General features: G+C 37.9%; 39 protein-coding genes across 67 annotated transcripts; 22 read left to right on the top strand and 17 right to left on the bottom strand.

Annotated features, from left to right (window-relative positions):
* Positions 1 to 365: 365 nt before the first annotated feature.
* LOC115483359 (RNA polymerase II-associated protein 3) lies at positions 366 to 2,345 on the bottom strand. Its single transcript, XM_030225043.1, has 6 exons — positions 2,163 to 2,345; positions 1,818 to 2,110; positions 1,555 to 1,763; positions 913 to 1,499; positions 569 to 851; positions 366 to 503 (listed from the first exon to the last, which is right to left on the bottom strand). The coding sequence occupies exons 1-6, from the start codon at positions 2,319 to 2,321 to the stop codon at positions 412 to 414; spliced, it is 1,623 nt and encodes a 540-aa protein (XP_030080903.1). The 5' UTR covers positions 2,322 to 2,345; the 3' UTR covers positions 366 to 411.
* Positions 2,346 to 2,573: 228 nt separating this feature from the next.
* On the top strand, positions 2,574 to 3,555 carry LOC115483360 (dnaJ-like protein 60). Its single transcript, XM_030225044.1, has 4 exons — positions 2,574 to 2,649; positions 2,725 to 2,845; positions 2,903 to 3,207; positions 3,263 to 3,555. Exons 1-4 carry the CDS (start codon positions 2,597 to 2,599, stop codon positions 3,429 to 3,431), a joined length of 648 nt encoding a protein of 215 aa, XP_030080904.1. The 5' UTR covers positions 2,574 to 2,596; the 3' UTR covers positions 3,432 to 3,555.
* Positions 3,556 to 4,080: 525 nt separating this feature from the next.
* LOC111600616 (dopamine N-acetyltransferase) lies at positions 4,081 to 26,268 on the bottom strand. 3 transcript variants are annotated; one of them, XM_023316816.2, is made up of 4 exons: positions 13,175 to 13,232; positions 6,661 to 6,825; positions 4,739 to 4,891; positions 4,081 to 4,658 (listed from the first exon to the last, which is right to left on the bottom strand). In XM_023316816.2, the coding sequence occupies exons 1-4, from the start codon at positions 13,214 to 13,216 to the stop codon at positions 4,233 to 4,235; spliced, it is 786 nt and encodes a 261-aa protein (XP_023172584.2). In that variant the 5' UTR covers positions 13,217 to 13,232; the 3' UTR covers positions 4,081 to 4,232. The 3 variants fall into 3 exon arrangements, with proteins under 3 accessions (XP_023172584.2, XP_023172585.2, XP_023172586.2); XM_023316817.2 differs by lacking the exon at positions 13,175 to 13,232 and adding an exon at positions 8,340 to 8,462 and having other exon boundaries at positions 4,082 to 4,658; XM_023316818.2 differs by lacking the exon at positions 13,175 to 13,232 and adding an exon at positions 25,926 to 26,268 and having other exon boundaries at positions 4,084 to 4,658.
* Positions 26,269 to 27,053: 785 nt separating this feature from the next.
* On the top strand, positions 27,054 to 30,104 carry LOC111600783 (N-alpha-acetyltransferase 35, NatC auxiliary subunit homolog). 2 transcript variants are annotated; one of them, XM_023317071.2, is made up of 6 exons: positions 27,054 to 27,277; positions 27,411 to 27,892; positions 27,949 to 28,525; positions 28,589 to 28,770; positions 28,832 to 29,878; positions 29,949 to 30,104. In XM_023317071.2, exons 2-6 carry the CDS (start codon positions 27,431 to 27,433, stop codon positions 30,087 to 30,089), a joined length of 2,409 nt encoding a protein of 802 aa, XP_023172839.1. In that variant the 5' UTR covers positions 27,054 to 27,277; positions 27,411 to 27,430; the 3' UTR covers positions 30,090 to 30,104. The 2 variants fall into 2 exon arrangements, with proteins under 2 accessions (XP_023172839.1, XP_023172838.1); XM_023317070.2 differs by having other exon boundaries at positions 27,054 to 27,892.
* Positions 30,105 to 30,200: 96 nt separating this feature from the next.
* Positions 30,201 to 31,411, bottom strand: LOC111600784 (programmed cell death protein 2). The gene is made up of 3 exons (XM_023317073.2): positions 31,121 to 31,411; positions 30,975 to 31,059; positions 30,201 to 30,914 (listed from the first exon to the last, which is right to left on the bottom strand). Exons 1-3 carry the CDS (start codon positions 31,387 to 31,389, stop codon positions 30,216 to 30,218), a joined length of 1,053 nt encoding a protein of 350 aa, XP_023172841.1. The 5' UTR covers positions 31,390 to 31,411; the 3' UTR covers positions 30,201 to 30,215.
* Positions 31,412 to 31,516: 105 nt separating this feature from the next.
* On the top strand, positions 31,517 to 38,378 carry LOC111600782 (protein tamozhennic). 2 transcript variants are annotated; one of them, XM_023317068.2, is made up of 5 exons: positions 31,517 to 31,981; positions 35,090 to 35,260; positions 35,385 to 35,584; positions 35,645 to 37,000; positions 37,086 to 38,378. In XM_023317068.2, the coding sequence occupies exons 2-5, from the start codon at positions 35,131 to 35,133 to the stop codon at positions 37,866 to 37,868; spliced, it is 2,469 nt and encodes an 822-aa protein (XP_023172836.2). In that variant the 5' UTR covers positions 31,517 to 31,981; positions 35,090 to 35,130; the 3' UTR covers positions 37,869 to 38,378. The 2 variants fall into 2 exon arrangements, with proteins under 2 accessions (XP_023172836.2, XP_023172837.2); XM_023317069.2 differs by lacking the exon at positions 31,517 to 31,981 and adding an exon at positions 34,929 to 35,002.
* A 1,299-nt stretch (positions 38,379 to 39,677) lies between these two features.
* On the top strand, positions 39,678 to 41,260 carry LOC111600768 (venom allergen 5-like). Its single transcript, XM_023317047.2, has 6 exons — positions 39,678 to 39,706; positions 39,988 to 40,113; positions 40,172 to 40,584; positions 40,643 to 40,750; positions 40,813 to 40,972; positions 41,048 to 41,260. Exons 2-6 carry the CDS (start codon positions 40,069 to 40,071, stop codon positions 41,090 to 41,092), a joined length of 771 nt encoding a protein of 256 aa, XP_023172815.2. The 5' UTR covers positions 39,678 to 39,706; positions 39,988 to 40,068; the 3' UTR covers positions 41,093 to 41,260.
* Positions 41,261 to 42,163: 903 nt separating this feature from the next.
* Positions 42,164 to 49,510, top strand: LOC111600749 (venom allergen 3-like). 4 transcript variants are annotated; one of them, XM_023317028.2, is made up of 7 exons: positions 42,165 to 42,380; positions 42,439 to 42,848; positions 43,268 to 43,366; positions 43,427 to 43,586; positions 43,644 to 43,705; positions 43,783 to 43,856; positions 48,326 to 48,391. In XM_023317028.2, exons 1-5 carry the CDS (start codon positions 42,237 to 42,239, stop codon positions 43,662 to 43,664), a joined length of 834 nt encoding a protein of 277 aa, XP_023172796.2. In that variant the 5' UTR covers positions 42,165 to 42,236; the 3' UTR covers positions 43,665 to 43,705; positions 43,783 to 43,856; positions 48,326 to 48,391. The 4 variants fall into 4 exon arrangements, with proteins under 4 accessions (XP_030080993.1, XP_030080994.1, XP_023172796.2 ...); XM_030225135.1 differs by having other exon boundaries at positions 42,370 to 42,384; XM_030225133.1 differs by lacking the exons at positions 43,268 to 43,366; positions 43,427 to 43,586; positions 43,644 to 43,705; positions 43,783 to 43,856 and adding exons at positions 49,310 to 49,375; positions 49,452 to 49,510 and having other exon boundaries at positions 42,164 to 42,380.
* Positions 45,006 to 51,603, bottom strand: LOC111600767 (putative mediator of RNA polymerase II transcription subunit 29). 2 transcript variants are annotated; one of them, XM_030225132.1, is made up of 8 exons: positions 51,593 to 51,603; positions 51,389 to 51,464; positions 48,334 to 48,371; positions 47,607 to 48,040; positions 46,676 to 46,785; positions 45,933 to 46,611; positions 45,568 to 45,875; positions 45,006 to 45,431 (listed from the first exon to the last, which is right to left on the bottom strand). In XM_030225132.1, the coding sequence occupies exons 4-8, from the start codon at positions 47,908 to 47,910 to the stop codon at positions 45,339 to 45,341; spliced, it is 1,494 nt and encodes a 497-aa protein (XP_030080992.1). In that variant the 5' UTR covers positions 47,911 to 48,040; positions 48,334 to 48,371; positions 51,389 to 51,464; positions 51,593 to 51,603; the 3' UTR covers positions 45,006 to 45,338. The 2 variants fall into 2 exon arrangements, with proteins under 2 accessions (XP_030080992.1, XP_030080991.1); XM_030225131.1 differs by having other exon boundaries at positions 51,389 to 51,596.
* A 327-nt stretch (positions 51,604 to 51,930) lies between these two features.
* Positions 51,931 to 52,514, bottom strand: LOC111600747. Its single transcript, XM_023317026.2, has 3 exons — positions 52,434 to 52,514; positions 52,154 to 52,376; positions 51,931 to 52,097 (listed from the first exon to the last, which is right to left on the bottom strand). The coding sequence occupies exons 1-3, from the start codon at positions 52,503 to 52,505 to the stop codon at positions 52,009 to 52,011; spliced, it is 384 nt and encodes a 127-aa protein (XP_023172794.1). The 5' UTR covers positions 52,506 to 52,514; the 3' UTR covers positions 51,931 to 52,008.
* A 316-nt stretch (positions 52,515 to 52,830) lies between these two features.
* LOC111600645 lies at positions 52,831 to 54,599 on the top strand. Its single transcript, XM_023316862.1, has 9 exons — positions 52,831 to 52,937; positions 53,007 to 53,099; positions 53,161 to 53,270; positions 53,331 to 53,425; positions 53,484 to 53,612; positions 53,676 to 53,830; positions 53,890 to 54,034; positions 54,105 to 54,355; positions 54,413 to 54,599. Exons 1-9 carry the CDS (start codon positions 52,896 to 52,898, stop codon positions 54,527 to 54,529), a joined length of 1,137 nt encoding a protein of 378 aa, XP_023172630.1. The 5' UTR covers positions 52,831 to 52,895; the 3' UTR covers positions 54,530 to 54,599.
* LOC111600646 (copper chaperone for superoxide dismutase) lies at positions 54,556 to 55,614 on the bottom strand. Its single transcript, XM_023316863.2, has 3 exons — positions 55,515 to 55,614; positions 54,820 to 55,460; positions 54,556 to 54,765 (listed from the first exon to the last, which is right to left on the bottom strand). The coding sequence occupies exons 1-3, from the start codon at positions 55,527 to 55,529 to the stop codon at positions 54,630 to 54,632; spliced, it is 792 nt and encodes a 263-aa protein (XP_023172631.1). The 5' UTR covers positions 55,530 to 55,614; the 3' UTR covers positions 54,556 to 54,629.
* Positions 55,615 to 56,108: 494 nt separating this feature from the next.
* Positions 56,109 to 65,543, bottom strand: LOC111600719. Of its 12 annotated transcripts, none has more exons than XM_023316979.2 (3): positions 63,922 to 64,052; positions 63,734 to 63,842; positions 56,109 to 56,617 (listed from the first exon to the last, which is right to left on the bottom strand). In XM_023316979.2, exons 1-3 carry the CDS (start codon positions 63,982 to 63,984, stop codon positions 56,244 to 56,246), a joined length of 546 nt encoding a protein of 181 aa, XP_023172747.1. In that variant the 5' UTR covers positions 63,985 to 64,052; the 3' UTR covers positions 56,109 to 56,243. The 12 variants fall into 12 exon arrangements, with proteins under 12 accessions (XP_023172747.1, XP_023172750.1, XP_023172744.1 ...); XM_023316982.2 differs by lacking the exons at positions 63,734 to 63,842; positions 63,922 to 64,052 and adding exons at positions 63,413 to 63,503; positions 63,561 to 63,638; XM_023316976.2 differs by lacking the exons at positions 63,734 to 63,842; positions 63,922 to 64,052 and adding exons at positions 61,009 to 61,138; positions 61,199 to 61,282.
* A 7,884-nt stretch (positions 65,544 to 73,427) lies between these two features.
* On the top strand, positions 73,428 to 79,776 carry LOC111600738 (putative mediator of RNA polymerase II transcription subunit 26). Of its 2 annotated transcripts, none has more exons than XM_023317017.2 (3): positions 73,428 to 73,470; positions 78,432 to 78,863; positions 78,920 to 79,776. In XM_023317017.2, exons 1-3 carry the CDS (start codon positions 73,466 to 73,468, stop codon positions 79,737 to 79,739), a joined length of 1,257 nt encoding a protein of 418 aa, XP_023172785.1. In that variant the 5' UTR covers positions 73,428 to 73,465; the 3' UTR covers positions 79,740 to 79,776. The 2 variants fall into 2 exon arrangements, with proteins under 2 accessions (XP_023172785.1, XP_023172784.2); XM_023317016.2 differs by lacking the exon at positions 73,428 to 73,470 and adding an exon at positions 78,199 to 78,269.
* A 134-nt stretch (positions 79,777 to 79,910) lies between these two features.
* Positions 79,911 to 81,682, bottom strand: LOC111600740 (translation initiation factor eIF-2B subunit gamma). The gene is made up of 5 exons (XM_023317018.2): positions 81,465 to 81,682; positions 81,250 to 81,397; positions 80,827 to 81,187; positions 80,625 to 80,765; positions 79,911 to 80,566 (listed from the first exon to the last, which is right to left on the bottom strand). Exons 1-5 carry the CDS (start codon positions 81,619 to 81,621, stop codon positions 80,000 to 80,002), a joined length of 1,374 nt encoding a protein of 457 aa, XP_023172786.1. The 5' UTR covers positions 81,622 to 81,682; the 3' UTR covers positions 79,911 to 79,999.
* Positions 81,683 to 81,954: 272 nt separating this feature from the next.
* Positions 81,955 to 82,950, bottom strand: LOC111600628 (V-type proton ATPase subunit D 1). The gene has a single exon (XM_023316831.2). It carries the CDS (start codon positions 82,858 to 82,860, stop codon positions 82,120 to 82,122), a length of 741 nt encoding a protein of 246 aa, XP_023172599.1. The 5' UTR covers positions 82,861 to 82,950; the 3' UTR covers positions 81,955 to 82,119.
* Positions 82,951 to 83,028: 78 nt separating this feature from the next.
* On the top strand, positions 83,029 to 84,521 carry LOC111600627 (protein FAM185A). Its single transcript, XM_023316830.2, has 3 exons — positions 83,029 to 83,858; positions 83,913 to 84,096; positions 84,155 to 84,521. The coding sequence occupies exons 1-3, from the start codon at positions 83,286 to 83,288 to the stop codon at positions 84,505 to 84,507; spliced, it is 1,110 nt and encodes a 369-aa protein (XP_023172598.2). The 5' UTR covers positions 83,029 to 83,285; the 3' UTR covers positions 84,508 to 84,521.
* On the bottom strand, positions 84,520 to 86,398 carry LOC111600674. Its single transcript, XM_023316924.2, has 2 exons — positions 85,087 to 86,398; positions 84,520 to 85,022 (listed from the first exon to the last, which is right to left on the bottom strand). Exons 1-2 carry the CDS (start codon positions 86,326 to 86,328, stop codon positions 84,666 to 84,668), a joined length of 1,599 nt encoding a protein of 532 aa, XP_023172692.1. The 5' UTR covers positions 86,329 to 86,398; the 3' UTR covers positions 84,520 to 84,665.
* A 245-nt stretch (positions 86,399 to 86,643) lies between these two features.
* On the bottom strand, positions 86,644 to 88,261 carry LOC111600686 (cyclin-dependent kinase 10). The gene is made up of 6 exons (XM_023316940.2): positions 88,032 to 88,261; positions 87,894 to 87,966; positions 87,652 to 87,826; positions 87,389 to 87,591; positions 86,885 to 87,331; positions 86,644 to 86,823 (listed from the first exon to the last, which is right to left on the bottom strand). Exons 1-6 carry the CDS (start codon positions 88,164 to 88,166, stop codon positions 86,690 to 86,692), a joined length of 1,167 nt encoding a protein of 388 aa, XP_023172708.1. The 5' UTR covers positions 88,167 to 88,261; the 3' UTR covers positions 86,644 to 86,689.
* Positions 88,262 to 88,471: 210 nt separating this feature from the next.
* On the top strand, positions 88,472 to 90,548 carry LOC111600731. Its single transcript, XM_023317003.2, has 4 exons — positions 88,472 to 89,017; positions 89,465 to 89,612; positions 89,671 to 90,057; positions 90,122 to 90,548. The coding sequence occupies exons 1-4, from the start codon at positions 88,816 to 88,818 to the stop codon at positions 90,543 to 90,545; spliced, it is 1,161 nt and encodes a 386-aa protein (XP_023172771.2). The 5' UTR covers positions 88,472 to 88,815; the 3' UTR covers positions 90,546 to 90,548.
* A 122-nt stretch (positions 90,549 to 90,670) lies between these two features.
* On the bottom strand, positions 90,671 to 94,787 carry LOC111600711 (nodal modulator 3). The gene is made up of 6 exons (XM_023316968.2): positions 94,595 to 94,787; positions 93,981 to 94,527; positions 93,026 to 93,908; positions 92,790 to 92,968; positions 91,766 to 92,730; positions 90,671 to 91,707 (listed from the first exon to the last, which is right to left on the bottom strand). Exons 1-6 carry the CDS (start codon positions 94,741 to 94,743, stop codon positions 90,828 to 90,830), a joined length of 3,603 nt encoding a protein of 1,200 aa, XP_023172736.2. The 5' UTR covers positions 94,744 to 94,787; the 3' UTR covers positions 90,671 to 90,827.
* Positions 94,788 to 96,897: 2,110 nt separating this feature from the next.
* LOC111600640 (protein eiger) lies at positions 96,898 to 106,009 on the top strand. 2 transcript variants are annotated; one of them, XM_023316847.2, is made up of 7 exons: positions 96,898 to 97,580; positions 102,588 to 102,713; positions 103,601 to 103,965; positions 104,034 to 104,135; positions 105,162 to 105,253; positions 105,352 to 105,465; positions 105,533 to 106,009. In XM_023316847.2, the coding sequence occupies exons 1-7, from the start codon at positions 97,413 to 97,415 to the stop codon at positions 105,898 to 105,900; spliced, it is 1,335 nt and encodes a 444-aa protein (XP_023172615.2). In that variant the 5' UTR covers positions 96,898 to 97,412; the 3' UTR covers positions 105,901 to 106,009. The 2 variants fall into 2 exon arrangements, with proteins under 2 accessions (XP_023172615.2, XP_023172617.2); XM_023316849.2 differs by having other exon boundaries at positions 105,370 to 105,465.
* Positions 106,010 to 107,489: 1,480 nt separating this feature from the next.
* On the top strand, positions 107,490 to 119,079 carry LOC111600680 (trichohyalin). 3 transcript variants are annotated; one of them, XM_023316931.2, is made up of 7 exons: positions 107,490 to 107,591; positions 113,663 to 113,880; positions 115,779 to 116,045; positions 116,564 to 117,563; positions 117,627 to 118,058; positions 118,118 to 118,385; positions 118,445 to 119,079. In XM_023316931.2, exons 2-7 carry the CDS (start codon positions 113,694 to 113,696, stop codon positions 118,637 to 118,639), a joined length of 2,349 nt encoding a protein of 782 aa, XP_023172699.2. In that variant the 5' UTR covers positions 107,490 to 107,591; positions 113,663 to 113,693; the 3' UTR covers positions 118,640 to 119,079. The 3 variants fall into 3 exon arrangements, with proteins under 3 accessions (XP_023172699.2, XP_023172698.2, XP_023172702.2); XM_023316930.2 differs by lacking the exon at positions 107,490 to 107,591 and adding an exon at positions 109,146 to 109,500; XM_023316934.2 differs by lacking the exons at positions 107,490 to 107,591; positions 115,779 to 116,045 and adding an exon at positions 109,146 to 109,500.
* Positions 119,080 to 121,139: 2,060 nt separating this feature from the next.
* LOC111600631 (prenylated Rab acceptor protein 1) lies at positions 121,140 to 122,471 on the top strand. Its single transcript, XM_023316834.2, has 3 exons — positions 121,140 to 121,608; positions 121,671 to 121,877; positions 121,950 to 122,471. The coding sequence occupies exons 1-3, from the start codon at positions 121,517 to 121,519 to the stop codon at positions 122,233 to 122,235; spliced, it is 585 nt and encodes a 194-aa protein (XP_023172602.2). The 5' UTR covers positions 121,140 to 121,516; the 3' UTR covers positions 122,236 to 122,471.
* LOC111600629 (peptidyl-alpha-hydroxyglycine alpha-amidating lyase 1) lies at positions 122,234 to 125,442 on the bottom strand. The gene is made up of 6 exons (XM_023316832.2): positions 125,171 to 125,442; positions 124,806 to 124,968; positions 124,512 to 124,752; positions 123,941 to 124,440; positions 123,430 to 123,882; positions 122,234 to 122,928 (listed from the first exon to the last, which is right to left on the bottom strand). Exons 1-6 carry the CDS (start codon positions 125,291 to 125,293, stop codon positions 122,765 to 122,767), a joined length of 1,644 nt encoding a protein of 547 aa, XP_023172600.2. The 5' UTR covers positions 125,294 to 125,442; the 3' UTR covers positions 122,234 to 122,764.
* A 113-nt stretch (positions 125,443 to 125,555) lies between these two features.
* Positions 125,556 to 127,237, top strand: LOC111600630 (venom serine carboxypeptidase-like). The gene has a single exon (XM_023316833.2). It carries the CDS (start codon positions 125,708 to 125,710, stop codon positions 127,106 to 127,108), a length of 1,401 nt encoding a protein of 466 aa, XP_023172601.2. The 5' UTR covers positions 125,556 to 125,707; the 3' UTR covers positions 127,109 to 127,237.
* Positions 127,238 to 131,627: 4,390 nt separating this feature from the next.
* Positions 131,628 to 134,868, top strand: LOC111600713 (maternal effect protein staufen; the record flags this gene model as incomplete). The annotated part of the gene is made up of 5 exons (XM_023316970.2): positions 131,628 to 132,380; positions 132,447 to 133,812; positions 133,877 to 134,080; positions 134,144 to 134,520; positions 134,594 to 134,868. Coding segments are annotated over 5 exons (2,883 nt in total), but the record flags the coding sequence as incomplete, so codon positions are not given.
* A 7,533-nt stretch (positions 134,869 to 142,401) lies between these two features.
* LOC111600766 lies at positions 142,402 to 142,655 on the bottom strand. The gene has a single exon (XM_023317045.2). The coding sequence runs from the start codon at positions 142,653 to 142,655 to the stop codon at positions 142,425 to 142,427; it is 231 nt and encodes a 76-aa protein (XP_023172813.2). The 3' UTR covers positions 142,402 to 142,424.
* Positions 142,656 to 149,181: 6,526 nt separating this feature from the next.
* LOC111600765 (polycomb protein Asx) lies at positions 149,182 to 153,551 on the top strand. The gene is made up of 5 exons (XM_023317044.2): positions 149,182 to 149,416; positions 149,480 to 150,420; positions 150,690 to 152,268; positions 152,329 to 152,806; positions 153,035 to 153,551. The coding sequence occupies exons 1-5, from the start codon at positions 149,182 to 149,184 to the stop codon at positions 153,549 to 153,551; spliced, it is 3,750 nt and encodes a 1,249-aa protein (XP_023172812.2).
* A 943-nt stretch (positions 153,552 to 154,494) lies between these two features.
* Positions 154,495 to 160,489, bottom strand: LOC111600641 (uncharacterized protein CG5098). Of its 6 annotated transcripts, XM_030225048.1 has the most exons (7): positions 160,207 to 160,483; positions 159,375 to 160,142; positions 159,128 to 159,304; positions 158,663 to 158,916; positions 158,162 to 158,583; positions 155,436 to 158,104; positions 154,495 to 155,374 (listed from the first exon to the last, which is right to left on the bottom strand). In XM_030225048.1, the coding sequence occupies exons 2-7, from the start codon at positions 159,444 to 159,446 to the stop codon at positions 154,838 to 154,840; spliced, it is 4,131 nt and encodes a 1,376-aa protein (XP_030080908.1). In that variant the 5' UTR covers positions 159,447 to 160,142; positions 160,207 to 160,483; the 3' UTR covers positions 154,495 to 154,837. The 6 variants fall into 6 exon arrangements, with proteins under 6 accessions (XP_030080908.1, XP_023172618.2, XP_023172619.2 ...); XM_023316850.2 differs by having other exon boundaries at positions 159,375 to 160,489; XM_023316851.2 differs by having other exon boundaries at positions 159,128 to 159,283; positions 159,375 to 160,483.
* Positions 160,490 to 160,799: 310 nt separating this feature from the next.
* LOC111600642 (thymidylate kinase) lies at positions 160,800 to 162,560 on the top strand. Its single transcript, XM_023316856.2, has 3 exons — positions 160,800 to 160,969; positions 161,809 to 162,175; positions 162,247 to 162,560. Exons 1-3 carry the CDS (start codon positions 160,888 to 160,890, stop codon positions 162,431 to 162,433), a joined length of 636 nt encoding a protein of 211 aa, XP_023172624.2. The 5' UTR covers positions 160,800 to 160,887; the 3' UTR covers positions 162,434 to 162,560.
* Positions 162,561 to 162,757: 197 nt separating this feature from the next.
* LOC111600764 (signal transducer and activator of transcription B) lies at positions 162,758 to 170,164 on the bottom strand. The gene is made up of 5 exons (XM_030225083.1): positions 170,004 to 170,164; positions 166,030 to 166,539; positions 163,674 to 163,932; positions 163,372 to 163,584; positions 162,758 to 163,274 (listed from the first exon to the last, which is right to left on the bottom strand). The coding sequence occupies exons 1-5, from the start codon at positions 170,162 to 170,164 to the stop codon at positions 162,909 to 162,911; spliced, it is 1,509 nt and encodes a 502-aa protein (XP_030080943.1). The 3' UTR covers positions 162,758 to 162,908.
* Positions 170,165 to 215,620: 45,456 nt separating this feature from the next.
* On the top strand, positions 215,621 to 217,371 carry LOC111600654 (cell wall integrity and stress response component 3). Its single transcript, XM_023316876.2, has 3 exons — positions 215,621 to 216,056; positions 216,127 to 216,484; positions 216,570 to 217,371. Exons 1-3 carry the CDS (start codon positions 215,691 to 215,693, stop codon positions 216,596 to 216,598), a joined length of 753 nt encoding a protein of 250 aa, XP_023172644.2. The 5' UTR covers positions 215,621 to 215,690; the 3' UTR covers positions 216,599 to 217,371.
* Positions 217,372 to 220,770: 3,399 nt separating this feature from the next.
* Positions 220,771 to 221,896, top strand: LOC111600672 (protein TsetseEP). The gene is made up of 2 exons (XM_023316922.2): positions 220,771 to 221,242; positions 221,311 to 221,896. The coding sequence occupies exons 1-2, from the start codon at positions 220,874 to 220,876 to the stop codon at positions 221,857 to 221,859; spliced, it is 918 nt and encodes a 305-aa protein (XP_023172690.1). The 5' UTR covers positions 220,771 to 220,873; the 3' UTR covers positions 221,860 to 221,896.
* Positions 221,897 to 222,820: 924 nt separating this feature from the next.
* On the top strand, positions 222,821 to 224,093 carry LOC111600763. Its single transcript, XM_023317041.2, has 2 exons — positions 222,821 to 223,210; positions 223,290 to 224,093. The coding sequence occupies exons 1-2, from the start codon at positions 222,821 to 222,823 to the stop codon at positions 224,091 to 224,093; spliced, it is 1,194 nt and encodes a 397-aa protein (XP_023172809.2).
* A 547-nt stretch (positions 224,094 to 224,640) lies between these two features.
* On the top strand, positions 224,641 to 226,257 carry LOC111600658. The gene is made up of 2 exons (XM_023316884.2): positions 224,641 to 225,131; positions 225,961 to 226,257. The coding sequence occupies exons 1-2, from the start codon at positions 224,709 to 224,711 to the stop codon at positions 226,165 to 226,167; spliced, it is 630 nt and encodes a 209-aa protein (XP_023172652.2). The 5' UTR covers positions 224,641 to 224,708; the 3' UTR covers positions 226,168 to 226,257.
* LOC111600659 lies at positions 226,166 to 227,328 on the bottom strand. The gene is made up of 3 exons (XM_023316885.2): positions 226,919 to 227,328; positions 226,520 to 226,837; positions 226,166 to 226,458 (listed from the first exon to the last, which is right to left on the bottom strand). Exons 1-3 carry the CDS (start codon positions 226,958 to 226,960, stop codon positions 226,258 to 226,260), a joined length of 561 nt encoding a protein of 186 aa, XP_023172653.2. The 5' UTR covers positions 226,961 to 227,328; the 3' UTR covers positions 226,166 to 226,257.
* Positions 227,329 to 228,590: 1,262 nt separating this feature from the next.
* Positions 228,591 to 229,399, top strand: LOC111600762. Its single transcript, XM_023317040.1, has 3 exons — positions 228,591 to 228,644; positions 228,713 to 229,045; positions 229,106 to 229,399. Exons 1-3 carry the CDS (start codon positions 228,591 to 228,593, stop codon positions 229,397 to 229,399), a joined length of 681 nt encoding a protein of 226 aa, XP_023172808.1.
* Positions 229,400 to 230,437: 1,038 nt separating this feature from the next.
* On the top strand, positions 230,438 to 231,031 carry LOC111600737. The gene is made up of 2 exons (XM_023317015.2): positions 230,438 to 230,621; positions 230,691 to 231,031. The coding sequence occupies exons 1-2, from the start codon at positions 230,556 to 230,558 to the stop codon at positions 230,982 to 230,984; spliced, it is 360 nt and encodes a 119-aa protein (XP_023172783.2). The 5' UTR covers positions 230,438 to 230,555; the 3' UTR covers positions 230,985 to 231,031.
* Positions 231,032 to 249,469: the final 18,438 nt, after the last annotated feature.

The raw sequence follows: 249,469 nt of genomic DNA on the forward strand, positions 1-249,469 counted from the left end.
ATTTTGGGTAGCAGCTTTCTCTGATTGAATTAATACGTTGATTTATGTAAATTACACTAATTCATATTACTCAATTTGCTATTTAATATTCATTGCTCGACCGCGCGACGTTCGTGTTCTCGTTCTTCTTTCATGTGAATAGTTTTTATTTACTTTCAGAAAGGAACAAAGCGAAGGTAATTTATGTTGAATTAAATAGAAGAGCATTAAAATGATCTAGCAGTTCGAATTCAATTAATTTGAGTGTTGCGCAATCCGCAAGTATTTCAAAACATTTGAGATCTTCATTGTTTAGTAAACCTAACGAGAGACATAATCGAATATTACAGTATAAATTGCATATATGATTATATTCGTTTTTGAGCTAACAATTTGAAGCAAATCAAGTACGTTTATTGTTTATAACAATTTTTAGGCTACATTGTAAAGCTTGCCCAGTTTTTGCAATAGGCCTGGATTATTTTTGGGAAACTTTGAAATAGCATCCATGATACAAGCAGCCACTGGAAGAAATGGAATTAAATTTAATGCTTATTTCTGATGAATATGCTAGCATAAGGGTACTCACTATTTTTGTCTTCTGGCGACATAAATATCACCAAAATGCTGAATTCATCATTTTTGCTTATCTCCAGCAAAACTGCCGCTGTCGTTGGCTCCTTGTTGGGCACATAGAAATCCTGCAATGTGCGCAACAAATCCGTAAATGTATCAGAGTCAAAGCCAGCGCCAAGTATTTTACATAAATTGGGTATTTCAATAGATTTCAAGTATTGATATTTCTGATTTGGTGACAATTCTTTCCAAGTCATGTAGAACTGGGCAGTGCCGGAGGGAGCAGGTGGTATGCGCTGTTAGGAAGCCGAAGTTATTATTAGTATTTCAATAATTAAGTTATGCTTTTACGCTTACCTCCATTGTTTTAACTTTTTTGTCCTCTTGTTCGATCTTAGTTTTATTGCTTAAGGTGCTTGGTTTTTCAGTTTTAGTTGGTTGTGGCACGTTTGTGATACTACTCTCTTTTACTATTGGCTGTGATTGAGTTTTGACAGACTTTTCTACAATTGGGTTAGTCTGGTTCGATTCTGCTGCTGGTTTTATGGTTTGAGGAATAATAGTTTCAATAAGCTTTGTCGACGATTGTATACTTTCTTCCTTGACTGTTGATTGATGCTGAGCTGGTTGCTTAGTTTCCTGAATTTTAACATTTAAGTTATCATTGGCTTCCAAAGTATTTGGCTGTGCTACCTTCGTCTGTAGCTTAACTTTTTTCTTCACTTCTTCAAAGGGTCCGCAATTGCTATTGAATATTTTATCAATTTCCTCATCCGAGATGCGCAATTGTTTCTGATCATCCTGACCTGGACGAGGTGTAACAATATCTACAACACTGATGCGGCGCATGGGCTGTTTCGAACGCCTGGAAGCCGCCTTATCAAATGGTAAGATATCCACAAAATCTTCGCGATCAGCACTGAAGTTGGGACCATTTTTAGTAGCTAGGAAATATACATAATTAGCTATCAATATTATTATATTTTTATCGTAAAATACCAATTTTTCGTAAGCGTTCATTGATGCGTTCCAAACTACGTTTGGCTTCGTAGTTTTTCGGATCGATGGCCAGTACAGTGGTGCAATCCTTCAAGGCTTCCATATTGTTGCCCAGCGATTCGTTTGCTTGCATGCGTCTATAGTAGGCCTTAACGCACAACTTGTCCAGCCCAATGGCTGCATCGCAGTCCTCAATGCAGTTATCATGGCTACAAGAAACAGATTAGATTTGTATATCGATGAGATATATGCTTTTTCATTACCTTTCCTGCTTTAAAAAACATAAAGCCCGATTGATATAGTATATGGGATCTAGTGAATAGACTTCGATAGCTTCGGTATACGCCTCAATAGCTTTCTCATATTCGCTCAATTTCACATAGCTATTGCCGCGATCCTTTATATCATTTGCCTTCTTATGCAGCTGGGCAAGTGTATCTGTAGGCAAATCCTGCTTCTCAGTTGGGGTGATCGCTGGGCTACTAGTGCCACTGTTTGTTGCTGGTTTCTTAAGTGTCTCATCCGTTTTCTTGACATGGCTGCGTACGGGTGTATTCTAAAACGTTTTCTTGTTATTTTTATATATAACCATAATTTTTACTACTCACGTTTGTCTGAATTTTTGGAGCGGGCGCATTTAGCATTGCCAGTTCCTTGCTCTTAATTTCCTTTTCCCATGAGTACAGATCCTTGACCGAGCTCTGATACTCACGTGCGTTTTGGCGCACCTGGAATTGTAATTCCATTGCCTTTTTTTCGCTGCTCATTTTATTATTTAATAATTATTGTTATTTCTGAAGAGCGCTATTTTTTTGGTTGTCATGACAGCGATTTCTGACGACAATATCGATTGCAGCAGCATGCTATCGATAGGCGTGCGATACTATTGCAAACAGTCTTATCGATAGCCACAGTCCGATAGAACGCTTTTCAACACTTACAATTTTATTTATGTTTTTTAGAACATACTAATTTGAGCAAAATTACTTAGTTATTTACATAAACAGATGTACGCAAATACGGACAAGGGGGACCAGTAATTATGCTTCGTCTACCAAGCTTAAAAGTGTTCACAGAGACGGCAGCTAGACATAAGTACTTAACACTTGCCTCTTTCTGCTATTTGTTGTTGTTATATAAAATAACGTTTAAATTTTTTTTAATATGTAGATTCAACAACAGTTCAAGATATCAGTCGAAAAAACCGGAGACCTACTACGATGTGCTAAATGTTCACCACGATTGCAACAAGCGAGACATACGTAATGCCTATCTCAAACTATCTAAACAGGTGCAACAAGTATTTCATTTGTTAATTTGTATTAATAAATTATATACGTATTTATAGTTTCATCCCGACGTTAAGAGTAACGCGGCAAGTGTGGAGAAGACAGCACGTTTTGTGAAAATCACAGAGGCTTATCAAACATTGGTGAAGGCCTCATCTCGAAAAGATTATGACGAAAGTTTAATTTGGAATTCAGGCGCAATGCGTGAAACAATTCAGCCCTGGGATGTTAAGCCCAATTATAGCGCAAATCCTGGTCCATATTACGGTATCAAGGGCTTAGAACGTGTCTCCAATTGGCAGGTAGCCTTATTTCTTATCTCTCTTGGCGTAATAGGTGCAATCTTTGGCTTCAGCTCAGTGCGGTGAGTACGCTATAGTCGATGTATCTTGATAGATATTCTAAATGGATCGTTGCAGACATTCATTCGAGCTGAACCGTCAATTCCAGGACGAAGTCTCAGCTGAGGCCAATTCTCATCATGCCGCCGTAGTTGCCGATGCACAAAAGTACGGCAATGAGGAGCAAATGCGACGTATGATCGAGCGTCTGGCCAGAGATCCGATTGCCGCAGCTGCAGCCAAATAAAATCATTTTTAACATATGTAAATAGACTAAATTTGTTGTAAATAGATTAGCAAACAGCATGTGATAATACCGGTCTAAACACGTTTTTGTTGTGAAATTAAGGAAGCGGCGGAAGAAGGATTACTCGACGATAATTCTATATTTTTATATTATTTATTAATTGGTAATAAATATCTGTGAGAAGATATATATATATATATATATATATATATATTTAATTTAACACACAAAGCTAGTTTTAATTATCAATAGTTTTCTTTGTAAATAATTTAATTTAACTACTGCAAAAAGTGAACGAAATCCTTATGGTAAAAAGCAAAGCGAGTGGATCAAGACACACTATCAAATATTTATTTTATTTTCATCTATAAATATTTTTATATTTTTTATATAATTTTTTGGCAAAAGTTTTACTTTTATTAAATTGACTGAAATTAAGTCAATTAGTGCTCCTAGTTACTTTTTCTTTATTTAATTTATTTATAATTTTTTCGCTACATATATAAAACAAGTTGCTTTTAAAAATGATTTATTTTTCATTTAGCAATGTTTGAGCAAAAAATAACGGAACACTTAAAAATTAACATCGCGAACGGGCGAATTTCAATTACATTTAAGTTTATATAATTATTTATTTAATAATTTATTTAACTTGTACTCAGTTAATTTCTCTACTGGTTTTAACAGAAAATAGAATGAAATGAATTTACGATTCTTGATAGCCCGCCACCGAACTATAAACTAAAAATCACATATTTCCTATTAAAAATGCAAAATTGCTCTCGCAACTAGTTGAAGCAATTACAACGTCGACTTGGACTTGGCTTTGTCCACATCTTTGACCAGTATGCGTGCTGCCACATGTGGCAGGGCAGGCTTAAACATTGACCCATCCTTGTAGTCAGCATAATTCAATTTGTAGACCTCATGGAAGCCCAACTTCTCCATAACACGAGCCGAAAAGTGACTGGAGCACAGAACATGGTAAACGGATATATTATTGAGGCGCATATACTCATAGCCACGTTCCGTTAGTTTGCCGGCAATGCCCAAGCCACGGTAATTGCTATCCACGGAGAGTATCTTGCCATCCAGAATGACGTTCTCCTCCGGATACAAGTCAAAGATGTTAAACTGATCCTCTATGTGATCCATTAGGCTGAGTATCTTTTTGAACTTTGGATGTGAGCAGCTATCGGCTGCCTTTTCAACGGGATCTGATGGGTCCTGGATAAGAGTGAAGGAAAATATATTATTATTAAATATCGATATATATATACATATATATATATATAATGAAAACATACAGCTTTTTTCATTAGACCATTGATGAAGACTCCGATAATTTCGCCTTTGTTGTTGACTGCCTTGTATGAGCAATTGTCCTTGAGCGGTTTCACTGAGTACTCTTCCAGCTCTTTGCACTCGCCGAGATCTAGATATGTATTGAGTGGCTCGTCCTGAAAATGCATATATAAGTTTAATATTTCATATAAAATTCCACAAAATCTCAAGTTCAGCAAAGAAAGCACATTCAATTAATATCAGTTTCCTATCAGTACTCATAGCATATCATATCACATCATATCATATCAAGATCTATTAATAATTGTATGCGAAAATGCTAAATTGAACAATCTGTACAAATTATTCAAGCAATTACGTGACATCAGAAACATTAGAATTATACGAAAATGATTTATGTGCACGCATTTGTAATCTATTATCTACATTTTTTAATATACCCTGTAAATAGTTGAGAGGGGTATGGTGTCTTTTAAGCAAATGTATGTAACTCACGGTATTTGATGAGGGCAATAATAAAAAACGAAAAACTTTTGACCAAGATGAATTGCAGAGACAATCTACAATTGTTTAAATAAAGATATCCCGAATACTTCAAAAACTAAACACTTGAAGTTTAAAATATATATTCTTGTATACGTTTCGTAACATGTATTTATTTTTTTTTTAATATCTAGTTGTCCAGTCTAGTTATTAGAGTATATATACATATATTTAACGAATGTTTCATAATCCTCATAAAGGAGGAAGCATAAGTAATAATATAATTACATAAATGTTTGCATAGAAAAGTGCTAGAATATCTTAAGTAACCTCAGTTTCAGGGTATTTCTTAGTCGAGCAATCCTATCTAAGGCAGTTTTACACGTTTTAATCAAAGATTGTGCATAATTTATGGCAAATGCTAAACGGAACCGGAGCTACAGTTAGTCATTCAGTCAGTCAGTCAGTCAATCAGGTTTGCATACATACATACATATACATATATGTATATGTATATATATAATATATTTTTATATATATATATATAATATCAAGCTTTTTAATTAAATGCAATTCAATACGGATTTTTGGCCCGACTAACTGGAGTGGAAGTTTGTCACTCGACAAGATCGCTACAGATTGTATTAAATATGTATATAAATATATATACATATATAATATAATGCTGCGACTATATCATTATAAATATATAAAATATGATAGCTATGCAGTGAAGCGTTAACTGGGTAACCAGTTAATGATCTACAAAGTCAAATGACGTTCTCTCCAACTGGTTTTTGGCAGAACTGTGAGATGTAGTCTCGAGCTAAGGCTGGACGAGGGTTTTTTCTTCTTTCATTAGTCATCGCAAGGATAAATAGTTCACGCACTCATTTAAGTGAGACATCGAACGAGAAAAAACCCCCGCTAAGGGCACATAAAAATGTTGAGTTTAGCTGCAATTAATGAAGCAAATCTTTTTAACTAAAGCTCATTAATAATTCCTATGCTTTATTTATGCGATTTCTGCTTTGTTTTGACTCTCGTTTCGAGCTGACAGATGCAAATTAAATAAAGAAATAATTTATCAAGCTAAGAGTCATTAGAAGAGTAACAATTTGCATCTTTAATTAATTAAATTAAGAAATGAATGCAATTAAAGTGAATAAACAAATAAAAATGTTTCTTTGAACGAGAAAGTATTTACCAAAGTTCGTATTTAAAAAACAAATATATATATATAAATATATTTTATTGCATGTTGTTGACGAGTCTAACTAAATACAGTTTAAGCTGATCTATTTTTTTTTATTTTATGTATATTTTTTAACAAAATAGGTTAAAATTGTCAAACTAAAAAAATTCTTAAAACACAAATACTTCAAGTTTGAGTGCTACTAAAAATATATGAAAAATTTAAAATTATATTAAAAAATATTACCTTAAAGAAGAAAGTCTTTAGCATGGTTAGAACTGCAGCCGTATCTTCTGGCTGCACAACCTCTATGGTATAGGGGCATTCCTTATCCAATTTCGACGACGACGACGACATATTAAGCACGTCCGATTTCTGTGTCAAGCGGGCGATCGGATATAAATCGTTCAGCTGTGAAATAGACGAAACAAGTTGTTAAAAAATATATATAAACAAATATATATATATGCATATGTATATATTTGTTTGGATTTATTATGGTTATTTATTGCTCTTAGATGAAAGCCAGACATTTTAATTTGAAGCACATGTGCGCCCGCCGACAACAACTATGCGCTGACGGTGACGACGACAACAATTTTCACTTGCATTTCCAATTTTCCATTTTCCCCAACCATGGCCCAGCTGTATTTTAATTTGTTTTTCATGTACACTTTTGACAACTCGCATAAATTATGGTTTAATAATTAATTCTTCTACTTGAAGGAAACGGCTGAACAAATATTTTCTTTTATTTCTTCTCAAATATAATAGAAATTTCTAAATTGTTCTATATTTGTGAATAGTTTTGAACAAATAACAAAATGATGAGTTATAGATGTTGTCAGTATTGGGGAATCTTAGTCTAAGTCTATATAAAACTCTAAAACAAATTTAGTTTAGTTTCTTTAATATAAGATTTGAAATATTTAAATACTTTCTCATATCATATATGATATATCATTTCATCAAAATCATGAAAGCTATCTGTAGCACATAAAGCCGCCTAAAGCTAACATTTTTCAATGCTTTCATATAAAGTAACAATTTTATTATTAAAATTAATTATAGATTTCCTATAGAGACATTTAAACATATTCAATCAATTTGAATTATACTTTGTTTATTAAATAGTTTTAAGAACTGCATTCAGTTATTTACTAGATTAAAATTTCTACAATCTATTCAAAAGTCTTTAGAATTAATTTGAATTGATTTTGCATTGAAATTCTAATTAATTCACATTTAGTTTATTTTTGTTTATGTAAGAGAATTTTCTTGTTTTTTATTATTATTTTTTATAATGTAGTCAAAAGTTGTGCGAATGTTTTTGAATAGTATTGAAATTCTATCGAATTTTTTAGCACGTTAATTTTGCTTATCTAAGCATTTAATAGAGTATTAAAATATTCTAAAGAATTTTTTATTAGATTAAGATAAAAAAGATTTTAAAATTTAACATGTGAATTCTTAAAATCTATTCAACTATTTAATAATAAGACTAAATCAGTAATTCTAGCTATTTAGTCTAGAGTCTTCACATTCCAAAATCCTTATTTATTTAAAATATTTGTTTCCTACATATTTTGCATTAAATTTAATTTAATTGCACTTTGAGTGCCCATTTGAAGCGCTATCCAAGCACAAGCCCCCTTAATAATTGATGTAGCTGGACATATATTTTGGCAAATGTTTACATTGCAGCTACTTAATCTATATCTTGGCTCGATCTATTCGATCTATTAATGGCACACAGTCTCTTCCTCTCGCACTCTTGATATTTGTAGTGCCACTCAATTCTACGTTTCAGAGGTAGAAGCCCACGCAAATGGCAAATGTTTACGAATGTGTTTATAGAACGGTTGATCAACCAGCTACTAGACTATATAGATACTACATAGACATGTGTAGCTAAATACACTTACCGCACATCTGGAGTCAAGGATGCAGCATTTGCTTTGCAGCAGCGGCTGCTCGCGCATTTTTTCCACCTCCATTTCTTTATTATTTTTTTATTAACTTTTGTGTGAGGCGTGAGAAAATGTTATTAAACAACGTATAGGAAAAGCCCTATTATATATGTGTATTTTATATATATAATATATATTTTTTTAACAATATTGTTTTTGCTTTTTGGCGCGCGCGCTTTTTAGTTATTTCGCTGCTGCTGTTGTTGTTGTTGTAGTTATTGTTGTTGCGGTATTTGTTTATTTGCCAGCGTATTTATATTTATTATTGCTGCTATTGTTTTTCATTTATTTATTTATTTATTTTTTGATTTTGCGCACAAACACTTTTGCACCTTTTGACAGTTGCAAATAATGGTCATTTATTATACAGTCACACACACATAGTTGTAAAGGGCAAAAGCACGACAATGTGATTTGATGTGCAGAAAAACATTTGTAAAGATCCTTGCGGTGGATTTTTTGATTGAGTTGCTCAAGTTGCTTAAGTTGCCGTTTTAGCTGCGAGCTTTAGCTCTTCCCTTGCGCAAACAATGAATGCTTAACATCGCAGCTGTTTGCACTTTATATACATATGGGTTGGGTTAACGTATACGCCGTGTGTGCTGAACCTGAACCCGAACCGAACAAGGCAGTCAGAACGAGAGCGCGCGTTCGTATGAGAGAGAAAAAGAGAGACTGAAGGCGGCGTAGGACAGCGAAATTTCAATCTCTTTCTGGCAGGCGCTGGCGTTGACGACTGAATTCAGTTCCGTTGTTTGCCTGCTGCCGATCGCAACTGTGCACGAATCACGAACAAAACGAACAGCTAACGTCGCAGCAGCAACATGATGCGATGCTAGCAGCGACGCCGGCGCTGCTTTTAAATGTGTGTGCAGATGATGATGGTAGGCAGAGGCAACATTTGCACTTGCTGTGACTCCACACGAGCGGACTAGACAAACAATAGTTGCATATGTGTGCAAGTGTGCGTGTGATTGAAGGAAAAGTCGCTCTCCCTCTCTCTATCTCTCTCAGCAGCTCTCCCAGCAGCTGAAAACAGAGAAGGGAATTGCGCTTTGGCATCGTGACAAGTTTGTTGTCGGTCACTCACAGCTGCTGCCGCTGCTAGTGGCTGCTGTTTAGCGACTGTTTTGCCTGTTTTGGAGTTGGGCTGAATGGGAGAGGTCAAATTAGAGCACTGTGTTTCCGGTGTGTGAAAGCGTTTTTCGCAAATTAGTCGATTGAAGTTTTGACGATATACTTAACTAATTAAAATGTGTCATATAAATTAATTAACTTCAGTTATTAACCAGGCAAGTGCTTTTTTTATTTATAATTAGGCAGCTTTTTATTTGTGGTATATTAGATTATTCATTGCAAACAGATGTTCAGCAATTAAATTTAAAGTGCTGGCTAATAAACGTGTCTTTGGATACTGTTATGTAGCTTAATGCATATATTCAGAAAGTCCCCCTCCTTCCTTCGCTCACAAGCTCTCTCTCTTTCTCTCTTTTTACTTTAAAATGAATCGTTATGCCAAGCAATTGTCTTCTGCTAACAGTTTAACAGTTACTTGCAGAGCTACAGTAGTGGCTAATAAAAGTGTCCATGAATGCACATGCCGCTTCTCCTTTATGCTCTCTTGAAATTGTCAAATTGTCAAATTGTCTTGATATATCAGGCAAATACTGATTTCTAACAGTTAAATGCAGAGTAACCCTGATAGTATATCGTAGCAATTTAAGCTCAATGCACTCATGTAAAGAGTATTATTATTCCCCTGTGCTCTCTTTAACTTTAACAAGCCAACTAAGCAAAGCAGCTCTTCACTTGGAAATACCGCAAATATTTGCCGCCTGTCAATGAGTGAAGAGTTATCTAGATCGACTGTTAAGCAAATACTCTAGCATGCATACACGCACACACACAGAGTGTGAGGCTTCTCAATGCGACACACACACAATGCTCGAACTATGAAGGTGGAGGCGGAGGTCGCGTTGGGTGTGTTTGCATTGACGACGCCGGCAAAAAAAAACTGAAAAAAACTGCGAGTTGTTTTTTTCTGCTGTTCTGTTTTTGTTTCTCTTTTTTACTTTTGATTATTTTGTTTACCTTTTTGTTGTTTTTGCTAGCTTTGTTTGCATTCTCGAATTTTGTTTACATTGGCGGGCGTGCGCTCTCGCATCATCAATAGATTTCTCAAAATATTTATGAATTTCGCGTATTAACTTATTTTACTTGAACTTTTTTTTGGCTTTTATATTTTTGACTGGTTTATTGACTCGCAAAGATTTTTCACAAATTAAGTTGTTTATTATGGAAAATTGTCGCTGATGAGCTAGTGGGGTTTTTTTTACATATTTTTTATTTAATGGCTCTTATATTTTATGTTTTTTTTTTTATATTTTGTTGTTTAAATATTGTTTGCCGTTGTGCTTATACTTAAAAACTATAGGCTGTTAATGCTTAGTCACATCGGAAAATAACAGTTGGCTAATTTGCGGTTAACTGTGAACCTGTTTTTGATATATAGCTGTATATATTTCTATATATGTATATAGATATATATGTATACACATAGCTGTATACCCTTGATAGCTTGTTGTGAACTTTTTTGAAGTTCTTAGCTGAAATTCTTAAGGAGCTTAATAGTGCTCTATGAGCCAAGCCTTCGTTTTTGCTGCACAATTTTTTTTGTGCTTGTCTTTTTTTGATCATTGTCTTTTTTATTGGTTCTTTTGCGTTGTTGTGGTCAATTGCAGGTGTTAAATGCGTATTTATATATTCATCACATGTCTTTATTAATTAAGGCAATGTGATTGCAGCACCTTTTTGGTTTTGGCTCGTCATGCCTTGGACACATTATTCATATTTGTTGTCACATTTTAAATATATTTTTTTGCTTGGCTAACAGTGCGTATGCGTATTATTTATGCGTAAAATACATAATTTGAGGCTGTGTAATACCTGTAACTGACTAATAGTGGTTCGCATCTAATGTGGCTCAAGTTCAACTTATTTAAATTTAGTTTTCAATTGGAAATTCCCAGAATATTTAATCTAGTTTAAAGTGTAGATCCCCAAAAATATAATATAATGTAATACATATATATATCTAAATAGAAGTTAGTACAATTTTTGATAAAGGCACTGATAAAGAGAGTTAATAGAATGGTAGTTAGACAAAGGCAAGAAGAAATGAGGAGCGAAAGCTTAAAGAAAAGAAAGACAAACAGCTAATATGAGAGATGAGAGTTGAAAGCGTTTCAAATAAAAGGCCTCTCAAATACGAGGGTTGTTTGAAAAGTTGGCGACAATACAAATTTAAATACATATTTTTTTAATTAATTCTTATTTAACTTTCTAATACCAACTTCTAAGAGCAATCAATTATATAGAGTATATCATATCTATATATATAGATATATGTGCACATTTGTATATCTTGTGCTAATTAAGTAAGAAAGAAAATAATGCAAATAGAGGAGCAAGTCCAGACTTGTTTTAGCAAAACAAGTTGAGCATGTCGAAGCTTATCATAAATTTGGCTTTGTTTCGGTTCGTTAATCGCGACATTTAGATAAGCAGCTAGCGAGTCGAGAATTTCAGAAGTAGCTGGCTTTTTGCTTGTACCTGTTTAGCCCACTGTTTGCGCACCTGATTTCAGCGTTATCCACAAACTTATTTAGATATGATAAGCAAATTAGGTAGTTTGTTAATTTCGCCTTTATTTCAATTGTAAAATTCTAATGAGCGTGGAACAAAGAATTGAAGTTGACTCGAAATTACGCTAATTGGCACAAGTTCAGCTAATTTCATTCTAATTACGCAATCAAACTCGCATCGTGGAGATATAAGCTCAATTTTTTTTTGTTTTTTTTTGAGCACCTTGTGAATTGCAATTTGAATTGGGCTTTCTAACGTTTCGATTGTTGCATTGTTTCAAGCAAATTGCATGCAAATTTATTTTGTTTGTTTTGTTTTTTCTATTTTCCATATTTCATTTTCATTTCAAATTTCCGCTTGATTTGCTCTGTCTGTGTCTCTGTCTGTCTGTCTGTTTGCTTTAATTTCTGTCATGTCATCTGCCTAACGAGCTGTAACTCCTCCAAAACTTCAACGTGCCGGCAATAAAATAGATTGACGATGAGGGTGTCGCGATGAATCATGCAAATATTCAACTCATAGATGTTAACGTAAATTGCATATAGCCAGTAACATCGCTCTAGTCAAGTCGGCTGCTCTAGAGGATACCTGGAACCTGAAAATCGAGTATTTGCCAAGCTTTTTCAACATATTTCACACATCATTTTAAGCTCATGCATATGCTTGATAAGCAAAGATTATTGCATTCATAAAACTATCAGTTCATCGGCTATCCTTCCACTTCCACTCTATGCAACTATCCTAAGCTGTTGTAGACAACTATCTATAATATAAGCATTCGAATAACGCATATATCTTATCGCCTTCGTTTTTGTTATCTGCGCAATCTTAGAACTAGAAAAATTTGCTGGAAATTGGTTACTTCTAGTAATATTTTGGTACTATTTTAAGATAGCTGAAGAAACCGGCGTGATTATGAAAAAACTCTACATAATATAATAACCACATACTAGCTAAATATGAAATGAAAATAGTTAGCTTTACTATTATTATATTACATTATATTTAATTGACCAACAAATTCAAAATAAATTGTATATATATTGGGGTTTTTTAGAGTTACGTTAGTTGAAATCATAATAAATTAAATAAATAAATTTTTAGTATCAATGAAGTGGATTTTATAAAATAGTAAATAAGCTTACATAAATGTTTAAATATAATTTTGGCCATGTGATAGCTGCCATTGCATATTCAAAATATTTAAAAGAAACAAGAAATTTTCGTGAGATTCCCATTTTTTACAAACTTTGTTTTTTTTTTAATTTTATTTTTTTTTTAATTTTATTTTTTTTTTAATTTTATTTTTTTTTTTAATTTTATTTTTTTTTTAATTTTATTTTTTTTTTAATTTTTTAATTTTATTTGTGAAGCAGAATACAATAGAGAAAATAATTGTACAACTTTAGTTTAACTCAAATTTATTTCCTATAAAAGTCAGCGAGTTGGCTTGACATCTTCTATAATAACCAACGCCTACCACGTGCCGATTCCCAGAACCTCAGCACGACAACAACAATCACATTTATTAGTGCTACTTGCAGCACAATATATACCACTGCAACTGCTGTAAGCTGCAGCGCGATCCCTAGCAGAAGCATAGTTAGTCATGCAACCCGCATCCCAATAACAACCTTTAGACCTTTTAGAACTTGCTAAATGCGAATTGGAACAGGCTAACGCATTAGTATACCAACTAGAGGATCGTTTTACGATGGAGCAGACCATGGAGACACATCTCAATTTGCAGACCACATTGCAGATGTTCCTGCCTATTCAGCCTATAAGGATCGAAAAAATAACTGAAGCAATACAACTATTGACGAAAAATAAAGCTCCTGGAATAGACAAGATTTGCAATGCTACGCTGAAGACTTTGCCTACTAAAGCGCTGCATAACATTGAACTCATTTGAAATGCCATCATCAGGCTGCAAGTGTTCCCAAGGCAATGAATTTCCATTCCATTCCAGCTGCGAACTTGATGATTCATAAGCCGGGCAAACCGGAAGAGGATCCAGAGTCATATCGACAACTGAGGGAGCGGACCATTGCCAATCGCATTAATGCCATAATAAGACAATCTAATATCTTACCGGATCACCAATTTGGATTTCTCAGATATACCTGTATACCTCAGATATACCTAGCCCGTCCTTTCAATATATGGATGCACCCTCGCAGGCTCTCATTGCCACTTATGCTGATGATGTTGCAATCATCTATAACTTTAAAAGTCTTATTGACGCAAGTATTGGACTACAGAGATAGCTTGATACTCTCGTTGATTGGTGCAATCTAAAAGTCAACCCGCTAATAACATTAAGCCCTTGCTTCATCCTAAACAGGCTGACAATGCATACCCCGTAAATCCATCTGGCGGGAGTAACACTACAGCAACCAGCACAGGCGAAACATCTTGGAATCGCACTGGACAGGTGTCTCACCTTTGGGCCGCACCTCAAAGCTGCGGTGAAAAAATGTCGTCACAGACTGCAACAACTGCGATGACTCAACAATAAAAAGAGCACCTTGCCGCTGAGATGCAAGAGAGCTGTCTACGTGCAGTGTATCCTACCGATACGGCTCTATGGAGTGCAAATCTGGGGAATTGCTGCCACATCCAATTACAAGCGGATTCAGGTATTGAAGTGCCGAATACTACGACAGATAACCAACTCTCTCGGCTCAACACTCCATAGACACCTCAAGCTGTTTACTGTCGAAGAGCAGATTGAAAGACGAAGCCTAGGTCTAATCCCTGCCAGACCTCTAAAACGATGGGACTGCAGTAAACTATCGACTTTTAATTCCTCATAATGTGACTGAGGTTTGGCTCTAATTCCATATATATGCATGTGTTGTTAAGGTACTACATTTGATTGTACAGGTTCTACACTTAATTATAAAATACAAAAAAAAATCTCAAATTTATATATTAATATCGTATATATATCAGTGTATTTTATCTTCGATTTGCTCGACTGTAGCCGTTTTGCTAGTCATATTTATTAGCCCGAAATATTTGGTGCCACGTGTTGAAAGATCGTTCAACGCGCTCTGTCATTATGAACAGACTAATTGACAATTTACATATGTTTTCAGTTCTCTTGTCGGTGTTCGCTGTTCTGTATTCAGCCATGTCTTGCGACTCGCAATTCATAATGTTTTGTGAATTTCAATTAATTATAAGGCACACAGCTAGAAACACGTCTCTATTATAATTTATTTTCTGCTTTTTTACCTGCATGAGTGAGTTTTTAGTGCACGTTTAATGACTCTTAATGATCGTGTCGCGCTCGCTTATTTGTTTGCATATCGATAATTATAAAGACATTAACATTTGCTGGGCTTTATTTTTACATCTGAATTGCAAGCTAAATATAAATGGTATGGATATTTTCCGATTATATATATGTGTTAGATAAATAATATCTATCAGTATTGATAGTTGCAGTTTCTAATTGTTAGACTTAATTGTAATTTACTTATTTGCTCTTTTCTAAACTTATACTGTTTTGCCTTCATCTTTTTTTTTAATTTTCTTTTTTTTCATTTCTCCTTAGTTTCTTTTCTCACAATTTCTTATCATCTATTTTCTTTTCTCAACCTTCACTGTTTTGCTTTCCTTCAGTTCTTAACTTTTTGCCTCTGTACTTAATTTTTCCTCTCTTATCTTATTGATTCTCTGGCTTGTTTTTCTTTGCTTTGTTTTCGTCATTTCTTCATTAATGTCCTGTTTCCTCTTTCTCTTCTAATTTCCTTCCTATCTCTTCCATCTTTTCTGTGTTTTCTGATTTGTGTCTCTTCTCTTATTTATCTTCTTTTCTTATGTCTCTTCTTCTCCTTTTTACTCCTTTCTTTTTCTTTTTTCGTAGCTTAGCTTTTCTTCCCTGTTCACATTATATAATTTTCTCTTCACTTTACTTCTCTTTTCTTCTCTAGTTCTATTCTTATTTTCTCTATTTTCTCTTTGGTTTTAACCCATTTTCTTCTCCCGCTTTCCCTTGTTTATATTTTTCTGTGTTTTCCCTTCTCCTTACATTGCTTTCTTCTTTGTTCTCTGCTCATCACCTCTTTTACATATTCTCTTCTTACTTATTTTCTCTTCCGTTGTGCTTTCATTCTCTCTTCCTTCATTGTCATCTCTTCTTTTCTTATCTACATCTTTGGTTTTCTATTCATATTTTCAGCTATTAAAAGTATTTAGAATATAAAATGAAATCTGTGTAGCCTCGAGTACAATAGTTCGAATCCCACTTGCTGAATATGATTATAGCCGTGTCTTAGCCAAAGTCTGAGGTATTAAACCTGCTTTGCATTTTAAAAAAGACTTTTTTTTCGTTTAGAAACTCTGATTAATTCTAGGCGCACCTGGCCTACACACCTATCTGGCTTTTGTTTAATAAAAATGCTTAAACGATTCAAGGTCAAGTTTAGTATGAAATTAATCTTAATTTAATGCCGGCCAGGTTAAACTGCAATTAAATTGTGTTGAGTTTCTAACAATGTGTAATTAATATAAATATAAGCCCAGTGCAATGAACATATTTCATATGCAAATCTTAACTAGAAGAACAAGCAAATTATGACACGAACTAAGACTATGTCATATATTATATATATATATATCACATATATATACATAAGATTTATGACTTATTCAGCTTATACCATATCATTAATATTACAAAGGAAAATGTTTGGCTTAAATGGAACGACATAAAAATACGCTAACAGAAATATATATATATTTTACTTTTTTTTTATATATATTTTTCTCCTTATAGATATTTATATTATAGTTTTTCAATCTTCCATAAGCTCTAATATATACGTAAATAGTGGGAGAGTTAACAAAATTTGGAACTGTTACAACAGTTAACAGTACACGTCAGTAGGCTTGTAAAACTATTCCAATTAACAGATGTTAAATATGAAAGTGTTATATAATATACAAATATAACAGGCATATGTTAATAATATAACAACTACATGGTAAACAGCTGTTAAAAATACCCCATCAAATCAAATTAGAAAACTGTTATAATTAACATTTTATAAACAATTATTACAGAGTGTAGTAGTAGTAATTAACACTAATGCTATATATATTTATATATATATTTCTATATTTAATGAACTGTTATATAATAATAATCATAGCTATATATATACAAAGTAATAAATAACGTAAGACTTACAATTAAAATATTATATATTAACAAATAAGTTGAATGAACTTTTATTAAAAATTAAAGATTATTCAAAATGTTTTACAACACAAACTGATATATTTCATGCGCTTTTATATTGCATTAAATGTTTTATAATAATGAAATAATCTATAATAATAATAAAATAATAAACGAATCTACTATTTTAAACAAACTGTCATACTATATGAAGAGTTCCAGTATATGAACTGTTCTATTTTATAAACTTTTATATAAACTGTTATATAAATAGTTATATTAAATTACTTAATTATATTTTGTAGACTGTTATGCTATATAAATGTAGCTAATATTACGTTAACATTGTGTTAACATAACACATCACTGTTATACTTAACATATTTGCGATTGCCGTTAATTGCCCTTTCACTTGAGTTGAAATATAGAGTCTGTTAAAGTCTCGATTACTTTGAGTTAGGGGAATAGACTACTTCCATATAGCGCTAGTGCAACTGAATCCCAATTAGTTTTAGTTGTCATAAATTAAATATTTCCAATGTAAATGTGTAATAAATCAATTTCTGACAAGTTAAGGGGCATAAGGTGAGCGTATTACCTGGGGAAATACCCATTAAAACGGGGCTTTCAGTTTGATGTGATTGAGAAAAAGCTGATAGAGTTGCAAATAGATTCGCTCTGAAAGGGTTTTTGTCTATTGAAACCCATTTGCGTTTAGGTAAAGGTACAGGGTATTTAACAACCCACGCGCTACTTTGGTCGTGTAATTAATAAAATGTGTTATGCGAGAGTAAATTGAAAAATTTGCTGATGCTAAAAGAGAGAAAAGTCAACTTATATAACTTTTTATTTCAGGAATTTTTTGTACTACCCTCGCACTTGGCAATAAATAGAATGAATGTGTTATATAGCAAATATTCAGTATACATTAAAATTTATAACAAAAGCTTTAAATGTATATTGCAAATAAGTTCGGTAACAAATTGTGTTGGCTTTTCCGACAGGTGTGTAACTGTATGTGTGTGTGACTCCCTCTCCTTCCCTCTCTCTCTCTCTCTATGTGTGTGTGTCCGTGTTTGCTTGTGCTTGACAAAGCGGAATTGATTTGACCCCACAAACGAACGACGACGACGAAGGCGACGGGCGGCAACGGCTGGCAACTGGACAAATGGCCCACGGTCGGTTGGAGCTGAGCTGAAGTCCGACTCTGACTCGATGGCAGAGTTGGTCGTGTGGCTGGCTTTAAGTCAACATTTAATGCTTAAACGTGACTTGAAATTGAAAGCCAATGTCGCCGACGTCGCGTTGTCGCATGCCACACGTCACCGCCGTCGCCTCGTTGCAGCTTGCCAGCTTTTCCAGTTACCAGTGGCCAGGTTTTTTTTTCTTCTTTTTGTTTCGTTTTTATTCAATAACTTCAAATCGCGCCTTATCAGCGCCGCCCACCCGGTTGTGGGTGTTTTCTTATGCTCGCTCATTCAGCGCAGGCAGTTCATTGGTTTTTCTACTAGCAGTCTGTCCACTTGGCTTTCCAGTCGTCTGCCTCTCGATTCATCTATTCGTCTGTCCATCCTTCTATCCTTCCCACCATCGGTGCGTCTGTTTGCCCGATCCTCATTGTCCTTCTATCCGTCTATCTGTCCGAGCTTTCATCCTTTTGTCTGTCAGTTCGCCTGTCGGTCCGATCGTGTGTTCGTCCTTCCATCTGTTCCTCTGCATATCTATCTGTCAGTCCATCTGTCTCTCGGCTCGCCTGCTCCTCTGTCTGTTGCCTGTCCGTCCCTCGGCTCGGTCGTCTGTCTGCTTGCTTGTCCTTTCATCCAGCTTTCCACTCTGTCGTCCACGTCCTTCTTTCTTCAGTTGGTCTGTTCGTCTGTCTGCTCCTCAATCTATCGTTTGAATTCTATCCGTCTTTCTATTCGGCCGTCGGCCCGATCATCTGTCCGTCCTTCCATACCTCTGTACGTTCATCTGTTTGTCCTTACATCGATAAGCTTTTTGGTCTGCTCGCCTAGCTCTCTGCCCGTCTTTTCATCTCTGCTCATCCGTCTGTTTATATCTATATATTTCTTTCCGTCTGGTTATTTATCCATCCGTCCTTCTGCAACGCGGCTCCTTTGTCCATCCGTCCGTTCATATGCTCAACTGTACCATAGTCCGTTCGTCCTGCCTGTCTCTGTGTATGTTCGAAAGTGACCTACTCAATAGACAAACCCATCGAAGACCAATAGATTTTGCAATGAACGAGTATTACGCAGTCGGTCATCACTTGCTTTTCAGTCTAGGCTACAATTAAAGCGAAACTCGGTTGGCAACCGTAGCGAAGCCAAAGCTTTGTTTGATTTAAATATATTCTACGTTTCTCTATTTCGTATTATTTTATTTTATTTTATTTATTTGATTTGCGCTTTTGCTAAATTAATGTTACATTCTAAAGACATTAAGGCGCTTTTATCTCGCATCAATGCCATAAAGCAGCACGTTTTGAACAGCAACCATAAACACTGGGGCTATATAAACTATATAGCATTATCATGATCTATGGACTACTTAAGATTCTTTAGAGAGGAGGCTGCCCCCAGCCGAAATCCGAGTCAAATTTGCCTACGCTACAATTTGCTGGGCTCATGGATGGCAATGAAAATTCATTAGCTCTGCTTGTTTATTAAATTGCACCCATAATATCAGTCGGATGATAGTATATGTATATATATATGTATATGTCTAGGTCTGTGTGCATTACATGCCTGTGTTTTCATAAACAAAACAATTTGGCTGGGGTGTTTGGAAAGTGTGTCATCTCACAACAAAAAGCTGTGGGATAACCTTACACTAGGCATCTAGTATAGACGATATCTGGGGTATAGGTTTACACAGTTATTATCTGGGGTATATACAGTATATATCTATTTATCTCTCTATGGTGTGCTATTTAAAATATGTTAACCAGAATCGTTTCGAGTCAAAACTCTTCAGTTTTTCAAGCAAAATAATGTGTAGTATATTCCAAAATTTATTCTTTGCTTTCTTTCTTTCCTTTTACTTCCCTTCTTAAATATTTACTGCAAAAAACTTTTTCCATTTTTTTTCGGTTTGCAAATTCTTTTCAGTGGTTAACCAAATTCTGATTTGTTATTTCAGTATTTCATATATTTTATTTCGCTATAATTAATCAAAGAAATATTTCACACTTAATTTGAGTTCTTATTTTTAATATATTTTCTGAGAGGCTTTAGCAGTGCGAAAGCTAATCTATTTATGATTTTTCCTTTAGTATTTTAAGTGTTAAATTGTTTGTTTTTTTTTTTACATTTTTATAAATATTTTTTAAGTATTTTACAACACTATAGTCTAGTGCAGAAACTTGTTTTTCAGTTTAAGCTGTTCTGATACTGATTTCAAAATTTTTTTTTTTAATTTTTAATTTTTTATAATTGTTTGCAAAAATATTATAGCAGCTTAAAATGGAATTTCTTCACTGTAGATACCAAAGACTTTCTTCGAGCATTTTAAAGGAAAGCTGAATGATAAACAATCTATTCTATATTAAAGTAATACAACGCTTAAAATGTCTATAAAAATATTGCCAAGTCTTTAAATATTTCTAAATTGATTTCAACTCTTAGCTGACTTCAACTAACTACACTCTTAGCTTAGTCTAACAAAGAGAGATTCATACTTTTACAATATGCAGCTGTATTTCATATAGAAACAGCATACCCCACGCATACCCTCGATTTTAACGGGGATTTTAAATTTTGTGCATTTACAGCTTTAGCTATGGATCATTCCAATTTAATACGGCAGACAGAGAGGGAGTGACAGCTACAGAGACAGCTAGAGGTAGACAGCTATATAACTCTATAAATATCGTTTAACAGACGTTGCATAAATTGCGAACATTTTGTGCGAAATCTGCATGACATATTCATTGTCGCATTTGCATTTAGTGGGGCTAAAAGGGAAAAAGGCTTAAAATGCAAATGGAAATGATACAAAACAAAAAAAAAAAAAAGATGAAGAAGAAACTAGTGCGAAGTGGTGAATGGAAGTGGAAGAGCTTAAAGCTCAATTAAAATGAAATGCTGCAAAATGCAAGATAATTCCCTACATATGCCACACTGCAGCAGCGCTGAAATCTGTTGCTGTTGGTGTTGCTGTTGTTGTAGCACACACAGCTAATCTGGCAGCCCCTGTGGCATGCCCAGCACGGAACAATACGCATACGCCGCATGGCTCCGCGCCGCGCCTTGCCTGGCGCTGTTGAATGAAAAGCAAACAGACAGCAAACTAAATTGTTGGCAGGAAGCCAGCCAGGCAGCTGCCGCACATCATCATCATCATCATCGTCATCATTGTCATCATCATTATTATGAATATTGTGTTTGCCGCTTCGCTGGAGTGCAGTAGCAACAAGCTGCCTTGGGGCTCGGCCACCCTCTGACAGTCTCCCTCTCTCTCTGTCTCTCCCTCTCCCTTCCACTGAAAGCCTGACACAATGTTGGCGCCATTTTGCTGTTTGCCTTTCCTCTTGTAATAAAATGAGATCCGGCATGCTGTTTCCTTTGACGCAGCTGGTGCTGATGCTGATGATGTTGCCACTGTTGCTGTTGTTTATTTTGTTTTGTTGCCGACGGTGTGCTAATGATAATGGCATCTATATAGACTCAAGTCAAGTCAAGTTCACGACTTGCAAAGTACATTTTGCATTTAAATACTTGAAAAATTCAATGACTCAAGCGTCGACTTCAGTTGCCGTTCGCAAAAGGGAGCCACGTAAAGTCACGTCCCTTGAGGCTGTTAAAAGTCCTTCTGCTGACAGCACTTGACAAAGACAGCGAGACAGCGAGGGCGAGACAGTGCGAGAGGGAAACAACTTTGTTGACAGATTGATTTTGATGTGTTTTTATTGTCATTGTTATGTTTCTATCTATATCAAATGAGTGGCATGGCGTGTGGCCAGGTCCTGCTTGGCTGGTTCTCTGCCTTTGTTTATTTAAGCATCATCGAGGCAAACATTTCAACTTAATTGGTTTGTGCGCAAAAGGCGCTTAGCATTTGGATTAAACAGCTTTTACTTGTGCCATCGAGACTCATTAAGCTAGCGAAAAGTGAACACTTCCCCACTGGCCCCACACAAGCCCCTACCCAAAAACACAATCCAATATACATGTGCGCACTCATTTATTTAATTGCATGAAAAATGGTTTTTCCATTCAGCTGCCTTTTGGTCGACTGCGCGCATATTTTATCCAGCAAAAAGCATTACTCAAATGGCAGTTCTGCGTTCTGTTCTCTATTCAACAACTTTTAGCTGGCATGTAGCTTTAACTAAATGTTGATTTAATTCTTGCTCTCCTCAGATTTAGTTCTTTACAATTTGGACAAAGTTGTTGCCTGCGTCTCTGCTATTTTTTGGTTCTTATGTATTTGATTTTAATTTATTGTTCATGATAAATGTGATTTTTTTTATAATTTCTTCTCTTTTTCTCTTCTCTTCTCTTTTCTTTAGTTTACCTCTTCTCTTCTCTTTCCTTCTCTTTTGCTTAGTTTCTTCTTCTTTTTCGTCCTCTTTCTTGTGAGGCGTTCTCCCTTTCCCGTTCTCTGTCTCTCTCTTTCTCGCGCTCTCTCACTCTCTCATTCTCTCTCTCTCTCTCCCTCTCTCTCTATCTCTTTCTCTCGCACTCGCTCTTTCTCTCTCCTTTTCTCTCTCTCTCAGTCTATCTCTATGTCTCGCACTCTCTCTTCCCCTTTATCGCTCTCTCTCTCTCTCTCTGTCTCTCTCTCTCTCTTTCTCTGTCTCCTCCTATTTATCTTTTTCTCTCGATTTATTATTCTTGGTCTCTCTTTCTCGGTCTTCTATATCTCTCGCGTGCTCACTCTTTCTATCTCTTTCTCATTCCCTTTCTATATCTTTCTCTCTCTTCTCTTTCTTTGTCTCTCACTTATTAATAGATTGATTCTACTAATTGATGTAAATTTAATTTATCAATGAGAATCGCATACAAAGGTGCTTCTGATACATAATATACAATTATAATGACAATGGCTAGTGACCTACTCTCTTGACAATAGCATTATATCTTTATATCTTTATATCTTTATATCTTTATATCTTTATATTTTTATCTTTATATCTTTATTTCTTTATATCTTTATATCTTTATATCTTTATATCATTATATCTTCTCTAATTAACATGGTTCCATGCACATAAAATACTCCAGTCTAAATATTCGCCTCGTATAAACCTTCAAATTCGCTAAATTAGTTATATTTTCTTCAAGTTCTCTATCTTCTAGACAAGTTCAGCTAATCATGTCTGAATCCTTCGACCCGAACTAATACTATTTACCAATTGTCCAGGTCTGCATTTTATTTGATACCCACAAACACACACACTCGCACACACACACAACCCTTACACACATGACCTTCTCATCTATCATCCATTTGAATTCAATTAAGTAGACCAAGCCACAGAGCCAAGAAGGAAGGAAGCAGCTGAAAGGGGCTGCGTATTGGGGCACAGGCATTCAACTAACTTTTTTTCTCTCCCTCGAGCTGAACTTTATTGAAGCGTGTTAAACACAACAAACTCGTAACATGAAATCCAATCAAATCGATACAAAAAAAGAGGGAGGAAAGGAAGAAGGCTAGGCAAGGCTAAAAAGGGGGCAAAGAAAAATCGGTTGGGCTTTGGGGGCGTATACGCAACTTTAATACAAAATTCCAAATCAACGTCTGCAGTTGGAATCTTGCCTGAGCAACTGGAATTTATTCTTTATCAGAGTTAAGACCTCCCCGCTTTGTGTTTGTTTTCAATTGATATAAATGCCATGTGTAAGTTGTTGCTCTTCCTTCAGCTGGGCTGTGGGGTCGTATACGCAACATTAGTGCAGCACCATGCAGTGGCAATGGGCAAGAGGGAGTTGGACTTGGGCTTGGTCTTGGTCTTGGTCTTCTCGGAATTCGTTCTTTGTCAGCGTTGGGGGCTTTCGCTTCAATCAATTGAAATGAATTCCATGTGTAAGTTTTTTGCTCTGATTTTCCTTTGCCCTTTTCTCATCTCTTTTCGCTTCGTGTGTCGTCTACACGACTTTGATTTTCATTGCTTTTATCGCGTACGTGCGGATTTTTGCTTACATTGTGTGGTCGAGGAGACATTTTATGTCCTATGTGTGTTATCCTGTGTACCTACAAAACGTCTGGCTGCGTGCCACACATCTATAATTTGGTCAATTGTCACGACTTGCCGCACGCTCAGCCATTCAGATCGAAAATTGAAATCTGAAATTTAACATTTCAATGGCTTGTTGTGCTGTCAAAGTTAGCCTCTGCTAATACTTCAAATCTAAGAGAGACGAATAGTAATTTCTTATCAATTTTTATAGCTATAGATAGCATAGAATAATTGTCACACGTTGTTTGCCTGGTATAGAGTAGTTTAGATAAGGTATGGGCTGGTTCGATTAGAATTATATTTATATAAGTACATTAATTATTAACCGAATAATACTTTTCATAAGAAAACGCCATCTTTCTAACTTTCTTTATCATTTTTTATAATCTTTTTAATTTTATTTTGATAGTTGATAATCTCAAACTCTGCAAATTGCCCGTTGTTTTCTTTTTTTGTAATTCATAAAAATAATTTAAATTCCGAGTGCTTGCACAGTTTTTAGGTCAAACACTTTAGAATGTTTCACTAAATTTATATATATATATATTTTTTTTTTCGGAATTTAAAAATATAACTTTACATAAATGTAAAAAATGTATATATAAATATATATTTATATATATTTTTTTAATAGTATAAAATCAATTTGACAACTGCTTCAAATTTTTTTCTTTCTGGCGAACGCTTAAGAATGTCACAGGAATCTTTGCTATGTTGGCCTATCATTTACACAGCCAACTTGTTTTTCTTGTATATTAAAGAAAATTAACTCAAGCTTTAATATACAAATATTAACAGATTTATTTTTTAATAAATCCATGTTTTCTTCAAATCAGGCGATTCAAATGTATTATAATTTGAATATAAATTTCTCGAACTTAAGTCTACAAAAATATTTCTACTTATTTTTTAATGTAAACTCAATATATTATATATCCTTCTGCTGTGTTGATTCCTTAGCTCAAAAACTTAAAATATCTAAAAAATGTTCGCACAATAAATATTAATTTTCGACATATTTTCGAAATAAGCTTGGGTCTAGTCAGGCAAGCTATTAAACTATAAAAATTTATTTATTATAAATATTTAATATTTGGCATATTCTTAAGTGAAAATATATATAGTATTTTGTTCTGGTTCAGTCGTGGTCGTGTATATATATATAGTATTTATAGGGTCAGACAATTTTTTTATAATTTGATTTGGTCGCTTGCCAAAAAGTCTCGTAATTTTTGTTTCGTGTTTGTTCTTGCCGTATTTAATCAAGTTCTGCTACAGATATTTTTATTTTCTTTTTTCTTTAAATACGTATATTTGATTTTGTGTTTTTTTTTTGTTTTGGTTTTTTGTTTTGTTTTAGAACTTGTCAAAGCGACACAGACAGCAAAACATATGGTAATAAATTGTAAAACACAAACTACAGTTAAGAAAAACAAAAACAAAACATTTTCCCTATGAGCCATATACATAAATTAAAAAAGAAAACACATATTATCGGAGGAGGGTTAGAAAAACTTACGCGTTGGCCAATAAATGGGTCGGCTGCTTCCTTGAAGAAAGTCGAGCAGTTATTGCAGAACTTGGCACTTCGTATTTGATTTGTGTTTTTTTTTTTTATTTTTTTTTCTTTTTGTTTTTGTCGAGTTTTTTTAAATCTGTGCGCCCTGTGCGATATAAAGTGTATTTTTTTATTATTTTGTTTTTATTTTTTTAGCGGTTGACCGTTAGCGCGTTTTAACCACGAGGGCAACGCATTTGATACTGAAACCGAATTGTTGTAAACAAACTAATACAACCCCTCGCATTGGTGAAATGCTTTTGCGCCACTCAATTCTGCCGTTATTTGGGCATTCGAAGCACTCAAACACGGACAACCCCCAAATTGTGGAGACAAACTAAAGCGTGCTGTGGGCTCAGAACGAACGCGGAGAGAGCGACAGAGCGACAGAAAGAGAGAGAGAGAGGGAGAGAAAGGGAGAGAGAGACAGAGCTCTGAGCGAGCTTTTCCACTTTCCACTCAAATTGGAGCGCGACCGATAACAGTTGCTGGCATTTGATAAGGCAGCACTAGTCATTGTTCTTATAGGGCATATGAGTAAATACAAATTAAAAGCGATAACAATTGTTGAGCAAACATTCATAAGTAAACTGGAGGCAGTTTTTATTTCTTATCAACCGAAAAGAATACGGAGCAATATTGTTAACTTCGAATTGTCAGCCATATGATTCATATACATATAGAAATATACATTTTTGTATAATCAGCATTAATATTTAAAATTAAGCGTGTTATAAAAAGTGCTGCATTTACAATTCATTCATATAGATTACTTAATGACTGCATGACGAAAAAGTCAAATGTTGTCTTTATGATACTCCAAATTTTACAATAAGCCTATAATGAATACTAAGAAAGATTATGCAATACTATTTATGCCCCTTGTAGCAAAATACATAATATAGTATGAGAAATATTTATGTAGCATGCTTTTAGACAGTTTTCAACAGTTTGGGTTTAGTTTACATGTGCTTTGAATTTAAACCGTGTTTGGCGCCAAATTAGTGCTGTCAAATACGCTTGTAAGTACTGTGATCTTCAAATACTCTTCATCAACACTGCCATCAATACTGAACGAAATCTTAAAGACAAGGCAAGGCAAGAATGTGAAGAAATCACACTACAAATTCTACAAGAGTGTTTACCTAATATACATAGATAGATATTGTAATAAGCACAACAATTTAGTTATAAGCATATTTTTGTAGAATGCTTTTAGACTGCTTTCAACAGTTTAATTTTTTTTTAACAAATTGTTTGAATTTATAACGCGCTTGGCGCCATTCAAACACAGTGCTGTCAAATACTCTTTGGTGAGTGCTGTGCGCTATGCATTAAATTTATCAACACTGCTGAAAATCTCTGATGCACGGCAAGAAAAAAGCAAAAGACTCAATTTATAACACAAAAAGTAATAGCAATTGACAAAATCAACTATTTTCCAAGCGTCTGGGCGATAAAGGATAATGCACGGAACCTACGCCAGCGAGCAGCCAACAGATTTTCAGGCAGCCACCGCCGCAGCAGCAGCAGCGGCGGCAGCTGCTGCAGCCGCTGCCTCTGCTTCCGTCTCTGCAATGCGAACAACAGCTGAGCAAAGGGACTTAGAACGGGAGCAGAGTAGCAATGAGCCTGATGAGTGGAGCATGAGTGAATGTGGGTTTGCGGACAGCGAAGTACAACGTGCAATACGCGGTGGCAGCGCCGCCGAAGACATTACACAATATCCCATACATGGTTGGGTGGATGTGACGGAGGAGTTCCACGATGCATGCTCTGAGCTGTTGCCCGGCGAGCTGGCCCAAGATATGCTGTTCGGGTTATTTGAGGCTATGTCTGCGATAGAGATAATGGATCCCAAAATGGATGTGGGCATGGGCTTTGACAAATTCGATTTGCCACCGCCCTCCTTTGAAGCAGCCGTAGCGGTGAGTAGGAAATGTCTTTGGAGGAGTCCATAACATCGTCGTTGCCTACATTTCAGATGGGTGCAATTAAGCTGGATGGCTTAGAGCCCGCTGAGCTGATTGGCATTTTTGATGCACTGTTTGCCTGTTTGGTCTCCTGGCTGGAAGGCAATTCAATGGATCAGGTGCTCTTCACCTGCCTCTATCTGCATGCCCCATCACAGATTCAGGATAAGGCGCTGCGCGTCTTTTGCACCGCTGTGCGCAATCTCATTGTGGTAATTAAAAACATCATCATATTGGCTGCAGTAAACGAGGAAGAGGACTTTCAATTGTATGGCAATTCGGCGCTGCTGGCAGCGGAAAAGGCACAACCCTCAACAATTGCGGGTCTATTGAAGGAAGTGGAGGATGAGCTGGTGCGCAAGTGCAAGCAACTAACGACCATTGAGAATCAAAGTTTGATGGCTGTGGTGCATCGATTGCGCTTTATGCGCCATTTGTTTCAAGCCATCTACCAAGTGGAGCTGATGGTGGGCGCTGAGAGTGCCGAGGAGGCAGTGAATGAGATTTATAAGAATCTGAACGTGGCTTCCGAGCTGCTACCGCTTATCAAACGCACCATCGAACGTGGCACACAGCCCGTGGAGGGTTGTAAGTATGCGGGCTTCTATAGAAGTGTATAGTGAGTCAGGAAATCTTTTGTTAACTTTACAGCTGAGGCACCTAATCCCATGGGCTTCTCGCCGCGCATACATGACAGAAGCCAACCGCCTACGTTTCCACGCAGCATCAAAATACGCGAACGCCCCGCCAGCTACCAATTTCTGGAGGAAATGGTGGCACGCTTTAAGTATGCCTGCAAGGTGATCAGATACAAGGACTACTACTCGGCGCTGGTAACAACAATCAAGAGAAACTTCATCGTTATGTATTAATAGTTAATTTATTTGTTTATAGAACTTCTTCATTGAGTACAGCCGTAAGTCGGGGCACTGTATTCTCTCACGCAGCGTGCTTCAGAGCCTCTTCAGCTCGAGCATACGCTTGGCTCACGGCAAACAGTCGATGAAGCAATTCCTAAGACATTCGGTGCAGGCTTTTAATTCACCTCCAGTACTGAACGCCAAGCATCCGGTGGCCAACGATCCCAAGGTGCAACAGCACTTGGAAACCTTCTTTCGCTATTGCATCAATATGAACACCTTCAATCAGTTTATACGACTGTGCGGCTTTAATCGTGCTAGACAGCGCGATAAGCTGGCGCATCTAATTGAGAACTTTGATCCGCTACAGGTGGATGCGGCTCGGTTGGATTCACTGATGAACCAGCTGGCCAATGATCGTGCCATGGAGGGCAACGAGTCGCATGCAACGGCGCTAAAGCACAGCACACACTTCTCCACCTGGGTGCTCTACAATTGTTTTCGTGCAATGCTTATATATTTGATGTCTGGCTTTGAGCTGGAACTGTATGCTGTGCATGAGTTTCTATATATCTATTGGTATCCGTACGAGTTTCTAGTCGGATTTTTGGTTTCTGCCTTAACGCGCACCGAGAATATATTGCTGGCACAGGAGGAATATGCCGAGCATCAAAGCAGAATTCAATTAAATGGCGGTGGCAGCGGATCTGGTAGCAAGAATCGCAAAGCGGCTAAGCCCAAAAAGAATAAGAAACAACAGCGTCCCTATCGCCAGGAGATTGTTTACTATCATGCGCTGCTCAGCTTGTGCGGCGGCATGTACAAAGCAATGGGTGCACTAACCAAAGACGGACGTGTGCGTCTGCCCATGTCGAAATTCGATAATGAGGAAATACGCTATAATCGACGCTTCGCGCCGTTTGTGCCGTTGACTAGCCCGCCGCCTGTTTCCTATGCTGAATTTAAGAGTATACGCGATCACATGATGCTCAATAGTGTCGAGGAGCTCTACAGCTTAGCAGCCAAACACTTCGATCAGGCCCGTAATGTGCTAGAGAGCATACAGAATCCAGAGCAGGAAGTAAGTGATCGGCAAGATTTTATCTACTTATCCCTTTCAAATAATTTGAATTAATTGTCTATCTTTGTAGATATTGGATCTGCTTCAAATAGCGCGCACAAACTTTGTGGTTATGAATGTGCTAGCTCGTGGTCATCAGAAGGACCTCAAGCGTCAACCAGAGTTCGATTTCAGCAAGCATAGCTATTTTCCAATTATCAAACTAAAGTAGTCAACATCGATTTGTAATCATATTGTCTTAGATCGTCACTGTATTTTTCATTCTTAAATTTTGTTTCGTCCTTTAACAAATAAAATTGGTTTGTATACATGAGGGAGAGACTGTAACCCAAACAACTTAAGCCACATCTTCTGCTGGTGCGTCTACTATATCCTGTTTAATCAGATGCTCTTCCACATAGCCGCTAATGGGGCAGCTGCTCGCACAAGTGTATATGGCCAATACACCCCAGTCTAGATGCTCGTCTTTGAGCAGCGTTAACATTTGCGGCATTATCTGGAATTCAAATTGTCGTGGACCGCCACATTGGGCACAGTTCGGCAACTCCCGCAGCTGACTTTCAATCGTGTCCTTCACATTGGCTATCCACAGCGGTTCGCCTTGACGTTTGTAGCGCACAATCTGCTCGGGTTCAGCTGCAATTCGTTTCTTAAAGCTTTGAAAAGCCTTGTCATCCGCTGCAGCTGCACTGCCAAAGTATTTATCCAGCTCCTTTTCGGATACGTCATGTAGTTCACCCGTTTGGCCACTAGCAGAGAGCTCCTCAAACTCGGCCAAGCAGACTTGCTCATCCTTCTCAGTTGCTTCACTTGTTGATTCACGCTCCATGACTATTTCGTATAGAGGAAATTCAATCTCTGGAAGCGGTGTAAAGGCAGCGGCTGGCTTTCCAGTGCCACAGCTCGGCTTGTGTTGCTTCCAGTGTGCGCGCTGATGAGAGCTAGAACAGTAATTGATGTTCTTGCAACGGCTGCATGCAAGCGGAGCCAAGCAACCACATGCGGCGCAAAGTTTCCTCGAAGTGGCTATGGCGGACTGCAAGTATATGGAGCATATATAACAGTTGGCTAACAAAGTGATGTGTTTTCCTTTTACCAAAGGCTCACCATCCTCTGAGGGCTCCTGCTCTGAGTAGAATTTATTCTTCAGCGGCAGCTGTGAGCGTAGCACAGTGAAATTTCTGGGTAAGCATAATAGTAAAACTTTAATCTGTATATATTTTAGTACTTGTCTATATATACCCAGCCTTGTTATTCTGCTGGCATTCTGCGTTCCTGCACAGAAAAACGTATATGCTGCGATGGAAATTGAACTCCTCTTCGAAAGCAGCGTAAAGCTGACAGAGAAATGCTTTTTGTGAGTGACACTCTTTGCACTTCAGCTGTGCTGCGCTTGGCAGCGTTTCCAATTCGAGCCATGCCGGCTGGCCGCCTAATTTGCTGGGGAAGTAGCGATTACTTAGCCAAGCTGGGTTATTTGGCTCTTCGGCAAATCCCAAATCAAAATCCATCTCGTGTTTACCTTTTTAGCAGAGCGCGTGCATTTACTGCAGCCCTGGCCCATTATACATCGATAACTTAAACTAATATCAATCGATAGTGGCAGTGTTGTAAGCTCGCATGAAATCAGTGCTGTTAAGCAATCAAGTTTAGTTTGCTGTGAAAATGACACGAACACAACGCAGCGCATAATAATAATAATAATACAAAATATATATCTGTTACTAAGTGCAAACCAAAACTAATGGAAAACGCGACAATTCATATTTGCACGCATTAATTGCTGAAGTGAATAAGCGAGTAATGGTCATTACTAGTCAAACGCTATCGATAAGTGGGCAGCTGGTGTTAAAACAATAACAACAAGCGGAAGCATTCCTCCGCTCATTCGCTGTTCGCGTTTTGCACGTCGTTTTGCTTTGCTTTGCTTTGCTACTCTCGTGTGCTAAAAATAGACGTTTAACCACCCACACCAAAAAACACACTTAATTCGGCAACCTTAGTGGATATTGTGAGTTTAACTTTAACAGCGAAGCAGATGATGCCCAAAATTATTAAAAAAGGCAACAAAAATTGCAATAACAACAGTGATGAGGAATTTCTGTAAGTTTATTTCCGGTTTTTTCTTCTTCTGGTGTAAACTTTTCTGTGATGCTGTGAATGTGTGCGTGTGAGCGTAAGTGTGAGGGTATGAGTGTTTTGCTAAATTTAGTGTTGCAAGTGTTGGGCTGAAAATAAGAATTGGAGCACCCTGCCGTAGACTTTGCCGGCTACGAACTAACGGGTCACACACGCACATACACATTTACTCATACACATACATCCTCACGCAATTTTTGTCACCTTGCCAAGAAGAGTGCTTTAAACTGTTGCGCCAAATGCTCGCAACAGCAAGATTGAAAAAAAAATACTTTAAAATATATATATAAATGCTGAGAGTAAAGGGGACAGTACAAACATGTACACACAAGCGCTTAGGTCAAATCGTCAAAATCAATAAATGGCCAATAATCGGAGTGCTCTGTAGTGATTTGTAATTTCAATATGAATATTTTAAAATTTTACACACATGATGCCTACAATGTTCACCCTGAACGCTGTCAATGTCAATGTGGGTTGTTAATTAATGTTCATTTGCACTAGCATTCGAAATGCTGAAAAACAACAAGAAAAACAACATAGTTGCGTTGTTTACAGTTAACGGCGCAGTTAAAGCTTCAGCTAGTTGCTTGTTTCCCACTCCCACATATGCGGCGCGTAGTTTCTTTATTTACGCACGGGTATAAAAGCTCAGGTTGAGCTTCAGTGTAAGAGAGAGGAATTTACAGTTCGTGACTTTCACGTTTGCTAGCTGATCAGACCGTTGGCTGCGAGAGTGTGTATAAATGTATGTGCTTGCATTTGTTTTTTCTGTTATTGTGCTCGTTTTGCACTTCATTTAGTTTTTATTGATTTTTTGCAGCGTTGTTCAGCACTGCTGCAGACTTTGGGCTCTTTCTTATTGTCGTTGGTGTTGTTCTGTGCAGCATTCACTTGGCTTTACAGTGTTACTTCAAAGGCTTTTGTTACCATCTCTTCTGCTGTTGCTGCGTGTTTTTCCACCTTTCTTTGACGATTGTTTGCGCTCACTCTATACCTCTCTCGCTCGATCTTATACGCTTGAATTTTATACCGTTCACTTTCTATAGTTTTTCTGTTTTGTTGCTGTTTGCTCTTTACCCATCTCACGTTTCAAGTTGCAACCATTGCCCTTTCGCTGTCTCTTTCGCTCTGCGGCAGCACTTTGCTTGGCCTCATAAAATATACAAATTAAAAGTTGCATTGTTTTCTTTTTGTCTCAACGACTTATTAAATGTGCAGCCAACTTTGACAGGCATTTTAGCTGCCAATCAACTTTGTGGCTTCATTTAATTAAAAATGCGTTAGGTACTGTAGAAGTCATTCAAAAACCCCTTTTTAATAAGATTTCTTTCAGCAGGGTTTATAAGCTCCAAAGCACTTTGCAACTCTGTGTTTAACCTTCACTCTTCATCTTCATCCGATGCGCTCTATTCCGTTCGCTTTAAATTGAATTTGTCACCATGAAACTGCAGCGCCAACTTTTATGGTTCCTCTGCCTCCCCCTTTCAGCCCAGCCCTGTTTCAGTCAAGATGCCAGTCGCTGATTTGCAAATAAAATATGTAGATTGTTGTTGCTACCGGGTGACTAATAAACTTTTAAAACAGTTATCAGCTATTCAAGCAGCTGTGCAAAGCTCAACGGCTTTGTCTACTGCAACGAGTTAAGTTACAACACACCTGCAAATACCCCTGGAAATTGAAAATTGTTGAGGTATCTGACTATATGTATGGTACATGACTAATTAATGAGAAATTTCCTACTTCCTAAAGATCTTTCAAAATTGGAATAATTCTATTATTATTATTATATTGCAATCATTTATTATTGCTCAGTAACACAATAAATCAGTATTCAGGTTTTTCAACTGTCAATTATATAGAATTCCCCTCACGTGCCGCCTCCCTAATTTGTTGAGTGTGAATTATAGTAGTTGCTAAGCTGTTTTGCTTGTATCTGAATCGACATATAATTATTTATTCATTGATTTACTCACCTAACCCAATTGACAATTGCAGCTTCATAGCTATATATATATGTACATATACATATATATAGACAATTAAGCAAACGCTTTATTGATTTACCAAGCTGTTGTTGTTGATATTGGGCTTAGTAAGCGAATCTAATCGTAGATTGCACATGCCGGTCCTCAGCTGTTTTCCCTCTGCTCGGTTTGCGGTGAGTAGTTGGGTGGTTGGGGTTGCGGCTCTAGTAAAGTCTCTTGATAAGTATCAACTAACAGTCATTATCGATATGGCTGCCATAGCCAAAGGCGGGCCACAGCTAGCAAACATGTTGCCATTGTTTACTCTTATCAGCGTATGTTGATATTGTTTTTGTTGTTGTCAAATAAATATAGTTATATACATACATATCTGTATATATACTTATATGTATATGTTGTATATTGTTCTGATAGCTCGAACGTGCGTCATGCCGGATGGCATTTTTTGTTCTCCGTCCATGCGTTTGCTTGTGATTCATATGCCAGCCATTTGGGCAGATTCTGCATTACGACTGGGCCAATTGAAGTGGGGTCTCGGAATTGGGCTTTAGTCCAACAAACATATATGTATATATATAGATGTATACATATATAATGTGCAGTTGCTCGTAATTGTTAGCTGTTAAGAGCATTTGCTTTTAAAATCAATAAAAGTCTTGCTTTGAAGATGCAGCCTTGAATTCGTTTTTGTAAACTGACAGGCATAGAGGAGGGGGCTATAATAGTTACGTCATGTCACGTGTAGTACATAGACGTTTTTCCAGATATCCTAAAATTAAATATATATAAAATTTCAGTATTAACAAATCTCTGCATGTTGGTCTGTCGGTCGATCCGCCTGCTTGTTTGTTTTATTTTCTCAGTCTTTAAAGTCCATTTGATAAGAGAAATCTCGTTTTTCTATGAGGAATATATATATTAGATTAGATTTATACATTTTTATTATTATAAAGTAAATTAAATATTAATGTTTATAGGTTCCTTTAAAGATAGTTAAGTATGTATATATAACTAAATATATTTTTTTCTCTTGCACTCTTCATTGTTTTTCCTTGGGTTTTCTCACTTTTTGGCTTGCTTGCAGGAGCATCCGTTGCATTGAATGAGTGTCCTTGGCGTTGCTGCATGTCACGCCACGCCACAATGTCAGATTTTGTACCCTGCGATTTATGGGACGAGATACTGACACGCCACTGGACGTTTCTTGAAACCGAGGAAAGCCCACAGAAATTGGAGGAGCGAAAAAAGGTTGAGGGTGAGTAAATAATTCAAATATACAGAGAATTCGCCCAATCTGATATGCTGTCTCTTAACTATAAAGAACCGTTGCTAGTTCGATTTGCAGTATAATATTAATTTGCTTATCCTTACTTTGATAGCTTGCCTAAAGGAGTTTCTTTGCGTGGTGCCGCATGATCGCAAATTCTTTTTGCCGGAAACGGGGCATGTGCTGCGTAGAACTGTTTGTGAGCTAAATGAATTCACGGCACAGAAGGCGATTGTTGGCTTCGAGGCCATCAGTCAATATGCAAACAATTTGTTCACCAAGCGCTGGCGCAAGGAATTTCGCACGCTCAAAGTAAGCTGGTGCAGCATATTTCAATAGCTCTCAGAGCTAATCGGGGTTTTTTATTTACAGACCTACTCCGGTTCGTATCAGCATGAAGTGGACTCGAATTTGATCGATGCTGAACGGTTGTTTCTGGCCATGGGTTATCGTCGTATTGCCGAGGACACATTTGTGCTGGAGGGACCCATTTGTCCCGATCAGGTGACAAATGTCAGTCGCGATGCAATGGCCGCCTATGTGGAGTGCCAAATAATGAAACACATTTATGCGGGATTGAGTGCCGAGGGTTTCAGCTGCACCTGGCAGGATATATTCCACTACCGGGAACGACACGTGGGCGGCGCATCACAAACCATTAAGGAAATGGCTTATAGACTGCTTGAGAAGCGGCTGCGCAAAGAGCAGCAACAGCATCAGCAATTGCAGCTCCAGCAACAGCAGCAACAACTTAACACGGAGAATACCTACAGCAATATAGCACCTACACGCTGCGACAGTTGCTCAGTGGAAAAGCTGACTGCACCGCCCGCTTCCTGTGCGTTGCATGGACCTAGCAATAGCAATCCGAATAGCTGTGCGTTGCATGCGCCCATCCATCAATCAATCCCGCCCACGAATCTCAATTATATGTATCAGCAGCCGCAGGGCGCATTGATGACGCATTCGCGCAGTTTGGAACATTATCAGGAGCCACATGCTACGTTACCGCATCGCCACTCATTTGATCAGCATCCCAAAGACTGCGCTGCATTGCATCCACAACACGGACATTTGTATGAGACGCCATACGACTGTTTGGATGGGCTTAGTTTGGGTAGCAGCGCTTCATATGCAGCTGTCGCTGGCGCTTATAATGCGCCAGGCAATCGCTATCCGCTGCCCTACAACATCTCCAGTCAGTTAAATTCACCCTATGCAGCGCCCCTAGATAGCTATGTCAATGCGGAGCCGAGCAATGTGAATATGTATGCCAGCATAGCCAGCAAGCCAATGGCAACGGTGCCCCATACCTGTGGCTACCATGTTGCACCGCCAAGACATCAGCCAAACACTGCTGCTACTTTAGCGGCCATGCAGCATAGACAGAGCACATATCCGCAGGATCATCTAATTGACTTTGATGAACGGGCGCAGCTGATGCAGCATGACTTTAATGATCCGCGGCTCTACGAACGAAGAGGGCAGCGTGCACAGACGGCCAAGCATGGCATAATGAGTAGCACTATGTATGCCCAGCCGCGGGATGCTATGACTATGGGATATGCTGGTGGCTATGAGGTACCTCCTATGCTGCCAACCACGTTGCCCCAGCCAACGCCGCAAGACATGTATGTGTATGCACAGCCCGTGCCCAAGAGTAGTCGGATGCGCAATCAGGTGGAGTCGGTCGACAAACCTACGGACAGACATCGGGAGCCAATGATGGTAAATGAGAGTAGCAATCAATATAAGCAACTTATTGGCCGGAAAGCCATTTTCTTTTGCGTTTCTAACTTATTTTCCATTTTAGAATTCACTGGACAATAATCGCAAAACGATGCACAAGGAATTGAGGGATCGCATGAGTCTGACCGCCGGCGCAGCAGATGGACGGCAGCATATGCGGGAGCGTGATCTGCAAATCTCCGATGGCACCACTAGTTACGAATCGCCCAGCATGGATGACTTTACGGTTCTCAGCACCGCATCATCGCCGCCGTTGATGCCTAAAGTGCAAGAGGGCGTTGGCAGTTTCGAGTCATGGAATTATGTGTTCAAGAACCTTGAACGCTCTGGCTACTCCAAAGATTTAGGTGATCGTGAGGATTTGCTTGTGCAGAGCTTGGATTTGGATTCGCTCACCTTGGCCAATGGTGGTGCAGGTGGATCTGCCGATAAGCGGCGCAGCACTGAGACTCACACTCAGGCCCCTGCCGGGGCTGTGGAGAAATCACGCACGCTGGAAAAGAAGCGTGAGCCTCGTGCCGTCCAAGCGGCAGCACCTACGCCCGCGCTGAACAGCAGCACCCCAGGGGTAAAGAAAATAAAATCTGCTTTAAAGACAGCCACCATAGACAGCCGGCCAGGTGGAGGCACGCGGAGTGGAAGGAACAGTGCAACAGGCGCTGTGGCCAAGCATCCGCCGCCTGTATCCACTCAGGTGATTGTGACTAGTCCCAATGAATGGAGCTGTCGCGTATGCACGTTCCTGAATCCTGATACCAAACGCATCTGCGAGATGTGCTGTCACAGCAAGGATTTCAATCTGGAAGCGGCTGCAAACGTGTCTCATGCATCCTCGACCTGTGTCTAAGTTATGCAACAATATGAATATGTTTATATATATATGTATTTCCGATATATACATATGTATGAAAGCTGTACACCACGCAAGTGATATATGGAAAGAGTTTTGGATATATACAACTACATACAGAACTTATATATTTTTTATACGAAATTCATTGCAAAACTGCGTGCATGTTTATAGGAAGTTCTCTAGTCTTATAGCAACTACGTTTTCAATCACAATCCCTAGCATTTTGTATATATACATGCATACGAACTAAATACATTACACATATGTTATCTATAAATAAGTAATATTATGAATATTATTATTATCGATTACAATTTTAAGTTCTCGATTAGACTTGTGTACACATGCTTTAATTAGATTGTAGATTTGTTTCCATTTGTTGTGGGCGTCGCGGTTTTTGTTGCAAATGATGTGCCTACACCTGGTATAAGACGTATGTATGTGTGTGAGAGAGTGTATTTAACGCTAAGTATAAGTAGTTACTGTATTGTATAGGTGTGAATGAATGAACCTTAGAAAAAACTTTGTAAATTTTGTGGTTTATGCCAAATTACATTTAATATATACAACAAATATAAATATATATATATATTTATATATATATATATATATATATATATATATATATATATATATATATATATTTCTTGTATACTAGACTAACTTTTAATAAATACCTTTACTAATTATACAATATAATCAATTCAACTTTGAACGAGCTAAACCAATATGGAAAAACCCGCAAAACAGAAATTAAAGTAGTACTGAAAACGTTTTAAACTTCTATTTTATTAGCAGCTCCTTGAAAAAAAAAAAACAAATATTATATGCAATAAGAGTGAGAGACAGCAACTATGCATGAGTATATATATATAATGTGTGTATATACCTACACTATATATATGTAAAGTACCACAAAATCTTTGGTTTTTGCCCACCCAACGCCCAACGCAATACGAGTAAAAGAAAAACTTAATTTGTTTGTTAATTGTTGCTAAGAAAAAGAATGAAAATGTTAAATAAAACCCTAAGCAAAACAAGATAAATATCATATTTTTTTATAAAAACAAAAGAACGAAAACAAAGTACCTTTTGTTTAGACGTTGTACTAAGTAGCAAAAGTCAGTGATTTATTTTGATGCGTTGTTTATTTATTGCGCCCTGGCATATAGACGATATGTAGTTCAAATGATATCAGTTGATATTACCAGAAAAGAAATATTTAAGAAGAAAGGCAAAAGCCGAATACAATCAACAGTTAAAAAATTCGATTTTCAACTTTGCTAAAATACTAACTAAATAATAAAAAGAAAAACAAAGAAAAATGTTAAACAAACTACATACAAAATATATTGAACACTAAAACAAAACCAAAATGAATTTATAGGCAAAAAATCTTCCTACAAAACCCAATAATAAATACTAAAAAAACTTTTCCAAAAATAAAATTGAGAAAAAAATATTTAACAAACATGAGATTCTTGCATTATTTTTCTATACTTTTTCATACTATGTATATTCGATTATATTTTAATAATTTTAATAAGTATGGCATTGAGAATGCCTCAGGCTTTATGCATGTTTAAGACGTGTCTAACTGAATGCGAAGCAGATACTAATAAATAAATAAAATTGAAAAAATGATGGAAAATCAAGCACGAAAGAAGCTCCAGTCAAGGATGCCCGACTAGGACATACCCATACCAAGTTCAGATCGGTCGATGGACTATTTAATCTACTGAGTCGATAAGCCGCTTGAAATTTGACGAATATATAACTTTTGAGTTGCCCCAAGTCGTGGATATATAAGGGAGGTCACTAAGGCAGCAAGAGTAAGCCGGTTATCGTAAAGCTGAAAGCAGTTACGCTCGTCGTCCTGCTCCGGCACGCCTCCTTCTGTATTTTCACAAAGTCAGGGTATAATGAACACCCATTTTCAGTGGGTCCAGGGTATAAAAACTTGACATCTTTGCATTGTCTTTCAATATTTTTTTTTATTCTTCACATATTAATATAAATTGACAAAGTACCAAATATTTCTTTTGATTTCGGCTAATCTTATATTAAGACAATTATTTTATAAATTGAATTGAATATGTTTGCTTTGTTGCAGCTGCTGCTGCCGCTGCTTCTGCTGCGGCTACAGCAAGCCTTCGCCTACAACTACTGCCAGAATGCGACCAGCTATTGCGAAATGGCCAATACGGTGCACTTCATGTGTCGTTTGGAAACCGAGCTGGTAAGTGAGAGTCTATATTGCTGAGGACTGAATGGCTTTTCCATTCGGCTCTTTGTAGCGTCCATTGAATAGTTTCATCAAGCTGGTGGCCATCATACCAGACACTTATGTATTCCGTGACATGATACTGGAGTATCATAACAGCTTTCGCGATGCTGTGGCCAGCGGCCTATTGGTCAATAAGAACGGTATCGTTTTTCCGTCTGCCAGGCGCATGCGCGAGCTCGTCTGGGATTCGGAGCTGGCGTATTTGTCGCGTATGCATGTCAAGAGCTTATCCTTCAAGCATACGGTCTGCCGTTCGGTGAAGCGCTTTCCACTAGTCGGCGAGAATTTGAGTTTGATTTTTACAAACAAAACGAAACACCAAAAAGTACGCGATGTGCTGAACCTAACACTAAAGAATATGTTCCTTGAGTATAAGGATATTGCGGATCCCGAAAAATCTGTTGACTACTTCGATATTATGCAGTAAGTGCGATGCAGATACTAACTGATAAATCGAATTGATACTCTACGTTTCCTGCAGGCATCCTGAGAGCTTAGGCCACTTTACGATTATGGTGAATGATCGCGTCTCAAGAGTGGGCTGCTCCCTATCCATAGCCACACATTGTGTCACTACAAAGGCAGCGGGGTGAACATGACATTCCATTGAATTGCCCAACTTATTTTTAGTCTATTCAACTCTTTTTTTAGCCATTGCTACTTTCTGTGTTGTCACTACGATTTTAACAATGTTGCCGGCGAGTACATATATAAGCGTGGCCGACCGTGCTCAGGTTGCAACGCTTTTGATACTACTCCCAGCAGGAATTATCTTAATCTATGTACCAATAACGGACAAATATTTGCCAAAGTAAGCCTTCGACCACCATAACCATCACAGCACCTGGTTCAAAATTCTGATTCTGTTTTTGTTTTTGATTTTCAGGATGATTCCAAAGTCGTTACGCGCTCAGATGACGATGATGAGTAGTATATGCAAAATATATAAAAACAGTTATTTATTTTTTGCTTAGCATCCAATTCACATACGTTTCTTATAACCTATGACATCGGTTTTAAAAACTCAAATTTTCCAGTGTATATATATATGTTTTTCTACTCTTTTGTATCATTTTTATAAAATCCGACTTTTTACTAAATACTTTGGCAAATTTTGTAAAGTTGGGAAAACATATAAATAAAATGTTAACAACAAATAACTTGCAAGATATGTTGCCTAGAAGAACAAAAAGTTTAGCTCCCAAGCTAAAATTAAAAAGAAATAATAATTAAGAAAACTCTGGTCGGGGATGCCCGACGTGGAAATACCCCGAATCCCGATCATTCATAGCTTGTATCTTGAATGAACTTATAATAATTCTTTATTTGTCCAAAAAAGAATGACAAAAAAAACGGAATTGCACCTCAAACTCGAATCACCTCGGCAGCACGTGCTACTTAACGGATTTCATTGAAATGTTCAGCATTTGATCTACTTATTCTATAGGAATATTTTTAAATTTAGTAGAACTGCAAACTCCTTGATATGTTGGCCAACTGAACTTAACAGAATTAGGGGAAATTTGTAGTTGATAACATTTGTAACAAAACTAGTTACATATAACTAAATACAAAATTTGGAGACTCTAGCTCTTAAGCTGTACGAGAATAGTTTAAAAGCTGAATTTCGATAACATTGTGTATCGATAAAAAAGTCTATCTAAAAAAGTCTATCTCTTATAGACCCTGAGCTGGACACGCTAATTCGACTCAACTCCTTGTCCTGATCAAGAATATATATGCTTTATGGGGTTAGCCACGCCTTCTTCTGTCTGGTACATTATTTTAATAAAATTATACTTAAATTTTCAATAAGCTCTGGCTGTACAAATTATAAGGAAATTAGATTTGAAAGCTTTGCATAATGTTTCACTAGAATTTCATTGCATAAATATACACATATACATATACATATTCACATAAATGTATATATATATTTATATATTTATATACATAAATATTAATATCTATAGTTATAGTTATATTTATATATATGTTTAAACAATTTAAAAATTTGATTATTGATGGAATCCTAACGTCTTTAACGCTTAACTATATCCAAATTCTTAGTCATAATGAAACTATTTTTCCTGGTGGTGCTGCTACTGCAGCTGCAAAACTGGCCGCTTGCCAACGCCTACAATTACTGTGACCATAATGAAAATATATGTGCACCATTGATCCGTAAGCATTTCATTTGCAGCTTGGAGGCAGAGCTGGTAAGTGTGAAAGAGACTCCAAGGGCCATAGTTGATTATCGTCGTCTTATGAGTGTAGCCACCATTGTTTAATCGTACCACACTGCTGCTCTCCATGCCGGATACGTACGCTTTGCGTGATCTGATACTGGAGTACCATAATAAGTTTCGCAATAGAGTGGCCAGCGGCCTCTTGATTGCTGCTAATAACCAAACCTTTCCGCCGGCAAGCCGCATGCGTGAACTCATCTGGGATATGGAACTGGCGTATACGGCCCGCATACATGCCAAGACGGTGTCTTTTAAGCACTCACTATGCCGTTCCGTACAGCGGTTTCGGAATGTCGGTGAAAACTTAAGCATGACCTTCAGCACGGGTAAACTCAGTACAATTGCTGACCTGTTGGATGCTACCTTATTGGGCATGTTTAACGAATATCTATTGATTGATGATCCTGCTAGCGTTCCCAATGACCTGGACTTTATCACGTAAGCTCCAAGTATTTCTAACTCTCAATATTTGCCATTTCTATGCTCGTTCACGAACTGTTGAAAAAGTATATTGGCAGACCCCATAAACTATATATATTGTTGATCAGGACGACGAGTTGAGTCCTCTTACGACGATCTTAGAACCTATAAGAGCAATCGATTTGAAATTGACTCTTTTGGTAGGTCCGTCTGTAGCACGCGCAAGTAATCGATAACAGTTCCCGTTTTATTGCTATCGATTTAGAACGTGATCGAAATGCAGTTTTTAAATTATTTCTCGCACATCTTTAAAGATAAAGTCTATAAATTTTGCAAGGAGTGTCAAGTATATTTTATACAGTTTTGAATTATATTATCTTTTGTATATCAATATTCGAAGAGTCCGAATTGTGATTGAAATGTGTGATCTCTTGCAGTTTTACGACCGTTGGGCACTTTTTGCTGATAGCGAATGAAAGAGTTTCCAGAGTGGGTTGCTCCATCGCAATAGGAACAAAGTGTATGAAGATAGCAAGGTATGCTATATAGATATAATCTAATATAATGGGCTGCATAATCCATCATGTCTTGAGCAGTTATTGCTACTTTTTGACCTGCCATTACGACTTCAACAATAGGCTCGATTCTTATATATATAAGAACGGGGAGCCAGTCAGCGAGTGTGAATTATATGATGCCTCCGCCAGTTCCAGCTATCGGTATCTATGCAGTAATACCGGACGTATCTTTCCCAGCGTAAGCACTATCAATAATACTGGTAGTTGGATTTGATATATATATTTGCTTTTCCAGAATCATGGCGATGATAGTTGAAGCCAAATGGAGTTTTAGCACTTCATATTGGATGCGTGTATGTATGTATATTTGTATTTATTTATTTTGTTGTTGCCTATTTCCGTTTCTCATAACGTTTTACATACCCAATTTTTAGTTTGTCTGTCATCTATCCAAATCAGAGTATTACAATCTCAATTGCTCAAGCGGGTGGAATTCCTCGAAATTTGTGTATGTATATAATTTGTTTAATTTTTACTCTTTAAATCTTTAATTTCGTCTAGTTCGATTGATACATAAGCAAAGTATTAACTAATTAATATCAACTAACGGCTAACAGACTTAGTCGGGGTTTTCTGATTTTTTTTTTACATTTACGAGTTATAAACAAATAGTTTTCGATTTATCCTTTCGATTTTCATATTTATATATAGTAATATATATATATATATATTTATTTATGTTCGATCTCTGCGCGAGTAATGCAAGTAAAATTGGCTTTTGTGGTTTTTAGATTTGGATTTTAATCGAATGAAACCCGCTTGCTTAGTTAGTATGGAACATAGTTAAGGTTCTGTAATCTGTGTGCCTAGGTTGGGGGGCTCTAAATGCTTCTCGCTGCATCAGCAAAATTAAATATATATATATATTATATTTGTATATAGGGAAATATAATGAAAGATAACGAGACCATACAAAATATCAGACTAAACATTTGCGTTTCGTTTGAAAAATATCAGCATATTCGTAATAAAAGTTAACTTTGTTTCGCCTTGATAAGGCAGAATTCTAGTTCGGTTTTTCTTTTCTTGTTTTTTTTTTTATATTAATTCGATCCTAACGTACGATCCTTGTTCGCAGCACAAAAGTGCTTATCTATGGTTAAGTTTGGTTTCTTCTTCTTCTTGATAATGATAATCATATTGGGTATATATATATGTGGCTATATATACGTGTTCCTAGGGCACGGGAATGCCTGCTGCAGTTGCCTACTTTTGCATTTCTAATTCGCTTTCGATTTGCCAGCTACACATAATTCTTCATCGCATAGAAAAATACATACAAACTTCTCTTTTTCAATACAATATATATAAAGCCGATTTACTTTATAATTTGACCATTTGTTTTTGAAAATTGAAGCGAAAAACTCTTGACAAGCTCGGATTTCGAAGTTAAAGTTTTTAAGTTCAATTCAAATCAGATATCTATATATATATATATTTATATAATTCTCTTTTAAATGTTGACTCGAAAAATGGAACACATTTAAGGATATTCATAAATGTTGTCTTGCAAGGTGGGTTTTCAAAAGTTTTCTTTTTAGAAAATTAGCATAAAAACAAAATGCATTTAGTTAGAGTTCTCAATATTTCAAACACCAAACAAAAATATATGTGTTTTTCTTTTGAATTTAGATGTCATCGTCTTACGCGTTAGTTTTCTAATTTTTAGAGCCCAACATTTGTGGCTACAAATAATTGTTTAATTGAATATTTCAGCCTAAGCAGTGCAACGTTTTAATCTCCTACTTCGCTTTGTGCAAATTAACATCGAATTGAGTTGGTTTTATGCCAAACATCTCATTGTTGCTGCGCCTACTTTATCTCTCATTTGGCTTCGTCTTGAAAAAACAATTTGCATTTACATTTAACATTTTTGTTTTTGGTTCAGCAATCTTTTCTTACGGCATTAGAAAACAAAAAACTCTCTCCTTTACAATATCTGACAGCCAGATCCATGCATCACCTCGCTAATAAACATGGGCGTGCCAGCGCCCAAGCCTCCATCGGTTTTCTGATGTTCGTTCTGAAATGGAATAGAATCAAATTGGTTAGAAATAGGAAAACAATAATATTAAAAAAGATATAAAATGTTGAAACGGCTTTTAGATTTAACGAAAGTTCGATGTGCTCAACATAAAATTCATTAGCCCCATGCTTACATCATCGTAATCGCAATCGAAATAATGACTTTGACAGTCCATGCAGCGACAGCTCTCAGACATTTTGCATGTGATGCCCCATTGCTTGGCCAGATCCTTGTAGATCTCCTTGGAGGTCTTGTTGCTCATCATCTCCGGCGTTAGCAGACAGTTCTGCTCATGCTGCTGCTGCTGTTGTTGCTGTTGCTGCTGTCGGCGTCCGCGACGACTTCGAGAGGCAACCGAACCGGAGCCCGAGCCCGGTGCACAGCAGGCCTCGTTGCAGGATTGTGTATTGTTGCCCGACACAGCGCCATTTGAGCAACCAGCTGGAATTGTGAAAATTAATTTGAATTCTGTGATAAGACAAAGGGATGGACGCTTACGCTCGTTGCCATAGCGGTTCAGCAGCGGATCATAGAAATTGTGACGTGCCGCATTGCTGGTGCTCGGCTCCTCGCCATCCTCCTCAGATTCTAGGCCGATGTGTCCGCAGGCAGCCGCCTGCTCGCTGCACTCTGTGCAATCGGCATCTGTGCACGACTGCTGCTGCTGCTGTTGTCCATTGCTGACATCGCTGCAGGCGGCATAGAGATTATCCTTGTTGGCGCGCGCCGCTGCCATTTCGGTTTCCAATAGAAACTCGTTGACGCTCAGCGTGCACTCTTCGCTGTTCTCCAGCTCCAGCTCGGTGACGCCCTCAATGATGCGCGGCGAATGGGCCTGCTGTTCCAGTTGATCCAGTTCTTCGCACTCGTTGTTGTTGTTGTTATTGTTGTTATGTTGGTTGCTATTGTTGTTGTTGTTGCGGCTGTTGTTGCCACAATTGCCGCCGTTGTTGTAGTTCTGCTGGCAATCTGGATCGTTGCAAATGTCGTTGCTGTCGCTGTCGCTATTGCAGTTGCTATTGTTGCTGCTGTCATTTAGGGTCAGCTGCTCCAGGGCGGCGCTCAACTGAGCAGCGCTCTGTCTTGAGCTGTTCGCCGAGCTGCGTCGACTGTTTTGATTGGGCGTGGCACTGTTGTCCGACGACAACTGCCGCTGGTGCTGCGAGAGCCGTGTGTTCTGCGTTTGTGTGTGTTAAGCCTAATCAGTTTATGTTCTTCTATTTCCTTCAACCTCGACTTACCTCCTCTAGGACATACTCATAAGTGGGCGGCGGGGTGGTAGGCACGTTGTTGCTATCCGCTGCCGTTGCTGTTGCGCTGATGCACGGTGTGCGACTCGGGTTGACATAGCCTGCAAGATAATCGAAATAGGGTTTAGCAAACTTCAACAAACAAATTGCATAAAATTTATTATTGATTTTGCTGCTGTGGTTGGGTGAAGCGGCAGAGGGATGTCATGCAAATTTTCAAGCTCTGCATACACTCAAATTAAATATTCTATGCCTTGAAAGAGGTGAGCGTTATGTCAAGGGCTTTGACTTTAATAAATAATCAGATATGCATGTAGATAATATAAATAAATCATTCAATTACCATTGTATATTTTAAACAAGGCTGCAAGCGGTTCTTAGGACAAACTGGTTCTAAATTTAAATTTCAATTCGTTCCTTTCAATGAACCGAACTCAAATCAAACTGAACTTGGTTAAAAATATTTATTAGTTCAGCCTCAAAGAGCTAGGATCATTAGCTGGAACTGGTTCGAATTGTAAGCTATTTTCATTTTTCTTAATTGCAGCCCTGAGTTTAAGAAGAGCAAATTAAAAAACAAAACGCTGAATCAGAAATAGTCTTCTTTAACAAAAAATTAAAAAATCTTTTCTATGAATAAGCCTTCTAAGAAACGTCAATTACTTTTAGTGTAAGCAGGGCTTATTGTTGTGCTATATTTCAATGAGCCATGCATTGTGCTTTTGCAAACAATAAGAATTTCCAAATTGTTTGGGCTACAATTGCCGCGTAAATAATGAACGCCTCAATGCAATAATGAGCCATAAAAATAGTGCTGGCATGCTTCAAAATCACATTTAAAAGAAATGGCGCTTAATCAGTGTGTGTGAGTGTTTAATGCGATTGTATAAAGATTTCTTGGTATTTTTTAGCCTATTCTTACCCATACGCAAACTGTTGGTATTATTGACAGCTTTATTTGAATTTGAAGGCAACAACAGCTTCCGTTCGCTCATTGAACCAAGGCTGTTGCAATCCACTGAATCAATTGTGGAACTGCTCGCACCAACAGCCTGCTGCTGTTGTTGTTGCTGTTGTTGCTGCTGTTGTTGCTGTTGATGATGTTCCTGTTCCTGCTGCTGTGTGCCTAATAGTGCCTCATTCACCGTCGGATCTGGATCATGCTCCTGCGATGTGCTTGTGCTGCGTGAGCTGCCCATGCGAAACTTGAGCTTAAATGGAGCCATTGCCGACCTTTTTCTTATCAGTTTTCAATACCGAATATTCCAATTAGAATTTTTATGTTGCGTTCTTGCTTTAAATGCACATTGGGCCAGTGGGAATTTTTTTTTAATTTTTATATCAAGTTGAACAATACTGATGCAACGAAAGTGAAGGCACACAAGAAAGAGAAGAGAGAGAGAGAGAGAGACAGAGAGATAGACACAAAGAAATTGTGTGTTTAAAGGGCAATAGTTTACGTTAAGAATTACAATAGTTTTCACATCAATCACAATTTAACACAAAATATCACAGCTTACAGCTAGAATTAGTTGTCAGCTTAATATATTAAGTTTAATGAGTTTTTTTACTTTGATTTGTAGTTTAAAGTTGCATGCAAATTTATACAAACAAATTAAAACATTTGTTTTTTTTTAATAGATTTTTACCTGTAAAGTGCACAGAGCTGAAAGGATCGAATCAAGCGCTGCAAGTAATGAATAGAAGGTAAGTTTATTTATATGTATTCATTAACTAATATATTTAGATTACTTTAATTAATTGTGACCCCAATTAATCAATTAATATTTAGGCGATTTTTTCTTATTTTTTTGCGATATTTAATTCATTTTTTAAGCTGGCTGTCAAAATGATTAATGCGAATCGCTCTGATAGGCAGGCAAACAGGCAGACAAACACCTCACACGCACGCACACAGACTCGTATAAAAATACACATGTGGCACACGTGTCACTGCGCTGCTGCTCATTATATGCGGCACGTGCCACTGCCAATATTGCGTATACGCCCCGTGCAACTAGCACATGTTTTGCCAGTGTTTATTAATTGCCAGCGTTGTGGGCCTTAAAACAGCACAGCCAACATGTCCTTGAGCACCAACTGTTGTATATGTTTATAAATTTTTAGTTTGGCCGACAAGTTGTTGGCCAAAAAGGCGAGAAGCCCAGCACGCGAGACGCGCTCAGCGCTCAGCGCTCGGCATATGCCTTATTGTCATGCAGATTACACAAAAGCCACTTAACGCTTTGAGCGTTCAGCGTGAAGCTGCTGCTGCTGTGGCTCTACGTGCACCTGGTTATTATTATGCTTATTGCCACCCAGTTGAAAAAAGAAACTCATTTCCTTTGCGGTAGTTTGCAAATTGGTCGCTCGCTCGTTTCGCCTCCGGTGCTTGCCACGCAGCGCAGCTTAAGCTTGGCGACAGCTTAAAGGGGTACACAGAATCCAGCGTATATATATATATGTGTGCTCAAGCTGTGCATACAGAAGTCATTTATGTGCTCAAAGCTTATTTGTTCGCGAAAAATTCATGTTTGCTTACAATAAACGAATCTAAATTCTATTGACATAAGCACAAATAGCTGATCAACTAAACATATTTGCTTAACTTTTTCTTGATTACAGCGAAATTATCAAGATGATTGAGAAGTTATGGGCTTATAGGAGAAATGCCGCTGATTAGGATATCAAGTAAGACTCTCATTTCTCGCTCACCTAATAATATTATAAATAATAATTATTATAAATATATTTTCAACTCTTGCAGAGGCAGTGTATTACTGATACCATACATACTATGTATGTATGTATGTATGTATGTTAGCTGTGCAATTCAGATGTAATTATAATTATTATATTATTTTTATGCTGTATACGCAACAATGTACTATTAAGTGTAATAAAATAAAATTAGCTAAATTGTTGACAAAATGTTGTTTTTATTTTTTTATCATTACAGTGTACGAAATATCATTTCGACCTACCTGACTGGCTTAATAGGCAATAGCCTTGTTATGACTGAGCCAAGGATATGCAGCTGTCACTGGGCCAGCTCGCTTCATTGATCATCCTACATCTTTCATTCTTCATTACTTCGATTTCTAAAAGTTCTTGACTAGCCAGAGGTATCAATTAGCGAGTTGCATTAGAACATGGTTCATGGCTTGTTTCTTTGTTGAATAATATATTTTAGCTCTTCACCTGCATTTTCAATGCACATTTGCGAATCACCAAGCAAATGCCCTAAAGGCCTTGAAAGTTGATGTCACTCGAGCCTGAAGCTAATTAATAATTAATTGCTACAGTTCCGAGATCGCATAGCTGAAATCTATCAGCTAACATCTGGCCCTGAGCTTTAAATACTAACTACATTAGTTTTCCATTTAGTCAGTGTGTGTGGGTGTGGGTGTGTGTGTGAGTGGCATGTTGCAACTTGCAACGACTTTTGGCTTTGACTTAACATCGCTCCACATCACTCTAGCTTCGTCTCTTTCTGCCACTCCGCGCGGCTTAATCTATTAATACCTTTTAAACTGGGTCACAGTTTCAATTTTCGTTGCATTTGACAGCCTAATAAAAGATACATGCGCTCATACATGTCAAACTATGCTCCAAATTGAATTCTCAATGAATGTCCATTGAAACAGACGATTTTGCTTTTCAGCTCTGTAGCACACGTCTGCATCTTAAGGCAGACGCTCAATGTCAATGGCAGGCATTGAAGTCTCTAGAAACTTTGAAAACTTTTGCAGCTTGAGTTTCTCAATTTAATGTCTTAAAGAAAATGCTTTAGGTAAATTGCAATATTCATAAATGAGATGAGATGAATCGGAAGATGGCTGTGGCATCCAAGTACAGGCCATAAAATCAAAATGATATTTCCAGCCATAAAAATAAAAGGGGCAAAGACAGCGCAACTGTTGCATGCAATCAAATTGATGGCATATTTTTTATTAAAGAAATTAAATGCGACAACATTGCAGGTGAAAGGCAAAGGCAAATAAAGTACCGACTGGTCAGGATAATTATATGCAAACACGAATTGTCCTTAGACAACAGGCGGCTTCATTAGGCAAACAAGTGTCCTGCGTGGACGGCTGCCGAACGATGATGGAACGTTCCATTTTTTACTTCTTTCTTTTTTTTTTTGGTTGTGGCATGGCGTCATACAGTTGGAGGTCTTGTCGTGGCAGCACACATATTGAAGGCGAAATTAACACCAAGCAAACAAATAGTTTAATGCGTGGGTGGGGCGTGGCGCGCTCGGGGCGGGGCAAGGCGAGCCATGCTCTTGCCTAGAAAACTGATATCTAATTGAGTAAACAGCAAAGTGAATGGCCATGAATTAGCCAGAGGCGACAGTCATGGACGCATTGCCATTAATTTGTTGATATATATATATGCCATACAAATATTCGTATATATATATATATGTATTGATATCATGTCTGCAGCCTTGCATCATTCATATACAATTCATGGCTGTGTTTTGGATCCCGTGGGTTCGTTTCAATTGTCTTGTACTTGGAGAGCGGTCGGAAAAATCGAAAAGCACACACAGCCAGACATACACAAACACACACACATACACACATATACACATATACACATATACACATATACACATATACACATATACTCGCACACACACACATGACACAACCTTGAAGTGAATGCAATTGTTCTGTAAATTGATGTACTTACCCTCGGCTTCTATGTGGGTGTCAAACGGAAACTGCAGTTTGTTTGACAACAGATTAGATATATATGGATCTGTGAACTATTTGATTATTTTTATCGCATGTTTCAAGTTTATAAACAATTTTAATGTTAGTCACAATTAAGTTGTATGCTGCGCAATTTAAAGTGTTTTTTTCATTCTCTTTTTTTGCGAATGCTTCAACTCACTTGAATTCTGGCACAGACTGTGGAAAGTTTTGTACGCCACAAGCTTTTTATTATCCTGGCTCTCGAGCTTTTTTAGACTTTGGGAAAGCACAGCGCATGCGTCCTTGGAGCTTCCGGCATTTGCGGCGCAATGTTTTGCTTCGTTACACGCTTTGCAGCTAGAATCCTTGCGCTCCTTGCTTTGACTCTCTGATTCGCGTGAATGAAATGAACTTAACTACGTATTCGATGCTCAAATTACTGAATATATTTCTCAAATAGATAGATTTTTACACATATCCTGTTTGCTTTAATATAATATCTTGTTTTCTATGTTCAATATTAAGCCTACACCTCCAGCAAATGCTCCATTTTTGATAACGTCAAGCTCCACTTTCAGCATGCCGACTGGTAATGTATTCACCCAATCCTGCGGGTCAAGCAAAATATTTTTGAACCAATGTTTGCCCTTGGGAACCGGGCATAATGTACCATTCAGTAGGTCCAAATCCATGTTTACATTCGTCTGGAATGAACTTTCAATATATGGATCGTAAAATTTCCGTATACCTGTGCAAATACCGGTAGATGGCATATCCCATGGCATCTTCTTGAATTTACCAATGCTGTAGGGATCGGTATAAATACGTATACCTAACATTAAATCGTCCGTTAAGTCTTCGAGCGCAGTTACGGTTCCATTTACGGCATGATTTCGTCCCACCAATGTTAGTTCTGATACTATTATATCTCCAGGAGAATTAATAATATTCAGCTGCGATACGATATACCTTTGCTTCACGTTCTGTAGTATTTTTAATTTTTACTTTTAATACTGTAATTTGATTGGATTGAGACTTACTGATACAAGGTTATCAAACAGGACAAGGTTTATAAAAACAATTATTGATAACTTTGAGCTGCCAGACACCATTATCGAAAATGTCATATGCACTGATGATCCCGATTTAATTTATCTGTTATTTATAGGCAACAAAAAGTAGTGAATTAGTTCATGAATTTTACAATATTATGTTCACCTTGATACTATCAGCAAGCACCGCCCTATTCATGTTTTCCAAAGATAGATTATCTTATATAATCGTTTATAATCTACTATGCATACCATAGCTCTATTTAATGCACACACGCAATTTAAAATATATAAACAAATATACGTTTAATTTTAAAAATAACGCTTCTCTACTTTAACCAGGGCTACTGCAATGCCTTTTTTAGTTTTTCATTTATAACTTTGGTATGTACACACTGTATCTTGAGTTTTCAGTTTTGCGGCAAAAAAATCGTACAAAATACAAATTAAATGAATCTCAATGTTAGCAACAGTTTTGGATATACTTGCCGGGTAAATAAACTCATTACATATATAAATATATTTATATTTTATACTTATATTATTATGTTTTATTCAAAGTTGCTACAAAAACATTGCGACAATGCACAGACAAGCGAGAGAGCCGCCGAGGATCTTGTCGATCTGCTCAAGTGTCTAAACGCAAAGGAGAAGGTGCATTACTTGAAAATATTTTTTATTTATATTTTTTTAAATCAATGATTATCACAAGCAGTTGTTGTTGTCCAAATACTTTTGCCAATTGCCGTTAAGTGTTGGGAGTTTTCGAGTGCTTCGACAGCTGCAAAAACTAAGAATTCTGACAGCCACGGAATATATATGCAGGTAAAAATGTTTTATATATTTATATAAAACTTATCAATGTATATAGATTTTTGTTGACAGCATAGAGAACGATGAGCACCTGCAATTGATATTAATAGAGTTCCTACAGAATGAAAATGAGTTGCTAATAAATCTATTTGTTTCGGCTCATTACGGTAAACAAATAAAATTGAATATAAAGGATATAAACATTTAATATTGTGTTATTTGCAGATTCCATAAATATGCTGAGATTGAATAATATACTCGAAGATGCTTTAAGAAATCTCTTTAGCGCTCTGGCTGTTAATCCTAAGATAAGCAATTTGAACTACGTTGAGCCGCTGTGTAAATCTTTGCCTGGTAGATGATCTTTAAATGAATTAACTTATATCTATAATTAGTATATTTTATCTGCTTTGATAGATGATGTATTGTTAAGTGTATGTATGCAAATGCATTTGAATATTCTGTTGGAATTGCATGTGTCTGCAGATATTAGTCTGGCATTTCAACAATTAAGCACCTGGATTAATGAAGGAGTCGATGAATTGATCTTCATAAAGCGACTGACAGATAAGGTAAATGTGTGAGATAATTATACAAACGTGTCAAAAGTAACTATGAAACTTATCTATAGCTTCTTGCTCGACATCAAGAGCAAGCATTGAGCCATCTCTTTAAAGTATCTACCTCAACCAATTTTAAATATTGGAAATTTTATATAATTTTACTGCAATCTATAGCTGGCGCCGCTAATGCAGTAACTGCTGCATTTATAAAAAGTATAGTATATAATATATATGTAATATAAATTTATAAATTATATTGCTAACAGTTATTATCTGCATTTAGAATACCTCAAGAATCGTCTGCTACATGCAGCTACGCTTGGCTGTCAGCTTTCCTTGTTGCATTTGTTGCTTACGGCACGCGCAGCTGCAGCTAACACAATGAATATACAACAAAATCTGGATAATTATGCGAAGTGGTACAAACAAAATATAGGAGAAATGTCGTATGTGTTAAGCAATGAACAGTTTCAAATGATTTTAAATATGCTAGAAGATTCCTTACATTACGAACAAGAAATTGATTATGTGGAGGTAAGCATTAAGTATTTTTTTATTATATATTTGAATTCTAATAAGCTTTTCTTTCAGATTCATGCAGCGATTGCCATTTCACCTGGTGGCAAACTCGTGCAGTCATATAAAACCAAATGCAAGGCCCATTTGGCCCGCTTAAAATTGGCCCAGAAGCAAAATGATGTTAAATAACTATTCGATATTTTGTAAATGTTTAGTTATTAATATTTATGCGTAGTATTAATATTTATAAATATATATATTTACAATAATCCCATAAAAAGTTTAACGTTTACAGTTTTGTAGCACGCCCCTTGCCTGCCAGCGGCTTGTTACGCTCATCCCAAAGAGTTACTCCATCACAGGCACAAATTCTTTTAAAGTTTTGCAATATGCCAGCCGAGCGTGCAATTATACCACAGGCAATTCTAAATGAACGACACCATTATAAATTATATGGAAAAATATTTTATATAAATTACCTTTCGCCTGAATTGCCATCGATTCGGCTTTGTGGATTGCTGCCGCATCCCAAATCATCGGCATTGGCTGTAATGACAACGGCCCGTCCGATAATATCCCACATATCTAGGGCGGGATCTACAAAACGGAATGTAGCACGGCCTGTTTCATCGGCTCGAATGTTGCCCAAATCGCCAGCATGTCGATTAGTTGCGTCTGCTTGGGGACTGCCATGCGGCGAGTTACGCGGATTATAATGATTACCAACCGATGCACATCCACTCGATACATCGCCACTTTCGTGTATGTGAAAGCCATGTAGTCCTGGCTCTAATCCATCCACTACGCCATCCACAACAACGCCTGCCTGTTTGGCGGTAATCGTGGTGAATCGTACTGCGCCCTGTACAGGTGTGCGGTCCACTACGCAGCCAGTTGTATTGATAAGTGCCACCGCCGATTGACCACCAAAGCCGGAGAGTACAGCTCGTCGTCCGGTACTTTCGATTTTATCCTGTACTTCGGACCATGGAGCTGTGGTCTGAACGATCACGCGTCCATCGGTCGCATCAATGTCAATATGACCTATGCCCTGTAAAGCATGCCGCAACTTATCCACGCACGACTTAACATCTTTATCCATTTGCACTGCAAACTCAATCTATATATTATAGTTAGTATGTATTTAAAAACAATTATTTTACGATTTTCTTACCTTAGTTGAGTCCATTGCGTTGTTTATAAGCAGTAAACCAAAAAGAAAAAACAAATAATGGTTGATAAGCTATCGATAGCTTTAATCGATATTTCCAATTGTCGGTTCGTGTATGAGCGATGTATCATTTATATCGATATTTAAATTAATTAGTGAGTGTGGCACTTTTTTAAAAAAGTAACTATCTTAAGGAAATAAATATTTAACAGCAATTGAGAATGATATATATATATATATATATATATACATATATATATATATATATATATATATATATATATATATATATATATATATATAAAATCATCCAGAGATTATTTTTTTAAAGAAACTATAATAGCAATTTCATTAATACCTTTGCAAGATAACAATCCGAATTTTTTATTAATATAAATATAAAAAATGTTGAGTACATTTTATTTAAACACTTGCATTAATTCTCTTAATTAATTTATTGCACCTTAAATTTATAAATATTTACAATTATCGAAGATCTACTCTCTAATACCTAGGTATATATACATATATATATATATATACATATATATATATATACTATATAAAATCACACTTTTATTTCTCAATAGGAAAGCGTACACAAATTTAGATATTTGTGAGGCTCAGAGTGGCACTGGAATGCTGCAGCGACAGGTTCACACTATTTGTCCTGTCTGTTTGTGTGTCTGTGTATGAGTGTGGTGTGTATGCTTTGGATAACTGGAGCTATTGCTACGTTGGAATCTGGGCAGCACGCGAAGTAGACGGTGAGGGCTCTGACGTGTTGGCTGCTGTAACAGTGGCAGTTGTGGGAGATGCCGGCACAACATTTTGATGCGGATCAATCTCTGAATATGGTGGAGCGGGCAGCGCAGCAATGCCGATGACACTCGTTTCCATTATTGACGATTGCGTTGGGGCTGCTGCAGCTGCCGTGGGGCTCGTTAGGTTGCACATACGCATCACTTCATCATAGCTGGGCAAGTCCTTCTCATCCTTTTCCAGCTGCTCCCGTATGCGAGCGGCCTCCTGACTATTTGGCTCAATGTAGAAAATATCACCGTAGCGACTATGCTGACGTCCAAGTTCCACATTGTTCTGGCGATCTGCAAGATAACCATGATTAAAAGACATATGTTAGTCCAATCTAAAATCAAATCTTGATAAATTAAACCGACGCGTATACCAAGCCTTTCACGTTGACGTTGTCGTTGGCGATTCAACAAGTCGGATTGATGCATGCGCATAGCCAGCTAATGAAATGAGATAAATGATTAAGATAGTGATTTGCCGATCATAGATCTGCAAGATAATTACACAGATGAATTGGCCTATTATGAATATGGCAACCAGGAAACCCAGCGCCAAAGCTAAAGAGCTCGTCAAAGTCATTTTACTTTTCAATTGTTATTGCCAAAAAAAAGTTAATAAAAAGTCGATTGTCTAACAAAACAATAATAATAAGCAGCAAATTCAAATGGTGCTGGGTGCTCAAAAGCCAGCGATTAGATAAAGCCCGCCTTCATATTTGGCACACGTTACCATTGTGATTGCGATTGCGATTGATTTGCCTTTGCTGGCGTTGGCAGCGCGGCGGGCAAATCTTGGCCAGAGTTCGGTTCTCGATGCGCACATAGAAGCAAACGACGGGCAATACGCCGAAGAACAGAAAAACCAAGCCCAAGTAAATGGCCACATGCAGGCCCAGATTAGTGCCAAAATCCAAGAGCGAGCCGGACATGGATGTGGATTAGAATTGAAGCCAGGTGTCGACAAAACAGGTGCATAATTTTTTGCACGCCCGCCACAGGCAACGATACGTTCGAAACTAATCATAGTGCCTATGTACACGACTAGTAAGCTATGTATTATATTATGTACGTGCTAACATATGTGCATATATATATATATAAATATATATATATTTATATATATTTTTTTTATATATATAGGTATTTATGTATGTACATGCGTTGGTACTTGTTTCGTTTTTAGTGATAAGATTATGTGTATACAGCCGCACGCAATATGATAAACGAAGTTGCTAAACGACGTACATACGCACACATACACACACACATATATATATATATACATGTATATATATACTATATGTTTTGGCGGTCACATGTAAGCAATGCTATAAAAGCTTAAGGCACAACATAACGGGCGCTTACTTATACTCTTTCACACACACACACATACTCACACACACACACTTACTTTGACTTCTGTTGCCATTTTGATTCGACGCAGGACAACAACATCTGATAATCCAGATAATCGCACACTAACAGAAAGACAAACGAAGCTAGTTGAAAGTTTTTCGGGTTTCTGCGAATTTTTACCTGCAGCAGCGCATAAGATAGAAAGCCAATTAGCAAAAGTATTATAAAATAAAAAACTGGACCCACTTCCATATTGCAGCAAGTTCAGAAGTAGACTAAAGTGCTTATCAAATCACAAAAAATAAAGACATAAAGAAATAAGGCAGACTTTTGAAAAGGCTATATGCCGTAAACAGGGCTAACTGAGAGTCTTATCAGATACACTTCAAGCCGCGCATAGTATCTATGCGCACACACACATATATATGTATACATATACATATATCAATACTATATATAATTTCCCAAGCAATTCACGTTGTTGTACATACCAAAGGAACGCAGCTGCATATCCCGATTACTGCGCGGCGATTCGGTTGACGTGCGCCTGCAGCCGAATAACATTTTCCATACCAGAAACTTTAATATGTATTTAAAATACTTTCAAAGACTATTGTAACCGGTTAGCGCATGTGTAACATTTACCTGTATACAGACATAGAGAGTGGGCAGTACCAGAACTATTATGAAGATTGGGAAGAAGTAAAACATAAACATCTTGTCCATGATTCTATTTCGCAATATTCTTATCCGTTGCGTTTGAAAAGTCAGAGAGCACTAAAAGTATCTGCTCCAAATGAGTTATCAGCGAAAACTTAAACTGAGCAATAATATTCACTTAACATTTCGAATCGGGCCAATAGTCATTTAATTGCTTAATGAAAGTTTGTATGTTTTCGTTTATCACAGATGAGATAATAGACGACGATTAGATTAGCTAATACAATGTATATAAAGCAAATTGACAAAATCCTAATTTATATATTTATAATTTATATATTTTAATATACGATCTCCGTTGCACATACCTGCGCGTGGCTGCCACAGTTCGTAGCAGGCCCAAACAGCAAAGCGCAGGCAGCAACAACAAATGGCGCAAGATAGAAACAAGAGAAATACGCCCGAGAAAATGGACAGTATATCCAACATTCTTACATCAAAATCGAAATTCACAATTTCCAAAATACACAAATTTGTGTAGACTCAATCACTTCAGTTCCAGCAGAAGCCGCTGGCAAACTGTTTGGATTTCCATGCTGTGCACCTTATTGGAGCATCTTATCAGTAGAATAGTGCCAGAGAGAGAGAGAGAGAAAGTTAGCGAGAGAGGAAGACTATGCCCAGGCAGGTGGCGAGTGTTTCGCATTTGTCTGATAAGAGACTGGTTCACTCTGATTAGATAAGATTTGCATCATTGCGTGAGAGCTTTATGCATTGCGTTGCAGAGAGCTAAAAGTCTAAGAATACATCTCAAATATAGACGATCATAAATTTGGACACACTTGAAATCCCGCCGACTGCGGAAGTATTCAAACAATTGTAAATAAATTTGTGTGAATTAATGTTGTGTGAGACACAAGCTAATTAATTATTACACAAGCATAAACAAAGCACAACAAAAAACACTGTAATAAATCTATTACGGACAAGCTAGTTAAGTGGACAGCATAAAGCAATTATATTCCATTATTTCACTGAAAACATTTTTCACATGCTCCAAAAAATTTTAATGTCGTGGGGAATTTAAATATTTCAATGTCAAAGGTACGCTGCTGCTGCTGCGGCTTGAGCGCTTCCTTAAGACAATCTTTTAGGCTAAGCTGAATTTATTGATGTCTTACAATTCCAATTGGAACAATGGAACGAACGGAAGCAGATTGAGCGATTATCGATTATCGCTTATCGCAACCGGAAATTGAGTCAAAACTTTAATCTTTTTTTGTTTATAAATTTATAACAGCAAGATATTGCTTACTATAGTCATAGGACACCTGACCGAAAGTTGTGGCACGTGCGGAATTCGAGATAGAGCATACCTAAATATAAATATGCTGACAATGCGGCCACATGGAAAATTCCAATATGAATTCCTTTCAGGGTACATTAGGTCCATTTCGATTTCACCTTTCAGGATACATTTCAGTGTACCTTTCAGGATACATTTCAGTGTACCTTTATGGGTACATTTAAGTATTTTTAAAAGGTACACTAGATTCAAGGGTGTAAGGGTGTACAAGGCTAAGTTTAGGGCTATATTAAAGAGTATCTCAAAGGGTACATTCAAAGGTACCTTCAAGAGTACATTTCTGAATAAGTTTATGAGTATAAATATCGCATTTTGGGAACACTTAATGTGGCCTTAGTACCCTCTAGGGTACCTTGAAAGGTACACCTCAAAAGGTACATTTGAGTGTATCTGTGGAATTTAGATAATAAAATGAGTATATTAAAATGTTTAGTTGTATAAAGTATAAAGAGAGTTAGTAATTTCACGTGCGCAACGATCTTATTGATCCTTCCTACTCTTAGATGAGACAGTCACCTGATAAGGCTATTCTGGTTATGGTTTAGAATTCACCAGGTTAAAACCTTTCGATTACTGAATTTTGCTATGCAGTGTAATTAATACTAATTATATTTAATTACTCCATATTTTCTATATATTCAACATTAGCTAATTTTTGTCGTAATTAGATATAAAATAAAATTTAAGTTTAAGCCAGGTTAGTGTTGTTAGCATTAATTAGAACAGTCCGATAATTTGCTTAGCTAATTCCAATTTAAGTTAATTTGCTAATTGGAATTGTCAATCCAATTAGATGACCAAATCTAGTTCCATGCAGAGCAGTTGCCTTTAAAGAACTATTTTCAGTAGGAAAATTCTTTTCAAATGCTGCTCTAGCCATATCAGTGGCCTTTTTAATTATTATATTAGGCTAACTTCGATAAAGATATATAAAAATGTTTCCATTATTCAATTCATTTGTTTTCACTTTGTCCTATCAACAAAATCAAAGAGATTTAATACTTGGTATTTGACGTCATTTTCTGTTGATAGCCACAAATTGTATCTGGGCTTATCATTGCTTCAACACTGTTATCAAATCTGGGATGAATACCACAATAGGAAACACAAACATAAACAAGTGTCGCGCAGTCGAAAAGCTCCTTCGGAATAACAAACGCAACCGATGCTCGTGAGTGTGGGGGGTAAAAGTACTAATCGCATTGCGATAGTTAGCTAGGATTGTTAGAGATTATGATAGTTCAGAAATAGACGCCTTATCGAAGAGGCTATTTCAGCCCATTGTAAATCTGTCACAGCTCACCTGCGGCTATTTCTGTCGTTGTGCCGGATGGATCAATGCGTATTTGTCTCAGTACACGTGGCGGGCCACGCCTATCCGCGGGCGTTGGCTGCTGGACGACAGGCTTACGCATGGCACACATACAACACAGCTGCAAGAAGCGAAAGGTAAGCACACTGGGCAGGAAAATGATGAAAACGGCGCCACTTACACGTATCAAAATCAGAAAAATAACGAGAAAAATAAAGTAAACTAAATACAGGCCGACATCGACGGCCATGACTAAGAACTAACACTAAATCGACGACGAATTCAGTTCGACACGGCCAAGTAACTATTCTATAATGGTAAAGAGTCTAGACCCAGGCACGATAAATAGAACCTGTCGCTTATCAACATTGCAAATGGTGGTACGTGATTAATTATATGTTATATATAGCCATATAAATACATTTATATATATATATATATATATATATATATATATTAGTGACATATCTGAGCAGCCGCATATTATCAGTTGAAGTGCTCAATGACGATATCGTATGGAATTTAAACCCTTGGGTTAGTACGCACCCGTTAGGCTGGAGGCTCGTCTAGAGCGGTCCAACGTAGTGTCGTCTGTGTCCTCCGAATTGCTATTGGTTCGGCTCTTAAATAACAACTATTTGGCAAAGTAAAACTTGAACAGACTTGAACTTATTGTCGATATAGTTTACACTTACGATAGCCAACAAGAGAAATAGTATTAGGATATAGATAAAATCGTTGGAATTCATGGTCCGTGCCAAACGGTTTGAAGTGCGAACGTTAACAGAATTTAGGAAATTTAGAAATTTACTGAATGGGCTTAGTAGCACTCGAGAAACGTATCGTTTTGTTTTATGGTAAGGATTGTTATCTAATCGCGCCAAGCTTTTTACTGCGTTTCAAGCTCATGCACTCAAGTGGGGGTCCAGAGTGGTTTTAACTATAGTCAAATCTTACCCTCGAGTGCTAGACGCAACATTACTTCACGACGTATCAAGACACGTCTGTTCCATTCCTCCAACTTCAGTCTCACAAATAGATAGCACTCCTTCGGAGAGTTGGTTCAGTTGAGTGAATGGACCGAACGCATTGGCAATTGGCTTACCCGCAAAATTAAGGTGACAGCAATCCCAATAAGAATGCCACAGAACCAAAATTCCGTGTACATTTGTAATGTATCTGTTCGTAATTTTGACAGCTTGAGCTAATCGTAAAGTGTATAAATTCTGCTCTGATATCTAAGCCCTATGCTGCTTAGCAATTTGAAAGGCACTCACCAGGCTCAGTTTGAACTTTACTGCAGGAGCTCCAATGCCGAAATGGGCCCAGATATGTCTAAACAGCAACAGAAGTGATTGACGATATAGGATATATATATATCGTTTGCAATCTACCCAACTCACCCGCAAGAGTATTAGCAATATTAGCAAAAATGATATAGTGTAATACCATTCCATGACATCCATTTGAATGCGAGCGGACTGAGCTGACAACTGAGCGACGAGTGAACGAGGATGAAACTAAATTGTTATCTAGATAGCATCGGGGCATTGATGATAAAACAAAGCCAGATAAGCGATATACTTAGAGCTTTACTGCTTTACTACAGTTTACTTAAGTTTTTTCTATATTTAGCTTATATCTGATGGTGTTTTATCTCCATAGAGCTTAACATTTAAATCTTCCAACTGTCTAATGCGCGTCAGCTGTGGCGCTCTACGATTTGTTTCGCTTTTCGATTCAATGCAGGCTTTAATAAGCAACTGCGAAAAATTAGAACATTCCTTGAATAGTTTTTGGCATTTAAACTAATTCAAAGCTCACCCAAATAATAACAGTGTCTCCAATTAGAATGCAGGACAACAGTTCCCAATTGGAGCGCGTTCGGTAAATATTTCCCATTGGTAGACAACCAACGACTGGCGAGCACAGATTGCATTATATATATCTATATATATGTAGGTATAAATATATATATATTTATGTGACTTAAGCTCATATCAAATATATCACACACACATCAGAGCAAAAGCTTTGTTATCTAATCAAAGCCATGTGCAGTTGCTTGAAGCTCATGATGCGAAATATTTAACAGAGCAAAGCTAAATGATTAAGCGATAAAACTGTAACAGGTCCGTGTAAATAAGAATGACTAAATATTATGCAGCTATCAGCTTTGATGAGCAGCCCTCAGTTCTGCGTACAGCTGTCAATCCAATTATACGGGTATTCCGAGTTCATACGGACGGACAGCTCAGCTTATCGTGTTGATTAAGAAAATATATACTTTATGGCGTCTGTCACGCCTTTCTTTGCCCATTTCTATGGGTTCAAAATATGAGATAAGCAACAAAATTGTTTTTTTTTGTTGCTGTTGTAGATCTTAAAAGCTTACCCAGAGCACTTGCAGCTGGCATTACAGCACTACGTTGCGCCGCAATTCGAATTCTTTCCTCATTGATTTTGTGCAAAATATTATCTACAATCTTTAGAGATTCATTTGAAATATGCATATTGTGTGAAGATTGTGACTAAAAGCTCACCCAGGCCAGGTAGATGACAATAAAGAAGAATGAGATAAGAAATAGGCTCCATAAGATGTCCATGACAAGAAGAAGATATTTGGGGAACGACTAACCGTACGGAAAACTTAACAAAGACTGAAATGATCTCAGCCTCACTTCATATGCGAATCCATTTTATCTGAAAAGCTTACCGTGGCTTCTCGTATCTCTGGCTGCAGTTCTGTTGGGTCTGCGATTGGTTCTTTGCGTAGGCGTCTCTTGAGCTGTGTTCTCATCAGTTTTACAACTTGTGGCCAACACCTTTCGGAAGTGCAAAGATTCTTATCAGCAATGGTTTTCGACTTGATACCTTTCTGTTTTCGACACTCTCTTAGCTCACCCATATGATCAGCACGACTAATATCAAAATGCCGTACGTCAGCTCCCAATATCCCTGCGTCATTTCGTAGGGCAGTTAATAAATGAACAGAAAATCTAACGAAGCGACAAACTTCATTGACAGACGTATGGCAAATGCCGATTCGATGTTCGATCGGTCTCTCTATCGCCTTATATTATTATTATTATTATCATGCTAAATGCTGTCAACGGCACTTTTATATTTATATTCTAAGCTCTTAACTCGAGCACTGGCTTATCTAATCGTGCTTTAGGTGCTACATAAAGGGATCCCCATTTGAAAGTTAATCTATGGCCAAAATGTCAGGTGTGAATGACTTTTCAATGTAGTGAAAGAAAACTGAATAGAAAGTTAGCTTCATTTGTATGTGTAACTATCTTTACCTATGATATGTCATTCTATGTGCTTCTATATAGCACTTTATCAATAAAAATACAGGCAAAACTGTTGGAGCTTAACGCTGCCGACTACGTAATACTCGTTCAGCTTTCAAACTTCAGCCAGATTTCAGATTTGTTGAGGATTAAAGATATATAAGACTATATATAATCATACTCAAATAATTACACTATCTACAAATATCTTTACTCCAGCAAAAATATACTTTTCCAAGTTGCCACGCCCTCTGTGGGTGTATGTCCTAAAGAGTAAGACCTTAGCACACAAGCTTATGCACAACTGGTTTATGTTCATACAGATAGAAACAGAAGAAAACTTATATACTCTATTGACTTTGTGAACGAGCATAATAACTAATTACACAAAAATGTGATCAACTACGTTGTCACATTCGTTAATACAGTCATTCTTTAGCCTTATCACAAATCTTATCGCTGACCGTAATTAAGTTAATTTTGTTGATGCGAAATAAAACGAACTCTTTTATTAAAAAAACATTTAGACAAGTTAAGAAGAGAGAAAGAAGAGAGCGAGAGAGAGAGAGAGATCATCCTTAAAAGCTTAATGAATTTATGAAACTATTAAAAATCAAAAATAAATAAAAATAAAATATTTTTTTATGTATAAAAAACTTCAACTATTTTTATGAAGTAAGCCTCACAATTTACTTTTCACAGATTCTAATTTATAGAAGATAAACATTTACCAGGCCTCCCTGAAATCGGTTTGCGCCTAAACATGAGTACAGCCTTTAAGAATATTATTTAAAATGTTAATAAAGCAGTCAGCAGATACTCTACAAATTCAACTCACACAACAGCAGAAGAGTAAGCTGACTGGGAAAATTCCTATGCCAATCAGCATGGAGCTAATCATTTCTACCTTCGTGTACTGAACTCTGAACGAATATAACTAAATTGCAAACAGCTCAATCAAATGGAAACTTGTTTGTTATATACTCTCACTATCAGTTAAAGAATTTGATAAATATGATGAAATCATTAAAGCTCAGAGCTAGACAGATCCCGACGACATTTTAAATATGTCTGTTCACTTACTCGGTTGTCTAGTACTTCTCATACGCACTAACAAGATTAGGACCTTTAACAAAAATGAAGAATATTTTTATTATTCTGTAAGTGAAGTGAATAGCTTTTCAAACTTACAAAGCAATAGATGAAGCACATGGCTATAAGTAGGAACAACATATTTGCTCAACTTTTTGTTATTTACTCTAGGCAAACACAAAAGTTACTAAAGCCAGAAAATTGTTGATAGGACCAGCTGTATGGGGTCTTATCACAAATGTAATCGAAAAGTAACTGGGCTGTGATGGCAGTCCAATCAAATATTGATTAAATACGCCCACAAATTCGTTTTAGATATTTATATGTGCGAGAGCTTTTAAAAGCGTTGAGCATAGTTCGACTAGATTAAAGTTAAAGTTTTTAACTATTGAGCGGGAAAGTTATAAATCGAAAACAATTATTAGGAATGCAGTTAACTATTTTTGATTTTTTCCTATTTCTCTTCACAAAACTCTAATGATGCTGCAGTCACTGTAGTTTACTGATCTGTTTCCTGTTCTCGAGATTGAAGAAGCCCATGATAGATCGAATTTACGTTGTGATTGTGCAGATAAATGCAGTTGTATGGCTATTGCCAATGGACACAACAGAGTATTCCTATAGACTTCAATTCAATACTAATAATATCATACTAACAATATTATCAAATATTACAAAAATAATAAAATAAAGAAAATTAAATACTAAGCCACGGAAAAAATATTTTTTAAATCTTAATAAAATGCTTAAAAAACATTTTTTTTAAAAAGTAACATTTTTAAGCATATTTAGAATTTTTCAATATTTTTTTTTATATTTTTAATTTTAATTTAATATTTATTTATATATTTATTAATGTCTTTTCTGTGTTTTAAATTTATTTTAATAATTTATATATTTTTTATTTTTTTTCTGCATTCAGAAGTTGTCAAGCTTAAGTCTAACTTGTCAGTTCATTAACAGAATCAATGAGCTCAAATAATTAACTACTTATTTTTAAATTCATTACTAAAAGAACACTCTTTAAAGCTAACAAATCTATTAAAGTATATTTGATCGGCTCACCTGCGACCCGCCGACGATTCACACTTGCAATGGCCATGCAGGCGATCTGTAGAGTGAAATATTGGAATAAATTGGAAAATAATGGAAACCCATTCGCAATGCTCACCTTAACGAATATAAAAAATGCCAGAGTCAGAAAGATAATGCATATGTACAAGCCAATTGCCATTAAATAAAGTAAAAAACTGTTACACTTGAGCTGGACAATCCTTAGCAGAGGCAATTAGGAATCGAACTGAAGAGTGGTTAGCAAAAAAAAAGTCGAGACATACATTGTTTTGGCTCTTGCTTGCTTACACGGAAATAAACAGCAACGCTGCGATAAAGAATAAAACAATCTATTTATATATCATATTAATCATGAACAATTGTGCCTTATCGGTTAAATTACTTATAGCACAATCCACATCTGTGACAGCTCGAGTTTTTTATTTCATTTTAATTAAGGGTAACGCATTGGCTATAATTGAAATGTGCGCTATAAAAGGTCACAGATTTCTAACAAACCAACAAAAAAAAATGTTAAATAAATACTCAAGTCAAGTTCACTGCAAAAACAACAACAATTGACCCATTTAAAGCAAAAGCAATTACAATGTTAATTATGGGGGGTAGCCCGAGACATGCTGAAATGTTAATGCGATGAATAATAAGCCGTTGGGAGAGTCTTTGCAATTAGAGGGCAGCCTCTGCCTCAAACAGACGAAAACAATGGAATTTGTAACAAAATGCGAATTTCTTGCCCCTGTTTACAAATCGTCAATGGATTTATGGCCAGGGCAGAGAGCGCTTGCCTTGAACTGAAATTAATTAGACCGCATAGCACAGCACAGCACAGCACAGCACAGCTCAGCATTTCTTTTGTTGGGCACACCAATTGGCAACGCCTCACAATCTGCCATTAGCCAACGAGCCATCGAGCTATCAAGCCATCGAGCCATGCCCAATTCATTGGAGGTGATACCAAACGCGCTCACAATGAGGCGACAGGGCGCACGCTTCACGGCTCTCAGCCAACAATCCCCAGGCGTTGCAATTGATATTGAATTGTACAATAATATAATGTAATGAACGAATGTCTTATTGATATTGATATGAAAACAATTGCACAATAGTTGATAGACTAAGAGGAATAGATAGAACTGGAGTGAAGTGCTCACTAAATCTTACCTTGCTAACAGATCAGCCAATATGATTCATGCCTATACAAACTGTTGATAATCTATTTCATTGTAGAGCGCGGATCGAAGATCACAAATAAAACAACAGTTACTCATTAGCACTATTAAGTTTTAGCTTAAGTGTCAATTTAAGCTCAATCTGTTAAGTCAAACATTATAAACAAATTAGCTAGATCAGCAAGATATAATTTGATCTGTTAACTTGATAGGCATATGAGACTTTACTAATAGAAAATAAAATATAAATTAAGTTCCAAAATTCCATAGACAGATCAGCGAATCCGATCATGCCTAACTGGATCAGTTAACAAGTTACCTTAAAAACTCAAATATCCATTTCAGATCAGCAAGATCAAAGCAAGATCTCAAAATCAGATCGGTTAATACAGTTAATACAGTATCATAATCAACTAACGAGATCATGTCTAGATTTAAATAATACAATAAATTTTCAATCTCATGGCTTTAACTTCCAACAGTTGGTTTACTTCCTTCCGCTTTAGCTGATAATTATGTGTGAGTTGCTCATGGAAAAACATTTGCATTTCTTTGAAACGCCCACTCTACTTCCCTGTGCCGGCCCTCTCTCCAAGTGCCTGGCGTCTTAGCCAATGTCAAGTTCAGGCCATTTCCGTCAGCTCCAAATATTGCACTTGGCTTTACGTTAACTCTTGATAGCTCTTAGCTGACTGAATGGGTAGATAGATAGAAAAAAATCTTACAAATCATGCGGCTCACGAGTTCCGGCTGCTTGTTGTTGTCTTTTGTGGTCCATTGTTAGACAGTGTGAAATGAAAATTCCCCAAGTGCCAGGCGGGTGTGCTGTCAGCTATGAATCTCTTTAATTATCATAGCACCAAATCGAATGGCAGCACACACCCAGCATAACTAAAACGCCAAACTGCGCACAAATTAGATAAAAATTACTTAATCCAACTGCTAACTGCGTATGAGCATTAAGACTTAATGAGCTGACAGCCAGCGCCCAGAACCTCTCGATCTGAACAAATGTAATTAATTTCAATTCGCCATCCAACGTGCGATGAAGCCTTGAACTTCGCTTCCACCATTTATTAGAACGTTCACAACTGGCGTTACTTTCGCTTTTTGTCCATTTTCGGGTTTAGCAATGCAAAACAAACATAAAAGCGAAACAAGCGCTCAAATCATAATTCGTAATTCTTGTGAAACACTCCATGTATGCATGTTATACATGGGCCCATGGGTATATTGCTGGGCCCATCCGAAAGGAAAGGCAAATGACATAACTGAAGACATTCACGCATTGTCTTCATTATTTCTGGGCTGAATTAACTGGAGCATTGTGGCTAATTAGTTTATGAAAACAAAATATTTCTCCGAGTGTTCGCTCTTAACATTTCGCACTACAGCCTCAGCTAATCAATGTGAACAGATCTCAGTGCTTACCTTATGAAAGCCTAAACATAGCTTAACTAACTTGTTGACTTTTCGTAATTAAAATGTTGTACTCAACTATCAATCTGTCTGTTTGGCATTCAAATTTTGGCTTAAGCTGTTGAGCCCAACATTTAACTGTTAATATTTATATGTTATTAATTACATGTTAGCATTTTTGTGTTAAAATGCATATGTTAACTTTTATATGTTAACAATTTTATCTTATTATTTAAATGCTTTCTTTTATTTGTTGATTTTAAAATTTTAACTTTTATATGTTAACATTTATATATTTTATATTTTATATATATATATATTAATTTATTTATTTTTATGTTATAAGTTATATGTGCACTTTTGGGTAGTAACATTTGTCTGTTTGTATTTAACTGTTAACTTTAACTATTATCTGTTAACACTTAACTGTTAACTTTGCTAGTTTCATTTACAATTCTGGCGCTATGAGTTTTACTACGCAACTAGAGTTGTACTTCATTCCTTCACCATTTCGAGAAAGTTTAGCTTCAAGTCAAATAAAACCTTTTTAATAGCTACTTTTAAAAGCCACTTAAAAAGGAATGGAATGTGTTAGTTATTAAAGCCAGGATCTTAAATTTTCGATATGCATATGTCAAGCAGTATTGAAGTCACAGCTATGATTTGTCGGATGGGTTATTTACAGAAAAATATCTGAACCTAACATACATGCTCAAGCATAAAATCCCATAACATTAAATAAGCCCATAACATAATTTAATTTAACATTACATAAATGACCAAACTTGTTCTATGTAGCTTAACATAACAGTGCGTAATATAACATTGCATGGCGCATAGCAGAACGTAATATTACTTAACATAAAAAGTAGTTTCATAAAACATTTTAACAGAAAACAGTGTTAACATAGTTCTTAATGATCTGAGAGAAGACTCTCTAGAACTTTGCTTATGCACACAGCTAAATAAAAAATTAACATGCTTAAAAACTGAAGACCAACTCTGAAATCTAAAAAAATATAAAATCTGTTAAGTAATTTGCAGCCATTTACACGTTTAGTAAGTGTACAAAACCTTCGACTTTGTTGCACAAAAGTTTTGCTGTGTTTATGCTATTCGTTATTATGACCATAATTTCGAGTTGAACCTGACCGTCTGAGCACCTAAGCAATCGCCATGGCAGTCACAGTAACAGCCACAGTCACAGCCACAGTCCCAGCAGCTGTGCCTGTCCCTGTCCCTGGCGCAGTTGTGTGACAATCAACAACTTCCTCATAAAACAAGCCGCCGCTTGGCAGCTGCCACAATCACAAACTTGGCCACTTGCTGGTGAAATTTTATTTCATTTTTTATGACTGGCTGGAAAAGAAAAAAACAAAAATACAAATGGCATGAACGTAAATGCGAGTAAATTTGTTTTTAAGTTTTTGGCACTCAAATTCAAATTGAAATTGAAATTCAAATAATAATGCTGACTAAGCAGCGTTGGGCAGAGTCAGGTAAACATTTATTAATTATGCATGATAATTGAGGCAAAGGGAAAAAATTACGAACACAACCAGCTGGGAACTACTTTGATTGGCTGCAATTATAATTTGCTGAATCAAGTCATGAATTTCGATGCGGTTGCCGCCCTGCGACTCACTCAATGTGCATGCGGGCTAACAACTTTTATTTTAAGACAAATACATACATATATATAGTGGAAAATGCAACAACAAAAAAAAAAACGAAAAGAAAAAGAAAAGCTAGCGAAATTATGTGAACTTGTTATATCACCTGGCCAGCGAGCAGCAAGCAGGTAACAGTTAAAAGACAAACCAAGCAACAATCAAAGCAAAAGCTGACGGCAAACACTTTTTAAAATTCGCTGCAGCAACAACAACAAATGCACTTTCTTTGCGTTACGCTTCTTTGCATAGCCTCGTGCATTGCCAAATCATTTTAAAACGTATATCTAATAAATAAATCTATATATATTTATATATATATAAATCTTTCTCGGTCTCTCTTTGCTGGCTGCTGCGGTCAGTGTCCATGTCTAGACATTGAACGCAAAGCCAATTGAAATGAAATGCTTGAATGCTGCTGCCCAAGAAAATGCAAGATTTTGAGCTGCAGCTAAATCTTGTGGCAAGTGCAATCGACGACAAAAGTTCAACAGACGAGGCAGCAGCCTCCCGCCACCCACCTGCCCCTGCCTGCCTGCCTGCTTGCCTCTCTTACATTTTTAGGCGTTGCAGCAATTGTAAATTAATTCATATTAGCAAAACAAATGCGAGGCTTCACTGTACAGAGGTGTGTGTGTGTGTGTGTGTAACTACTCTGAGTGTGTTTGTGCTAAGCTTTTAGCATTTCATTGACGATGAGTTGTTGTGCAGGTTTCGCGGTCTGTGGGAGCATCGCTGCAAAAAACCGGCGCAAATTATATTCAAGAAAACAAAATATATATATAAAAAAAAAAACAACAACGGCAGCAGCAGCCATATGTAAATGCAACTGTATAAAAAGTCGCGTCGCGAAGGCTGAGAAAATCAACACGGCACAAATGTTAATTACGAGAATATCTTTTAACTAGCCAAGCAGATTGCACTTAACTTACATAAAATATCTGATGGATGCAAAATGCGAAAAACTTTAAAATTTTGAGCGTGTGTTTGCATGGATAATATTTAACTCAAATTTGATGTTGCACTTGGCTTACATGTTGTATGCGTGATATTCAAGTTGATCAATGTAGAAATTCTAGTTGGATTAGCGCAGACGGCGCCTAACTAAATTCAGTTGGCAGACGAAGGAAATCCAATTGGACATAGCATAAATTCCAATATGAATCATATACGTGCATTCAGCATACAAATACTTAATGGCATTTAATAGATCTGCTCAATGGAGTACAATATAGGAAATAAGCAATAATTAAATGAAATTAGCGCTAATTAATAGCTCATGAACTTTAGATCTAAATAGCAGAATATATTATATTGCTATTGTAGAATAATACATAACATACATGATTTATATCTAAATAGCAGTATATATTATATAGTTATTGTAGAATAATACATAAAATAATAGAAACAAATTGAAAAAAATATATTTAAAAAAATAGTTATGGAAAACAATTTAGAAGATATTTATAGTAAAAAAAAAAGAGAAAAAAATTTTAAAAAAATTAATAATATTTTTTAATGCTATTTTTAGCTTGCATTATATAATATATAATAGAATAATTATTAAATTGACTAAGCCACAAAAGAAAATAAATTAGCTGAGATTATATATAATCACGAACTTAAAGTCCCAATAGCAATAGATATCTCAAGTTAGAAATTATATTTACTTAATCTGAATAAGCTTTGAAATAATAAGTATAAATATGTTAGAAATTATTTTTATAAATAAAAAATAAATTTAAAGAAATTGAAATAGATTTAAAAAATTGCAAAAAATAATAACAAATAATACTTAAACACAATACCAGGTATTCAATTAGATTTTCCCACACTTTAGAGGACTTGAGCAATTAAAAATTATAATATATATTTTCTGAAGTTCAACAATAATATATGACTGGCAGTTAAATAGTGCAGCTGCTAGAAATAAAATTATTTCGGATTACATTTTGGTTGATTACTCTGAAAAATTAATGTTAACGTTTTATCAATTTAATACGCTCAAGAAATCTAGCAATAAAAGAGATTTCGACTCCATTCAAAGTTGAGTTCTTATGGCATTAAAACAATTACTAGCTGAAATTAATTGTGCTACAAATATGATATCATAATGAATGTTTTGAATGTTCTGAGATATCTATCAATTTCATATTCTAGTGAATCACTTAAGATTTTTCATGGCTCACTGTGCTGCATAATAAATGATTGAATATGACAACAACAAACAAAGGCAAAAGACTCAATGGCTGAGCTGAGGCTCGCCAGCACGAAGCAGAGATCAGTTAAGAGCGCGGCTAAGAGAGCCGCTGCGCTGCTTGCCACTTGCCGCTCGACGAGCTCTTTTTGGTATAAAACATAAACAAGCCAAAGAAAGCCATTCATTTTGTTGTTTGAGCTGGCGCGAACCGTTAGTCCCAGCAGTAGAAGCCAAAGTCGAAGCAGCCAGAAGTCAAGCGCTGTGGCATTTAGAGTGCAACATAAAGTGAACACACACAAATACATACGTGTATATATATAGATCTTTATATAAACATAAAGTAAACATTGATTGAAGTCAAGACTTAAAGTGCACTGTGACAAAAGACGACCGAGTTCGCAGCGTGTGCTGCAGTGCCCAAGTGTGCGTGTGTTTGTTTGTGTGTGTGTGTGAGTGCACGAGAATCAATTGCATTTCCCTACATACTTTTTGGATACAACTCGAGGAGCCGCCGCCACAGCAATGCAGTAAGTCAAAGTCGCAGCTATGAATCATGACTCAGAGCCCCCAAAAGAATTTACAATGCAGTCGCTGCTTATAATTAACGGAATGGTGGGGGAGGTTGAAGATTTGTGTCGCTTGGCAACCACAAAAAATATTCTTTTCAAATTATTTCAAAACCTATAGAGCATACGTAACTGTAACTGCGCGTTTGTTGTGAGACCTTTTTCCAGCTATGTGTGTGTGTGTGTGTGTGTGATTGTGTTTGTGCTTGGCGTGGGAGTTTTGCTTTGTTTGTCTTAAGTCTTGTTGCCTGCGGCTCAGACTGAATTTGGTTTGGACAGCCACAAAGGCAGCCGCAGCCGCAGCCGCAGCCGCAGCCATGGCAAGCAGAGCTGGAGCTGGAGCTTAGTTTTTGGACGTCTTTTGAGGCTTTGCCTTGGCTTATTACCTAATCGCATTGTCTGAACGCCTTCTGAGTGCGCAAAAACTAGAAACAAAAAAAAAAAATAAAGCGTTAAGTAAATAAGCTTGGAAAATGCGCTCACAGCTAAACAAAACTGAGCTCTTGCAGCACACTTTGAATTGTTAGCCTTTGTGTCAATCAATACGTTTTAGCGACTGTCCCAGCTGTCCCGCTGACTCATTGCCAGGCCAGGGCCAAGCGCTGCGCTAACTAGTGCATTTCGGCTGGTCAACAAACAAACGGCCAAAGATCACAGATTCGATAGGCAGCAACAGAGGCGGCAGCCATAGCGACAGCGAATTGCACAATTTGTCAGCTTATGACAATCCTTTCTAAAAAGAGGCGTATAAATTACTTGGGCTAACGCGCATTATATAACTGCACCTCAGCTGCGAAATTGTATCGCTTGCACACATGCGGCGTATACGCAATATTTCAAAAGTCGTCGCGTTTGAAATTACAGTTAGAGCGAACGAGCGTACGCACAGCAATGCGCATGCGTGGCCCGTTGGCCCGTTGGCCCGCTGGGCGAGGCCTCGCGCGTCCATTTGCCCGACTACCAAAAGACATGCCAAATTGTAGGCGATTAAATCGGTTTCTTTTTTTTTTACCATTTACCATTTACCACTTGCCATTTGTTGGGTGTGTATTTAATGCAATTAATAAATTTTGCCGCCCCAGCTACAATTTAATGTTTTTGCAGATTCCCACAAATCACGCGCGAAGGTCACTCGCAAACTGTAACAAATTGTTTCTTTCTTGTTGCTGTTGTTTTTTTGCTTAAAACGAAACTGGAAAGAAATTGTTGCACATAAAATTCATTGCCAAACGCAATTATCCTCCACATAATTCACATGCTGAAAAATCAGCGGCTCGTAAAGAGAGGGCCACAGCGATTCACCATTAAAAAAACTGCACGCACATTAAACTTGTTTAATTTGTTGTAATTGTAGCAGTGCAGTGTAATTTATTTTTCTTGATTTTTCTGTGTTTTCCATTTTTCTTACATTTTTTATTTTACTTTTTTTCGGCGCTGCTAACGAGCGTGCGGCATAATTAACCAATAAAATTAAAGTAGATAGCACTCGTGGCTTAAGTGAAAACAAAAGACTTAGGCAACAAACGCAGGTGTTAAATGGCAGCTAATGGCATTGTTGAGCAGACTCCAAGCGAAGAAAAGAAAAGAAAAAAACAATTTGCTTTATTTCAGTTAACCAACTTAAACTAAAATGAAGTTTAATTTGGGAATTGGGCAAAATTGTATTCAAATTGAAAAACTTTTTTGATTCAAGAAAGAAAGACTTAGGCAACAAACTTGGTTGCACAAAATCAGCTGTTGCATATGTTGAGCAGCCTAAGAAAAACCACTTGAACTAAGAAGCAGTTTAAATTGTAGTCAAATTGCATACGTCTTCAACAAATAGAAAGAAATAGGCAACAAACTTGCAGGCAACAGTATATCAAATGAAAAGACTTAGGCAACAAACTGGTATGTAAAATATTTATCTCTAGCAATTTCTCAAGGCAATGGAAATTTTAATTGTTGAGTTTTTCCGTTGAAAGCAGAAAGAAAATAATTTTAAAAAAAAATTAGACTGAAGATTGGAGCTTATATATAAAAATTATTTTATGTTATATATTTATATATAAAAATATTTTGCAAGCTTAATAGCTAAAAAGAATAAATAAAGTTAGTTTTCTGAAAAAAAATAAGCTAAAATTTAAAATATGTCTAAAAATGTAGTAAAAATCTTTAGAAATTCATACTGATCAAAAGACTTAGACAACAAACTTGAAGCCATGGTAGCTAGTGCAAGGAATTATCTTCCAAGGTTCAAATCCCACTCAGTAAATTCATAAAATATATGAAATTTGAAATATTTCACTAAATCAGAAGCTGAGAAAAATTGAAATATTTTTGAAGCAAGTAAAGTAAATAGATTTTATATTGTATTGATATTATATTACATATTATTATTGCGTGGCCAGCGATTTTCTCAAGCCTGAATATGGGTTTAGCTTCTATTTCATAATCTATAAAAACAACATGTCTTATGTCACACACGTTATACGCCCAGCTTTTAAGGAAAGCAAAACGTATTCAGCTTTCGGCCAAAATCAAAAACATTGCTAAAAATTGAATTGGTAGTCAAGAAAAGACACACACACACTGACACACACGTAAACACATAGATTTTCTATATGAATGTGCATAATGAAACCACTTTTGCTGCAATTGCGACTTACGACTGTGGTTAGAGAAGCAGAGACAAGCGATACGAGCGACATAAGAGACAAGAGACAAGGAGACCAGTGAAAAGGCATCCACAGAGACCAGAGACGAGAGACGACGCATCGTTTCTTGGCGTCCATGTGATGTAATGTGGTGCATGTCTGGCATCTGGCTTAGGCATCTGGACTACTAACACCAACAGATAGCGCAGACAGCGCCGACTGGAATGAAGTGGAGTGGAGTGGAGTGTTCCATTTATGGCAGACAGCGCGGCCACTTTGGCTGTGTGGCATGCAACGCATGATTATGTGGAGCACTAGGAAACGTTTTTCTGGCAACCCAATTTAAGTGAATTGATGAATCCAGTTAATGACTTAACCAAGGCGGCGTTTCGTCTCTATCTGTCTCTCTCTCTCTCACTCGCATGCCAATAACTGATGAGCCAGGATTAGCGTAATCAAACAGTAGCTGCCACAGTAGTGACAATGCAACACAGGCACAGCTGCAGCTGCCACAAAGTACTTAACTCACTTTGCAAAAGTTCAAAGGTTGCCAACAACAAATTGGCTAAAGGCCAGACAGACTGCCAGACAGCCAGACAAATTGCCAGCTAGAATTGCTGAAACAAATTGTATGAGCGCTATATAGTATGTGTGTGAGTGCATGCGTGTGTGTGTAGGCAGTGGCCATTACATAAGCTTTCGCATTCGCTTTATTAACATGCCTTAATTAGCGCCGCTTTATAGCCATTAGCATTAACATTAACAGCCACTTGGCCTGACACATTGAAAGTAAAAGTTTGCTTTTTGCCATTGCTCTACTCTCTTACATTTGGCATTATTATCGTTCATAATATTATGCTTAACTGTGTTTGCTTTCGATTGTAAATACCTCAATTCAATTGCATTGGCACGCGGGCACGTAACATTGGCCAAGCCGAAGCCGAGCCAAGCTAAGTCGCGCTGCCGGTCAACTGGCTTTGGTAGTTGCCAGCAATGCGTAGATGCCCCGCCGTTGACATTCAACCAAGTCTTTGGCCAACTCTTTGGCTGCGCATCGTGTGGGTTTTACTAAATGGCGTTCAAATTGAACCCGCGGCTAAAAAAGTGAGCAACTAAAAAGAAACAGCAGCAGCAGCAGCCGCACATCTTCATCTTATACCCTATCCCAAGGGGCGATTGCAAAAAAATAAATAAAAGTTATACGCCTTAAATGGAAAATAGCTGTTTATATGTAGGTTAACAGAAATTGTGCCTTTTACAGACATTTTTTACTTTAAGATATTATTTAATTATACGATTTTTTTCAAGTTTATTATAATTTTAACTCTTTCTGATATAAAAATAGATAGCTGATTCCTTGGCATCTATAAGGTATCTACACATAGTTTTGGATGCTGACTCTGTTATCTCATTAAATGGATATTAAAATAAAGCATTCTTCAGGAACAGTTCTCTAGAAATAAACAAGAAAAACTCAACTGTAAAAGATTAATTATTATTGGCTGAAAAGTGAAATTAAAAAGGCAAAACTAAAATTCAGAATTTTTAGGGAATTTTAAAGAGAAAAATACTCTTAAGTTCTCTAAGAGCTACTCAGCTAAGTTGTTGCGCTAATGATAGTCCATTATATAAAGAAGTTTCCTATAAAACTAAAGTGTTTCATGACTGAAGTCAATTCAAGGTTTTCTATAAATGAAAATTGTTTTCTTCCCTGATTATGGCTTATAGATATATGCTGATAACATATCATGATAATATAACTATTACCACCTGCCAAATATTGAGCTTTCTAAACACCTCACATAGAGCATTTTCCGTAACGACTTTTCGCTATTAACATTTCAACAGCTGCAGTTAGTGAAACTAACTGCACTTCTTAGCTGCAGCTTGACGACTGCCCAGCTTCCAGCTTTCCAGCTTCCCAGCTCCGCGCGCCCTCAACCGCTTGGCGTCTCGCGATTACCTTATAACTAGTTTCTGTGCTGCTGCTGCTAGTGTCTTGGTCTTGCATAACGCGTCGCTGGGCTGCCGCAGTTGTTGCCTTCTTTGGCTGCAATTTGGCGGCATCTTCGCTGCATCTTCTGCTTTTTTTGCTGCGCTTTTGTTGGTGTCTCGCGGCAAAAGGTTCGCGTAAAATCAAATATTTTCCCGCGTTTTGCGCATTGAGGTTGCCACAAAAGTTTCCCATATCATAAAGTCTTACTTATTGATGGCATGACTTGGCTAATCTGATTGCTATTGCCAATTTCTATTTCTTCTTCTTCTCTGTGTGTATGTGTTTTGCAGACGCAATCGATGCCTGACGTTAGTCCTCGTGGCCATGGGGCTGTGTGCCTGTGCGCACGCTGCCGCAACGGGTGCACCTACAGCGACGGCCACCACGGAGAAGCCGAAAGGATTTTCGGCACGTTCCCTGGAGCTCAACTCCAACGGCGATGATGATGATGAATTTGAGACACAGGCACAGACACATTTGGCCTACCGCCAACCGCAGCAGCAGCAGCAGCGACAACTGTACGAGTACAGCGAGGAAGATCAGGAGGAGGCGCCACGTCAGGTGTACGTCAATCGCAACAATGGCAAACAGCAGAGCAACTATCTGAAGAAGCAGCCGCTGAGCGAGGAAAGCGAAGAGGAGGAAGAGGAAGTCGAAGAGCCCGATCGTCTGTCCACGCTGCTCAGCAAATCCTCGTTCAGCTGCACAGATCGTAACTCCGGGTGAGTGCCGGGTAAAGTCTCTCAATTATCAATTTAATTTATTTGGATCTTTGCAGCTACTATGCCGATGAGTCGCTGAACTGTGAGGTCTTCCACTACTGCCAGGAGAGTCAGAAGCATTCGTGGATCTGCCCTGAGGGCTTTACTTTCCATCAAATCCATTTGATTTGCATGCCCCCATCGCACGACAACATCTGCAAGCAGTCCTCTAAGTATCATATTGTCAACGACTATCTCTACAAGCCCATCAATCTGCAGGAGCATCAGAGCAAGCCGAATGTCACGCTGCGCTACTCTGAGCGCTATTTCCCTGAGAACTATTATGAACACGAGCGTTACGACGATGAGGAGGAGGAGCTTCCCGCGCCCCGTCCCCGCATTCAACATCAGCCTCAGCAGCATCGCCAAGCGATTGCCTATCAGCCGCAGCCGCAGCCGCAGCCACAGCATCAGCCTCAACCTCAGCAGCTGCAGCACGCGCCCCAAGTACGCGTCCAATACCAACAGCAGCCTCAGCAACAGCAACAGCAGGTTGTTACACAGATCAGACACCAGCAGCCGCAGCCCACAACTATTGCCTATAGGAAGCCATTGCCCACGACAACCATACAGCCACAGATACAGCCACAGCTGCAATTGCATCAGCTGCAGCATCAGCATCAAAGACCGCAGACGTTGGCGCCCACAGTAACACCGGCGCCGTATCGTTTCTTCACTGCTTCGCCGCTTCAGCATCTGCAACAGCATCAGCAGCAGGTCTATCGTACTCCAGAAGAGATTAACATATCGCTGCAGCAGCGCCGGCCTCAAGTGTTCATTGCCTCAACAACGCCCCGCTATTACGAGGACGAGTACCTGTACGAGCGAAGGAAGTGAACGTGAGAGCAAGAACAGCAGACCAGCTGACTAGCTGAGTAGCTCAATGTAACCAGTCTTGTCGTTCCACGCCTTGTATGAGTTTCCCTTTAGGTTTAAGCTGCGCCCATTTATCTTGTATATGCTGTAACAACTATATAGTCCCAAAATTTAGCGCGAGTTTTATGTACCTTATTTGTAATATTTAATGTCCTGCTAGAAGAATCCGCCTTCTAACTCATTTCGTTAATAAAGTACGCAACGTTTTAAGTTAAGCATCTTCATTGTATATCAATTTCCATGTATTGATCAGCATTGGAAAGCTGCGTCGCCTGGCTCTTGGTGCCCTCCTCCACCACATAGTTGGGCCCAACCAGACAGTTATTTAAAACAGAGCCAGTCTTCACATGCGCCCGATGTCCAATGATGCAGTTATTGATATTGCAGCCCTCTTCCACAATCGCATTGGCCATAATGATCGAATTGGTTACAATATTCTTCGGACTAACAACACAATTGGCACCAAAGACGCTGCAATTGAGCGAAGTCTTCTCCGAGAGCTTGGCATTGTCGGCGACAATGATGTCCTTGGTTTGTGTCGACTTGACCACTGCACCTGGTGCGATCAGAGGATGTGTGTCGCCGCATAGCTCCGTCCAAATGCCCGAGAGTTTGCGATTGATGGCCAGAAAACTGAGCGTGGTATTAACGCGCACTCCAATTGCCTCCTTTGGTGCTTGCACTGCAAAGCACCGCACTACGTCGCCGTGGTAGGGCACATGCGATAGTGATTGATTGAACAGCGAAGTCTGTGTGAGTTTCTGATCCAGCGCCGTGTGCGTTACATACTTTACAAAAATTCAATTTTGATTACGACTCCCAAATAAAGAAAATACTGCAACTTACATGCAAAATATTATCCTCATGCTTGGTGGCAATGCCCAAATCGGAGGTTGTATCCGGCACCGTCTTTGATGACCGCCTCGCATGTTGTTTGCGAATGAGATGTGGCAGAAACTCGCCCTTAAATGTTGAAATTTTCTCTTTCTGCATGAAATGGATTTGTTTATAAATTATTTTATCTTATCATAGTTTGTGCTTGGCATACCCTGTGTAGATAGTTGATCACCCATTTCTTTAGCACATAGATGTGCGCATCCAGCAGGCGTCCGTAGACATCCAGCTGTCCCTTGTTCTTGAGCAGATGACGCTGAATGTTAAGCGTATCCTCACAATCGCTGGCAGCAAAAACAAATGCCAAACGTTGAGTGGCTGGATGAATGCCAATCATATCACGCTCTGGCTTGTGCTTCGTCTTGGGACCGGGCATAATTACATCCGACTCAAAGCCGCTCTTAAAGAGCAACAAAGCCAGTGAAGCATCATCGGCACGAAACTTATTGATCAGCGGATATAAACTGACATTGGTAACAATATCACAACTAACAACCAAGAAATCCGACTTGATTCTGAAGAGAATAACATATATTACATATTATATTTATATTTAGAGCTAAGCGTGACTATTTACTTGTCGTATATATATCGCAGGCTGTCGGCCGTGCCAAAATCACTGTCACTTGGCACTGTCGCATAGTCAATTTTCACTTTAAGCTGCGTGTGCTCTAGTGCCACCTGTATCTCTAGTTTATCCTGCTCCTGCACTACAACGATTACCTCTACAGAAATGTGAAGATAACAGATGAAGTATGCTGAGAGTTATATTTTAATTAGAGTATTAATTACCTGTAAAATTATGCCTGCTTAGCATATTGAGTGGATACCATATCAAGGGATATGGACCCACAGGCAGCAAACATTTGGGCGCATCACCAAGCACTTCGGGCAGACGTGTGCCACGGCCCGCAGCCAAAACTACAGCTTGAAATTCGGAATTTGTCATTTTTTATGCTAGCACGAAATTTACGAGTATTTTAAATTGCCAACACGCTTGGCCGACGACGACACAGCTGTGCGAGTAGCTTTCAGCGTTTATCAACACTGTTGCCCATGGGACATATGTTGCTGTCACATGACTGCACTTGTATTGTTTTTGCAATTGTATAAAACTAGTCAGATGACCCACTTTTTTCATAAAGATTCCCTTAATCTTATGCACTTTTTAGCCAAATTACAATAATTTTAGAACAACAAAAGACTTTAATGTATGATTTGAGCGCTACATAACTACAAAATTGGAATACATACATTTTCTTATTGGAATTAGACTATATACTTTAAGCTTACAAAGTTTGCCAGTAGCTACATTTTACATACAATAAGTTTTTCTTGTGGTTTTTCTTTTGCGGATTAAAAATGGAAACAGAACAAATATTTTTTTGTAGTATAACAATAACATATTGCTGGAATACACACACGTAAACACGCATGGGGTTAATACTTAGAAGAGAACATCATCATCGCCCTCATCGAGTATGTTTGAGTGCTCACGGACATCGATGCCCTGTTGGAGGAGCTCTGCTTTCTTGGCGTCTGCCTTCTGTCGGGCTTCGCGCTTCTTGTCCTGAATCTTTTTCAAACGATAGAACTCCTCACGCTCCAGCTCGTCCAGCTCCGAGATGATGTAGGCCAAAGTACGATCGATGCGAGGTATGATGACATGCTCGATGGCGTTGACACGACGATTCGTGATCTTGATGACCTCGTCGAGGGTGACGAAGGAGGTTTGGAGCGATGCCAGCTCAACGAGTAGCTTTACGGCGCTTTGGTAGTTCTTCTTCAACTTGGCCAGCTGCTGGCCACCACGGGCAAGACCAGCCAGCTCATAAGTATCAGCGCCATCTTGATAGGACTCAAATACGGGCAGCGTTACACCAGCGACGTTGTCCTTCTTGGTGCGTATCTTGATTTGGGCTTTGGTCACGTTTTGCAGCACCACCTGATTGATGTCGCCTGATGTAAACTTGGCTTCGGCCAGCGAGAAGGCGGCCTCTTTCATAACATCACCCATCAGAGTTTTTGTCTCAATGATTTTGCCAAGAATCATGCGAAAGCGCATTTGCAATGCATCAGCTTTTTTCTTCAGCAGGCCATGACCTTTCTGAGCACCCGCAAGACGGGCCTTCATTAACATTTGGGCGCCACGAGACGGGAAAATCGGTAATCTATCTTTGCCAGACATTTTCGTATAATTTTAATCCTTCTACGGGGTTAATTACTCGACTTTTCTTTACTGCGCACCACTACTTTTAACACACCCGTCGAAGAACACTGAAAAACTCCAACTGGACTGGATAAATACAGTGTTGGCTAAGATTCTGCAAATTCAGTGCTGCACAACACATTGAAGAAACAGTAATGCACAACGTTACATATTATTGTTTATAAAGCAATAAATTGTAGCATCAATTTGGATTCATTTGTAAAATTACAATGAAAAACCAGTATTATTTTGATTGTCACACAACGACTGCAACTGCCTTAGTATCCAAAGTGTAGTGCTGTATAAGGAACTTTAGTAATAGTGCTGAGTAGCAAATTAAATAAACAGCTGTTTAGAAAACAGCTGTAAACAAATCAAAGGCGCCAGTGGCATATTTCTAAATAATGCAAATTTTGCAACGTTTATATTGGTTGTCACCAAAAACAATACAAATCTATAGCCGTAACTACGCCAAAAAACCAAAGGTCGCCATGACAAACAGCCGGCGTATGGTGCACAAGGAATTGATGCGTTATGTAAACCCCTATGCATGCATTAATATAAAATCGGATATTGCCGTCCATGTCGAGCCCGCCGACGTCCATGTGTATACCAGTGGGGATGTACTTATAGCCCAGCTAATTGGTGGTCCTGTGTGCAACTCTAATGTCAGCCTGGACCTAGATGTTCATGACGATGATAAGGTTGTCAATGTGTTGGTCAAAAAGTCCACTGAACAGACGTCGTATTTTACATGCCTTCTTAAGATACCTGTGCGTGCCGACGTGAACTTGGAAGCAGAAGAAAAAGTAACAGTACAGGGCATCCAAGGCGGGGTACTTAAGATAAAAGCCGCAGGCGATATATTCACCAATAATGTGCGTGCCACAAATATATCGCTGAGCAGCGAAAATGGCAACATCATCTGTGAAGGCACGCTGCTGGGCAAGTGCACTGAAATCGAAACACAGAACGGAGTAAGTAGCAATGATATGATATGTGCACAATCTTATAGAAATAATGTTCCATAGAACATCAATCTAGACAAGCTGCAGGGCGACAGCTTAAAGTGCTCCACACAGGCGGGTGACATCAATACACACTGCTGCTATGTAGAGAAATCAAAGTTTGAGACGACAACTGGCAGCATGGAGCTTAAGAACGTGCATAAAACTAGCGAAGTATTTGTGCATCAAGCGGGTGACCTGAAGATGAGTGAGTGGCCGTATTTTACTTATCCATTCAATAATTTATATATAATCTAAATGTCTAGCTGGCGTACATGGAAACCTAAATGTGGTTTCTAAAGGCGGCAGCATGAATCTCCAGCTCTCTGAGCTGAGTGGCAAAAGTGAGATTGTGGCACAAAATCTTATTGACGAGGCCATAATCAATATATCAGAGGCTATAGAGAACATTAACATAGAAGTTAAAGCTAGCCAGGTTAACTTAAACAACGAACTAGAGCATGTCTCACATGCGTTAAGTGAAGACAAAAGCAAGTTTCTGCTAAACAATGAAAATGAGCATCAACTAGTCGTAAGCAGCACAGGAGAGAACGGAGTACGTCTTGGCAAGCAATCGTGGACCGATATGCTGCAACAAAAAATGAAATCAAGTGAATAAATTTAAGGTTTTACAAATATTTATAGTATCTTTCATTATGTGTGTACGTATGAATGCTGGTTTGTATGTATATAAGTAATTATAAGTATAAGTAATATGTATTAATATGTATGTATTGTGCATTAGTGCAACAATTTTTCAGTCCTGTTTTATGAGTATTATTTGGCTTTGCCAGCTACTTCGTTTAAAACCGCGCCAAGACGCTGATGTGCCCTCTGAATCAGTACATCTTCCACCTGCTCCGCCTGCAAGGCAGCGCGAAACATATCCACTTTAACAGCATCAATTTCCTGTATATCCCTAACTAGAATTGGAACATCAGTACGGACGAACATGTGCGCCAATAAACGCAGCACTTTAAAAGCGTTTTCCTCGTACTGTGAACGAGGCTCATCCTCGTAAGCATCAAAATCATTTTCATCATATTCGGCATAGTCTTCAATATGCTGACGTAGAATTGTCCAGACGCCCAGTAAATGGGAAAAGGCTGCCTTGTCATAGAAATATTTAAGACACTGTAGTAGAAAATATATGTTAATTCAGCTAACATTTTCATTTTCATTGATTTGCATTGCTTACGCTGCATATGTGTGCCAAGTCTTCCAGATACTCCTCCTGTCGCTCGCCCAGTGGCAGCAGCTGATTGGGTTGCTGCAGGAATAGTAAAATGCGGGTTAAACAAAACATAATGCTGGGTGTATAGACATCCATGGACATCTGCGCCTCCGGCAGCTGCACCAGTATGGTGCATATATTGAGGTAGGTTTGAATTACTTCGATGTCGCAGTTTATTTTTGGTGTGCTTAGCTCATCGCCATCATCATCAACACCATTTGGATCAACGGTGATGGGTGCCTGATCGGCAACGACTCCATCCACTTCATCCGCCTGCTTTGCTAAATCGTCACGCATTAGACGTATAAAAGCATTGTTAACGCCATCGCAAAGCTCCTGCACTAAAAATACCTCCGAGAATGGCTTTAAATTGAGATCCGGCGTCTGGGCATTCTCCTCCTCAACCAATGCACAACTTGCAAGCACAGCATTAATGGCTTTAAGGGCAGCCAAGAGGAGCTCATCGCTCACTGACTGCTGCAGTATAAAACCGAGATTCTTTGCCGAGCCATCGAAGGCGGCGAAACAAATGTACCATTCAATGGCCAGTTGTTCCTTGCCACTGACCACATGTGCCATCACATATTGATAGACGCGCATTAGTTGTAGTAGCATGCTCGTGTCCATGCAGGTGCTTAGCTTGAGCAGCATCTCAACCCAGTCAGCATGTGCGGTCAGCTGCTCCACACACTCCACTTGGGCGCACATGTTCCCAAGTAGCCCTATGAGTATCTCATAAAGACGCACATCCTCGCTGGAGGAGATGGCAAACATAATAAGCTCGATGGCATCATTTTCGAGCAGCAAAGCAACTACTTCCGGGGAGACAGACATATCCCACACCTTGCACAAATCATCCTCCAACTCCAACTCTAATGCGGTCTGTGGTGGCTGCTTGCTGAGTTGCATCAATGTCTGTAATATAAATTTCTTGCTGAACATTGTCTCGCCAACAGCATCACCACGCATGCGCATTAGCAATTCGTTCTCATCAGCATCCGAAGCATCATCCTCATTGTTTTGAATTCCGTGGGGTTGGGGCGAATTTGACTCCGATTTATTTTCACCATTTGCTGTGCCGTTTGTCTCCAATGTGTCAGCATCGTTCGTTTTATTTTCCGTTCGAATTAGACCGTTTGTCTCGCTGTTAACAGCTACTGCACCAATATTATTATCTCTTTCCGCGCTATCCACATCTTTGGTCATCTTGGCTGGTGTCTGGTGTCTGGGTTCCGGAATAAGTTCGATCGAATGGTTCACAAAAGCTGAACTGAAATGAACCAAACTGTTTACCGTTCAACCAATTCGATAAATCTAACATTTTCTGTTAACTTTCAAAAGCTTAAAATGTTTGAAACTGATGTTAACAGTGGGTAATTTGTATTCAGAATTGTTAAAATTCCCACTAATTATTAATTTTGGCTTATTACTAAATTTTTTTCAAACTTAGTTTTTCTTTTTTTTGGGTTTGAGTTCTAATCTAAAAGCTATCAAAGCACTGTAAGGCTGAGGCAGCCAATGTTATCTATATAATTCAATTAGTTTTTAAATTTTTTTAACAAAGTTTTTATTCTAAGCGCTGTCTTTTTATGAACACATCCAGTAAATGAGAAATGGGAATATCTGCAGGAGCTGGCGGTTGTGGCGGCGCAACATTATTGCGGTGTTGAGGAAATGTGGGCATCATGCGTGGATCACAAGCTACCAATAAAAATAGAATTTATCAAAAGGAAGTTATAACATATTAACAGACTTCACTTACGCTGTGGCGGCTCGGTGAAATATTTACTGTTCAAGCACTCCTCGGCTGTGGCTCGGGTGCTGGGATTGTAGATGAATAGAATGTTTAGTAGACTTCTGCCCGCTTGGCCAAGCATTTGGAATTTAGTTTTTAAATTATTGTACGGCTGTTGGCTAAGCGTAAAATTCTGCACAGCAGGCAAATCCTGATAGCCGGGCCAAATCGATTCAGATGGAGCTCCAAGCAGATCGATAATCATGTCCAGCTGTGCAATTTCCGAGCTACCAGGCAGCAGCGGCTTGCCTAGCAACAGCTCGCCCAGGATGCAGCCAAACGCCCACATATCAATCGATGTCGTATGCGTTCTAGCGCCTAGTAAGAGCTCCGGTGCACGATACCAAAGCGTGACCATTTGAGGCGTCATGGGCTTTGGAGGATTGCCATACAAGCGAGCGAGGCCAAAATCAGCTGTGATTGAGATTGCGTTAATTTAAGAAAAGGGTAGAAAGTGCAGCCTATACTTACCCACTTTGATGCAGCCTTTGTCCGTCATTAGCAGGTTGGAGACCTTCAAGTCTCGATGTATGATGTAGCGGTCATGCATATACTTCAAGGCACGCAGCACTTGCAGCGTTATACACTTGACCTCCGATTCGGTAAATGGCTGAGACATATTATCCAGTACTGAGGCGAGATCTTGCTCACAGAAGTCCATTACCAGGAAGATACTAAATGACAACATAATAGATTATAGGGAGCAGTCTCTAATAAGCATCTGTTTCGCTTACCTGTCCAGACTTTTGCCCACCACAACTTCTCGGAGTCGGACAATGTTCTCATGCTGGCAACGCTTTAGTATCATTATTTCACGCAGTCCACTCACAGGCAAGCCATCCTTCTCCTGATCCATGCGCACTCTTTTAAGAGCCACAATTTCCCCGCTGCGTGTGTCTCGCGCTCGATCTAAGCGAAAATAAAGCAATCGGATTCAATAGAGATTCGGATACAGTTCAATTTAATGTGCACTCACAAACAATACCATAGCTGCCCTCACCCACGCGGTTGAGTTTCTCAAATTCAGAAACAGGACGGCAACGCCCATACTGAAAACAATGCAGATAATTTAATAAAAAAGCCGGCACATGACAAATTCCCATTTAATACAGACCACATTTTGTTCCGGTATGGGCATGGGCGTGCCGCTGTTTTTCAGCGATATCAGAAAACCTTTACGGGTTATGGGTGCTTGAGGATCTGGCGCTGGATTTGTATCCAATTCATTTGACTTCTTGTCGCTGGACATGTTTATTTTGTTTTAGAATGGTTGAACGACATGAAAACATAAACAGCTTCGCAGGAATCGATACCTTTTTCAATTAATGCAAGAACTGGGCAGCAAGAACCAGGGCTGCAAACGCAAGAAATGTTATCAAGCTGCGCGGTAAGTGAGAAATTTGAAATCTTATCGGTAGGTTTTAGCCATAATAGAAATAGGAAATATGTTTTTGCACATATTAATTATGAAAAACTAAAACAAAAACTGCGTATGCATTTCATAATATTCACTAATTTATAGGCATGCATATAAACAAAAGTGGCTAGAAATATAGAGCACGATTTATGGAAAGTGAAATTGCGCCAGTTTAAAGAAATTTCGTTAGCATTTCATTTTAAATGCATGCTCTAGAGATTAAGAAAAATAATAAAAAAAACCGTTGCCTGCTTGTCATCTACCATGTCTACGCATGTGTTAAAAGCTGTTGGATAAAGCCACAATGACTCTACTATCAATTATCACCCTGAACTTGGAATAAACAACAACAGTAAAGCGAATAGGCAGAGGTATATAAATGTTGGAACTGGCAAAGAGTGCATCATCAGTTCTGCAGCAACTGTGCAAGTGATATAGTGACTTACCCAAACGCAGGAATATAGACTCAAAATAAAAAAAAATGAATAAAACAACAATTTGGTATGCGGTGGTACTGCTTGTGATCTATTTCACTTTGGTATTCTGCGAGGAAACGCCGGAAAATGCTGAAACTCAAATAATGAATACGAACTCGGAAATGGATATGGAAACATTACTTAACACTGGCCGAGAACTTTTGGAATTCGAAGGACGCACGCGACGTCATCGCCATCGATTCTGGTGTAAGTTTCTACTGATCCACAAACACGATAAATTATTGCTATGTAAAAGCTACCCCTCAGCAGCATCGATTATGTTGTTAGGCATCGATACATTACACTAGTGATTACTATGCAATAGCTGAGCGGTAACAATTAGCACATTTTGAATGTGTTTAATCACATTCTAAGCGATTTTGTTGTCCACCTGCTAATCAGCAACTGAAGACTTTCTTTCGAAAGTTTCCCAGCCCAGCTGGTGGGCTGGTCGTATGTATATCTCTTCCAATTGGAACATCACGATGTGCACTTACCGTTCAATAATAATTAATTAACACTTTTCACTTTCAATCGGCGCCACAATTCAACAATTGTAAATTGTCGTAGATCAGTCTAGCATTGGGTTCTGTTCGTGTTCAGTGAAAGTGTTGTCTTATCGGTTATCTAATCAGACTAAATTTTCATTTATAGATCGTCATCTGTGGCCCTTGGCCATTGCCTATTGGATCAAAGTGAAAGTGGTCATCGTATCTTTCTTTGTGGGTAGCGCCATTTACTTAGGTTTGCGCTACTTCTGGCCACATGCCAGATGCAATCAGGAGGTTATTCTAGATCATCCGTAAGCACTGATTAATTTTATAATCATTTTATCTATACACAATTCTTTTTCCATCCAGTCCCCCATCGTTCACCCACGATCAAATTCCATACTCTCTAGACCATCATCATGATCATGAATATGAGCATTATGAATCGCCTTCCTCGTACGACTCGAGCCCCTCCTTTGATCCCTACTCCGGCTACTCGAGCTACTCGGGCTACTCTTCCAACTCAGATATTGTATCTGACATGCAGAGCGATCCTCCTATGAGCGCCGCAGTACCCACTGGACCAACTGGGCCCACTGGTCCTACTGGTAGTTCTCATACAATTCGACGGGGCAGGCGCAGCGTTGACAGCATCGATATTGAGGACAATGTGGAAGTTGACCAGGAGGAGCATGTAGAGATTATTGATGAAGAGATCTCCGAGAGTGTTGCACGCCAGCAGCCCGCCGAAGAACAGTAAGAATCAGTTTAAGATCATCCTGCCTTAGATAAATATCATTTATATTTATATTATTTATAGAATTGCCGAGTTTATGTTCGCATTCTTGGGCCTGGACTCTAAGGCTTGTCGTCGTCGTTTCGTCTGTGAGATGGAGTTCCGCTCCAAGTTGAATCCACTGACCAGCATGACATTCCGTATTGTTGGCCGTGGCTTCTTCGAGAAGTACACCAACTCACGCAATCCACAGAGCCGAGCTACCAACTTCCTTGAGTGCGCCGCTGTGAATCCTGATTGCGTGTTCGTTGAGAACACAGATCCAGAAATTACGCCAGCTACTGAACAGGATGAATCCACCGAAACTAGCGCATCAACTAATCAGGAAAATACGGCAGAGGCCGAAAATGAAATCAACTTGCAGGCTGAACGTCGTCTGACGCAGCTGAAGAAGCGTCGCGGAGATCGCATGCTCAGCTCCATTGCCGAACACATTTTGACACAGTAGAATGCCAAGCAACATATAATTATTTATTTATTTATTTATTTATTTATTTATTTATTTTATTTAATTATTTATTTTAGCTATAAGAATGATGAACAAAATAAACTTGCCTCAGCTTTTAAACAAAAAACGACTACCATTATTTGTTCCGGAAAATGCAATAAAAAAAATGCTAAGTTTTAACTCAAGTCGGAAAATCTCAAGAGGAAAACAAAATAAAAAATATGAGGGAAAAAATTAAAAGAAAAACCGAATACCGATGGTGACTAAATTGTAAGGGCTAATTTAAGTCTTTTTGACCTTTTTCTTTTTAATTGCATTTATCTGATCGGCCATCTGCTCGATCTCCCGCTGATTGATGGGCTCGTTTTTACGGATGGTCGCCTTGCCCTTCTGCCTTTGGGCCACATCTGTGACGACATCGCTCAGCTTGCTCCACACAAAGCTGAGGAAATTCACGGCCAAGTCCTGTTTGAAGAAGGCAATGGCCACCAGTGCAATGAGCACCAGAGCTGATATGGAATTCTGATTGAGATCCGCTTCAGTTGCACGCACCTCTGCATTGAAGTCCAGCTTCACATAGACAGAACTTTTGTCCGCCACAAAGGTGAAGGAGGGTAGCTTGTAGGAGTACGTTTTCTCCGACAGCGTCGATTGCAGCTCGACTACATAGGTCTTGCCGTCGCGTGGTATGCGCGGGAAATACACCATAATTCCAGGATTGAAGCTTGACTTGGGATTTAGTGGAGACGCCACACGTTGTGAAAACACAGGCGAATCGGAGGCGCCCTGCCTGTACATAACAATGCGCAATGTCTTATAGAAATCATTTTGTGAGGCCATAATTGTGGCAGTAACATCCACAATATTGATGGGATTTACAGCAATCAAATTAATATTTCGCACATCCTCGTTACCAACGGTAACTGTGTGGCTTTCCGGTATGGAACGATAGACTTTGTCATCGTCCGTCAATACGCGAATGGTGTAGGTGCATCCAGGCTGTAGGCCACGAATGCGGTATTGTCCGTTGATTTCACTGCTTGCCTCTTCTTGTTGATGCTGGCAGCTATCCGTAGCGCTGGCCTGAACATTTACCTCCGGGAAGGGATCGCCATTGAGGGATGTAATTGTGCCAAAAATAGAGTAAGCGTACCGCTTTCCACTGCAATAGGTAACATATTAATAAGAGTTATACAACATAAGCTATCAATAGTTCTTACGTTAGAGTAACCTGAACAGTTTCGCCATCCTTGATATCAATCATTTTGGAATTTGGCTCAAATTTGTATTCTTTCATCATAGGCCGCAGGAAGTACTGTGAGGGCGATAGCGAATGGAAATTGATGGCGCCATTGTCTCCAGTGACTAGATTCTTGCGATAGCTTTCACCGCCGCTAAGCGAGAGCAACACTCCGTTCAGTGGTTGTCCTGCATCGTCCAGTACCGTGACTTCAATCTCACACAATTTGTGGGCGCTAAAGGAATTCGACTGGCGATTGTATTCGCTGAATACATAGGATTCTTTTTCAGCAGCCAGCTCGAATTTGAGAGTATCATCGATAGGACCAAATTTGAATTCACCTGTAATCGAGCTGAGCACTTCAATGGATTCAAGTTCTGGATGCTCGGGAAAACTGAGCGTTATCTTGGCATCCTTAATTGCGGGCACAACTTTGCCGCGCAATATGAGACCACGCGTGGCCACAAAATTGAAAGCAATATCAACGCAATCACTGCTGCCCACGATCTGCTGATGCTGAGGCGTAAATAAGAGTATATCACTCAGGGGTTTAATGTTTAGCTTTTCCTCTGGCTTCAGATATGTTTCATAACGGAATGCAAATTTGCCATCCACTTTATGTGCCTCAGCAGTTGGAGTAATAATTTGCTTGCCCAACGATTCCGATTCCACAGCAAGTCTTAGAGAGTCCAGATTGGAATCTGTGGACAGCACACGCACACCCGTCTTGTGGGCAATGGCATTCACAATTAACGTCTGCAGCTGATCAGGTTCTGGGGTGATGAATTTACTGGGCAACGAATCATCGTAAATGTGACAACCTTCCAGCTTAAAGTCATAGCTGCCGTATTTGGATACACAGAAGGTGTTGACGCCTGAAAGAATCTTCAGTGTCTCAACGGGGGCCTTGGGTTCAGAAGGTCCTGTGACATGGATGTAGCGCATCTGCAATCCAAAAATAACTGTTAGATGATAAAAATATATATAGTAAGTATGAAATTTACCAGAGCGCGATGACTAGATATAATGGACACTTCGTAACCCTTGTGTATGAAGGGCGGCGCTGTCTCCGTTGCAGCGGCGACATTTAGGAAGACGCGAGTCGATTCATAGCACAGATTGCCCTGGGGAATTGTTATCTCATAGGGACCAGGCAATACATCCTTAAAAGCATATTTGCCACCTGGAAAAAAAGCATGCTTAAATATATACGAATAGCGTTATTAGATTCTATACGTACGATAAGCCCTAGCCTTCCATTTGTTGTCCGTGGGCTGTCCGGTGGCGTCCAGACCCTGTAGTGTAATCTCTGCGGAGGTGCAGGTGGCCGTGGCATCCGGTAGGCACTGCAGCTCACCACGGATAGTGGCACGCAGCTGCGAGAAGCTAATGCCATTCACTGGGCCATCCCGCACTTCGGCCTGCTGCTGCACAGGGAAGAATTGAACACCACTCGATTTATCTACATCCGTGGTGAGGACCTCAATATTGTATTTGCCAGCGGGCAGATATGCACACCAGACGCCGCTCTCTGCCTTCGTGGCAGTTGTCGTGTGGAAGGTGGAGCCGATTTTCGTGATGCCAACGACATAGGATTTCTGGGAGACGACTTTGCCGCACACTTCGTAAGCAGAAGGCACAATTGTGGGCAGGTTGGGCGTGGCAATCTGCGTCTTCACCTGCACTGGCTCGAATTGCAGTTGTGGATACTCGACTTCAATGTTGTAGCTGCCCGCTTTGATGTTCTCCAGCGTATAGCTGCCCGTGGCATCTGTTTCGGCTACCTTTTCCTTGTTGAGCTTGACAATAGCTGATTTAAGTGGTGCACCGCCAGCGGAGTCCAACACCTGACCGGAGACAGTAAAGCCGCTAATCTTGAATTCTTCTTTAATCTGCAGCGTATCCTTGCCCAACTCCACCTCCAAAAAGCTCGGAGTCAAATGAAGTTTTAAGTTTTGATTCTCGTTAATGGCCTGCAGCAAGTATTTGCCTGTCGGCACATCTTTGAAGCTGTATTCACCTTTATCTACCACCGCATAGCAAGAGGCTGCGCTTTCGTATTCGTTCTTGAGCTTGTTGGCGGGTGCAGTGGGGGAATTTGCACACTTGGTCTGGAGAGTTTGCTATTGGAGTGAAAAGAATGATAATTAACATTATCTAGCAGTAGTAATTGAGCAATAATATATTATACTTACACCCTTTTTCTTATAGAGCACCACAGCAATATTTGACGGCAATTGGGAGCTGGTATCGAAACGTCCATTGATATCAAAGCCAGATACCACCAAAGAATTAGCCGGCAGTTCAGTATTGCCACTGACCACAACTACATTGTGCTCCGCCTTGGCGAAATGCCATCTGGCATGGGTGGCACGCACCACATATTTGCCGGGTATAATCGGTGTAAAGAAGAAGATGCCATTGATGTCGGTTTTTGTGCGACGAATGTCGCCCTGCTCCGATTTCAGTTCTACATCTACGTCCCGTGCACCACTACCTGTAGCTAGAGCCACTTTGCCCGTAATGCCAAAGCCCTTGAATACGAAATTAACATCTTTGCCCTGGCTGCACACGTCATTCTTGCCGTCGAAATTAAGTTCAACGTGTTCGGGCTCAAAGCTCCAACCTGGCGGTGGAGCAATGCTTAGCAAATATTCGCCCTTGTCATAGATGGGCAGGAAGTAGTAGCCATTCGATGGTGAGCAATCGGTCTTATCTTTCAGTGAGCCCTGTTTGGTCAAGCTGAAATCAAATTGGAATAATTTATTATCAATGATTTATGGATTCATTTATGAAAGTCATGACGTACAGTTTTATTTCCACTTTGGAAAAGTCAATATCGGCATGGCTTTTTATAAAACCACCACAGCCGATCACTTCATTGGACTGTGCGTTTATTTGACTAATTAAATTAATTAAAATTAATAATAAGCCGGAAAACTGCCTTCTCGACCTCATTTTTTTCGACTTTGCGCTGCCAGCTGAATAAGTAGAGTTGTCGAGTTCGTTCGCAACACAGACTTGATTAGCCGGCGCATCGATATATTTTAATCACGAACTTCCACAGGTGCTGCGATAGATTGCGAGATAGTGCTGACGATAGTTTGAGCTGATTTGAATTAGATGTGTTGTTTTATATAGGGTATTGTTTGATAATATTCGCATTATTTTAAATTATATTATATTATATTGTATTATTATAATATATTATTGTCCATAAACACTGAAAAGTTAAATTGAAAGTCGCGTCGGTTGACGGTAAATTATTGTCAGTTACGGACTATCGATTGAAAATGAGCCATTAAGAGCTGTGCAGTATCGATGACATTTCATCACAAATATCGACTTGGCGCAATCTGACCTCATATTCAAAAGCTATGGTAATATAAATTGGAATGTGATTGCAATGTATTTTTTGTAATGAAACAATTCCTTTTAGTGGATGAATTCCAAATTCTTAATAAGTTTTGAATGTCTTAAAAATACTATGATTTCCTAAAGCCGAAGAGGCAGAATTGAATATTCAAAAACGGTTTTATCATCTTATTAATTGTCATTAACTGTGTGTATAACACAATTGTATGTACTTACACATCTCTCAAAGATATTGGGACTACATACAATCTATTGACATTGAAATCATTTGATTGTTGCAGAAAATAAGCTTGTCAGATATTAATTATCGCAACGAATTTTAATTACGCTGAACTACGTACGATACAGCCACAAGTGCGCGCCAGTGTGTTGAGAATATGTTTTATATGTTCGTTTGTTCTGCGCAGTTAAACGATCTGCCAGGCAGACAACACTGAGACAGATAATTCGAGACAAGCGCCGAGTCGTTCGTAAGAAATTCATTTCAAGCATCGTTGAGCTGCGGATTGCCCTCAGTGCCTGTAAATTTTGACCGATGCTGGCGCGATAAATACAAAAACAACACAATATTGGAAAAAATAATAAAGCAGAAAAAGAAAATTGAAACACTCATGGCACACAGACAAAGCCGCATAACTGTAAGCTATAAACGAGCAATTGTACATATAAAATGTCTGAAGTATGCAACATCAATTACTGGCATTGACTTTGAATTGCCGAGGCAACGCAATTGCCCATTGCCATATTCTACATATATAGACAGAAATTTGGTTTAAGTGCAGTCTGCACTGACCGGAAGTGAGCGGCAACTGGCAACTGTCAACTGTCAACTGTCACATGCTGGGCGCCATTTTTGCTTGCCTGCCTGACTACCTGTCCCAGCCATCAATTCAAAACTAATTAGTTGGCCACAGACGAGGTAGCAGTTGCATATAATCCACACCAAAATATAGACAGCCAGACAATTTGTCGAGACAGTAGCATAACACATTAATTTTATGGTCGGGTATTGTTCGAATCTAACAAAAAAAAAAGAAAGAAACAAAATCTGTTGGGTTGTCCATTTGGGCAGATAAGCCAGCGTCATGGAGATCCGCATTAACTAAGTAAGAATAAATATCATTTTAATGAAATACCCAAATGCCTTATCGCCGTATGTATGTATATGCACATACATGCACATATATAGCAAATAAATATTTTATAAATTTTCAAATCTTGCAATTCTCGATGTGGCGATTTAACTGTTGTGCTGCATTTATTATAGGGGTCTTTGGATTATCGCTTAAAGTCAAATAACAATCATTTTTCGGGGTGTGTTTGTGTGTGTTTCAAATAACAAACTATGGACTTTGATATCAACCCCCAGCAAGCTAAATACCCATAAAAACCAACAACAAAAAAAAAATCCCCTTACAAAAAAAGGAAACAACGCAAAAGTCAAAACTGAGCATAAATTTGAAATTTGCACACACGCATAGGCAAGCACACAACTGTTCCCAACACAACTGTTCCCAGTGATCGGTGCATATCCAGGCAGCGACATAGGCACCCCATTGCGCTTGCCAAAACAATTGGCCATACGCTTCGTTCTGAGCTCGATTCTGTTCTCGATTTGTGTGCTCATGCGGAGAGCGCGTGGCAAACTCTCACGCGGCTGCGATGCCGCTCAAGGCAGCAACGCAGCCGCCGAGTCAGTAATCAGTTGAACGCGACCCGCAGCCGCTAACAGACGTGTGTAGTGCGCGTGCGTGCCAGCAGTATAAATAATATCTGTCTATAATTTTTTTCGTTGCTTACCTTTGCCGTAGAGAGTGGAACACGTGCAGTGTTCTAGCTAAATATAAAACAAGATATTTTATCGAATTGCTGATAAAACGACGTTGTAAAAACCCAGAATCTCAACCTCACGATCTAGTGCAAAAAAAAACTAGTTACGTTTATTTCGCAAGTGCAAGCCAATTACAAATTTATAAAATTAAAAGCGCAAAAATAAAAGCAAACTGTGCAGCAAAAATCTGCAAGGGCTAAGTCTAAGTGCAAAAGTTGTTATTGTTGTTGATCTTGTTTTGAGCTCTCTGCACACACAAAGACAAAGAGAGAGAGAGAGAGAGCTTTAAGGGCACTTGACAGCTGGTGCTGCAGTTGACAGTAGCTGACAACATTCCATCAAATTTCTAGCTAAAAAGAGTCAAGCTTGCAGCTGACTACACACACAGAGGGAGAGAGAGAGGGAGAGAAAGATATCAATTATGACAGCTGAAACACTTAAACCGTTTATAACACCAACGAGTGCCGTTAATAATTTTCCGGCCAAGCAATCGTCCGTAACGCACTCGACAAGGAAGTCCAGACAGCTTATACCAATTGTCTTGAGCATTGTCGCACTCGTGCTCGTCGCACTCATCTTCAGTTTAACGGTTCGTATTTAAAACATGCCACATAAACTAAATAAACTTAACATGCATTTTTAGCACCTGGCTAAATATATGTATATACCTTAATTGCCAGCCATTATAGCTGCTTATCACGTATTTCGAATCTCATGAATTTAATCAAGCTAACATCGATTGTCATAAAGTTTAGGTTTATGAAATCGCATTTAAAATTATAATTTCACAAAAGAAAAAAAGATCTTCACACAAATTTAAATTGAAATTCCAATTTCAATTCAAATTCAAATGCAAATCTATAAAGCTTGTTTTACGTAGCGTGACCGTCAAGCATTTAATTTGGCACAAGCTATACCTAAACCAAACTCGGAAACAGCCGTGGAGGTAGGTAGCTCGTCTAGCTAGCTAGCCTGTTGACCAATAAAACCCGTCTCGGATCTAAATCGAAGCGTGTCTTTGACCAAATCGTTTCCTAATGATCATCATAAAGCCGAACGTACAAGCTGATCATCATGGCAGAGCCAACCGAAAGAGATATAGGCATTTGTGCAGACAGATCAAAATATATAAATCTTGCTGCCATAAACATGGGAACTAAATGCATAGCGAGGTGCTAAGAGATGAACTGTTTGAAGTTCAAGTGGTAGCATTTGAAACTGTTTATTTAAAAGAAAAAAGAAAAAAAAACAAACTATTGGGAATTACGAAAGTAGCTGGTAAATTAGAGTGGATAAAGAAGGGGAGATATATATAGCAGAAAACTTGATTAACAAAAGCAGCATAGACTAGTAGAAGCAAGAAGCGGGCAAGTTCCATGAGCAGTTTGAAGGGAGACTTTTAGGTATTTGCTCTCAGGCGACACCAAATCAAAGCCAATAAACCTTATCAGTTCTTGGAATAGTACGATTCTGCGTGTTATACAAACTGATGGAATAGTTCACAATTTGTTGACGAATAACAACTAGAATATCATATTGCAACGCGGCTCTACTTGTTTATCAATAGAAAAAGTCCAAGGAAAAGCTCAGAAGATACTCCTAAAGTATTCGCGTCGTATTTTAGGCCTAAGTTGAGCGAGCATTCTAGATCTTGCTGTTTAACTGTGAGTAAGTATGCAGCTCATCTACCCAATGAAACACTCAACTAGGTCTTAAATATGTAGCATATTGAAAGCATTAACTACTCATAGATAGTTATAGCTGCAGTTAAAGGAACTACTCAAGCACTGCTAGAATCAATAACCCAATAGATGCATGTCTTTCAAATATCCTATATATCCCAATAATATATTAAAACCTTTTACAGGGTATCTAGCAAGCTCATGCTCTCAACTAGACCTATGTTTACTCGAGAAGCTCATTCCTCGACAAAGAAGTGTCGATAGAATTTCATGGTTTATCTTGGGATTTTACCATTTTTATTGCATGCTCGATAAATGTCAGACTATATAAATATATTAAAATATATATAGATATGTATACTCATACTATATGTGTATACACATGAATATATGTATACACATACTAAATACTGTATTCCGATAGCCTCGATGCTCTACAATCGCTGAACTTATGCATAAGAGAAGAAGTCTTATGCCACAGATCGACTTTTGCACTGCGCACTTCTTGCGCCATTCACTGAGGGCGCATGCACTTTGGAGTGGATTTCTGAAACGGAAATCGTACAATTGTCAATTGACTTGCAAATGGTTTTTCTTATTTTTCGGACTGCCTTCGCTTTTGAGGGCCACAGCTAAATGGACATGTGTTCAGGAAAGCCACATAAATCTTTGTTAAGATTTTTATATAATTTCCCCGTAGCGTAACAAAAGAGCGATTGGTATCTGACGTATGTTGTACGCCCTGTAACCCTGACCGCAAGGTGGGGTGGGTTGGCCTGGGTTTGGGAGTGACCCTCATCAGAGCTGGTGAAAGTGGAAAACAAAAACTTATTTTGTATGTTGTGTTTCTGCTGGTGTAACGAGATTTCATTGCGTCGGCCACCAGCCAGACAGCCAGATTTATGAAGGCGAAACTCGTTTACATTTTCGGTACTATCCATATGCGACTGTCATAATATCTGGCGACAAAGTGAACTTTAAGTGTTTACAAATCAAGTAGCTGCAGCAGCCGCAGCAGCAGTTCCAATTACAGAAAGTGAGCGGCAAGTGAGATCGAAGACAGAAGAAGTTGGTTATGCACTGGGCGAAATAATGAAAAAAAATGAAGAAGGTTTATGCTCTTAATCAATCTAATCAAAAACTAAGCGGAATTTTGATATGTAGATAGCACTTCCTGGGAAACTCGAAAAATTAAGACCGAAATGCCAACCCGAATTCTAACTGCAAGATAGATGAATGCTAGATGTTGATGCCTGATGCATATTCATATTCATATTCATATTCATATTCATATTCATATTCATATTCATATTCATATTCATATTCATATTCATATTCATATTCATATTCATATTCATATTCATATTCATATTCATATTCATATTCATATTCATATTCATATTCATATTCATATTCATATTCATATTCATATTCATATTCATATTCAATTTCATATTCATTTTTATATTCATATTCATATTCATATTCATATTCATATTCATATTCATATTCATATTCATATTCATATTCATATTCATATTCATATTCATATTCATATTCATATTCATATTCATATTCATATTCATATTCATATTCATATTCATATTCATATTCATATTCATATTCATATTCATATTCATATTCATATTCACATCCATATTCATATTCATATTCATATTCATATTCATATTCATATTCATATATTCACATTCATATTCATATTCATATTCATATTCATATTCATATATTCACATTCATATTCATTCACATTCAGGTTCAACTCCTTTCCCACTTATGTCTGAGTTGCCTCAGTTCTAAATCATCTTTTTCTCACTGTGCAAAACCCATTGTACAATGGGGCTCTGTCACATGTTTTGCTGTCTTTTCACGATCAATGCACAAGCTTAATTCAATAATTTCGTAAACAAGTTTCATAATTTATTCAGAGAAATATCTTAAGAATTCCCGCACACATAACTGCCAAAGTCCCAGCCGGGACTTGTCATAACCAGCGGACATTAGCTTCTTATTTTATTTTATTTAATTTTATTTATTTTAATTTTTTTCTTTTTTTTTTGGGTGCGAACAAGCAATAAAAAGAGAGAGGGAGAGAAACACGATGTATATAGAAAATAATGATAGGAAAAGGCGATGACAGTCTCATATTGAGCAACGCGTCGAAAGTTTGCGGCTGTTCGCACAGAATGTTAATGATCCATTAAAAAGATTATGCGCCTCGCGGGTCGTACACCATATTTTTGACAAATGCCCTAGGCCAATAACAAACGAGGTGGTTAACATTTGCTCCACATTTTGAAAGCGTTTTTATAGAATATATAAACTGAGCAAAGATAACGAAACTAAATAGAATATTAAGATTAAGAAAGCGTGCTTAAGCAAAGCTCATTAAAAGATCTATGCATTTACAAATATACTTTAACTTTAAGCTAAGATCAACTATTAAACGTAGAAAGCTTCAGCCTATGCCTCTATAGATTTCTAACCATATATTTTGTGGATCACTTTTGGACTGAATTCAAATTTAGCGCATTTTGTTTATGAAAATATTTGCATTGCTCAATACTTTCAGTAGAAAGCGCACTTATAATAATATATATTTATGATTATATATGAATAATGACACTTTCGGTTAGTATCATAGCCTGGTATCCTCAGCCGAAGACATTTTTCGACATTCTCATAATGAAACTGATTAAGCTACAAAAGAGACGAGTTCTGTATTTGAACTATAAGCCCAATGTTCTTTGTTTTAAAGGGTATTTAATGTGTTTGATGCTCTTTCAACTAAAACTAAAATGTTTAAAGATAATTACTTTATAGATCAAACGAGCTAATTGACATCAAAAGTTTGCAAACATTCAAAATTTATCCAAATAGAAATATAAATTTCAAAATTATTTTGTAATAAAAATGAAACTCAATTAGCTTAAAGAGCATTTCTAACCAAGTGAATATATAAAAATATTTTTAATAATTATTAAATCAATTAAATTGTAATTACTCTTCAAATGATGTATAGTTTTTAGCAATGGGTATTGAACAGTCGAGCATGAAAAAAATTAAAATTGATTAAATAGAAGATACAACTTAATGAAATTTTAAAGGCTGTTGCTTAGTCGAGCGTATCAAATTGAAAAATTACAGTAATAAACATTATTTTAAAATGAAAATTGATTTATTTTCCTTTAACAGCGTATAGCCTAGTCGAGCATGCCACATATGAAGCTAATTTGAATATATATATTTTGTTTTAAAGATTTTTAAGCTTTGAGTTAGGGTGTTGTCTAGTCGAGCATGTTAACGCCAAGCATAATCTAGCTTTGGGTCTGCTATATACATATATGTATGTATGTATGTATGTATGTATGTATGTATGTATGTATACATATGTTTTTAGGCGCTGGTGTCAAAGTTCGCTGTTTGGGATTTAATGATGTGTGGATTTTAGCGCCGCCTATCGCCATAATTAAAGCTCATTACATTAATTGTATATGAAAACTAAAGATAAGCATAAAGTGAATTTAAAATACGAGCATATAGTCAATCGATATATATATATATATTTATATATATATATATATATATATAAATTCTGTTATGGAAAAGCAATTTCTTTATGCAGAGCCATAAATGATATCTTTTCTTTACTCATTTTGTATTTCATTCATATATACATATATATGTACATCTGTACATACATACATATGTATATATATGTACAGATGTACAGATTTTAATGACTTCCCTTTTGTTTAATTGGGTATAAACACATGATCATGCTGTGTTATAGCCATGGCTATTTCAATAGCTATATTTCTTCTTCTATCAGTGATCTCATACATTACTTATGACGCATAAAGTTGTATATAACTGTATATATATATCTCTTGCAGATCTGGCAAAAAATACGCGTGCGACAGCTGGATAATGATCTGGGCGCTTTGAGGCGCGAAGTGGATAGTTTACGGAAAAGACTGGGCATCAATTATCTGGACGAGTTCGATGAATTCCAAAATGTGGTGAGCTCCAGTCTACGAAAAAATGACACTTTTCTATTCATATTCCAAGCGTTGCGTCACTTTCGAGAGAAAAGCCCAACATATTATATACATATTTATATATATATTTCTTCTATATGGGACACATGTATTTATAGCTGTATTATTTATGAAAAATTTGCTTTTGACAAATGCCTGCGATGTGATAGATGTAGATCTGAATGGGAGCTGCTAGTTCCGCGGGCCATAAAATACTTTGCCATTCATTAATGGGCATTTCTGACAAATCACTGAAGAGCCGAAGCATAAGCCAGAAGCTCTTAAGAGCTAACACTCAATTAATATTTAATAGATTTCGACTATACATTCCTCTGTGCGATAATTTATGACTTTGGCTATTAGATCCATTTCGTGCCGCTCAAGACAATTGCCAAATGGACGTCAGATAGAAATTATTTACTTATTAGAGAAACGAAAAGATATATAATTATGATGCATATATAGGACTATGTGTTGACTGATCTGAACTGATCTGATCTCATCAGTGGCACAGATAGATGGTTTCCAAACTCAAGAGTGCTGTGCATGTGAGGCAATCCACATGAGTATATAAAGATTTTATATATATCTAGCTAATGATGGCGTCTCTTGAGAGTTGGGGGAAGGCGCCAGCAATTAAAGCAAAAGCAAAAAAAAAGATGAAAAAGTATTATTTAAATGAGTGCGCGTATTTATAAATATATGAAACACATACACACACACACGCCCACGCACACGCCCATTTGTGAAATATGCATTAAAATCATAAGTTATGGGGCCAGGTCCCCCAAGCGGAGACGACACAAGTCACGTACTTGTGGCCCAAGTGTTTGACCCACAAATCTTATGGCATCCACTTTATATTATAGTATACGGACATGCTTACCCATGATCCCAGCAAACTGGACGAACTCGAGGGCGATGAAGATGACGAAGACAATGAGGACGAGGATGTTGGGGTGGAGGATGATGAGGATGATGCCGACAGTTGGAACGTCGATGTTGACGGTGATGAAGACGACTTGGGCAATGAGCGTACCGACTACGATGAGTATTTGGATCTGATTAACCAGGAGAAGGGAGTCACACAACCTGTGACACAGGACAACAGCAGCGATAAGTCGGAAACAGCAGCATCCACGTCCACGTCCAGCTCCAGCTCGTCGGGATCTAATGATGATAATGTCTTTGAAGATTTCATTAGCTATAATGATTCCAAAAAGAAACGCGAACGGTAAGTAGTTGATTACCTACTATAAAGCGCATAAACAAGTATAAATATTCAAATTTATTTATAAATAGAAAAACTCGCTCCATTGCTGATTTACGCAATGAGCTGCCGAGCAACGAACTAGATCAGATTGCGAAGAACCAAACCAGAAGTGTTGAACAGACAAAGGAGAGGTAAGTTATAAGATAAAATTGTATATTTTTATATTGAAACAAATTAAAATTGGTCAATTGCTTTGAGTCTGTTCTTAAAAAGGTAATTACGCTCTTCATATAGACAAGAGCATAATTTCTTTAGAAGGTAACAATACTCTTCGTCTTTAACATTTAAATAGCTAAGAGTACAATTACCCTTTAGGTAATAGCTATAATATACTCGCTCTATATATCTGTCTCGCTTTCTCTTTAAATGTGAGTCTATTTCAAAGTAAACGTAGGCGCTGCACTTGAAATAACGCATGAAAGGCTCACTAATAGATGAATCACTGATTAATAACTATATAGTTAACACACATACACACATTACGAGCTAAACGCATTAACTACCATAAAGTTAATTAAAAATATGCGCAAATGATTTTCTGAGCTTGCGCAGAAGACACAACCGATCAGCAGGGCAGACACGCAGAGACTAAAATGTCCCCAAAGATCGAGACCTTACGCTAAGCCGGTGTTGTAATACTTACACTAACACAAAAAAAATCCCAGAGAGAGAGGGCAGTTACTAACATACATACATAACATAGCGCTCCTACGCTAAGTCGGTAGTATACACTTAAAAGCTAATACGAACTCCCGTAAGAGAGCACTTTTACAAGCTATTCAAACTTCTCACGCACACTTTCGAATGACATAGGGATCAAACGAGTTGCAACCAATGACATTAAGACAGTGAATTTTAAAATTCCCTCTTTCTCTCTTTACTCAATTACAATTACTGCGCTCACTAACAGGGGGATTTAATGAGCGCCTGACCAATGGCGTGAGAGTAGTAAATATTTTAATCACTTTGTGCGCTCCTTAGGTTAATGCTTGGAATTAAAATTTCAAAACTTCAATTTTTTATTGAATGGATAGTTGGGAAATTTGGAATATAAATATATTACTACTTTGTAAATTAACAAAAGTCTCTTTAAGTATATTTAGTATCACATCAAAAAGTACCAATTAAAGGAAATTTATTTTTAATTTTTCCTTCAGCACCGTTACTCCCAACAGCAACACTAAGCAGCATTCGCTCAAACAGCGTCCACGCACACGTCAGAGCCGCCAACGACTTTTAGTACGCAAAGGTGAGCATATATATATAGAGTCGCATTTTAATTGGCAATATATCTATAGCAACAAAAAATATTCCTTCACTGTCGTGTGTACATTTGTTAATTCGCAGGCGAATCTCCTGTTTCAGCGAAATTCGCAGATTTCCCTGCAGCAAGCAGAGCAGCTGCACATTTCCATTTGAATCGCAAAGTGCCGCAACACGAGTCGTCCATTCAGCTACAATGTGAGTATCAAATAACTAAATATATTTAAAGATTATAAATGATTTAAATTTCCGTTCACATCTATAGCTTATCAGGGTGATATGTATATGGGGCACGCCACGGCCAGCAGCGACAATCAATGGCAGCAGCACTTCAGTGTTCAGAATGGCATACTGACAGTCCATCAGACGGGCCTCTATTACGTATATGCCCAGATCTGTTATAATAATACGCACGATCAAAATGGTTTCATTATCTTTCATAATAATAACGCATTTCTTCAATGCCTCAACACGGTGCCGACGAATATGCCAAAGGTGCACACCTGCCACACAGGCGGCCTCATTCACTTGCAGCAGCACGAATCAATCCATCTGCGCGACATCCATCGGGATCGCAATGTGATGCTGCGGGATAGCAACAATCGCAGCTTCTTCGGCATCATTAAGCTCTAAGCTAATATTTCCAGCAAAGAATTTAAGCTTTAGTAGTTGCGACTACTCATTTATACGATTATGAATATACAGCAAAGTAGATGACTAGCCTAGACTTAGCTATAGTTACACTATATAGATACATATATATCTCTCTCTCTCTATATATATATATATATATATATATATATATATATATATATAAACTTAAACTTTATAAACTTAACATGCATATAATATCATATTTATTTTGTATATATACATATTTTTAATTCAATTTCTGTATGAATTGCCATAATAAAAAGAATTTAATAAAATTATATTTAATTTGAATTTTTTCATTTTAACAGGAGCTGAAATATTATATATAAAATATTGTTATATATTATAAGAAAATGCAAAGTGGGGCAAATGTCTCATATTTGATATTTGATATACTCAAAATCTACTAAATTGAAATCTCCAGCGTTTGCGTTGCTGAAAAACGAAATAGATTGATCGATTATTATCGATAAATAGAAATTGGATGAGTAATCGAAAACATGATAACATTGTCTCTATGGAGTTATATCACAGCTTTGGCTATACATCACAGCATCAGCTCTGATTTTATAAATTAAATGAATTCATAGTCTGGGTCTGGGTCTGGGTCTAATAAATATTGAGTTGAGCTGACTGACAAGTTTTATTACACGTTATTCAATGTATATATATACCTACTTAACTATATCTTTCAGGCATGCGGATTCCATTTTCTGTCATCTGGCAAAAGAAAGAAGAGGAAAACCTCTTCATTACCAAGAGCCTCTTAATAAAAGGAGCAAATCCTTTGGCTCAAGCAGAGTTTTCTACACAATTTATCTGCTCTAATCTTGTTTTAGTTTTTTTTATCTTATTTGACAAGCACAAAGCGCAAATAATATGGCATACCCTTGCGAATGTGTCCCGGTCGCTGGACGCATTCACAGATGTTCCATTGCTGCTTAACAAAATGTGACGTCAAATGGAAAAACTCAGTTGCAGTCGTACATACACATGTGTCTGGGAATGAGAATGGAATGGAGATGCAGAGCGAAATGGAGCTGGAGATGGAGACTGAGCATGCATAGATTGAGCGGACTTTCCTGATGCATTCCAGGCTCGGTCCAGGCGACTTTCAGCTCCAGCTCAATGCCCAAAAATAGATGCAATTGAAGCTGCAATAGCTTTAAGCTGCAGCTGCACACAGACACACACACGCACGCATACTTATACACATTGATATCCGGGCCTCGGCCAACGGAAGTAATTGCCGAATGAATGCCATTTCGCATGTAACAGGTGGGCGTATTAGGGTGGTCCAGGGTGGTCTTCGGCTGCTGGCTGAAGCAACAGTTCGGCTCTGTGCAGAAATCGGCTTAACATTGCCCCAGGCAATGTTCTGCTGTTTTGCCAAGCCCTCCTACCACCTGCCTGCCTCGTCCGTGTTGTATGTACACACACATCCAAAAAGGCAAAAAGAAGAGGAAGAAGAACACTTCCCCGCTTAGCCCGAAGTCTCGCCCATGCGCACTCAATCAATCCAACTTTCGATTGCATTGAAAGCTTTACATCAGTCGTTCGAAGGCGTCCCTTGCGATTTGGCTGTGGCCCAGGTGCATATTGTCCCAGTGTTAGTGTGCGTTAATATATTCCAGCTAAGTAAATTGCAACTGGCTGCCATTGAGGCTATGGTAAGTTTTATCCTTTTAATATGTATAAAATTTTTTTTCTTAGCCAACAGGTGACAAAGTTGTCTATTAATAATATAATACAATTAACATAATTTTTATGAGAATTTTAAAATTGTTATACTTTTCAAATATTCAATTAATTTTTAAAAATAATGGGGCATCTAAAAATATTAATTTTAATTTATAAATATATCTTTGTTTAAAAAATAATTAGTTATGAAAATTACAGAAAATGAAGTTTTATCTAGGTAAAAAATAATTTATATCATTTAAATATACTTGTTGAAATATATATATTTATATATACGATGACCTGAAAAAACGTTGAAGCTAACAAAAAAAAAAATATATATATATATATATATATTTATTAATTTATATATATTACAATATTAAATATTTTTAATAAATTTAAATGTATATATATATTTTTTTTAATTAACAAACTTATTTACTTGTTCATTATTTTAATAAATTATCTATATTCATTTTATATCTTTTGTATACATTTATATGTTTTGTTATTTAAGTCAAACATATTATTTATTATATTATCAATTTATATATATATATATATTTTTTTTTATTTTTAAATAAATATTTTTATGTGTACAAATATATTTATTTTAATTTTTATACATTATAAATATATTTATACATTAAAATTTTTTAATAATTACATGCATATATGATTATTAAATAATAATATTTTTAAGATATACCTAATTTGTAGTTAATTCAGAAACTTTGAGACCACCCTCGTAGTATGTAAAATATTTATATATATACTAAATTATGCACACACATATATTGTATATATATATATATATTTACATAAATACCCATCCAGTTCCACAACAATCCAACGCTCATTATGCTACAACTCCTTCTTCTACCTTTGCTTATGTATTCAATTGCGCACTTGACTAATTAATTTGTGATTTCAACTGGGATTTCATTACGTCTCAAAGCAATAGACACACACACACGTAGGCACACTTACAAAAGACAACCCACCCATACATTTGTATCAAGCTTAGAGCACTAATGAAGTTTTCATAAGGAAAAGCAAAGCTCGAGCGCGCACAAAGTAAATGGCAAGAGTCATGTGTGTAAGTATGTGTGTTTTTGTGTGTGTATGGATATGAATATTCTACCTGAATAAATCAGTTCAGATGCAATCCCTATGCTGCAATGGCTAAGTTGTGCACGACTTTAACCGAATGAACAACGAGTAGAAAGCAAACAGCAACAACAATAAATCTGCACAAAAAAACACGAATGAGATAACAAAAACTGCAAAGCAATAACAATAGCAAGAGCGAAAAGAGCTTTTTCAAGCAACAGCTTCGCCCACACACACAGAAATGCGCGCGTTCTCTTTGCACTGCGCCCTCTCGCCATCTCGCCATCTCGCTCGCTCGCTCTAGCCAGCACAGTGCGTGTGTGGATTGTGTGTGTGTGGATTCTGTTTAGCGTGTGTATGGTCTTCGTTTCCTTTCGTGTGACAGCCTGAGCCGAAACGTATAAATTGCAGACGCGTTGCGAATTTGATGTCACTCTTGGTTCCGTCTTGGCTGCGGCTGGTGCTCGACTAAATCAAGCGCGAGTCCTTGTAGCAAACAAAAAAAAATAAGCAAGAAGGCGTAGGAGTGACGCCATGTTTTGAAAAGTGTCTACCATTTTATTATTTGCCAACAACAAATATAATACACAAACAAACACACACATACGCACACACACACACACACACACAGAGAGAAGACAAATACAAAGTGCAAGACATTAAATGCATTGAGAAAAGTAAAATTTGAAAGGACATCAAGAGAAAAGTGCAAATTTTTCACATACTCAAACAGCAGAGACGTCCCGAACAAGGAGCCGTGAGCGTCCATTGATTTGTTTGTTGGTAAGCGTGGGCGTGTTGTGTCAATAAGTCAAAAACGAGCCTCAATCTGTCAATATTTTATGATTGGCTTTATTAAAGCGCCGCTTTTGTGCGCTGATAAACTGTTGCGAAGGCTAAATAAATTATGTAGAGAGCTCATATCAAATTTATAGAACCCAAAAAAAGAGTAAAAAAATGAGAAGAGAAGAGAAGAAAAGGAAATGTTTAAGCATATAATGTAAAAGGTCCTTTTTTGCCAGTTGCCTAATTAGACGCAGTTTCTGGTATATAACAGATATATATATTCGTATATTCGACTCAATCTGTTGCGGCAATTGAATTTGACAGCAAATTGAATTGGCAGGCAAACGCTTTTGGGACCTGCTGCCCTTAAATAAATATTCATCATATAAATCAAATTATGTTGCCGCGGCACGAGCCAATTTGCATGTCCTGCCCAGCATCAATGGCGACTATTACATCCTGTATATATATATAATATGTATCACATAACTGAGAGCTAATTGCAGCTGTCTCTCAAAATGGACAGCTGCCACAAACTGATATATACCAAATTTATACGGGACTCTATATATAATATAAATTTCATATCGTTTTTATTGCATTATGTATACGCCTAATGGCACAGGCTCAATTTTCGTTGTTGTGCGCGTCAACCGCAAAATGCGCCGCAAACTTTTTTTGGCATGTTTTTCTTTTATAAAGCACATCAAAAGTTAATCAAAAAAGCAATTATATATATATATATATATATGAGGTCCTGTGCTCGCAAACCAATTGCAACAATGTGAGCAACAAATCCTCCTTTATTTGTTTCGCATTTGCAAACTTTTCAAGTTGACTGTCAAATTAGCATATGAAATAAATAGCTTTAGGAGTTAAGTCACACAAATGTCAAATGTAGGATGTAATATGTCCGCTGTGCATAGCAAATAAATTGTTTCAAGCATAAATCATCTGAAATGTTGCGTGAAATTCTTGGAAATTAAAAGCAAAAATGTAAATCAAAGCAGATATCAATTTTCTTCAAGACAAGCAAAAATAACAAAATGACTCAAATAAAATTTTGTTTTATTTCAAATAAAATTGAGTAGTCACTTACCAACACTGGTCAAGCAGTAAGTTAGATGAAAGCTTTGTAAAATAATTTTTAACATTATAGTACAAGACTTGAGCTTAATGAAGGTAATTTAAGGTAGAAGGTAGGGTTTTAGCTATCTTCAGTTTTTAACCTACTCTGGCTATCTATATATATATATATATATATATCTATATATAAATAGATAAACACTTTGAAGTTGCAGTTTCTTCTTGCTTAAGTCAAACGTCAGCTTAGTTAGTTGTTCAGCAACACAGGCTACGTAGGTAAAAGCTCTAACGATGTCTCTAAATATATTTAATATATAGAAAAGCGCTTTGATGTTTAAATATCTTGTTGCTTAAGTCAAACATCAGCTTCGCTAATAGTTAACCAACACTGGCGCCACACACTAGTTCAGCTCAGTCGATCAATTTCCAGGCAGTCTTCAATAGAAGCACAGAAACACTTTGCTTTCCTTTGACAACTACTTAAATAAAACAGACGCCAGCCCACTCTTCTCTCTTATATAACACTCTGACATGTCCATTAACGAACACTGAGCAAGGAAATGAAAGTTCTGCTGCCAACGTCAGACATACTTTTTAAAATATGTATAAGCAGTTAAAAATAGATAAAAGCATTTCTTAGTTATTAGTAATGACATAGCTACAGTTCTTGCATTTTAGTTTTGTCGAGACATTAACCAACACTGGCCTAACTAAACAAAATAAATGATGCTGTGCTTTAGCAATCACTTAAGACGAATTTTGAGCAGACTTAGCTTTACTACGCTCTATTAAATAGCGCCCCTGCATACTCATTAACCCACACTGGTCAAGCTTATGCAAATCAAATTTGCAAATGCGGTTTCGCTAGCAGATTTATTGTTTTTAACCTTTGTTTAAAGGGATTTACTAAGCTTCCATTATGCAAATGCAAAATGACGAATGGAAAAAGGGAAAAGAAATAACTTAACTCGAAGTAAATTAATTTTATGCTACTGCGAGTCCAGTTAGTCGCGTCTAATCGTGACTAAGACTCAGACCCTAGACTTGAGGCAGCCAAGCAGCAGTAATAATATTACAATAAAGTACAAAAATAACAATAACAAAAGACACTGAAACTAAAAAAGGGAAATATTAACAACAACAGCTGCAGGCCAGACGCTGGCCAAGTAGGGTTGGGGGCGGGACCGCAACGAGTGCCAGCTAAAACGTAGAGCAGCTGCCTTGACATTTAATGGCGCTTAAAGGCAGCCGTCTATCATAAATTCCAACGCAAAATGAATAGCAAATGGAACTAGGAGCGGGTGAAAAGAAGAGTGTCTTTTGCTATATATATATACCATGAACTCAATGTATATGTGTGTGTGTGTGTATGTGTGTATGTGTGTGTGTGTGTGAGTGTGTGTGTGTATGTGTGTGTTCTTTTTACAAAGAGAAACCGCAGCAAAGGCACAAGCAGCGCAAGCAGCACACGCAGCACAGGCGGCAGCAACAGGCAGCTAACGTGGCGTATACTTCATATTACGTATACGTCAAGTGTTCGCTGTGTATGCGCATTCCATTCATTACAGCGACAACTATAGCATACTTCTGTGCGCCACAAATAAAATGCTCACCCGGAAACCGGCTTGTCATCGCCATGAACATAATTGTCCTTTCGGCTATGCTAGCAAAAAGAAGAAGAAAACACAGTTGGAAGAACTTTGGCAGTTGCTTAAAAATGTGCGCACATTGGAATTTTATTGATTTATCTGCTCTGAGCAGAGTGCAGAGTGTGTAGCTGCTCATTAAAAGTCCAGATGAACAAATAATTGAAATGCCAAATGCTACACTTCTCTCCCTCTCTCTACTAATTTGCATAGTTATGCGCGCCAAACACCTTAACAATTCAGATAATTGTGTGGAATATATGTGGAAAATGTTTAATATTGTGAAAGGTCGATAGGCAGGTATTTCATTATATTCATTGCCAAAAATATGTGGAAAATTATGTGGAGTATGCGTGAGATGTGCTAGAAGCCGCACTTAACTGAAGCTGATGGAATAATTCACTTAATCATGTGGAATTTGTGTGGAAAGTGATTGATATAGTGGGAGCTTCATCAATTTAATGGAGAGGTAGAAGGCAAAAGTCACTTAGTTATGTGTAACATGTGTGTAAAGCCTCGCTTTGGTGAAGTAGAAGTCATAATTCATGATGTGGAACATGCGTGAGTTATGCTATAGACAGTAAAGCCTCGCCTAACTGAAGGCAAAATTCATGTGCTTAATATAGTGAAATTCTGGCAAGAGAAAGGAGCAGAGTCAAGCCTCACTGCAAGCTCACTTAATTATGAGGAACATGCGTGAGCGACGCTAGAAGATTAGAGCCTCACTTAAGGGAATTCAATGCATGAAATCTCTGAATTATGTGGAACATGTGTGGAACATATGTGCAGCAATTATTAATATAGTGAGGGCTTGCTAAAGTTAAAGCTACTTTTAGTGGATGCAGAAGGGAAAATTCACTTAATTAAGTCAAATATGAAAGCTCGCTTAAGTTAAGATAGGATATTCATCAAATAATATGGAATATGCATGAAATGTGCTTTGAACAGTAAAAAACTCACTTAAGTAAACACTAGAAAGAAGCATATTTAATTAAAAATTATATTATAATTATAATTTATTATAGAAATACAGTTAAAAGTCTAGAAAAAACCTTTTATCAAATCAGCTTCTCTCAGATCAGCTGTGTACTTAGTGAGCTTTCACTGTAGCTAAGCCGTTTGGCATTTTATATGCAATTAGCAGAGCATAATGAATTGCCAGCTGACAATGAACCTTCACGTCTTAACTGCTAACTGCTAACTGCTGCCAGCTCACTTGATATTCGATATCTAATGCCACGCACACGCAGACACGGAGAGCAACCCTCTCTGCACCTGCCTTTGCTTTAAAGTGCAAATGTAATTAAAAGTTTATTTTTTATTCTTTATATTTGTGCGCCGTGGGGCGGCGGCTTGTACACCGATGCGAACCTGAAACGTGCCGGGCATAAAATAATATTAATGCGTTGATCCTTTCACTGCTTCAGCGACAGAGGCAGTTCTAAGGCAGCTGTTGCCATGGCCGGTCAATTTGTCGACGCTGGTGCCATCCTGGGGCTGCTGCTGCTTGGCATTGTCCTGGCCACGCCCCAACGCACCGCCTATTCACTGCAGGCGGCCGTCGATGAGCTGCATCGCCGCGAGGCTGCCAAGTTTCCACTGAACGCTCCGCCCCCATCTGGACAACTGGACGACTGGGATGAAGGTGAGTGTTTTATGTTTTATGTTCCATAAAGTGAAACTGGGCAGCAGGGCAATCACAGCAGCCACTGCACGGACCACTTCAATCAAAAACAGCTAAACAGTTGAGTGGGTAAAAGACCTACGAGAGATAAGTCGTAGAACGAATATTCGATTTTCATAGCCCAACTCAAATCGTCCTTGAACTGACCTGCACTCGATAGCACTCTGTTAATTATTGTCTCCCTTCCATGAAATTTAGATCAGCTTAAAGCACTTACCAATTTATATGATACGAAATTCACAGTATTTAAAACTTATTTATTAGATATTGCAAATATTTCTAGATATTTCTTTAAAGTAACGAAGTTGAGAGATGGCGAATGGAGTTCAGAAAAATATTTTACTTGAGCTTAAAAATATTACTTGAATTTAACTTTGAAAATAAGACATTAAAATGGCAATTGCCAGTTTTTGGTGAGACCTTTCTATGTGATTCTCATGGTTGTAAGATGGAACGGAAATATGTGGGAGAGAAAAAGCGAGATAAAGGAAATGTATAGGGACAAGCAGATAAAGAAAGAAAGAAAGGAAAAAATAAACATGGAGAGAGGAGAAAATAAAAAGAATGAGAAAGAGGGCGAGAGCGAGAGATAGAAGAATAAGAAGACAGAAAACAAGTGAAAGAGGGGCAAAGATAAGGAGAGAGACACATCCAAAGAGAGAGACACATCCAAAGAGAGAGAGAGAGAGAGAGAGAGAGAGAGAGAGAGAGAGAGAGAGAGAGAGAGAGAGAGAGAGAGAGATAGATAGAGAGAGAGAGAGAGAGAGAGAGAGAGAGAGAGAGAGAGAGAGAGAGAGAGAGGGAGAGAGAGGAAGAGATAGAGAGGGAGAGGGATAAAGAAAGGGAAAGAGCCAATGAGAGAGAGAGATAAGGATAGACACAGTCAGAGAGAAAGAGATAGAGATACATAGTGAAAAGAAAAAAATAGAGAGCATAAAAGCAAAAGCGAAAGAGAATGAGAAAGATATAAATAGAGAAAGATAGAAGAAACGATAGAATTAGATAAAGGCAGAGCGAGCGACAGAGACTGAGCGATACAAAGAGAAAGCTAAAAGAAAGAGAGGAAAGAGTGCGCGAGACACTGCAAGATAGAGAGAAATAGAGAGACAGAAAGTCACAGAGAGGAGAGAGAGAGAGAGTAGCTGATAGGAAGATAGATAGATAGAAGAGAAAAAGCAAGCAAAAGTACATGATAAAAAGAAACAAAAATTAAATAAAAAAAATTAAGAAAACTTAAGAAAAAGAAAGAAAATCAAATAATTAATTAGACAAAGCTACAGGGGAAAATAAATCTATGATAATAGTAATTTAAATATGTTATATCTATGCTTAAACATACCGCAGTTGGTAGGGCTTAATAGGGCCATGCTATAATCGTATTTTGTAATGAAAAATCCCAATGCAGAACCACGTGGAACTTGTGTGTGTTACTTAACGTGGGTTAAATCGCATAAGCTCAAGTTAAGCCGGAATGGCAAGTCAGGAAAGGACAACGCGAAGCAGGAAAGGGCAGGGCAGGGCAGCACACGACGGGACAGCTGTCAGCTGCAGGGCAAGCGAGAAGCCAATTCGTAACTGATAGCACAAGCTAAAGGAGAAAGACAGGGGCAGAGGGAGGAGAAAGGGAACTAGAGGGGATTGTGGATAAAGTAGCAGCATCAGCTGTAACCCGCATGTATCAGAGCACGTGACCCATGGCATGTCTCCTGCACACACACATACACACATATACATATACACACACACACACACACACACGCCCGCTCGTATTTGATTTTCACGTTTCCTTTGATTCTCCTTTTTAATTTGGTTTTATTTTATTCCTGCTTTTTCCCTTTTGGTATTATCTCCATGCACAGTTGCAGATAGCGATTTATTTGGCACCGGCACCAGCAACAAGTTTAAGAATCGGAATCGCCATAGAATAAACAAAGCACTTGCCAAGTATTTAGAGCGCGAGAATGAGCGAGAGAACTACGAGCTGGGCGCCCTAGGCGGCCCACCATTCGATGGCTATGAGTTCGATGATGAGCGCGAGCAGCAAGCGAATCCCAGCAATCTGTTTGTGGATGAGAAGCGCAAGCGTTCATCCTCCAACTTTAGGGAGCGTGATGAGCAGCAGTACGGTAAGTAGATATCATATCTAGGGGGCCATTTTGAGTTGAGTTACGTTGAGTTGAGTTGAGTTGAGTTGAGTTTTATGCTATATGCGTGTCCACTTGAGTGCCACAAATGGATTGGGATAACAATGCTTTTGCAGCTAAAACCACTTAGCTCAGATTAACTTGTGTGTAAGTGTGTGTGTGTGTGTGTGTTTACGTGTGCGTGTGTGCTTAGGCTCAACTCTTACTTGAATGATAAATGCAATGAGCTGGAAGCGAGCACAAGCATCCTGTCAGGCTTCCTGTCACTTGATTTAATGGCCTGAAAGGTCGCCTCGCCAACAACTTGATGCGTGCCCATAAGTCGCACACCCCAGCGCGCCCACACACACGAATTAATTATACAAGCTGAATTTATGGCCAAGGCACGAGGGCCGACTGGCTGTCTATCAATGCAGCCTGTCGGCTAGCCATGTGCCTTAACGAAAGGGTCAAAGTCTTGACACGCGCTTTTCCTTCTCCACACACACATCTATAAATAGAGTCTGCTCCATCTGTCTTCCGTGAACGTGAAAACCTGGGCGCAGATCCCACGCACAGTGAGCTAACTGAACAGTTTCTGAGAGAGATCGAGGAGGCCAGCGAGCATGAGCGTCAGGAGCGTTACAAGTTGGCACTGCGTCAGCTCTGGGAGAAGTATCAGCAACAGGAGAACGAGATACACAGCAACAACAACAACAACAATGGTGTGCCCGGTGAGCCCGATGAGCTGGAGGAGCAGCAACAGCAGCAGCAGCTGTTTGAGCAAAAGAAACGCATGCGCATGCCGCCCTACTATCTGCTCATGCAAAAGAAACGCTCGTATCCGGTGCTGCCCTGGCTGCCCTACAATGCCGACAAGAAGAAGCGCTTCCCGGTGGCCAAGCGTGCAGCTGGTGAGTCACCGCTAGCCAAAACGGACGAGCGTGTGGCCCAGGAGCTGAGCGAGCTGTTCGGCAAGCCGCTGAACGAACAGCAGCCGGAGGAGAAGAAGAAACGTTCCACGGAGGAGCAGCTGAAGGCAGCGTCGACCACACACCAGCCGGAGACAGCGGCAGCCACGGCAACCGCTTTGGGTGACATGCGCTTGGAGATCAATTTCCAGCGCGTGAATGTGAGCAGCGCAGCGCCAAAGGAGACGCCGACCCAAACACCACCAAAACCCGCCGGCACCGGCGAGTCGATCTCGCACGGACATGCGGGCTATCATCACAAGCGCAGCGAACATCACTCGGATGAGGAGTATGGCGAGCATGAGGGCGAGGGCGAGGGCGAGGAGAGCTCCGATGAGGATGATCACGATGAGTTCGACGAGGATGAGGATGCCGAAGCTGACGGCGACGGCGAAGGCGATGCCGGCGAGCGACGACGCAAGAAGAAGCGAGCTGCGAATCATGTGCATGGACCAAGCGTGGGACATTTGATGCTGCGTGCCAAGAAGTCCATCGATTGGTCGCAATACTTTGGCCTCGATCGCAAGAAGAAATCCGAGCAGTTGGCAGAGTAAGTGAGAGCGGAGCCCAAAGCCCAAAGTTGCATTAACTCGGATTTCATCTTTTCGTTTAGTGTCGAGTCCAAGAAACGCAGCGATGAGAGCAACAACAGCAGCGGCAACAATGATGAGCTGGACGATCAGGAGCAAAAGAAGAAGAAGCGCGACATTGATCCCGAGAAGCTGGAGAGCATGGACAAGAAACTGCAATCGATTGAGGATTTCATTATCGATGAGACCATCAAGTATACGGGCGCACACGAGGGCATCAAGAATCAGGACGAGATTAGGAAGTTGAAGGAGCACGTCCTCTCACGCCTGGCCACCGCCTACAGCCTGGAGAAGATGCGTCGTGCGTTGGACAAGTTGCGTCAATCTGTGGATGCTGAAAACCATCTACTACGCAACGTCATCGAACCGGAGTCCGACGAGAATTCACTGGACAGCCAGTGGCCAAATAAGAAGCGTTTCAGCGTGAAGAAGCAGCAGGCCGAACAGCAGGCGGAGTAAGTGCAGCCGGCCAGAGGGCGGGCATGAAACACTCACTAATCAAATGAACTCTTAGAGATGCGCAGCAGAAGAAGAAGCGCAGCGGTTACATGCGCTATCCGGAGCAGCCAAACACCATGGATGAGACTTTGGGCCTGCAGAACGCTGGCTACGAGACGCTGAATGATGCCTACTTGGGAAACAAGAACTACATCATTGGCTCCAATCAGTGCCCCATCATTGAGTCCATGGCAGAGCGTTGTCGCAGCGTTGATCTCATCTCGGGCGACTTGAATCAGGAGTTGATGCCGCTCTGTGGCGTGCATCAGATTTGTTATCTTTGTGTAAGTTGCGAGAGAGGGCGAGGGGAGAAGGATATATAAACTTTCATTAATTTCCACAGGGCGCCTCTCAGGTAGCTTGCGATTACCAATACCTGGCCGAGGCGGATACCATTTGTGGCAGCAGCAACGAGTGCCAGGCCTCAGCTCGCTCCGTCTTGATGATACTGCGCGGCACGCCCGGACGTCAGCTGGGACCACGCGAGTGCTTGAAGAATCCTTGTCTGTACCGGGCAATGCGTGAAATTGGGCTCTAAGCGAGCTACAACAAACGAAGCCAAGCACACAATATATTTAAAACAAACAAACAAACAACATACACACATTTCTTAACGTCCTTTTGTGCGTTTCAAAAAAATACAACAGAAATACTAAAAAAAAAAACAAAGAAGTTAAAACCACAAAGAAACTTTGCTGAACTAGCAAATCAAAAGTTATTTGATTCGAAAAAGAAACAAAAAAAAAAAACAAAAAAAAATAAACAAAGAAAAAACCAAAAAGAATATTCTATATAAATGTATTAAATAGGTGGCTAAAAATATTTGGATACATTTTGCTGTTGTCTTCTAATATGGCAGCAGCTCAACTAGAGTTTACCAGAGACCTAAAAGAAAAACAAAAATAAACTGAAATACTAAAGGCAAAAACCAAGCGAATTTCCAAGCTACAGATAAAACATACACCATAACCCATACAGCAAGAATATAAATATAAATATAAATTTAAATATATATATATATATATATATATAAATATATATATATATATATATATATATATATTATATGTGAATGTTGATTCGAGATATTTCGCCAAGCAGTAGGCATCAGATTTGTAGTCATTTCAAATACAACAACTAATTGTTCATTTTGTTTTGAATGTCAACAGCAGAGTCTTTTTGAAAGCACATTTAAAACTATATAGTGCATATATTTGTATACAGTATATATATCAAAAATATTCATACATAAATGTATTAAAAGTTATTATTATGTGTACAAGTTCACTCCATCGAGAAACAGAAAAAAAATGAATGAATAAAACTCAAGCATCACAGAAAGGCAGCTACTTAGCAGATATATAGATGTATATCTATATCGTTTAGATACCGCCCATCAAATGCTTACGAGACTTAGACAATTGCAAATATGATATAAAATGAAAGCTATATACTAATATAGTCCAACCATATGTAGAGACAAATTTGACGCGCAAACAATGACACAAATAAATAATATTTAATAACAAAATATATCAAAGAAATATATATTAATTATATATACATATATATAACATATATCTACATATATGAAATATAAATTTTGAGCACATTTAGTGTATATGAATGGTAACTTGATAAATCTTTTTTGAAATGTATTTTCAAATTTTTTCATAGAGCCCAATTAACACACACACAAAAGAAACTAAAGCAAAAACATTTGCCAAAACGAGCTAAATGCACAATCTTTATCTCAATTTTATCTTTATCTAACTCACACTTGAACAATTTACTGTACACATTTGCAGCTTCGTTTTGTTGTTGTTGTTATCATAGTTTAATTTCTATACACAGAGACAAAGTTGAAAAAGAAAGCAAAAAAGAAAAAGATTTCCAAAGTTACTAATTGAATGTCAGCAAAAAATATTCATGATATTTATTATTGTGCATGAGCATGTCTACGAATAAAGCATATACTTAAATGTGTTTCAGTGTAAAAACAATAAATGAAAATAACTAAGACAAATATTCTTTAAAAAATCTATAGATGTGATTATATAATATATATATGTAAGGCAAATACAAAATACAGTAAAAAAGAAACAAAAAACGAAACGAAACAGAAAAAAACGCGAAAGAAAAAAAAAACGTAAATGAAATTTGCATTGTATTGAATCAAAATATTATTATAAATGTATTTACCTAAATATATAAACATATATATATTGGTGTACGTACAAACTGCAGTTTGACAAAGAATTTAATGAAAACTCTTATATGAACAAAATAAATATATATATATATATTGCTATACAGTTATTAATGTAAAAATATATAATCGAGGTCTCGCACAATGCGTTTTCAAATTGTCACAAATATGTAACGGTATTTAAAATCAAATGATGTCGCATGAGGCCTCGAAAAAAAAACATTTATTGGTTTTATTTCCTTGTCTGTTGGGGTTTTTCAAATTTTAATATATCGATTATTAGTTCACTTTAAGAACAAATAGCTCGCATAACGAACTACTTTTGTAAGTCTCGAGCTGCATTTTGATTAGTCGCATACTTAGTCGACTCTATCCCTGTCAACACATTTTTTTCGAAATGTTACATAACGATACTTTGTTAAATCAGCTATTCTGAGTCTTCAAATTTATCCAACAATTTTATATCATTTTCGCGAGTTTGCGCTATTGTGATATTGCTCTTCGTGATTTACATTTAGATACTTTTCTAAGCTTAAGAATTACCCATTATATATTGCTAAACATAATATTAGTATTGTACAATGTTTTTTCCAGCTTGCTTTAGTGCTCAGTCAACTGTGTTTTTTTTTGATGTCTTATACATCGATATTTTTTATTTTAAAAACGAATAGTTCTCGCATTTAAGCTACTTTTCGAAGAGTATCAAGATACATTTCGATAGCTCGCTCCGGGATTGCTTATTTGAATATCGATAATAGTCGCGCCACTTTCAAACAGTGTTGTAAAAGTAAAACAGCTGTTTGTAACAAAGTTTGCATTGCTTACGCTGTATGATTTAGAGTTGACAGGCTGTATGTGCTTGCCACATCAGAGCAAGTTGTTGCTTTTTGTTGTGTGTTTAAAAACAATAACACCCAATCAAAGCTTAAAAATTTTGTTACTATAAATTAATAGTATGTTTTAGGCAGTAATAGCACAGTTGTGTGGTGCTCGGTTGTTTAGAAATGTGTAAATAACTTGCCAATTGTCACAGCATTGAACACGTCAGATCTTTCAGCGCAGCATCCGTTACCGATAAAAAGCCCAAAGAATCAAAAGAGTTCTTTATCAATCGGAACCGGAGGACTACAGCTGAGTAAGGCTAAGCAAATCAGTAAAAAAAATTTATTTTGACGAAACAGAGAGAGCGCTGTAAAAGGACCAAACATGGCTGAAACTAATATTGATGTCAGCGGCGAAATGGAAGTGCCATCGCGTCCAGCCGCTGGACAAAATAAGTTCAATATTGATCTGGAAAAGTAAGTAGAAGAGCCCAACTAAACTAAACTTAAGATACACATACATAATTGGCTATCCTTAGCTTATCCGTATTGCAGAATTTACCCTCGCCATTGGAGCTGGTGCACTCGGTGCGACGATCGCTGCGTCCATGGACGGTGTTCTTTAACTTGAACAATTTCAAGAGTGCTGTCAGCATGCAACGCATGAAAAATCGTGTTTCGCGTAATATAACATATTTCCAAAGCAACTATATATTCATATTTTTTGTACTGATGATATACTGTCTGTAAGTATGATTATTTACATCTTCAATAACAGCTGTTTAAATAATGCTCCATTTTTTTTGTTGCTGCTGCAGAATTACATCGCCACTGACTCTGTTGGTCGTAGCCGCAGTTGCCTTTGGCTGTCATAAGATACAATCGGTGAATAAGGAAGTCAGTATTGCGGGCTGTCAGGTAACACCACAGCAGCAGGTACTGGCTCTCAACGTGGGTGCGGCACCTTTGCTGTTATTAGCTGGCGCTGGAGCCGTTCTATTTTGGACACTGGGCGCCTCCTGCTTTGTCATCTTCATGCATGCGATATTCTACAATATTGATGCGATTGTGACCGAGGAAAATGAAGGCTTTTTGGATGTCTAATCGACGAACGACAACGAATTAACTATAATCTTAAATTCGTATAGCAAATTAGTTTTGCCACACAGGGGCCTTATTAGACAATAAGTTGGAATTTCTAACATATATATATATTTCCATATATATATATATTTTTTTAGTATATAATCTTAACCATATCCGATATGTAATTAAGTTTTATCAGCAGCGCAAAAAAAATCTGCATTCAACGTATTGACAAAATACACAGCAAGAAACGACTTAATTTGTTTATATATATATTGTTGTATATATATTTTTTTTAATAATTGCACATAAATAATGTATATATGTATAATGTGTACTTAAAACAATTTTGGCAAGAGTAGAAAATGCGGAATGGTTGAAAACAGTATGCACATAGCTAAATTAAATAAATAATATTTATATAAAATAAATTCACTGAGGTATTTAGAACTAGAACTACATGAATGGCGCATAGTTAGCTTTACAAAATAGATAAGTCTCTTGGTCCAGGTGTGTGTGTGAATTTATGTTTGTGTATGTGTGGAAACTAGGCGTAATGCGAGAGTGATGTCGTCTCCTGCTCCTGCTCCTCATCACTAGCATTCTGATCGAGCTTCTCAAAACCATTCCGATCAATCAGGCCGCCTAGCTTGAAGCCCTCGGTCTTCTCCCAGGCATGCCGGCGACTGTGTGTGCCAAAGGGAAGGCAACCTGTTAAATCACAAAATTGAACAGGTAAAATCGAGTAATAAAAAAGACACCACACAGAAACACTGATATATAAATATATGTATGTACAGGCCATGCAGTTCACATTCTGTCATGCAGCAGCATTTGACTTAACATCAATTTCACAGGCTGCAATTTGAATTGAATAATAAAAAAAAGTAAACAAAAGACACTTAAGAATATAGATTATTTCTTACATAGTTATAAAATTTATGTGTATATGTATTTTGTATACAAAAATATATGTTTGTTTATAGCGCTGCACACAAGTAAAGGAGATTACAAAATGAGATTCGTTTAGAAAAAATTCTAACTGAAGGAAGGAAAAGTAAAGATCACAAGTCAACTTATAATAAACAATTGCACACAACTAGTAAATGGAACTGGAATATTATGATATTGGTTAGCACAGACTTTGATTGGATGCTGCCAGCTGGCGATAGACCAAATCACTAGGCGGCATTGCGGTGATCGCTTGATTACCTCGTTTGCGACGGCGCGCCATAATCAGCGCCAAAACAAATGTGGAGCCAGCAAATAGCAACATCATCGATGCAACCATTATCGCTTTGCCACTGGGATGGTGCGTTGTTTGCTTTTTATCAGAGTTGTTTATTATTTCTGAAATAACTGAGGTTTCCGATGCATTTTTTACGCTGCTACTGATCTTTGAAGCAGACAAAGACATCGGCTTCGCAATGGACTTATGCACAAATTTGTGTATACGCATGGGATTCAGTTCAGCCACATAGATTGAATTGCCGTCATCGGTGACGGCCACATCGTGAGGATTCTGGAACTCAAAATTGTTCGGACCGAACTTGGAGACCAATTGCTTGGTGCGCATGCTCATCACAAAGCCGTGCACTTCGTTGTAATCATTTGGACCTATACCAAGCTCGGCGGTAGGTCCATTAACAATCACCAGCTCACCACCTAGCAAACAAATTTACATTAATATAATGGCAATTGTGTTAACCAAGTCAAGTCTCACCTGCTGCAGGTGTATAGGCCATGCTAAACAGACGATCGCCAATGACTGGATTATGGTATTGCGAATGGAAACTGCCATTGTTCGAGTAAAAGCATTGTACGCGGCCATTTTCACGATCAGCGGCACACAGCAGCTCTAGTTCGGGCACCAGTGTCAATGCGTGCGGTATGGCAAAGAAATTGGCTGGCGCTACATCGTAAGACATTCCAACAAAGGAACTTTGTCCCCAAACTAGTATCTGTTCGCCCTCCTTGGAATATTTGATAATGCGCGCATTGCAATAGCCATCCGCAACGAAGAAGTCTCCATTATTTAACACAGCCACTGCGGTGGGTTTACAAAATTTCTTGCCAACGCCAGGATGGAAGGCAGTGCCGAGGGTAAGAAGTGCTTTGCCTCCTTTGCCTCGGGGTGGGAACTTAAAGACCTGATGCATAGCCACATCGGTTACCCAGACATTATCCTCGGGGTCAATGCTTAAGCCGTGCGGCATGTAAAAGCTGCAATGTAACATGCACTTAATATACAGCAGGAAATCTGATACATACACATGTAATTCTAGGCAACTTACAAATTTTTACCCCACGAATAAAGCACTTTGCCCGAGTCGGACTCTAGTCCCAGCACAGTGTTCTCCTTAATGGGTCCCCTGTTGCGTTCTTGATATACGTTTGAATTGTTGAACGTTATCTGGCTCCAAATCCGATCGACTCTATGAAATATAACCACATTGCCGGCTTTATCGAAGCTAACTGCAGTGACGGCGCCCAGTTTCACGTTATTCGCTGGCCAGGCATTCTGGTATACATAAGCTGAAAATTGAGAAGTTAAGTATGGCTTAGCTGTAAATAAATAGTTTACTCACTAGTGTTCAGTTTGGCCAGCTCTGTTTTCACATCAGTAACTTCCTGCTTGGCACGTTGTAACCAATTCGGTGCAGCAGCACCGACGCCTTTCAGCAATGGGTGCAAAGGGGACTCGCGGTTGCTCCCAATGCCAATATCATACTTTTGTAGATTAGTTATATGCTGTGAAAAGATTAGCGTGTATAATTAGTTCAATGTCTACGATTTTTTGCCACGGTAGCACAAATTATTCTAAGCAGTCTTTCACACACACATATGCTAACATGTGTGCTTGCGTCTGACGTCACAAAACAAAATCAAAACATATGTTATTTTATTTATCATGCAGCTAATGAACTATTAAAGCAATTATCATAGAATTTACCTCGGTTACAGCCAATGGACAAATGCTGCTCAAAAGGACGCCAATTAAGACCAGGTAAATGAAACTGATACGCATACAGTTATTATAATTGATAACGTTGATTTTGTTGTTGAATAGCGTCATTGTTTGCGCATGAACTGGAATGTTGGTTGTTGTTGGCGAACTACTTAGGTAGAGCTTCAATTCCTATGCAATATACGGACTTTACTTCTACATACGCTTTGCAAATAAATGACTTATGTGGTTGCAGCAGCCATTTTAACTGGTTGATTGTTCGAACAGCTGTTAAGAGTGACCAGCTGAAATTGGACAAATAAATGGTCAACCTAACGATAAGTTTCGAAAATGTATCGTTTTTAAGTGTGTATAAAAACGGTTCAAGACTTATTTTTTATTTAGTCTGTATATTTGTTAGAAACAAGTCGCATTTGTATTATAAAAACTAATTGAAGCAGCCGTGATTAAGATTATAAACAATACACAACAGAACTGTTGTAAACCACAGTTGCTTCGTACACTAAAATAACAACGTTTACCATGAATATTGTAAATCATTGCCTATTTTTAATAATAGCAGCTGTTGCGTATGACAGCGGATTTAACTTTAGTGGAATATTTCCAAAAGTCAATAGTTACAAGCATGGCACTGATCCCGGCGATCCATTGTTTGTGACGCCTCTCCTGAATAATCAATCCATATCCAGACAACAGGTGAGGGCTATGGCGCGTGTTGTAGGAAAACAATTTCTAAAAGTCGAAAGTTATGCGGGTTACTTGACCGTGAACGAGACTTACAATTCCTGCTTATTTTTTTGGTATTTTCCTGCCGAGCGTAATGCGAGAATTGCGCCTGTTCTGCTCTGGCTTCAAGGAGGTCCCGGTGCATCCTCGTTAATTGGACTCTTTATTGAGAATGGCCCATTTAAGGTGATCAGTCCAATGAAGCTGCAGAAACGAAAATTTAGTTGGACGAGCACACAGAATGTGATCTTCATAGATAATCCTGTGGGCGCTGGCTTTAGCTTTGCAGATGATGATCAAGGATATGCGCGCAACGAACGCGATGTGGCCGAAAATCTTTATAAGGCAATGGTTCAACTATACAAATTATTCGACTGGAGCAGTTCGTCGGGATTCTGGATCACTGGCGAATCCTATGCAGGCAAATACATACCTGCGTTAGCCTTTTATCTACATCAGGTTCAAGCTGACCAGAATCCCATGTACAATATACCGTTGAAAGGTCTAATCATCGGCAATGGTCTCTCAGATCCTGTGCATCAGCTCAAATATGGCGATTATCTTTATCAACTGGGACTCATCGATGATAATGGCTTGGAGAAGTTTCATGTTGCCGAAGCAGCTGCAGTTGATTGTATTCAAAGAAGGGACATGGAATGTGCTGCTGATATATTCTACTCTCTAATCCTGGGTTCTGCGTCAACGCCTTCGCTGTTTACGAACTTGACGGGCTTCAGTTGGTATTACAATTATATGCAAAGTCAGGACGTGGATTTTATTGCGAATCTCGCCAGCTTTGTGCAGACAAATGTCAATCGTCGCGCCCTTCATGTGGGCAAAAAGTCCTTTAATGATATACATAAGGTGAAGAAACTTTTGAAGAATGATATGATGGATAGTGTGGCACCCTTGATAGAAGAGCTGTTGAAGCATTATATTGTGTGCATATATGCTGGGCAACTGGACATTATTGTTCCCTATCCATTGATAAGAAATTTTTTGAAACATTTGCAATTCCCGGGCTCGGAGGATTACAAGAAGGCAGCTCGTCGAATTTGGAAGGTTGATGGAGAAATAGCTGGTTATGTGAAGCAAGCTGGAAATTTAATCGAAATACTAATTCGGAATGCTGGACATATGACGCCGTTGGATCAGCCCAAGTGGATGTATGAGATGATTACACTCTTGACTCACTAGCCATTAACTGAACTATTTACACCTGGTAAATGCCATTTACTTGAATCACATTCGGAATTACTACTTAAATAACAATAGATAAGCTTTGTGTAACTCCAAATATTATATCTAATAAAAGTCAGGAATATTACGGAATTGTTAGCCTATTTATTTTCTTAATCTAAAAGTTACACTTACGTTTGAATTCCAACGTTAATAACTTTTTGTGATTACTTTTAATTTATCATTGAGCTCTTTACTCAAATTGGCACTGTTAATTAACATGCGCTATGCAACACTGGATTTCGTCGTTTTCAAGCACTGAAATGCGCAACACACACATACCCCGCTTCCCGCTTTGCCTAAATGCCATTATTATTTTTCGAGTTTCATCCACAGCCACAGTGCAAATTACTGCCGCACGTTAATAAATTAAAATATTTAACAATAATAATGCAAAACTAAAGCTTAAACATAGCTTTAAACGTTCATCAACTTAATTTAAGTGTTAAAATAGTTATAGTGTCGATAAATCGCCAAAAAAGAAAATACAAATACAAAACAAAATAGTCTTAAATAAATATAAAAAAGAACGTCTCAAGGCACGCAGCTAAAAAGAGGTCGTCGTCGTTGTAATCGTTCTATTTGTTGTTATTTGTCAGCGTCACATGCGCTTCTGCTGTCGCTGTTAAATAAGTTTCACATGTACAGCGAATGTGCATACCCTATAACTGCAACTGGCCCACTGCATGCAAACTAAAGTACAAAAATACATTGCGAAGACTTTAAAGGTGAGTGCACGGCTTCAATACAAAATGTACAACAAAAAAATTGAAACTGTTATGCCATATGCGACAGTGGCGTAGTCGAACGGGGGGCAATGGACGCGTGAACGGGCGAGCGAGTGAGCGAGAACCTGATTTGATCAAATTGCAGCTGCATTTTATCGAATTTCAACAGTAAAAACAACCACAATATAAGAAACTAGAAAAGTGCAACAAGACATTTAGATATATGGTATATGGGCAATTGGTAGGGTGCATGCAACCGAATGCCTTACTCCGTTTTTGGTGGTTGCAATGCGCCCCTTCTGCCTTCTGCCTGTCACAATTTGATTTAGGCACGTCTCCTTGTCTCGCTCTCGTCTCCTTCTACTTCTACTTCTTCGACTTCTTGTGCTGCATTGCATTTTAAATTGCAGTTTACATGTTGCTAAAAACTCCACGCACAATTGCAAGACAAAGAGACACCATTTGTTTGCATTGTGTTGCCAATAAAAATATTTGCATTGTTAACGCGCTCTTTACCATACATTGCAGCTGTACAGCAACAGCAACAGCAGAAGCAATCACAACAACAACAACTACAACTACAACTAAAGGAGGATCAAGAAGGATCATGCAGCATCATGTGCATGCACCCAGAGCAGCTCCACATTTGCGGCATCAGAGTCATTTGGCATTGCCATTTCCCGGCATGGAGCAACATTTGAGCGCATTAACAGCAACTGCACCACAACAACAACAGCAGCAGCAACAACAGCAACAGCCGCCACCGCAACGGGAACATGGACGGTAAGCAATGCTATGTAGATGGAGGCAACGCTCTTAGCTTATTTGGGTAAAGACGCCGTCTTGTCTAGGCTCTTGGTCTTCTTTCTTCATACGTTGCGGCAATTATGTTAATTCCTGTCACTGACAATCGCCTGTGAGACTCATCATTCCATTTTCTCAACTCATAAATTATAATTTCAGTGGCTCTTTGTTCTTTAGCGCTCAGCATGACTTCCGCTCGATAACGGGTTTCTAGCGACAACAGCAACAACAACAACATCAGCAGGCTACAATTATCCTTGACGTTCGTTAGGATTCGCCAGTTTCTCTTATTTTATATATTTTTTGCTCTGTTTGTCGCCTTTTGTACGATCAGATGTTTCGCTCAGAGTTCAACCTAACCGACCCGCCAGTTGCTCTGCAGTCGCTGTTCGTCTCGCATCCGTTGCGAACGTTTCGAAGTTAACGTTTTGTTTTATGCTGAAGCATGTAAAAGACTTGTGTCAGGTGATGATGCGAGCATTTCTAATAACTAAATGCTTGATAACTGCATTACAAAGTGAGCTATTAGCGCAAATCTATATATATATATATAAAGAGAGAGAGAGAGAGAGAGAAAGGATGCATTGTGCAAACAGTTGTGAAAGTTTATAGTGAATATAGTGAATTAAAATAACAAAATGAATAACAAGTTTCCATATTTTAAAATTTCTCTAATCATTCTTTTATAATAGGAATGGCAGAGATCTAATATAGATCTCAAAGACCTGAAAAGCTGCCCAATTTGTTTTCTTTCAAATCTTATTGCATTTCATAATACTCATAAATGTTGAAAGCAAATTCTTTAAAAAACTTCAAGAAATGATCTCGCGAAAAGTGTTGAAATCTGTCTTGATATTGTATATGAAGCATTAAGACATAAATTTGTGCAGTGCTTAAAATTTTACTTTTGTTAGAGAATCTAAATTCCATTAAAAATAAACTGTTTTACAAAAGTTTAAACTATTTCTGAAAGAAAGTAAAATTGTAAACAAGTGAGATACTTGAACTGATTATAATATGAAATGTTTAATAATATAAAAAAGTCAGCTAAGACGTACTTATTCCCTGCATAGGAAAGGACTTGTCTAAATACCTAGATTGTTATAGCATTTATTTCAAACAAATTGTTAGCAGAAAGAAGAAATCTTTTAAACTTGTTCAATATATATATACTTATTATGTAACTATATATAAAATAAGATATATCAAAACCTATACAGTGTCTTGTCATCTTGCTCAATAAGGAAGTTTCTGAACAAGTGCCGAAAAAATTTTTAAAAAAATTTTACATATATTTATACAAAATAGGAATTTTTGAGCTGCTTCTAAACTCTGCCTAATTTCGCAATATTTTTAAATAATCCAATTAAACAATGCATTCAGTTCCGTTTCCTGTTTGCCATTTCGTAGACTTATGCAAATTGCAGCTACTTGAGCACTGCACTTCACTTAAGCAGCTTTGTTTAATCTCAGCTCGCTGGGATAATTGTTTAATAGATTTGAAAATTAACTCGACGAGTGCCTAATACATAGAGGCTTATTGGCCACGAAGTGGGCATCCACAGATGTGCAGGATTTCCATGTGTAAGCCCATTCTCTGTTTCTCTCTCTCGCTCTCTCACTTTAACTCTATCTAGCTTTTGGGTAGGTGCGTCTCAATTGAAGCTGACAGTTGGCGAAAAATGACACGATGCGTAAAAGAATGCGGCTTTTGTGCTTTGTTAGGGATTTCTGCTATTGTTAAGGCCTTACCGCTGTTGTCTGTAGCTGCTGCAGCAACAACAACAACAACAGCAACAAGGGCCATGGCGCAAAGGGTGAACCGCTGTGTTGCCTTTGACCGTGTGTTTTCTTTTTGTTTTGTTATTTTTGTTTTCGATGGCCACTCAATATGGCTTTTTATGTACTTAGCCCCAGCACTTTGTGTGCGCTCGAGCAGTTCAGTTTAGAATAGTTGGAGAGACGTAAAAGTTCTAGAAAGCGTTTCAGAATGTATTAGAATTTTGAATACATTTATCATTCATTATAAATTTATAATGCATTAAAGAACGAGATATATATTTATTATAATTATTTTCTATTGTATTTTGTTTATTGTCTCTTTCAATTGAAAATATTTAAATATTTTGTAGTCTTTTCTTTTTACTTTTATTATATATTTTTAAATTTTTACTTTTATTCATTATTAAATTTTCTCCACTTTTTTTCTTCACTTTTTTCATAATATATATTTATATTTTTATTTTAATTTAATTTAGTTATTTTTATTTATTTTTTTATAAATGTTTATTTATTATTTTAACATATATTTTTATTCCATATTTCATTTATATTAATATTTTTCTTTATATTTTGTTAATTTATATCTGACTTAGAAATTTTAACTTACTTAACTATTTGTATTTAAATTGTTTGTTTTATATAAAACTCTTTTTATTATTGAATTATTATTATTCTTATCCTTTACCTGGCTGTATAAGTTAGCTCTGCTTAAAATTCATCAGACTGGCTTTTCATTATTTCAATATTTATTTTTCAAATTTAAGGTTCAACTTTGTTTCAAGAAAACTAAAAAAAAAGATTTTAGCGTAGTTGCAGTTGGTGCTAAATTTAGATAAAGCTGTCTTCAGAAAACAAATAATTGTTGGATTGTAGAGAGAATTGTTTCGTTACATGGTATACATAAATGTAAATATGGTACATATGTTAATATAGCAGCCTTAGCACGTTGTTATAACTAAATTTTCAATATCAAAATTATGGTAAACAATTGATGCGAATTGTTAAGACTATTAAACAAATGCTGTTGTTTCTTTTATCAAAGTCCGTTATATTTTATACACACTTGCAGCCTGAATCATCATCATCATCAGCCACAGCAGCAGCAGCATCATCACGCCCTTCCTCAGCAGCAGCAGCAGCAGCAGCCACAACTGAATGCCGCATATCACAACAATAACAATATTAATAGCAACAGTAATAAGAATACCAACAACAATAGCAATCAAATGCAAAAGATACGACAGCAACATCAACATCTCAGCAATGGCCATTTAGCAAAATGCAATCAAGCACCGCAGCCAGCAACTCCACAGGGATTCAATCATCCGACGGCGCTTGGTTATGGCCAGTTGCCACATCACATGACACATTTGGGCAGCTATGCGCCGCAGCCGGCGCCAGCAATGCAGAGCGGCAAACAGCCGCATTTCTACGTGAGCAGTGCCAAGCCCTCCAAGTACAATAATAGTGCTAACCCTAATAGCAATAGCGGGAGTGGCAACGGTAGTAGCTATGTGCATTCATCGAAAACCATTCTGCAGAATACCTATCGCACTGCCAAGACCAATGGCCAGGCGCCCGTTTCAGCCACAGAACCAGTAGCGACAGTGCCAGCGGCAACAACAGCAGCAGCAGCTGCTACAACGGCTGAACTATCGCTGCGCATTGTGGACAGAAGCAGCAATGGCGATAATCTTGTCTTAGGCAATGAGGAGATCTGTGAACTAGTGCCTGAGCAGGCGCCCGATTGCTGTGCGCCTTCGCCGACATCCGCAACGCAGGCAGACGATTGCAGTAGCAGCGCAGAACATCTGGATGCTGCTGGCGCGCTGTCCAATGAAGATGGCAGTACGGGACGCAGTGGCAAGGACAAGACGCCCATGTGTCTGGTCAACGAGCTGGCCAGGTACAACAAGGTAAGCAGTTAAGACCAAATATATCTATATATATATTTATTGATATCTTCTTTATGTGCCTCACAGATCACACATCAATATCGGTTGACGGGCGAACGCGGTCCAGCCCATTGCAAAACTTTTACGGTCACCTTAAAGCTGGGCGAGGAGGAGTACTCTGCAGATGGTTTCAAAATCAAGAAAGCTCAACATTTGGCCGCCTCGAAGGCCATCGAAGAGACCAAATATAAGCATCCGCCGCCAAAGATACGTCGCAACGATGAGACCAGCTCGACCCGCACACACATCACGCCTACCGTTGAGCTGAATGCGCTGGCCATGAAGCTCGGTCAGCGCACTTATTATTTGCTGGATCCCACTCAAATGCCGCCTGCAGAACAAATGCTGCCACCAGAATATGCCACACCGTTGTTGCCAACACCAGCGCCTGGTTTGCCCCCACCACCACCGCCGCCATTTGCATTACGCCGCAATGCCAATGGTAGCTATGTATTGCCTGCACCGCCCATGCATCCGCATCATGTGGCGATGCAAACGCAACGCGCCATCTACGGTCAACGTCCGTATGCGCCCAAATATCAATCACGCTTTACTTTAGCTCCAACACTGGGACCGCACATGTTGGCCGGGCCCCACGGACCGTATGCGCCCGCCCTTCCTGTGACGCCTAGCAAGATCACCCTCTTCGTGGGCAAGCAAAAGTTCGTGGGTGTTGGTCGCACACTGCAGCAGGCCAAGCACGATGCAGCGGCGAGAGCGCTGCAAGTGCTTAAGACTCAGGCGAATAGCGCAACAGATGAAGCGCTGGATGATTCCATGGATGAGGGTGACAAGAAGTCGCCCATATCGCAGGTGCATGAAATTGGCATCAGACGGAACATGACGGTGCATTTCAAGGTGCTGCGGGAAGAGGGCCCGGCGCACATGAAAAACTTCATTACAGCTTGCATTGTGGGATCTATTGTGAGTGAGGGCGAGGGCAATGGCAAAAAGATATCGAAGAAACGTGCAGCGGAAAAGATGCTGGCCGAATTGCAGAAATTGCCACCACTCACGCCCACCAAACAGACGCCCATGAAGCGCATCAAAGTGAAGACGCCCGGTAAAGGTGGTGCAGCAGCGTCGGCAGCTGCCGCGGGCATGTCAGCTGTCGCCATCACACCGCTTGCCAAGCCGGAGCGACGCAAGCGTTTGAGTGGGCATCAAAAGGATAAGTCTACGGTGGACCTAGATGATGCCGAAAATCCAATTACAAAGCTCATACAACTGCAGCAGATGCGCAAGGAAAAGGAACCCATCTTTGAGCTTATTGCTAAGAATGGCAACGAGTCGTGCAGGCGACGCGAATTCGTCATGGAGGTCTCGGCCAGCGGACGCACAGCTCGCGGCACAGGCAACAGCAAAAAGCAGGCCAAACGAAGTTCAGCCCAGGGTGAGTTAAAATTTATGATAAATGCATTTATCTCTGACAAATGCTAATTCTGCTTCGCTAATAGCGCTTCTGGAGTTACTGGAAAATCCAGAGCATAGCGTTGGAGAAATAGAGCATGCCATGGAACATAATGTGGCGACAGTTGCAACGGCAGCTGTGCCGACAGCTGCGCTGACTGTAGAACCAACTATAGGGTTGGATGTGCCCATGGTATCAACGCCTGTGGGTCCTGTGCCAGGTATTCTTATACTACGTCAGAACAAAAAACGTAAGTGCATATTTAAGGGGAAAGCGTTTTATCTTTTTACTTAATTCGAGTTTCGCACAGCAGCGAAAAAGAAAGATGCTGTGGTTGTGGTCAAAGCCAATATGGAGGCAAGTAAGGACAAGGAAGTCAAAACAGAAGCAGCAACAGCAGCAGGGGACAAGACTTCTCACAACAGCAACAGCCATGCAAACAACAACAGCAGCAGCAGCAATGAGTCCCATGCCCATGAAGCAGCAAATGAGAGCAGCCTGAACACCTCCACCGGCAGCAATACCAGCGGCGTCAGCAGCAACAGCAGTAATGCGCCGGGAGCCAGCGGCGGTGGTGGCGACAACAACAACAACAATGGTGCCGGTGGTGGTGGCGGCGGTAATGGAAGCGGCGGTGGTGTGCATATGAAAGAGCAGCTCATATATTTAAGTAAACTATTGGATTTCGAGGTGAGTAGCGGCTGTAGAAGGCGGTAGACTAAAACTAATTGCTTTCATTATTTCTCTATCTCTTTTTGTATAGGTCAACTTTTCGGACTATCCCAAGGGCAATCATAATGAGTTTTTGACAATAGTCACGCTCTCGACAACGCCGCCACAGATCTGCCATGGCGTGGGTACAAGCTGTGAGGAGTCTCAGAATGCAGCCGCACGCAATGCACTCAAAATATTAAGTGAACTTGGCCTGAATAATGCCAAGAAATAAGCCAAACTAATTAACTGCAATTTATGTATTCTTTTTATTATTTATATTGATAATGCGCGCAAGTGTATCAAAAGCAAAGAGAAAAATGCAAACAAAAAACACCCGTCCACAAATCAAACCTAAAAAAAGTAAAAACAAAGTAAAAAGTGAGAAAATGGAGAAGTGAGAAATAGAAGAAAAAACAAAAGCTGTGTGCAAGAAAAAATACGAAAGATTTAAGTATACAAAAAGAAAAGGAAGAAGAGGAAATAAAAGCAAGCAACAGTAATTTTTGAAATAGCAAATTATTAGTTAATACCTATTTATTTATTTATGTGCAAGTGTGCGCGCGATGTGCATTGTTAACTTGAATATTTGTTTTATAAAAATACAATGCTCAGACTGCGTTAATTGCTGTTATTATATTTAATTTATTTGTTGCTTAAAAATGCATAGTCACGCAACGTATTGAACAGAAAGCGAAACCAAGAACAGAATTAGAGCCACAGCTCAACTGCGAAACTAAATAAATTATCAATCAAAATGTATAATATTGCAGCACACACCCACACACACACACACACATTTACACCCACAAACTATATATTAAATATATATATATTTAAGGCACTTGAATTGAATTGATGAACAAATTATATTAAAAGAAAATATTTATTAACTGCATGCGGCTGTTGAGAGGCTTATGCAATGCTTTCAAAAAATAAATACAAAAATTTGTTTGCCACATATTTGAAAGACACTAAAAAACAAAAACAAAACAAAAAATTTGTAAACTGCACACGCTTGTGAAAATTTTTAATTTATTTTTTCAAAGCCAGTAAACGGAGCATAAGAACTGCTGCTGCTTGTGGTAAAATGTATGATGGAACTCGTCGAATAATGAATCTATATAATACTATTATTAATAATATATATATATATATGAAAAGGAAACAAAATATATATTTGTAAGCCTTAACAATTACAACAATCAAGCAACTAATTGTGCAGCTAAACAAATTTCACGCTAACATTTCAATACACAAATTTTCGATTTTCGTCAGCGTTTTGTAAATTGCGAATTGAGAGCTTGAAATTTGTTGCAGCCCAACTGTGCCACAATTTGTGGCAACAATCTGCTTTTGCTGCGAATTGTGGCCAATTGTTGTGACAATTGTTGGCTTGTAGTTGCTAATGAAGAAAATACAATTTACATAATCGTTAATTATTATAATTAAATGTTTAAAAACCATTTTGTAAATGCTCAGTTTTTATTCGTTTTGGCATTTGGCTTAAAAAAACTGAGCATCTTTATGAATAGCGTGTTGTTTAAATGTTCACCCAGTTTGGTTATTATTTAACTTATGTTTTATTACACAACGATTCTATACTTTATCATCACACACACACAGTTTATATATTTGCATGTTATGAAATGAAAATTGTACAATAGTTTTTAATGAAATAATTAATTTGCCCAGTAAACAGCACAGATTAAGCGTTAAGTTGCATTATGTCAAATTGTATTTTGTGAATAACAATTCTCGTCGCAACAATGTGCATGTTTTAACTAAACACAAAATGAAATAACAAACATAAAAGGAACTAAAACTAATAATGGCAAATAATAAATAAAGTCAAGAGTCTTATATCTAAGCGATTTATATAAACACTTTTAATAACACACCCAGTATTAAAACATAAACATAAAAACGAAAAGAAACAGACACATAAATCAATAATAATTAAATATATAATAAAAATCAAATATAAATAATAATAAAAGCTTAAATCGTGCACATTGTTTGCATGCGTCGTGCCCCTCTCTTCCTCAACTGCCCTCACATTTTGTTAGAAGATTTTGCAAAATTCAAAGGGAAAACGTAAATTAGAAATAAAAGCTATCAAATTCTTGCAAAGTCTTCACAAAAATTACAATATATATAATATATAATATGATATTGTGTAACTATATTTATAAAGAAGGAAAGAAACTAATCTGTTCATTAAGACCAAATACAAAAACGAAAAACAAGAAGTTGTGAGTACAGCTAATCTACATTTATTAACTTTTAAGAAACAGCAACAATAAGTAGTAGAAGAAGATGATGAAGAGGAACAACAACAAGTGTTAGTGTTATAAAAGAAGAGTCTTGTCTTTCGTGCGAAAAGAAATACCTAAAAGAAAACGCAAACAAACTATATGACTATATGTAAACTGTAATACTTGTAATAAACATTCAAATAAAGTTGAAAACTGTCTTTGATTTTAATAGAGCTCGTTTTTTATTACTAGAACTACACATTTCCATTTGTAACGTCTGTTTTGCAGTTGAAATTTGCTTGAATAAAAACAGATTTTTTTGTTAGGGTCTTTCCAGTTGCAGTGCTTATGACTATGTTTCCAGTCATAGCTAATGAATCTGGGGTTTAACTCTAGCGCATAGTCAATTGATATATATTTTTTGTTTGAAATATATTCAGTATAGAGCGCATTTATAGTAAATTAATATTAAGAATTTTTAAAAGATTTGAAAAAAAGCAAACGTTTGGATTTGAGTTATTATTGAACAATAAACTAAAGTAGAGAAATATTTTGTGTTCAACTTAAACTTCATAAAACTTTTATATGTACCGAATTTTTATTATTTTTTATTTTCGAGAAAAGTCGCAGTCTATAAAAATCTGTTGATTTATAAACTGCAAAGTCCGACATATATGGCGCCTCTTAATACGAACTATAATAAAAAAATAACAATATTATATAATTGATAATAAAAATTAGTGAAAATTATTTCTAAATTCACAATCAAATTTGGTGACAGCTCGCACACGTGGACAAAGAGAGAGGTGAAAGGGGACGCACAATTAACGCATGTTAATTTGACAAACATTTCACAATTTTTAAGCTTTGAACGTTGAAACGTTTTCCATAATTAATATGTTTATTGGCGGCGATATAGATTAGAAAGATTATCGATTATCCGATTGCTATGACTAATATCAAAAATATTTTAATTGACATATTTGCTGGAAGAGAGAGAGGGAGAGATAAAGAAAGAAAGAGAGAAGAAGAGTTATTACAATGTATTGTAACTAGTTGAATACATTTTATAAAAATTTTAAGGAGTTTTAGGATCGTTAAGGTTATCAAGAATATTCGGAATTATTTAATCAAAGATATCAATCATTTTATATATATAGGTGATATCTCCTTTTGGATTCATAGGCAACTCACTTATACGCCGCAGTCTGATATTGTAATCATAGGAATCTTATCATATTATTTTTCACTAGTTCGACGAGGTTTTAATAGTCTATCAGCAGGAAATATCATATCAAAATTCAACTTTCTTTATCAACTTTAACTTTTCTTTATAAAAATTCGACTGATCCAAGTCAATCAAGTCTGATCAAACTACTTCAGGATCTATTGAGTTACAGATCTCTCTGCGCACTTTGCGATAGCAAAATTCGTTCAGATCAGTAATATTACATACATGGCTTTTAGCATAATTCCGCAAACAACATATTTGTTCCAGATTTCCAGTAATAGCCATTGCGTAGCTGGGCTTGGTTATGTTTATGGCGCTCCATCTGATCGATTGCAACTAAATGTGGAAGTAGGCGCGCCTCATGCAGCGTTTGCTTGTTGTTTCACTTTCTCCGCTGGCATTTTTTTTGGCTAGCGATTAAAATACAAGAAATGGTTGCTTAGTGGCCAAATGCATAATAAAAACATAAAATTAAATAAATGCCTTTATCTTGGGCCATGCACACAGCCAATGGTGTCTGCACTGCTCCAGCTTCCAAAAGTTTCAGACCCGGCTAAAAAATCAAAGCGTTGCCCGCGCATTTGCATATGCAGTCGCTCAAAAGAGATGCGCAGCCGGCTAAATGGTGAGTGTGTGTGTTGATTAATTTATGGCGCTGATAATAATCCGGAGCCGGCAACGCCAAGCTACAGCGTGTGATTATGAAATTTGTATGTTTTTTTCGCCAAAAGAAATCAATAATACGGCGGAGGAGTGAAAGATGTGAAAGAAACGAGACAAGAAATTAACATGTGTTTGTCAGCGCCGGCAAAGACATTAGTAATCGCATGCTCACACACACACACACACATACATATATATATATAACTCTATATATGATGTAATAGGCATTTGAATTTGTTAGCATGCGCGGGAATTGGGTTTCAGTTTCGGGTTTTTGGGTTTTTGGAATTTTTTCTTGTGCGGAAATGGAAATTGAACTCGTTGAAATTAAAAACCAAATGCTAACTAAGCACATTTAAGCCACATTTTTGATGCATCGTCCACATATTTATGTATATCTAATTTTTTTCGTTATATAAAAAGGGATTTTTAGTGTCTTTTTTTTGGTTTTCAAGCAGAAAATTTTAAGGCGTTAGCCAAACGAAAGTGAAACTTTTTTCTACTATAAACTGGAATATTAAAATATTTCGTCTTCGTTCGCTGCTTCTTTCTCGATTATAACATTTTTGTTGATGCGCGCTTTGGCTAATTTTGATTTTTTTTTCGATTTTGATTTATCTACCTGACTGGCTTAAAGCTATTTAGCCATGGATAATTTGGTATTTGACAAGCATTTAGAAGCACATGCTCATCCGTCTGTGTCGCGCTGTGGGAACTGCATAAATCCATGTCTTGATAATAAGTTTCGATAATTTAGCTCAGCTGCGTGCTGCTGCATTTCTGGATTGGATTAGTTTCGGACTGGCGTGACCCGAATAATCATCATTTGGTTGAGCTGCAAGCGTTTAAATTTCCTTTAATCATGCCTAATGAGTTGCCTGTTTGATACACTTGCTGAGGGCATTTGTTATCGTAGATGAAATTGATAATGTTCAATGGATGAACACATAATATATATTATAGATTTTGTTCAGTTTATTGAGTTGAGTTTCTATTCTCTTAAATAATTAGTTTCAAAATTTAAATTTTAAAATTTAAAAAATCTTTCTGTAGTCTTTACTATGTTGTTCCCACTCATTCTATGTCTAGACTCTGAGTTTTGAAGCTTCTTCGTCATCTAAGATGAAGTTTATAATGTTGTGTAGATATACACTTTATATATATATATATATATTATATGTATAGATTAGCTTATAGTAAGAAGAGTTGAGCTGAGTTTTTAGTTTGTCTAGGCTATTATGTTACTATTTCTTCGAGGCCTGTACGTTATTCTTTATAGGCTCTAATCTTTCTCTGGCAAGCAGCCATAGTCAGTGCAGTTAGGAGCACCTTATCATAAGGCTGTCATAGCACACATTAGTTGAAACTTTTCACCCGCAGTAATTGTACTAATTTTACATTACAACACAACATAAATTAAATCTAATCAATATTGATATTATTATAATATATTAGAAAAATATGTAAATTTGATATAAGATAAAAAAATGTCCAGAAAAATAAATAATAATATCATTCATCATTCTAGAGTATCTTAACTTCGGTAACTATGAGTTCCCATGCGTTTTCATAAGTTTCTCTCCCGTTTTTTCTCTGATGAATTGTATGCGTGTTCACAGCCAGAATATGAATTATTTATCTCGATTTGATTTTGCTTGAATTTGTCTTTAGCCAGTAGCATTTTTTCAAGCTGTTCACATTTGCATTTCTGTACGTAATTTGGTTGCTGTGTGCTTTGGCAAATGATTGACTAGATTTCATAGTTGTTTCTGGCTTGTGTCTATGTTGTTTGTGAAGTGTCTCAAGCGACCCTCGTTTGATAGCTTTTTACATGTTTCCTAAATTCCGAAATGCTTCATCTTCTCCACTTCCATGTTAACTTTGAAATTTTGCATTTTTTTTAATTTAATTAACAGCAAAATATGTTTCTTTTTAAAGGTCAACTATAAAGCAAAAAATCATGAAAAAGTAGAAGAAAAAAAAATAAAGTGAATAATCATTGATTAAGTTAGCGTAGCAACATCTTAACTATGTTTATTTTATAAATTGCCTATAGATTAATTTCTTCTTCTTCTCCTTCATGAATTTGAATAATTAGTGCGCTTAAATATATAATAAACACTATAATTATGAAACACGTGCAGGAAGCGAAAAATAATGAGCAGAAAGAGAAAAGAAACTTTAAATAAATAAAATCAAATAAAATCAAATAAAATGAAATAAAATCAAATAAATTAATCGCCCACATTCGCCTAATTAATAATATCAATTTATGCGGACACACATAGATATATAAATTATGCCTCACATACGTGTGAAGTGCCAACAATTGGATTACTTTTGAACTGAAGTACAGTGAAGCACTTGTCTAGAGAACAGAGCAGCAAACTCTTGGCTCGCTCGGTAGGCGGTCCAGCCAGCTTAGCGAGCCGTTGCTGCCAGCCAATTCTAGACTTTTTTCTAGCAAACAATCAACAGTATCATTAATTTCCATATTTAACTGAAAATAGAGAAATAAGTTATGGTACAAGTGATTGCATAACGATTATTTATATATATATATCCATCTCAGAAAGGTATTTTGCATAAAAACGAATGTCTATCGATCGATCGATTGATCGATCTATCTGTAGTTATCTGTTCGCTTGACGGATGCCAAACAAAATAATAATAAAAAACTCATTTATATTAAGGCAGCACGTGAATGCTGCTATTTGTATGCAAGCGAATAAAATACCCTGGAAAGTGTACAAAGGGGTAGTTAAACTAGGGCTGTGTATCTGTAGTTTTTTTTTAAAAAAATCGTATAATTTAAATAGTTTATGCTTAACACAGCTAATGTCTATAAGAAGCAGTTAGGCGTAACTGATAGCATAATACTCACTCATGCTCCAAAAATTAAATTGATTAAAAACTCTGAAGCAATTTGGCATGCCATAATTTGTAGGGCTATCTGCAAAGGTCAACTGTGATCGAACTGCAAAGCTTTGCGAGCACAGTTCTAAAACTAATATTGAAATGATTTGTCTCCATGCGGATAGAAGGCTAGATCAAAAAAAAAAAAAAAAATAGACAGCTCAATAAGTAAGAAAAATAAAATCCAATATACCTAGAGAGAAAGCCAAAATGACAGATCGATAGACAGAGAATTAAACAGAGAGTGAAACAAAGAGAATGACAGAAGGATACCACTAAGGTGACTCAGCTTATCATCCTTGATCATAAAAAGTATTTATGTACTTAACAGGCAGTTCCACACCACCCCATTTCCCATATTCTTAGAATGTGAAAATAGAAAATATTTATAAAACTGAAATACAGAGCATTCGATACACCCATACACCCGACTAAGGCATTCATCTTCTAATAAAACAGATTTGTCAATAAAGAAGAAGAAGAATAATGACAAATTTACCAATAAAAGAAAACATATGAAGTGTCATGTTTATAGATAAGGCACACAAAAGAGCTGAACAAAAACTAAAAATAAACAAACAAAACATAGAAATAACATAAAATAAAATAAAATAAATAAATAAACAAACACAATGGTCGAATTGGTCTTAATGGCAATAATCATGGTAATGAGAACTGAAGCGTGCATAATTAAATTGCGCTCACTGTTTAATTAATGATGCGAAAAGAATGCGACTATAAATAAGGATTTATTTTGCTGTAGATAAAGGTATAAATAGTTGTTGTTGTTGCTGCTGTTGTTGTTGTCATCTGATCTATTCCTGTGCAGCTCTGAGAAGCTGCAGCTCCTGTGCATAGTCAGCAGGTGCCCAATTGCCAAAGAGCGCATCGCCCATGGCTATGTAGGCCCGGAATAGGATATTATAGTTGACATACGGCTTATCCTCCAGCTCCTCTTCGTGCTCGGCTGCAGCGCGGTGCGACCAGCTGAAGCACAACAGAGCTGCCAGTGCCACCAATAGCCAATGTCTATGCAGCTGCCACATGATCGATAAATTTTAATTGCATATCAAAAGCAGCTGCTGCTTTTATAGAGCAATTGCATGTGCCAATTCGACTAGCTGTTGTCACAGTTGCTCAAAGAACAAACAGCAAATATTGTTATAGCATCGTTTTCCATAAGCGGATCAGGGGCAATCGATGCTTAAATAGCAACATGTTGTGCTTACTCAGTGGAGGAAGAAGCACGTCTGAGTTGGGCACAAGACATGACAAGACGCCAACGCCAAGCGACACTGCCACAGCCAGTGCCACCTACGGCCATTAATCATGCTGGCCAAAAAGCCAAGTGCAGTCAGTTAATTATCTGAGCTAAGTTGCTTTAATTGATCGCACGAGCTTTTGTTTAATTATAAAATGACTTTACATTTGGGTCACACGATACTCAAACGCATTTCAAATGCGGAAATTATTGGTCCCCCACTAACTATTATCAAAACCCTACTAAAAAGATCGACCCTCCTCTGGCAGAAGCCTTGAAAGCCAAGCGCGCTTAATAAATTACTTATAAAAACTATACTATATATAATAAAAATTTGCAGTGCTTGGCGTTTATGTGTCGCATTCTTCTTTAGTTTTAATATTTTGATGCTTTTGGCCAAGTCGTGAGAAAGATGCTTGGCCAATGAAAATGAAAGTCAACTTCCCATAAGCGAAAAAGGGCACGAGAAATGCATTTTTTTTAATATGTTGCAGCAGCAGCAACAGCAGCAGGTTGTCACCGGTTTACAACCGGAGCAGCAGCAGCAACAGCATCTATAACAAAAGCCGCAGCATCTACAACAACAACAGCTTCATCATCAACTCACATAATACGCAATCGATTTTTTTTTGTCTTGCCTTTTTGTGTATCTTCTTCTTTTACGCATATTATAAGACAGTTGCTGCTGCTGCCAAATATTTGGATATCTTTGGCTTTCCAGTTCAGTTCAGTTCAAGTTCGCGTCTCGAGCGGTTAAGTTTCGAGTTAACGCGTCAACCGGCCAACAAATACAAAAAACCAAAACGCTTTTAGTTGCAGGACTTAAAAAGGATATTCGCTCTAGTAGGATTATGCCTTTGTGTAACTTCGTATATTCGTGAAGTTGTCTATAAAAGTGTTCGAATAAAACGAAAAAAAAAGTTATAATAATATAAAAAAAGCCGTGAACTATTTAAAAACTTATTTAAGGTAATTGAACTTGTGCATGGAATAAAAACCAAATTAACAAAAATAAATTAAACTTTATATAAAATGCTGTGAAATGTGCTGCAGTAGAATGTGAAGAAATTACTTGAAGACATTGAGATATTAAAAATAAATTCAATACTTAATTCTCGTTTAGTTAAAAACAAAATATTTATGCAGTCATCCAAATCCAAATCTATCCAAATTATTTGGATTGACTTAATATGTTAAACCAATTAACTTCAATTAAGGAAGAATATATTTTAGATATATATATTTAAATTTTTATAATTTAAAATATAAAATTATATTTTTTATTTTTTAATATATTTTATAATTTTTAAATATATATAATAATTCTTATATATATTTTATAAAATAAATAAAAAATATTTCTTATATACATTTTTTAATTTAAACAACAAGCTTAAAGATAATTTTTAAATGCTTAAATATTTTCTATAATTTTTTTAAACTATAAATAAAATAAAATTCAATTTTTTGTATATTAAGCAAAACAAGGCTTAAAAATGTGACAGAAACAGCTGCTACGATTATTATTTTATTATATAATCTTTTGACTTTGACAGTCTTTTAATAGTTGTTTAATGGTGGGTACCAAAAGCATGCGCTGCAGTGTTAAAACCCTACACAATGACTCCATAAAAGGCGATACTTGAAAGAGATTTGCAGATAAGCTGATCACTTTTTCAGTGTTTATACCTTTTTTTTATTTCTGAATTGTAGTCAAGCCATTCATCAGTTCAAGATAAATTTAGAGAATCTGTAAAATATTTATTTTAAATCAAGATTTTATTTACTGAATTAAAGATGAGCAATCAAGAAGAAAGAGACTTCAATATATTATTTCTTTTGAACTAATTTTTAAAATATATTTAAAAATTAATTTAAATAAATTTAGTAAATATATCAAATATATATTGTTATGTATAGCAGCATTATACTTCAGCAATATATAGAATATTTTATATTTTGAATTCAAGAGATACAGATCCTTATGCCACTTTACTACATACAATATAGCCTAAGCAGGTTTGAGGCTTTGTCTAAATGGCAAACCATATAAAAATAAAAAAAAAAACACGTTATAAATGTTATATAACAAAAGGAATATAAAAAGTATATAAGCTAAGCCATAAAATTGCCGTAATTTTTAACCCCTTTCCACACATTTTAATATCAGCCCACACCAATTATTATTGCGCTGGCCATTCAAAAATTTGTTTTTATTAATGAAGATAACTGTCGAAGTGTGAATCATCACACAGAAAAAATAGGGAATTCATATAAAGTCAAAGCATTTGTCAAGCAGGTAAAAATATACGTAAAAAGAGGTAAGACAATGGCTTGACAAAAGACCGAAAGTTAGAACGTATAAATGGCTAAGATATTTATCAAATAAAAGTCCAAGCTTGAAAGTTGATCAATAATTTGTTAACACACCTTTAACTGTTCACACTTAACTGTATTGTAATTTAAGACTCTTACAAATTAAGCTAACAATTATAAGCAATTGATTCTGGCTGCTGAAAGCAATGCGGATATAGAATCGATGATGGTTATGCGATCAGCAAAATTTGAAGTGGGGCACATTTTCAGCTTGTGTTACGCACTCAATTAACGTCAGTCTGGTCCGTAATGACAGCCACTTGGGCTGCGGGCCGGCAGACCAGCATCTGTGAGAATCCCCAGTATATATGAAGATAAATATATATATTTTTTTTATATATATTTCGCTTTAGTTGTGTACACTTAAAGCTTGAAATCTTTGAAGTAGATATATTTTGGGCATATCCTTAAGCGCAGCTTGAGAAATTCCATACCAAATTGATTTTCTCTCACGACATATCATAATTGGATTGCTAATTATAGCAACTCCAGAGTAAAGCGATAGCAATTGCCAAACAAATTGGGTGAGATATTTTACTATATATTATATAAAAATATATCTGTCATATTCATTTGAGTAAATAAAGATTTGAGCATGTTTGATTGAAGAATATATACTTATATATATATATATATATATATATTATATATATATATATATATATACTGAGAGCTCGTCAGAGAGTAAAGGTAGAGTGAAACCAGTTGCTAGGCAAACAAGATAAGAAAATCTCCTATGGATAATATAAATGAATATATAGATATTTATAGCGAAAAGTATGTTTATATAAGCTTAACAATTAAGTGCAGATCCTTAAGCCGAACTTGCTTAAGCCATGAAATTCAAAGAGGCAAACTCACAAGTTTATTCACACTAGAGTAAAACCAGTTGGCAGGCAAAAGGTATAAGAAAATCTTTCAAGACAGATATATATATATATAAGTAAATATGTAAAGCGAAAAGTATATTTACATAAGCGTGAGCGCAGATCCTTAAGCTCAGCCCGCTTAAGTCTTTCCATTGGGCTGACTTTCGAGTTGTATTTCTCTCACGACATATCAAAATTAGATTGCTATAATTAAATTCTAAAGTAAAGCGAAACCAGTTGCCAGACAGAGACTGCGGGCATATGGAGATATCATTTAAAATGTGTTTAAGATTTATGGTTTCGATGCGCCAAAACGTGCTGCTAATTTATTGCCAGCCGAGACAAGAAACCGAAGTAGAAAATGGAAAAATCAAAGAAGAAAAAAACATGATTAACAATTTACAATTTGAGGAAATAATTACAGATTACACAATGCGGCATCAATGCATTTACAGCATGAATAAAAAAATATATTTTTAAATCAAAATTAAATTGAGTAAAATTAAACAAAACAAAAAAAAAACATTTTTAATTTGTCAGCCTTTGAAGTTCAAGAAATGATTCAAATAAAGCGATTTTATGGCCATAGCCATTCACTTTTGAGGCCGCCTGGCTGTTATCTATTTGAAAATAATATATATATTTAACATATATATATATACATATATGTATATATTATTATTTTTTCGGGCTACACATCTTCTTCTAGTTCGGCAGCTTGTCTAAACATACTTTGATGGATCATTGAAAACAATGTGAAGTAAAACAGTTCTGCAGCTCGTAAATATGATGTGAAATATGATTGAAGATGATGCGGCTAAATTGGTTATGAAGAGGGAATGCTTCCTCATTGTCAGCGGGCATTGTTTCTGCTCTTGATAATGACCCTGAATCTGTCGAATGTACGCACAGATTGTTACACTTTGCTCTTGGATTTTACGTGTAGTAATTGTACAGCTGCATTTGCATAATGGAATTGTAATGGAGGTTAAGATGTGTGTGCCTTCAAATAACATCTTTAAGCATTCTCAAAATACACATTCTTCGTGCAGTCATTAAAATACAATTAGTTGTTTCCAAAGATAGTCATTATAGAAATTATATAGCTTACAGTTTATTGACATATGACATACAGGTTATTGACTCCCTGGATCTTTAGCTGTATATATATACTATATATTTTAACTCAAGTATGTCACATGCATGGGACACGCCTTTAACAAATACCCAAAATCTTAATTGTCAACAAATTAGCTTGGCCTAGCTCTTTCATACATATTTTATTGAATAATTTTTACATCATCGCTTGAAATCAAGGCAGGTTATATAATCGATTAAGTTATCTCAAATGGACAGTTAAAATTGGAAAATAATTAAATGCTGATTTTTTTATTATATTTTATTTTCATTTTTGTTGTTATTTATTTTCTTGTGATTTATTTCTATGGCTGTTTTGTTGGCCAAAGACAACAAAGACAACAATTTAGCGCTATTTAGTTTGGCAAATTGTGTACCACTACTGTTGCATGTGATACATCTATATATATGTATATATGTATGTAGATATAGATATATATCTATTCATTAAGTTTGCCAGCCACGCTTGATTTATTCAATTCAGTTCTTCAATTTCATTTCGCGCACTTCATATGACATGATCTTCACAATAGACCACTGTGCGAGTGCACCTATGCCTTTTGGGCCTTTTGCATACCCTGTAACTAATGCTAATAGGTTTGAAGGGTATATTAGTTTTGTAAGAAAGGCAGAGAGAAGTGTGTTTAAGATCGCTTATATAACTTTTTGTTGTTCAAGCTGTGCAAACGAGTTGATTTAGCCATGATCTTCTGTCTATGTCTATCTCTATATCTGTTTATGCGTCTATCTAACAGTTCGTTCCTTGGTAGTTCTTGTGCTGAATACATAGTATCTTAAAAATGTCTTGTACTCCAATATATTTCTTCATTCCGAAGCGTTCTGCCCATGGCTTAGGGTATCTGCTAGTCGTGTACCCCCGCTTTCTAACATGATTTTTGGCATTCAATTGTGCTCGGCTACCTTATACAATAATCAACTACAATTGCAGGCAATTTCAGGGCAAAAAACACTAGAGGAACTGCACAAAGAGCTAAACATGTCAAGTGTGCAGTTGGCAAGTTCGTTGCCTAAGTCTTTTGTTTTCACTCAACTAAAATTGAAAAAATATATATAAAAATATTGAAAATAAATGAAATGACATTAATGATATGCAATATAAAGCCTGCTAAGTGTACTCATATAACAATGAAAAAAAATCATAAATATATATCTAACTATATATATATATGTATAAACAGTGAGCTGTCAGTTATTTGACCTCAGTCACAGCTCAAACAGCCATTTGAATAATCATCAATTAGACGCATTCTTAAATGGTGTCTAATAGCTTAAATAAACAAATAGGCTTTTGATTAATGAAAGATTAAACAATAAACAAATTGCTTAGCCTTTGTGCAGCTTTAGTTTGGGTTTCAACACGTGACAAGACGGCTGTCAATATTGGAATGGCCATAAAAATGCTTGTTCAAAATGTAGTTCAAACGGAAATTGTGAATGTGACTTGAAGGTCAAGTGTCAGCACATAAATGGACATCAATTTCCTTTTATTGATGTTCCAGTTGGAGGCAAGCTATCGATACACTTTGAGTATAGATGGCCAATTGATGAATCGAATGGGATCCCACGCAATGGCCGCTAATGTCGTGCACAGTGCCGTTAAATAGTTTATTCACCACTGTTATATGGCGTTTGTTTTGATTAAATATATAATATATATAACAGCTCTAATGCTATGCTAAATGCCAAATATGGTTACGTATTGTATTGGGGCACGCCTCGATCGAGACTGTGTCGTGGTTTATGCTAATTCAGGCGGCTCTTACGTCGCTTTATATTCAAATGTTTTCAACAACATGTTCATTTTAATCAATGAATGTTTATTGATTCATAATTTATCAATCAGCCCAATGCATAATGTTTTGTAAGCGTGCAATTTACATATGATTTAAACATTTGCTTGCTTACAGCATGCCCCGGCTACGATTACCAGCCACAGCTGCCCCACTTTTGGTGGCGCTGGTGCTGGCGCTCGTTATTGACGTTGCCAGCGCCCAGGGCAACTTTGAGGATGCGGACACAGCGAATGAGTACACGGATCAGCAGTTCGATTTGCGTCACACCATACCCGGTGAGCCGGGCGTCGACTATCCCATATTGAGCGACGTGCCAAAGACGAGTTTCGTCTGCAAGGGCCGTCATGAAGGTGGGTCTACTACAAATATGCCAAGCTCAAACTATTAGCACGCTAATTGAATTTGTCTCACAGGTTATTATGCGGATGTGGAGAGTCGCTGTCAGGCATTTCGCATTTGCGCCCACACCGCACGCTCCGCGCAGGGCTTTGGCTTTCTCTGCCCGAATGGCACGATATTTAACCAGCAGAAATTCGTCTGCGATTGGTATCGCAACGTGGACTGCGACCAATCGGAGAACTACTATGACATGAACATCGAGAGCAGCGTGGGCAGCACACAGGAAATGATGGAGCGTGTGCGCCAAATGATGGAGTACCCCACCAAGACCATCTCGAAAGTGCTGCAGCAGCAGGAGCTGAATCAACATAAGCAACAGCCAACCAAACATCAGAGTCTTAGCAAGGATTTGAGCAGTGTTAGTGGAGTGCTTACTCAGCCCGCTGCAATTGCCACCGACAAAGACATTCTGCGCGGCGAAGACATCAAGAGCGAAACTCTGCCGGCACCAATTGTTACTGCCGAAGCAATTGCTCCAGAGGATGGCGATGATGTTTATGTGAATAGTCTGGGTGAGCTGTCCTCCGATCCGGGCATTCAATTCGATCATACGAATGCGCACATCATAGCCGAGTATCCACGTGAGTATCACTTTCAGAAGCAAAAGAACTTTGCGGCACGCGTCAATGCGGGCCTGGAGTTGCTCGATGAAAGTTCACCTGGATCCAATGAGCAAATGGCGCCCGAATACATCAAGCAAATACGCAACACCAAGGATGAGGCGACACAGCTAGATTTGGTAGCCAATATCAATAATTTGCTGGAGGAGGTGTCCACCGATTTGGATCCCAGCGTCTCCGGCTATCAGTCAATGAGTCCGCAGAAGGTGAAGCAACCATTTAGATTCTTGAGTCGTGGATTTTCCATGCAAACGAACGAAAAGGATGGCGGCAAGGGCAGCTCATCCTATGTATACAATAGACCCAAACAAACGCCGGGCACGGTCAGGTTTACGGTAAGTAATTGAGCTATCAAAAGTTGTCTAAATATATCTTTATATATATATACATGATCTATCTCTATATTCTGAAGCTTTTCGACTCTCTCTTGATCTTTCTCCATATCTCTTTCTCTCTCTCTTTCTCTCTCTCTCTCTTTATCTATCTCTTTGTATCTATTGGCAACTCTCTGCTACTCTATCTACAACTATTCGCCTACAACTTTATCACTCACAACCACATCTAAAAAAAAACCACACACAAAAACCACCAAACACCACTAAAGCCCAATGAGATACCCATTGATGCTCACAAAGACATTGAACACAAGCTTAAATTCAATAATGACAAAACCACAAGCAGCAGCAGCAGCAGTACCACCACCACCAGCACCACCACCACAACCACTGAAGCGCCTCTTGAAGCTTTGTTAATTGCACCCACATTGCCGCCAGCATTGGAGGAGGAAGACACCACCACAATAAGCACATTTGTCAGCAGCATTGAGCCAGCCGTGGACAATAGCAGCGAGCTGCCTATTATAGAATCAATTGGTCAAGCTGCTGCACTCACAGCTAGCTTTACATTGAATGAGGACTTGGAGCAGGCTGAGCATGCCCCACTGAGCGCGGCTGCGGCGGATAAGACGGATGTGGATGTGCAGGCAGAGAAGCTGTTGCTGGCGGGCGTTAAGCTTACTTCACACGATGAAGAGATTGCGCTGCGAAGCAATAAATTGACGCTGGGTAGACCCACAACACGCCCCACTCGCACCACTACGGCGAGGCCAACCACCACGCCCGCAATGAGCACCTCGACGGAAACTGTGACGGAGATAAGCAGCACGCAGGAGCGCATACGCAGCTATCGACGCTTTGCGCAGAATCGCGTGGGTGGTTCATTGCGGCGACAAGTCCCAATGAGACGCAGCACCACACCAAGCACCACCAAAGGCACAACCACAGCACGCTCAACCACGCCCACACGCAGCTACTCAGATCGCTTGGCAGCAAGTCGTTTGCGCTTGTCACGACTATCGCTGGCCAGCAAGCCGTATACCACAGCTGCACCACCCACTAGCAGCACCAGCAACAGCAGAGCTACAACTACAGCTAGCACCACCACTGAGTCGCTTTTAGCCTTTGCGCGCGCTGAGCAGGGTCCCAATAAAAAGATCTCTGTGCGGGATATTGAGAAGGAAACGGGTCAACAGCAGCGTGCCAGCTGGGACACTGTGCAAAGCAATTTGCAACGTTTCCAAGTGACGCGCGGCAATCGTGTCTACACGCCAGCAACACGTGCCAGCACCAGCAGCAGCAGTACCAGCACCACCAGCTACACCACCCAGCGACCTGCTGTCACAGTCAGTGCTCAACGCGGACGCAATCGCCACTCTACATACAGAACACACGCACCACAGCAGCGCACTCGTGGCACCACCACGCCACGCAGCACCACAACCACACAGCGCACCACAGCTGCTGCCGCGGCTCTGTCCACGTTAACCCAACAAATTTCTGCTTTAGCCAGCGGCTACAGCTATGCACCACCATCCATACAATTTCCAAGCACACACGACTACATAAACGCACCCACAACTGCTCAACCTCTAATTGCGAGCAACACACAACTGCAATCACAAACACAGCAGCAACAAATCACTTCAAGTCTTATTCCTTCCTCTGCCTTCCTGCCCTTTGATAAGCTAACGCGTGCCATTGTTGACGACTCCATTTTGCAGAACTTTAAGAGCCACAGCGCGCACAGAGGCAGCAGCAACCTGCAACAGCAACAACAACGTGTAACGAAGCCTGCCACCAGCAATGGTTATCAATATATCAAGCCAGCAGCAGCAGCAGCTCCAGGTAAGCACAGCAAGCGTAGACAACATCTGATATTTTACCTAAATTGAACTCATTTTGCAGCTTTGGCCAGCTTAAGCATACCACCACGACCACAACAGCAGCAACAGCAGCCACAGCAACAACAGCAACAGTTGCCTGCGTTGGTGCTGCCCACTCAGCCAGGTATTGTTATTGCGCGTGCCGAGGGTCAACGCATTGCTCCCAGTTCTGCCAACAGCATCATCTCCTCTCTGGTCAATCAGCCTGAAGTTAAGAGCAGCCAGGCTAATTCCTATGTAGCGCTTAGTGATTTTCTTAACACTAAATTTGGCAGCAATCATAACAACAATGCGGGCAGTGTAAGTGTTGCAAATCCTATGACATTGCAACAGCAACAGCACCAGCAGCAACTGCAGCCTATAGAACAGTCGTTGCAACAGCAGCAACAAATTGTCCAGCAGCAACATCAACGTCAGCCAGCTAAACAGCAACAACAGCAGCAGCAGCAGCAGCAGCTCAGCTATATTACGCAACGCTATCAACAGCCACAAAAACAGCAGCAACATCTGCACACACATCATCAACAGCAACAACAGCAGCAGCAACAACAGCAGCAGCAACAACAGCAATATCAGAACCAGCACCAGCAACATCATCAGCAGCACAGGCAACCACCACAACACCCACATCATCAACAGCAGCAACATCATCAACAGCAACATCATCAACAGCAGCAACATCATCAACAGCAACATCATCATCAGCAGCAACATCCTCAGCAAATCAGTTATCACACACAATTTCAGCAGCAGCAGCCTTACCAGCAACAGTTGCAGCACTACCAACAACAATCGGCACGTCCATCCATACAATCCATACAGGAGCCCTATCTGACGCCCAACATTTTTGTGCCCTATCAGCAACAGCAGCAACTGTTGCCGCTATTCCCACCACTGGCAACAGGAGCGGCAGCAACAGCGCCAGTTGCTGGCGTAGCAGCAAATGCAGCTATCGTAGCCAAAGCGAATGAAAATGGCCAGCAGCTGGATCATTTGAATGTGGCTTTGCCAGCGCTGCCCAATGGCTTGATACCATCGCCCATATTGCAGGTAGCACATAAGCGAAACGATGTCGAAATCGGGCAGCTGCAATTGTCGGACAGCAACGGCAAGGGCAAGATAGGTCAGGGTCAGGAGACGGCTTTCTATGCGGGTCGCACATCCTACCAGGTGCCGCAGAGTAGCGTCGGCCGCCTGCCCAATGATATTACGCATTTGCGACGATTGCGCCAGCGACGCCATTGAGACAGCCGAAGAACGAGACGGAGTTACTACTACAAGAACTTAAGTTATTATTTATATATTAAGTTTAGACTAAAGTTAATGCAATTGTAAATTATCTATATATATATGTATGTATTCTATTCTATTCAATTTGCAATATTTATTTAATAAATAAAACGACGAAATTTGTTGAAAACGTTTCTTTGGTTTCTTTTTTCTTTTTTTATATGCAATTTTTCGTTCATGGTGAGATTAAGTTTTATTGTTTAAAGTGTTTAGAATTGGTTGCTTATTTTTTAATGAATACAAATACAATACAATGTTTTTTGTTTTTTTTTTTTAGTTTTACATGTAGCTAATATTATAATTATTTATTTATTTTTATTGTTGTACAATATTCCATTTTGAATAGTTTTCGAATGTTGTTTTGTTGCGTTTTCTTTTTTGCCTTTTCTTTAATTGGTGTCAAACATTTTCTATTTGTGGTTATATGCTTACCTTAATTAATGCTGTGCACAATGCATATATCATCATCATCATCATCATCGTCGTCATTATCGTTATCATAAGTGTAATTATTATCGTTATAAATATAATTAAACGGTATGGCATGGAGTATTCGTTTTATACATACAAAAATTGAACTAAATTATCAATTGGCATATGCATAAAGTAGATAATATTTTTTAGTGTGAACGAATAATGACAGAAAATATAAACAATTCGTGATGTGAGGGATCTCAGCACAAGTATCTTCGTCGTCAAACGTAAAAGAGGCAATGTAAAGTATTTGCATTGTAGATATATAATTACAACTAAATAGGTACAAATACTAAGTACTATATATATGTTTATATATATACATATATATAAATATATATAATCGAGTTAATAATAATTTAAATAATATATATGAACAACTAAATATATCATAATATGTATATATATATATATGTATCTGAATTATAAACTAGCATTAAAAACTGTCGCCCACAGCGTCTACATAAAATGTACAGCAATCTTTTTACACAAGTGTTAAGTTTCAAAAGGATTATCGAACACATAAAAACAGCAAAAAGGAGTAACAGCAACGATTGCTTGATTCCCGAAACAGTAAAGATCAACAGTGTCATGGGTAGCAGCAACAACAGCAGCTGTTGCTACCTGAATCCAGTCTCGCGTTTTAAGCCATTGATTATATACAAAACAGGCAGCTGTCCGCAAGGTCGAGGAGGTCCTGTATCCGAGCTATTAACGTGCGCTCAATGCTTGACGTCCAGACGACATTTCTGCACACGCACGCGTACTCAGGGAAGCGAATTGATATTTAGTGTGGGCGGTGGCGCCGCCGTTTGCTCCCCCATGCTAGCCGACATGTTCACATTGGGTGTAAGAAATGTCGTTGATACTTTCTCTCTCGCTGCTCCCGCTGGCACATGCAGCTGGCAATAGACTTTGCGTTCCTCCTCGCATAGATTCCAGCTGGCGACACGGGCGCAGGGCACATGCGCCGCTGCCTTGCAGGTGCGTTCGAAGCAACAAACATTGGCACCGGGCTGCGCACAGTGCACGCACTGATATCGCGTACTATCCCAGACGGCTGCATCGAGACCGTTGACATGGGCGCCAATCAGTTGTATATCATTGGCCCAGATGGCGCAGTCCTCGTGCAGCCAAATCTCGTAGCCATGTTCCGAGGTTTTCGACATGCCGCGAAACGTTTCAACGAACTTGGCCTCGAGGTTGCAGTCAAGGGGATCCTGCGAGGAGCACTGCGATTCATTTGGGTCAGCATCGCTGCAGGAGTAGACGCTGTCGTGGGTTTGCTTACGCTTGCGTTTGTGCTGCAAGGATATTATATTATGAGTTAAAGTATATATTCAGTCGTTAGTATTTATCGCTTACCATCGTTATCTTGGGGGCCTGCATAATGTTCGCTAGCGTTGCTGGCACCACGGGCAGATTGCGCTCCTGCAGCTTGACCATGTCCGCGCGCTTGCGTTTGCTCACGAACAAGCCATCGATATCATGCACACCTGGTGGCACCTGCGCCGCCGTACGATACTCCTCACAGTCTATGGAAACCAGATAGGGGCCGAAGAGATCGCCCAGCCCCAGTTTGTGTGGTCCACACTTGCAGAATACACAAATCCAACTGGAATCTGTGGTGTCGGCATCATAGCGATTGCTCAACGTAGAGCTGTGCATGCCACGCAGGTTTTTGCGTTCGTGCGGCGCCTTTGTATGCTTCTTCTTCGTCTGCTTCTCGTTAACATCCTCGGCACTGTGCGTATTCTTAATGCTAATGCTGCCATCGGGCTTGATCAGTATGAATGGGGATTTAAACCTGAGATCTGGAGCTGCACCATTGCTGTTGCTCTCACGATTAGGCGCCGGAGTACTGTCTTCGTCGGTGCTAAAATTTTTACGTACGATTCCCTTTTTGCCAACATTCGCCTTGGCACCATTCTTTGCCGTTGGCTTTTTACCTTTGGGCGCATTCTTTTTCTTCTTTTTATTGTTGGCATTGCCATTGCTTGCCTTGGGAGCCAGGGCTTTGGCTGCAGCTACTTCACTAAGCTTACGTGCTGCTAAAGCAGCTGCTGCCGCTGCCGAGGTGCTGGGCTTATCATCATCACTTTCCAGCTGCACAATTTCCGTTTCAGGTGGAGGCTGCGCCGCCTTCTTTCGCGCTGGCGGTTTCTTCGGCTCCTCAATGGTAACGCGCAACAGCGACGGATCCATGCCCATTGAGAGTCGACGAGGTGGCAAGTAACGTGTTGGTGGCGTCTGTGGCGGCATTTTGGCGATTGGTGGCGTTGCAGCTGCTGCTGGCGCTGGCGACTGTGCTGTGTGCTCCTTGGCTGGCGGCTCCGCTATCGGCGTGGGACTGTGTACAGGGCTGGGCATTGTTGACTTCATGGCCGCCTTTGTCGCCATGGGCCGTAGTTCGGGCGTGGGTGCAGGTGTGGGTGCTGGGGTTGGTGTGCTGGCAGCTGGTGGACTGCTGGCTGATGGCTTATCCTGTCCAACTACCTTGTCTAAAGCTAATTGTGCAGTTAGGTCTGCTCTTTGTGGTCTGGCCGACTCGTCGGCTGGCTGTTCGGCAGGCTCATCCTCAATGCCTGCAAACATTTTCTCCAGCTTATCCTCCACCTCGTTGAAATGGCACGGCTCTGTTGCTGCAGTTGCTGTGACATTTGTTGGTGCTGCTGTAGCTGAGGCTGCGACTGCGGGCGATTGTTTTCCAGCTGGCGATTCTACTTCCTCCTCATCATCGTGCACGCTCACCGCGGGCTTGGCATCAATGTCGCCTTGCTCCACTAGAGCTGGCGATGCAGGCGTATCTGTGATGATAGCTTTGTTGTTGTCCAGCTGTTGCTCCTGTTGCTCTTTGCCAGTTACCGCCTCGCTGGCTCGACTGCTGTGGCTGCTATGCGTGCCGGCGCTGGAGCTGCTCGAGCTGCTGCTGCTGCTATTGCTCTGCGGACTGGGCGGCGGCATTTGCGATTCATTGGAAGCTTTTGTGGCGGTAGACTGGTGCTGCTGCTGTTCCTGCTGCTCCTGCTGCTCCTCATCCTCAACCTGGCGACGATGCTGCTGTTGTTGCTCTGTGAGATTGCGTTGGAGCAGCGCTTGTCGCTGCTTCTTAGTCTTGGGATTATCCGTATCGTTGTAGATCGTGGAGCTATTGCTGCTATTGTCAGCTGCAGCAGCAGTTGGTGGCGATGAGGCACGTCCATTTTCCTGCGGCAGTTCGTGCTGCTGCTGTTTATCCTTAAGGCCGAACGGCTGAAACTCGTGCACTGCAGCTCCATTCTTGGGTGAGTGCTTTGGACTGCAACTGTTGCTATGCGGGCTCGGTGTACGCTGCCTTTTCACATTTTCACTGGGCGTCAGGCGCATTACCTGGCTCGCCTTACGTTTGCGCCGCTTGCGACCATTGCTGCTGTTGCTATTAGACTCCAGCGACTCCTCATTGGATGTGGTCATATAGGGTGATTCAGGCGCTTCTACCAGCTGTTTATCCTCGGCAATTGGTTGACTATTGCATCGATACGAGGCCGTTGTGGAGAGATCCGTAATGATCGGTTGTGAGTCCTCCGGGTGCTGTTGTTGTTGATCCTCTGGCTTTTGCTTGGACAGCATATCGAGATTCGTTAATTGCGTATTGCGGGAATGCATTTGTGACGTTTGCTGCGACGTCGGTGGCTGCTGTTGCTGCTGCAACGGAGGTTGCTGTCGCTGCTGAAATTGTGCATTGGACATATGGGATAGCGGCGGTGGTGGTGGCGGTGCTAGATGGTTATGATGCGTTGGTGGTGGCGCATAATGTAAATGTTGCTGCTGCTCCTGTGGCATATGTTGTTGTTGTTGTTGGTGCTGCTGTTGTTGTGACGCATAGCTGCCAATGCCTGCGTGCAGCTGATGATGCAAATGCAACTGATTATAGTCCAGCGGTGACTGCGGTGTTGGCGGCGATTGCGGTCCATTATACTTCGGCGGCGTCATGCTATATGGCGACTGCTGCTGATGCTGCTGCTGTTGCTGATGATAGTTGCGCAGTGGCGAGGCTGTAAGAGAAGTGTTAAATATTAGAAACACTCCTTGTTTATATTCCACGGACTTACGCTTTTTGGCATGCTGCTGTTGCTGCTGCTGTTGCATATTGTGCGTAGCCAGTTTGCCTGTATAGCTGCAATCTTTGCTGCTTAGCTCGCTGCCCTTTTGCATGTTCTTTAACTGCGTCAGTTTAAAGTTCTCATCACGATTTTGCATGTAATGGGGCGGCGGCACATTGTTGTTGTTGTTGTTATTATTGCTGCTGCTGCTGCTACCGGTGTTGTTGCTATTCGAATTGCTGCCATTGCCGCTGCTGCTGCTGTGATTGTTATTGTTAGGCGGGGTACTGGGCGGTGGCGGCAACAACGACTCGCAATCGCCTGGCCCCGAACCATTCGCATTGAGATATTTGCTGGCTGAGCTCGCAGGCGATGCCGATGCTGGCATGCCCGGCAGATGACCTGCGGGCGTACTTGTGGTCAAATTGTGACTGTGAAATAAATAATAGGAGTCACTTAATATATAGTAAATATACAATATATATCATAAAGAAAATAGGCCTTGCTTACATCGTTGGATAATTAGGCGGAGCATGTAAATGCGATTGCTGTTGCTGCTGCTGTGATTGCTGCTGTTGCTGTTGCTGCTGCTGCTGCTGCTGCTGCTGCTGCTGCTGCTGTTGCTGCTGCTGCTGTTGGCCAGTTTTGTTCAGCGTAGGCGCAGCGCTGCGACTTGATTGCAGCGATAAATCCATGGAGTCAAAGGGCAATGTTCCAGTATAAGGCGGTGCCAGCAACGGATTCATTTGATGATGGTGATTCAGCTGCAATAATGTTCAAAAGCGATTAGATATGGTAGCAAACAAAAACGTAAACATAACAATAACGACAAGCGATTGGGCAGGAAGCAACTACAAATGCAAAAGAGAGATTTGAAGGAAGCTCGGGATTTAGCTACGGGTGGCATTTTGGAATTGGAGTTTTATTATAGTTTTTTTTTTTTTGATCGAATCGAACGAAAACTACGCTAATTACGTTTTTATGATTGGCCGACATAAAATTGTAAATGGCATCGGGCGGTGGCGGCGGCGGCTGGGCGGACGACGCATGCCAGGCCAATGGTGAGCGAACCAGCGATCTTTCATTGGACATGTGCGCCAATTGGGGCTGTCGCGGTATATACGAAGGTATCTGCAGAGATGATGGATGCATCTGTTTTTCAGCTTCATAGTCAGCATTCTATGTCTGTCTGTGTGTAAGTGTGTGTCTACTAGATACTTACTTGGAGGGGATTCCATGAGGGATTCTGTGCCGCTTGACTCAAATGCCCGTGCGGGTGATTGTTGTTGGACATGATTAGCTAGTCAAAAACATATGTATATATATACCTAACTAAATAGCTAATGCATAAAACTCATCTAAAGAGAGAAATTGATTGCCGACAATCACGGGGCGGCCGTCATGTGACAAGCAGACACAGGAGGACCAGGGCGTAAACGGAAATAGTTATAACTATGCACAGGACTCACACACAAGAAAACTAAAAACACTTTTGGCTGTTATTACTGCTACGAAACACATTTAATTGGGTTTGTTAACACGAGCACCTGACACTGTCTATAGGGCCATACGGCATAAGGTGCTATGTCCTGTCGCTCATTTGTTTATAGTGCCTGTGACTAAGTCACTGTTCGGAGCATCATTGGCAGCTATCTAATTATTGCAGCTGATATTTAATTCGAGTATAAACAAATTTCGCACGCACTTTTTTCACACCAACCACACGACCGCATCCACCCACTTGCAAAAGTTTTCAGCGAGCGGTCCTTGCGCGATACTCGCAGACAGTCGATAAATTATCGACAGTTGTCGACAGCGTTGTTTTGCATGCCTGTCCCTGGTATGCGCTGCTGCTGCGGTCGCTGGGCGCTACGCGAAAAACACGCGGTCTTTGTATCAATGAATGTTGGATTGCCTTATGGACATTTAGTGGCAATCGCATTTGCCGTTTGTTTGGTGATTGAATGTGGTTAGAGAAGTATGTGACTGGCTGGGCATAGGTGAGTATTAGTTGGGGAGTTTTGCTGATGATAAGCACTGTGTTTGCACAATACCTCAATCTTGCCTTCTCACTCACTCAAGTGCAGCGCATTGCAGCTTCGTTGTGACTGTTTTTGCGAATTACTTGTTTTGGGCCGAAAAGGCAGGCCAAAACCAAGCCTTGCCAAATAGCACAAACACACGCACTTTATTGCTAACACATTGTACCGTTTGTTTAATCTAATTATCATATGTTATTGACAAATGCCGTAATAGTTTTATGCGCTTTTATGTGTATTTCAATTTGTTTAAAACAAAATGTAATTTACGTGTGCTTCTGCTTCTGTGTTATGTGTGTGCCCATGTATGTGTGTTTCATGGTTCATTAGCGGAGTTGAGGAACCACAGTACTGGTTCATCATCAAGTGCAACATTGCGAACTCATCCACCACACAAAAATCAACAATATAAAAATAATGCAATCTGCAGTTATGCAAAGGAATGCAAAGGTTAAATTTAAATCGAATTAAAATTAAGTAATTTTGGTAGTATTTAAGAAGCTGCTGCCATACTACATACGGTATGTATTTCGCGGGTAAATCAGTCAGCTCTTGTCATGCAGCTGCGGGTTTCAATGATTATGTAGCCCTGAATTGTAGAAGTGTTTGCGTCCCACTATTGCACTTAAATTCACCGGCTTATCAGTTAATTTAAGTTAAAGTAACAATTATATTACAAAACAATAGTATTTTAACATGGAATCAAATAAACGTGGTGCCTTTATAGTATTTGAAGGGTGTGATCGTGTTGGCAAATCAACGCAAAGCAACAAATTGTGTAAGTTAATAAATTAGAAAATTCAGTTCGCACATGGGAAATACACAACATTTAGTTTATTTAACACTTGTTTGGTTTGACTAATTGGTTTAAGATGTTACAACATTTACATTTGAAACTTTACGCTTTATAGATGTGATACACTTAATAAACTGTGTTGACTTTTGTAATTAGATAGCTTAGCTGTATTCTAAGTTGTGGCTATGGTTGATTTTCCCGCTAAAAACTTCGTCGCGACTTATCAGTGGCCAGATTATTAGAATTGGCTCTAGAGTGAAGAGATTTGCAAAAATTGAAGTACAATTTAACTTAATTATTATAGCTAAAGCTATATTAAATAGCTCTATGAATGCATCACAGACCTTGTGTATTATTTAACTCTAAGTACTTAGCCAGGAATAAACCTTGATTCGGCTTCTAACGATCTCTGCTCTTAACGATCATAGTATCTTACCTAATTTTCAGAGTCACATAAATATATATTTATCTAACTATATACATATATATATATATATATATATATATATATATACATATATACCAGCTCAACACCATCTCAAATTAGTTCAATATATGTTTCCTTTACTAAGATGTCCTTAACTTAACCATACTTTGGGAAATCATATTTCAATGCCATTTTATAACGCTAGTATTCTTTGAATGGCTTCTTTGCTTAGATTTTGCTGTAATGGAGTTTGAAGATGAATGCCAACTACGTCTGAAGCACACCCATTCTTATGTTTTCACGTCAGCCAGTTAATGCTATGCAGCGCACAGGAAAACCCAGCTTAAAGAATTTGAATGCAGTAAACATGCAGTAAATCTCAATCTATTCACAGTCAAACTGCTGAAGGACAAAGATGTGGCTGTAAAGCATATCAATTTTCCGGATCGTAGCACAATAATTGGCGATCTGATCAATAGGTTTCTAAAGAACACCCAGGACTTGTCCAATGAAGTGATTCATCTGCTCTTCTCTGCGAATCGTTGGGAGCGCGTGAACAGCATCCAAGAGGATCTGCTTGCTGGAACGACAGTAATATGTGATCGATATGCCTACTCCGGCGTCGTCTATTCGGTAGCCAAAGGACTGGACATGGATTGGTGCTGGGCACCCGATCGAGGGTTGTTGAAACCGGATGCTGTATTCTATTTAAAGGCAAATCCCGACCAGTTGGCATCTCGCTGCAATTTCGGCACAGAGCGGTTTGTGAAAATATATAAATTTGCTGTAATATTCAGCAATATATTTAATTGGATCTCTTGTCTCATTGTAGGTATGAAAAATTGGAACTTCAGCGTAAAGTGAGCGAGCTATTTGACGATTTTAACGAAAGGGAATCCAGCTACTGGCATCAGTTCGATGCATTCGAAACGGAGCAGGAGCTGCATTCGCAAATTTCAACCATTGTTGAAAAGCTATTGCCGCAAGTGGCAGACAAACCGCTGGAAAAGCTCACATAACAATCAATAAAATGGATGGATTTTCATTGATTTACACATTAAGCGCACGATTTACATTAAATTTTCGATTGACGCATTGAGATATATGCATTTGTAAATAGTAAAAAAATAAACAATAGTTTAACAATGGGTTTATAAATGGAAATTGGTTAAAAACTTCAATTATAAAGACATCAATATAGATGTGCTAAAGTGTTTAAGCCCATTGATTTATCGCCCGCATCGTTGTTGGTTGCTCCATTGTTTAATTCATACTTAAGTATACCATATTTTTTTGTTTGATTTTGTTTTGTTTTGTTTACAATTACAATATGAACAAAGAGTGTATTACGGCTAAAACCACAGCAAGAACAAAATATGTTAATGTACACCTTCAACTTAGTTGCTAAATGATCCAAGAATTTTATTTGTGATGTGCTACCCATTGTGCTTGGCACTTGGTCCCGAAAAAACGCGCTCTCTGCCGTAATGTCATTCAATTCAATTCATAGTTCTCATAGTCCAAGAGGTCTGACCGTCGACTGCGTCCGGCTGCGCCTGATCCTGCTCTTGCCTTCGGTGTTCGGGTGCGCAGCGTCAACTGGCGATAGCCCGTGCCAGGTGTGTAGTCAATAGTACCAGCTGCGATGCGTGCTTGAAGATTGTTCAGACTGGTCCGGAAACGTTTCTGTGCCTGATGATACGAAGCAATGTCGCCATAGCTATGCTTCGGCCACATGCACTCACAGCCAGATGGCACAGTTCGCGTCTCCGACTCCCAGCAGCCGCTGCCTTCGTTCAGGCGTATCAGGTGAATGGTGCGATTAAGTTGAATGCACGCGAAGCCAGTTGCCGAGCAGATCTATTGGGATGATCAAATTAAATATTTATTAATATATTTTGAAATATATATTTAGTGAACTTTAACTTCAGTTCTCAGCAATATTAAGTATACGCACCTCACGCTTCTCACCAACTCGCTCGTTGAGCAATGCACGCAGCAACGGCAGCTCATTGTTGCGATAGTTATAGTTGTCATAGCTATGCAGGCGGGCAGGTAAGGGAGCATAGTTGTTGGCACAGGTCACCTCGACATAGTGATTGGGCCGATACTCGCCATTGTCCAGCTTCACAGTCACACGCTTCGTGGGGCACAACGATTGATAGGTGACCTGTTGGGAATTTATCAAAAAAAAAAAAAAAACAAGAAAAACCTATGAATGTCAGTTGAAATTTGAGGGATGTTAACTCTGTTACTTACACCGTCGCTGCTGCCCTGCTGCTGTGGTGGCAATGGAGGCGGCATAACGCTGCGCACGCGCCGCTTGCGTACATTCTGTATGCCATAGGGCAGCTGGTCGCTTAGCTCATCTGCATCCTTTGTGCCCACTGCATAGTCCTCCTCGCCTTCAATGTCCACGCCGTCCTCAACATCCTCTGACGTCTCGACGGGCATTTCATAGCGCTCCGGTTGACCGACTGCTGCTGCTCTGGCTCCTGCTCCTGCCCCTGCTGCATACCTACAAATTGCATATGCATAGAAAAATTTAAGCTTTGGCAATGAATTAGCGGCGATGCTCGCTCACTTGCAGCTGCCGGAAACGGCTGCGGCCGTCCGTAAAATGCGCTCAAAAAAAATGGAAAATAAAAGAGTAAAAACAAACAGAAAAAAAATAATAAATTCGCTTTTGACGTTTGCTATTTGCATGGCGTTAGATAGTTTTCAGGTTCCTTTTTTCTGTTTTTTTTTTTTTTTCAGCTGGGCAACAAAGCGCATCATTTTGCATTCAACTGCAGCAAATGCCAATGAATTTTTTAGCTTTCATTTTGCGGCGTTTGCCATCCGCGTTTATATCTAGCAGAAAGAGCGAGAGGCGGCAAGGAGTGCGGGGCGTGGCATACACAAAGCTCCCATAGTAACGCGACTGTCGTTGGCTGCCAGCGGATTTCCTCTTTTTCGTTGTCAATGCTGAGCGCTGAGCGGCAAAACCCAACAGCGACACCACCAAGCACCACTCAACCCAACCACCCACACAGCCAACTGCAACTGCAACCACTCACCGCGTACGGCTCCTGGAAGGGGAGGAGCGCATTTTTGAAGCGCACTTCAGGGCAAACACAACGGCTTTGATAGTTTTGTCGCAAACTTTGCGAAAATGTTTAGAAATGAATGGTTGTGTTTTCAAATTGTTGCCTTGGCCGTTGACTTAAATGAAAACTAGCCGGACTGGTAACTATGGCAAAAAAAAAACTATAAAATTAACTTGAGGTTTGCTTCGGTGTAAGGACTAAAGAAAATCTTTGAAATTGTAGTTTCTAGTTGAACTTCAAATTAGTTTACTTTAAATTGAAGCACATTTTTAGAAACTTTTCGTTACTTTCCTTTTTTTAGGACATTTTTTAACAATTTTTTTGTCTAAAGAGCTATAGCTACATTTTAAATAAATACCTATGTTTTAAATACGATTATAATAGACATTTTTTATTTATAATAAATATTTTTTATTTTCTTTGAACTCTTTTTTTATATATTTTAAATACAAATATTCTGAACTTTTTCTTTTATATATTTTAAGTACAAGACTTTAAGTTCTTCAAGTAAGAAAAAAAAGAAAATAAAATATATATATTTTTTAAAAACTCTTAAAAGAGATAACAATATATATATATATATATATATATATATATATATATATATATATATATATATATATATATATATATATATTTTTTTTTTTTTTTTAAGTAGAATAAAACAGAGACCAAAACAAAATAAAATTTTAGGACTGCCGCTCAAGTGATATAGAAAATATTCAACATTAAGGGAGAACGTGAAGAGTGCAGAATCCTAAAGATATATATATTTATTTATTTTCAGTTTTTATCCTTGTTTTCATATATATTATATATATAAAATATCATATAAAGAAAATAAATAAATATATAAAAAATTTAATATACAACTTTGGGCTTGAAAAAAAGTTTTAGTTTGAGCTACTGTTGCATTATTTCCTATCTATATATACAAATAAATCAAATATTTGAAAAATAATTGAAAATGTTATTAACAACTTATTGCCCAGGCCTTAAAAACTCAAGAAGTTCTCAAAATTCTCTATTCGAGTAGCGCATACAACTGTCGACTATTGACTTTAAGCTCTGCTTTTTTGTGCATTTCACAGTCTTTTGTCTTCGTCAATCTTTTGTTGGTTGAGTTCAGCTTGACGCCGAATTACGTAATCTTTTGGCATGGCGCAACGCAATCGCATGATCCTGTTAAGCCTGATCTGCCCAACGCACACACACACAAAAGAAAACAAAGCGAAGAAGAAGAAGAAAGAGAAATGCAAGCGAATCAGCTTAAGTGCATGAAGGTCTGGATTTTAGTTGATATGCAGAGCAAAGCTGGGGCCAAATCCAGCAGCTGACTCGGGGGGCTTACTGCTATCATATTTGGGGCACATTGAGGAATGTGACAAAGTCAGCAACTGCAGCAGTTGCATGCAACGTGACATCCATAGCGAAAAAGAAATGTCTGCTGCTAATTTTCGCTTGTTGTCCATTTTCTGGGCACAAATATACATATACATATACGCCGTACAGGTGTAGCCACCTACCTGTTCAGATAGCTGCTGCGACTCTGACGTTCCAGTGGCAAATGCGTTCGTTCTCTTTCAAATTCAGCTGCGGCTTGCCACACATTGTTGTTCTTGTCGCTATTGTTGTTGTTGTTGCTGTTGCTGTTGGCATTGCTGTTGCTGCTGTGCTGGGCAGCAAACATGCCTACACCTTGCACAGCCGCATTTAAGTCAGACAATTGCGAAAGGAAGTCATTGCGAGCAGCCTCGGGATCATCAACAAATTGTTGCTGTTGCTGCTGTTGCTCCTGGGAATTTGCATATAGTTTTTGCTGCCATTCGGCTGTGGCTTTGTTGTAGTTGCTATAGTTGTTGTTGTCATTGTCATTGTCGGCGATGCCATCAATGTTGCCATAATCGTTCTCACTGCTGCTGTAATAACTGTTGTATCTATTGTTTGGTGCGTCCTGCTTGGACTCCTCAAAGGCCAATGCGAGTGTTGAGCGCCGCGTTGAGCCACCAAATCGAGCAGCAACAATGGCCAGCAGCAGCAGCTGTAAATGTAGCAAAAAAATACACAACTATAACATGTTTTCTCTTCTCTTCTATTCTTTTTAGCTTAAAAGTAATTGGCTGGCCCGCCGCATAGCATTTAATATGTGCACTAAGTAACATTAGTGGCTTAAATCTGGCCACTAATTCGATGTGAAAGTCTCTCAGGCATTCGCTGCTGATTGATAAGCGAGTGAAACAAAAGCCCAGACACCGACACAGACACAAACTTCCTGTCGCAAAGTTCAATTCCCTTTTTGGATGTTGACAATCAATGCGTCGGCATAATGTCACAACCTTTACCCCACCCAATGGCTGAGCAGATCCAGTGAAACCCAAAAACCAAAACCGAACCCAAACAAGTTGTCTAAAACTTTGGAGCCTTGTCCAATGCCGGGCTTCACAGACTTCGAGCGAGTGGACTGGGTGGATTGCACGCGCCTATTTTCGACTGTTTTGGACATGAAAAACTTTCGACAAGCAGCACTTGGAAATGCTTCCACACATTGGAGGGTCTCACTGCCTTGTGTTGGCTGACTTTGATTATGTGGTCGGATTCTCTGTTTCCCCCAGTCTCTCTCTCTTTCACTCTATCTTGGCCAGTGCCTGCCTTCAGGGCAAATAGAGCCGTCGCGACGCGTCATCGCATTTGTGTTCTGTGTTTTGGATTCCTGATAATGGTCCATGGCTGGCGAGGCTCTTGGCCTGCCGTGCGAGCCATGCGATAATATGCCGTACGCGTTGCTCTTTCGCCATGTATGGAGCATATGTATATTATGTACTTTATAGGTATGTGTAGTCCTATATATCAGCACATTCATAATAAGCACACGATACGTGACCAAATAGTTGGCGCCAAAAAAGAAAATGCTCAAAAAAAGAAGAAAACTATGCAATTCCTAGTGGAGCATGGGCAATATGAGAGAGATTGAATACAAGTTGAATGTGAGAGCAACATGTCTTAGCATAAATATGGGAAAGATATATAGATGCTAATGTATTCAACAATACTTAAGAAAAAAATATTAAAAATATATAAAGTAATATGATATAAATATATATAAACAATATTTGATATACAAATATAAATAGTTATAAAATATATATAAACAATATAAATAAAAGAATATATGAAGTATATATAATATAATAATGAAATATTTATGTGTACAAAAATGAAAAATTAATCAAATATTTTTATTACATAAAACAAAATAAAAAATGTATATGATTATTATATTAAACAAAATATTAAAAATATATTAAATATTTTGTAAATACATTGAACATTATGACAAATATATATAATATTTCTAATATATAAAAAATATGAAAAATGAAAATACAATTTTTCATTTACATATATGATAAATATATTTATATATTTCTTTAAAAAAATATATACAAAATATTTAAGCTTCAAAAAATATAAAATTTATAAAAATGTTTATATGCATAAAAATGAAATATATATTCATGTGTAATTGAAATCTACCAAAGATTTTGGCAGCTTAAAATAAATACCCAAACTCATTCATTTTGGTTGGTTGGCTTGCAATGATTTTTTTGAGTAATTTTTGTTTTAGATAAAATTAAACTTTGTTGGATTTCATAAAAATTGAACTAATTTGAATTTAAAATTCTAAAAACAAAAACATTCCCAAACTCTAGTTTAAGAATGAAGGTATAAACCGCAGCAAATGGCATAAATCTTTTACTCTGGACTACAAGTTCTTTTATCTCCATCTAGTTTACATGCATACTACACACACACTCGCACACATGTATGTGTGTACACGCTATATAGAAATATAAGTTTCTTGTTGCTGTGGCTTTATAAGATTTCTTTTATGTCTGCTGCTGTGTGGCATTTCCTGCCTATCGTCGCTTGGCGCTGACTCTGGCTCTGCCTGCCTCTGGCTCAGTGCCTGCCGCAAAACTTCTTTCATTTGCGCTTTTTGCCTTGGCACCCAAGTTGCCATTTCCTCGTCGTTGCCCCCTCCCCCCACAAACCAATTGGAGCCAAGTTTTTGGGGCAAGTTTGTCAAACTATTTGTATGGAATTCACAATTTCTGTTGATGAAGTTTCGCCCAAGCCGCTTGCTGGCTTACGATGGCCGCGTGATCTGCGTGTACAAGTGTTTATGGAATTGAATACTTAGTGCCGGGGCTGAAGATGCCGTGCCGCCAGTAGGTGACAGTTGCGTGTTGTGTCAGTCCATTGACTGCCTGTTGGTCTTACAGGTGGCTTTGTCTTAGTTTAAGGCATCTTCGCCTGATTTAAAGTTGTCAGCATAAGCCGATTCCAGTTGGGTCAAGCTGAAAACCGGAAAAAGGGTCGCATAATCCCAGCTGCAAATCCCTGTCACACGCTCGATTCAAATATATTAAAGCCCGCAGCATTTGATTTAACTTTTTGTTTGTACTCGAAATTCAATTTAAATATTTTCATATAATTTTTACATAATTCATTGTTAAACAAGCTGCAAAAAGCATTTATCATACGTTTTAATCCTTGCAGAAGTTGTTTGAGCACTTTTTGTGCAGCATTTAATGAACATTAATTAAATAAATAATTGCACAAATAAATATGGATACACACGTGTCGGGCACAATTGAAATTATAATTTCATAATTTATTAGCGCAGATTTACATTGGTTTTTCTCTGCGCTGCGTTATGATTAACTTCTTCTTTTTTATATATCTGCTTTGGCTTATTGTAAAGCCTCTGTGATTGAAAAAACACACAGACTAAAGCTTACATTTGCATAGAAAATGTGTTTTGTTTTCAGTTACATAACTCAAAGCAGGTCAGAATTTTCTCTTGAATAGTAATTTGCAGCAATTTTCTTTGTCAACAATTCTTAATCTTTGCATAATATATAATAATACATATATACTAAATTATAGCGATTATAATATACATTTTACATCTTTACTCTTTCATTAATGTTATATACAGATCAAGTCTTAAACTCTAGTGCTACTGCCTCCACTTGAGACAGTCTAAGAAAGAGTAGGGGTAGGCATTATTCATATAATCTTCATTATCATCAACATGATCGTCATTATAATTTTTGTTTACATGATCATTATTGTTATTATCACATAGTAAGCATAAGCATTTTTAACATGATAATTTTATTAGCTATTATGTTAACCTTGTAATAACATTCTTCATATAACAATTTTTAACATTTTACTAATAAATAATAAGATTGACATAAATATATATTAATAATATAATTATAACTAATATTAACAAAGTTCTTTTTAACATATTATTTCTACATTTATTATTAACAATTTGAACTTACACTAATAGTACTTAAACTATTTAAATATTAACCAACTATCACAATAGAGCACTGCACAACACTTGGACCAACTCACACCACGTAGAGCACACGACTGACTGGGCTGCGCGGCTGGCTTGCCTTTATATAGGCGACGCTCTCACTCAAAGTCCAGCTCAATTCTTAGGCCTCGCTCAGAGTTTTGCTTGGATCGACTGAGAGCGCTAAGCGCTGATTGGCGCTCGAGCCGCTGCCGCTGCAGCATGCACTCTCGCTGACTGCCACGCACACATGCACACAGATTTTGGTGCTCACTGGCTCTCATAAGGGCAATTTGGTTTTTGAGTAACTTTCCAGAGAGATGAAGCTATACACAGACTGACGTACAGACAGACATTTCTAGAGCGAGTCAGCTCAGCCTCTTGATCAGGAATATATATGTTTTATGGTTGAGTTATTTTTGATTCTGCTCATTGCATACCTATTTTTAGTGTTTGTTTTTAATTTCTTATTTTATTTCTTGTCTCGAGTTTTCGCGCTTAAATTTTACATATTTTGTTTGTATGTTTTATGTATTGGAATTTCTTTTGTAATTGCTTTTTGGTAATACAAAAATTATTTATAATTTTTGGATTGTTATTAAATTGTAGAAGATTTCTTTTTTATTTATTATTTTTAGATATAATTTTTTGCAATTTTTTTCTTATTTTCGTATATTTTTTATTGAGATGTATGGAAATTTGTATGCTTAAATAAAAAAAAAAAATTATTTATAAGAAAACATTCCTATCTAAACATATTACCTAAAAAAGTAAACTGCTAATGTATATAAAAACTTAATTTATTTCATATGAACTTCTGCATTTGTTTTTAAACTGCAAATAAAACATTTGCGCTTTAGTTTCGACATGTTTTGATACTTGATTTGTTTATTTTTCTATTCTTTCCAATATTAAATTGATAACCTAGTTTGGCCAATGTATTTGGGTTTTGTGCAAGGCTTTTTCGTGTCTTTCAGTTTTCTATTTTATAATCTTTTTTATTATTATTTTGCTGCTGCTGTCATTCAATTACATTTTCAATCAAACAACAGTCCAGCGTTCCTTGTTCAATTGTTCGCAAACATATGTAAAGTGTCGATATATGTATATATATATATATATATATATTGCATAAATTTGTGACCTTTGAGTTTTCAATTCAATTTTGTGCACGGCAGCAATTGTTCGAACCAAACTTTGTCCTTACTCCCAAAAAGCGCAAAAACAAGCAACAAAAATACACACACACCCCAGTACACACACACACTTGTTGTGGCACGTAGAGGCACACTCTGCCGCAATTTGCATGCATTGAACAAGAGCAGCTAAAGGGGGGCGTTGCGCCGTTTTCACCCAAAACATAAAACAACAGCAAAAGAGAAAAAAACATTTTTTAGAACATGAAAAATTTACATTGCTTTTTTCGATTTGTTTTAATTGTTGCGCTCGCCTCCTGCTGCAGACGTTGCTGTTGCTTTTGCTGTTGCTGTTGCTGTTGCTTGTGTTGTGTTTTGGCAATCCATGCGGCTGCTCTGCCGATTATTGGCAATTGTCAAATATTAGTTTTTGTTATGGTTTCATCAGAGCGAAGCATTGATGGCGATTTTAATTAATTTCAAAGTTTGCCAATTTCAGAACTTGACTACAAGTTGCCCTTTCATTTATTTATTTTCGCTATGTATACAAATTTCTCGAGTGTTTATAAGTCAATTTGCCCATAATTAAAAAATGAAACGCAACAAGAGTTAAGACAGATTGCAGCTCTTTGAGCTATTTCAGCTATTTTCATTTGAGTTATAAGACTTAAAGAATATAAAAAGTTGACTTCTTATAGCCTTTACTTGGTAGTTTAAGCGCAAACTAATAAAAAATGCTGGAAGACTGGAAGTTTTGCTCAAAAATAACTTAGTTTAATATTATAAAACTATAATATTATAAAACATTTATGGGAAGCAAGAATCTATAGGTTTAATATTTTTATAAAATATTTTTCTATTATATTTTTATTATTAATTTATATAAACAAATATATGAAATATTTAATTTCAATTAAAACAATTGTTATTTATTTTCTATTGAATGCCAAATAAAAATATTAAAAATAATATTCGATTTTTCAGTCAGTTTTCAATTTCATTTTACATTATATGGATACTCAGCTATCTCCGTGCTGCCAACACGTTTGGACATTTTGAATGAGCAGTGAATGTTTGAGAGCTGCTTTGCTTGGACGTGTTTTGGCTTGCCTTCAATGTTTGCCTATTGCAAGCAATGAAGCCATGAATCTGTCTCAAATGCTTGATCAAAAACAAGAAACTACTGATGGCGCAGCCAATGTATTCCCCAGACTTGAACCGCTGTGAATTTTTCTTGTGATGAGGCCCATAAAAGGTCGACGCTATGCTTCGATTGAGTAGATAAAGACGGCATCGAAGGGGGACGGACCCCAACCAGAGCATTATAATTGAAATTTTGAATTGCTTTGAGGATTGTAAAAGCGTTGGCAGCAGTGCTTCATATCTGTTGGGTTTAAAATAGATATTCATGAATACTAAAGAAATAACTTCCCAATAAACACAAATTTCAAAAAACTTCTTAAACAGATCTTGTATAATTTGAAATAAGAGAATTTTACTTTCTCTTGCAAATTCGGGAATTCGACTTCATGAAAAATAAACTCAGACTTCAGCTGTTTCTATAAGATTAAAAAAACTAATTTGTATACAGTTTTTATGCCGTCACATTTCTCTCGCTCTCTACATGCTTTCAACTGCTTCATCTTTAATCAACTTCTGTATATAATATTAAATCCTTGCTGTATCCCAAATGGCTGGCACAGTTCATTAAGCATAGCTCGAGTCGAGCCAGACGCCTTAATTTTTGCTTTCGTCTTTGAGGTTTCTACTTAATGTTGCGCATACGTCACGTGCGCCCCGTAGTTGACACTTGGTGCGTTTATTTGCCATGTCCACTTGCTGTGCTGCTTTGGCAAAGCTTAATCACCTGGCCCAGCCGCACGTGCATTACCTTTGTACACGCACAGAGCTACACACAGTTAGTGCATTGCTTTTTTGCGCTAAGACTTTGAGCTTGTTGTTGGCAACAATTAGTGGCTAACATTGGCTATTGTTCTTAGTCCACTTTTTATGATCAGGATTTGTTCACTCTCCTTCTATATATATCTATCTATATTAACTTTTGTCATTTGCTGTCCTTGCGCAGGATTTTGCATTGATTAAGCTACTTCATTGAAAAGCTATTTATCAATTGTATTTTGCAATTTGCTAATGCACACACACTCACACACACACACACACACAAATAGCCACTTAATGCTATTGTCAATAAAAATAGCTTTGGCTTATGCGACCATCGTTCGCATTGTTGTGGCTGGCTCGTTCGCATGCATTAAGCTTTGAGTGCAGAAATTATAAAAGCAAAAAGTTGAGTTTTTAATGAAAACCGTCTCTCCCTCAATACCCTAACTCTACTGGCAATTGAGACTGCTGAATGCATTCAATTAGTTGGCCCTAACAAGTAAACCAAGCGCAAAAGCCTCAAAGCATTTTTAGCTCTTGAAGTGTTTTAGTTAGTTGGTCAACTTGACTCTATTATAGTGTATAATTGCCGACGCTCTAATCAGCTAAAAAGTTTTTTATTTGCACACACACAGACACATATGGCGAAAGTTACAGCCACAAGCTGATGCGTGTTTGCCTTGATTTCCATATTGATTTATTTAATGCACATAATGGCATTTGGCGAGTGTTTCAGCGTGCGTGTGTGTGGCGTGCAACAAGTGGCAAAGTGTTAAATGCAGCTCAATATACATAAATTTATCGAGCATTTGGCTCGAGGCAACTGTGGCATGCTGCACTGCACCTAGTTGGGAGATAACTTCACAAAACTTCAGTTGGCTGTTGCCATTCACGTCAGCTTATTGGCATGCAGTTGCATGTGTGTGTGTGTGTGTGTGTGTGACTCCAGCATATTGAAATTGTTGCCATAGCAGACGTAATCCTTGCCAACGTTCAGGGTTCAAAACATGAAAAGGCCAAGGCGCCAGCAACGCGAGCTGATAACAAAAAAATGTAATAAACGCCAGGCAAAATATTTGTCAAATCAATTTCAATTTCAATGTAGTCTAGTGTTTGTGTCAAGGACACACACACACACATGCGCACACACTTATATAAGCGAGTATAAAAATTGAATAAGTTAAGAGGAGCTAGCTATGTGCGCGCCAGTTAAGGTTAGAATCTTTTGCTGATTTTCCATTTTATATGCATTATTTTGCCTTTGGCAGACTCACACTCAACCACACACATGTGTGTGTGTATGTGTGTGTGTGTTACCCACGCATAACACTTTTGTTGAGCGACGCTTGGGCGAAAGTTTTTAAGGTTACGTCGACAAATGACACTTGAAGCCATTCTTGGGCCATACACTCTCCCACAGGGACTATCCATGATCTCTTCAAACTTGTTGGCAGAGTAGACGTTAGAGTATAAACTTCAGCTAGTTTGGTAAAAACAGTGTTTCGAGCAGAGCTTAATAATTTTACTGCAAATTTCAAGGATTTACTATAATACTTTTACGACTATAGCTTAATAAATTCTAAATAAATTCTTTTGATTTGCTGAGCAATAAATATTAGTGTAAAATTTGTTTTGTTTGATTTTCATATATATTTTACCTAATAATAAAAAATACTACTAAAAAAAATACTACTTTAATACAAAATCTAAAGCTTTTTTTTAATATAATTATTCAGAGCATAAAATATTTTCTGCATGAAAAGTCTGCTCAATTTTCAGCTCAATTTTATTTTTCTGCTGAACTAAGATTCAAAGAAATTTAATTTGATGTGGAAAAACGACTTTGCCAACTAAGCCTTGAGGCTGCGTTTTAGCTAGAATTGTGATTCAAATATTTATAAATTTATATAAAATGCACAGATGTTGTCAACAAAAAGGCCAACTCTACACAAAGAAAATGTAACCCAATAATATCACTAATACAATGTGAGAATTTATTTGGTCAGCTGACCAGATATGCGCCAATTCACAGCCAAAGAGAGAGAGAGAGAGATATTATTGAAATATAGTATATAAATCTCCGAATTTTTCATTAAAATACAATTTTGTTTATGCAAATATTAATAATATTTTATGACAATTTTAGCAAACTGAAAGATATTGAAATTTCTTTTGTCCCAATAATTATTGATAAATTAATTTAAGCGTCAAATACCCTAATAATTACTTAACAAATTTGAAGGCTACAAAATAACCCCAATAACCTTACTGGCTTTAGTTCTAGTTTTCTTTATTTAAACTTTCTTTAACCTAAACTTATTTATCATAAAAATCAATTAAGTAGTTGAGACCACTCAAACAGCTACTAAGGTAAAGACTATCTTGGCAACAGCTGCTCATACTCTATTTGGTATTTCAGTATTGCTGTTAGGGTATTTACTAGTCGTTGCTGCACAACATCTACATTTATCCACTTTATTTACGCAGAGCAGTTATTTTTTATATTATTTGTGATATGCGTGTATTTCTTTCTTATTTGCAATTTTGGTCCTTTGTGCCTAACGGGAATACAACATGACAGTGTGACAGTACAGTTACGACTGCCTGTATGTCTATATATGTGTGCGAGTGTGTGTGTATCTGTGTGCGGATGGGTGAAAAATTATTGAAGACACTGTTGATGGACGACGCATTGGGGCTGCCTTGCCATTGTGTGCGACATGTTTTGATTGAGGTATACCACAACAGCAACAACAGCCAAAGGAACATCAACCACTGTGGGAAATAAGTCTGGAATCTTTTGCTTATTTATTAAATTTACTGCCGCTTTCAGGTCTTGGTCGCTGGGGAAACGTCGCTCGGCTGCCTGCACGCATAAACTCTGTTAAAGGCCGCTAAGTAAAAGGGCTAAAGTATTTTATGCACACACCAAATTAAAGTTGACCAACTGTGAATGGCCTTCGGGCAACCACTCAACTGCTGACGAGCAGTGGCCAGGGCAAGGCCGTATTATAAATTCGCATTAAAATCTGTCAAAATATGACAAAAGTCTCTCCACGATGCCTTTTGCTGTTATTTCCTTGGCAGCTCGAGTAGTGCTTTGATTGTTTGCTTTTGGGGCTTGGGTTTTTCATAATTTGTTGTGTACACAATACAATTGCGTTGCTGTTGCTGCTACTGCCGTTGTTATTGTATGTATTATTGCTTTTGGCACTGTGATTGCTTTCGAACATCCCAACCAGCGAGACAGGGCTCGATGACAAATTGATGCTTTGACACTGGCTGAGTGCAAAAGTGTAATCTCACATTGATTAAGTTAAGTTTCCGACAGTTTGTCAAGCGTCGATTGGGGGAGTATTTATAAGGCAATACACATAAATCAAATATGGGAAATGTAAATACGTCAGACTGTTTTAGGGAGGTTCGCATTAAGCTCTTTAGCAATTTCCTAGTTTGACGAAGTTTATTTTAGGAAGTTAGTTAGAATTTATAAATTCAAAATTTGTATAGATTTTATTTGAATTATTTAAAGGCTTTAATATTTTTAATAATTATTATTTATGAATATTTATGAGCTTTAGTAGCCAATAACTTAATCTAGGCAAGCTAAAAATTATTGAAGCTCATGAATATTCAAATGAAGTCTAATTAGTTTCAGTTAATGATGAGTTCTCTGTTGAGATGGACTTTACTTTAGCAAATGCCTTTAATAGCCATTTTTATATTTAATTAAAGCTCACTTTACACATATCTTTTAAGCACAAATCATGCTTAGCTTAGTTTCATTTAAGATATAGAAATATATAAAATTCTTACTAAACTTTTACAAATTTTGGCCATTTTCATGACCAACCAAGGCTGACCAAGCAAGAGTGTTACTATTTTCCATAGCTAAAGCTCAGCAGTTCTTTTACTTAAAGATAAATTTTCATTAATTATATATTAAATGAGCTTTCCCATTCAATCAAGAAACCTGTGACAGCTGTCAAATGTGTGCAAATAATTTATAAAATATTTAACAAAATTCCAGCACAGTTCTTAATATTTAATATAAATATATTTTCTGATTAACTTTCAATTAAAGTACAGTTTTTTTTTAAACTTCATAAACTTTAGAAAAAAGCGGGAGCTTTATTTTGCTCAGTGCATTTATGTGAGACATGTTTATAAAGCTGTCACATTGCCTTGGGCGCATTATGCAACTCTTGTTTGCTATTTACAACAATTTGTCACTTATTTCTTTTGTGAATGTACAAAGTACAAGCAGGCAAGCAAATAGATGTGTGTGTGTGAGTGCATTTCAATCAGCAGAGCATAGGAAATGGACCACAATTTGGATGAGAGTTTCCGGAACTTTGTTGCACAGCAGCTGTCGCAATGTGACAAACATTTTTGCAATTACACTTTTGCAGTTTGCACAAAAACAATTTTCAGTTTGGCCCAAACGAGAGATTTGGAATTGTTGACATTATTTTCGGGCCATAATCTATTTTTTCTTTTCTTCGCCTTTCGCCTTGCGCCTTGCTCTCGAATTGTTTAGTTACGTCTGCATCTTCGCTTTTGATTGCCGCAAACTTTTATTGCAGGCGTTGACAGTAATAAATATTGTGTGCATCTCACTTCCGGTTAGTTCCATTTATGGCTATGCTACAGCTCCGAGCACTTAATGGCCCAGGCTCTATGTGTGAGTGTGTGTGTGTGTGTGTTTTTGTGTGTGGCAACTCAAATAGCAATTGAAATTCTTTGTCTTATCGTTGTTCGAGCAGTTGTTGTGCTTGTCGAGTGTTATTGTTTTAGCGATGAATGCGTGATTATGGGATAGCTTATGAGAAAAACTCAAATAAAACAAGTTATTGTCGAACTTTTAAAAATTATTGCAATTTCTTGATTATACTGCAGTAAGTTCTATGGCCTTTTAGCTAAAGAAATAGGAATTCTAGACAATTTAGAGACAAATTTGTATGAGTTAACAAAGCTCTTTTACAATTTAGCTACAATATGATTGAGAAATACGATTCTCAACACATATTTATTAAAAAGAAATATACAAAAAATTAAACTATTTAAATGCATACATATGTATATATATTCTGAAAAGTAGAAATCGTAATAAATTATATTGATCGAGTTGAATTTTTCAACTCCCTCAGAAAATGAATAAATAAAATATGTAAGTAAAAACATTATTTGTAAATGTGTGCTAATAAATATCAAACTTTTTAATAAAGGTATCAAATTCCATCCATGGCTCATTGTGTTGCAAAGTCAAACTATTACAAAAGGCAACAGTTGTAATAATATATACGAATATGAAGATGACTAGTAACGAGCAATCGGCGTAGAAATTGCAATAAAACAAAAAGAGTTTAAGCTATTAGATAATTGCTAGCTTTATTTTGCAGCTACATGGATGCCTTTATATATGGAGTTGGCTATGCTTGTCATTCTGCAAGCGTAAGGTCTTAGTCTGCATGACTCATGGGTAGTCCAGTGAGCATCGAAACGACTATAAATATATATATATATATATATTCAGTTCTCATTTAGTAAAGAGTTTTCGTGACACGAGTCCATCGCTGCCCCATGTTTGTGGCACATGTGATGCGTAGTTTTCTAGTTTTGTTGCAGCATAAAATGTTGCACACAATTTGTGGCTGGCAAAGATGCTCTAATATCATGCAACTCATCAACCAGATGCCAATTGGTGCACAAATGCATTGAGTTCTGCTAATTTCCTGCACAGAGTCTCTGTGTGCAGCAAAACTTTAATGAAATTCTTCATGAAATTTGCTTAGAGCAGAGCAGAGCAGATATTAAATTAGTATTTTTTTGTGATTCGCAACTGGCTTCAAATTGAATTTCAATTGCCAAATGATATCATAATATATAGTCAGATAGCCGTAGCTCTTATGAACTGATTGCAGCTAAGATTTTATATTTTTTTCTTCAAGCTGTGGCAATTTGAGCTGCTCTTGAGTTGTTATATGAACCAGTTGAAGTTGATTCTATTTGCTCTGACTGTGGTCAACAAACAAGCAAATAGTGAAAAGTCCATTGTGTGCGGCTGCTGCTTACGAATAACTTTCTTTGGCATTGAGTTGAGAAATAACAAAACAGGCGAAGGCAAAGAAAAAGAAACGCTTTTCACAATTCAAATTTGGTTTACTTTGGCATTATGCATGACTTCCAAGTGGTCCAAGTAGCTATAATATAGCATTGTGCTTAGTGTTATTTACATGCAATGCCAAAACAGATTGCACAGATACTGCTGTCTGGGCAAGTGTGAGCGTGTGAGTGTGTGGGTGTGCGTGTGTGGATAACGGTAACTCGGCCGTTCGAGTGGCAATTTGTGCGTGAAGCGAAGCGAACATTTGCCAGCAAAACACTCGAGAGACACAGCGTGGAGCTTATAAAGTGGGTATAGAGCTATTTTTTTAAGCATATATATATATATATATATAAAAGAAATATATTTATGTATAGATATGTGTCTGTCTATGCAACTTAGAAATATGCAATTGGAGAGGGGTGTTCGAGCACTTTCTCAGTTTAACTTAATGCTCTCTTTTAATAGATTATATGTTATATATTGTATTTTATATATCTATACTATTTGGCGGAATGCTATTCAAGAGGGGCGTACATAAAGTTAACAAACTTTAATCATTTAATATATAAAAATTTAAATTATTTTAATATTTATTTTATATATTTAAAGTACTTAAAAATAAAATATTTTTCTAATAAATTCATTTTTTAATTTCTGAATAAATTCTTATCATATATATAATATTTACGTTATGTATTTTTTAAATGCTTTAATTAATTAACATGTTGCATAGTCAAATATATAGTTAATATAGTGAAATAATTTTCTAGATATCCTAACTGTATAAACTCAGCTTAAAGTATCAGTTCACACAAGCCAGATATCTAGAAAAGTATTTGAAATAATTGAAACATACAAAAAGAAACCAAAAACAAACAAAAACACTTTTTAAATAGAACTTTTGGTTGACATATAAGTTCGATAATATTTAATTATATGATATATACAAATATGAAGTTAATTCTAGCATAATTTTCTTTGTAACTGAAATATTTCACAAACTTGTCAAGCATACCTCGCATACCTTGCACAAACTGCTGAAGCATGCCTAGTTCACCTTTACTCAAAAATACATTTAAATCCGTATAAAAATATCGGCACAGAACAGATAACTGCAGCCAGTTGAGATTTTCGCCAGCATTCGAAAAGAAAACATTTTGCCAGCCTCTTCTTCGCGTCGTTGGCCCGACTTTGTCGTGGGCGGGGATTATTATTTTGGTCGCGAAAACTTTTTGCGATACAGTTGCGCAATGTTTGCGCCAAATATATATATATATATATATATATATATATATATAAATATATATATATGTCAATAGCAGCTCGTCGAATAATGGAAATGTGGTTAAATAAAAACAAAAGTAAACATAAAATACATAGAATATCCGATTTGGAGAACATTTTTAGAAATAGATAGCCGTAACGTGGTTGAGCAGCTGCTCAATAAAATAATCATGGCTTTCTGTTCTGTCTCTCTCTATCTATGTGTGCGTGTGTGTGAGTGTGAGCCGGAAAACAAATGCGCATTTAACATTCATGCGTCCGCAACGATGAGTGGCCAAAAATCAAGAGGGCAAACCAATGCAGCAATGCAAATCCCGGGAAAGGATTAAACGCAAATGCTGCTAGACCAAAAGACCAAAAAGGACCAACGGACCGACGGACAGACGGGCCGGCGGACTGACAGACCACAGTGAATCGTTCGATGTTGTCCGTGCGATTTCTTTTGGCCAGCACGTTATGCAAAGACTAGCCACAAAGTCATTTCACTGGGTCGGATGTTTGCGGCCAAACGAGAGGACGTAACACAGCTCAGACAGAGATAGCAAAGAAGGCCAGAGAGAGACAGAGACAGATAGAGCGACATGGAGTAAGCGGGAATTCGAGCTGAGGGGACATGTCTGGTCGCTTAGCACGAAGTGGTCGTAAATTTCAGCTGCAGCCTTTGGACAGTTTAATTTCGATTTCCCTTTTAGCCAATGGCTGCGAAAATGGCGCGTGCTCAGTGCCCAAATGAAAAATGGCCAAAAACGGATTCGGCGGAAACGAAAGCGGCAACAACTGCCGGAGCCAGCGATACAAGCAGCCGATACACGGCAGAACCGTCCATAAGTAAATGCACATTAAAAGAAATGCAACAGCCTTGCAAGATACGTACATTAAATGTCAACAGTCAAATACACACCTACATATATATGCATACAGATTTACAGATATCGTACATTTGTATACATATAGATTGGGCGCTCCATAAATGCGTAATTTCATTAGCACACGCACACGTGCTGAGCGTGTCCTTTGGGCATCCTTTAGACAGCCAGCGCCAGCAATGCCTGTCAGCACTTGGAAGCTGCATGACATTTAAATTAGTTTTGTGATTTTGCAATTTATTTTGATTTACATGCAGCGCAGCTGGATATATTTTCATATATGCACACATATAGCTCTCTCTCTCTATATATATGTATACATCAGTTTTATTCACTTCTGTAATTGTTGACTGTGACAAAAAATGTTTAAAGCCCCAGGCAACAGTTGTTGATAGACCAATAGTTATCCTGTAAAGCACTTGACTGACGCAGTGTTTTTGCAGCTGTAGCTGCTGAGATGTGTTGCTCTTGTTTGTGTTTAAGTAAGTTATAAGCCATACAGCTTATCACTTTCAAATAGTCACACTTTGATTCTGTTTTGATCAATTTTTGTTTGGCATTTAAATAAAATTATTTCTTTAAAATTTTCTGCTATTTTTTTTTAATAAATTAACAATATATATATTTTTATCTATATACAAAAATTCTAGTAATTTTTATCAAAATATTATATATTATATTTTTCATTTAATATGTTAACTAATATTTTTATATTTAGGCAAAAAAATATTGTGATAATTTAAATAAATAAATATTATTTATTATAAATATTATTATTATTAAAGCAGTATTTTTTTAGCACTTCAAGCCGTTTCTATTCAACTGACTCGCATTGTAGTCATACATGCTAAATGCACTGTCATCGCGTGATAATTAATTGCAGCTTTAAGCCTTAATCAGCACAAAATGCCCGACAGTTGCCAAACTATAAAGTTGTTAACTATTTATAACTAAATATATATATGTATAATGTATGAGAGCGAAAACTACATGAATATATGTATGTGCATAGATATAAAAGGCAAATATTGCGCATACGCAATGTGGCCGACGGCAAATTTCAATGGCTGCTAAACAATAAAAGCAAAAAAATGTCCGCCCAAATAGAATAATATATATATATATATATATATACATGCACATATATATATAATATCAATCAGAAGAAAAATATGAGGCATAGCACGTGCGGCTAAGTAAACGGAAATTTGACTCAAATGAAAATGAATGAATTTATCTGCAAATGAAGAGCCCAAAAAGCAATGTGTGTGTGTGTGTGTGCTTGTTGTATTCATTGAGATTATATAGCTTAGCGTACAAGAGCGTCGCATACGAAATTGCGGTGCGTGATTTTGATTTATAAATAATATAATAGAAGTGCTCTGCACATTTTTATGTGCTGCTCGTTTTGCAAGGGTTACAAACGGAATTCGTAAAAATATTTTGTGACCTGCCATTGCTGCAAATTGTTGATATGCGCCCAAAGAGCAGCCAAAGTCCATGCGCTCAGTAATGCAACAAACTCTTGCCTGCATTCATAGGGTATTAGTTGCTTCGGCTTTCGCTTTGACCAGCTCAGCTGTTTTATATTTAGCATTTTGGCTGTCAAACTGTCCCACACGTTTGTTGAGGCCGTCGCAACAGCTCGAAGCTTCATACTGCTGGCTTCTACATAAAAACCTTTGACTGTCTGTTTGTCACAAACAATAAGTCGGATTTTTGGTCCTAACTCATTTTAGTGGCAGCTAAAAATTTTTGTTTGCCAATAAAAATGTATAAAAAAGGGTCAAGTGAAGCCAGAACATATAAATATACATATATGGGAGAGTGTACTGCACATGTATATGGACTATACAATATAAATGTTATCACACACACACACAAATTATTTGGAATGTGTTTGCTAAGAACTGTGCGCCACTTAGTCAACTGTACTTGGTGCGAGTGCATTTATGTATGTATATAGTATATGAGAGCTCATGGCAGCTGATTGCCACGTCCATATTTTATTGCTCAAAGTAATTGAAAGTCACAGCTGAACTGTTCAAGATTGGTCATTTATGTATATATATGTCGCCATTTGTGTTATTATTTTAAATATATATTTTTAAATACATTTTTAAAAATATTTTTTAGTTTTTTAAATTGCATGTTTAAAATTTTAATGCAATAAAACAAACACGGGGTTGGAATACAAGTCTTAACATATATATAAATATATTTTGAAAGCTAAAAGAGGAATTTATGGTTAAAAAATATAAAAATTTTAATAAATGTTTTAAGCAACAAAACGGTAAAAAATACCAAGCTTTTAAAGTTTTTCAGGTGTTAATAAATGTGTTTAAAAATAAAAACAATAAGAAAAAACCAAACAAATTTTTTGAATTATGAAGAGAATGTTAATTTTTTATAAAGTAATAGAGTAATAAATAAGTTCTTTATATATTTTTAAGTACACTTTTTGCAGGTCTTACTTAAATAAAACTCCCTCAAATATATAAGCCGATTATATATATTTTTTCATATTTTTACATCTTTATTTTTAAATGCTTATCTTCAATATTTACGCGATAAATTGTTATTATGGTTAAATGTTTAAATCTGCATCGATTGCAATAAATTTTACAAGCGGGTAAGGTAAAAAGCAGTTTATTCTTGCACTTCAGTTAATGGTGTTTAAGTAAATAACGGCGTATTAATTTACAATAATTCAATTAACTAAGAGAACGCAAAATGTTTAAGGCCTATGAAAACTTTAATTTATATTTTTGAAAATGAAAATGTGGCAAATGTAAAATTAAGACCAAACCTAATTTTACTAATTGATAAACATTCGCATATGTATATATATTAGATATTTGGTTACCAAAATGTATACACGTATTTTTGGCAATAATTTAAATTAAAATACAAATATATAAGCATATATATATATATGGATACAAATGATTGTGGCTAATGCTAAGCCCATACACATTTTCCATTTGATGCAATTCAATTTTGCGGCTTCCATTTTCATTATTTGTAAATTTGAGGGCGAAATGTATAAATTTGTAATTAAGTAATGTGTGATTGATGTGCGCTAATTAGGTTGATACAATTTATAGCCCTTATATATCTATGGCACAGATGAGCCGGCAAATTGGCTAATAAAACTTGAGGTTTTTCCCGCCACATTAAAGTCTGTTGTTAGGCAAACCTCACCTGTTATTTACCTGTGCTGTATTTCACCATTTAATTGTATTTTAACTTTCAACTTTATTAAGCCATAAGACAGGATTAGCTTTAAGTCTAAGGCCGAATAGCAACACGAATAATTAGTCAAAAAAATGCAGGACAAAATTGGGCGCCATTCTTGGGGTCTGCCAGGCTGCGGCTTGTGCGTTCGCCATTTAAATGGCAATTTGAACATTTTCAAATTATTTGGCAAAAGTTTTTCGATTAACCTGCTCAGCCGTGGCAGCAAACAAGGGCAACAACTATTATGGCAAACAGACGACAGCCATGAAGAAGGCTGCCAAGAGGCCAGCACAATGCCAATGCCACACACTCACACACACTTATGCACACATACACACACACACACACTTGAACACTTCTACTACAGCTGGGCTCACTTGGCCAGCCCTGAAATTTGTAGCTCAAATTTCGTTGGTCGCACTTGTGGTTCGCATTTTACGAGTGAACTTTTAATGATTTACGAGTATATTGCGCACCCACCCACACTCGCCTGCTCTGCTCGCCTCTATCAAGGAGTTGTTGAAGCTAAGAACGAAAAAAAGGGACAATTTCATTGCCCGCTAGCTGAAAAGTAGTGTAAAGCAGCAGAAAGAAATCGTGAGAATTAAGTGTTGCGTCTTTTAAGCAAGTTTAACAGCTCTTAATTAAGCACACAGCCTTTGGGCGGTGGACTTTTAACGAATTTCTGCATTACTGCAAATTAGTACGATGTTCAAAAAGCTCTATTATGGCTAAGAAGTTAAGCAAATTATGTTTTAAGCACAAGCAAACTCACCTAAAGAGCTTAATTTAATGACGTTAGCTGTAAAACAGTTGTAAGGAAGCTTAAAAGCTCATTAAAGCCAAGGTGGATGATAGTATGAGAAAGCTGCATATCATAAAATTGAATAAAGCACGTGGACAAGTGAGCTTGAAAGCACATTACAAGCGAATGCAAGCTGTATTTAATATTATTAAGCTAAGGAGCTTTTTACAACATACTAAGTGTAAATTAGGTCAAAATTAAAAAAAAATTAATAAAGTGGAATATGAAAGAGAAAGCTTAGCTTTTTTGTATAAAGTTGTAAAGACGATGCGCAAAATAAAAAATTCTCATTATAAAACATCAAATGTAAGACTTTATTCTGAATGTTGAAAGCTTTGGGAACCAAATACAATTTAAGTTTGTTCTGTCGCCGAAGCTTTCTTCGATTCTTAAGCCAAGTCAGGTCAAGTAGCTTAAGTTGAACTAGAACTTAAAGCTTAATTTAATAATATTTTATAGGCAATTAGCTGTACAAGCTTGATTGAATTTGTTTGATTAATACATATTTTAAGTTTTTTTTACTTATTAAAGAAAGCACATGAATGCTTAAAGCGAGCTTAACTTTACTGATGAAGCTACTAAAGCACAACTAAGAGCTTTTAGCCGCGCTTATTTGAACCAATCCATATCACTAGACCTTGTAGTCAGCACAACAACAAATTTGCAGTTGTCGATGAGCAAAGCCATCTACACACACACAGACGCACACACGGACACAACAATGTGCGCGGTGTGGGGCGAGAGGTGGCGGGCATGATGCCATTATTGGAAATTGTTTGGAGTAGGAGTTGAGTCTCTATGACTTTTATTGTCAGCATTCAAGCTCAAAAATGGGATTTGCAGCAATAAAACATGAGTTAAGTCGCCCAAACAGGGGGCGTGGCTGACTACAGCCTGTCATATTGTAGCCAGTTCAAAGGGGGCCGCAGCTCAGAGGTGACTGAGAGGCAATTCGACTGTTTGTCATTGAGTTTTTTTAGCTTTCAGCTTGGGACGGTGTTGATTGAAATTTACGATTTGGGCTGGCTTCTCGTTGTTGTACTTGTTGTTGTTATATTTTGTTGCTTATGCTGCTGATCGCCTTGTCGACTGTCGTCGCTCCATAAGCGGAAACAGCGCCCGCCATTGCTGGGCGCCATTTCGCTTTGTCGCGCGCATCAGTTTTATGGCAAACGGAAGTTGTCGCGTTATTTATGGCCTATGAGAGTGCCCAAGTGTGAGTGTGTGTGGGTGTGTGGGTGTGTGTATGTGTTGTTGTGCGTCAGCTCAATTATATATCAATGCGTTGAATTCAGCTTTTGGCTTTGCGCTTATTTAATAGCTTATTACGGTGCAAACGCCTGTGAAAACCCAATTAAATGTGACATCTGCCTTTGACCAGAGCTCGGCGTGATTTTGATAAATGTTATAGCTCTATATATATCTATATATATATATATATATATATGTATATATGCATATCTATGTGTGTGGCATAATCAATTGTTGTTGCTACTTCGATCAGCGACTCTTAATTTATGACACTCAGTCAGACTTTTGTTTCAGCTATCGGATTGCTTGCCCTGACTAGCCCCGGCATATCCTGGCAATCCCTGGCTGCCTGGCTGGCTGGCTGGCTGGCGTATTCAATGCCAAATGATAATTGACTTTTACAAACGATTCGGTCTGTGCCACAATTAGTCGAGCATAATGATGCGTCATTATGGCCGTAATTCATCAAGCGAGAGTGCTCTCAGCGTTTTGTTGTTTGCTTGTTCAGCTTTAATGGGCATAAATCATCGCAGCAGACGTCAGGGCCCGCTGTGCGTATGCGCAATATGATAAATATTTTAAGGCCCTAACTTAGCGTGTACTATAATCAGCTAAGGCGACAGTTTTGCATGCTCTGGGCACGGCCGGGCTGACAAATGCAAATTTAAATGCGACATGCAAATGACAACTGCGAGCGAGATAGCAACTGAATGAGATATGAAGAGAGAGTGAGAGAGAGAGAGAGAGAGAACACGCGGAAGTCGCTTATTTATTTGAAAGCATTTCTCACATTACCTACAGAAAAGAACATAATGATACCCTGTAACTAAGCAAAGAATAAGGTAGTTTGATTGAGTGAATGTTTACTACAGTAAATGAGCTTAGAAAGCAAAGAGAAAAATCTGAGTGATATCTGTATATATTATATATAGCTTTGAGTTTGAGTAAATTCAGCAAAGTGTACTTCAGCACTTTCTCATATATTTTCCTCCTCCTAAACCAAATCAGTTTTTTCTCACCTAATCTAACTCAAACTTAACCAACTTTAGCTAACCGAAACCAAATTTATTTCGACGCAAGATTCTTCATTCTACCTAAAACTAAGTTTATAATACTTATTTTATTACTTTATAGCGCGCAGAGTTTACTCCCAGCTGAGTATCTCGCTCGCTCTATTTTAGCTTTCTAACTTGTTTAATCTCATTTTGCTTCATATTTTTTTATTTTTTTACGTTAGGCGCTCGGCGACTTGTGGCGCACTCATTTTATCTACGTGGAAGTTGGTAAAATGCAAAAAAAGAAATTTGGAATGAGGATAAAGAAAATATAGAAGACACGCTAATAAGTCTGCAACGTGACACTCGGTCGCAAAACTTGAGCGGACAGCCGCGGGCCGCAAATGAGATGACTCTATCGGGCGCGGGCATCAGGCTAGAGAAATGGCTGACATTTTGCAGGACTCCCTCCCCTTAGATTTGTTGTTCTTGCTACTGGTTGTTGCCGTTGTTGTTGTTGTGATGGCAAAATGTAAATAGCAGACGTGACGCCGTGAACTCAGATCTAAATGTGACAATAAGTGCCGGCGGTTATGTATAAATTGCTAAAGTGTGCGGAAAGATTTACGGTCGTCCAATGCTCAAACTGAAACGGACCCAGGGGCCAGAGCCGCAGCAGGGTTATCAAAGCGCGCCAGGGTCCAGGTGGAGGCGGGGCGTATATGGAGTAATAACAAACAACAAATAGGCAAAAGGCACTTGGCACACAGACGACAACAGCTAGTGCGGCGTCAGGTGGGGCTTTTAGCATGATTGCCACCATGGCAACCGACAACAACGAGCACCCAACAACGCTCACAATGACAGTTTGGCAAGCACCAAAAAAAAAAAAAGAAGAGCTGAAGAAACACTCGTAGTCCAAGTGGACAATGTCTGAGGTAGCGGCAAAGGCTCGAGTAGCTGCTGCTGCTGCGGTTGCTGCTGTCACTGCGATTGCTGTTGAGCGTCATAACTACTGCAGTCGTGATACCCTATAACTATTTAAATGGTGCGATGGTATAAATAAAAAATGTAGTTAAAAAAATAGCAGTTATAAAAATACAAAAAATAATAATTAAGAGTTTTTCAATAAAATAAAAAATATTTAAAAAAATGTATGTAAAAAATATATAATATTTATTAAATGATTTGTGGGAAATACATTTAAAGTTTTCTCTCATAAAAGTATAAGTAAATGAAGCAAGTTCAAATTTTAATTAATATAAAAATAAAAAATATTTTTAAGACAGCTAAAGCTGATTGAAATATTAAAAAAAAAATGCTTTCAAAACATGAGATAAAAAAACAAAATTTTATGCAGAATCTTATGTTTATTATCTGCTGCAGGCTAGGCCTGAAAGTAGCTAATATATCCCATGAATGAAAATAAACTGAGATAACTGATAGAGCAAAAGTCAACAATGAATATCCTAAATATATATATTATATTTATTTTCTAAATATTTAATATTTATATCTGACTTATAATCAGTGCATTAGTGTATAAATAGTCTCAGATAGTTTCGCTGCAACTATACTTCCTGTTAGGAAAAGAAACAGGGTATTTCATAAGTGACTAGTCACACTTTAGTGCTGCTCAAGTGGCTGTTGTCAGTTTGTTGGCCCTTTGCCTATCATAACTGCTGGGAACGTGTCTGTGACCCGGACTCAATGATTTGCACTGGACCAGTCGATTAGCCAGCTAATTTGAATTCAATTAGGCACGTTATTAAAAAGAATCAAAGTTCAAAAGTCTGCCCAGCAGCAGCAGCTGCTGACACATTTTCCACGGCGTCAGTCAATTTGCTGCTGCTTCTTTTTATTCATATATATATATTTATATATATATATTTTTATTTTTTCCCTGTCATATTTTTTTTCGCGGCACATTTTCGCCTTAATGAGCTTTTCCGCTGACTTCGACGAACACTTATGCCATTTGTCGCCATATTTATTTTAATGGTTGCTCAATTTAATCACTTTGCCAGCAGGAGCAATGGCAGCCGATGCAGACGCTCTGAGGCAGCCATCAACTTTTACTTTCAATACACTGCCAAAGGGTATAATAAATGAGCGATGGAACATGTAACTGTGTATAGTGTATAGGGTCTGTAAGCATAAAGCTTAATGATATGGAATACTGATTGAACTTATATTAATTTAGAGCCAGAAGCTAGTTCCAGAAAATTCCTAGTCAAATCAAGTTAGAGACTTTCATTCAATTTAATAATTCACGCATCACGTCAAGCCTTACTTGACTAACTTTGTTTGTATTTACAAAAATTTTCGAGCAGCTTAGAATTTATGAATAATTAAACAGCTTGAACTCTGTTTGTTAAGAAATTCAATTGAGCGTATTTCTTATATGTATTTGTATATATATATTATATATATATACATATATGTATGTACTCCATGTGTGACTTTCACAATTCTCAGTATATGAACGTCGCAATGAGAAATATGAAAAATTGTATCTTGTTTGCAATAATATATTAGGATTCATATATTTAAATAATTGATTATTATTAAATTTAGTTAAGCTGTGCTATATATGTTAATTTCGAAATATATATAATTTTTAATAAATGTTATATATTTATTTTTATTTATTTATTATTCTAATTTTTGTATAGAATTGAATCACCAAAAAACAGATTTCTCCATAACATTTTACCTTACTATAAATTTCAATTGAAAAAAAAGTACTAAAAGAGTATGAAATATTTTCATATAGCTGAAATTCGAATTTTCTTGCTCTTTGTTTTTTTTTTTATGAGTGGTTGAAAAATGTTGAAGATTTCGCTCACGCGACATTTAATTAAGCGCGCAACTTTCAAGTTTTTAATGGAACACGCAGCCAGTCACCCAGCACACACACAGGCACACACCTATATATTGTAAAATTTATAGCTATTATTGATGTTATATATAAATGTATTAATTTGCGGCACTTTGACACGCCAGTTTATTGAATTGACTGGCTGCAAGAATACTTTGCGTGCAGTGAAAATTTATTGAATCAAGCGACCGCCTGCAGCATCCATCTTTATCAACTGGCTGCTGGGGCTGATCATGCACGCTGCAGGCTGTTGGCTGGGTCTGAGGTCTGGTCTACATTTTTGCGCTTGCCCAAGTGAAATGAGCTGCATCCGGAAACTGGCGATGGTAGCTGCTGCACGGATTCCGACTCCGACTCCGGCAAGTGCAAGCGCTGCATTCTTAACGCCCGAGCACTTTTTGGCCCAAAAAAGCAGGCAGCAAACGGAGTCTGGACTGCGTTACGGTACGGACAACCGGCGCTGCATCCGGGCGGGCGTGCATGTATGCCACGTAACGTATACTTTATTCCTGTTCCTGTATGCTGGCGCATTTCCTCACTCAGACACACACACACACAGACACACATTCGCGCAGCCGTAACGAATTTTGATGCATTTCCTGGGCGAACGCTCGAGCGCGCAAGCAAGAAATTTATGTGCAATCTTAGAAAAATAATGATTATCTTTTATTTTATGGTTGAGCTGCTACCCAGCAGCTACCAATCCCGCTCTTGCTGCTGCTTAGTTGGCAGCCATTGTGTCATATTATTGTTAGCGTCAAGCGAGTCGTAAAAGCGCATAAGCTTTCAAATATTTAAAGCCAGTTTACGACTGATGCTCAGAGACACGTGAGCTACGCAATTATATGGCAAGCGCCCACAAATTGATTGCCCGCGCCACGCCTCACAGCACACCAGACATTTGTATGTGTGTGCGTGTGTGTAAGTGCGCACTCGAGCCTCATTCATTGATTCAGCTCACTTGAGCAACTTATTAGGCTCGACTAGCTACTCATTGAGCATCATCATAAAAGTGAAAAAAAAAATACATTTTCAAGCAGATCTTTATAGCCTTTTACCGATTGCTTAATTATGCGGCATCTTCTTCAAATGATTTCAGTCTCTGGTTTAATATTCTAAGCGTGCGCCTCAAAGTAGGCAGCATTTCGGCTGCTGCTCGAAATGAAGTAGCAACAGCAGCAGCAACAGCAACATAATCCGCTTATCAACTGAAAATGTAAATATTTGTTCTTGATATTCTCTAATTGGACTACAAATAAGCCATGTTTTGTTGTATACACATAAATATATATTTGAAGTGATACACTATTCAATCAGCTTTCGCTGCTAATAAGTTTTAGAGCTGTGAAAGGCTTATTTACTTTTTTTTCATTGCAGTACTGCAACAATTTTATTAAATAAAATATTAAATTTAAGCTAATTTATCAGTTTAATTATATTTTGCTATTTAAAATATTCAAAGCATCATTAATCTGATTAATCTGATTAATTATAGAATTAATGTTTTGTTAGAATATATTAAAGCAATATAAGATATAATTATAAAAGCAAATATTAAATATAATTTTGGATATTAAATTTGCTGCTTTTTCAGTTAACTTTTATGATTTTGAATGACATTTAAAACAGGGCTATAGAAATCTTATAATTTATTTATATTAAAGCAAATATTTGCTGAACATTTCTATTCAAAATTTATTAAATTAAATTATAAAAATATTTATGAAAATATAAATGGAAATATATTTATTATTATATAATTATTATTTAATATTCACATAGTTTCCGTACATTAGCAGATAGTCAGCTGCTCACTGCCAAGCGAAATACTCGCCTTGAAGTCAAGTTTTTTAATATACGCAAGTTTGGTTCACATTTCGCGCTGGCGCCTGGTGACACGTACTGAACTGTCATGGGTTAAGGCAGTTCTCTAATGATTATGAAATATGTACAGCATTCAGCTGCCTTGGCATGCCGCGAAGTAACCTTAGCCTTAACTGAGAGAGTCTCTGTATGTGTGTGTGTGTGTGTGTGTGTGCGTTTGTTGGCGCGTGTTAAACTTTCAACGGATAACGTCACTCAAGTGCGCATTCGAGCATCACAAATGACGTAATGCGCCGTTCGAATCTAGCGAACGTTTAGTCGAAAGGCGTCGAAGCGCAAATGGTCTGTTGGCCGTCGTTGCTCATTAAATTTACATAACTAATTGAAAACGTTGCCGAAAACTTAAAACTGGAACTGAGCTGAGCTGCGGCGATGGCAATAGCTAAACTGCAAGCTGCAAGCTACAAGCTGCGGCTGTCGAATGTCAACCATAAATTCCAATTAAACTCTCTGTGTAAGCGGCATGCTCGACTCGAGCCTTAGGGCCACCCAGTGCGCGTTTGTTTTGGTTTTGATTAAGTATACGCCCCCGGCTAGCTAGCTGGCTGGCTGGCTGGCATGCATGCAAAATGTGGTTTGTGCTGCATTGCTTCCATTTGCCATTTCCATAGCCATTTCCATTTCCATTTCGTATTCCAATGCATTTGGCAGGCAATGCGAGGCGTGTTCTCGCTTCTATATATATATATATATATTTTTTTTTTTAGCAGGCGTTTAATTGTTTTATTATCCACAAAATGCTGGGCACAATATGCGCGGCGGCCAAAACCCCAATTCGAGTGCCCAGCATTTGGCACTGTCGTTGACCTCGTTGCCTTTGGCAGCGCTAGCTATAGTCACTCACACACACTTATATATAGATATATATCTGATATATATATAAATACTTTTTTCGCACACTTGTCGAAGTCAGCGTCGCCTGCTGTCTGATATACGAGCCTGTGGCAAGTTTCTGGCTGCTGCACAAATTATGCCAAGTGCATACTTGAGGCGTGGCCTGACAGCAGCAGCAGCAGCAGCAGCAGGAGCAGAATTTCGGTGGCATTCAGAAGCAAAAGTTGCCACAGGCATCCTCATTCGTTCTTAATAATGCCATACTTGATGCGCTGCCTGCTGCCTGCTGCCTTCTGCCTGGCCACAAAATTTTAATTAAGTTAATAAAAAAATGAAGAATCTCATTATTCCATTTTGCCGTTTGTTTGCTTCTCCACGTATTATTTACTGAAATTAATGCAATTGCATCTCCTCAACCTGTTTACTCATTTTCGACAAAGAGACAAAACAAATAAACTTGAACTCCAACTCGAGACTTGAGCACGGATTTACATGCTGAACTTAACTGAACAGAACTGTTGCACCAGCCACGCAACTGTATTTAAGCCGGGCCTTAACAAGACATTCAGCTGACGTGCACACACACTATATAAAGTTCTACAACAGCAACAACAACTGAAACTAACAATATAGTCCAAGTCCAAGCTGTGGCATCTGTGCTGCGGTCTGCCAGCTACGCTCGCAAAATAACTTTATGGCAATGCTTAACTTTCAGATGACCTTTAAATTCGAGAGATTGACTCAACTTTGGCCTGTTGTTATTATTCTGCATATTGTTGAGTTAAGTACTTAGAGCTCATGTAAATTTTGGCTTAGTTGAAATTTATAAATTAAATTCTATTTTAATTCTTCTCCTGTATTTCTCTATAAAATTCTCAGCTATGTAAAGTGCGTTCAGGCTGAGTGCCTATAAAAAAGTTTACTTTAAACTAGCAGCTTTCTCGGCTTGCTGAAGTTACTGAAATTGGAGTTTACTCAAAATATATATTTCTATGTCCTTCACTTTACATCTCTCCCTCTCTCTTTATTGCCAGATTTCTGATTTTCGCAGTCCTTATTCCGTCTTTCTCCTTTACTCGCTAACATTATATCTATATCCACCTCGATTATGCTATGTATCTCTATCATTTCTTAGCCTGCACTCTTCATCTTTCTCTCTCACTCTGTGTCTGTCTCTCTGGTACTCTCTGGACTCACTCTCTCATGCTTTCATTCTCAGTCTCTCTCTCTTTCTGTCTCTCTTTGTCTTTCTGGTTTTCTATCTCTGGTTATCTCTCTGGTTCTCTCTTTCACTCTCAGTCTCTCGCTCTTTCTGTCTCTCCCTGTCTGATTTTCTGATTTTCTATCTCTGGTTTTCTTTTTCTCTCTTTCTCTCTGGTTCTCTCCTTTGCTTTCTATATATTTGTATCTCTCTGTCTATTTCTCTCTCTCCGTGGATCTCGCTGTCTACCCTTGTCTCTCCTTTTCTCTCTGACTGTCCCTTTGACTTGCTCTTTGACTTGCTCTGGCTCTTTCTCTGATATTCTATGGGTCTCTGTCTCTCGCTCCCTCTTTCCCTCTTTATCTCTTTTTGTTTCGCTCTCTCTATAACTAACTATATGAAAGCTTTAAGCAGCATAATTATTTCAACTGAAAGCCTGTTTACTCTGCAACTATGTCTCAAATAATAATACTCCCGCTGCGTATACCCTGTAGAAATGTATTTAAGTTGTTCTTGCAGATGAACAATAAATGCTTAGTCACAACAAATTGCAACTACAATATGTATGTGCGCTTGTGGTCAGGTGCAAATGGTAGTTAGACCAAACTGAAAGAGAGAAAGAAAGAGACAGAGACAGAGAGAGAGAGAGAGAGAGGAAGGGAAACAGAGAGTGTGTGTGTGTGTGTGAGAAAACAATGAAAGAATTTAGTTTAATGGTCTCGCATGTTGCGCATACTTAAGGCCAGGCTCTTCAGGTGGCCAAGTGCTGCTGCTGCTGTAAATGCTGTGCGTGTTGTTTATTAGTTAAGATGGAGGCAAAAATGCATGGAATACATAAATTTGGGCAATCTGGTCACATAACTCAGGGCGAGCGCAAGGCTCTCTCGTGCGCACGTTCGCCTCAATACAGTTGACTTGTCAGCGTGTTAATTTGCTAAATAATTTTCGAATTTCTGTTGGCCGGCCGAGGCCAGGGCTAAGCAAATAGCCATAATTCAACAGAAGCGAAAACACACGGTCGACACGCCCACTTAGGCATGGTCAAGGCGTAAACGTGTCAGCAAAAACGTCCAAGTAGAAGCGACTGAAGGCCCAAAACAAAAAAAAGGAACCCAAGCTAAGCACATCAACATATATGGTCAAGGCATTTGTGTGTGTGCTTAATATAAAAAGGATACAAACTGAAGAGAGAGAGAGAGAGAGAGAGAGTGAGGACGGGAGAGAGAAAAAACTGTTTATGATTTCCTAACACGATTTCAGTAACTTTTTCTCCTTTCTACTTCTGGTTGTTGCTGTGCTACCTGCGCCACTCGTTTATTTGTTTGCCTTTGCTCAGCTACGTGAGAAATTTTGTGGGTTCTTTGCGCTTCTCAAATGTTTTTTTTTCTTTCTGGTACTTCGCTTAAAAATGGCGACGATTGGACATGCATTCGCACACGTTCATCAATTAGTGTTGAAGATTTAATTGTGGCACGTGTGAACTTAATTAAATGGCATTAGTTTTGTAATTGTAGAGACGAGCGACACACACACACACGCGCACATATTTAATTGATTTGCGGGCGGCACCCCTCGAAAAGTATGCAATTAAATTGCAGCACTTTGTATACGAACATATTTGCATTCCAATTAATTTTTCAAGCATGCATATTTCGGATTTATTTATATGCATTTGAGCTCAAAAAGAGAGAGGGCGAGACGGCGAGAGGGCGAGTTGTTGCCAGGCTCAACTACAGTCAGTTGTTGCTTATTTACCTTTTTTGCTTTAATTAACTATGTGCCATAAAGTTGGGAATTGCACAGCTGCACTTAATTAGCATTATAATTGTCCTGGCAACCACAACAGAACTTTTCGCACTGCATCTTACTGGCTCCGGCTAAACAAATGCAATTTGAATGAGAGAGAAATGTAAACTGAAGCTGGGATTATATACAGTGTATGCTATAACGTTAAGCTAATTATACAGCACAACTAGATTGAATGCATTTTAGCATAGTCGAAGGCTCTAATTGCTGCTGTTGGCTTGATAGCTTGCAAGGAATACCCCTAATAAGTTGTATATATAATACTTATGCACAAATTACCTGTGGCTAAAAATATATGCTGAGCCTGGGTAAAGAGATTTTACCATACAAAACAGCTAACAAATTTGCCTTAGCTCTGATTGTTGCCTAAGTCTAGCGCATTTTGCCTTTGGAAAGATTTGAGAATTTCAATATTTTCCTTAAAACTAGCGCAAATATTTGAGAATGTCCTTGAGAGTTGAAGAGTGAAGCTTAAATCTGAGTGTTCAAGCTGCGAGTTCTTTGGTCTACAATGTTGACACCTGAGAGCTGTATGTGGAGAGCATTGAGTAGTCTACGAGTAATGTGAGAAATGTGATCTATCCTTCAAAATTAAGGCGTGGCACTAGCTATAGAAATCAGAAAGAGCTGCAAACTGCAGCTCACAAACATTTTGCTTTTAATTTTTCTTTATTTGTTTCATATTTCATATGTCGTATTTTTTAGTAATTTTACTAAGCTGATGATTAACTTGTGATATGTATTTTTAGGTAGGAATATGTGTGCTTTATTCTCCTTTATAAATAGACATTTTAGTTAAGAAGTATGAGATATATAAATATATTTAAGAAAGCAAGTTTTATGTGCGCAACATATTTATTATTATTTATTTTATATATTTTTTGTATAATTGGTTTCTAGCTAATATAACAGATATATATATATATAAAACCATTTAAGTTATGGTTCTTATAGTTTCTTAAGTACAAAATGAGCAAAAATCCAGTCGAGGACCTGTGAAAGCGCTGCAGGCTCTGTCTGTGTGTAGTTTGAGAGTTGCTAAGTAAGCATATATAGCTGTCTACTCCACAGCCTACACATCATTGCCAGCTTAAAATAGGCTATCAATAAACTCAGCCCACTCAGTAAGAATGCTCAAATAATTTTTAAAAAATTTCAAAATTTAAGTAAAAGTTTCCTTTGCCTCTTGACACGCCACATGCACAGGGTAGCTTTTAGCCTTATTCTGCTGCATTTCAGCAAATAACCATATATGCGTGTCAAAATAAATAATAAACAACTCGTTTTATTTTTTTTTGTTCTTTGGTAAACAAAGCCGCTGATTGCAGGCGGGCAAATCATTGCGGAGCAGCGCAGCGCAGCGTAGCGCATATCAAATAAATTATGAAACTTAACATTTTTGGCCATGGGCAACGAAATATTATTCATGTGACCTTTTTTTCTGTTGTTGTTGTTGTGTTTTAACGAAAACATGCGTCGAATTTTAAGTATGCAATTTGCTTTTGCTTCTCTATAAGCACACACAAAAATAAACATATATACAGATATATAAATATATATATATATATATATATATATGTATATATATATATATATATATTCCTGTGCACATACATAATTTGAATAGAATTTGTTTTTGGAATTAAGCCTTTATTGGATGCTCGTTCAACCAAACATTAAAGCAACTAAGACTGTTGCCAGCGAGCGTAGATGACTGCAAGATACTCGTTCTTACTCAATTAAAGTAGCTGCAATGAAGCTTGGTTTATTGTTAGAATTATACGAATAGCAGGGCATCAATGAGCCAGTTCTAGCTAGGCCTAAAATTGTGTTATATATATACTTATATCCCAATTGCCTTAAGGTGCAAATATATATAATATTTCTCGACTATCTATAAAAAAGTTTAACACTCTAGCTAGCAGTTGCCCCAGTGGGCTTAGGCTAACTAACTGTTATGCCCTTCAGCAAAAGCAATCCACTAGCCAAATATGGCCAAGAGTTCCAGCTACCAAGAAGCGTAACTTTATTAACTTGAAATTTATATTTGATTTTAATGCATATGAAAAAATCCTTCAAGAAAATTGTATAAATTTATTAGAACAGGATCAACAAGGATATAACAAATTCATTTTTTTAGTAGCTACCTTCCAAAGCGTTGCAATAGATAGACAAATAGCAGGAGAGGCAAATAAAAAGGTTGACGGAGTGACGATGAGATGGACAGACAGGTGAGTAGAGAGGGGGCAAACAGGAAGGAAGAAACGTATAAGCAAATGAAAAGTACTGCGAAGGATTACGAACAGACAAACAGAGGAACAAGTGGACGGGTAGTTAAATGCATAGAGGGGATAGAAAAACAGATGGATGAACAAATTGATCAATTAAGGAACAGGCGAACGTTGGGATAGTGTTAGCTACGAACAGGCGCACAAATGATGGCAGCAATAAAACCAATACGCCCCACTAACACTTTCTGAACGAGCATAATGAGTACAACGTGCCGTTGTCCACTTGAGCGCCGCAAAAAAGGCGTGGCAGCTTTAGCTATAATGGCAAAGCTAACAAGCAGGCTCGAAATAATAAACATTGCCAAATGTTGCACGCACACACACACAGTTGCCATTAAAATTACCTGTGCAGCAACATTTTGAATGCGAAAAGAGCTGCCTAATGCTAGGTGCATTGTTGCTGTTTGTTGTTCGGGCAATGCACTTAAATTATGTAAATACATTTTTAACTGTCTGCCAGCGATTTAGCTTGGAAAATATTTAGCTGCATTTTATGCCTGGTCATGTTTGGCCGTTTGGTCCATTAGTTAGGTCGCTTTCAGGTGACAATGCAAATAATTATGTACCACATTCAATGGACCAAAAGCGAGCGCTGTTTGCTTGTGTATCTGCCATTAAATAAATCAGAAAGTAATTAAAACAACATGAAATGCGAGCAACACTCGCTGCGGAAGCAACTCCGAGCTCTTCCTAACACACACACACTCGAGTTTCCTCTGCTGCTGCTGCTGCTGCTGCTTCCTATTTAGCAAACAAAAAGCGGGTAAAACGCGACCAACGGACTAACAACAGCAAAGAAGACAAAATAACAGCAACTAGAGGTAGAAGTAGTCGAAGCGGTAGAGTCTGGCTGCCTGGCGAAAAGAAAATGCAAAATAAACTTAATTTACGTTTATTTGTGTTGACAAATGTTTTTCCGAACGACTGCAACTTTTAATTGCAAAAATTTATTTGATTTGCCCGCCTCTCCATCCCCATCTCTCTCTCGCTCAATATTGGTTTCATGTTTGTCTTTTGTGCTTTTCGCGTAGGTAAAATCAAATATAAGCTTCACTGCGGCACTTGGCCTTATCTATTCATTTGACAGCTTACTTGCTTAAATGGAAGTCTTTTAGGGTTGTCAGAAGCAATTAATAGACATTTCCCTTTCTACATTTTGATATATAATTTATAGTTTTTCATATGCTCGAGTCTGGAAATCAGATTCTAGAGATGGATGGAAAAGCAATTCTCAAAACAGTTCACAAACCTGAAACCACTTGTGATCCCTTGAATTGGATCACTTTGAAGAAAGCTTACTCAAAGACTAAAAACTGGAACACCTGAGTTCTCACATATCTTCAAACTCTTTGCCTTGTCTTGTTCAAAATTTATGTGTCCCAGAGTAAGCATCATTTGAGTCTGCACAAAATCGAGCACCTTTTAATAATTACCAAGTGCAAATAGCAAACAAATAAAAAAAAGTAAAAAATAAATTTTTCAAAATGTATACCCAGTCGAAATCAAAAGTATAATTCAATTAATTTATAAATTGCATAAATAGCTTTAGTGTAAACACTTGTAACTTGTCAACTGACTAATTGATTGACCTGAAACTTGACGACTACGTTTAATTAGTGTTACATTCTGACATGGCTTTTATTGATAATATTATTGTTTGCACTTTAACTCAGCTTAAAAGTTATATTTTTAGCAGTATTAACTTGCCATTAAAACCATTTAAATAATACATTCATATGTCAAAAAACATCAATTACAAATGAAGGCAAAATTCTGTTTGGTTTTTTTAGTGGCGCCATCTATGTGTCAGGTGCGTGCTAATTACGCAAACTTTGAGCCAGTTCAGCCCAATGCGAGACGTTTTGCTTAGCATTTCTCAATTAATTTGCAATATAATCCAAGCAATCATGCTTGAATTTGTACTGAATTTTTAATGTATCTCATTTTCTGTTATAATTTAAAATCAATTGATATTTTGACGTCAAGTTAGAGCAAAGTTAAGAAGGGGCAAAATGAATAGATTAGACTCCAATAAGAATGTTTTAATGTAAATCTAAAAAGTTTATAAACTGCAGCATATAAGTCTGCAGAACATATCAACAACTATAATTCTGTCTTATTTTCATACCTTTCTTATAAACATTTGATGTCCTATTTTAAGGATACATTTTGCTATTAACAACAAGAATATAAAAAAATTCTGAAATATAAATTAAATAAACTTGAAATCTCTTACACAGATAAAAATTCAATTTAGAAACTAAATTTGATTCTAAACTTGAATCAAAATAGATTTTTAATATTGTCGCATGAGAATTATAGAACATACAGTAGGGAGCAAAAGTGTTTCCATAGTTGACACTTTCAACTTTGTGAGTCGATAATTTCTAAACGAATGAAGCAAATCAAAAAAACTTTTTTTCCAATAATATGTATTTAATTCTTAACAAATTGCCGTATATAACAAAAACAAAAAATAATCAGTAAAATATTCAAACGAAGAAAACTGAAACAAAACGCATGTGTACAATTTTGCACCTTCAGTGAAAAAAATTTGATATGATTCTAAATCAATATTTTGTCCACAGGCCCTTATTAGCTATTACATTTTTTATTCAGTTTGGCATACTCTCGACCAACTTTTCTATGGTTTCCTTTGGAACTCGGTTCCACTTCAGTTCTACACGCTTCCAAAGATCGTCTAGGTTGGATGGCATTGATTGATATTGCCCGAGCCGTCGCTTCACGATTGATCACAGGTTCTCAATCGGATTGAGTTCGGGACTTTTAGCTGGCCACTCCATCAGCATAAAATCTTGGTTTTGTAACCATTCGCGGACAGTTTTGGCAGTGTGCGTCGGATCCCCATCTTGATGAAAAATGATTTCCTTTACGGGGTATGCACACTTGTCCAGAAAATTGGGTAGACAGGTTTTCAAAATATTTAGATGGTCTTCTTTTAACATTATACCATCAATTTTATGCAATGGTCCAATGTGCCACCAAGTAAAGCATCCCCAAACTTTGACATTGCCTCCTCCATGCTAAACGGTTTGCTTCACATGGTGTGTTTGAAGCTTTTCCCCGGACCTGTGCCAATAGTATTGCGTGCCATTTGATTGAAAACGGTTGAACTTGGATTCATCCGACCAGATAAAACGTTTCCAATCATCTACAGTCCAGTTCTTGTGTTCCCGGGCGAATTTCAATCGACCCTTGACATTCTTCTCGGATAGAGCTGGTTTATTTTGTTTCACACTTGCCACGTATCCAACCTTAGCTAGTGCTCTTCTAGCCACCCGCCGACTCACGTCTTTCTCTATGTCCATAGATGCCTTCTTCGGTGTTAGGAACTTATCAGTTCCCATTAGTCTGGCGTCAGAGTTCTTTAAGAGTCGTTTGCGGCCTTTAATAGTGTTTTTGGATGTACCATTGCGTCTTTTCTGGACTTCGGACACCGCTGAATGAAAAATATTAAGCTGATCTGAAGTACTACGAGTCGAACAGCCACTTTCAGTTAGGCTAATAATACTATTTTCGACATCTGACGAACGCTTCTTCATTTTTTCGCGGTACTTTGTAGACTAATTGCTAAAATTAACAAATCTACTTCAAATAATAAGAAACACGTGGATTTCTGGATCATAAAAGTGTAGAATGCATAAATAAAACATATAAAGGTAAAACTGCATGTGTATTGCCGATAAGAGAATTAAGAAATCAAACCAAAGTAAGAATATCGGAAGGTGCAAAATTGTACACATGCGTTTTGTTTCAGTTTTCCTCGTTTGAATATTTTACTGATTAACTTTTGTTTTTGTTATATACGGCAATTTGTTAAGGATTAAATACATATTATTGGAAAAAAAAGTTTTTTTGATTTGCTTCATTCGTTTAGAAATTATCGACTCACAAAGTTGAAAGTGTCAACTATGGAAACACTTTTGCTCCCTACTGTATATAAAACCATTTCAAATTTAACTATATAGCTATATAATCCAACATCGTTTGCCTCGCTTATGATTGTCGCTGCATTGATGTTGCATGCCACATTCAAATGCTGCAATAGCCGCAAACACACGCAGAGGTTTTTCAAACATTTTGCTTCCATTTTTGTTTTTTTTTTTTTCCTTTTTGTCGATTGGTAAATGTTGCGCCTTTGTCTGGCATTTAGGGACACACAATTTTTTGGCAGCAGCAAATTGTGTTGGGTCAGGTGAAGTGCTTCACTAACCACTGCCAATGGCTGCATGTGTGTGTGCCCTGGCATATGTGCATAAACACATGCATATTGTAACAGTTGCAATTGCTGCGCGCGATATTTGTTTCAACTCGATTTTATTTATTTATTTTTCTCCTTTTTATTTTTGCATTCATATTATGCAGCAGCTGTTGCGCCAACATAATAAAAATTTGAAATATTCAATGGCAATTATGCAGCTCCTGCAACATCCAGCCAACGCTGTCTAATTATTCGGTTTCTTTAACGTTCATTGCACTCGCAGCGGCGGCGGCAAAAATGTCGGCAAACATTTTCAACGGCTTTCGGTGTGAAATTTTTCTGTCAACTTTTTTCGCACCGTCTGCCTTAAGTTTTTTATGGCCACTATACAAATTGTAAATGGATATTCAGGGTATTTAGTTGTTGCTAGGCTGTTTGTTACTGGTAGTATATAGATATATATATATAAGTTCTTAGCCAGAATTGGGTACATGTGGCTGCGTCTAGTCGTTTCTTTGCCTATCCTTACATCTGTCAATATCTAAATCATATTTATCAATTGGCATTCAAAGAATTAATAAATATTACCGTTAACTATAGTTGCTATAACTCAGTTATAGCTGTGACTAGCCATCCATCCCATAGAGATATGGAAAGTAGATTTTATGCTGTTTTATTAGCATTCAGATAGAAATAAATATTGGATTCAAAGATGACCAAAGATAAACGAAGCTCAATTGAAAATAGAGAAAGTAGTCATAGGAGTTTGTGTGTCCGGGTATGTGCTAGTCGGGCAGTTCCAGCTAGAGCTCTCTTACATATATCTCCCCTTTTTTTTGTTAGCTCTGCCTGCAGGCGGAATTTTCATTAAAGCATTTTTGATGTCTAATTTGCGTACTTTTTTTCTCTTGCTCCCAGCTGACTGAGAAGCCGTCGGCTTTTTAGCTGGCGACTGACACGTTAAGCATTCAAGGGATTGTTTTGGCCAGAAGAGGCGACGCTGCCTGACTCTTTTGTCTTCTATATTTTTTGTTGTTGTGCTGCAGTTGTCAGTTGTCTATTTGTTGTTGTTGCTGTTGCTGCTGCTGCTTCTGTTGTCTTTCAGCTCAACTCTGATTTGGGCCCAGTTTGCTGGGGTTTTTTGTCTGTGCGCTTGGCCTGCTTCTTTGCTCGCTCGTCGCTTGTCGGACAAACTGTCGAGTGCCAACACTAATTCGCATGCAGCAAAACAACAAATGCACATGCACACATTTGCCCACTTTTTGTTGGACTTTCAGCTAAATTTGTGCCAGCGCTTTAGACGCCTGCTTTTTGTTAATTTGCAATTTTCTAACCATATCCATTTTGACTGCCAGCTTGCATGTGTGTTGGTGTGTGTGTGTGGCATACATGTCAGAGAGCTTCACTGGTCAGCATTTCGTGTGCTGCCTGCCTGGCATTAATTCAATTTCTGTTTGCATATTGCCAGCTTCTGTTACTCGTCCAATTCTGTGTGTGTTTTTTTCCTTTAACTGGAGCAGGCCTAAATGAAAACCCATTCGACATGCAACACTTTTTGCTCTGCTAAAACAATTTGTGCTTTAACTAACTCAATTTTTAATATCTTAGCAAATTTATGCGGCATGTTTTGCTGCAACTGACAGTTTAATTAATTTTTTATTATTTGACATTTATATTTCTGTTAATTTTTAGACTTAAAAAAAATAGCTTTTGTTTATTTAATATTTATTTAATAATCAGTGCATGTTTGGAAATTAATTTAAAAATTATTTAGTTACTTTGAGTGCACTTACCAAAGCTTTGGACACCATGGCGTATGCGTATTATAATTATTGTTTTGATAACGTTTATGTTTTTATGGCTCTTGTTAATAGTAAAAAGCAAAAGCTTTAAATTTTGCAGCTGGACAACACGCGGTCTAAATACGCGCACGATTGGCTTGGCGTTGTGTGATCAATTGAATGGATTCCTATATATAAATATATAAATCTATTTATAGGCTTGAAGCTGTGATCGCGCACGGGTCTTTTGCGATATGCTTGGCGTGACGAGAATGAGTGGCCAATTGCTGCGCTACGGGCCATTTATAATGTCGCGCTGGCTGAAGCGACGCAGCGCCTCAGAGTAGGCAGCACCTATTTATATTTATATAGAATACACTGTGCTGCCGTCTATTGTTAGATATGCCAACTGATCTATGTAGCTGTGTGCATTTGTCATTGGTTAACCGTCACTTTGATGACAGTGGGAAAAGCCCTTTGGCAAGTGCGAATTTTTGTTGCTGCCAACACGCAATTACCTAATGCAATACGCGAATAGCTATTGCTCTTATCTGCCAGCTATGTAAACTCTGGCTATATGGCATAAATATGTATATATATATAAGCATAAAGTTTATATGTATATAAAGGAATCTGCATAGTTTCCATGGCAAATCAACTGCAAGCTAATCTATAGAGCAAGCGCAGAAGAAACTCAAGTCGAAATACTCGTGCAGAAGGTGAGAGGAGTCTATGGGTGTGTGACTCCCTCTCTCTCTATATATATATATATATAAACTGTAGACTTTGTATTACTCAGGTCCCCGCTCGTCTTAGGAAGTCATGTGGAGCTACAACTTCTAGCTTGAGAGCTAAAATTCAAGACAAATAAGTTATAGATACAGCTCTACAGATGGACTGAAAGCTATTTATATACGCCTTAAAGGGGCGTGGCTAACAAATATAAACATAAATACACTTCTAACACTTAAAGCCAGTCAGCAAAAGTGTTGCAGTTTGAGTAAGTTTTGCGCTCAAATCTAAATTGCGCCAATTGAAAGTTATTTTTGCACAAGCGAACGAGTATTATGCAGTCAGTGCCACTCCAGTGCAACATTCGTGCTTATTTTCATTAGACATTAAGGCAAACATACAGCGAAACAATGTTAGAGTAGCAAACCTTATAAACAAACTGTATATAACGCCTGCTGCAGTGGCAGTCGCAGTCGCTTACTGGGCAGCAGCCCGTTTGCTTATCTATCCAACACACACACACACACACGCGCACACACACATCTATTTCTATTACGTAGTTTGGGAATATTCGCCCGCTGATAACATTTGAATTTTGGCTTGATTTATGAGCCATTGCATGAAACAACTGTGTATGGCTTATCAACAACAACAGTAACAACAACAACAACAACAACAACAAGAACCGTGTATCACTCGCTTGCTAACAGCAACACTTCAGTGTGGCTGGCTTTAACTGCCACATTCACAATTAAATTCAACACAGTTCACAATATATATGCATATCATTCATTGAAACATTAAAATTATGTTGGCTTTTGATTTGGGTCAATGTGCACTTCATTTGCACTTCAATTATTCAAAGTGTTTGCCGTTGAATTTAAAGGATTAGCGACGTGTATTCAGTGTTGCCTTAAGGCTCAACTAAGCTCAGGCTTGGGCCATAATTCCATATATTTATAGCTAAAGAACTCAAAGTGTACGGCAGCAATTGGATTGACACTTAAGCCTCAACTTGAGTCAATAAATGTGCCAAATTCATTTATAAACAAATATATTTTGCAGGCCATCAAATTGTTGTTAAAGTAACCGAAAGACATTGCAGACTAGAAATTAATATGAATTGTTAGAAATATGACTTACAATTCCAGTCGAAAAGGTGTTAAGCTTAAATATTGTTAAAGACTTGTTAAAAGAATATAAAAAAGGAATTTTTTGTTATAATAAATATATGCATTTTAGTTACTTTACTATGGAAGTTGGTAGCTTGCAGGGTGCTTGCTGCTGCTTATCCTGGCGTAGCTTTGCCCATGCGACCATATAGTGTTCTAGGAATTCGCTACAAAGGCGACAAAAGTACTTCTGGAGCATATTCACTGGAAATTTGAGTAATGCCAGCAGACTGTGGTGCTTGCCTGTTAGGTTTGTCAAAGACTGGCTCTTGATATAATGACAACAATTAAATTTTTTTGGGAAATTACGTCGAAGTCGACTATATTATAGCGCCTATAGCGACTATTTCATAGCGAACTGCAAATAGATTCAATTATTTCTTAAAATATTCAGTTTCACCTCTATTAATAATTAACGATATTTACCTGTAGTTAATTTTAACAATGTCAAATAAAATTTTAATAAGAGTAAGTTTTCATAACTCCTTCATATTCTTGTGCCGACGCTCACGTGCCCAAAGCACTTCTAACTGTTGGCATTTAAATTGCTCTTTAAGCTCTTCAATCATTAATCATTTTCTGCTTCCATTTATGAGCTTGAAATATTACGGTTTCTGGATAGATAAAAATAGATAGCATTAAACTGTATTTTGATGAGGATTCCTCTTTGTCTATTGCTTCAGTTGTAGTTCAGAAGAAAATGCTTCTATGCAAATACTTATTCCTTCTCTTCCTTTAGTGCCATGTGTATAAGGCAATTGAGCAAATGCTTACAAATTCTCGCAACAAAAAAAAAACAGACACACACATAGACAGGCGCACACAATTGCATATTTTAGTAGCAGTTGTTGCAGCGCTGAAAAGTATGCAACACAAATGTGTTTGACGAGTGAAAACTGTGGCATGCTTTGCCGCTTGGAATTTGATTGACAACTCAACGAAAACAATTTGTTTGCAAAACGAATTTGCAGCAAAAATTCCATAGCGCAAATTGTTTAGCACCTTGCAGCAAAAACTGAGAGAGAGAGAGGGTGGAAGAGAGAGAGGAGCACAGACATATTGCCTAAATACCAAGTTGATTTGTTGGACACGTATACTTAATGTCAGGCAGTTAACGAAAGCAACAGCAGCTGTGGTGTGTGTGCGTGTGTGTGTGTGTGTGAGTGATTTGTTTGTACACCTCTTGTAAATAGTTGTACTAATGAATTGCAGCTCAGTTCGAGACATGCACATTTCTGTTGACGATTGCTTTTGGCCCTTTCATTGGCATTCATTTATTAACTCAACCTTTGTGGCTGGCTAATTAACAGTTTTGAATGCACGCAGCTCTCTCTATATACACATTTATAACTATATAGTTGCTATATAGTACATTGTTGACAAACTTTTCGTGCTATCTTTAAGTCTTTGGTGGCCTTTGGTTGTTGACGTTTTGTTGCTTCTTGACCGTTTCCTGCCGCCGGCAACATTTTTAGTTATTTTTTAGTTGACTTCATTTTGTTTTGTGGCCTTTATTGTTGGCGAGGCTTACTGCAACTTTTTGACTCTTTCGCATCACTCATTTTCATTTTGCCCATTGCTACGCTAGTCTTTTCTCTTCCTCTTTTTTCTGTGGCGTTTTTCTTTTGGCGTAGGGCCTGCAGTTGGCATCTTAAAGTTCTTGAAATAATTGCCCAAGCGGCGGCTTGGGACAACTTTGTGCGCTTTATTCTTTTGTGGTTCTAAATTCTCGGCTTTTAGTTTTGCCCTTTTACTTATTTTGGGCACATTCCTTTTTTTTTGTTTCTTTTTGTGCGCGGCTTAAACTTGGAAATTAAAGAGAATAAATTTATAGTGAAATTATATTTTCATATTTTTTAAATGTAAATATAAATTTAGTTCACAAGCTTAGTTAACTTATAAAGACTCTTCTATAAATTCTATTCAAATGCTCTCAATATTTCTATAGTTTAGCTCAAATATATTATTTATAACTTAATCATTTTTTTTTTAATTTGCTTACTAACAAATATATACCGTAAGCTTTTTACGCATCAATCACAAGGCAACGTTATCAGCAACAATTAATAAAATCGAACAGCACATTGATACTGCAATGCCTTCAATATGCCAAAAGACAAGGCCGAAGTGATATTCGATAACGCCTTAATATTTGATCACATGCTGCTAGAGCTTAAGAGGCGCTGCAACGAGAGCCTATTGCTACAGTTGACTGCCATTTCGATTAATGGTTGACTCCAGATCTAACGAAATTTTTAATTGGAATAAAGATGAAAGATGCACTTATGTCATTGCATAACACTCTTATAAAAAAACTAATTTCAACTTATCTTCACAGAGCTTTGAAGTTATAAAATATGTTACTAAAGCTTGGATTAATTTTCAATAACAAATATATATATAATTATATGTTATAAATAAAAACGAAACTTTAAGTGAAAGTTAAGCCTATATTTTTTTGTTATTAGTTATTAACTATCATATTTTATCATTTTTTGTCCAAAGCCCTCGATACGTGCGAGCTCAAAGGCCAGGAGACGTGCAATCAGTCACAGTGTTGGCTGTTGGACGCTAGTGGCTCAGCTGGCTCAGTGGCAATGGCAGTGGCAATATGCGTCATGAACCAGATTTCATTAGCGCGTTTGTTAAACAAAACTTCAAAGCGAAGTCCTTTGGCTGTGCGCCGAACAACAGCTGCAATTACATGCAATGCAGGCCGCTACAGCTCGACTGGCCAAGCTCGCCTAATATAACGGCAAAGTAAAAATTTAATTAGTTAACATTCCATTCGCTGCACTCGCTCACAATTGTCCAGGCCAGCAAGGGCCAGGTGCCGGGGCAGTGGCAGTGGCAGGGGCAGCTGGTCATGTTGTGTGCAACAAGGCGAAAGTTTCCATTATAATGCAACAGTCGCCAGTCGCCAGTCGCCAGTCGCCAGTCGCCAGTCGTTGCAATTGCAACTGCACTTTATGCCAGTTGCCAGTTGCCAGTTGCCTGCTGCCTGCCTTGCACTTGGCCAATAGAATTTTGTGAGCATTTGCGACTTTGAGGCGCAGGCCCATTACATTTTTCATAGCAATAAAGCTTAATTAATTTTCGCAAGGATCGCCGCCGCCAGTGCGACTCGCTGTACGGCTTATAAATATCTATATATATATTTATATATATATAGATATGATAACTGATCATAATCAGCGTATAATCTTTATAGACATGGCCATTGGAATGAGGGCTAATCGGCAAAAATTGACGCACGAGCCGTGGCCAGGCGGGCAGCAGAATCAACTAGCCAGCCAGCCAGGCAGGCAATCAAACGCCCACAGAGCTTAACACATATGAAAACTATTAACGATTGATAGTTACACGGCAAGTTATCGCGAAAAATTGAAGTCAAGAGGAATGCACGAGGCATTTTATTTCCGTTTTCGACTACCAGATGCCCCGTAATTGACTTAATATGAGTTGTCTTAGCAGTATATTGCCTGTAAGACGTGGAACGGAGTTTGCTATTTCCTAGGCAAAGCTCTTTCAAATTGTTTCAATGCATAAAAGGTTCAAATATTTTTCGTATAGGAACTGAGTTCCTGTGGATCCACAAAGAGTTTGTGTTCTAAGATGTCATCAATTTAACAATTTCTACTTTAAATATACATTTTGTATTTATTTTTCAACTATAGAAAGCATTATTAATATACTATGTATATATTAATATTTTTTTCTGACTCAATAAACTGTGTCAAATTACAATTAATAAAAACTGTAAGTATTTGTTATAAAAGAGCTCGCATACAAAATTTGCTTTATATATCTCTCACAGATTCTGAGTTCCTTGAGGTTATTATATAAGTTTTAACTTAAGTTATCATAAATTTGGCAATTTATTAAATATAATATTAGCTTATAAATATATTCAAGTCGCAAGATATTTAAGTTTTTATATCCACCTAACAGTTCTCTAAGAGTTAAAATTAATATGGATTTCTTCAAGAAATTTTTTTGCTTATAGGAAGATACACTATTAAGAAACTCAAATGTGAGGCAGGTAAGTTCTAGCACAAGTAATTCTCGCGATTTATGTAATTTATCTAAAACTTTTTACACATTATTAAACATTTATAGAAACACTACCTCGCTGGCGTGAGCCAGCGTATAGGGTATTGCGAAAACCTGTGTGAAACTGTCAGCAGGAGTTGCCCCTGTGGTAGTTGCTGCTGAGGGTGTCGCTGCTGCTGAGGGTGTTTTGCCCTTCAATGGTATTCAATAAGCTTGTTTATGGCTTAGACAGCAGTCACGCATTGCAGCTAATATTGAGCACGCGTTTTAATTGAATTTCACGCGCTTTCATAAACCCAGCGCATGCCGCCAACTCCGGTTGAGTTTTTATGACTCCACCCAAAGCGAACGATCGAAACTACAATTGCGATTTCTATTTCGAACTCAATTTCTATTTCTGTTTCGCTTCGCACACAGACAACAGTGGAACATCCGCGACAGCAGCCGCAGCAATAGCAGCAATAGCAGCTGGAGCGGCAGCTCCCACAAACCAAACAAGCAATACAGCTATTCACATCCACTCACTTCCATTCACATCCATCCACATCCATCCACCATTCGTTTTCATTCACATCGAGAGCGTGTTTAATTGCGCGCACTTCTTGTTATTGCAATCGTAAAATCTTTTGTTATTGCTATACAACAATTTGCTGTGTGTATTCAGTCCACACCAAATGCATTCGAGTACATATATAGTATATAAAAACAACAGTGACATCAGTGCGTATACGTAATGCTAGTTGTAAAAATAATTATCGGAAATTATATGGGTTCGCGTAGTTCATTAGGAATTATTACCAAATATACACGAGCGTTATCTGGCTGGGGCAGCTCCTCTGGCCCACCAGCTGGCCAATGATATTTGGTCTTTTCTTTTTAATTACCCGCTGATGGCCATCGAAATTATAGCCGCAATACCTATCGGAACTCAAGGAATATCATTTGAATCTACAATAAACTAAATTGATTTCTAGCAATTTCTCAATTATCAGGGTTACAATTAAACCATTATCTTTGCCAGCTTGTGAATCACAACAGATACAAATATCACGATCTTGATCACACAAGTTTGTAAGTTGTATATTTCTGTTCTATATATACCCATTATTAGGCATGCATCCAAAGGTCTACTGATAAGCTGAAGCAAAGTTTAAGTCCTAAATATTTCGGTATTAATAGCTAATTAATAATTGATACGACTGCTAAACAGCTATAAGACTATAGAAATCTCTGCCAAGCACATATAAGTTTATTTCCATACACTGCTTGACTGTGGGTATACAGACTTTGTGAAAATGTATGTGACAGATGGGAGCAGGCATGGCAGCTAGTAAAATATATACATATAAATTTTTGATTTGCGCAACAAAATGGGTCGAACTAGCCTTATCCAACTGCTCGTCAACAAAGCAATGCTTATCGATTTTCTTAATATCGACAATAAACGATAATTTGATTTAAAAGCTAAAGATTATAAATTTAGTGCGTTTGCTTCTTTTATGAGTATATTTCGAATACCTTTTCCCCTGGCAAAACAGCTCTGCGCTGTGCTCAGCGTATTTGGCAGTCGAGCACTTCCGATCAGACCACACCTAATTGCCTTCAGTTTTCGGCAACTCATGACGAATTCGAAAGTGCATGGAAGTCATGGTAATATATTATCTTGATAACTACTTTGCTGATAAAGTTACCTCTTTTGACTCCAATAAATTGTTCATATTTTAATTGTCATGTAATAAATTTTCAAAACTGTTCGACTATCAAATTTTGTGGACGCTGAATAACCATGTGAGATTCCACATACATAGGAAAAAATTATCAGAAGTCTTGAAAGCGTCAATATTACTATTGAAATTAGTCAATAGATTGATATCATAATCATGAGAATTGCATAGAGAGGCGACTTGTACTGGATTAGTACTAGAAGCGGCAGCTATAATACATGAGAACTGTATAGAAAGGCGACTTGCATTTTAGCCCACAAACAGCAGATATACTAGATGAGAATTGCATAGAGAGGTGTATTTTGAGGCATTAAAAACAACTTTAACTCCAGACAGATATACATGCAATGCCGCTCTATATATAATAAAAAAAGTCATTTCTTAAAGCAGCTGAACTAAATAGATAAACGACGAACTCAATGTTACAGCGATTATGATATAAGTGCACATTTAGTCTATTAAAGTTTATATAATAAATTCCGCAACATTCTATAGAAAACGCTATCTTTGTAGAGCATGTAATTCCCAGAATGCCACTGTCCAGTTTCTCGAGTGTTTCAAGGAATTGCCATGGGGAATACTTTAGGCTATCAATACAAATACAAAAAAAAACAAAGCAAAGCTAAATGAATTCTTGCAAAAATGTGTTGAAAATACTATCTGTAAATGATCGTATGAATCGCATGTTATTCACAGTTGCTTTTTGTGTTTTTAATTAGCGTAGTTAAACAATGATTTGATAAAAGGCAAAATGGTCGTAAATTAATCGCATGCTTTTCAGTTATCACAATTGAGGTTCACTTCAACTGACCCTGTGAATCACAGAATCGTGACTCAGTTTGTCATGGGGTCAGTTTAAGTGAGCCGAACTTGTGATTTATATTCTTATGCATATCTATTTAAAAAGTTGTTTTTTCTTTTGCCCCACTTAGCAACCAATTACACTGCGTATCGTACTTAACGCTGAGAGCCCTCCGAATGTCTGACAATCCATCAGGCGCTAACTCAACGTAACTCAATGTCGAGCAAAACGGCGTTGCATTTGCCACGACTTCATTTCCGCTGACAGCTCTTGGAAATGGCTGACTGGCTGACTAGCTGGTTGGCTGGCTGCCCGAGGCGCCCACTGCGGTTGCTGCCCCACTCGTTATCGCTTAGTATGCAACGGAAGGCGTGGCATTTGCTTTTAAGTAAATAATATTAATCATACCCGCCCGGAGGTGCCGCGAGCAAACAAACGCTCCGACATGCATCAAAAACAACGAGCACGCTGAAATTGGAAAATTGAAAATGCATTGTAAGCGAGGGGATGAAAAATGGCTGGCATCGTGTGAAAATGGAAATGAATTACGCTTTTCATACCCTAAAGACCCATTGGCAATGCATAAAGGAGCGAAATGCTGCGAAATGCAAATGCAAGTCAAGGAATTTTCATAGCTCATAGCAAGTAGATACTTGATTAGAGCTGAGTCGATCTAGATATGTATATTTATCCGGCTGTCTGTCTGCATTATAGCGTTGACCTCCGAAACGAAAAGAGATGGAGACTGTGTGATCAAGAAAGACTGAAACTATATTCGATGACTATATTTCAATATTTATGTTATCGATAACATGCGATAACTGTTAAATCTTCGAATTATTTTTTGAGAGTTCTAATGATCTAGTATCTAGTATCTAGTATCTAGTATCTAGTATCTAGTATCTAGTATCTAGTATCTAGTATCTAGTATCTAGTATCTAGTATCTAGTATCTAGTATCTAGTATCTAGTATCTAGTATCTAGTATCTAGTATCTAGTCTAGTATCTAGTATCTAGTATCTAGTATCTAGTATCTAGTATCTAGTATCTAGTATCTAGTATCTAGTATCTAGTATCTAGTATCTAGTATCTAGTATCTAGTATCTAGTATCTAGTATCTAGTATCTAGTATCTAGTATCTAGTATCTAGTATCTAGTATCTAGTATCTAGTATCTAGTATCTAGTATCTAGTATCTAGTATCTAGTATCTAGTATCTAGTATCTAGTATCTAGTATCTAGTATCTAGTATCTAGTATCTAGTATCTAGTATCTAGTATCTAGTATCTAGTATCTAGTATCTAGTATCTAGTATCTAGTATCTAGTATCTAGTATCTAGTATCTAGTATCTAGTATCTAGTATCTAGTATCTAGTATCTAGTATCTAGTATCTAGTATCTAGTATCTAGTATCTAGTATCTAGTATCTAGTATCTAGTATCTAGTATCTAGTATCTAGTATCTAGTATCTATTATCTAGTATCTAGTATCTAGTATCTAGTATCTAGTATCTAGTATCTAGTATCTAGTATCTAGTATCTAGTATCTAGTATCTAGTATCTAGTAACTTTCTTTCTATATTCTATCTCTTTTTTCTTACTATCTTTTATTTATTTCTATTTATATGTTTATATCTTTATATCTTATATTGTTATATCTTTCTGTCTTACTATTGTTATAGTTTTATATATTTTTATCTTCAAATTTTTCTATCTATCTTTGTATACTTGAATATTTATATCTTCATACCTTTCCTTCCTTATATCTTTCTGTCTTTCTACTTTTATATCTTTGTTTCAATTTATTACCTAGTCAAGAACCCGTCAATCGAGCGATATCTAGCAGCTTATCTCTCTGCAACACGCCCACATTCGTTTCCGCCTTGAGCCAAAAAAAGGTGCATCTTATGCGCACTTATTGGGCTGTTTATGGACGACGTAAATTAAAAGGTCTGGTCCCAATTGTCTATCATATTTTTATAATTTTATTCCGTTGAATTTGATTTTATATTTCCATTTCTTTGAAAATTGCCAAGAATTGCAGCAATCTATTGTTGTACGATTATTTTTATTTGGCTTTTTTTTCAGCTAAATTGATATTTTCTTTCAAGATAAGAAACGGAAACGTTTTGAGTGCTTAGTCAGCCACTCGTGTGAGGATTCACCAGCGGCATTTCAGCTATTCGTTGCGCAATTGTTAATGCCTGATAAATGTATCGACTGGCTCAAGAAAAACAAGGCATTAAATTAAAGTGATATCGATATAAAGTCAATTGATATGGCCACCACATGCGATGCGCTACGCTAACTATGCAACAACTTTCAGTTGACCGTAGAGAATATAGAAAAGATTGTTAAAAATGCTTGGAGAAGTCTATTAGAGTTGTAAGAGAAATATGACAAATAATCAGTTAAGCTTTGAGCGTGTAATTTAAGCTTAAATAAGCCCTTCAAACGTCCCAAAAATCTTTTATTAATATATACACAAGTAAACATAATTACTATGCTCCACGCATGCTGACGTATTTGTGTAAAATTATCATTTTTGATAACACTTTGAAGTAGTTGAAGCATAGAACTAACCTATGCATGGAAGGCCGAAAAAGACCCAAACTATTTTCGGGTGTAGGGTAATAGAATATTCATATCATATCAGCTTGTCATTAGCCTAAGAACTATGGCTTTTCGCGATTTGCGTGTACTTTTGACATCCAACACTTTTGCCGCCTATAAAAGGTGGCTCGCCACTTGGTTGCTACCGAAGTACGCATTTAACGACCGTGCCACAAGCACACGCGATAGTAACAAATTACTTAATTATAATATCTAAATAAAATCGAAATGTTTTTAGCAACGCTACTCGCCTGTTTGGCAGCCACCGTGTGGGCTGGCCCCAGCCAAGCGCTAGGTGAATCGAAGCTGCTGCAGGCAATGCGCAGCACCAACGCACTGCAGCAAAGCGATCCGGTTCGCTCGATGGCCTGCTTTCAGTACTACAGCGAGGTCTTCGATCAGCTGCTGCAGCAATACGAAAATCAGTATGAAGCGTGCCAGAACACAAGCCAACTTCAGATGGCGACCCTAAATTGGATATACCAGACGAAGCTGAGCGTGTTGAGCAATAATGTCATCTCCGCCTGCCAGTTGATAGAAAATTGTGATAATCAAAATGATACCGGCTTGGCCCTGGCCTGTTACTCACAGGTGGTAAGTGTGCTCAGAATAGTCTATAAATGTATTTAGATATTTATATTTCATTTACAAATCTATTTCGCAGGGCGCTGAGGACGCCAAGACCATGTACAACATTTCGGGCACTGCCAGTCAGTATAATGGCGAGTTTAATCAGCAGAAGCAGGTGATCGACTACCAGGAGGAGGAATGTGCGAATGAGTCGAGACGCACTTACGAGGTTAGCACGGAGCAGACTTATGTCAGTCTGCAAGGTTGTCTAATGGGCAATGAGCCGGTGCCAACCACAACTAGCAGCACCACAGCTGGCCCTAGTTCGTCTCCAGTGATACGAACAACTACGCCCGGGAGCAGCACAACTGGCGAGTCTACAGTTGAAGTCAGTTCATCGTCTACCACAAGAACTTCAACCACAGCCATTCCAGTTACAACTACAACTACAGGTGCTTACACGACTAGTTCGATACCTGTTTCAAAAAGCACTACAGTAACAACAAGCTCACCTTCAACTTCAACTTCAACTTCCAGAAGACCCATTTCAACTATTCAACCTATAAAGTCGACCACAACTCCAGATCCGGTTCCGGTGACAACGACACCTGAACCACAAACGAAGACAACAGACCCAGTAACGAGTATCAGTTCTACTTCCAGTTCCAGTTCCAGTTCCAGTTTCAGTTCCACAACATCAACTCCAACCACTTCGACACCACCAATTCCACTTGGTTCCACAACAGCCTCACTTATCAGCACAACACTTCCAGTTCCTCTATCAAAGACATCGGCTTTAGTGACAGCCACGCCCACAGCTTCGGCCGCGCCCGGTAACCAGCCCAGCCTGAGCTCAGACCTAAAGAAGCTGCTGCACTCTCTGCTACACTAGACAACATGGTTTATTTACTGCATTAAATAGGTAACGAGCTGACAAACCTTGGCTATCGTTGGAGTTGCAAAACTTTTGTAATCTCCGTGGGGTGGCTGTGTTGGTTGGGTTGCCTGTCGTAGTTGGTCACAGCAAAAGTAACGGTAAAAGGGAAAGTAAAGTAAAAGCAATTTTATGGAAATGCTGGCCAAATATTGGCACAGTCCACACAGACCAGGCGGCAGCCGCAATGGAAAAGTTCAGCTAAGCCAATTGCAACTCTGCAAGTGTAACTTACATAATTAACGCTTGTAGATGTTAACTACTTTGGTCTGCTGTGCCTGACCGACTAGCAAGTTGCCCTGTGAACAGCTTCAAGCGCAATGCCAGCAATCAATTAATCGAAACATAATTTTTGTATAGTAAAATAAATAGCTTAAAGTTTGTATTGAATTAAAAAAGAACATAAACCAAAAGCTTTACAAAATATTATTGATATAAAAATAATAAATAAAAATAATTATAATTCAAATTTATAAGTGCCAAACTTGACTGCCAATTGGCTAAGTGAAGAGGAAATAATGGACAAAATTTTATTCAGTTAACAAAAAAAAAATTGAAATAAAATGCATATAGTTAAATGCATATATAATATATAAAAAATATTAAAAAATAATTTATATGTAAATATAAATAAAAATTGAAATCTTTAACTTAACAGAAAAGCATATAGAACTTGGATAGGAAAAAATGTTGATTTTAATTTGAATAATTATACAATATATTAAATATAAAATCTAGCGCGATTTTTTTTATGAAAATATATAAGAAATTTAATATTTTCAATAGAATTATGACGCATATATATATAAATCACTAAAAAGCCCATAGGAATTGTACTAAAAGCCAAGTTAAATAACTACAAAGCTAACATCAAAATTATCGAATTTTCAATTTTGTTACACAGATATTACCACAACTGTAACCCTTCAATTATACAGGGTATTTGCAAATATAATTCGCATATTCATGCAGCTTGACAAAGTATCTGCAATTGCAGAATATGCTTTGAAATGCTTTTGAAAGTGCAGAGCTAATCAAAGGTGAATAGGCTTCGGGCTGGACTTATATCATAAATTGAATACCAATTAAAGGCTTTAAGTCTTAGCATTTAACGGTTAAATAAACAGTTGCTATCTTTTGGTTCAAGGGTGTTTTTCATTTAAATTTAATTGCATTTGCTTGGCAGCATTGGCGTTGGTTGGCTTTGGCTGTTGATTGTTGTTGCCTGCGGCTTTGTTGTCACTGCAATTAAAACAAATTAGAAATGTAGGCACACACGCACCCGCAGATAGAGAGTGAGCGAGAGGGAGAGAAGGCGCGTGCTTGCCACACAGTAGTGCCCCCAAAATGAAGCCAATAACTGGCGACAGTGCCGCGTGTCCTTGTCTCAGGCTGCTGCCAGCGGCTGATTTAAAACGTTGCCTAGTTGCTCTTTTCAGACTATTTGAGAGAGAGTGTGTGTGTGTGTGTGTGTAGGAAATGTTAATGCAGTTCGAGCTATGTTTGCCTGGCTCGTTGAAAATGCTTTCGCACAAAGAACGCAATTAAGATATGCAAATTAGCAGCTCCCACGCCCAACGCTTTGTGTGTGCAGCAGGTGTGCAGCAGGTGAGCTGCGCTGTTTGATATTTAGCTGCACTCGACTATAAATATGCCTGAACAAACAAAAACCTTAAAGACAATCAAATAATTAAAATACCAAGCGCCAAGATTGAAATTCATTTTGAACGGGATTTGCAAATCGAACTGGAAGAAAACTTAGGGAAAATTACAAATGTTGGCAAGTTGTGCCTAGGCTCATCTATGGATTCTGCTGCCATTTTCCTGTGCCACACTCTATAAAAGTCCTTAAGTAGCTTAAATATGGCAAATGAGGTGCTATATGAGCGCCTAAGCATACAGCGTCGATCAGCTCAATGAGTTAAACTTTTTTAAAAATGTTGTTAAATTCCTTGTTGAGTAAAATAAATTTTCATATATAGCAAAATTTATAAACTAAGCAAAAGTGATGTTTGTGATTTGTTAATTTTAGTTTTATATGATTTTAATTATTTATTTATCTATTAAATAACGTGCAATAATTTTGGCTCATTTGAATTGTGATGCAAAGAGCATAGAGAAAGAAGAGAGAAGCAAAAACATAGGCACGATTTTTCAAACTAATTCAGTTGGGTCGAGTTTCAGAAATTCCATCGCACTAATTTTGACTATTGACTTTAGCGTTTGCCAGATGAAATTTGATCAAACTTGAAACATAAAAAGCTAGGGCAATGTAAGGCAGACGCTATGTTTTAACAAGCTAAACACTTTGAGCTACAAATATAGTTTCTTAATAAATAAATATACCCATATAGATATGATTTCTTATTATTACATTTTATATTTCATATATATAACATAAATATCTCTATAAATGATTCATATGCCTTGCATTGCTGCAGCCAAGCACATTTGTCTTTACATCAACTAATCATAAATATCTTGGTGTCCGGCTTCCTTGCCCTACTGCTGTGCTCTTCATAACTCACTAGGCCTAGGCTAAAGTCTATAGCCGCAATTACACCAAGGCGGCTCTGCCTCAACAAAGTCACCTAGCAATTGCTGCAATATTTTTGCCGGCCAGCAAAATCCTTCAATTATATGTGACTATAAAAGTGGCTATAAACTAAGTCAAGCTAATATTGGTAATAAAATTCTATTCACTTGTAAAGCGTAGACATGCGTTACAATTGAAATCGTATTGAAAACTGATTCGCAAAAACAAAAAAACGAAATGCGCAGAGGAAACGACTTGTCATAAATAATTGCAATTTATATTTCATTCGTTAGATTAATCAGTCGAAATTATGTGAATCACTAAATGTTCTGACCATCGATTTCTGCACTATGCTAGAGTCTTGAAGTTTTCAGCACGTGGCAAGATAAGCGATTGAAGACGACACGAATATAGATTGCTTTTATATGGGCTAAGTTAACGAGCAATGACCCTCACAATGTTATGCCTATAGAAAGAAGACAAAGTATAGGAAATCAAAATAAATACTTGTAAGTGTAAAAAGTTGTTAAAAATAGCTAAGAATTTCAAGCACAACAATAAATATTTGATTAATAATCGTGTATTCTGGCAATACAATGGTCGACTGTCTCAGATTATGTGTGTGCGTCTCTGATAAGCCGCGTTGACCAATGGCAAAGGCCGATGACGTTCATCAGCAGCGATAAGGCATCCAGGGCAAAGCCAGCAACATTAAGTGGACATCGAAAAGTTCTTTAATTGTCATATATGCATAAAAGTCTATATTTTTCTAGAAAACAATGATGATAAATTTTTAAATAATATATCACAATGAAGACCGGACATTAGTCCATCAAAATGGGATTCACAACAAAGTGAACATTTTGGAAATGTTAAAGCTTGGGAGATCTATGATAGAAATTGTTTATGATTTACGCAAAACTTTCTAGGGTTGAGTCAATATAATTTATGCTTTTAAGTTTTGTTTTTTTTTTTGTGTATGTTTTTTTTTTTTTTTTTGGGTCTATAAAGATTTTCAAGATTATTGTGACGAGATTGGGGAGCCGTCGGCAACTGTTTAATTGTTTCATTGGAAATGTTTTTCCCACTGACAGCGGCCAAGAGATAAGAATGATAATGTCAGCCGACTTTGATAAGGCGCAAGCTTAAGTGATAGAGCCAAATCTAAGGTAATAACATGGCCATAATATGTCGCCTGTATGTACAATCTTTAAACTTGGGGTAACACCTGAACGACACTTGAGTAGCGCGGCTATAAATATTGAAGTCGTGTTCCCATTTGCCACAATAACGAATCCGACGTTCACAGCAAACGAAGCGAAAATTGTGTTAGGCAACTGTGTTAACAATATACCAAAAATATTTAACAACATGTTTACCAAAGTGTGTGTTCTGCTTTTGGCCATTGGCCTGAGCCAGGCTGTGCGCCAGCCCATGCTGCCCGAGTCGAATCTGATGCAGTTCATGATGCGTTCCCGCGATCTTACCCAGGATAATCCCGCACGTTCTCTTAGCTGCTTTGACACCTATCTGCCCCAGTTGAACAAGGCCAATGAGGACTTCCAGACAGCTTATGCTCTGTGCTTAAGCGAAGCTGATGCATCTCGTGCAGGCATCGATGAGGGCACCAAGGGCGAGCGCGCTCAAATCGACGGCTCTGCGACATCGGCCTGCCAAGCCCTGGATGCTTGCAGCAAATTGTCTCCTTCCATCGACTACTTCAGCTGCTACTCAGATGCCGTAAGTGAAATTTTTGATTTGGAATTCAAATGGATTACTTTAATCGGACTTCATTTGCGAATTTACAGGGCGCTGACAACACCAAGTCTATGTACGAGATCTCGGCCAATGCCGCTGAGTGGTTGGCCATCGTGCGCGAAGAATTCCGTCAAATCGATAACACCGAATATGCGTGCACCAACAAAACTCAGCGCAACCATGTGGAGCAGTCGGCTGCCATCTATGAGAACTTCGATAGGTGTCTGGCTGGTAAGGAGCCATTGACCACTGCATCGCCTCCTGAGTCGACCCCCGAGCCAAGCACTGCTGCTCCTCCAGCTGAGTCCACCCCCGAGCCAAGCACTGCTGCTCCTCCAGCTGAGTCCACCCCCGAACCAAGCACTGCTGCTCCTCCAGCTGAGTCCACCCCCGAGCCAAGCACTGCTGCTCCTCCAGCTGAGTCCACCCCCGAACCCAGCACTGCTGCTCCACCAGCTGAATCCACCGCAGCCCCAAGCGAATCCACCCCAGCAGCAATGGAGAACATGCCCGAAGAGGATCTGTCCCGTCTGTCTGAGGAGCAGAAAAGGCTCAAGCACATGATGGATGAGATGAAGAACTGGTTCAAGCGCAACTAAGCGACAGCATTTCAAACAAGAAAAGTCTAATGCAAAATCAGTATAAATATTATTAAATTATCAATTAAATAAAAATATTATTTATGAAGATCGCATGAACTTTTTCTATGGCTAAAAAAAAAAAAACAAAAAAAAAAAACAAAAACATTGCACATTCTGTTCCAATTGTTGAATTGTTGAATTTTTGTAGATTATATCAATAAAAACCTATTTTTAACAATGGAAACGGATGCTTTCGATTAGTTGTTTACACTTGAGGATAACTGAATATTGATGGAAAGTTTTCGTTTAATCAAATGATTCACTGGAATTGCTGAGCCCCGCATCGTGTCGGAGATAAGAATCGTCTACTCTATAAATAACACTTCAAAATTATGGTCTAATTGGCTTTCATTTTGCTGTTTAACTATCCAATTTGCTGCTAATATTTTTAATTGAAATTCAACTGCAGACTTAAAATAAAGACTAAAGACTAAATGCCACTGGCTAATCGCCTTGATAAGTTCGATTTTGAGTTAAGGGAAAGCAAATTCCCAAGTTCATAAAAATAGTAGAAGTACAGTGTTACCTCCACTTGTGTGCCTGGGCCATAAATATAACAGTTAGCCTTATCTAATGCCCGCCATGCTCATGCATTGGCCAAAACGTGTTGGCCTTGCGATAATGCTGACAACACTCAATGCGCTAAAGATAGGAAGTGTCTTCTTCATAATTGTCTTAGGCACGATGCAATCTTCATACTAGGTTTGCGCATTTGATTAGTTTTTAATCAGAAATCTATTCTAAACTAACTCTAGATAGCTGGTCATTTGCGCCATTTTCGGCAGCTATATAAGCAATGTCTGCATATTTTGGCAACCAGTTTAGTTAATACATCGCCCACGTCGAGGATATTTATTGAAATCTTGGAATAGCTGTGCTGCAAATAGAGAGAAAAAAAGAAAAGAAAAAAGTGTTCGCTATGAAATATACAATTGCTCTGTGTCTGGTGCTAGTCGCCGGCTGTAATGCCTTCATCTCCACCAGGGATGTTGACTTTTTGCCATTCATGAAACTTCAGCATAGTGCCATGCGCAGGTTGATCTCGGCGCAAGCTGTCAACGAAGATCCCGATTTGCTCAACAAGTGTTTCGGTCAATATATCGTCGATCAGCAAACTGTTCTGGCTAACTACAACAAATGGTACACCGGCTGCGTGAACACAGCTCAAGAGGACAAAAATGAACTGACCGCCCAGACGGCTGAGATACGCAAGGAGCTGCTCTCCCGTAGCGATGGCATGTGCAGCAGCCTCAGCAGCTGCGATTCACACGTCGATGGTCTCGAGTTCTTCGATTGCTACCGTAATGCGGTAAGTATTCACTATGGGCAATAAATTCTGGTTAAGGCCTTTATGACTCATTGTGCTTCTGAATTGATTTTCTTGCCAGTCCGCAGACAGCTACAAAGTGATGTTCACATTGAACAGCGATGCGAATATTCAGTTCAATACGATTTCCTCCAAGTACGATATCATCAATTTCGATCTAAAAACATGCGTAGATAATGCTCGCCTGGATTACGCACGCGATCTCGAACAATGTGATGCAGATTTCAATATTTGCATTAGTGGTGGCGTGACTGAAGAACCAACCACCGAGAAACCAATAATTACTACCGCAGGGCCAGTCGTAACTACCGAGGGTCCAGTTGTTACTACCGAGGGTCCAGTCATCACTACCGAGGGTCCAGTCGTTACTACCGAGGGTCCAGTCGTCACTACCGAGGGTCCAGTTGTTACTACCGAGGGTCCAGTTGTTACTACCGAGGGTCCAGTCGTCACTACCGAGGGTCCAGTTGTCACTACTGAGGGTCCAGTCGTCACTACCGAGGGTCCAGTTGTTACTACCGAGGGTCCAGTCGTTACTACCGATGGTCCAGTCGTTACTACCGAGGGTCCAGTCATCACTACCGAGGGTCCAGTCATCACTACCGAGGGTCCAGTCATCACTACCGAGGGTCCAGTCATCACTACCGAGGGTCCAGTCATCACTACCGATGGTCCAGTCGTTACTACCGATGGTCCAGTCATCACTACCGACGCTCCCGTCGTCACTACCGAGGCTCCCGTCGACACTACCGAAGCTCCAGCTGAGCCCGAGGTAACCACAACAGATAAGATGCCAGAAGAGGATATCCATATGATGCCGGTAACCTTCAGGAACGCTATGAATAAGCTGAAGCGTCTGTTTTAAAATTGGGTTGGATTGTAAAGTAAATAAGCTGGATCAATCAGGGCATGCCCACGTACATAAATAAACTTTATCAATTCGTAATTTATTAAAATTTGAAATATAGTGAATGACTGGAAGAATTGCATACTTATAGGAGGCAGAAGATATTCAATTCATTCATAAAGCTTATCAGTTTGCTTGTTTACCATTTAATAAGGCAGTAGATAACTTCGTGAGACATTTCTACACTGCAAAGAAATTATGGGCTTATTTGGAGAAAATACATACATTTAAATACATTTAAATGTAATAATGAATTAATTTCACTTTTTATATATATTTAATATGAATATAAACTAAATTTAGTGATATTTTCCTTCTGGGTAGTAGATACTTGTCTATGGAAAACGGATCAGCTACATATATAGTCCATAGCACTTTACTTGGTAAGATTGCTAAGATAATGTCAATCAATCAATTGAAATAGAAATTAAAGCTAATTTACTATTGCTGTCGAATGTATATTTATGATTAGTCGGAAATGTGTAATTGACAGCGTTGGAACAATAACACACTCGACTCACCCTCACTCGAGTCGGCCCACTGTTCGAAGCGCCATTTAAAATCCATAGCTAAATGTGTGCGGTTCTAGTTGAGAATCAATTGGCTGGCGAGACCAGACGACGCCGATTGCCGCTATTCGGTGAGCAGCGGCTGCACGTTCTGCTGCCGTTGGCGCTGCTGCTGGGCATTTGTATGCGTGGGGCATGCGACACGAGTGAATATCTGGCTGTAGGCCCACCCATACCATGGCCTGACTCGACAATCGACGAGTGTCACAATGAGTATATGCAGGCGTTTGCCAATGCCTCGAACACCTATGTCTTAGAATACGAGAGATGCGAACTGACAGCCAATGAGACACAGATCGATCTCACTATCGACGTGCAGCTGGAACGTGAACAAATCGAGCTGGGACACGGCGAATTGTGTGGAAACTTAGAGCTTTGCAAGCAGCGAGATGACGATCTCGAGTATTTGGAGTGCCTCAAGGATCATGTAAGTGCTATACACTCGGCAACAGTGGCTAAAAACGATTTCCGACTAAATTTGAAGAGCACGAGCTGCAAAATCTTAAAGTAATAAATGCCTTATTAAGAGCTTAAATTTAACGTAAAGCTATTGATCCATAAAAATAATCTATATTGATTAAGGGTGCCACGCTTTAAAAACATTCCAATACTCAATTAACTAATTATGCTATGCGATTACAAGACGTAAAAGAACCACCTGAATGTATTAACTTTTCTTATCTAACGCTTATTGCACTTAATTGTTTTAAAGCGGAAAAATTTTAAATTTTTATATGTTTTTGTCTTATCGGTAAATGCTTATAAGCAACTACGTCAGTATAAAATATATTAATTAAAAGTTTTGCTTTATATTTTTGTAAATACTATTTTAAACGACGTTAAGTGCAGTTCAACTAGAGCATATAAAACAGTTTATTGAAATCTGAAAGCTCAATTTAAGACTTTTAAGTGAGCTTTAAAATTTAAGAAATTAAAGTCATGTTACCAAATTCGGAACATGAAAAAGTTTTCCTAAAATAAAGCTCATTAAAAGCTTAAGATTTAAGAAGGCATTTCGATTTTCTCAACCCATCTCTAAATGCTTAACATGCACGAGTAAAAAAGAAGCTTCACACAATTCTTAGTAGAATTAGTGAAAAATAGTTTGTAGTTCACTTAAAGCACAAAACTTAAGAGATCGACTAGTTTTGGATCTAGTCAACTATTAAAGCTCAATCGAAAGCTCACAGCATATGCTTTTCAATTTTATTTCCTCTCTGTCAACTACAGCTTATCCATTTCTCATGCACTTGCAGGGCAAGGAGAATCTGGATCTGATAACAACGATTAATTATAATGCAACTAGCGCTCACACACGCCTGCGCCAGGACTTTGATGCCGTGCAACAGACGCTGATGTTGTGCACACTCGATGCCCAGGTGGCTTATATAGGCAGCATGCGATTGGCGAATGAGGAACTGCAAGAGTGTCGCAGAGATGTGGCCGCAATGGAAGCAAGGTGATCGATCAATATACATAAATATATATATGGAAGCATCAAAACCGAATATAGATATTAGTAAAGCATTTTGAAAGAGACTTTCATCTGTGGTCTAGGCCACCTTCGCAGCATCCTGCAGACATTGGTCCAGTGCATCTAGTATCTGCGCTGTGCCCAGGACATAGCTACGCTCCGTGCGATTCGTGCAGAGATAACGCTGCTCGTCAATGCCATTCAGCTGCTGAGTAATACTCAGAGCATTTTCCGAGGCATTAAACGAGATGTTATACATCGTCAAGAGCTGCTGTTTGGACTGGCAAGTGGAGTTGATGATTAGGCCATGTTCTTGGTGCACCAACTCGCATACGACTTACCAGCTTGGCAAAGCACTCAAAGTAATCCAGCACATTCGTGATGTTCAAGCAGTTGCCAATGTAGCTGTCTATGCGCAATGCTGCGTTACGTATCTGCAGCTGCACGCCATCCAGCTGGCTGAATAGCGTATCACGTCCTGTTGCCGCCTGCTGTTGGCAGTCACTGTATGCCGTTGACCAGACACTGCCCACCTGTTCCAGCTTTGGCAAATAGCTGGCAAAGCATTGTTTCGTATTGCCCGAAGCAGCCAAATCGTTATGCTCCAAATAATCCGTCAAACTCGTCAGACTTCGCGATGTCTCCGCCTGCTGCTGGTGCTACTTATATATATGTATATATGTATATATTTATATATAAATGTTTTTCGATTCCGGAAACAAATATGTTAATTAATTTACCAGCAATTCAAAAAGCAGCAAAGTTATGTATATAATTTTCATGGTTTTGGCATCTGTTTGGGTTCGCCGCCAACTTGATACTGCAAAAATAATAATAAGGTCCAAGGCATAGGGCTTATTTGGTTAATATGACATTGATACATCGCTGGCTTGTTCACGTTTAGTCGGTGCGCTTTGGTGTTATCGTAAAGCCGCACAAAGTTCAGTGCTGCTCCAACTGTGAATCGCCAAAAGTCTGCAGCATACTTTTCTATGCACGTGTAGTTGTAGTTTTGGATATCATGATAATTGCTGTTCATATTTAAGGTGAGTGAAGTGTAAACGCAGGTAAAGGCCGGCGCGCAATTGTGTAAATATTCCAATGTTTGCTAACAGCTTTCATATGTTCATAAGAGTTTATATTGTATTAGTTAGACTAGTTTCCATTGTAGTCATTGACTAATTCATTAACTCATATCATGGCTTCATATATTATGGTATTCATTTATTAATAACACTAGCGGTATTTGAATTATAATTTTTAATATATTTTTAACTCTAAATATTTTTTAAAATCATTTTTTTAAATATTCATATTAGTATTAATTTGTTTTTAATTTATTATTTATAATTATTTTATTTTTAACACATGTTCAAAAAATTTATATATATTTTCAATATAGGCTTAAAATATTGAAAGTGTTTTTTTTAATAAATATTTTTAGTTTCTTGTCTATAAATATTTTATATTTTTTCATCATATTAAATATTCTTAATTTCTAATATTTTTTATTATTGTTAACTATGTTAATTGTATTTTTGTTTTATTTAAATTCTGTTATAAATTTTTATATTCATATAATTATAAATATATCTATATTAAAAATTAATAATCATGAACTAATTCGAATTTATTTATTCACTATTTAATTACTATAATTTATTAATAAATTTATTTATTATAAGCTCTTATTTGCTTTATAAATTATGCAGCTACAACATTTTGCCTATTTTATTATTATTTATTAACCCGCACCCTTATTATTTGCTCATAACAATTCATATTCAAATTTCGATACGGCTCGCTGACGTTACAACGCCGCATTTTTGGCATAGTTTTCGATTATTTATGAACGCGATAGCATATGAAATGCTAAAGCCGATAAGCCAAACAATCGAGCTGTAGACACATTGGCGCATATATTGGCTTAATATTTCATTAGCCATGCTAAAGCGGCCCAGCTGGCTGGCTAGCCAGCTGTGTAACAAGCCTGAACACGTTCGGGGCGCTTATCAGTCGAATGGGTGGTTCGCTGTCTATTTTTGGTCTACAGGGTCATAGAATTATTGGCCTGTTACGTCCACATCACAATTAAAGCAAAAAGACATAAATAAATAAATGCACATGCAAAGCAATTGGAGACGTCTGGCATAAGTTGCCTTGTGGTCCCGTTTGGGTCGACTTAATGCCATCTAATTGATCGGTAAGACCGAACGGGCCTTACACCTTTCACCTGATGAGGCAATTTTTATTTTTTTTTTTGGGTGCTAAACACAATTTTGACCACAAATTCACCATTGCGAATGCATCAATCATTCCAAAACGAATTCGCTTCGCTTCGCACTATATATAAAGCATAAGCGCCAACTGCGGGCTAACTACTTGACGAACCGAACCATACAGAGCCTCAACATGAAAGTATTCTGCAGTGTGCTGGTGGTGGCCACCCTGGCCATCTTTGCTCAAGTAATTGATAGTGTGTGGATTACCGAATAATAAAGAATAGAATTTAAAGTGCATTTTGTTAACTGCAGGCCAAGCCAAGCTCAGTGCAAACGCAGCTGCAAGGCGCCCTCGATAAATATCTGGTGCAGCCGAACAGCCTTGATATGGTCTCTGCGGATGTGACCTCTCAGTGCTTTGCCTTGTATTTGCCCATGCTGAACGAAGTGGCCGCTACGTTCTCTAGCTCGTACCAGGCATGCATTACCTCCTACAATGCTGAGCTGGCCAATTTGACAACTCAAGCTCAGAAGGATCAGGAGCTTTACCAACAGGACGTGAACGGCCTGTGCAGCGCCTTCAGCAGCTGCGACAACAGCACTGGCAATGACAGCACCACCTTCTTCAACTGCTACGCAAAGGCCGTAAGTGAAGCCTAAGTAAAAAATAGCTATTGCTTATTAACTGATTCGACGAATATTCAGGCTCAAGCTGATGTCTCGGTGATCTATGACATTGCCACCAATGCGGCCAGCACGGCCAACACGCTGGCCGAGGCCATCAAGGCCAATCAGGATTTGGAATATCAGTGCACCAATACCACCGAAAGCAACTATGTTCGTGACACGGCAGCCACATACGATCTGCTCGATAGTTGCCTGAAGAACGGCGTGCCAACCACATCGACGGCTGCCCCTGTACAAGTTACTACCCAAAGTTCTCTTACGGCTAGCGACGACAATGCTGGCAGCCCAGCGACTACAGCTGCAACTGTTTAAATGTGAAATGCATTTCATTTAAATAAAATATAGAAAAATATATGAGCATTTATCAAAAAAAAAAAAACATAAAAAAAGAAACTGCATTTCGTTATCCTTTGGTTGCATTTGACAAGCATTTCTCTTTCTTATACGCCTGTCAAGTGTCGAATGTGCACTGTCTGGCAACGCCCATTGCACATATTATGGCAACTCTGCAGCACATAAATTGGGCAGCCTTTTTTGCCAGCCAAGTCGAAAAAATGCAGTTAAGTGCATTGTTTAAGCTGTCAATTAGCTGTCACTTGATAGTTCTTTATATTGTTGAACTATTGTTGGGTGTTGCCATTCCCAATTGGCAACTCCAGCGCGTTGATAAGCTGTCAGAAACATACCATGTGACTGCAGCTTCTCAATTTTATGTTGTAAGTTGTCAAACTGATTGTAAGCTTTGACTTTTACGAGAGACAACACTTAAGCTTGATAATGGCATCATTTTTTTAACACATTTTAAATACAATTTTTGTTGAAATCTAAATAAATAAAAATATTTCAAAATATGTACATTAATTTTTAGCACTTACAAAATTTTCTAAATTTTTCAGCAAACATTTTTTTAAATTTTAAAAAATTTTATAAAAATAAAATAGTTTTTAATAAGAAATAAATATAAAAATACTTTTATATTTTTTATTTTATTAAAAACGTATTTTAAAATATTCTAAGTCTTTTAAAATTTTTTATAAAATAAATATAAATAAATTAAATGTTTTCCTTATATTCATTATATATATACATGTTTTTTTTTTAATATTTTTAATTTTCATATATTTATTATCACTTAAAAAGTTCGTTTGCTTTTTATACGTTTTCTGGAACAACCCCAAGTACTTCTGCCTTCAATTATATATTTAAAATCAAGTAATCCCTTAACTTAAATGATTTTTACAGCTTTTTCAATTTCTAATCTTCAGCTGACAAAAATAAAATAACAAAAAACAATCTTATCAAAGCCCTCAAAAGTCGAAAAATCACTGACCGCTGAAATTTCGATTGTCGTAGGATCTATTTACTTTTGTTATTTACTATATTTTTTTATTATTTTTTTTGGCTATAAAAGTGCCGCCATGAAAGTTACTTTGCTCAGTTCAAATTTTTTGGCCGTGAAACGTTCAATATGAGATTTATTGGAAGTGTTTGCCTCTTGGCAATGGCCATTTGCCTGCTGCTGTCCGCCGTGCACGTAATGAGAATTGACTGACTCAACAGACAGAGCAAGATATTCACGCTAAGCTTTACACAATTTTAACAGGCGCTGCCGGTGCAGAAGCAATGCAACGACAACACCAATGGAACTCAGACACAAACCTCGACGGATGGCCAACAGACACAGACACAAACTGGACCCGGCTGCCAAACACAGGAATCAGGCGATGGACAGCAGAGTCAGAGTCAGAGCCAAAATGGCAATGGCACCCAAACGCAGACACAGTGCAGCGGCCCAAATTGCACCACGTTGCCGCCGCTGTTCACGATGAAGCCGCTCGAATGGAACACCATGCCGCCGCTGCAATGGAACACTTTTCCACCCATGCAATGGAATTAGTAGTAAGCGTTTCGCTCGAATGCTGAGTCAACTGACATGCCTTGACCTTGCAAGCTTGAAGAGCTCTAAGCTTCTGGCCAATACAATAAATCTAGCTTACGGCTGTCAGACTTTTAAGCACCTTGTCAACTCTCATTTGATAGTTTTAATTTACATTTATTTGCATTTTGACAGCTTTTTTGGGAGCAGAGTTAAGTCTAACGAATGATATTTGTTGCCATGCAAACTTATCGCAGTAATATTAGTTAATATAAACAATATTAATAATATAAACAAATCAATTTTTGCTATAAGAAACAATGGCTTATCACCTTATCAAACCGTTAATAAATAACAACTTTGGTCGGGCCTGTTGAAAATTTAATTTAATATGAAAGGCAAAAAGCTGCTTTTCGTTGGGGTTCGTTGAATATTTGATAAAGGTTTCGGATGTTAAAGGCACATGCTCAAGCAGCTTGAGAGAGGAAGTTAAGCATGTGTTAAAACACTTTTTGATATGGCAAAGATAACTTTCAGTCTATTGAGGCTAGACATTGCCACACACAAGTCAAGTAGGCTCAGGCCTTAAACCCTACTCAGAGCATTTTTTATAGACTTAGCTTTTTAATAACTAAATGTAAGTGAAAAGTTGCTGAAGAAAGTGATTTTTAATAAGGTTTTTTGAAGCCATTGAACTAGTCAACTTTTAATAATAATTCTTATTTTATTATGTGTGCATGTATTGTTTATCATGTATATATTAAAGGAAGTGTAAAATGTTTGGTATGGCAACTTCTTGCATGATTCCTGGTATCTTCTAGTCGAGCAGTCCCACTATCTACGCTCACTAGCTATTTTAGGAATATTTTACTATATATATTCATTTGTAATTATAGATAATATATCTGAAGTACACTTGGCATATTTATAGAAATGATAACCCAATAAAAATGAAATTTGGTCTTCTCATAGAACAGTTGCCTGGCTTGCAAGACCATATTCTCGCTCTTATCTTATGGCGCACTATATTAAACAATAATTCCTTGATTTACGCGCTGCTTAAAATTTGCCAAGCTCTAAGCTGAGACTATGCCAGAGCAGTCCAATTGTTTGCATAAGACTAGCTTAATATTCTACTCCTGCTCCTCCAGCTTCGCACTCGCTCTAAAACTTTTGGACTGTCGGAAAGTGTTGCATTAGATTCTTCTCCCAGCAAGAAGTTGCGGCTAATGCAATTTTTCGCTGCTGCGCATATCAAAACTTTTAAATGCGCCCCAAACTTTTAGCTTGTGCCGTCTGCTCGCTGCGGGATTTTGGAGCAACTGCATCCAATGGATGTGCCATGTCAGCGTATGCAAGTAATTGCGCATAAGCGCTACAATAATCAAAGCCAGACATGGACTGGGACATATGCTTGGCTGATCTGGGAGTTGCCAGCCGCTGTTCGTCGTTCGCCGTTCGCCGTGTCGAAGCCAGCTGGCGTTTAACTCATTTTCTGATTAAAATCTTGGCCATTAAGCGTGCGCGCTCAAATCGGACTAAACTTTTTTAATGGCACCGATAATAGTTGCGCCTGGGCTCTAGTCGCCGTGTCGACATGTACCTATCTCTCTTCCACGCCCCCACTATCTCTCTCTCTCCTTCTCTCTCTGTCACTCTTTCATGTTCTGAGGTGGCACTGAAATTGGCGCCTGCAATGAACGACATGGCTCTGAATTCGGGCTAAAATTAAATTAAAACTGTCGCGCAAAATGGGCGCAAAAAAAAGTTGTAGAAATAAAGGAGCAAAGGCAGCCGGCAGCAGGCAGCAGGCAGAAGTTGAAATTGTGAAAATATTTGTGCTGCTTCTTTCTCTTTCTCTTCTTATATATATATATGTATACACACATATATATCTATATATATATATATATATTCAAAGCGAGTTGGCAGCTCCAGCTGTCAGCGCTGCCAGAGCAACGATGTCAATTAGTTTTTCAAACGGGTCTCCACAGCTCCGCTTGGTCCCTCAGGCCTTGCAAGTCAAGTTGACTTTAAGTTAATTGCATAAGATTTCACTTTGCACTTTGTTGCCACGCCCACCAGCCCACAGCCGTCCAAGTCGCTGTTTCCTGTTGCCACTTGCCGCTTGTTGTTGCCATTCTTTAATCAAGTTAAAAGTTATTTTTAAATGAAGTGCGAACAATATGCAAGTGCACTGCAAACATTGCATTCGAGTTGCCCTAACTAGCCCACCGCCCACATCCCCAACAGCATCAACACCCTCAACACCAACCCCTATTCATCTGTATTTCCATAAATATATCTGCATATTATTGCACAACTCTTTGTGGCTTTTGCGGGCGAGCTAATTAAAATCACATTTTCTTGAGACGCCACTCAAAACTTGACAAATGAATGGTAAATTAAATGGAATACCTTGCGTAACTTTATATATATATATATATATATATATATATATATATATTGTTCTGTGACATCACGAATACATTTTGTGCGCACATCACGAGATAGAATTTACGCACGATTTGTTCTTATTTTTTTAACGATAAGATATCGAGCTGTTCAGCTGATAAGTGAAATTATTTGTAACTAACGGAATAGGGAATACCCTTGTTGCCCAAATACCGTTGCATTACAAATGTTTTTTTTTTTTTTTTTTTTTTTTTTTTTTTTTCGTTTTTATTTCTTTATTTTGTTGCAGCTTATTGTCTTAGACTCTATAGCGCATTTAGCTCTAAACCTTAACTAATGGGAGGGCAGATATGCCAATTATTCTGCACTTGTAGCTACTATCTTAATTAGTTCTAATATTGTCTAGAGGATGCAATCTCTTCAGTCTTCGCCTATTGTTGTTTATAGCCAGGTTGCTTGCGAGATGGTTAGGATGCGCTGCAAGTCTGTCCGCGTATCTTGAACTGTGTCGCCCAATGAGTTCAGCAACTGTGGGAATTGCTAAATCCCTATGTAAGACTGAGTTTCTTACAAACCAGCTGGCTCCAGTCCATCTGCGTAGTGCTTTATTCTGCAGGGTCTGAATTTTGTTCCTTGTAGTCTTCGCCGAGGAGCCCCATAGAGAGATACCATATACGAAGGTTGGGACAACTATTGCCTTGTAGATGGCGGCCTTGCTGCTGTAAGACAACTTGCTTGAAGCTCTCAGCATCCAGTCGAGGGTTTTTAGCTTGCTTTTGCATTTTGAGGTTACTTGACTTATGTGCGCTTTAAAAGTCAGCCTTCTGTCAAGAGTGATACCAAGGTACTTTACTTTTGAGGCTTTGGGAATAGTGGGCCCCAATGCAACGCTTGGGCAATCTCCTCTTCTAGTGGCGAAGGTAGTATGTACAGACTTTTGTGCATTAATGGTGATACACCACCGTTTTGCCCAGCGTCCGAAAGAGTCCAGATATTTTTGTAGTGAGTCTGAAGCTTCTTGCGCAGATACGTGACGTGATAAGATGGCGGTGTCATCTGCATAGGTCGCTATGAGTACTGCATCTGTACTTCCTATATTTGGCTCGGGAGTTGGCATATCTCCTGTGAATAAAGTATAAAGTGTTGGGCCTAGAACACTACCCTGTGGTACTCCAGCCATAATTGGTCTAGTCAAGGATACTGTTTGCCCCCTTGACACTTGGAAGGTTCTTCCAATAAGGTATGAGGATAGCAACGCGAAAAATGGGGCTGGAAGGGTGGTCCTCACTTTCTGCAGCAGTCCCAGGTGCCAAACTCGATCAAACGCCTGTTTGATGTCTAAAAAGACGGCAGAGCAGTACATCTTTTCTTCAAAGGCTCCAAGGATATGGTGCACAACTCTGTGAACCTGTTCCGGTGTTCCATGCTGTCTCCTGAAGCCAAACTGATGGTTTGGAATGGCCTCCTGGCGTCCCAGATGTGTCAGTACTCGTTCCAGAAATATTCTTTCGAATATTTTGGAGAGTACTGGCAACAGGCTAATTGGTCTGTACGACTCAATTTCTCCCACGGGTTTGCCAGGCTTAGGAATCATCACAATCACGGCGCGCTTCCAGCAGGCTGGAAAGTGCCGGATGCGGAGCATGGCGTTGTACACCATAGTTATGTAGTCTATGGTGGAGTCAGGCAGTGCTCTAAGGACTCTGCCGTTTATTAGATCATATCCAGGGGATTTTTTTGCCTTCACTCTTCTGATGTGTTCAAGAACCTCTTCTTTTGTACATCCAGTTATCTGGTCTTCAGCTGGGAGGGGCGAGAGAACGATGTCTTCTGTTGCTTCGATTTCTGAGGCCTCTGCGGTAATCACCGGCGTGAATTGGTCTTGAAGGTGGTTTGCAAAAGCCTCAGCTTGAGCTTCGTCTCCAATGTGCCAGGAACCAGAAATGCTCCGAATGGGATGACGTCGTATTGGCTGCCGTTTGAGCTTTCTTGTAAATTTCCATAATTGAAACTCTGCGTCAGTGGGCGATTCAGCTCGTACCAGCGCATCGCTGATACACCTCTTTTGAAGCAGGGCGAGAGCAGCTTTAAGATGCCTCGTGGCTTCGTTGTACATGGATTTGGCATCAGGCGTGCGTAATCTTAACCAGCGTCTCCTGGCCCATCTTTTGTGTATTAGTAGGTGTTGGGCCTCCAAGGTGAGGGGGATGTTGTACGGAGACTGTTGTCTTGTTTGGCAAGATGGTGGGGCGGCTTGGTGCGCAGCTTTGACTATTTCTTCCTGCAGTTTGTTTGCTGCGTAGTCCACGTCTTCAGGAGTGTTAAGTTCCATTTCTATGTGCAAAGAGTAATGGAGCTCGCGCCTAAAGACTCCTAAATCTGATCCTGCTGGCAGTAGTTGTTTCCTAATGGGCAAGGGCTGTGGCTGCGCGTGGATTGTGACTATTAGTGGCAGGTGGTCAGAGGATAGGTCCAAGGATTCTTCAATGGTCAATTGCCGGTCACAGATGCCTTTGTAGACAGCGAAGTCGATTGCCGAGGGCCTGTGTCCATTAATTGGGTAACGGGTGGGGGCTCCAGTCGCCAATATGCTGAATTGTAAGTTTTGAATCGCCTCAAATATGACTTCTCCGCGACGATTCGCACTATTGCTTCCCCAAAATGGGTGCCATCCATTCCAGTCGCCGCCGATGAGGGTCTTATTCAACCTTTGGCCTAGAACCTGTTCCATGTGATGATCACACAGACCAGTGTTTGGCGGAAGATAAATTGACGCAACTTCGATCGCTCCAATAGACGTAGGCAGGGTGATGGCTGAGACCTGCATTGTTGCGTTGCAAATTGGCAGTAAAGGTGTATGCGGTATTGTTGCTCGTATGAGGATTGAGGATCCACCAAAGCAGTTTGCTCCTTCACCATGAGCCTGATAGTGTTCGTATCCGAAAATTTGTGTAGTGGGGCACTCATGAGTTTCTGTTATTAACATTATATCTATGTTTTCTTGTGAGAGAAACGCAGCCAGTTCCTGAGTCTTGTTTCTCAGGCCATTGGCGTTCCAGATACCCACACGTAAAGCCATTATTTGTAGGCAAGCTTGGTTATGATGGCCATTAAACTGTTTAGCATGGTTGCTTGTTGGGATTGTACTTCTCGCATCGCTTTGAGCTCGGCATTAATTGCGTCAAACTGACGTTGTTGTTGCTGAAGCATTTCAGTGAACAAAGTGTCACTTGTGGTATTCTTATTTGACGGTCCACCTCTAGCGGCCTGTGCGTAAGAAACACCACTAATAGGCGTTGCAAAGCTCGTGGCTTGGGTAATGCTCCGGGGCCTTGTAATTTCGGAAGCAGTACTCGGACCCGTAGACGGTGTTTGTGTGGGACTCCTTTTTTGTGCTGGGGATTGCAATTTGCGCAACCGCTTGTATACTTGGCAGCCCTTATAGTTGGCTGGGTGCTGTAACTCACAGTGCACACAAGTTGGTGCCTGGTCCTTTTCGCGGGTGCAGTCTTTGGATGCGTGTTTCCCGGCGCAACGCACACATCTGGGAGCTTTGTGGCAGTAGCGTTGTGTGTGTCCAAATTCTTGACAGCGATGGCATTGTGTCAGGTCGTTGTATCTTCTTGGCAGTTCCACTGTGCAGCGTTGCCTGCAGACAACTCGAATGTCCAAAATTTCTTTGTTGTTGGGGGCCTGAGCCACGTCAACAAAAAATATATTTAGCGGTGTTTTGTCCATACGGCTCAGTGGGTTGTGCACATTTGTAATTGTGTGGCCTTTGGTTTCCAATTCCTTTTTAATTAGTGTTGTATCAGTGCTGGAGTGAAGCCCTTTGAACACGACTCTATATGGTTTGTCCTCCTTAAGCTGGTAGCAGTGGAACTCCAATTCCAGCTTAGTAAAGTGGTCTATAACTCTGCGATAGTCCTCACTGCATTGGGTTAATACACCTATGTTATTCTTCTTTGGCTTAATTACGTATGATTTAGCATCAATTACTTTATCTATTATCTGTTGAAGTAGGGCCACAGACTTGATGTTTGGACACCATATGGGGGGCGGACGAGGTTTCGGAGTAGTTTGCTGGTCGGTCAATACTGGGGCTTCTGGAGCTACAGGTGATTCGCTGTAGTCTTCATCTTCTTCTACGAGCAGTGAAAATCGATTTTCTGATATTAATGCTGCATTGCTGGTGCTTGGTTCGTCGAAGATGAGCCTTTTCTTGATGGTTTTTGGTGAATTTGGCTGTTTACGTTTCGTGTTTTTGTTGTTAGTGATGCCTTGCACGGAGGCGATATCTATTTTTGAGTTTATTGGCATGATGGAGGCTTGCCTATTTGCCATCACAACGTTAAGCTGGGCTTGCATTTCTGCATTTACCTTTACAGCTGTAGCGAGGTTATTGACATTAGATGTCATCGCGGATTGTGCTTTTGAGTGCAGGCGCACTCGCGCCAAGCGACGAAATTTCGTAAATTGCAATTAAAGCAATTGAGTTACGCGGAAGCAAGCGATAAGAAAACGCTGCGTGTGCGGTTTTTGTTGCTGTTGCGTTGAAGAATGCACCGCAAAGTTCTATTTTTAGAACTCTGCAGCAGTAGAGCTTAAGCGAAGGCTGTTCGAATTCACGTCTTTACAGGTCGAACGACTGATCGCGATGCATTACAAATGTATTTAAGGAAATACTTTAAAATTGAGCGTACAGCTGTCCAATTGAGAAATGTATTGTTTAATATTGTGGGAATACCCTTACTGTCAACTTATCGATTCATGTAAGAGTGCATACTCTAAATAAAGGATTAGGGAATACCCTTGTAGTTCAAATAGCAATACATAACAAATGAATTTAAGCAAATAATTCAAAATCGAGCTGTCCAATTGAGAAATGTATTGTTTAAAATTGTGGGAATACCCGTAAGGGGTATATCAATAAGTTGGCAGTAACTAACTTATTGATATAAGTATGAGTGTGTACTCTGTTTCAGCATATTCCTGTGCAAATATTTTATATAGTAAACGTAGACTGATAAGGGTAAAAGTATTCTTAAATATGGGAATGATGGATGCATTTAAAAAGCCATTCTTAAATATTTTTTAAGATTTTCTTAGAATTTAAAATAATTAAAACAAAAATAAAACAAAATAAGTAATGATTATTTTGTTTTGACTTCAACTGTGTTATTTGAAAAAATTAGTTTAAAATTTAATTTTCATTAATTATATATGAAGTCTATTTTCTTTAAGTGTTTGAATATCAAGAGTATGAAATTCTTTTCCCCACACACCACGCATTCAAGTGTGAACATTTGATTAATATCATTAAGAGATTTTAGAATCTTATGGCCTCAAGCAAGAGCACTTGACAAAAATAATAATAATACAAAGATCCGATAACTTGTGCCTTATCTCTATAAAATAGAATGGTCGAAAAAGCCAGCAGCAGATTAGCTTGACGAAAGGCTTAACACGTAAAACAGATAAACAAGTGTATATAGCACTTACCCTGACTGGAATTAGTTTATAGCTACTTGTATTAGGCTTATAAGATTACGATTTTAATGAGATAATATAAATCTAATCTTGCATACAACAAATGTGTACAGATGCTAACCATCATCGATTAGCTTTCTTAGTCATGTCTCGATATCTATGACGACTCAATTAGTTATCTTAATTAACTACAAATGTTTCATGTTTTGGTGCTGAGCTATATGAAGAGCTTTGGAATGTAAATACCCTGTATAAGACTTTAGCTAGATCATTTTATATTTAGGCAGTTGCAGATTAATCAATCAGTGAAGCCTAAGGAAAACAGCTCTATGCGACCTAAATAGATATTAAAGCAAAAATCGAATTTAAAGTTAATAAAATATATATTGCTAATTAGGTTTTAATGACTTTTGTTTTGGAAATGCGAAATTTCGTGAAGCTTAAATAAACGTTAAAAGCTTAAAAATAAAGCGCGTAAAGCAGAGACTAAAAGTAGCTTTGATGAGAGTTTGAATAACAAATAAAAGATCAATCAAACAATCAGTCAACGCATTGAAGCTTTTCCACTTAAATGAACGTGATAAGACTTTAACAATATACAGATATAGATATATATATGTCTATGCATAGGTGTACATTTATAGGGTATTAACTAGCCTGCTCGATGTATGTTTTAGGCTGCGTGCTCTGTTACGCTTGTTGAATTTCATTTGTCATTAGTCAGATCTCTTTATATTTTTAACAAATTATCTGCGCCAGCAAAGCAGACAAGCGCCACACACAGACACACACAGCTACACCTGCACACAGCCGCGCTAACCGGCAATTGTAGGTGCTTTACACCTGCAAAGCCCTTGATTGATGATGTGAGCAATTGATAATGTGAGACCAAACCAAGCGGGCGGGTGCCCGCTGAGTGCTGGGCGGCGGCGACGCTAATTGGCGCCACGTTCGCTTAGCGAGGGAGGGGCAGAGGAACAGTTGGCTATCTGTATGTGTGTGTGTGTGTGTGTGTGCAGGGACTGGCTGCTTAAAAATGTAAAGCATGCTTTCATTCATTCCGGCTTGTATTTTTTTTGTATTTGCCATAAGTTTTTACCCTCTTTTTTTAACTGTTGGCTGGACTAATTGAGCGCTTAAAGCGGATTTCGACACGCGTTTTCCTCGCATTTTTTGCTTATTTCACATTTTTTCTTTGTTTTTAGTTCTTTTTTGCGTGCCTTCCAATTAGAGCGTCTAAAGTTAATTGCAATTTGAGGCACTTGCCGCGACAGTTACTTTGCCTTGTCACGTTTTAAACTATAGCTAAATTATATATATATCTAGAGTAAATGTGCTTAGTCTATACGACTTCATTGACAGCAGTCGCGCGCTGTGCAGCTACGTATTGGATTGAGCCAAAAGCCAAACTCTGTATATGTGTGGAAAATTGTAATTCTATCACACACACAGCGACACACACTCTGAATCTGTCTGCTCTCTTGACTTGACAGTTGGGCAAAAATTTTCTAATTTTCTACTGCAGTGATTTGGCATGCAGAGTGGTTGTGCCCGTCGACTTTCGACTAGTGTCTCTGACTCGATTTCGTGTTTGCGGACTCTGGGACTCGTTTCACTGATTTATGCGCATCAATAAGTTGCCCGAGTGCGATACTTAGGCGAAATGTGCCGCAATGAGACGTGGACTAGCAGCAGTGCTGCCAGCATCAGTTGATCAAAGAGAGTGAGAGAGGGAGAGATAGAGTTTGACTAAAGGGTAAATAGCAAGCACGTTCGAATGCAGCAGATGCTGCTGGTGCTGCTGCTGTTGCTGCTGCTACTGCAGCCAAAATAATGATTTGCATTTTCAGTTTTCCCGATTTCGATGTGCGATTTGGTATTTGGCTGCGGTTCTGCGATTTTACTTCACACTGCCCGCCACTCCAGGGCAACAGTTAAAGATCTATGGGCGCAACTTGCTGGTCGCATAAAAAATGGCAAAACTTTGGCGCCGACTGTGACCGAAGCAAAACTTTTCGCTGTTTTTTTTTGCCTTTTAAGCGCGCTAATGAGACGCCGGCATGTTATAGCCACAAATAAGGAATAGGTTTAGATACTCAGATAAACCCACTTATAGATATCCATTAATTTGATTTTAACATATAAAATAAAACATATAATATATAATATATAATATATAATATATAATATATAATATATAATATATAATATATAATATATAATATATAATATATAATATATAATATATAATATATAATATATAATATATAATATATAATATATAATATACAATATATAATAAATAATATATATTATATAAAATGGAAATATATTTACATAAGTGCTTAAAATGTTTGTCAAGCCTTCTATGCTCTTTTATGCACATATTTACAGGGTATACAAAGCCAGGGCGCATCATATAATTCATTCCTCGCTTTTGTTTGTCAGCCACGTTTTGTGCTTATGCCTTTTCCTCTCTTTCCTGCCTTTTTTAAGCTTGCTCTTCTCTCTCTCTCTCTCTCCCTCTGTCTCCCTCTGTGTCTCTTTTGTTCTTCTCTTCTTTTTTAGCTGCCTCGCTTATCTTAATGGTTCAAAGGTTACGCACAGGCCTGCGGAGACAGTGCTGAGCGCTTCCGACTGGGCGCCTGCTGAGCTAACGGTCACTTTCAGCTACACTTACGGTTACAGTAACAGTTACAGTTACAGCATCTGCATTCGAAATGGCCGCACACCCATTAAAAACGTGGCGTTGCGTCCCAACTGTGCACCACAGTGGGTCCGGAACGCTCGCTGGGCCAGATTAGGCCTTCTTATAAATGGGCTTATGAATCGGTCTCGATAAGGCCAACCAGACAAACAAAAACAAAAACCAAAGGAAAAAAAAAAAACACAAATTTGTTGGGCACAATTAAGCAAAGAGCCAACACACAACTTGTCGCAACTCGAGTGGCACGTTATGAATTTTTGTGGCATAACTCAAATCAACGGCAAAGGACGGGGCAGGAGTGCAGAAAGGTGCATGAATGGCAATGTAAAATTGCATGCAACATGCAATTAAAATCGCACAGGCAACGCGCATTTAATTAATTTGAAAATTACGTTTTCTCAATGTATATATATATATAGATATATATTTATATATATATATGTGCATGTGCTTAGTGCTAGAGTAAGTTTTAGGCGAGCTTGCATAGCTGGCATTGGCGGCATTGGTGGCGGTGGCATAGCTCAAGTGGGTCGGTTGGTTGGCTGTTGGCGCTGCTTCAGGCTCAGCACTCAACTCATTTGCTAAATCAAGCATGCACCACTTAAATTTTCATTAGACTGCTTTCTTTGACTACGACTGCGTCTTTGAACCCGCCTTCGTCGTTCGCCTTCGCCTCTTTGGCTGTCGGAAAACTTGAGGAAAAAACCGCAAGCAGCGCACTTTGTCTTAATGATGTTAAGGTGAATTTAAACTTACGTGATTCTTACGTGCAGCTGCAGTAATTGCAGTAATGGAGCCAACAGACAGAGAGTTGAGTGTATTAGCAAGTTGTACGGGTGCACCAGCAGATACCCTGTAAATAAGCATAAGCAAGAAACTAGAAGTCAGATAGCAGTCAGTTGATAAACTTTCTTTAACCGACAGATACTCTTTAAATATATGCCTAGGATCTTTACATTGTTTACGCAAAAAAAAATTAATAAAATAAAATAAATAACTATATATTTAAATTTATATATACTTACAATTTAAGTCAATTTTATAAATTACTTTTAATTAAATAAAAATAAATACAATTTCTACTTCCTTTCTTCTACTTCCCTGATTTTTAATCCAATTCAAAAGGAGCGAGAATGCCCTCTAATACCTCATCCTTTATACTTACAGGGTATTAGCAAAAAGTGACAGCAATCATGATATATATGCGCTTGCATATAGCCATATAGCAAATATGCTGGTCAAATCATTTTGCAATACGCACAGAAAGGAAAGCGAGCAGCAGGGCGAGAGAGATTGGAAGAGGGAGACAGAGAGAGAGTTAAAGTTAGATTTTCAGCTGCAGCTGAAAGCCAACAACCTGCTTAGAAGGGCTAGGGATTCAACTATGTATGTATGTGCGTACGCTGGCACATGTTCGCACGTATTAGCCATAAATATATGAGACACATCGGGATGTGGCATGCCGCCCGCAGGGTGGGTATGCCTTGTCGGTTGCTTGGCATATTGGCGCTGCCAAAACGAAATCAAACCATAAATTTAACACGTTTCAGCATGTGCAGCTCCTCCTGGAGATGCCGCAGCTGAGTGCAGTCACCAAAACTAGCTAAATCGGGTGTGGACAAGCCAAAACTATAGAACTCCTTTGGCATTACGTATACGCAGCATGAGCTGCCACTGACATTTCACACGCTGCTAACCAGTCAGCGTGTCATATGCATAGCCACGTGCCAGCTGATGACGCCTGTCTGTCTGCTCGCTAGCCAAATGAATCAAAATTAATTTAACCAGAACCAGCAGCAATATCAGATGTGAAATGTGGCAGCAAAGCATCTGCCAATTTCCGAACTATATCAGTTTTTAATTTCAAATTAGCAATGGAAGCGTATCGAGCTCGTTCAATAGAAAACATAGAGTTAGGATACCTAAAGCAAGTCAATTAATATTGTTTAAAGCGAAATTTAATCTGCTTTCATTTGATGATCAAATAGCAGACTTTGCAGAAGGCAAATCTTATATTTTAAAAGCTAAGAAAGTTTTCAATGCCAATTTCCAATACAAATTTGTTTTTTATTTATTGAAATTTATATACCAAAATTTTCTAATATTAATTTACCAATATTAGCATATATAGCGAACCTTATCCTATCTTAATTCGCTCTATCTTATTTCTATCGATAGAATATATAGGCCACAAATCCATAATCTACCATAATCACTTTAGTTTGCTAAACTAATTTATTCCTAAATAATTTTAAGCCATTTCCAATTTCAATTTTAATTTTTACATTTTAAAAATAATTTTGTAAAAGCCTTCAAAATGATTTAAAGACAAGTTGCTAACAGTTTTGCAGCAAAATATCAGTCAATTAATCTTAGGTCCGTTAATAAGTTAATAATAACAGTTAAAGCGCTAATCAGCTAGCAATAATAATCAATAATCTATAATTGATTTAGTGGACCCGAAAAGGTTATTAAAGCTGCCTCTGCGCTTTTTAGGAGCTGTCACTTAATTTTAATAATTATATTTATCGAAATACAATTTTTTACGTATCTCAAATATTTACTAATATTTTTCATATATTCACAATTATTTTCTGTATTAATTTATTCAACTTCTATTTAAGGCATTTCATTACTAAGACAGCCCACAGCTTAGGCGTATTAAATCTGACGTACATTTCTCGAGCATCAACATCGTAATACCGTATTGCCGTAACTATCCGTTCTATGCTACCCGTTGCTTTGGGCCAACAATGCAGTCAGAGATTGTGAGGCTGTTTGAAATTTTGCTAGCAGCAGGCGGCAATTCAAAGTTGACCATATCGAATGAGTTTTGCAAGCAGCCCAGTGAAAGAGTGGGAATAAAAGGGGTAGGAGCAATGGCCAACCGCAGCGGCAATTTCAGTCGCTGTCAGCGACCAAATGCTATATAGCCAGAGCGCTGTCAAGGAAACGCAGCGTAGCGCTGCCAGCACATCCTGTTGCTCGCGTTCAATAGCATAAGGCATGGTAAGGCAATAGAGAGGGGCAGAGGGTGAGAGAGGAGTGTGTGTGTGTGTATTGTGGCATGACGCGCTTGAATTAAATAAACAGCAAAATCAGTAAGGCTCAGTCCAAAAGGGGGAGACGCCTGGCTTTATCGCCTGCTTCAAAGCGGATTTCCCACGCCCACATACACACATCTAACACCACACGTACACGTACAGCCCACGTTTAGCAAACCTTATCGAATTGCACACATTATCGTTAGATTTTAGTGGGCCAAGGAAATTAATTTCTTGAGTAAACCCGTGTTCGAGTGCTTAGAGCAGCTGCCCTGACATGTAATTTCGTGTATTTGAGACGGGCGTGTTGGGCGTGGCTGATGAAACATATGGCGCCCCATAATCATCACGAGAGCCCCAGAAACGTAAGCCGATTGTGGGCGGGCCGCGTTGGTGTTATCGACTTGGGCTGTCTTAAAAGAACGTAAATAAGTATAAGCGAGCGTTACTTGAAATTAAATTCGATGAACAGCTCTACCCCCCCTCGCTCCCTCTCTCTCTCCCTCTCTCTTTCGGCCTGCTCCTACTCTGTCGTTGCCTCACATCGATCCACTCGTCGGCACTCAGCGCCAGACAACAACAATCTCGTTAATATTGCAGAAATTCGCATTGCACATAATTAAATTTCCGCTGCTAATGGAACATGCTGCATATAGCCAAAGATCAGAAACAACAACAAAGTTTAATAAGATGCTAAAGTTGTTTGTGGCCGATAGCAGCTTAAACACTCTTGCAGCTAAGTGGAATGTGTGTGGTATAAAAGACTACTTAATACGTTGGGATTTTAAGATTTAAGCCAACATTTTACACTTTTCAATGGCGTTCATCATAGCAGACTAAAGTTTATGCCATAACAAGCTGTAATAAAATAAGTTGTTGAATGGAATATTATTTTCTGTTCTTAAAAATATGTCAACCGGGTATTCACAGAAGGTTTTAAGTAGTTATCATATGGAAATTCACACAAAATTCTATTTATAAAATTTGTTGCTATTTTGTAGTCGTTTAGAATGTAAATGAATTATCAAAGTTCTTAAAGAGGCACTAAATTTCTTCAGCAGAGAACAGATAAGTCACTTATAAATTCCCTATAAATTGTCAGAGTTCTGGAACTATGCCTACATAAATAAAAAAAAAAGAATTCCAAGAGCCTTTCGGTTTTAACTTGGGTAAGAAATTCTTAGGTTTAATCTAACTAAGAATCCCTAACTTAAGTTATAAACGAAAACTTCATCAACAATAAAATGTTTAAGCAAACTTAGTTAACACAGAAAAAGACTTTGAGCTAAGCTCTTAATCCCACTTAAATATATATATAAACTATATATTTGATAGGCTTAGGCATGTTGTCTTCAATTTATAATGCCAACTGATATAGTCTCTGGCAGCTGTAAATTGCTCAAGTTGGCAGTTGCCACAAGCTTGCGGCAATTAGTTTTCATTGACAGCGCCAAATCTCAACCACTCTGCACCACACCACCGCCAATATTCCGCTTTAGTTGTGGACATCATAATATATGGTTTTGTGTGTGCGGCATTAGGCACATAATTTCACATTGAGAATCAGTGGATGTCAATAAAATGCCAAATCGCATGACAACAAGCGAATTTCATGTTAGCCAAAGGACGTAGACAACACGCACGCACACACACACACACGCACACACACTCATACATGAGTAGCCCAAGGGAGTTGTGAAGATGGTTTGGGGCAGCTCTACTCGTATTAGCTGTTGTCGTTGTCAGCTGCTTAGTTACTTTAACCAAATATGGCCATTATTATTATTATGGCCAATGGACTGTGTTTGTGTGTGTGTGTGTGTGGGTATTTGTTGTGGCTTACAACTTTGGCCAGGCCGAAAATCAAAATAAATGACGACGATCAACAACAATTGTCATTTGTTATCCTATTAGCCAGGCCAAGAAATTGCCGCTGCCTCCATACATTAATGCAAACGCTTTTAATGGAAATCAACACATGCCACACCCCCTTCGCCCTCTTTTCCCAAGCGCCAGTTAGGCAGTTTTTGTCGCAGTGTATTTCCAAGTAATAAAGCAATAAATGCTTAGCAGCAACTCGACCACAAAATCAACTATTAAATCCTTGTAGCCCTTTGGCCCAACTGATAAATATGACCCTACATAAATATTGTACAAATTTATATAGATAGTCCGTCGACTTAGGGGCTTCGAATTATTGCGACATTCATGTGCGGGACGGCATCTGGAAACAAAAGGCCAACTGCACTTGGGCAAACAACAAATTAAAATTATATCGTTGGATAAATCATGCTTAAAAGAAATATAGTTCTAAATAAATATATAATATTTAAACAAAATAAATTATATACTATATTTACTTATTTTTTTAAATTGTTATAATAGATATAAATTAATTATTTAATGAAACAACTGTGAAGCAATAAATTTCATGCATAAAATAAATTATAATAGAAATTAAATATATTTGGTTAGCAAAAAATTTATTATTTTAAATTTTTTATAATATATTAAATTATAAATGACAGTTATTATTTATTAAAATATATAAAGTAAATAATTAAAAACAAGTTTTATAATTTATTTATTACTTATTAAATATATTATTATATAATTAAATATTTAAATAATTTATATATAATGTTTATATTTAAAGACAATTTTAATATTTAGATTATTTCAGACAACATAAGTTAAATCATAAAATAACAATATAAATTAAGTAATTATATTAATCAAAATAATTTTAAATAAATATTTAAACAGCTTATGATATGCAAGCTTTTGCCATATCTTTTTAATAACAATTATAAAACGTAATTGAAGTCTTTAAAGCTGATGCTTAAATCACATTTAATATTAATTAACATGTTAAGCATCCACATATTTCGTGCAGTGTAATAAATGGCAACAAAATGCGCTCGGGGCTTGCTGTTTTTCAATTATAATTTTAATGGACTGCCACCTGGCCAATATCGGTTGGCTGGCTGACCACAATAATGGCCAACAATGAAGTGCGCTGCTGTCTGTTGGGTATTGGCCAAACTGCAAATACTCATATCTAAGCCATTTGGTAGCGAGCATAAAAGCAAACGAAGCTCATTAAGCAAACAGAAAACATATATATCTATATATGTGTTTATATCTATATATATGTATGTAGATATAAACGGAAATGCAAATATGCCAGCGGAAGTATTATAGTTTGCACAAGGACAACGGGCAGCAGGCGGCCGCAGCAGCCACACAGGATGTCCTTTCTAGCGAGTGCGAAGCAATCATAAAAATTGCATACGACAATTCCTGGGAGTACAATGGGGCAATCGTAAGCCCCATAGATAAGTATTACGAGTGTTATAAAGTGTGGTAATTGTGGACTGATGACCACTTCAAGCACTACAGAAGCAGAGAGCGAGACAGAGGCACAGAAAGAGAGAGCGAGAGGGCGAGAGATAGCTAGAGATGTCCTGCATGAATATTTGAAGCAGCAGCTTTGCTCAAGTTGAGAGACACTTGAATTCGATTTTGATGTTGATTGATAATGTGTAAATATTACCGTAACTCTGGTCAACTTGACACACATATACGCCCACACATACACACACAGGTTACCCATCTTGATATACATATCGTGTAATGAACTCAGCTGCATCTTGATTTATTTGGTCTAGACTTTTTCGGACCACACAAAATTTAAGCTTTAGCAATTTACTTTTAATTCCTTTGTGGAGGCCCTTCGCCTAAATGAATAAATGCATATCTAAATATTCAAGTATTGATGCCGGGGGGCGCTCGAAAAGCTCTTAAGCATAGCTAAATAAAAATAAATATTTCTTTTTATGCGCCTTTTGCCTAGAAATTGCCTTCTTTTATGGCGTGTGCTTAAATTTTTATTGTAATTTTTACGAAATGCTTTTATAGTAATCAATTTATGCTAAAAATATTTTGTGGAATTCTTTTTAAGATAAAATTAAAATGAAATCAGTGAACAATTTGAATTGTAAAAAAATTACAAAGTTATTTTAAGCCATATAATGAGAATGTTAGATAAAGGTGCGTTTAAACGCCAGCAAGTTAACTTTGGTTTACATATGCAAGCATTTACAGCATTAAAAAGTTATGTTAAAGTTTCAAAAGGTGCTGTTCTGTTAATTGAAATGTAAAGTTATGTAAGATTCGTTAAGTTAAGATTTTTATCAAAATTAACAGCGGCTTTTACGGAATGTCAAGTAGGTGCAGAGCGTAGACGCTCTTAAATTAAGCGGGCAATGTTAAAGGGAACATACTCTGTTAACTCAAGCATCCTCTAAAAAGCAAGCAGCGGCTGCTAAGCCCAGCAGACGCTGTTAACTTAAGCGGGCGTTGATCGGCTTAGCTTTGTGTGTGTGAGTATAATGCATGCTTGAAAGACAACAGCGTAACATTAACATTAACATTTTATGGGCTCTAATTATTTTTTCGTTTTGGTGTATGCCTTTCGCTGAGCAATGCTTAGAATAAAATATCTATACACACATATATATGTGATTATATACATACATATATGCGTGTTTGTTTTTTTAGTTTACCACACACATAAATGCATAAAATATATCAATAATACTTTTATATATCACTTGTTTAATATCACCAACAAAATTTATTAACCTTTGCTGCAACAGTTTGTGCTTAGCACTTTGTTTTCACTCTAAACTGATAACGCCTTAAGAAAACAAAAGAAAGACCCAGAAACTGACGCGAAAGTTAACCGTTGTTTCTTCCTTCATCTCCATCACTATCCTGCTGCAACATACTTATGAGAGAGTGGGAGAGCAATAGGCGAGCGTACTAAAATACGTGTGTACGTATGT

The sequence above is a fragment of the Drosophila hydei genome, unplaced genomic scaffold (genome assembly GCF_003285905.1).
Source record: "Drosophila hydei strain 15085-1641.00,03,60 unplaced genomic scaffold, DhydRS2 tig00008122-arrow-pilon, whole genome shotgun sequence".
In the NCBI taxonomy this organism is placed as follows: domain Eukaryota; kingdom Metazoa; phylum Arthropoda; class Insecta; order Diptera; family Drosophilidae; genus Drosophila; species Drosophila hydei.

Excerpts from the sequence above, each read along its gene's own strand:
- LOC111600738 (XM_023317017.2), top strand. Across the intron at positions 78,864-78,919 it reads TGCACAGATCGTAACTCCGG|CTACTATGCCGATGAGTCGC; the intron begins GTGAGTGCCGGG and ends GGATCTTTGCAG.
- LOC111600640 (XM_023316847.2), top strand. The coding sequence starts at position 97,413 with ATGACAGCTGAAACACTTAAACCGTTTATAACACCAACGAGTGCCGTT. Across the intron at positions 102,714-103,600 it reads TCGATGAATTCCAAAATGTG|TATACGGACATGCTTACCCA; the intron begins GTGAGCTCCAGT and ends TTTATATTATAG. Across the intron at positions 105,254-105,351 it reads ACGACTTTTAGTACGCAAAG|GCGAATCTCCTGTTTCAGCG; the intron begins GTGAGCATATAT and ends GTTAATTCGCAG.
- LOC111600783 (XM_023317070.2), top strand. The coding sequence starts at position 27,431 with ATGCACGGAACCTACGCCAGCGAGCAGCCAACAGATTTTCAGGCAGCC. Across the intron at positions 28,526-28,588 it reads CACACAGCCCGTGGAGGGTT|CTGAGGCACCTAATCCCATG; the intron begins GTAAGTATGCGG and ends TTAACTTTACAG. Across the intron at positions 28,771-28,831 it reads AGGACTACTACTCGGCGCTG|AACTTCTTCATTGAGTACAG; the intron begins GTAACAACAATC and ends ATTTGTTTATAG.
- LOC111600784 (XM_023317073.2), bottom strand. The coding sequence starts at position 31,389 with ATGGATTTTGATTTGGGATTTGCCGAAGAGCCAAATAACCCAGCTTGG. Across the intron at positions 31,060-31,120 it reads CAGCAGAATAACAAGGCTGG|AAATTTCACTGTGCTACGCT; the intron begins GTATATATAGAC and ends ATGCTTACCCAG. Across the intron at positions 30,915-30,974 it reads CAGAGGATGGTGAGCCTTTG|TCCGCCATAGCCACTTCGAG; the intron begins GTAAAAGGAAAA and ends ATATACTTGCAG.
- LOC111600686 (XM_023316940.2), bottom strand. The coding sequence starts at position 88,166 with ATGTCCAGCGACAAGAAGTCAAATGAATTGGATACAAATCCAGCGCCA. Across the intron at positions 87,827-87,893 it reads GGGCAGCTATGGTATTGTTT|ATCGAGCGCGAGACACACGC; the intron begins GTGAGTGCACAT and ends ATTTTCGCTTAG. Across the intron at positions 87,592-87,651 it reads GTGGGCAAAAGTCTGGACAG|TATCTTCCTGGTAATGGACT; the intron begins GTAAGCGAAACA and ends GTTGTCATTTAG.
- LOC111600658 (XM_023316884.2), top strand. The coding sequence starts at position 224,709 with ATGTGTGCGGTTCTAGTTGAGAATCAATTGGCTGGCGAGACCAGACGA. Across the intron at positions 225,132-225,960 it reads TGGAGTGCCTCAAGGATCAT|GGCAAGGAGAATCTGGATCT; the intron begins GTAAGTGCTATA and ends ATGCACTTGCAG.
- LOC115483359 (XM_030225043.1), bottom strand. The coding sequence starts at position 2,321 with ATGAGCAGCGAAAAAAAGGCAATGGAATTACAATTCCAGGTGCGCCAA. Across the intron at positions 1,500-1,554 it reads TGAACGCTTACGAAAAATTG|CTACTAAAAATGGTCCCAAC; the intron begins GTATTTTACGAT and ends TATATTTCCTAG. Across the intron at positions 852-912 it reads AAAAAGTTAAAACAATGGAG|CGCATACCACCTGCTCCCTC; the intron begins GTAAGCGTAAAA and ends GCTTCCTAACAG.
- LOC111600767 (XM_030225132.1), bottom strand. The coding sequence starts at position 47,910 with ATGGCTCCATTTAAGCTCAAGTTTCGCATGGGCAGCTCACGCAGCACA. Across the intron at positions 46,612-46,675 it reads ATGAGTATGTCCTAGAGGAG|AACACACGGCTCTCGCAGCA; the intron begins GTAAGTCGAGGT and ends ACACAAACGCAG. Across the intron at positions 45,432-45,567 it reads TCGATTGCGATTACGATGAT|AACGAACATCAGAAAACCGA; the intron begins GTAAGCATGGGG and ends ATTCCATTTCAG.
- LOC111600628 (XM_023316831.2), bottom strand. The coding sequence starts at position 82,860 with ATGTCTGGCAAAGATAGATTACCGATTTTCCCGTCTCGTGGCGCCCAA.
- LOC111600766 (XM_023317045.2), bottom strand. The coding sequence starts at position 142,655 with ATGTGGCAGCTGCATAGACATTGGCTATTGGTGGCACTGGCAGCTCTG.
- LOC111600674 (XM_023316924.2), bottom strand. The coding sequence starts at position 86,328 with ATGACCAAAGATGTGGATAGCGCGGAAAGAGATAATAATATTGGTGCA. Across the intron at positions 85,023-85,086 it reads ACTTGGCACACATATGCAGC|TGTCTTAAATATTTCTATGA; the intron begins GTAAGCAATGCA and ends TTTCTACTACAG.
- LOC111600719 (XM_023316976.2), bottom strand. The coding sequence starts at position 61,267 with ATGGCCGTCGATGTCGGCCTGTATTTAGTTTACTTTATTTTTCTCGTT. Across the intron at positions 61,139-61,198 it reads TTTTTCTGATTTTGATACGT|CTGTGTTGTATGTGTGCCAT; the intron begins GTAAGTGGCGCC and ends CGCTTCTTGCAG. Across the intron at positions 56,618-61,008 it reads AACGACAGAAATAGCCGCAG|ATCGCCAGAACAATGTGGAA; the intron begins GTGAGCTGTGAC and ends GTTATCTTGCAG.
- LOC111600763 (XM_023317041.2), top strand. The coding sequence starts at position 222,821 with ATGAAATATACAATTGCTCTGTGTCTGGTGCTAGTCGCCGGCTGTAAT. Across the intron at positions 223,211-223,289 it reads TCGATTGCTACCGTAATGCG|TCCGCAGACAGCTACAAAGT; the intron begins GTAAGTATTCAC and ends TTTTCTTGCCAG.
- LOC111600616 (XM_023316817.2), bottom strand. The coding sequence starts at position 8,411 with ATGGAGGTGGAAAAAATGCGCGAGCAGCCGCTGCTGCAAAGCAAATGC. Across the intron at positions 6,826-8,339 it reads TCCTTGACTCCAGATGTGCG|CTGAACGATTTATATCCGAT; the intron begins GTAAGTGTATTT and ends TCTATTTCACAG. Across the intron at positions 4,659-4,738 it reads ATGGTCTAATGAAAAAAGCT|GACCCATCAGATCCCGTTGA; the intron begins GTATGTTTTCAT and ends ACTCTTATCCAG.
- LOC111600631 (XM_023316834.2), top strand. The coding sequence starts at position 121,517 with ATGGCTGAAACTAATATTGATGTCAGCGGCGAAATGGAAGTGCCATCG. Across the intron at positions 121,609-121,670 it reads TTCAATATTGATCTGGAAAA|CTTATCCGTATTGCAGAATT; the intron begins GTAAGTAGAAGA and ends GGCTATCCTTAG. Across the intron at positions 121,878-121,949 it reads GTACTGATGATATACTGTCT|AATTACATCGCCACTGACTC; the intron begins GTAAGTATGATT and ends TTGCTGCTGCAG.
- LOC111600654 (XM_023316876.2), top strand. The coding sequence starts at position 215,691 with ATGTTTTTAGCAACGCTACTCGCCTGTTTGGCAGCCACCGTGTGGGCT. Across the intron at positions 216,057-216,126 it reads TGGCCTGTTACTCACAGGTG|GGCGCTGAGGACGCCAAGAC; the intron begins GTAAGTGTGCTC and ends TCTATTTCGCAG. Across the intron at positions 216,485-216,569 it reads AGTTACAACTACAACTACAG|AAGACCCATTTCAACTATTC; the intron begins GTGCTTACACGA and ends TTCAACTTCCAG.
- LOC111600765 (XM_023317044.2), top strand. The coding sequence starts at position 149,182 with ATGCCCCGGCTACGATTACCAGCCACAGCTGCCCCACTTTTGGTGGCG. Across the intron at positions 149,417-149,479 it reads CTGCAAGGGCCGTCATGAAG|GTTATTATGCGGATGTGGAG; the intron begins GTGGGTCTACTA and ends TTTGTCTCACAG. Across the intron at positions 150,421-150,689 it reads CGGGCACGGTCAGGTTTACG|CCCAATGAGATACCCATTGA; the intron begins GTAAGTAATTGA and ends ACACCACTAAAG.
- LOC111600747 (XM_023317026.2), bottom strand. The coding sequence starts at position 52,505 with ATGGTGTCTGGCAGCTCAAAGTTATCAATAATTGTTTTTATAAACCTT. Across the intron at positions 52,377-52,433 it reads TGTTTGATAACCTTGTATCA|AACGTGAAGCAAAGGTATAT; the intron begins GTAAGTCTCAAT and ends AAAATACTACAG. Across the intron at positions 52,098-52,153 it reads ATGGGATATGCCATCTACCG|ACGAATGTAAACATGGATTT; the intron begins GTATTTGCACAG and ends AGTTCATTCCAG.
- LOC115483360 (XM_030225044.1), top strand. The coding sequence starts at position 2,597 with ATGCTTCGTCTACCAAGCTTAAAAGTGTTCACAGAGACGGCAGCTAGA. Across the intron at positions 2,650-2,724 it reads GAGACGGCAGCTAGACATAA|ATTCAACAACAGTTCAAGAT; the intron begins GTACTTAACACT and ends TTTAATATGTAG. Across the intron at positions 3,208-3,262 it reads TTTGGCTTCAGCTCAGTGCG|ACATTCATTCGAGCTGAACC; the intron begins GTGAGTACGCTA and ends GGATCGTTGCAG.
- LOC111600680 (XM_023316931.2), top strand. The coding sequence starts at position 113,694 with ATGGCCGGTCAATTTGTCGACGCTGGTGCCATCCTGGGGCTGCTGCTG. Across the intron at positions 117,564-117,626 it reads AAATCCGAGCAGTTGGCAGA|TGTCGAGTCCAAGAAACGCA; the intron begins GTAAGTGAGAGC and ends CTTTTCGTTTAG. Across the intron at positions 118,386-118,444 it reads ATCAGATTTGTTATCTTTGT|GGCGCCTCTCAGGTAGCTTG; the intron begins GTAAGTTGCGAG and ends TAATTTCCACAG.
- LOC111600762 (XM_023317040.1), top strand. The coding sequence starts at position 228,591 with ATGAAAGTATTCTGCAGTGTGCTGGTGGTGGCCACCCTGGCCATCTTT. Across the intron at positions 228,645-228,712 it reads CCCTGGCCATCTTTGCTCAA|GCCAAGCCAAGCTCAGTGCA; the intron begins GTAATTGATAGT and ends TGTTAACTGCAG. Across the intron at positions 229,046-229,105 it reads TCAACTGCTACGCAAAGGCC|GCTCAAGCTGATGTCTCGGT; the intron begins GTAAGTGAAGCC and ends ACGAATATTCAG.
- LOC111600646 (XM_023316863.2), bottom strand. Across the intron at positions 54,766-54,819 it reads GATGGCAATTCAGGCGAAAG|AATTGCCTGTGGTATAATTG; the intron begins GTAATTTATATA and ends TCGTTCATTTAG.
- LOC111600672 (XM_023316922.2), top strand. The coding sequence starts at position 220,874 with ATGTTTACCAAAGTGTGTGTTCTGCTTTTGGCCATTGGCCTGAGCCAG. Across the intron at positions 221,243-221,310 it reads TCAGCTGCTACTCAGATGCC|GGCGCTGACAACACCAAGTC; the intron begins GTAAGTGAAATT and ends GCGAATTTACAG.
- LOC111600768 (XM_023317047.2), top strand. The coding sequence starts at position 40,069 with ATGGCCAATACGGTGCACTTCATGTGTCGTTTGGAAACCGAGCTG. Across the intron at positions 40,751-40,812 it reads GTCACTACAAAGGCAGCGGG|CCATTGCTACTTTCTGTGTT; the intron begins GTGAACATGACA and ends CTCTTTTTTTAG. Across the intron at positions 40,973-41,047 it reads ACGGACAAATATTTGCCAAA|GATGATTCCAAAGTCGTTAC; the intron begins GTAAGCCTTCGA and ends TTTGATTTTCAG.
- LOC111600740 (XM_023317018.2), bottom strand. The coding sequence starts at position 81,621 with ATGACAAATTCCGAATTTCAAGCTGTAGTTTTGGCTGCGGGCCGTGGC. Across the intron at positions 81,398-81,464 it reads AAGCAGGCATAATTTTACAG|AGGTAATCGTTGTAGTGCAG; the intron begins GTAATTAATACT and ends ACATTTCTGTAG. Across the intron at positions 80,567-80,624 it reads ATGAGGATAATATTTTGCAT|TATGTAACGCACACGGCGCT; the intron begins GTAAGTTGCAGT and ends ATTTTTGTAAAG.
- LOC111600627 (XM_023316830.2), top strand. The coding sequence starts at position 83,286 with ATGCAAATTTTGCAACGTTTATATTGGTTGTCACCAAAAACAATACAA. Across the intron at positions 83,859-83,912 it reads AAATCGAAACACAGAACGGA|AACATCAATCTAGACAAGCT; the intron begins GTAAGTAGCAAT and ends AATGTTCCATAG. Across the intron at positions 84,097-84,154 it reads AGCGGGTGACCTGAAGATGA|CTGGCGTACATGGAAACCTA; the intron begins GTGAGTGGCCGT and ends CTAAATGTCTAG.
- LOC111600731 (XM_023317003.2), top strand. The coding sequence starts at position 88,816 with ATGAATAAAACAACAATTTGGTATGCGGTGGTACTGCTTGTGATCTAT. Across the intron at positions 89,018-89,464 it reads TCATCGCCATCGATTCTGGT|ATCGTCATCTGTGGCCCTTG; the intron begins GTAAGTTTCTAC and ends TTTCATTTATAG. Across the intron at positions 90,058-90,121 it reads CAGCAGCCCGCCGAAGAACA|AATTGCCGAGTTTATGTTCG; the intron begins GTAAGAATCAGT and ends TATTATTTATAG.
- LOC111600711 (XM_023316968.2), bottom strand. The coding sequence starts at position 94,743 with ATGAGGTCGAGAAGGCAGTTTTCCGGCTTATTATTAATTTTAATTAAT. Across the intron at positions 94,528-94,594 it reads TCCAAAGTGGAAATAAAACT|CTTGACCAAACAGGGCTCAC; the intron begins GTACGTCATGAC and ends ATTTGATTTCAG. Across the intron at positions 92,731-92,789 it reads TATCTAGTCATCGCGCTCTG|ATGCGCTACATCCATGTCAC; the intron begins GTAAATTTCATA and ends TTTGGATTGCAG.
- LOC111600782 (XM_023317068.2), top strand. The coding sequence starts at position 35,131 with ATGTCACGCCACGCCACAATGTCAGATTTTGTACCCTGCGATTTATGG. Across the intron at positions 35,261-35,384 it reads GGAGCGAAAAAAGGTTGAGG|CTTGCCTAAAGGAGTTTCTT; the intron begins GTGAGTAAATAA and ends TTACTTTGATAG. Across the intron at positions 37,001-37,085 it reads GACATCGGGAGCCAATGATG|AATTCACTGGACAATAATCG; the intron begins GTAAATGAGAGT and ends TTTCCATTTTAG.
- LOC111600659 (XM_023316885.2), bottom strand. The coding sequence starts at position 226,960 with ATGAAAATTATATACATAACTTTGCTGCTTTTTGAATTGCTG. Across the intron at positions 226,838-226,918 it reads TGCTGCTTTTTGAATTGCTG|CACCAGCAGCAGGCGGAGAC; the intron begins GTAAATTAATTA and ends ATATATAAGTAG. Across the intron at positions 226,459-226,519 it reads TTGAGTGCTTTGCCAAGCTG|TCCAAACAGCAGCTCTTGAC; the intron begins GTAAGTCGTATG and ends TCCACTTGCCAG.
- LOC111600764 (XM_030225083.1), bottom strand. The coding sequence starts at position 170,164 with ATGAGAGCCAGTGAGCACCAAAATCTGTGTGCATGTGTGCGTGGCAGT. Across the intron at positions 163,933-166,029 it reads CGCAGCAGCTATCTGAACAG|GTATGCAGCAGGGGCAGGAG; the intron begins GTAGGTGGCTAC and ends TGCAATTTGTAG. Across the intron at positions 163,585-163,673 it reads AGCAGGGCAGCAGCGACGGT|GTCACCTATCAATCGTTGTG; the intron begins GTAAGTAACAGA and ends AATTCCCAACAG.
- LOC111600645 (XM_023316862.1), top strand. The coding sequence starts at position 52,896 with ATGAATCTCAATGTTAGCAACAGTTTTGGATATACTTGCCGG. Across the intron at positions 53,271-53,330 it reads GCCACGGAATATATATGCAG|CATAGAGAACGATGAGCACC; the intron begins GTAAAAATGTTT and ends TTTTGTTGACAG. Across the intron at positions 54,035-54,104 it reads AACTGCTGCATTTATAAAAA|AATACCTCAAGAATCGTCTG; the intron begins GTATAGTATATA and ends ATCTGCATTTAG.
- LOC111600641 (XM_023316850.2), bottom strand. The coding sequence starts at position 159,446 with ATGTCCAACAACAATCACCCGCACGGGCATTTGAGTCAAGCGGCACAG. Across the intron at positions 159,305-159,374 it reads CCTCATGGAATCCCCTCCAA|ATGCATCCATCATCTCTGCA; the intron begins GTAAGTATCTAG and ends GCTGAAAAACAG. Across the intron at positions 158,917-159,127 it reads TGTCGGCCAATCATAAAAAC|CTGAATCACCATCATCAAAT; the intron begins GTAATTAGCGTA and ends ACATTATTGCAG.
- LOC111600629 (XM_023316832.2), bottom strand. The coding sequence starts at position 125,293 with ATGACGCTATTCAACAACAAAATCAACGTTATCAATTATAATAACTGT. Across the intron at positions 124,441-124,511 it reads TATTCGTGGGGTAAAAATTT|CTTTTACATGCCGCACGGCT; the intron begins GTAAGTTGCCTA and ends GTTACATTGCAG. Across the intron at positions 123,883-123,940 it reads GGCCTATACACCTGCAGCAG|GTGGTGAGCTGGTGATTGTT; the intron begins GTGAGACTTGAC and ends TTTGTTTGCTAG.
- LOC111600749 (XM_023317028.2), top strand. The coding sequence starts at position 42,237 with ATGAAACTATTTTTCCTGGTGGTGCTGCTACTGCAGCTGCAAAACTGG. Across the intron at positions 42,849-43,267 it reads AATGACCTGGACTTTATCAC|TTTTACGACCGTTGGGCACT; the intron begins GTAAGCTCCAAG and ends GATCTCTTGCAG. Across the intron at positions 43,587-43,643 it reads CCGGACGTATCTTTCCCAGC|AATCATGGCGATGATAGTTG; the intron begins GTAAGCACTATC and ends TTGCTTTTCCAG.
- LOC111600642 (XM_023316856.2), top strand. The coding sequence starts at position 160,888 with ATGGAATCAAATAAACGTGGTGCCTTTATAGTATTTGAAGGGTGTGAT. Across the intron at positions 160,970-161,808 it reads AACGCAAAGCAACAAATTGT|TCAAACTGCTGAAGGACAAA; the intron begins GTAAGTTAATAA and ends ATCTATTCACAG. Across the intron at positions 162,176-162,246 it reads TGCAATTTCGGCACAGAGCG|GTATGAAAAATTGGAACTTC; the intron begins GTTTGTGAAAAT and ends GTCTCATTGTAG.
- LOC111600630 (XM_023316833.2), top strand. The coding sequence starts at position 125,708 with ATGAATATTGTAAATCATTGCCTATTTTTAATAATAGCAGCTGTTGCG.
- LOC111600737 (XM_023317015.2), top strand. The coding sequence starts at position 230,556 with ATGAGATTTATTGGAAGTGTTTGCCTCTTGGCAATGGCCATTTGCCTG. Across the intron at positions 230,622-230,690 it reads TGCTGCTGTCCGCCGTGCAC|GCGCTGCCGGTGCAGAAGCA; the intron begins GTAATGAGAATT and ends CAATTTTAACAG.